This window comes from Delphinapterus leucas, chromosome 7 (genome assembly GCF_059928025.1).
Source record: "Delphinapterus leucas isolate spDelLeu-1000000601 "Yukka" chromosome 7, BTC_Dleu_Yukka2, whole genome shotgun sequence".
Lineage (NCBI taxonomy): Eukaryota > Metazoa > Chordata > Mammalia > Artiodactyla > Monodontidae > Delphinapterus > Delphinapterus leucas.
In genome coordinates, this window is record NC_143135.1 from 32,641,237 (window position 1) to 32,929,594 (window position 288,358).

Below are 288,358 nucleotides of genomic sequence, written 5' to 3' on the forward strand. Positions count from 1 at the left end.
AAAACCATAATTCAAAAAGAGTCATGTACCACAATGTTCATTGCAGCACTATTCACAATAGCCAGGGCATGGAAGCAACCTAAGTGTCCATCAAGAGATGCATGGATAAAGAAGATGTGACACATATATACAATGGAATATTACTCAGCCATAAAAAGAAACGAAACTGAGTCATTTGCAGTGAGGTGGATGGATCTAGAATCTGTCATACAGAGTGAAGTAAGTCAGAAACAGAAAAACAAATACCGTATGCTAACACATATATGTGGAATGTAAAAAAAAAAAAAAGGGTTCTGAAGAACCTAGGGGCAGGACAGGAATAAAGATGCAGACATAGAGAATGGACTTGAGGACATGGGGGCGGGGAAGGGTAAGTTGGGACGAAGTGAGAGAGTGGTATAGTCACAAATATACTACCCAGTGTAAAATAGCTAGCTAGTGGGAAACAGCCGTATAGCACACAGAGATCAGCTCAGTGCTTTTCATCCACCTAGAGGGGTGGGATAGGGAGGGTAGGAGGGAGACGCAAGAGGGAGGAGACATGGGGATATATGTTTATGTATAGCTGATTCACTTTGTTATAAAGCAGAAACTAACACAGCATTGTAAGGCAATTATACTCCAATAAAGATGTTAAAAATAAATTAATTAATTAAAATAATTAAAAAAAAGAAAATAAATGAGGCAACAGGTCAAAGTCAGATTAAGGAAAAAGAATTTCTCTCTCATATATATAATTTCAAGCAGTGGTCTTTTCTAAGGATATCCTACAATGATGTGTGTACTTCACATGATTTGAAGAATTTTGAAGATCTTTTTATAGAAATCATAATGTAAGCACCAGTTGAGAATAATTTACTGTAAGGAGTCTTCTGAATTCTTTACAGTGTATTCAATTGTCCTTTCAGTATATACAGAGTCTATTAGAGCCTGCCTAAATAAACTAAGATATTTGGAGTCTAATGTCAGAATACCTTGCACTTGAGTAGCAAGTTAATAAATCACAGAGAATGGAATCAGTGAGCCTCAGAAGCCTTAGAGCATATCTAGTTCAAACCTCTTCATTTCAGCGAGGAGGAAATTAGGGAATTTTAAAGCACTTTCACATACATCATCTCTCTATTCTTACAGTAGCTTTGTGAAGTAGGGACAAGGTAACTAGGGAAACAACACAGATGGAGTGTCTGGCAGGACACTGGAGGCAACAGTAGACCTGGGAAACACCAGGATCTTAGAGTCAGAGAAAATTCAGAGGTGTCCTTAATGGTGATGAATTAGATATCTAGGAATAACTAGAAACCTACAGTACATTTACAGAAGACAATCAGATGGCATGTCCAATTGCTACAACATTATAAGTTCTGGGATTTATGGGGGACAGAAGTTTATCTGAAGTGGGAGAGAAGAATGAGATGGGCAAATGGCCAAGTTATTATCTGAAGTCCGAGTTGGTCCAGAAATACAACCCATCAGCAGTAAAGTAAGCAGGGATATTTACTACTTCAACTGCAGCTGAAGCCCGAGGTGACTAGGAAACACAAGTTGGTTTTTTTGTGTTTTTTTTTGTGTGTGTATGTGTGGTACGCGGGCCTCTCACTGTTGTGGCCTCTCCCGTTGCGGAGCACAGGCTCCGGACGCGCAGGCCCAGCGGCCATGGCTCACGGGCCTAGCCGCTCCGCGGCATGTGGGATCTTCCGGGACCGGGGCACGAACCCATGACCCCTGCATTGGCAGGCGGAGTCTCAACCACTGCGCCACCAGGGAAGCTCTGTTATTTTAAATATAATCTTTTGTTTTGAAAAATATCATTTATTTGTTGTTTGTTTTTAAGTGAGCCTGAAACTGGGATTTGGAGAGGGATAACAGGCTGGGATATTTCCTAGATGACTAAGTGTCTATCCAAGGTCAATAGGGACAGAGTAGGAAGCGAGGTTTCTTCCTCCAAAGCTGTATTTTTTTCCTTTTGCTATTCACATTTCCTTCAACCATTTTTTTTAATTAAAAGAAAAAAAAATCCAATTCTCTTGGCATCCTCAAAGGAACAGTTAAATGAAATTATAGGTTACCACAGATCATGCATTACTGTCAATCTCCGTTTCAGGGAAACCCTGCCTTTGCTCACAGTGAGGTTTCTAATTCACTGGCCCTTAGTCCTTTAAAACCTCACCTTCTGGTGTCTGTAAACTGCATGATCTGTGACTCAACAATGGCTCAGCAAATTAAGGAATAGATGTTGATTCACCTAATAAGGGGATTGTTTCCTCTTCAGTATAAATATTTGACACAAAACACACATTATGATCGAAGAAAAGGAAGAAAGATCAAAGTTGTAAATAGATCTATGAAAATCAAGCAAAAAAAAAGGTTAAAAGATTATCCTAGCACACTAAAGTTTTCTGTATTTCTCTACATATTGGATGTTGGACTCATTTGGCTGGACATCTATACTAAATGACCTCTCCTCCATTCCTAAAAGGAAAATCCAGGTGAACATATAATGTCTAGCATCCATGGGACAACTTGGAAATCCTTCTCTGATACTTCTATACAATATGCACTGCTTACTCCCCTCTGCTCCCATAGCTTTTTTGCATTGGTCGCATACATTCCATTTTCTTAGACAACAACAGTAACCACAAAGAAAAGCTGTCTAGGTTGAGAATGTCTTGAAGGCAGAGGCGGTGTCATTTATTTCTGTCTCCATTATTACGTTCAGAACCTACTAGGTACTCAAGAAAATAGTTATGTATATTTATTTATCACAAGATGCTTTTAGTTTTGAAAAACATTCTAAATATTTTCTTATAACCTTTATACTGTTGTATTTCACAACTGGTTTCACGAAATTGAGAGAGACTCTAACTACCAGTGGCGGTAATTATAAATGGGAATACCCTAGGAATAGGATGACCACAAAGTTTTTTAAAGTCTAGGAAGAAAGCCTCCACCCAGATCTCTCTTTCTTTGTCTCTCTCTCTCTCTCTCCCTTTCTTTTACCCTGAAAGGTTGGTAAAACTAATTCAAAGCAGGAAAGTCTGAAATGAGATATGTGGCTAAAAGCATCACCTGATTCTCTCCTATAAATCCCAAACCAACGCCCTCCCCCACCCACATCCCACTCCAAGGCTCTCTGGTTCCTTCCCAGGGGAAACATTTTAAGTACACTATCAAGGATAGGCTTATGAAGAAATACATTTGAACATAAGCAGAGAACACAGGTTCACATTTACAATAATTGAATTATAACATGAAAATTTAAAAATTAAAAACTCCATTTAGCCAACCCTCTTCAAGGGAAAGTCATAATACAAATTGCTTTGATGTATGACATAGGGAAATTCCCCTGACTTATTTTTTAACAGATAATTTGGGATAGTCAATAAAGCTATGTGCTTATTTTTAACTTGCACTACCTAAGAGTAGAAGCTTTGATAGCTCAAACTCAGCAAATGTAATTGGGCTTTAAATTAATACAGTGAGCTAAAACTAGTTAGAAAGAATCTTCTATAGTGTTAGTAACATTCAAGAAGAGAAATACAATAATCATGTCCTCAAAGGATATTTGTAATTTAATCCTCCTACATAAGCAATACAGAATGTGTTCCCAAGTGAGGATTAATTATTAATTATTTCCCATGACTTTCACACATTTGAATTCTAACACTAATGTCATCACCCTTAGTCCATTCATAGTTTTCTAATTTAAAATGGAGTACTGAGTCATAATAATTACAAACAAGGTCACTTATCTTTTATTAAGCATGAAAACAGATCAAGATTTATTCATAAAAATGTATGACTTTTAATGGTTATTGCCACTTTGAAATTCAGGTCACTAAAACTAAGATAATAAGCTCATGGTGGGAGGGTGGTCTGAATCCATCTTAAGAAGATTTTGCTGCTATGCCTGAGAAGAAGATATATTTTTCATAGTTTGTTTATAAAATGAAGCTCCTCACATGTCTTAGGAGTAAAGTAAATATCTATGTGAATTTCATAAATAAGACCACTCTAAAAAACAAAATAAAACCAAAAAGAAGCATAATGGCTTCCAGAGCAGAGAGCTGAAGCGAGAGAGTAATATGACATGAAATTATTGAGTTTGTGGTTGGAAAGATGAGGCTAAGGTTCATTGCTTTTACAGACTATGATTGAACACATAGATTCTGCTGACTTACCTTTCTATTTCTAAAGAAAGTATGGAGACCCACCATTGAAAACATTGCCTCCTTTGTGATAGTAATTCTGTGGGTTTCTGTCACTTTGATTCTCCACAAAAAGGTATTTGACAAAGAAAGAGGGATGATAACAGTTAATTTTGTTGGACTAATAGGTATATTCAAAGATTTGGAAAAGAAAGTTTAGAATGAATGGTAAATGTTATGAGTCAATGAAAAGAAAATGTACTTTAAAGTTTCCTGTGATTCATTTCTTTCCCACTGAACATGATTAATCATAAATTGACCAATTTTTGTCTTCATTAACCATTTAATATTTAATGTTAGAAACAGCATTCTGAAATCATATTACAATGATTCAGTCTTTTGTGAGAGTAAAACAAAACCAAGAACAAAATAGGTCTGTGTGAGAGCAGCTCTTTAAGAAAAATCCAATTCAAAAAGGAGGTAAGGGAGTCACATTTATCATTTTGTTCACCCCTTATCTGCATGTCACTTCTATGTTTAAGTGCCTAGAAAAGATTCCCAAGGACCCACAAAGAAAGAATTATTTTCAGCAGATTAAGGAACACACAAAAAAGAAGTATGTGAATATTCTCAATTTTAAAAGATTATATGCCACTTATTTAAAAAGGAGTGCGATAAATAAAACAGCTTATGAAGTGCAGAGCTGAGTGAAAAAAAAAACCAAGAAAAGCTAAGTTGGAAAAATCCTTTCTGTTGGTTTAAGCAATGTAGTGAGACATAAATGATGACTCAAGAAACTAACAGCAATAAAATTCAATTTGGACCTGACACTGACTTGATTCACAAGCAATCCTCAGTCCTGAATTCTGGCTGATGGCAGTTGGACAAGTCTAATCAAATACAGTTTTACTGAATGTATGGAGCAGGACTTTTTCTTTAGAAACAGCAAAATTGAGGTCTTCTTACTGTGTTTTAAGGTTTGCAAGTCAACTAAACACTGAATACAATCTGAAGGAGTGAAAGAGTCTGTTTACTTGTTTTCTCTATTTTTCACTATATTTACTCATGTTTATACTGTCCTTGTAATTTTTCAGCATTCACGCCACTCAAAGAGAACATCTAAGTGTTCCATGTAGGTGCTGACCAAAGAAGGCAGGCTCTGCCACTTATTAGATATGATCGTTAGAAAATAAGCCCTTAATGATAAAATAGGTATAGTAGCATCTAATTTAAAGAGTTGTCATGAGAATGAAATTAGATCTTATAGGTAACATGCATACAAGTACTTAGCTCCTTTTAGTTTTCTTTGAACAGCAGCTGTTTTTTAGCTACAAACTCTAAATGTGGTTGTGAGGTTACTGGCCAGTTAGGATCAATTGTGTCTTTTCTTTGTCTTCTCAATTGTAGTTTCAAGTCCCTTAAGCTTTCTTCAGAGGTTTTATTTATTTATTTTTAAGCCATCTCCACTTTTCAGGTTTCCGTCTTAGAATAAGCTATAACCATGTATGATTATGAAATACAGAAGGAGAAATGTCCCTGACTAACAGCTTAATTGGTATCAAATTCAAGGGCAAGATCCAGACTACTCAAAAACCTAAATGCCTACTCTAAAAATTGTATGGTGCATATAAACATAAAAAGAAGGTGTAAAATCTATTGTATTTATCAAACTGATAACCTAACCGTGATTATGTATAACTTAAATGGTAAATTGTCATTTTTTTCTGAAATATAAACATTGGAAGTTAAGAAGCCAGAATCCTCTGTAATATTCACCACTATACTCTTGAGGAAAATAATAAATGGCAAATTAAAGAGCTGATATAGGACATTTGGCTAAAATAACAATTTAATAACATAAATTGCCAAAACTATGCTACTATCGATACAGGTTCAGCTTAAGATAATTTAAGATGATCTTCAGAACCTGTGTTGTTCAAGCTATAAACAGAAGAGAGGAAATAAAGAAAGTGCATAATAAAGAAGGTTTAAGAAATATTTGGTTAATTGAAGTTAAGTTTGATTCTGTTACTTTGTTCAGTATGCTCCCATTCACTGATTTTTCAAGATGGGAACATAAAGTATAGAATTTCCAAAAGTTAATTGACCATAGAATCTGTTTTCAAAGGATACCTAATAGAAATAGGATTCTGAATAATATACTTCAGAAGTAAGTCTGGCCTAATTTCAATTCTGCTAATGACCACAAAGGTGATACCGAACTACCGCAGAACACAGAGGTTCCTCTTTTCCAAGAGGAAAGCAGCATCTTTCCAAAAGAAAATGCTTTGATGAATTCTTATTCCATGAAGATTTGGCTAGGAGGAAAAAAAAAAAAAAAACACAAAAAACTTTTGTTTAACTAGAAGTAACCAGAAAAACTCAATAATTAAGGAGAGAAGTGTATTTAGTAGAGTATTCATAAGAATCTGGCCTTGACTCTTAGCTAAGCATCAGAGGTAGTAAGTTACTCAGTAGAGGCATTTTATTCATATGTTCCTTAAATAAACATCGTGCAAAATCACAAGTAGCATGCTACATACTCATGCCATGCAATTTTACCTCATATGGCTGTCGTGTTTGATTTCGTTGTTGGGGTGGAATGTGTGTGTGTGTTTTCATATCCCCTCTCCAAAATAAATTAGGAATTTCACAAGAGAAAGGACTACCTGTCATCACCTATGCATTTCCAGACTTACAGCTGTACCTTTAACAAAAGCAGAGGCTTAAATAAGCGATTACTAAATGGATTCTTCTAGCCCCTTTTCAAATCAGCACCTAATTTTCACTTTTGCAGTTTGCCTATGACATATCATATAAATTGGCAAAAATATATGAAGCAACAACATTTGCAGGCAGTAGGGTCAGTGCTGCAGATACTACTATCACTACAGACCCTGTGGCAAAGAAGGTCACACATAACACACACACACACACACACACACACCAGAGCACATGTAAATTACTAATACATACAAAGATAATTTGAATTTAGTGACTTCTCTTAGGAGATCAAAACAACTGTGAAAAAGCCATAACTGCAACAAAACATTATTGAGGACTCTGTTTGATCGTGAGATAGTAAATCGTTTATCTATACTTAACCACTTAGTAAGCAGTAGATCAGATGTATATTACAGAATGGAAAGTGTCCAGCTATTTTCTACCCTGGTGCACAGAAATAAATGGTTGTCAATTTTCAGCACAGGAGTTGGTAGCTAAATATAAAGAACAACTTTCTAATATCTCAAATACTAAAAGTTTATTGGATATCATACCAGAATTTTGGACACAAAGTGATCACCCTTCAAAGAGGGGTTATGAGGTTTATAGGTGGCGTGGGACAGGTTTTTTAAAAGCCAGCAAGTTTCATTTGATCTCTTCAGACAAGCCCAGGGTTTGGTATCCAGATGGTGGACTTTATTTCACTCACTGACAGTCTTTAGAGAGTCTAGTTCATTATAGGTACTCAATATGTATGCATGTATTGTAATTAATGAAAGAACAATATAATACAATTAGCAGTAATTTAAAAGCTTGGCACATCTTGACTTTTCCTGGTCGCTGTACCTAAAGTTATTATCTGCTTTATTTTCTTTCTAAATAAGTCTGAACAAGAGAAAAATGAAGAATGTTTGTTTTTTCCCTATTAGGGAAATAAAATCTAGAATTTAGAGTCTGGGTGTGTTGGGCATAGGGTGCCAAATAAACTTTTTTTTTTGGTTATTTAGAATATTAAAGGCTGAAATAAGAGATTTCATAGCAGCAAGTGGTCGTGTATACCCAGATAGGTTCCTCACACAGCCCAGCCACATCTTAGCATTCTTGCTCTTAACTAATATGCTATACTGTCTCTCTTAGAACAGACCTTCTATTTGGAGTCCAGACCTTTTACAAAAAAACGGGACATATTGGCAGAGTAGAGAATGAGAAAGAATGTATTCCAGTTCCTGGTAAATGGCTAAGAGATCATGTTTGCTTGTTTGCTTGTTATTAACCCTGATATGGGTTAAAACAGCTCTAGGCTATTGTATGTATCTGGGAATTGCAGTAAGCCAAATTTTTTTCATGTGAAAAAATACACATATTCTAGAATGATTATTTATAACATGTATCATTACTATATGCAATATAATAATGATTATATATATATATACACATATATATAATTCTAGAATGATTATATATAAATTATTAGAAAAACTCTGAGGAAGACATGATACAAGGCCAGAGGATAACTAAAAGTTGGCTGCAGAAACATCCATGAGACAGTTTATTGATACTCTCTTTCATGCTTTTATTGCCCATCACCAACCTTAGTCAAATCTGAGAAATGGCTGCATGTGGTTGCTCTTATCATATGTCTACTCTTCTAGACCCCTGTTCCAAATGTAAATATGCTTGGAGTATCTGGCCTTCTTTTATATGCTCCTTTTTATTCTCTTAGGATTGACTAGAAAAGTAGCCTCATTTATGACTCTTCATACAAGGTAAAACAAATACATGAAAAGGTTAAAACAAAAAATCACAAACCTAGACAAAGACAAACAAACAAAAACTGTTGGAGTCAAACACACATTTTCCCAGACCTATGAAATGAATAATAGTTGCATATTTAATAGAAAACCACAGTTCTAATTACATTCACTGCCACTGGACATCGTTTATGAAGTTTCAAGCAAGGCAGGAAGAAACCAATGTTTATTGAGCTCTTGGTATGTACAAGGACTTGAACTATATTCTTAAGAATTAATTAATTTTTATTTTACATAAAAAGTCAAATAATAAAAGTGAAAGAAGAAATTTGGGTTAGTATAACTTATTTTAGAAAATCCTAAATCTAAATTTTACAGTGAAATGTGAGACACACATCTCTCTAAGTCCTGTGGTTTTAGTAACTTTCTATTTCCATCCATTTCTAAAATCAGCCCTTTGCCAGAAAAACATCTAGGAATTGTCATAAGCCAAAATATTTCTTTGAAAATTGTCTGCCTAAGTCACACTTGGAAAAAATTCATGAAAAAAATATTTATTACACACAAATGTGTTATAATTAGATGATCTATTAAATGACCAGCATTGTTCCTGTTAGAAGACTTCAGAATTTGCTTAATCCTTTTATGAACCATTTTATTAACATTATTTGGTAGAAGTGCACAAAGCTTATATTCCCCAAAATAAAATCATTTGAAATAGAATAATGGCTGTGGCTCAGTAGGAAGCATGTCTAGTATGGTTTAAGAGGGTGGTCGGTAGTGCTTAGGAGTTATTAGCCTGGGCTATGCAGTCCTCCTGGACAGGCTTTGAACGCCTGCTCCACCGGTGACCTGCTGACTTTCAGGGAAAGTGACTCAACTGTCTGAGCTTCAACACATCATAATGACAGTACAATAACATCCATCTCCCAACCTTGTGTGTTGTGAGAATCAAATGAGAAATGTGTGAAAGCACTTAAGATAGAGCCAGGTACACAGCAAATGCTCAACACAGGTTAGCAAATATTTGTAGACTCCTGTTATTTTTAGATTAGTGGTGCATCTGTGGCATTTAAAATGTAATACAGTGTTTTTAAAATGCACAACCAGGATATTTTTTTTTTAATGAGAACCCTTTCTTCATCATTAAACAGTTATTTTGCCAGTGAAACAGTGTACATCCAAGAATTGAGAAATGCTTTTTCCCTTTTGTAGAAATATTATGATACTAAGCTTTGTACATACAGGGTCCTAGATAGCTAGAACTTTGAACCATGCCACTCAAGACTGAGGTGAGCCAAAACAGCCTCAGGGCTTAGAGAAATAGATTTATAATTGGGTTCTATGTGATTGTTCAACATGTGACATCTAGGAAAAACCCAAAATTATAAAAAATGAGTAGATTTCCACTTATATTTTGCTCATAATATATATGGCACTAAAATAATAGCAAAAAAAATATTTTTATCAGTTGAAGTAATTCTGCTTGTAATACTAGAACAAAATTCCCAGCCAAATTTAAAAACATTATATATATCTTTCCTTATTAACAATATATAGTACATTGATGAATGTATTTTGCTAATGAACACTTTTCAATTCATAAGCATGGAATAAAATTTATAATTTGGTAAGGAAGTCAAATTAGAGAGGCTCATTAAGTCTGCAGAACCAATACCAAGTGTTGAATAATTCATCAGCCGTTTAACACATTTGCTAAAAAAAGCAAATTATTTTTATTACTGAGCTCATTCTAAATTTTTGTTTGTTTGTTTTGTGAAAGGATTATATTTTTTCAATGTAAGACTCAAAAAGTTTAGTTGTAAAGTGATTAACAGGAGCTTTTGCTAATTAAGTCAGCAAAAGGAGATTTAGGCTGACACCATGCTAGGTGCTCAAATTAAGGGACAGTCCCACTGTATTAAAGAGAGTGCTTTTATCACAGATAAACTCTCAGCCTCTTTATTTGATATGACAGGCAATAGAGAAAGAAAATGAATCTTTCTTGTATTGCAGGCAACAGATACACAGCTGTTTTACTCCTAATTGTCTGATCTACAACTTTTGAAACAATTAGAAAGAACTTAAACAGTGCTGTCCTTAAGTGGAAGCAGAATGTAATAAAATATAAAGTAAGTTTCTTCTTAGTAAGTTAACTGGTCTCCCAGAACTGAATAAATAAGGGTTTGCAGATGTGTGTGTAAAGACCTGTGGGTTATATTTGAACATCATTATACATCAGGAAACTAGGGAAATCTTAAGTCTTACCAAACAGAAGATAACAGCTAAGCTATCCAGTACTTCTTTTAAGAATCATAAAAAAAAAAAGGGTATTTAAATAGTCTTTAACCAATTAATTTTAATAAATTTCATTTACTAATTTATCTATATTGTGTACCTATTTCATATTGGCCACTAAACTGATGCTATAAACATAGGTATAATGAGCAGATTAACATTTTTGCCCTTGCAGCTCATTTTGTAGGCTATTTTGGGATAGACAGTCTTCATCAGGTAAAAAGACTACTGCCTAGTGTAAAATATGTACTTAAATAGTATTTGTGATATGGATGAATTAACAAAATATATGGCAATTTCTGTGATTTCTTACTTTTTAACATAAAGAAATTTGGGGATTTTTTTTTTCTAAAGGGATAAAACCACTTACATTGATATTTCTACACTGTAATGTTCCCAAGTGATTTTCTTTTTAATGAATTTATCTTTGTATTTTGTGGAATTTACTAACTCACTTCCAAGTGACCTCTAACTGCTGCTCACTACTAATAAATGTCATCTGAACTACTTGGCTTCTAAACAAGGTCTAAGAACAAAAATCTATATGATCACACAATTATTTCATTTCTATCGTTATTTGGTAGTTGAATAATTGGGTTTCTATGTATAAGTATGGAAAACAAAGAATTAAAAGTTAGAACTAGAAGCATTTTGAGCAGTTGCAATAACTTTGCACTATGCAATTCTGCAGAAATAGGCTTCCATGCTCCACAAAAATAGGAGAATAGAGATTATAACCAATCAAAATTGCTATGCTAGTCTTTAACATTATTCAACACCTGAAGGCAATTGTGTCCTTATTGACAGGGTGTATTTCTTCCATTCTTGAAGTTTCAAAATGGTCATTTGATATTTCAAGGGTAATTGACTCAAGAAAGTTTAATCTGTCAAACTGCAAAAAAAAATCAGAAGTTCTAGTTATAAAACAATATAAAAATAAAATAAAGTTAAAATATTCACATATGTAGTATGTGCCAATGCATTTTTACAGCTTTCCAGGATCCCTCTAATTCCTAATGATTTAATAAATATGTCATACTTTTCAAATTCACATAATGAAGCTTTCAATATAGCATTAATATAACACTCTACTATACTTTATATATGTTTTAAAATATCGATGTATGCCAGGGAAATGAAAGAATATTCTATAAAATAAAGATCAGGAGCCATGGGTTTGGAATTAGACAAATCTGGCTTCAAATCCTAGCTCCACTTCTTGATCACTAGGAATGAGGTTTTTAGTTACCAAAAATACATAGTCTCACTTTTTTCTTCATTATATCCTGATATCTTTGATGACAGCAAGGTGTGAATACAAAAAAGTATACTATGCTCCTTATCACATGTTTCTGAACAATGAGATGTAAGTTGAAGGTGCTGTTTCCTAAGGTTTCTGAGAAAGCCACTTAAAATGAAAGGGTAAAATAACAGCATTTACGTTTTGAATTTTTTTCCTTTTCTTTCTAAAATATAAAATTTGATAGATTTTATATGATAGATTTCACTATGAGGAAAAAAGCCCATGCTGAGGATGGCTGAGCTATTAGAAAAAAGAAGTCCAGAATCCTGATGGAATCATGGAGCCATCACACAAGGACTGGAATGACTTCCTTCAGCCTTATCATGATATGAGCAAACTAAGCTATCATTAAAGCCACCATTTTATAAGTTTCATTCTTGGAACTGAGTGTAATTTTTAACTTATATACTAACTGCATCACTACAGGCGTAATCATGAATCACAATACCTCTGAATTTCAGTTTCTTTCACTTATAAAGAAGGTGTAATAGCAATAATTATGTAACAAATTTTGGGGGGGTAAATTAAATTAAAAAAACACATATAAGTAAACTGCTTAGTATAATGCCTGCCACAAAATTTGCATTTATTATTTATTTTTATGTCATACTTAAAAGCAAGTCCTTTTTAAATTTCTTATTTTTAAATCTTTTTTATTTTACATTTGAGGGATCAAGGTAGACATTCAGATACTTGATTACTTAATTATAAGATAGGGTCAATCTTGTATTGTTACATCTCTATTTTTATTTTTAACTCTAACAATATATTTAATCATGAAACAGAATTTAGAAGACATGCTATGCCTCTGGTATATTGGAAGAAATGCATAATGCATTTTCTTTAAAGGGTTGTTTTTTTTCCTAAAAGATTTGCTCTAATTTTACAGCCTCGCAAATTCCTCTGAGTGAAAATTTCTATTCACCTCAAAGTATAGAAAAGAATGTCTGTGTCAAAAGCAGATGAACAAAAGTTTTCATAAAGACATAATTTAAAAATATTATGTAAGTTCAATATAAGAATTTATACATTGTAAGTGAATAACGTCATAATATTTTGATTTTAAAAGGTTATTTATTACTCAGCCATAAAAAGAAATGAAACTGAGTCATTTGCAGTGAGGTGGATGGACCTAGAGTCTGTCATACAGAGTGAAGTAAGTCAGAAAGAGAAAAACAATACCATATGCTAACACATATATATGGAATCAAAAAAAAAAACTAAGTGGTTCTGAAGAACCTAGGGGCAGGACAGGAATAAAGATACAGACGTAGAGAATGGACTTGAAGACACGGGGAGGAGGAAGGGTAAGCTGGGACGAAGTGAGAGAGTGGCATGGACTTATATATATTACCAAATGTAAAATAGATAGCTAGTGGGAAGCAGCCGCATAGCACAGGGAGATCAGCTCGGTGCTTTGTGTCCACCCAGAGGGGTGGGATAGGGAGGGTGGGAGGGAGACGCAAGAGGGAGGGGATATGGAGATATATGTATATGTATAACTGATTCACTTTGTTATAAAGCAGAAACTAACACACCATTGTAAAGCAATTATACTCCAATAAAGATGTTAAAAAAAAAAGATATTAAAAGGTGTTATTTTGGGCAGCAGCTGATTTTTTTCAATACAGAATTAAGATATTCACCATAGCAAAGTTGTTAATTATTTTGAGGCAATTTTAAGTAAAATCTATCAGATTGAACAAATAAATGTCAAAAGCATGAACTCTTAAATGTTCTGTGAAGAGATGTATGGTTTGTTATTGGTTTTTTAAAATTTATTTATTTTTATTTATTTTATTTTTGGCTGCGTTGGGTCTTCGTTGCTGCGTGCGGGCTTTTCTCTGGTTGCGGCGAGCGGGGGTTACTCTTCCTTGTGGTGCGTGGGCTTTTCATTGTGGTGGCTTCTCTTGTTGCAGAGCCCAGGCTCTAGGCGCGCAGGCTTCAGTAGTTGTGGCACGCGGGCTCAGTTGTTGTGGCACACGGGCTTATTTGCTCCGAGGCATGTGGGATCTTCCCGGACCAGGGGTCGGACCCGTGTCCCCTGCATTGGCAGGCAGATTCTTAACCACTGTGCCACCAGGGAAGCCCCCATTTATCATTGTTTGTAGGATGTTTTTCTTTAAACAGAGTCATCAATTTCTTCTGATTTAATAAGTGATTGTTTTTAAGATTAATTATATTCATTATAATTATATTTCTAATAATCATAGAGGTTAACAATAGGTTTATTATAATATGTATTTCTAATATGTCAAGCAATCTATCTTTATAAATAACTAAATTAACTTGCTGGTTAAGTATATTTATCAGTTTCCTCTTTTTTCAACTATTTCTATCTATCTACCTTTTTATAGGTATATTCTAAAAGTCAATTCTCTATGATTCATTGGAAAAGAATATATATATATATTTTTAAATTTATTTATTTATTTACTTTTAGCTGCGTTGGGTCTTCGTTGCTGTGCACAGGCTTTCCCTAGTTGTGGCGAGCAGGGATTACTCTTCGTTGCAGTGTGCGGGCTTTTCTTTGCAGTGGCTTCTCTTGTTGCGAAGCACAGGCTGTAGGCGCATGGGTTTCAGTAATTGTGGCACGTGGGCTCAGTAGTTGTGGCACACAGGCTCAGTTGCTCCGCGGCATGTGGGATCTTACCAGACCAGGGCTCCAACCCGTGTCCCCTGCGTTGGCAGGCGGATTCTTAACCACTGTGCCACCAGGGAAGTCCAAGAATATATTATTATTCTTAGTTTATTTGGATAACTATTTTCCATTTGCAATTTAGGTACTTTTTGATTTTCACTTTGTCAGTTACTTCTAAAGCAGCAATTTTTGACGTTGACAATTAGGCATAGTCTATCCATGTAAGTTTTCTCTTTAACAAGTCTTTATGAAAGCCTCAAATCTTGATGATTATTCATTCCCCATCTCACTGAATAGATAACTAAAACATTTGTAATATAAATATATCAGTTTACCAAAAAAAAACAAAAAAAAATACCCCTGAGTTAAAACTGAATTGAGAGGTTAGACATTATTTTCAGTACATGTTTAACCAGAAAAATGTTGTAGAGAAACTGAACTCTCTTTAGGTTAAGTAAAGTTTCATTTAATTCATTCATTGATTTATTTAGAATTATTGAGTGGTTATCAAAATCCATATATGGTATGTGATATGTGATAAAAATGGAGATTGTGAATGTCTTGAGTGTAGGGTCCCTGCTCAACTGAATTTTGAATCTCCTGTCCTTAGCATATTATAGGGAAAGAGAAAAGGATGAAAGAAAATGAGAGGGAATAAACGAAGAAAGGGAGTTATCCCCGCAAGGAAGAGAGAAAGATAAAAAGGATGAAAAAAATGAGGCGGTGTCCTGTGGTGATTAGAAGTTTGGTATGTGGTTGAAGATAAATCTGATCATGACTATAGGCTCTTATACTAACAAACCATGTAATCTTTTTCTCTCAGTATCTCATTTTTTCCTCTGTATGTCTTGACACTCATTCTATCCTAAATCTGTGTTATAATATAAATGAGGAAATCAAGACCAAGCCAATTAAATATGACAATAATGTCAAAAAAATGAGCTTATTATTTTAAATACTAAGCAATTTCACCCAAAATACATCACTCAAATAAGGAACTCCAAAATACATCAATCTGCTATGCAAATACAGAAAAAGTGAGAATTGACCAGAGAAATTTATTAGAAGAAAATAGGATGGACAATAATAAAAGTGTAGTTAGGGAGGGGGCCAGGATAAGCACACTGAAAGCTGACTCTCCTTCTTTCTTTCCTTCCCTTTTTTTTTTTTTTCTTTTTTTTTAATTGGCCCACCCTTCAGTAGAGCCCTGGTTCAGGTTTGGTTACCTGAATTTAAAAATATGAAGTTAAATCAAAAATAGTCAAAGTTTCAAAAGGTGAGAGATAATGATAGAACGAAGTGTTCATGAGGAAATGACAGAAATGCTTTAACTTAGCAAAGAATAATCTATAAAGTAATGATTAAGACAAACTCAACTTTCTCCTCAACTTGACTAAACTTTAGACGGGTTTCTTCCTGCCTATGTGGTCCCAACTCTCCTTTTCTTAGGCATTTACAAACTTGCAACTGTAAATTCTTTCTCTGACCCTTTAAGTTGTAAATCTTCTCCCAGGAAGTTCTTTCTCAAAGACCTGGAAGCCATCTCTGTGAAATTTAATCATCAAGAATGATAGCATCCCTATTTCCCAGGCTCTGTGGGAGAGTAGGAGCCTAACTTTGATAACTGCCCATTGGCAAACATAAATGGCCTAATCACTGGCCAAACTCCTAACACTCTCCAGTACTTTTCCACAAGTTCACCCCAGTGCTTAAAAACTCTCTCACCTTTTACTTCAATGGAGTTCCTTTTAATCACTCTCTCCTAATTGCAATAGTCTAATGAAGTCTTCCTGGCCTGTTTAAGTTTTCCAGTGCAGTTTTTCTTCGTCAGTAATTTCATTAGTTCCCCAAAATATTAACTCATTTGCTTTCCTGAATAGCAAAAACTGCATGCTTATTTTTTAAGTCAAACACACACACACACACACACACACACACACACACACACACAGCCAAGAAAAATGGAAAGCAAGCAAGAAAGCTCAAGCACAAATTAAAATAGAAAAGAATGCATTTAGATTTAATAAAGATTCCCTTATGTAATAAAATGTTGAAACAAATGATCTGAGGGAGTTCTAGTTTCTACTCGTGGTGCATATATTCTTGGGAATATTCATAAAGAAACAAAGTATTTTGTCCTAGATGACTTATACCATAAAAGGTGAGGAGATGGGGCTTCCCTGGTGGCGCAGTGGTTGAGGGTCCGCCTGCCGATGCAGGGAACGCGGGTTCGTGCCCTGGTCCAGGAGGATCCCGCATGCTGCGGAGCGGCTGGGCCCGTGAGCCATGGCCGCTGAGCCTGCGCTCCGCAAGGGGAGAGGCCACAGCAGTGAGAGGCCCGCGTACCGCAAAAAAAAAAAAAAAAAAGATGAGGAGATGAACCATTCTTTGCTGAATAATTTAACGAAAACTTCCAACACTTTTAAATACCTAATCTTAACTAACTATGGTGTATTGTATAAAGTAATGAAATAGAACTAAGTGTAAAGTCAAAATTGAATTCCTAATTAGTGTGATAATATACAATTGCAAGATATTACACATCCATCTTAAGAATAATTACTCCTCACAAAAACTTTGAGAAGCCCTGATTATAACTGCCATTTTACAAGTTTTAAACAGAAGTTTAGAGAAGACATAGAATTAGTAATTTGCAAAGTTGGAATGTAAATCCAAATGAGTATGATGTCCCAGTTCTGAGTTAGGACACCAGCTTTTCAATCTCTATGATAACCGTGAAGAAGACTCTCATGCACTAGAGGAGTATGTAAAAATGAGCATTTGCAATATATAAGGTATTTCTTTTCAAGAATATTTTTATCCTTAAGTGCCAATGCTTATTACTTGGGCAACGTTCTGCTTTACAATAGTACATTTGAAAAAATAACTATTTTTTATTTTTAATTATTTATATACCTATTTATTTATTACCCACTTATTATTGTTTAATGATGCTTTTTGTTTACATATTAGCTGAAAGCCAACTAAAGACCATTATATTCTTTGTCATGGGATTAAGTACTTATAAAATTGTGTCTGCAGAAAGACAAATATGGTATGATCTTACGTGTATGTGGAGTCTAAAAACTCAGAGACAGAAAGTAGAATAGTGGTTGCCAGTGGTTGAGGGGAGGAGGGAATGGGGAGGTGGTGGTCAAAGGGTAGAAGTTTCAGTTATACATGACAAATAAATTCTGGAGATCTACTATATATCATAGTGCCTCTAGGTAACAATACTGAATTGAAGATGTAAAATTTGATAAGGGGTAGATCTTTTTTTTTCCCGTTGCGGAGCACAGGCTCCAGACGCACAGCCTCAGCGGCCATGGCTCACGGGCCCAGCCGCTCCGCGGCATGTGAGATCTTCCCAGACCGGGGCACGAACCCGTGCCCCCTGCATCGGCAGGATTCTCAACCACTGCGCCACCAGGGAAGCCCAGGGGTCGACCTTATATTAAGTGTTCTTATCACACACACACACACACACACACACACACACACACACACACACACACACACTAGTAAAAGAGGTGGGAAGAAACTTTGCGAGGTGATGGATATGGTTATGTCCGTGATGGTGATTTGGGATTCATGGGTATATACTTATCCCCAAACATCTGTTTACATAAAATATGTACAGCTTTTTACGTGTCTATCATACTTCAATAAAGAGGTTAAAAAACTGTGTCTGATATCTAAGGATAAATCTTCTCAAGTTCAGTTGTACCCCTGTGCTTAAAAAGAGAGAAAGAAACTTTTTCCTGCACAAGTTTTTGGAAAGCACAAAATATCTTATGCTTTTAGATAATGGAAAAATATTTTACAACTGAGCAATTAGACCTCTTAGAGAAGCTTCCAGTCTAAATTGTGAATGATTAGGCACTGAGGATATTTTTTATCTGCCATCCCTGATGCAGAACAGATATCAGTTGCCTCACAGATAAAAGCTTCACCCTTCAATTTTGTTTTCAGCTTTTGTCTGCCACCACCCTTGCACACAGAGAAGTCACATATGAGATGATGAACTGTGAACAGAAAATTGTCTGTCCACGGTTTGCGAACTGTCAGATTTAGAAATAAAGTTCTTCCTTTCCTTTCTGCATTGAGCACTTTTGTGTTTACATAAAGAAGAATAAACCCCATATTTATACATGGCAAAGCAGGACTGTAATCAAGCTTCGGAGTAAAATCTCTACTGTTTTCCAGAAAAAAAGTATGTAAACAAAACTGTTTGTAATCGTAATTAGTATTATAGTTTATTTATTATGATAAAAAATGACAAGAAAACTATTAGGTCTGAATCAGCAAATCTAATCAATAGAGATTATACTTTTAGAGTAATTTGCACGAATAAAATAAGATTTTTACCATGTTCTGAAAATTGAAATAATTCAGCTCATTTAGGATTGTTAAGTTTGACGGTGAAACTTGCCATATGCTTGTTCTAAGGGGAGTAGCATGATGGCCTGACATCATCACAATATTACTTATTGTGTTCCCATCCCATACATCCACCATCAGCTATTGTTCTTATGGGTTACATCTAATGGCTATTTCATGTGCATATGTACATCAATCTCCAGGATTTAAAGACTGAAAATTCACATAACTGTCTTCACTTACTAACATGGAATTAAAAGACAACTTTGCACAGTTTAACACAAAGAGCAGTATAGAGAGAGTAGCACAAATGGACACACAGTTCACTCCTCTAAAAGAGATAATGAAATTTATACATAAGAGTTTCTATACTGATATCATATTCCTGGAAATGCCTTCTTAGAGATGGTTTAAAGGAATAAGAAGCATATCATTCTGATGGAAAAGTTTGGGGCTAAGTAATAGTCTAACAATCATACCCTATGGTTTCCTTATCTCAGTAGATGGATAAAGCTTTCAAAAGCCTAGTAAAATCAGCAGAAGAGTCAAAGAGACTTAATAGTTTCCTTCTAAAGAAATTAAAAAGGTAGTTTTTAAACTTCAAAAATTATGACTAAAGAGTAAAAACAAATACATGCCTAAGGCAACTATATTTATTTTTTCTAACCTATTAAATCATTCTAACCTATTAAATCATATCATATCATTTTTTTCTAACCTATTAAATCATACATGCCTAAGGCAACTATATTTATTTTTTCTAACCTATTAAATCATGTTGCTTTTTTCACACACCAAATTAACTACTAATTTGCTCACTGATTTACAGCAGGGATACCTAATACCTGGTTTAAGGAATTCGACTACCAACTTTGAACCCAAACTACACTTAGAATTATTTATAAAACAAACCAAGAGACAGCTACTAACTCTGATTTGGAGCTAGCACTTGAGTTAAATGTATTTGCTAAGATAAACACAAAATGTGAGCAGGGAAACATATTTTTATGATATGTAAATGCCTTTCCTAGGGTATGGTGAGAGGTATAAGAGGTATTCACTGGGGGAAAACCCTGAAAGGCTGTCTGGACAAGCAGCACAGGACAATTTCAAATTTGTTTTTTAGCAAACCTTCCATTGCTTGCGAAGCACTAAAGGAGATCACTTTCTTTTACATAATAAATCACAAACTCTTAGAGTTGAAATGTGTCTTAAGAGACACTTCATGCAACCTTTGATCAGAAGCATCCATTTTTCATACAATTCCACCAAGAGTGGAATTCCATGTTCTTTCTCAATATCTTTGTAGTTGGGGAAATCAATGCTCCTTGTGGCAGCCCATCTGATCTTTAAGAAGCATAAGTGTTGGATTTTTTTCTTCTTTGAATAGAGGTCTTTTTGTCTAAAACTTTCATCTTTCATCCATTGACACTATTGCTAACCCATGGGAACCCAGAGAATGGCTTTTATTCCTTTCACATGTTAGCTTTTTCAATATTTGAAGATAGGTTTTTACCTTCCATATTACCCTTCATGTCTCCTCTAACTGTATAATTTCAGATAAAGCCTTTCTTATCTGACCTTAAGTTTCCTAATCTATAAAATAAAAGGTTTAAAAAACAATTTAATCGTAAAACATTTTATGTATGAAAAGTTAGTGGAAAGTTTGGTGCCCCATTGGCTTCCCCGCTGGCTGTTTTAGAAATCTGTCAGGGGAATACATCCGTAGTAGTCGAAAGCTATATAGAAGAGAGACTGAGAAAAATCAAGACATGTGTATAGATGCAAATTTCTGTACTATTTCTAAAAGTGAATTATCTGTTTATTTCAGCCATTGATGAAGATACCTTTAATTCATCTCACTCTCTTCTGGACATGCCCCAGTTTGTCAAAATGGAGGATGAGCGTTCAATAAATTTCCCATTTTAAGAATTAGTCAACTTCAAAATTGGATTAAAGATGTGCAAACTATTTTACTATAAAGGGTTTTTTCCTGCCTTTGTAACAGAAAAAAAAGAATCTATCCTAAATGATTAACCCTTTAATAATACAGTTAAATGCTACATGACATGTTTGAGGGCCTGAACCGCGACTGATAAAAAAGTCAGGTGTTGAATTCATCCAGTAATCTATTCAATCTATTCAATCATTTTAAGAAAGGCAATAATTCTTAATAAAATACTGGCAAACCAAATTCAGCATCACATTCAAATGACCATTCACCATGATCAAGTGGGATTTATCCCTGGGATGCAAGGACAATTCAACATATGCAAATCAATCAATGTGATATATCACATTAATAGAATGAAAGGAAATAATGATCTGATAATATCACCAGTAGCAGAAAAAAACATTTGACAAAAGGCGACACTGATTCATATAAAAACTCAACAAATTATATATAGAAGGAACATATTTCAACATAATAAAGGTCATATACGACAAGTTCACAGCTAACATTATATTCAATGATGAAAAGCTGAAAGCTCTTCCACAAAGATCAGGAACAGGACAAGGGTGCCCACTCTTACCACTACTATGCAATATAGTACTGGAAGTCCTAGCTAAGGAAATCAGGCAAGAAAAAGAAATAAAAGGTATCAGAACTGGAAATGAAGTTATCTCTATTTGCAGATGACATGATTTTATATATAGGAAGCCATAAAGACTCAAAAAAATTTTAGCTCTAATCAATGAATTCAGTAAAATTAACATGCAAAAATCAGTATCATTTCTATAAACAAAACATTCTCTGAAAAAGAAAGAAATAAATCTTATTTACAATAGCAACAAAATCCATAGAATACTTAGGAATAAATTTAACTAAGGAGGAGTTTTTCTTCTCTAATAACTACAGATGAAAGAAATTGAAAGTGACACAAATAAATGGATAAGTATCCCATGTCCATAGATTGGAAGAATATTGTTGAAGTAGTACCAAAAACTATCTATACATTCAATGCAGTTCCTATCAAGATTCCAAAGGCATTTTTTAAAGAAGGAGAAAAAACAATCTCATAATTTGTATGGAACCACAAAAGACCCCAAACAGGCAAAGAAATCCTGAGAAAGAAGAACAAAGCTGGGGGCATCATGCTTTTTTATTTCAAGTTATACTATAAAGCTACAGTCACAGAAAGAGTATGGTACTGGCATAAAAACAGACAAATACACTGATGGAACAGAATCAGGAGTCCAGAAATAAACCCAAGCATATACAGTCAACTAATATTTGACAAGGGAGACAAGAATACTCAATGGAGAAAAGAGGGTCTCTTCAAATAAATGGTGGTGACATAATTAGATATTCACATGTAAAAGATTGAAACTGGATCCCTATCTTACACCACTCACAAAAATTAACTCAAAATGGACTGAAGACGTAAATGTAAGATCTGAACCTGTAAAACTCCTAGAAGAAAAAATAGAAATATAGCTCCTTGACATAGATCTTGTTCATAGTTTTTTGGATAGGACACCTAAAGCACAAGCAACAAAATACAAAAATAAAAAAGTTGGACTACATCAAACTAAAAAGCTTCTGTACAGAAGAAGACACTATCAACAAAGTGAAAAGGCAACTTACTTATAGAATGGGAAAACATATTTGTAAACCATATATCTGATGTATCTGACAAACGGTTAATATCCAAACTATATAAAGAACTCATACAACTCAACAGCAAAAAATGCAAGTAGCCCAATTAAAAAAAAAAAAAAATGGGCAAAGGACTCAAGTACATATTTCTCCAAAGAAGATATACAAAAGGCCAACAGATACATGAAAAGATGCTCAACATCACTAGTCATTAGGGAAATGCAAATTAAAATCGCAATATCACCTCACACCTATTAGAATGATCATTACCAAAAAGACAACAGATAAGAAATGTTGGCATTGGATATGGGAAACTTTGTGCACTATTGCTGGGATTGCAAATTGATACAGGCACTATGGAACAGTACGGAGGATCCTCAAAAAATTATAATAGAACTACCATATCATCCAGCAATTTCACAACTGGAAATATACCCAAAGGAAACAAAAGCATTAACTCAAAAATATATCTGGAGGAGCTCCAAGATGTCAGAAGAGTAAGACGTGGAGATCACTTTCCTCCCCCAAAATACATCAGAAATACATCTACATGTGGAACAACTCCTACAGAACACCTACTGAATGCTGGCAGAAGACCTCAGACCTCCCAAAAGGCAAGAAACTCCCCACGTACCTGGGTAGGGCAAAAGAAAAAAGAAAAAAGAGACAAAAGAATAGGGATGGGACCTGCACCAGTGGGAGGGAGCTGTGAAAGAGGAAAGGTTTCCACACACTAGAAGCTCCTTCGCGGGCGGAGACTGCGGGTGGCAGAGGGGGGAGCTTTGGCGCCACAGAGGAGAGCGCAGCAACAGGGGTACGGAGGGCAAAGCGGAGAGATTCCCGCACAGAGGATCGGTGCCAACTGGCATTCACCAGCCCGAGAGGCTTGTCTGCTCACCCGCCGGGGCGGGCGGGGGCTGGGAGATGAGGCTCGGGCTTCGGAGCTCGGATGCCAGGGAGAGGACTGGGGTTGGCGGCGTGAACACAACCTGAAGGGGTTAGTGCACCACGGCTAGCCGGGAGGGAGTCAAGGAAAAAGTCTGGAGCTGCCAAAGAGGCAAGAGACTTTTTCTTCCCTCTTTGTTTTCCTGGTCCACGAGGAGAGGGGATTAAGAGCGCTGCTTAAAGGAGCTCCAGAGACAGGCGTGAGCCGCGGCTATCAGCGCAGACCCCAGAGACGGGTATGAGATGCTAAGGCCGCTGCTGCCGCCACCAAGAAGCCTGTGTGTGAGCACAGGTCACTATCCACACTGGCCCTCCTGGGAGCCTGTGCAGCCCGCCACTGCCAGGGTCCCGTGACCCAGGGACAACTTACCCAGAAGAACGCACGGCACGCCTTAGACTGGTGCAACGTCATGCCGGCCTCTGCCGCCGCAGGCTCGCCCCACACTCCGTGCCCCTCCCTCCCCCTGGCCTGAGTAAGCCAGAGCCCCCGAATCAGCAGCTCCTTTAATCCCGTCCTGTCTGAGCGAAGAACAGACACTCTCAGGTGACCTGCACGCAGAGGCAGGGCCAAATCCAAAGCTGAACCCTGGGGGCTGTGTGAACAAAGAAGAGAAAGGGAAATCTTTCCCAGCAGCCTCGGGAGCAGTGGATTAAATCTCCACAATCAACTTGATGTACCTGCACCTGTGGAATACCTGAAGAGACAATGAATCATCCCAAATTGAGGAGGTGGACTTTGGGAGCAACAATATATATATATTTTTTCCCTTTTTCTCTTTATGTGAGTGTGTATATGTATGCTTCTGTGTGTGAGTTTGTTTGCATAGCTTTGCTTTTACCATTTGTCCTACAGTTCTGTCTATCCGGTTTTTTTTGTTTTGTTTTGTTTTTTAGGATAGTTTTCAGCGCTTGTTATCATTGCTGGATTTGTTTTTTGGTTTGCTTGCTCCCTTCTTCCTTTCTTTCCTTTATTTTTAAATTACTTTAAAAAATTTTTAGTGATTATTTTTTATTTTAATAACTTTTTTATTTTATTTTATCTTCTTCTTTCTTTTTCTCCCTTTGATTCTGAGCCGTGTGGATGAAAGGCTCTTGGTGCTCCAGCCAGGCATCAGGGCTGTGCCTCTGAGGTGGGAGAACCAAGTTCAGGATACTGGTCCACAAGACACCTCCAACCTCCATGTAATATCAAAGCAAAAATCTCCCGGAGATCTCCATCTCAACAGCAAGACCCAGCTCCACCAAACGACCAGCAAGCTACAGTGCTGGACACCCTATGCCAAACAACTAGCAACACAGGAACACAACACAACCCATTAGCAGAGAGGCTGCCTAAAATCATAATAAGGCCACAGACACCCCAAAACATACCACCAGACATGGACCTGCCTACCAGAAAGACAAGATCCAGCCTCATCCACCACAACACAGGCACTAGTCCCTACACCAGGAAGCCTACACAAACCCAATGAACCAACCTTAGCCACTGGGGGCAGACACCAAAAAAAATGGGAACTACGAACCTGAAACCTGCGAAAAGGAGACCCCCAACACAGTAAGTTAAGCAAAATGAGAAGACAGAGAAATACACATCAGATAAAGGAGCAAGATAAAAACCCACCAGACCTAACAAATGAAGAGGAAATAGGCAGTCTGCCTGAAAGAGAATTCAGAATAATGATAGTAAACATGATCCAAAATCGTGGAAATAGAATTGAGAAAACACAAGAAACGTTTAACAAGGACCTAGAAGAACTAAAGAGCAAACAAACGTGATAAACAACACAATAAATGAAATTAAAAATTCTCTAGAAGGGATCAATAGCAGAATAACTAAGGCAGAAGAACGGATAAATGACCTGGAAGAAAAAGTAGTGGAAATAACTACTGCAGAACAGAATAAAGAAAAAAGATTGAAAAGAAATTAGGACAGTCTCAGAGACCTCTGAGACAACACTAAAGGCACCAACATTCGAATTATAGGGGTGCCAGAAAAAGAAGAGAAAAAGAAAGGGACTGAGAAAATATTTGAAGAGATTAGAGTTGAACACTTCCCTAATATTGGAAAGGAAATAGTTAATCAAGTCAAGGAAGCACAGAGAGTCCTATACAGGAAAAATCTGAGGCCAAGACACATATTAATCTAACTATCAAAATTAAATAAAAAGAAAAAATATTAAAAGCAGCAAGGGAAAAACAACAAATAACATAGAAGGGAATCCCCATAACGTTAACAGCTGAACTTTCAGCAGAAACTCTGAAAGCCAGAAGGAAGTGGCGGGACATATTTAAAGTGATGAAGGGGAAAAACCTACAACCAAGATCACTCTACGCAGCAAGGATCTCATTCAGATTTGATGGAGAAATTAAAACCTTTACAGACAAGCAAAAGCTAAGAGAATTCAGCACCACCAAACCAGCTTTACAAAAAATGCTAAAGGAACTTCTCTAGGCATGAAACACAAGAGAAGGAAAAGACCTACAATAACAAACCCAAAACAATTAAGAAAATGGTACAGGAGCATACATGTCGATAATTACCTTAAATGTAAATGGATTAAATGCTCCCACCAAAAGACATAGAATGGCTGAATGGATACAAAAACAAGACCCATATATATGCTGTCTACAAGAGACCCACTTCAGACCTAGGGACACATACAGACTGAAAGTGAGGGGATGGAAAAAGATATTCCATGCAAATGGAAATCAAAAGAAAGCTGGAGTAGCAATTCTCATATCAGACAAAATAGACTTTAAAACAGAGACTATTACAAGAGACAAAGAAGGACACTACATAATGATCAAGGGATCGATCCAAGAAGAAGATATAACAATTGTAAATATTTATGCACCCAACATAGGAGCACCTCAATACATAGGGCAAATACTAACAGCTATAAAAGGGGCAATCAACAGTAACACAATCATAGTAGGGGACTTTAACACCCCACATTCACCAATGGACAGATCATCCAAAATGAAAATAAATAAGGAAACACAACTTTTAAATGATACATTAAACAAGATGGACTTAATTGATATTTACAAGACATTCAATCCAAAAACAACAGAATACACTTTCTTCTCAAGTGCTGATGGAATACTCCCCAGGATAGATCAAATCCTAGGTCACAAATCAGCCTTAGTAAATTTAAGAAAATTGAAATTGTATCAAGTACCTTTTCCAACCACAACGCTATGAGACTAGATATCAATTACAGGAAAAAAATCTGTAAAAAATACAAACACATGGAGGCTAAACAATACACTACTTAATAACTAAGAGATAACTGAAGAAATTAAAGAGGAACTCAAAATATTTCTAGAAACAAATGACAACGGACACACGACGACCCAAAACCTATGGGATGCAGCAAAAGCAGTTCTAAGAGGGAAGTTTATAGCAATATGATCCTACCTTACGAAACGAGAAACATGTCAAATAAACAACCTACCATTACACCTAATGCCATCAGAGAAAGAAGATTAAAAAAACGCCACAGTTAGCAGAAGGAAAGATATCATAAAGGTCACATCAGAAGTAAATGATAAAGAAATGAAGGAAACAATAGCAAAGATCAATAAAATGAAATGCTGTTTCTTTGAGAATATAAACAAAATTGATAAACCATTAGCCAGACTCATCAAGAAAAAAAGGGAGTTGGGGCTTCCCTGGTGGTGCAGTGGTTGAGAATATGCCTGCCAATGCAGGGGACACGGGTTCAAGCCCTGGTCTGGGAAGATCCCACATGCTGTGGAGCAACTAAGCCCGTGAGCCACAACTACTGAGCCTGCGCATCTGGAGCCTGTGCTCTGCAACAAGAGCAACCATGACAGTGAGAGGCCCGCACACCATGATGAAGAGTGACCCCCGCTTGCCACAACTAGAGAAAGCCCTCTCACAGAAACAAAGACCCAACACAACCAAAAATAAATAAATAAGTTTATAAAAAGATCTGAAACAGATCTTCATGAAGTGAAGGTCCGTATAAGGACAACACGACTTTCTCAAAAAAAAAAAAAAAAAAAGGAAAAAAAGAAAAAAGGGAGAAGACTCAAATCAACAGAATTAGAAATTAAAAAGGAGAAGTAACAACTGACACTGCAGAAATACAAAGAATCATGAGCAATTACTACAAGTAACTCTATGCCAATAAAATGGACAACCTTGAAGAAATGGACAAATTCTTAGAAATGTACTACCTTCCAAGACTGAACCAGGAAGAAATAGAAAATATGAACAGACCAATCACAAGCACTGAAAGTGAAACTGTGATTAAAAATCTTCCAACAAACCAAAACCCAGGACCAGATGGATTCACAGGCGAATTCTACCAAACATTTAGAGAAGAGCTAACACCTATCCTTATCAGACTCTTCCAAAATACAGCAGAGGGAGGAACACTCCCAATCTCATTCTACGAGGCCACCATCACCCTGGTACCAAAACCAGACAAAGATGTCACAAAGAAAGAAAACTACAGGCCAATATCACTGATGAACAGAGGCAAAACTCCTTAACCAAATACTAGCAAAGAGAATCCAACAGCACATTAAAAGGATCAAACACCATGATCAAGTGGGGTTTATCCCAGGAATGCAAGGATTATTCAATATATGCACATCAATCAATGTGATACACCACATTAACAAACTGAAGGAGAAAAAACATATGATCATCTCAATACATGCAGAGAAAGCTTTTGACAATTTTCAACACCATTTATGATAAAAACCCTCCAGAAAGTAGGCATAGAGGGAACTTTCCTCAACATAATAAAGGCCATATATGACAAACCCACAGCCAACATCATTCTCAATGGTGAAAAACTGAAAGCATTTCCACTAAGATCAGGAACAAGACAAGGTTGCCCACTCTCACCACTCTTATTCAACATAGTTTTGGAAATTTTAGCCACAGCAATCAGAGAAGAAAAAGAAATAAAAGGAATCCAATTCAGAAAAGAAGAAGTAATGCTGTCACTGTTTGGAGATGACATGATACTATACATAGAGAATCCTAAAGATGCTACCAGAAAACTTCTAGAGCTAGTCAATGAATTTGGTAAAGTAGCAGCATACAAAATTAATGCACAGAAATCTCTTGCATTCCTATACACTAATAATGAAAAATCTGAAAGTGAAATTAAGAAAACACTCCCATTTACCATTGCAACAAAAGAATAAAATATCTAGGAATAAACCTACCAAAGGAGACAAAAGACCTGTATGCAGAAAATTATAAGACACGGATGAAAGAAATTAAAGATGATACAATTAGATGGAGAGATATACCATATTCTTGGATTGGAAGAATCAACATTGTGAAAATGACTCTACTACCCAAAGCAATCTACAGATTTAATGCAATCCCTATCAAACTACCACTGGCATTTTTCACAGAATTAGAACAAAATATTTCACAATTTGAATGGAAACGCAAAAGACCCTGAAGAGCCAAAGCAATCTTGAGAAAGAAAAAAAGAGCTGGAGGAATCAGGCTCTCTGACTTCAGAGTTTACTACAAAGCTACAGTAATCAAGACAGTATGGTACTGGCACAAAAACAGAAATATAGATCAATGGAACAGGATAGAAAGCCCAGAGATAAATCCACGCACATATGTTCACCTTATCTTTGATAAAGGAGGCAAGAATATACAGTGGAGAAAAGACGGCCTCTTCAATAACTGATGCTGGGAAAAATGGACAGCTGCATGTAAAAGAATGAAATTAGAACACTCTCTAACACCATACACAAAAATAAACTCAAAATGGATTAAAGACCTAAATTTATGGCCATATACTGTCAAACTCTTAGAGGAAAACATAGGCAGAACACTCTGTGACATAAATCACAACAAGATCCTTTTTGACCCACCTCCTAGAGAAACGGAAATAAAAACAAAAATAAACAAATGGGACCTAATGAAACTTAAAAGCTTTTGCACAGCAAAGGAAACCATAAACAAGACAAAAAGACAACCCTCAGAATGTGAGAAAATATTTCCAAGTGAAGCAACTGACAAAGGATTAATCTCCAAAATTTACAAGCAGCTCATGCAGCTCAATATCAAAAAGACAAACAACGCAATCCAAAAATGGGCAGAAGACCTAAATATACATTTCTCCAAAGAAGATATACAGATTGCCAACAAACACATGAAAGAATGCTCAACATCCTTAATCATTAGAGAAATGCAAATCAAATCTACAATGAGATATCATCTCACACCGGTCAGGATGGCCATCATCAAAAAATCTACAAACAATAAATGCTGGAAAGGGTGTGGAGAAAAGGGGACCCTCTTGCACTGTTGGTGGGAATGTAAATTGATAAAGCCACTATGGAGAACAGTATGGAGGTTCCTTAAAAAACTAGAAATAGAACTACCATATGACCCAGCAATCCCACTACTGGGCATATACCCTGAGAAAATCATAATTTAAAAACAGTCATGTACCACATTGTTCATTGCAGCATTATTTACAATAGCCAGGACATGGAAGCAACGTAAGTGTCCATCAAGAGATGAATGGATAAAGAAGAAGTGGCACATATATACAATGGAATATTACTCAGCCATAAAAAGAAATGAAATTGAGTGAGGTGGATGGATCTAGAGTCTGTCATACAGAGTGAAGTAAGTCAGAAAGAGAAAAACAAATACCGTATTCTAACACATATATACGGAATCTTAAAAAAAAAAAAACGGTCATGAAGAACCTAGGGACAAGACGGGAATAAAGACGCAGACCTACTAGAGAATGGACTTGAGGATATGGGGGGGGAACGGTACGCTGTGATAAAGTGAGAGACTGGCATGGACACATATACACTACCAAGTGTAAAACACATAGCTAGTGGGAAGCAGCCGCATAGCACAGGGAGATCAGCTCAGTGCTTTGTGACCACCTAGAGAGGTGGGATAGGGAGGTTGGGAGGGAGGGAGATGCAAGAGGGAAGAGATATGGTGATATATGTATACGTATAACTGATTCACTTTGTTATAAAGCAGAAACTAACACACCAATGTACAGCAATTAGACTCCAATAAAGATGTTAAAAAAAAAAAGATATCTGTACTCCCATGTTCATAGCAGCATTATTTACAATAGCTGAGACATGGAAACAATCCAAGTGTCCACTCATGGATAAATGGATAAATGGATAAAAGAAGTTGTGGTATATATTTACAAAAGGATATTATTCAGCCATAATAAACAAGGACATCCTGCCATTTGCAACAACATGGTTGAAACTTGAAGGAAAATAATTCAGAGAAAGACAAATACTGTATGATCTTACTTATACGTGGAATCTAAAACAAAACAAAACAAAAAACAAATAAAAACCAACCAACTAAACAAAAACACATTAAAAAATAGAGCTCAGACTTGTGGTTACCAGAGGTGGAGGGCTGGGGGAGAGAAGAAATTGGCAGAAGGTGGTCCAAAGATACAAATTCCACATTTTTTCCATATTCATGTATTAAATCTTTCTTTTTCATAGTTAAAAAAACATTTTGAGTAACTGAGAACAAACCCTAACTAGAAATGTTTGATTACCATTTATAGTCTTCTTAAGCTTGTTTTAATATACATTATAACATTATATAAAATGTTATGATTATATATTATATCTATAATAAAACGTTATAAAATTTTATAACATTATAAAATTCCATTCCTGAGAATTTTATGTTTATTTTATCTGTTGGAGTATATTGTTAAACTGTATACTTCTCCCTTCAGTTCTGTCAGGTTTTGCTTCATAGATTTTAGGATTCTGCTCTTAGGTGCATACATGTTTTTAATTGATATATCTTCCTAATGGATTGATCCTTTTATCATTATTAAATGTCCCTCTTCACCTCATGTGACAGTTATTACCTTAAAGTCTATTTTGTCTCATACTATTTCTTTTTTAACAATTTTTACTATTGATAACACTATAGAAGGTTCCTATTTATGATATTATAGTTCAACTTTTGTATACACTACACCATGCTTATCACCAAAGTTTAGTTTCCATCCATCACCATACTGTTGACCCCCTTTACCCATTTTGCCCTCTTCCCACTCCTTCTTTCCCTTTGGTAACCAATACTTTGTTCTCTGTATCAATGTGTTTGTTTTTTATGTTTTGTTTATTTTTTTATATCCCAAACATGAATGGAATTATATGGTATTTGTTTTTCTCCATTTGACTTCAGTTAGCTTAATACCCTCAAGGTCCATCCATGCTGTCACAAATGGCAAGATTTCATCTTTTTTTATGGCTGAATAGTATTCCATTGAATACATATACAACTTCTTCTTTATCCATTCATTCATCAATGGACACTTAGGTTGTTTCTATATCTTGAGTACTGTAAATAATGCTCTGATGATCACAGGGGTACATATATCAAATTAGTATTTTTGTATTCTTCAGATAAATAAGAAGTGGAAGAGATGGATCATGTGATAGCTCTATTTTTAATTTTTTGAGGAATCTCCATACTGTTTTCCATAGTTACTGAACCAATTTTCATTCCCACCAACAGGGTATAAGGGTTCTATTTTCTCCACATCCTCTCCAACACTTATTTCTTGCTTTTTTGCATTCCAATGGGCATGAGGTGATACTTCACTGCGGTTTTGATTTGTATTCCCCTAATAATTTGTGATGTTGAACATCTTTTCATGTGCTTTTTGGCCATCTGTATGCCTTCTTTGGAAAAATGTCTATTCAACTCCTTTGTCAATTTTTCTTCTATGATCAACATCTAGGTCCACTCAAAGTTATTTTCTATTCTCTGCTTTATTTCCTGTGTATGGGTTATATTTTGTCTATATGTCCATGCTTCATAATTTTTTATTGCTGTGGAAACTGGACATTTTGCATAATTTATGTAGCAATTATTTTGCATTATATTGATAGATTCTATATCTCTTGATAAATTGAATTATCCTTACTTTTCTTCAAAATGATTGACTAATTTCACTAGCTAAAGATCTATTACGAACCCGTGTTCCCTGCATTGGCAGGTGGACTCTCAACCACTGTGCCACCAGGGAAGCCCTAAAGAACTATTTTTTAAATAAACTTTTAACCTTGAAAACCATAATTTATGAATCTTCTAGGTTTTAATACTGTGGAGAGGAAGTTTAAAATTTGATATTTCTTCACTTATAGTTAAAGTGTTTTACTTTGTTTTTGTTTAGTGATGAAGTATTTATTGCGCTGTTGGTATTTTTTTCTGCCTTATTTGTAATAATGTTTATTCTTGTAATTAAAACTTTTTTCCACTTAGATTATTAGTTTTGTCCTTTAAAAATATTGGTTTGGTAACCAGTGAGAACCTTAGAAGTACAGCGTCAGTAAAGTTATCTGCTACTGTATATGTGATAATATTTTCCCTTCCATTTATTTTAGTATGCTATTCAAGAATATGTGATCCTAACAAATGCTTTATTGTTCTTTACCATTATAAATTTTCTTAGACTAGAATTTGTTATCTATCCTCCAAATATTTACTTTTGTGCTTATGTACGTTCACAAGGATAGTGAGTAGAATTTCCTCAGTCCCCTTCACTATCCAAATGGTTTATTTTGAATCTCTTTTGGATCTTAAGCATCAAGGACAGTTTTAAAATAGTTCATGTCTTCAGGCCTTTTCTTCTTTTGATGAATCTGCTACTCTGGGGCTAGCATATTCATTAAGCTTTCTTGTTAGCCAGGCCTGTACACAAAGTCAGAAGGTGATTATATTTAGTCTCCTCAATGATCATCTGCCTTGCATATCAGTGACAATCCATTTGTGTGACAGGGGATGCCTTTAGCTGTTACCTAAAATATCTTCACAGCCTACTTTTTAAGTGTAGTGCATACTGCAATAAAAATAATATTCTGTGGATTCAATGGTTTCACCATTTTCTTCGTGCCTATCCTTATATTCAGATCTTGGATCACTAAATTAGGTGGTCTGAGTAGAATTTTTCCCAGGGTTCTTTGAGAAATCCATTTGTTTACGGAGCACTAGACCTAATTTATCTTAAATATATACATTTACAAAGTCATAAGAATCAACTAACAAAGTTTATCTTTGGTAACCAAAATGAGAAAATGCCCCTTGATTACTCATCGTAAGATATTATTAGCCGAAAAGATCAAATATCACTTAAAAAAAAAACTGTGAGAAACTTTCTTTCTACTGGTTACAGATATAATTATTGATTTACACGTTACCTAAAAGCAAAGCCCTGATTGCCCCTCAGGTGCTATACCAGCTGCAGCTTCGAGATAAATGAGACTGACCAGCTATGAATAACTGTCCCATTTTGCTCTGATTTCTGGCTTGGGGCATGCAAATATGCTGCTCTTTCTGAAGGCTTACATAAGACCAGAATGAAATATTCAACATAAAAAAGTGCCTGAGAACGTCACCTTTAAAAGGAATTATTATCATGGCCTGTCCAAATTATTTTGTATTCTTTTAACAGTCCAAACAGAATGTTATACTTTTATGATAGTAAAATGATGTCTTTGATGTCTTCGTATTATAAGCCTAAATCCTAATTTCACTGCTATTAAATCCAAACTTTCCTTTTTAGTGATGCACTGTGTGCTAACATTCTAAAATCAGGTGGCTAGATGTCACATAATACTGGTTTTACTCTTCGAATGAGGAAGGAGAAAAACTTTCAGAATTTCACAACTTGTATATTTGCATATTAAAGTCTGCAAAGTGCTTTGAAAGAGTTCACACCTAGAGTGCAAAGCTTGTTTTTTATTTGAATATATGCCTTTGAGAGGAAGAATTATATATTCAAACCTCAAGCTCTCCACACTTTCAAATCTTGAAGTAGCACCTTAGGAGAGGCAATCAAGTGAACAGGATAGTTCAGTGGATTAAAAGCCAAGTTAACTGAACTGTTCTTGGGTTTAATTTGAACTCTGAACGTCAACAACTAATTTAATTTCCCTAGGTTTTCATTTCCTCTTTTAAGGAAAAAATGGAGGAGTTCATTTTAGAGACTAAGATATATTCTATTTAATCGTCATTCTGCTTCACAAATAACTCGAATTATAGTTATAAATGCATAATTCTAAAATTATGTGAAATAAACAAAATAGAGTAAAATCATAGAGCAGGAGCTGTCCGCCTTTATAATTATACTAGATTTTAAAAATTCTTCTATGTTCACACAGCATTTTTTCCCTAATCTTCTTCCATTTTCCTGTGCTAATAAAGAAGAGTTGGCTTCCTTGAAATTGAGGTTAATGTTAAATAATTACCAGAATAATGCATATCACCGTATGACTGTGCTGACAATCAGAGGGAACTATGAAATAAGGGAGGCATGAAGTGGCTGAAATTATGTGAAATTTGACACAGTTCTACATAGTCTTTTCAACAACGTAGAAAATTATCCCTAACTTAAAACAGAAGAATTTGAGGCATACTAACATGTGAGATCCATGTGATCCGGGTCTCTTTAAGTTCACTTTTGTGTCTGTAAAATTAAAAGAGCACCTTTGTAGAGTAGATACTCCACAAATATGCGTTTAATAAAGTAATTTTTCATAAATTTTTTCAATGTCACAGAAGTGTTCATTTTTTCCTATTCCATAAGAGTAAATTGGTTGTACCTTAATGTGAAACATATTTTATGAATTGTGCTTTGATATTTCTTTTGCATTCTTCACTTGCTACACTGATTTCCCTATGATTCTTTCCAATTTCAAATAGGATGAGAAAACTGTCAGACCCATCCTTGTTCTTAGCTTCCACATGCTTGTCCTCTGCATGGGTGAACCTTTTCAGTTTTCATAAGTTGTTTCATCCTATTTCACTTTTCCAAAGACAAGTCGTTTTATCAAAAGATGATTAATCAGCTCCAATCCATATACAGGGCATATGTTCAAGCCATCTTTTCAACTAGTGTGCATGAATGCAGTGCCTTAGTTTTAATTACTTGATTCTTATCTTCTTCCTAAGCCCTATAAATCACACCTTTTCATCATTCCTTATCTCATGACCCAGTTTTCAATTGTAGCCTTTCTGTAGTGGTTACTGATGATAGATTCTTGCCCTAGTAGGCTTACTGCTGTCTCAAAGCCCTCCTGTAGTTGTGTCTCTTATTATCTTTTGCCAGGACTCATTTTTGAGATCAAAGTTCTGTCCTTGAAATAAAAATTAGACTGTAATGTATCCTCTGGCCCCATGTCTTATTATATAGAGGATACTCCTTTCAGAAACTATCACTGAGTTACAAGCAAGACTCTTTACCCCTCAAAGAGGTGTCGTTTCATTTCTGATTTCTTTATCACCTTCCATTTTATGCTATAAAGCATGCCCTACCAATTTAAGTGTAGAACCACAATGTCTCTCAGTGTTTCAAAGTTTTCCTACAAAACACTTACTTTCCATATTTTTAATTATTTATCTAACTTGCTCTGTTAATCTTTGTGTTTTAAAATCTGCTCTATCCCATTTTTCAATGCAATAAACAAATCTACACACCCCACATAAAGCCCTCATTCTGTAACCCTCAACCACATCTTCACTCTTATTTTTAACTTTTCTCCCTCTCATATTACTTTCCAGCCACACTCTTCCCTATTTCTGGACTACTCTTCCTATCTTTCTTCATTTGGCAAACTTTACACTGTCTTCATATTTTTTAGGAATCTCATCTGTGTCAAGTGGTTCCCTTAGCATAATTCTTTTTTTTTAATTTTTATTTTATATTGGAGTATAGTTAACAATATCGTGTTAGTTTCAGGTGTACAGCAAAGGGATTCAGTTATGCATATACATGTATCTATTCTTTTCCAAATTCTTTTCCCATTTAGGTTATTACACAATATTGAGCAGAGTTCCTTGTGTTATACAGTAGGTCCTTATTAGTTATCTATTTTATATATAGTAGTGTGTATATGTCAATCCCATTTTCCCAATTTATCCCTCCCCCCCTCCCTTCCCCTGTGGTAACTATAAGTTTGTTTTCTACATCTGTGACTCTATTTCTGTTTTGTAACACGTCAGACTCAACTCTAGGTGCACTTAAGAATCACCTTATTTACAAAACATAGATAATTCTTAAGTGCACCTAGAGTTGAATCTGACCTGTTGCCCTGCCTGTCTTTCTTGTCTCTGATGTTTTCTTTACACATTCATAGTGAGGTTTCTACAATGGAAATCTGACTTTGTCATTGTCTCCTTTTCTCAATCAGGTCCCTTTGCTCTCAGAATGAATCATGGCATGTAACATATTTAGTTATTTGGCCTCTGCTTAACTCTCCATATCAAGTACATTTTTATTTGCTTTATAAAATTATTTATATTATATTCATATATATTTTTATATACTTAAATATATTTATATTTAAATTATATTTTTTCAAAGAAGGTCTGATTATCACAAGTTGTTTTAATACAGTATAGTTCCATACATTCTGACTTGAATTGTGGTCAATTATAACCTACAAAATTTGCCTGATACTGTAACATTTATTCTCAGCCAGTTGTTTAGAATGTTATGGTTGCATTGCTTTCTCTGAAGCCTACGTCCATGTTCCTTCAAAATAATATTATCCAGATATGTGACTAATTTTCTCATTTGCCAGGTTGTTATTTTGCTTGTATTCCAGGATATTAGGAAACATGTCTAATTTCGTACCATCTACAAATGTAATAAGCAGAGTTGCTTTCACAAATGTTTTAAAACTATTTAAATATTCAATAGAAAACACCTTAGTAAGAACAACACATTTATTTAAAATTTCACTTATCAATACTGAACATTATTCATTACTCAATATGATATATGCCTTAATGAAGTAAAATAGTTACAATCTTCATTTTTTTCCTGCAGGTTTTGATTTTGATATTTCTTTTTTGGCCAAGATGTGGATTTTTTATGCCTTTGTTTGATATTTAATGCAAAATAACTCTTTTCCTTCCATTTATATCACTTCTTAATAATTTTTCACATACTTATGCTATTTGATTATAAAACATTAATTACACATTTTGTGTAAATTTAGCAGGTTCTGTTAAGATGCTACATCTACATTTAGAAGAAAAATGGGCCTTCAGTTTTTCTTTCTTTAGTTCTCTTTATTAAGTTTTGTCCACCACATTAAACTAGCTTCATAAGGTAAACTGATTAACTTCTGGCCTTTTTCTATTTTCTAGAGGGGCTTATATAAAAATTAATCACTCTTGGAAAGTATGGTAGAATTCATGTGTAGTGTGTAAAGACTGAGTTATTTGTGTGTAAAGACATCTGAGCTGTACTTCATGTTTGTGTTGTTGTTTGATGTTTGTGTTTGTTTATGATTTCTCTTAATATATGTTAAAAAATCATTTAACATATTTTGTAGTACCCAAATAGAGGATTAAAAAATATCTATCCTCTTGTCAATAAATTTAATTTTACCGTTTCACAATATACATATGAATATTATGAATTGTTATTCTCCTAAATTATGCAAATTAGGATTCTAAGGCAATTTTCTAATCTTAGATAACAACAAAGTTGATTTTGAAATAATCTCATGAAAAACTGCAGTCAACTTCTCAAAAATAAAGTGATAGCCATCCTCAATTTATTTACTGTTTCATTTAAATGTACATAAAACAGTTTCTATTTAGGTTTAAAGCACTAAAAATAGTGGTATTTATATTGTTCCTCAACGTAGAAGTAGAACTACTGAGGAAAGACATTTAGAGGGAGGAATCTGTTTTAGTACACTAAAAATACTCAATTTACTAGCATTTAAAAATTTTCAATAGTGGAATATATTCCTTGCCTCTAGAAGTGGTTAGGCTGCGTTGGCATCTGATATACACTGAGACACCTCAAGTCTAGGTAGATGCCTCAGGTCTGGACTGCAAGAAAACCAAATACTCTTTCAATGTTAGAATGTAATACCCCATTAAGCATCTCTAACAACCTATTCAGCCAATAAAATCAGTCCCTCTCTTATAATTGTGTTAGTCAAACTTGAAATAATGTGAGCATTGATTTCTTACCTAAACCAGGGTACCGTTTGGAGTTTTTGTTTGTTTGTTTTTTGCTATTCCTAGATCTTTTTTTTTCTTTTTCTTCCAGTTTTATTCAGATATAATTGGCACACTGTGCTGTATAAGTTTAAGGTGCAGAGCATAATAATTTGACTTACATGCCTGATGAAACGATTACCAAAATAAGTTTAGTGAACATCCATCATCTCATATAGATACAAAAAAAAAGAAAAAAATATTTTTCCTTGTGATGAGAACTCTCTTAATAACTTTCCTATATAACATACAGCAGTGTTATGTTATTCATGTTGTACATTACATCTCAGTGTACAGATTTAAAAATAAGACAAAATGAAACTAAAAAATTACTCTTTAAATTATGCTTTAGACTTGTGTTTTAAATACATAAAAATAAGCAGATTCTATTTTTTAAAATTTCTAGTACACTGTCATATCTAGCAATTAGTATCAGAAGAGTTAGCACATCTGAGTCATTGTAATGAGATTGACATGTTACTCTACACAACAGGGAATTAGATTCATAAATGTTCTCAAAACCCCAGCCATTTAGATTTTATATAATTTTGTGAATATTTTAAAAAAAAACGTCTCACAGGATATACATTTAGAAGTCAGACATTACATGAGATGGTGAGTTTTCTCCTTTCTATATTTACCCATAGTTTTTTTCTAGCCCATAGCATGGGGACCACTTCTTATTTGTACATTCTAAACAGCAGTAATTTTGTTTATATGTATTATATGGAATCTTCCCCAAAATGTACCAAAAACTACCATAAACAGCAACATGAACATTCAGGTGTCTTTAGCTAAAATTGTGAGCATTTAGAGTCATATCATTTGTCTCATTCAAAGTTATCTACTTCAGCAATATTTGAATTTGGCTACCCAGAAATATTGCAGTTCACGTTGGCTGCATCTGGGCTCATGGCCATTTTCAAATGAAATGTTAAGAAGCCCTCCATTTTCTTTGGAAGATTCCAAATAGCACTGGGATAGTGCACAACGTCTGGGACATCTCCTACCAAAGCATGGTCACATAGATGTAGTCATGCTAATTTGAGAATAAAACAAAGGTGCATTTAGATTTTTAGGACCCATGATCTATCTACAGTGGTTCTCCTATATAAATACCAGTTGGCTTGTTAAAGTAGCTAGAATAAGTCAATGTATCCCTTTCATTAATTCATTCCTCATATTTCAAATAAATCAAATTTTCTGATTCTTCCTAAAGTATCAATTTTCTTGTATACAAATTTAAATGATCTACATGATCATCTTGCTTTGTCATTAAAAATATGTACATTCAAAAATAAACAAATAAGCCAACTCTCCCCTTAATACTTTTTGACATAATTTTTCCAAAAGTCATGATTGTCCACTTTTATAATATTTACTGTAATGTCCTATCTTCCTGGAACAGGGACAGACAGGTGATAAAGATTCCCTCTTTCAGTCCAAACAAAGAAATACCAACATATTGGGCAACCCTAACTGAGGATATATCTCCTTCAGTTTCACTGCTAAGTAGTCTTTTGCATTGATCTTCACCACAAATCTGTGAGTAACAGCTAAATTGTTAAATGACACAGCCATTCAAAAGAATGATGGACCATCTACTTTTATGACTGAAAGTGATAATCATTCAAACTAGCAAACTAGCATATTGCCAATAACTGTTTTGTATAATCATAGGTAACAGCCAAATGAGGGCTTTGTCCCAGCGTTTATCCATATTATTTTGTTTCATTGACTATGGAAAGTGAGGGACCATCTCCACCACCTCTCCTCATATACACTTTTAATAATAGCTTTTGCACAAAGAAATATTCTTCAAATTGATATTTAACATTAGTAAAAACATAGCTACCAGTTTGGTAAATATCATATGAAAACCAAATGTTAATCCCCCTGGGCATACTTCTCCCCTTTCTTACATCTAAAGGGGTGATCTTGTCTAAAGCACTAGTTGTGGTTATCACTTCATGACCTTTAAAATAAAACAGATTGTCTTATATGGTCTGTTATCTGCTATATGCTAGAATCCCCCACAATTCTGGCACTCAACTCGGATCCTTTCTCTTCTAGTAAGGAACAATACTCATTGTTCATACAATGAGTATTGTGGTAAGGAGGGGTGAGGAGGCAGAAATGGTAATATTGTAGTTATTTTGTTATGTATCATCCTTAATTTTCTCTGTCCTCACTCTTTTTCTATTACTTTTAAACCTGATCATGTTATCATGTTATCCCTGGCTTCCTGGGAGCCTCTCTCTCTTTCCAGTATGCATTACTGGGAAGGGCACACCGTTGACATATTTATTTGGCATGTTTACATGATTAAACTCAATTAATTAACCATTGATGCACCATCTATTCTCTGAAATATAGACCTACTCTATTTCTCAAAAATGTGTATGATTACAAATAACAGAAACTCCTATTATGGTGATTTAAATAAGCATTTTTTAACATAAATAGAAGCCTAAATATAGTTATGCCATAGATGGTGAAGTTGCTTAATGATGACTTTAGAATTTCAGGCTATATTTATCTTTATGTTCATCTTTGATTAAACTACAGGTTTTCATTGTTACGCCTGTCACTTGATAATCAGAGGTCACAAGATATGTGTAAGATCATATGACATAGGCAGGATATGAACACAGATTTGCTTTGCTCTTAATCTTATGGTCTTATAAGTGTGATTATGTATATGTTCATAGGTTTAATTTCAGTTTTATATTTTCATCTATGTATTGCCTATTCATGTTTTTGGGGTGTGTGTGTGTGTGTGTGTGTGTGTGTGTGTGTAGTTTTTGAGTGCATGAAGGAAATATACCAGTCCATTTTCTTTTAAAGAAGTGACCTTAAAGCAAACTAAGTGAGAAATACAACCACACAAGTAGAGAAATATTATATTTCTTCTAACTAACACAGGTTGCTTATTTAAAATTTTTAAGTTAAAGCAAGGTAGTAAATATGGTATTCATAATTAAAAGGTAGATTTTATTTATTTAAGGATAAAGCTCCATTTCTGGTAGTTCTTGTCACATGAAATGTTGACTCTTTTGCATTAAACTATCGTGGTAAGTGGTATTTGCAAAAAGTATTTGTAATCATTTGTAATAAAAGTTTTTTTTTCATTTTAATGTCACAGACTAGAGTGAAACTAACTTCTAGAATATACCTTAATGAAATCTAACAAATTTTCCTTCAGAAGTGATGCCAAGATATTTTTTAAAAAGGTCTCTTTATTAGTAGTACCCACTCTGTACTACTAAATATGGAAAGAATCTGTGATTTGAATACATACGTATTTTACTTAAATAGAGCACATGCATTTTAATACAAAATCTTGGGTTCAGTTCATTATATAATTTCAGTATTTAGAAACATACTTCGAGAAATGAACTTAGAATATCAGAACTAAATAACTATTACATAAAATTTTACACATGTAGGACAAGTGTCTTTTATTGACCACTGGTTGAATTTTAGAATGTAGATCTGTGCTTAATTACTCAACTGTATGCATTTATTCAGTACATTATTATGCCATTCAAGTGTTTGATTGGACTTAGATTTGTAGTATTATGTAAGTCAATATATTGTTTTAAGAATCTTTGTACAAACAGATTTTAAAGAGGAAAGTTTCATCCTCACATATTTTTGTAGTGTGAAATCTCTAAAGGGGGTTTTAGAAATTCAATTTGTAAGACTTTCAATAATTTGCATTGCCAAGGGCCATCAAAAGAAATAGTAACATCTTTATTGTAAATATTTTCTAGATGACATTGTCCATCATTGTCCAGACTATTAAAGAAGGTCCTATATGAGAACTGTTTTTATAATTCAATGCCATTAAAAAACTATCTTCTTCTTGAAAGACCTCCTTGCGATCATTATACTAAGAGATTTATAGGTGCTTTCCTTATCTTTCCTAGATGTAGGAAGTTCAAAAACATTTAGTATTCAATTACCTCCTGTCAAGACTATTTATCTCTTCCTTTTTAAGTCCTCATGTGGTATTGCTAGATCAAAATATGTGTGTATATATATATATAATATTACTATAGTATTTGTAAAACATACATATGTTAAATTTGTATTTCACCTCAAAAGTGTTTAAGAAAAAGGTGGAATATAAAAGAAAACTATTTATTCTAAAAATCAACTTGATGGGGCTTCCCTGGTGGCGCAGTGGTTGAGAGTCTGCCTGCCGATGCAGGGGACACGGGTTCGTGCCCTGGTCCGGGATGATCCCACATGCCGCGGAGCGGCTAGGCCCGTGAGCCATGGCAGCTGAGCCTGCGCGTCCGGAGCCTGTGCATCAACTTGATGAAAACACCTTAAAAATACTAGCCTGTCATTAAGATATTATAAAGATTTAGAGACGTGTTCAACAAACAGAAAATGATAAGGTGAGGCAATTTTCTTTTCAGTCCCACAGAGTTGATTTGGATTTGGAGAAGTTTTAGTCCCTGTACTTTAACTAAATAGGTGCACATTTTTAAAAGGAGCCTAAGGAGTCATACACGTCCTTATGGACTTTTTTTTTTATGCTTGTGTTTTTTAAATAATGTTTTAAAATATTTTTAATATTTATAAATACTATTTAAGATAAAACAGCGGAAAGATAAAGAGTAAAAACTGGGGAGGTAGGGAGGAGAGATGCAAATATATTGAATGCCTATGTGCTATGCATCGATTATTTCATGTAATCCTAATACTCAGCAAGATGGATATTATTATGCTGTATGTTATATATGTGCATACTAAGAATGAAACAGATAATTTGAAGAAACTGCTACAAAGAGCTATTAAGTGGAAGCTCCAAAACTCTTACAAAAGCAAATGATCATTGTTTTAAAAAACGTTAAAAGATGCTCCTGACAAAGGCCCTGGGAGAATAACGGAGGGAACAGTTAAATGGAATAGGTAACAGAAGTCAGCAAAAACAAATTTTAGGTTCATATTTTTTATATCAGGAGACTAAAATATTTTAAATTCCAGGTATATCCTTTTGAAAGTATATCAGAGAAACAGAGAAGACAGTTCGAAAGGCAAGTAAAATGATTTAGGACCTTGGAGGTTTTAAGTGAAACTAAGAATAAAACAACTAAGCATTGTTTTGGCAAAAATGTAAACAAACAGATATGAAAATATCAATTCCAAAGCAATATAAAGAGATCTGAATGATGGGGAGATAACTATTTTTCACAAAAATATGAAAGATCAAACACTTTGGAATGCCTGACCAATGCTGGAGAAGATAAGTAAAAAATAGATGGAATCTTCCATGTGCAGAATTTCATGAAACTTATTAAAACACAATAAGCAACCTGGTGAAGACACAGAGGAAGATCCTGCTTTTGGTGAGTGTGGGGGAGGAAGCAGCCGATGGATTGCCATATGCAAGAGAAGAATAACTGGGCACACATTTTCTCTAAACACACACATATAATATGAACTCTGGGACTTTAAACTGAAAAGTCTTGCATGTACACTAACTTTTCAGGATGTTATGATTTATGTTTTTCAGGTTAAATATATAGAACAAATTGACTGTAAAAGATCTTGCCTTTAGGGCACCTAATTTTATTAAACAAGTCGAAGTTTAACATAACTAAGACTATCATTATTTATATTTATACAATTTTAGTTTGATATTATTTCTAAATAGAAATTTATTATATAATCTTATCTGAAAATGTAATATAATCAGTGAAAAATGCAAAGCATTTTAAAATTTTAAATTATATCCCAAAATGTGTCCCAAAGTTATGCTGGTAAAAACATGAATTGATGTACCCACAAGGATGTTCAGTGAAGTGAAAGAGAATAAACAGCTCAGATGTTCATCAATTGGAGCACTAGTTGACTAGGCTATGGTACCTGGTACAGAATTAAAAAAAAAATCAAATACAGATTTTTTCTAGAAGTATTTTCTTAAGAGTTATATAATGGGAGCAATAGGTAGATAAGAATATGAAACTAAAAAAGAGTATTTATTTTTACTATAGAAGATACTACATATTTATATTTCATGTATGTATATATGTTGTTGTATATATATGCATATGATGAGTGCTCTGATGCTTAGCACATGAGTGATAGTTTAATCTAAAATCAAATTTCAGACCTAACAACTGTTACAGATGTCAAGCAGAAAAACTGGCATGTCAAATATGCTAATGCTGAAGTTATTCATTTAACTTGCCCTGAATCCCCAAAGTGATGATAATAATGTAAATCTTCTCAGTGAATTCATAATTGTGTGTATTACATTTGAATTTTTAGATTCTTTAGTATTAGAATTAGAATACTTTTGATAAATTAAACAAAGAGAGGTACTAGTATTAAAATTTGCAGCAAGGATATGGAGGGAAGAAAAAGAACAAGAATTAAAGTATGTTAATGGCCAAGATTTGTAGGCATTTCAATCAAAACTTCCACAAGAATAAAAGGCTAAAGTAAAACCAGAATTTTAATGCATTTTTATTTTCAGGAATAAAAAGAAGAAAACTCAGATGGCTTCTCTTCACAAAACAGTTTAGAGATCCATGAATATTTTGAAGATAAAATGGAGATGTTTCTAGTAGTCTATAATAACCTATTAGAAGTATGCAAAAATAACATTACTTTTCAAAAAGATAATAAAACTGAAAATTTAAAAATATTTCATAGATGGATTTCTATAACTTGACAGATCATCTGTAGTTAACTTTTGACACCGAATTTTGTATTACAGCTTAAGTTTATCAAACAATCATACTCATTTGCCCTATTAAATGAGGTAAATGTCACCACTTGTGGAGAACTGCTAGAGTACTACCAGTGATCTCGAGCGAAACAATATTTTTATTTATCTATTTATCTATAATTTAGAATTTGGCAGTTAAAAGCCTTCAACTCATTGATTCCTGACCTTGGACAAGCATACATTAACCTTGTTTGAAAAGGGCAATTTATTGGCAGAAATAGTGTCTCTTCCTAATGATGAATATTAATTATACGTGTTTATACTATAATGTGCTTCTCAAAAAGCACTACTTAAGATTCTTTTTCTGGTGTCAGAACGTATAGCGGACACTTTCAGGACGACTATGATTAGCATTCATGTATTAGTATTTATGTGTTTCCCCCTTGGAAAACTAATGTATAAAGAGTTTTTTGCTACATGATTGAATCAGTAATTTGATCTCATAAACTGAACACACAGATAAAGACAAAGCATGACTACATTTATACATTCATTCATATTTTCATTCATTCATTGTAATTATTGAATAGTCATTCATTCTAATTATTGAATGGTTACAATATACCTGTTTCTTGGCTAGATCTTATGTATAAAGACATAATGACCAAAACAGATATAGTCTGTTTTGTAGAACTTACTGTCCTGTAGAGGGGGAAAAAACCCCACAAAATTATAGCAACAATTAGATGATTAGAAACTGAAATGAGTTCTATGACGTGGAGGATGAATATAGGATGATGGAAGAAAATAACAGTTTTGACTGATTAGAATTGGAAGGTGGGAACAGATATCACTGAATATGTTAAGCCGTCAGACAGAAGCCAAGTTATGTACAAAATTGAAGAAGAATATTTAGAACGTTTTGAAGTTTAATTTAGATTTAACCCCTCATGCTACTGACCGATGACCTACTATGTATAAAACACTGAAATCGTATAGGAAATACAATGTGACATCGGATAGAACCTCTGTCTTTCAGGACCTTATATTGACGGCAATTAGGAATTAATGGTTTTTAGCAGCAAAGAAATATGACTAGAAAAGCCATGTAAGGTAATTTATTTGGCGGGATTCCGGAGTTTGAATGGGTGGATATTGTTTTCAATACATTTTAGCTCATCTTTACAGAAAGCAGACTCTCCAAGCTGCTTTGTTATGGTCACTCCATAGAAAAGGATCAGGAGGTAGGAGCAAATGAAATGATGATTTTCTTGAGTATTAATAAGGAACTTGGCTTGACCTCAGATAGGTCACTACCTCACTCCAGGAAAAAAAAAAAAAGCTCCTCCAGGTTATAATCATCCTTAAGATATTATTTATGCTATCAGCATTTATAACAGCATTTCCTAAAATATGCTTCAAAGAACCTGTGCTTCCATGAGATGTTCTTTTGTGGCTAAATTAATTTAGTAATTTCTGTATATTTATCCACTGCTTAGAGGTTCATTTGCATTACTATATCAAAGATTATAAAAACTCCTGCAATAAAGAAATTTGTTTAACTTTCCTAAACCCAGCATTTCCTCCAAGAGGATTATCTTGCTCATTTAATGCCTGTTAATGTCTACTGCAACTAGTGGTGTACCTTGAAATATGCTGAGAAAGATGATTTTGACTCTAAAGAATCATTTACTTCCTTTTGCATTTTCAATTAGCCCTCAGATTTTCATGAAAGAAAACTTTTATACCTCCTCCACCAAAGCAAAATGCCCCCACCTACTGCGAACAGAGGATTGAGCCATATTTTCAATAACAGTCACTTTGAGAGACCTCTGCAAAGACATCTAACAGGGAACGGAAGTCCAGACCTGGGAATTTGCAATTTCCTGCTTCTTAGAATGCTGCTGTCTATGGTCACAAACCCAAATCCTCCAGCACTACCAATTATAAACTGTGCCCCATTCAGCTCTATTTGTATTCTGACCTTTGCATTTGAAAGATTTTTAAGGCTCTTCTCTGAGAAATTTTTAAAGCTCTAAGGAAGAGTGAGGCATTTGCAAAGAAAATGAGGCACTGACCCAGAAGCAGACTGTTGAGCGACCCACTTTGTAAGAAAAAAAGAGCGTGCTCCCTGTGAAGACTGATTTTCTCAAGGCTGGATTAAGCGGGGTTTGCGTGGGAGGCAAGGGTGGGAAATAAAGAATAAAGGCACTTAAGGAACAGAAAGAAATTTGCAGAAGATGTCAACAAATTACAAATTGTGTGTGTATGTGAGACAGAGGGAGACAGAACACTCAGACAAATATATATATAGCGAGAAAGAGAGAGAGAGATTCTTATTTAACCAAAGTAAAGGGAGACTGTCATATCCTAGTCAGCATTAAACTAGTATAGCCTGAAATATTCAAAAACATAAACAGACACACAGCTACTTGTCAGGGAGAGAATGTGGTTATAACTCTTTACCTTTAAAGTCTGGAAAAACTATAATACTTTAATAAATAAAAGTGCTTTTGAACTAATATATAATTAATTAAAATCACTTTTAAAAAAACTTCCATTTAGCAATTATCACCATCTATATTCTTATGGAGACATTCAGAGAAGCCCTAACTATTGTCTTCTCTTTTCTGCAATGTATACCAAGACACGTTTATCTCTTTTCCAAAAGATAAACCATACTGAGGAAAAACAAAAGTAGTATCTTCAGGATATATTGCTCAGATCCTCTATGACTGGTAATAATGCTAGTTTTTTTTTTTTAATGTTTTCATTAAAGAAAAGAAACTTGGCTTCCAGAATCCCGTATGTGATAAGACAGTTATGATTGGAGGTCACCACTGACTCATTGCTTGTATTCCAATAAAGATAATGAAAAGCATCAGAATCACATTCCCCACAGAGTTTAGCTATGGGCAAAATCTTTGGGATTTCGATCCCCACGTTTAAGTGAACTAGTCCAGTCCATGTCTAAGACCATCTACAGAAGTGTAGAATCCCACCTCCAAGACACACAGTGGGGTCTCTTAAAGTACCATCTGAATGCTGCTGCATTGTAACGGGGAGCAAGGGGACAAAGGAACACTTTAATGGATTGGTCCATTTCCACTGAAGAACTGAAACTTCTGCCCCAGTGTGACTAAAAACATCAAAGTAAGGCCTGGTACAGAAAGATAAGTCCTTAAATAGAAATAAAACCCTGGTTAATCATTAGCTTCTAATACATCATAGGAACTGTCAAGCACTAGCAAGTATTAAAATAATCTGACTGAATGGTCTTTAAACATGAGAACACCAATTTAACAAAATCACGTGAAACATAGTCAAATGAAAAAATATATATATAGTTTTGTAATCAAAGATCATGATGACCAAAATAAGCAGTGAAAGGTTATAACTGATAACTCTTAAATTGCCTTTTGGCATTATATTTTATGAAAAAAACGGTGAAGAAGGGGGTAAAAACTGCATCCTCAAAGTAAAGTTAGACCTCTTTAATCATTAACTATACTAAAACCATAGCTTTTGAGTCAATAAGTCACACCTGAATGAAACCTGGATGAATCAAGTTTCAGTTAGAAATGCTTTGTCAGTAACAGAGTGGTAATATGCTATTTTCCCCTGGATGTCATACAACTGATTAATTGTTGCTAATTGATTTATTAGTTTCAGAGCCCTGTAGGAAGTTAAGCACTTCATAGTAGAATGATTGCTTTAGGAACCACTAAGAGATACAGATCAACCCATGAATAGCGATGGATATCTCCCTGAAAACAATGTTCATCCTCTATAGAAAAAAACGTGACAGAAAGATAGAAAGAGGAAGGAAGGGAGGAATGGAGGAAGGAAGGGAGGGAGGAAGGGAGGGAGGAAGGAAGGATGGGAGGAAAGGAGGGAGGGAGGGAGGAAATACACTTTTAAGGGAAACATTAAATTGGCCCCTTTGGCATTTGGAAATATGTATGCTATTTTGGTTTAGATGTTTCATTAAAATGATGGATAAAAAGAAAAAAGAGCCTCTGTAGATGCATCGTAATATAAAATCTAATGAATAAATAAGGTCAGCACTGTTAGTTTCTAAGCATCTCCACATACATGCCTGGATCCCACCCACTTACTTCATATTTAAATCCAAGTTTTTACTTTATATTCAAGTAATATATGATGTAAAAACATATACAGATTTCCTAGAGGCCCTTTCTTAAATACACATTTGTTGCCTAGGAAGGTTATTTGTATATGAGTATGTGTGACTACTCATATCAGAGAATATATCGATAACATATCAGGGAATTTTCAGAGCAGAAAGTCTTTTAATAGAGTGAAAATTAGAAAAAAATAACATAGTATTACCTTAAAATATCTATTATTATTATCTTTCCCTGGTTTCATTAGCATCAACCTAAGTCCCAATTTCTCAGCATCTCATTAAAGGAACACCAATCTGATCCCACCTGTGACAGCATGTTCCTAATGCTATAGTCATATGAACTTAATTTTGCTACCAGAAATGAGAAGCGATATTTTGCACAAGTTATTTTCTCTGCCTGAAATCCAGCTCTGGGTTAGAGTCATGTCTGCATAAAGACATAATAATATCAAAACTAACATAAAATTAGAAATTTCAGGTAATCCCACTCTATTGTCTCTAGGATTGTGTGAGGGGGATAATTTCTTTATTTTTGGGAAAAGAAATGCAACATAATTTCCAGAAATGTCTCTTTTCCCCATGAGCACTATTTAAATAAATAAATAACAAGGAAAAATACATATGTGGAGAATGAGTGTTTGGGGCAGAGCAGGAAAGAAAAAAGAAGAATGCTAAGTATTCGTTGAGACAGGCATTACTCAACAGGCAGAACTGTCTTGGACAGAGAAACAGGCCTCAACAATAGATGGAGAATCATAGTCCTGGATATTGACTGTACCCATTAGTGAACAACAACAACAAAAAATTTGCCCACTTTCCTTAATTTTTCCCTAGACCTTTTCCCAATCCTCACCCTGAGCTTTCCCCTTCTAGCCTCTATTAGGTAATGAGTGTGAAGAAGGGCTGACCAAATCCCATTCTGTGTTATTTCATCTTTTAGTTCTGTGTCATTTCCCTTAGGCCTCAGTCATGACTTAGGGGGAGGAAGTGGAAGTAGTAGTGACTGGGAAGACTAATTAAAAGACTACCAATCTCGGTCATCAAATAACTTCTGTATCTACTTCACAGCCTAGAAGCTAAAATATTGGGGTTTGTAGTTGGATCTGTTCTTGCTGTGACTTTGTGACATTTGCTTAAATTCCCTCTCACTTTCAGGTTCTTCATTTGTCAAGTTGTAGTACCTATATTTGATTTTTTGTAAGGATTAAATGTGCTAATTAGTGGAAAGTAGTGCAATATTTGGTAAGTCAAATGATCAAATGTATTATTAATGTTACTATGACAATTATTATCATTATTTTTATTGTTGTTATTATTAGTTAGGTCTTCCTATAAGGAAGCAGAGTGCTCACCAGGATTGGAAATCTGGAGGTATATAGTAGGAGAACTTTTAATCATAATCCTCCTTTTCTGAAGACTTAGCATACAACTTAGCTCTGGTCAAGTGTTAACACCTTAACCCTGTCAAGTGTGTGACAGTGTTCGTAATGTCCATTACGTTTGGAGAAGCTCACAACTACATGAAGATGGCTTGGCACATCATCATTATTAGCGTCCTCAGAGCGTCAGCTACACCCACTTCTGGTCAGACTATTAAAACCCATGATTCCATGGTGATGAACAACATTAATACTCATACAGGGGTCTAATATTAAAATGAAATTAGAAAGAAACTCCAATCTGTCCCTTTGGAATACTCTCTGCCGGAATTTGTAAGACAGAATGGTTCTGAATGGCCTCATCCTTGCTTGGATTTCCTTTGTTCTTTTCATACTTAGCTAATTAAGTTAGATTGCTTAAAAAAAAAAATTAAATGCCTCTAAAATCTGCACCTATACAAAGCTTATATGTTGAAAGGCAAATCATGTTTTTCTTTACTTTGATACATAAAAATTTAAATTTTGTGATATTTGAGACTTGGTGTGACCTACTGGGAATATTAAAGAACTCACATAGTATTTATTAAGGCGATGGCCAGTGGTGACAGCCCTAAATCATCATCTTTCCTGGTAAATTTTTTTTCTACTTCTTTTGTCCCTTGCCCTAGTCTCAAGTGTTAGATAAAATGTAGAAATTAGGGTAGAAAAGTTGGGATAGTATAGATATTTTTATGCTTACAAAAATGCTTATAAAATACTCTCTCTCTTTTTTTTTTTTTTGCAGTACGCGGGCCTCTCACTGTCGTGGCCTCTCCCGTTGCGGAGCACAGGCTCCGGATGCGCAGGCTCAGCGACCATGGCTTACGGGCCTAGCCACTCTGAGGCATGTGGGATCTTCCCGGACTGGGGCACAAACCCGTGTCCCCTGCATCGGCAGGAGGACTGTCAACCACTGCACCACCAGGGAAGCCCAAATACTCTCTCTCTGAGTTAGGTTTGAAGTGTAAAATTATTTGACTTCAAAGCATGTACCTCATTTAGTCAATGGTATCTTTTCTTTGAGTTTGACACCCTTTCTAGTTCTCAAACTTTTGCACTCCATGAATTGAAGAAACATGGCTATAGAATATGATAGAATGCTCCAGTTAACCATAACTCGCAGTATTTAATCACTATCAATGAAAAAAGTGAATGCCATAAAAGAAAGTGATTCCTTTTTTCTTAAGAATGCTGATTCCTCCCTACCTAAAAGAGAGCCTGACACATAGTAAGCACTATTAAATATTTGGTGAACAAATGAATTGACACTTCTGGTACCTATGAGTATAACTGTAACCATTGCTAACAGTATTCTCAAAATTAGTAGGGATAGGGAAATTTATATCTAAATGCTGTACTTTCCATACTTTCTTATGTATCAGTGTTTATAATCATTTCTGAGTCATGAAATACTTTCCATACCCCCAAAAATGAACATGTAGAAAATATATGTAATATAACTCTAGAAATTAAGGATTTTTCAAAGAATTTAATATTCTCATGCAGTGTTTCTTAAAATACAGTATACACACTTAACACTTGTGAAGATTTTAAGTACTATGAGGATAAATTTTAAAAACATGGAATAGTTATATATTCATTTTTATAGCTTCTTTTGTAATGATAAGTTAAATTTGTTTTGCTTTATAAGCAAAAATATTAAAGTTTCTTTCAAAATAAGTGTGCTTAAGTTAAAAAATAAGTTGGGTTAAAGAAAACTATTCAGGGAAGAATATTTCTTTATTTGCTGTTACAAGTTGATAAACTACAAGGAAGGAGGGATAACATCGAGAAAATCTTACAGGAAAACAATACTGAAATATATTCTTCAGTTAGGCTAGATAGACCAAGAGAACCTAATTTATAACCTCCACCATGCAACATTCTCCCACTAAGGTTTGGTTTTTTTTTAGTTAAAATTTTTATTTTGAGAAAAAAAAATAGATTCACAAGCAGTTGTTAGAAAAAAATGAGATCTCATGTTCTTTTTCTCTGGTTTCCTCCAACAGTACTATTATGCAACACTATAGTACAATATCAAAATCAGATTATTGACACTGATGTAACCCAGATACAAAATATTTCCATCACCACAAAAATCCCTTGTTACCATTAATCTACCTACCTAGCCACTTCCATCCCATACCTGAGTATAGAGTATACTGCTTGGTATACTCTATCTCAGGGAAGTCATGAAACCTCAGCAAAAGGCACAAGTGTGCCTTCCTAAAAAAATGAATAAGCTTTAGTTATGTATTAACTGTAAATTATATAATTTCAGCAATTTCTCTGTGTGTATGTGTTTTCCTCCTACCAAGCTTTTAGCACTAGTTTTATAGTCAACTTCTAGCAAGCTTTCTAGTTTAATTTTTTCCATATTTTTATATCTTTTTGTCCATATTTTTTCTGTTGTCCTCAATAGGTCATCAATTTAATTTTAAAATGTTTACAATTTATTTTTTGTTGTTTGTCTTACTAACTTTTAGCCCTACATACATATCGTTTTCTGCACGCACACACATACACACACACAATCTATATCTATCTAATTTGAGCCACCTTAAACCATAAATAAAAGTAAAACAAAACTAAAAGTAGCTGTTGAGTTACTGGAAAGAGAATGAGAATGTGACTAAGGACTAAAGAGGTTCACTTATCATTACAGTTCCTTCAAATTCTGAAAATGATATCACCACCACAGCATGTCAAATTGAAGGGAATTTGAAATGGTAAGACTTGTGTCAATTTCTCTACAGCAGAAGTTATTATTCAGTGAAGGCCCCATATCAAAATGTTGAACACTAACAGAAGGGACGTTTAGCATAGACAGAGAGAAGCCTGGGGTCTTTTCAAGGACACTTCATTGTACCTGCTTCATGACCCTGGGCTTATTCAATAAGCCTTGTAAACTGTAGACTATTCAGAGTCGAATGCTCATGATTCAATGATTTTGAGATCATGATATGAAAACATCAGAAAAGGATGAAATATAACTTTGCTTGATCCTCTAAACTGATATAAAATTGATTTAAATGACATGATTCTGAAGGCCAGGACTTTCATATTCTCCTCACTGACCCAGCAATAGTGTCCCCATTCATTTTAATTTTTTAAAAACTACTGCACAATGTCTCATAATTAAATGAATCAATTTACTTTGTGGTAAGTGTATTATTAATTTCTTTCTACACAAATGTGCCAAACAATCTGAAAGAGTTTACTGTCTACAGTATGAAAACACTGCTCTTGCTCAGTAAAAATAGCTTTGCTATGGTGTACAGTGGATTTCAGGGAAGGGTGGATTATCATTACCTAAACTCTATCTAAAGAATTTAAACTCTGAATTAGAAAGAAAAAAAAATAACTTTTCCAACTAGATGCCTCAGAAGTCAATATAATGGAATCTTTCTAAAGAAGAGCTCTTGGCTATAAAGTCCTTGTTGCCTGCATGTTTCGTCAAAGCTTAAATTCTCATGAGGATACATCATCCTTATAATCGGGCCATGCATGTTTAACATTAGTCATGTTATATTACCTTGGGTGACCAGCACAAGAAACCAGGGGTTGTGACTTGAATGGCAATGTACAGATTATAAAACAATATTTTAATTTTAAAATATTTAATATATTAGTTTTTGTAATGAAATGTAGCATTCAGCACCTTCATCACTTGGCATTAGATGGTGGAACTGGCCAGCTCAATTTCTGAAACACTTCCAGTAACCAAGAAAATTAATTTGAAAACTAGACTCTTATCCCATTTCAGCATCTGTCCAACATTTTTATTTAGGGTAAATTAAATTCTGACTCATTCATGAGTTAAATGAGTGGAGCTATCAATTCAACTTTTCACTGCCTTTATGCCTCACCTGACCTCTGTTTTTTAAGAAGGCTTACCACAAAAAGAATGCATTAAGAAATCTTCATTTTGCATTGTATAAAAAATATGAGTAACATTTTCACTCTTATCTAATGCTTTATGCAGCATTGCCTCTAAAACCCTTGATAAAAGATTTCATCGGGGTCAGAGTTAATATCTTACAAAGCAATGATGCAGGTTTCTAATAAAAGCCAAGTCCATTGAATCTTTACCTACTCAGAGAGATTAGGTAGGACCTCAATTAAAGTAATATTGTTATCTCTTATGGTTCGTTTGCCTGTGAATACTGGTTACCAGGATCTTGATTTAGAGCTAAGTAGGCAATCTAAATACTCTAACCTGACGAAATGAAAACCATTACCAATGTCTGCAGTGTAATATTCTTATTTGCAAATTAACATTACAAATTAACTGTTTGTTTTTTAAATACACCAGTGCTTGAAATTTTAAGTTAATTAATATGTATTAATTTATTCGCTAACCACCATTAAACTCACTGTACATGATCCCTGGTATACGAAGAACTTATACAAAATGTTAAAGATATTATTGAATAGAGTTTTTTCACCTGTGCTCTTCCATATTTTCTACATCGTCTACAATGCTATAAAAATATTTTTCTTTTGAAAATTAAATGTTACTTCAAATAAAAAAGAGTTATTTCCTTAAGCCCCAAATCCGATGAGAGATTGTCATCTTAAGTATAATCTATAGAGACCTCGATCTGGAGAACACTTAGATTTCTTATACTAAAAAGCAACTATAAGGAAAAACATAATAAAAATCCACACCAGAGGGATTCTCACTGTATAGCCAGATGCTGACTGAAAGCAAATCAGGGAAGGTTTATTACAGAATAACTTTTAAGTACAATTTTTCAGAAACAATAAGATGAGATAATTGCTAAAACATTAAGTATGGATTGGTGGAGAGAAATTTGTGGGGAAACTTTCAGTTTGAAATTATTATGTATGTGTAGGAAAAAAGGTACAACATAACCATGTGTTGTTTGTGTGTGCGTGTGTGTGTGTGTGTGTGTGTGTGTGAGAGAGAGAGAGAGAGAGAGAGAGAGAGAGAAAAGTGAGCGTAGAAATTGGGAACAGAAAGATTATATGTTGAGTCTTTACTGACTCCTCCAAATCATACATATAGAATATTTTTACTAAGTAAATCTTGTTTTATACGATCATAGTCATTCTGAGTTGTATCAAAGCCAAAAAATCCAGCGAAGAAGCCCAAACAACTTCTTGTCAAAAGGATGACTGCACAGCCCTATTTGCTCTCACATCATTCCGTACTTGATTACAGAAAAGCCAACATAAAATTCTTTAGGATTGTGAAAAATATTTAAATGTCACCTTGAATGAAAACAACCTGACAATTTATCAAACTATATATTTATTCAGCACATGGGTCAAGCTTTGACAATGAGTTATGCTGGACACAAAGAAGGCTAAGACTGAGATCTTGCCCTCAAAGGACTTTCAGACTACCTGAGGAGCCTCCACCCTGCTCACACATCCAGGACTCGCTTACTGATGCACTTAACAGGTTCCATGGCTGTGTTCATATCTTTGTATTGTATAATTAGATGAATGGAACAGACTTTGCTTCTTTCAGGAAAATACAAAAAAAAAAAAAAAGAGAGACATAGCAATATGAAAGAAAGACTTGATAAAATTCAATTTTTAGAATTAGGTTAATAAAATCATGTGAATATTTATGCCAATTACTATTCACTGTCTACTGATGTAAAGTGTCTTAAGTACTGTTATGAATTTAAAGGCATGTTTATTAAGGGTATGTGCTCTATTGTGAAAGCCTCATGAGCAAGTAGGTTCTATAGCTTTCTTTCAAACCACTCTCTTTAATGCTCTCCTCATAGGTAAATACCTTCCTAATGAAATCAGCTATTTGTACTTATTAGAAAAACTTTGGGCCAGTTATTGCCAAATATTAAACTATTCAAAAAAGATTCTTCTGCACTTTCTGATTTCTTCCACTTTTGAAAAAGAAAATCATTTCCAGTATTTGGTGATGTTTACAAATCAGTGGTCAAGGGAAACATGCATGCAAACTATAAGACATTGCTAACATCATTCCTCCAGAAAGCGTTTCATGACAAAGAAGTCTTGAAATCATAGCTTTACTGATATTCGATGGGCATATCATTTCCCAGAGGGAAGTCTGAATAGAAAAAGAAAGGCACCATCTGTTTTTGAATTGCAAAGCAGCTGCTCCCTCATTGTGATCTGCTTCACTGGAACTAGAGCTATTAAACTTGTAATTCCAAATATATTTCCTTTTAATTAAACTAAATGTGGAGATTTCTATGAAAGTTTTCTCATTACTTTTTGAAAAGCATGGTGGGCAATGACAAATTGATTCATAAAGAAGGTATACTATACATCTACAAAGTACATCACCAAGTTTTCCTTCTTTAACATTGAAATGCTATGCTTCTTTTTCCCCCCTGAAAAAATTGCCATAGAGACAGTCTAGCTGCTTTTTGTTCTCCCTCTGTCTTCAAGTATAAGCATATTGCTGTATAACAGTCTCTTAACAGGTTACAGCAGCTTCTTAACCGTTTCTTAAAAGGCTACAGCGAATAGCAGTGCCCATTCACAGAGATATTTCATTGTAGAAACACATATCTAGGGAATTAAAAACATACTGTCTACTTTCAACACGGTCCTTCTTCATTCTAGAACTGACTATTGTGGCTGGCTGTGGTGTATATAGAGCCAGAATCTTCACCTTCTTGACTTGACTGCAATCCTGGAAAACCCTTGGTACAGTGTTTGCCGTAAAATCCAACTTACATGTCAGTTTAAGAACCAAAAACTTCACCAGTCTTTGAGGATAATATACTCAATGATCTAATGCAACTTTAGAAACAAAAGTTCACATGTGCAGCTCAAAAGATGATTTTTGATTAAAACATTCTTGATTCATCTCTTCTCCTTACCACAGTAGGACACAAGCTCTACATTCTTGCGGCTTCTATAACATCCTAAATGCATATTTGTATAGGATTTTATAACTTTTACTATTTAATAAGGATCTTTACAAGAGAAAAAAAAATCTCTCCTTTGGACTGTATGTTCTTAAAATGCAGGATATCTACCTAATTCACCTATGAACCTACAGTACTAACCAGCAAATTGATTCTCTTTCCTTTAACCAAAAATTATTTTTTTAGTTACTTCTGTGTGCCAGGTTTTTCTAGTAGTTGAAAACTAGTGTGTCCCCTAAGCTCTTAAAAGAAAACCAGGGGTTAAAAAAAGGCAACTTATAAAATTCTACTTATTAAATCACTGCTTTTGTCATGAAGCTTTAAAATCCACAAAAGGAATAAAGAAGCTTCTTTCCTATTGTTAACTCAAGGGTTTCCAAATTTGTTTCACAACAGATTCCATTTCTTCATACTTTGTAGGCACATAAGGTTTACTTCAATGTAAACTTTCTATAAATTCTTATCTTAATATGTTTCACTTTTTCTCATATGTCATTAAGACTCAAAAATGTCTTGATGTGGTCTTAGGGAGAGAGTTGTGTTCTGGAGGTGGGCTTGCACACGTGATCTGCTACCATGTCTAAGATTTACAATACCACCACTATGACAAATGCTTATCTCTTCAGAGGACTGCTAGTAAAATGTAACTCTATTACTCAGTAAAGGTTAGCATATTAATCCATTATTCCTACTGGTACTCAAGCACAAGTAGATTTTTAATTTTTTTTAAGAAACAAGACCAGTTCAGTTTATTAGGAGTTGGGTGGGGGGGTCAGACTGGCAGGAAGGCTTTGGCCAGCAGAGGCCTAAGAGGGTCCCCTATTCCTGGTCCTTGGCATCACCATGTGTCAGATGTATTGACTGTCGACATTTGAAAGAAGAGGTCACTGTCTTGGGCTATAGCCCAAACTATTGTTTTGGTGAGGTCCAGGTTGACAAAAAAATATTCTGAGAGATCTAAAAACAAATTTTCAATTTCTCAAATTAGACTAGGTCAAACTCCCTAAGCACAACTGCTTAAACATATGCAGTCTAGATTATCCATTTTAAACAAGACCTCCAAGGTTACCTGGGCAAATCCCTCTTATCAAGGTTTTGAGTCCAATAGATGATATTATGGTTCTGATGATGAGAGCCACCCTGAATCAACTATGGAGTAGATGACAAAGCTTTGCCCTGAGGATGACATAAATAGGATTACCTCAGAGATAGCTGGGTGAAACCCAGTCATGATGAAATAGGTATTTTAGATGATTATGTGAATGTATGAATAAGAGGGTGAGATATGCATGTCTCCTTCAAAGTGATCTAAATATAATATCACAAAGGCTAGATATACCTAGGACTATAAGTTAAAAAATTGGAATTATTCAGTCCATAGGCTAGGAAAAAGAATAAAAAAGGAAAAATTTTCACTAGCTAAAGGAAACATGTAATGTGACTAATAAGCCACCATTTAGATGTCCTTCACATAAATGGAAGATGAGTTATTAAGTTATAGTGTGTCTTGGATGACTCATTTCTCAGGACTGCTCATCTTCTACTTCCAATTAAAACTCACATGGATTGTGGTAAAAAGGCCCGTTCTTAACCTGCCCACTAAAAGACATGTCTCTAATTCCTACCTGTGGCACTGACCATCTGTGAGGTTTGTGCAAATTCTTAACTTCCCCAAGTTTTAGTTTCCTCAACTGTAAAACGACAGTGATAAAAGAACCTATGCTGTGAAGTTGTAAGAGAATAAAATATATGAAGAGTTATAGCACTTAGCACAATGCTAAGGCCCAAGACAATTTTTTTCAAAAGGAAAAGATAATAGCTGCTACTATTGTCATTATCTTTATGACTTGATCATAACTTGGCTAACTATGAATATTTGTCTGCAGAGGGGTAAGGTGATGATTGGAAAACATTTGTATCTATCAATCACCCTTGAATTTTTATTTTTCCTCAGTGACAGTAACAGAACTATATATTTCGACCTCTTGTAGGTTTAACTAATGATTTATCTTCTCTGCTGACTTGATTTATTTTGGGGTATGCTCACAAAAAATAAGTATCTGACATTTCAGTGGTATTACTATTGACTATCTAACTGAAACTTTCAGGTTTCCTAAATCTAGTTTGGCCTAGGTTTCAGTTCTTGTATAAGTGGGATTTATGTTGGTCCATGCTTCATTGTACCCCATCTCCCCCACCTCCAAAAGGATAACTGAACACAGGAAAATGTGTGTGAGAGATAAGACCGCCTTTTCCAATCTCCTTTCCATTGTTAAAAGTTCCATTAACTATTATTCAGCAACTTACTGAATTTTAAATTTATACACAAAGATTCTCTTGTGCAATCTCAATGCTGTTACATTCTTTCTTTTATTATATATATGGTTCCCCTGGACGGCAAAACATAAAAATCACACCTGATTTCTATGGCCAAGTGTGCGTCAAAGTGATATTCGAATGTGATCACACACACAAATATTCATTTCAATCATTTTTCAATTCTGCCTTCTCTTCGTGTTGATAACAATTCCATTTTCAAACATTCCTTTAGGTCATACACTAGTGAGTTTTGGAGTAGATAGTAACTTTTTGTAAAGTGTGATTAATTTAGTTCTGTTGGTAGTAATTTTATTGCATCTTGACAGCTGTCTTTCCACCAGATTTCCCCTTCTGAGAGTAAAATCCTTAAAATCCTACCATTCAAATTCTGCAAAATTAAAGATCTTAGATATTAGGTATTTTATACATTGTAGGGCTACTTTACAGTAGCACAACCATGAAACTTCTTAAATCAGATAATAAACTAAGAAAACTAGTGAAACTAAAGAAATCAGATATTAAAAGTAAAGCATTTATAGCTGCCTGACACCAACAGGTGCCGTTGCTATTGTTGTTTTTGCTGCTATTGCTGTTGTTATACTGAGCTAGCAGAGAGGAGCAAAGGTATATTCCAGGACTGTGCTGGCAATGTCTTCATGTCTAAAGCTTGGCTAAAATGAAAATCTCCCTGTTATTATGCTCACTCACAAATTTAAAAAGACCAAAATATTTTCTTGAAAAAATGCAGTTGTTTATATTCTTTTTTAGAAAGCACCTATTGTTACTATCAATTAACTATAATGAGGCAGTAATACTTTATTAAAGTATGAAGTATAACTTCTCATATAACAAACAATAAATAAATGAAATCCAAAGAAAACCAAGACATGGGAAAACAACACATTCCAGTACACATGCAGACCTGCTTCACTGAAACTATATCCTGGAAAGATGCAAAACCTCTTTGCCAACAACTTTTTGCAGAGATAGTTTTAGAGGGAGAAGTATTAGGTCTGTTCTTCCAATATGTTCACAATCCATTCCTGATTCTGGAAATCTCATGCTTCCTTTCTTCAAGTTTGTTCTTAAGCTCAAAGTGTTGTAAATATATAAAAACAATAAAACCTTGAATGAAAGAATCTTTAATTCAAACCTTTGTCTTTTCCCCTAAACCTACATCCAATTTGCTAGATTCTCTCAGATGACAGACTGCATTATTCAACGACATGCAAGACTCTCCAAAATTCAAGACTCATTCAGAATAAAGTATTAGAGTATTTGAGTGGTGGTGTTAATAGTCCTTAAATACAATTGTCTGAAGAACAGCTGTAGTCAAAGTATGAAGCAAGACCTCAGAAAAGAAGATGATGATGACTGTGAGAGCAAACCAGTTTATGAACTAGTCTCCATTTGCTGACTAGCTTTGACCTGCGAACAAATAAAAAGTGGAAAGACCAAAAAAAGAACAACTCAATAGTTTGCATGATGATACACTATCATCTTCTGATGCTTCAATTATCAACTTAATATTCTCACAACTATATTAGGGACAATCAATAAACATATCCGTTAATAATTTTTAGCAGTTTCTTTTAGATTTGTTTAAGGAGGAGGAAGGGTCTGCACACTTCTCCTTCTCAGGCTATGGTACTTCCTTATGCTTTCCTGAGGTAAATTATTTCTTGCTTCTGAAACCATAATCTTCTGTCCCTAGAATATACCCTGATTTATCCCAAACTCCTAAATTTAAGAATCTATGGACCCACTCAAATTCTCACTCAATTGAAAACAATTAAGTTAGTGGGGAAGAGGTGGCTCCCTTTGCCAGAGCTGGAAGCCAGGAGAGAAAAAGGGAGGGAGAGGAACAATTGGAAAGAGAAATAGAGACAGAGATAGAGAGACAAAGACAGAGACAGGCATTTGAAGCCCACACTAAAATCAAGTGAATTAAGATTTCTCCCTGATGATTTATAGAAAGGATAATATACCTTCAGGTAGCTATTTATTTTGTGCTAGGCCAACCTGTAAGTATAGAATGTTACAAAGGAAAAATAGCTACATCAGATTTTTCCTCAAAATATTCAAAGGACTTTAACAGCCATGACTAAAGTGTCAAAGAACCTAGACTTTAGCTTCAGACATCCCTGGGCTCCACCATTCTGGCTCCATCATTGACCAGCTGGCCAGCTGAAGCCTCTTGCCTTAGCTAAGCTGTAATATACTCATTTATACATTGTATATAATAATTTAATTAAGCAACATAGATTAAATGAGGTAATATCTAACTCGTAAGTGCTGTCTAATTATTCTCTATTAGTATTTGTTATTATTTTATTCACTAATAAAGTATGATGAATTAAAGCCTTTTTAATCCCTTCTTCTCAAAGAATCATTTCCCCTTCATCATTTCCATTTTATTTTCCAAGTTAGTAGAACCTTAATCACTACAAAGTGTTAAGTACCCCACATTTCAAAAACAATTCCTGGAATATGTCATCTTAGAAACCAAAGATAAAGTAAATTGTTTTTTGTTTTTTTTTTTAATGGGAGGGAAATTACTTGCTCAGTGATAAAAAGGCAGGACTCTGATGTAATTAAAAACAGCCTCTCATATACCATAAGTGTTAAACACAACATAAAAATAACTTTGAGCAGCAACATAACTACTTTATACCATCTGATAAATTCAACCTCCTTAAGTGGATTTTTAAGAAAAAAATTATAGAAATTGGCTCAAATAATTAAACTTATGCAAGTGATGTGATCGATGCCCTCACTGAGGTGGTTGATATTTTTGGAGTCAATAGATATGTAAGAAAAAATAAAAATGAGATTGAATAAATAGGATAAACTTTTTACATAAAAGATGTATAGAATTCTTAAACTGTAGCAGTAATTCTTTGGACAGGCAGTTGTCTTTTTCAAATAAGATTTCATTTATATGGTTCAACTTAGAACACAGATGATTTTTTTAAAATTATGTATTTTGTATTAGGGAGGATTACAAGAGAAATCTAACATATATGGTAACAAGAAATTATCAAACCCTAAAAAAGAAGCCATACAAAGAGTTTTGAGGCACAGATTGAATCATAGAGATTATTCCACCTCGAGTGGTCACAGAATTTCACATTCACATAAAACCTGTTCACATTTCACAAAAATAGGTTTTGCATTAATTTCCATAATTAAATGGTAAAGAAAAGTATCATATATTAAATATGTATAAGTGACAGGTGTTTTAAATCTGTTATCTGTTAATCTTCACAAGACTTCCAGATTGGTTATTTTTCCAATTCAAATGAAACAAATTATCATAAAGAATTTTCAACAGCTCATTCAAGGTCACATAGCTAGTAATGCGGAAGACTAGGATTCAACCGAGGTAGATCAGCCTCTATCTTACGTCTGTTTTCCCAAAAGTAAAGCCTAAGAGGGGCCTCCTTTGGAAACTGATTTTATCTCAATGAGTGAGTGCTTTCAAAAGAAGTTGAGACGGAACATGATAGAACAAAAACGTTCAGCAAAGAAGTGGTCCCAGCAGAAGACTAGCTTCCCTTGGTCCCTAGGGAAGCTTGGAGCATGCACTGCACCACAGAGGTAGACCCACATGGTTGTTGACTGGAGAGACTGGGGATAGGGCACGAGGAGGTTGGGGGACAATGGAGGGAGAGGGTGTATCACACCCAGGGTGGGAGAGGAAGCCTAATTAGGCACCGGGTTGGGGGTGAGATGGGGGAGAAAATACACAGTATGCAGGGGTAGAGAAAGGGACCCCATTAAGGGAGGTTAGGGATAGGAGAAGGTGTTGCTGAAATAGAGGATGAATAAAACCCAGGATTAGGCAAAAAATCTCATTAAGGTCATTTTTCTGTAATTTTTTAGGTGATTCATTAGAATTTGGTGCCACCAAAAGCAACTGGTACCAGAAAAAGCAACAGGCAAATGGGGCACTCCTAGTGAAGATGGACCAGGCACCAAAAAGATCTACTACAGTCTCTGAAATCTGTTACAATATGTTATCTTTTCATATGAATATTCCATATGCTGGGATGTTGGATACTGGACCAAACTGATATCCTGTCAACTCCCTGGAACATGAGACTATGTTATTTTCCTTGCATTCTAATTTTCTCCTTCTCTTATGGGGGTTGGAACTTAACCTTGAAAAATTTCTGGCCAACCTGATTCCCTACCTCAACACAGGCAAGGCTGTACAGTTATTACACAATTTTATACAAGGCTGAAGATGTAGCACACGGGTGTGTATGAGTGTATGTCTGTGTGTGCATGCGTGTGTATATTGCCTGCTCAAAGGCAGATCTGCCTCACTTATTTGTGAACCCCATAAAGTATTCTACTCTATTTGAAAATTATATAAATGTATTTGTAGATAGTGATAATACCTTAGTTACAATACATTATGTATATATAAATTCTTGTTTTAAACAAATTTTTATAAAGATTTGACTGGTGTACTTTTTCTTTAAATGACACATTCTTATAAAAAAAAAGATCAATTTTACTCTTACAGGCTTCTTTTCACATTGGATAAACATCCACAGAAACTTAAGCTATTTTTTTATAATTAATTTTTATTGGAGTATAGTTGCTTTACAATGTTGTGTTAGTTTCTACCGTACAGCAAAATGAATCAGCTATACGTATACATATATCCCCTTTTTTGGATTTCCTTCCCGTTTACGTCACTACAGAGCACTAAGTAGAGTTCCCTGTGCAATACAGTAGGTTCTCATTAGTTATCTATTTTATACATAGTAGTGTATGTATGTCAATCCCAAACTCCCAATTCATCCCACTCCTCCCTTCCCCCCTTGGTGTCCATACGTTAGGTCTCTGCGTCTGTGTCTCTATTTCTGCTTTGCAAATAAGATCATCTATACCATTTTTCTAGATTCCACATGTATGTGTTAATACACGATATTTGTTTTTCTCTTTTTGACTTACATCACTCTGTATGACAGTCTCTAGATCCATCCATGTGTCTAAAAATGACCCAATTTCGTTCTTTTTATGGCTGAGTAATATTCCATTGTATACATGTACCACATCTTCCTTATCCATTCGTCTGTCAACAGACATTTAGGTTGTTTCCATGACCTTGCTATTGTAAATAGTGTTGTAATGAACATTGGGGTGCATGTGTCTTTCTGAATTATTGTTTTCTCAGGGTATATGCCCAGTAGTGGGATTGCTGGGTCATACGGTAGTTCTGTTTTTAGTTTTGTAAGGAAACTCCATACTGTTTTCCACCATGGTTGTATCAATTTACATTCCCCCCAACTGTGCAAGAGGGTTCCATTTTCTCCACACCCTCTCAGGCATTTATTGTTTGTAGATTTTTTGATGATGGCCATTCTGACAGGTGTGAGGTGATACCTCACTGTAGTTTTGAATCGCATTTCTCTTTTAATTAGAGATGTTGAGCATGTTTTCATGTGTTTGTTGGCCATCTGTATGTCTTCTGTGGAGAAATGTTTATTTAGGTTTTCTGCCCATTTTTGGATTGGGTTGTTTGTTTTTTTGATATATAAATTCTTAATATAAAATTTGCTTGACGTCCTCAAGTCACATAAAATTCATTTATGTGACAATTTTCATTCACATTTATATAAACATAAGAAGGGTTTTTTCTTTCTTTTTCTTTTTAGTATGGAAATGGCAAATGGACCACCTATTTTCCACTAACTTTTTACAATTCTGCTTAGAAGCTATAACTTTGAATTTTTTATCATTATGATTATTACTATTCATCTTAGTGCCTTTATACATAGCTGTCTTCTTCCTGAGATTTACTTTCCTAAACAATTTTTTCCTGAATACTTTTAAGTGTTGAAAATCATGTAGTTCTGTGACACCTTCTACAACTCTCTCCTCTCTATTCCCAGAGGTGGGAAACTTTACTGTCTGCCATTTGGTCTCCCTCACATTCCTCATTTCGCTACCCCCTCCTCAGTTCTCCTGAGATGTAGAGACTGTTTTATTTGCTTAGGGTTGCTCAGCTATAAGGCAAACTCACTTATTCTGAATCCATTCTTCTCATGTTACTACACTCTCAGTTTCACTATGAATGAGGAATAAGGGACTCATCCCCACGAAATATTTATCTCCCTCTTTCTGACAGTTTGTCCTTTATGTCCTTTTTATAGCCAGAACAAAACTAACCCCCTAAACAACAGAAAACAGTCACTGCCTGCATTCAGTGGAGCCTTTTTCTCCCAACAATCCAGTCTCCTCCTCCACAAACTCTAATTCAATGCCAGTGACGCACTGTGAGCATCTGTTTATGGTCACGGCGCTCACCACTCATCTTTAAAACATTCTAATTTCCAAATGTCTGGGTTTTTTGTTTTTTGTTTTTCTTTCCCCAGATGCACTTCTTATTACAAAAAGTCACCAGGGAATCCTGACTGTATGTGCAGAATGTACTATACTTGCATCAAAACACTAAAGCGGTTCCATTGTCACTTTGCCCTCCACTTAGCATTCTGTCTGGCAATTCTTATATTCCCAGCCTATCATCCTTTCAGCACTTCTTTGGGATAAACACTCTCTACATTCAGTGTTTGAAAGGTTGCAGTAGACAAAAGCTGGTGATTTCCTGAAAGAACAATTCACACATTTCTACCAGAATTTAGCCTTTGCTTAGGACTGATGGGATTCATCTACTGATCTTTCATCGTACAGTCTAGGCTGTGGAATCAGAGTCTAGGGTCCAAATCTTGGCCCTGAAACTTACTATAGCTGTAAGGAATGATGGATAGAAAGGAGTCACAGACAAAACGTTATTTGTTTTGTGTTACACAGGTCTTGAGCATATTAAAAAAATAATCTTTACACTTTCAATTCTTTAAACAGATAGTCAAAATAGCAGCATAATTTTAAAATGGCCATTGATAAATTTATGTTTTCCAAATATCTGAAAGTGCTTTAAAACGTAGTTGTTGGCCTGGGACAAATCTCATCCATTTCTTTCTCTTGCTACATTGACTATAAAAATAAAATAAAACATTACCAATGATTACTACAGGATCATGACTAATCATCTTATGACTCTGTGTAGACTTTCTTTCATGTATAGATGTTTCCAGTTCAGACATGATCAAACCTTTTGTGAATTCAAAAGCAGGACCAAACGTAGGACCAAAATCATGCATGACAAAACATCAAATATTGCATACGTACCACCTCCTTTAAACCCTTCCAGGATGATAGCCTTTGCTTCATCTTTTAACAGGCATGTTAGGGATGCATGTTTGTGTCCGTTTGAAATTCATATGTTGAAACCCTAACCCTCACTGGGATGGAATTAGGAGGTGGGGCCTTTGAGAGGTAATTAGGTCATGAGGGTAGAACCCTCATGATGACACTAGTGCTCTTAGAAGAAGATACACAAGACTGTGCTTTCTGTCTCTCTGATCCATCAGGTAAGGATACAACAAGAAGACCACTGTCTGCAGACCAGGAGGAGTGCTCTCATTAGACAGTGGATCTGCCAGCACCTTAAGCTTGGACTTCCCAGCCTCCAGAACTGTGAGAAGTAAGTGACTGTGGCCTAAGCCACCCAGTCTATGCTATTTTGTTATAGGAGCCAAAGCAGACTAAGACAAGGCAACTCTGCCTCCTCTACAGTCTAACTTTCCAGGTCCCAAGGTAACTAGGGTGTTGTGAAAGCCAAACTCAGCCCTGGCTCTGGGCCATCTACCTGTCATTACTAACAGTCTCCTCATCTATAAAAAGGAGTTATTATTAATTGCTACACAGGATGAAGAGAAAAGATATGAGCATGTATAAAAATTAAAATTTAAATTCTATATGTCAAATATCCTTGTCTCCCTCACATAATGCCTACTTCCCTTAAAGTCTGTCCTGGAAAATTCTTTTAATTAAGAGTACATTGGGGAAATGGGTCCATTATTAAACTTTCAGGTCCAATTCCACTTAGGAGGAAACTAGACTTGTAGGAATCACTGTAGTGATGAATGGGACCAAGCTAACAGCACTGTGTTTCCAAATAAAGCCTATTTTCAAGGATAAATTCTCAAAAAACTGTAAAATAACTATGTGTAATATATAGATAATTTATTATAATTGCATATATTATAAAATACATGTATACTATATAGTATATATCATATATACATGCATATATACATGTACATGAATATACATACATTTATCTTTGGTAATTATTTTGATGTGAAGTGAAGCCAGATTATTTTAGACATCAATTTTGAGATGAATGTGTCAGTCAATGAACAGGTTAAATCTAGAACGGAGATGACTGTACTATACTTCATACTTCACAGTGCCATCTTCTGACTACAAATGGAAGTGCAGTTCCAGTGAAACAACGACACAAACTTTCTAAGGAAAATCTGGGGGCCATAATACTAATAATGATAATAATAATAATTATTATTATTAGGTTAGGTTTCAGGATAGGCTGAGTTCAAATAATGAGTCTGTTAACTTTCACATCTGTAAAACAAAAGGTGACACTATTCATGACAAGGGGATATTTTGAGGAGTTGCGTACACCAGACCCCTTAGCTCACTCATCCACGTGCGTGTATGGCACAAGTCTGGTTTTTACACTAGTCTGCATGTGGCTCTCAACAGCTCCTTTGTTTCTGAGTTACCTCCCAAATGCCTGACAGCATGAATTTCAGTGTTAACTTTACTGTATGAGGATCCTGACCTTGAGGCTATGTCTATTAAATTGTGGGTTCAAATTTCACCTCTAGGACTTCCGTGGTGGCGCAGTGGTTGGGAGTCTGCCTGCCAATGCAGGGGGCACGGGTTTGTGCCCCGGTCCGGGAAGATCCCACATGCCGCGGAGCGGCTGGGCCCGTGAGCCATGGCTGCTGAGCCTGCGCATCCGGAGCCTGTGCTCCGCAACGGGAGAGGCCACAACAGTGAGAGGCCCGCGTACAGAAAACAACAACAAAAAAAAATTTCACCTCTACCTTTAGTAATGTTGTGACTTTAGGTATATTAACTTCTCTAATCTTCAGTGTTCTAATCTATAAAGCACATTCATGAAGTACAAAAAAGCATTAAAGTAATCCTAAAGAAATGTGTAGTACAATTCTTGCACACAAAAAAACAAAAAATAACCTTTACCTACTATTAGGTAGGATCACACAGGTAGCAAGTGCTGAGCTGCAGTTGGAACGCAGGTCAGTCTGATTCCCACCACATGTTTCTAAGCTCCACAGTTGAAACATGGAAGCTATCTGGAGCCAGATGGTAGGACACTACAGGTCCCTGGTGTGACTTGGAAAAACAATATCCACAAATAAAGACCATATTACACAAATTCATGATTATTTTTCTTTCACAATGAAAACAAAATAAAATGAACATTATTTTAGTTGGAACTTTAAAGAAAGGACCGTCTGTTATATTTAGTTGTGAACTTAGAGGAAACCTGAGAGGAAGTTACATTTTTCTGTCCTCTTACCGTGTAAATCGGAACCCACATATGAGGCTGACGCAGATTTAGGGTCATGCCAGTGTTTTACGTTACACACTAGGAGGCGCTGTAGCACAGTGATTAAGAACATGGGCTAGAAAACTATTTGGAGTTTGACTTTAGACTACACTACCTACCACTTTATAACTGAGGGTTAGTAATCTAACCCTTGTGTGCCTTAGTCTCCACAGATATAAAATGGAGGCAACAACCACTACCTCACAAGAAGTCTACTGTGAGGATTAACCTGGTTTAAGATATTACATAAGTGTTAGCTCTTATTTATTATCATATCATCTTTTGATTCTTTATTATTTCAGGAGAACTAACTGATACTGCAGAGAGGAAGAGAAGCAGGCAATATGGCTGACATAGTTGCACATTCTGTTTAACACATAAAGTTAATTGAAACAAAATCTGTTTTTCCACATCAGTCAAAACCAACTGCTACTAATGAAGGAGGTGGGGATCAAAATTTTCATTTTTACCAGGCTAAAATGTGAAGGAGAAAGTGGAGTTTTCATTCTTTTCAGTGCTATCAGTAAGATTTCACCTTGCTATCAAGTACTTTCTAAATAAAGTATGCCCCCTGATAAATCCATGTCATATAGTTTTATACCATTTAGTTTATTTGAGTTTAGTTTTAGTTTCTTAGCCCTCTGTAGAAAAGCGCAGGAGGCAGAGAATTATTTTCACGCAACTTGATTGATAAATGCAGCCTTGGTATGTGACAAGATTCTCACCTATTAAATTCATTTATATACATGTGAAAATAGGTGTTATTTTTTGCCAAAACATCACCATCTTTCCATCCTCTTGACTTCAGCTGCAATGTCCATGTTAAGCAAATGCTCAAGAGATCAAAGTGTTCCAGACTCTACAGTTTCAAATAGTTTCCAAATTTTCAGATAGAAAGCATCTGATTTCCACATTAAAATGAAAATTCTTTGGCCCCTTCCTCAGAGAATCTAATCTAATCTGTCTACAGTAGGGACAAGGAAGTAGCCTTTTTAATAAGCATCCCAGGGGATTCTGATTTAGGTACACTGAGGAGTGTACTTTGAGAAATACTGATCTGAGGAAACATATATTTTCTACATAGGAATATTGAAATTAGCTTGCAAAATTTTGTACTTAAAATAAAGGCTTCAATTTATCTGGTTTAAAAATAATGAATTTCTTTGGCTGCTTTATTTAAGAACGTTTTTAATGTAGCCTGTCCCACCTCATGCAAACATGCAGCTATTTGCCAACACAGTCTAGTTTCAGCATTCTTGTTTATAAGTTTTTTTCTTCAGTGTGTATTTATGCAGAGATTACATTTTATAGACATAGCTATAGTTTCATTCACAAAATGATTCTCAGAAAAAGGAGCTAGGATCTGACCACTTTCCAGCTGGGAAAATATGGGTTAATTATTTAATATGTCCAAAATTCCTTCTCCCTAGTGATAAAACATGTATAAGTATAATGTGTTGCAAGGAAGTAAGGGTTGAGTGACAGAGAGTAAGCATCTAGCACACTGCCAGGGCAATAATTAGTCCTCAACATTACTGGCTGAATCTATAACTTACATGTCATATAAAATACCAATTGAAATAAAGACATACAAACAAAAAATCCATACATAAAAAAATCCCTTTTACACAAAAGGGATTCAGTATCTTTCAATATTTTTCTAAATTGTAGTGTCAGAAAAAAAAGTTTTCCCCCATTTTTATGTGAACTTTTTTTGTAGAATGAGCTCACATTTCATTTTGTGGTATCTGAAGGAAAAAGCTACATGTTCTCAACAATATAAAGCTTACTCAACCATATCTGCTTCTTGCCAACATGTCACTTAAATTCTTCATGCATTTTCTTGTTTCTTTTATAATTTAAAGCAGCCCCCTCCCCCGCCTTTTCTGCTCAATGCTAAGAACTTAGCTTACTGCAAAGACCAGAAATGAATGACTGCCAGCATTAGAAAAGATAAAATTAAAATAACAAAAAAAACAAAAAGAGGAAGGCTAGTGATTGAGGACTTTCCTTTCTACTCCTACCATCTCTGTTCATGCACATAGCATTCAAAGTGCCCTAGGGTGCTAGGCTTTTTATTTCCCTCGGCCACTCCAGCCCCTTCTCCACCATTCTATGGAGATCATGACCAACCTTACCCATTGTGAGACTACTTAATTTTAAAATCCAGAATCCTCTACTTGTCCAAAGGATTGTTGGTGTTTATGCTGTCCTACTTCAAGATACATCTTTTTGGTCCTGCCATCTTTAGGTCAACTCAAAAAATGAACCTTCTTTAAAGGAATTAGTGTGATATGGTAATATAATTTCAATAACTATATTTAATGTTTAACTGGATTAGCAAAATTATTAGCAACATAATTTGGAGCTTTCAGACTCAGAATAGAAGCTAGGTCATGTCATACTAGTTTTCCATACTATTTTTCTTGAGGTATTGCATGTATTTAAATCAGTGTTCCTAACTGGAATTGGTTACGGTGATTTGGAATTGACTTTCACATTGGTCTCAAATCATCCACATGAGCTTGGAGGAAAATACATTCTCCATTCAGGGTTTTTTTTTTGTTGTTGTTTTTCATCTGTAATAAGGGAGGATAAGGCTGAGTTCCAAAATCTGTTCACCAACACTTTTGTCTTGCCTATACCAAGTAAAAGTTTTTATTAAGGACTGCTCTTTCTGAAATGCAATACACTCTGGTAGGGTAAAATCTCTCTAATCCTTTCAGCCAGGTAATGTAAAATTGGCAATATACTGAGTTGTATTTCTCTGTGCTAGACACTATTCTTTTTGTACATTAGCTTATTTGATCCTCTTGACAAATCTATATGAGAGAGGCAATGTTATTGCCTTTTCATCGATGAGAAAAATGTGGCTAAGAGATGTTAATTGACATTTCTAAAATCATTTAGCTAGTAAAGCTGACTCAAAGTCTGTTTGATTCCATGTTCTTTGGATTTAACACATATGACAGCACAAACATTTCCTGTAACCCCTACCCCATTCATCTCAAGCTACTCACTGACTAAGTGCTTCTAGATGCTCAGAGTTGTGTGTTGAACAGAGTTAAAAGATGGGGAATTAATTAGAAACCCTTTTGAGGATAAACAGGAGGAAGTCACAGAAAGTCACATCCTCCATAGGGACATGAGATAAAGGCTAGCCCAGAATCTACATTAGCCTTTGCCAATACCTTAGCTCAGCTGAAAGGACTGCTTTGGAAGGCAGCAGGTCATCGCATGCTTTTTGTTCCATTTTTCCTAAGGAGCATTCACTGAGCTCAATTCCCTCCTGACCCTACCCCTAGAAGAATCATATCAAGAATAAACTACGATTTTATTATTTTGGCTGTGTCAGTCAAGAACTTTGAAATTCATTTAAGGAATTAATTTACTTTGATTTTTAATAATTAAATGTTGATTGCTTGAGGTATCCAATATAAAATCAACACACTGAATCGTAATAATTTCTACATATAGTAATAGCTAACATGTCTTAGGATTTCCTGAAGGACGAAGAGTACAGCTATATGCCGGTACTGAGAGAGAACTTAATATACTTTCTTCAATCTTAATGGCCCTAAATGTTGGACATTATTATTTTCCATTTTATAGATGAGAAATTTAAGTCTCAGAATGGTTAAGAAACCTATCCAAAGGCAGGGAGTTTATGATATGTATGTGTAGAATGAAATCTATTACCACTTTGCCCTAAAAAATATAACTAAAAATTGTTGACAGGCTATGATGAAAGTATAGAGACATGTAAACCAAATGAAATGTAATATCACCATAAATTAAAGCTAGATATGGACATATTTAGGAACTCATCTTTGTAAGATAGTTCAGTATGCTACCCATTGAACAATACTACACAGTTGCAGTATAGATTTAATAGGTGAGGAATATATATAAGCAAATGTCTCCTAGGAACTACACTTATAGGAAAGAGTTTCAATGAAAAGATCCCAAAGGTACCAAAAATATCACCTTACAATAGAACTGAAAAGCCAACAGTAACCACTATAGGTGTATCTCTTGCAAGGTGAATTGTGCAAAGTTGAGAACTCTTTAGTGACTCTGCTTTGGGTTTTGAAAATGACCTGGAAATCTTTTTTAGGCCAACTCACTCTTCAAAAAACAACTGAATACAGGTGAACAAATGGTGTTCAGCTCGTTATTGTAATTCCCTTTGACTATAGCATGTTGTTCTATCATGATTCTACGTGGCTGGAGAATTTTTTAAATTACCTTATACTCTACAATAACTGGAATAGTTCTGGATATAAGGTAGGTACCAACTATACCAATGCGTCTTAATTACAGAAGAGGTGACATGGAGAGTAATCATATGATAGGAGAGAGAGCACTAGGGAAAGTTCTGGGTTCTTGTTTTGCTTTTCCTCTGTGGTCTTAGGGAAGTCTCAGTCACTCTGGACCTCAGTTTTCTCACCTCTAATATGAAGGGCTTTGGATGAGAACACAACCTTGTATTCACAGCACGTTTCCCAATAACAGACTCTTTAAAGTACACTCAAAGAGATTAAGAAACTCGAAAGCGGCACCAAGCAAGTCAGACATAATTTGCAATGCAATCACTACCTATGGTATAACGATGTCTCCTAGTATTCATGAAAGCATTTTCAGAGCACAGTGTTTATTTGGTTGAATTTTAGATTGTGTCTGAATGGAATGGTTTACTTTCGATATATATATTTCTTGCATCTTATGATCATGAAGCAACATTTCTAAATGTCCCAGTAAACATGTGCCCCTTTCTGATGCAGACTTAACATGATCTATGTCTTTTCTTTTCCCTTAGCAGCAAATTATACCCCGTTCTATGATCCACTCAACTGACATATAATGACACATATGCATACACACACAGTAATCTATGGCAAAAATATACACACTTGTTCATTTAATAGTCAGAATTTCATAGCACAACTATGAAGAGTTTATGATAAACTATGTGCAAACTAGCTGAGAGTACATGATCTCCAAAGCTCTTTTCAAAATTGGTTTACTATAAAGTCCCTTTTATGTGATGATTCTTAAGACATATAGCAGTTGAACTTTTTCTATATCAGCAGTTCTCAAATTGTTTTCAATAGAAAAAAAAATCTACATTTTCTTCCCTTAATTTTTCTAAATGTTTCTACATTTTATAGCTTGCTGATGGATGATAAAATTAACAAGTAGAAAATAAAGTTGTAGAAACTTTTATATCAATCTTGTCTATGTAGCTTGAAAGCATCCTTTTTTATTCATTGATGCTTATGCTCACGGCTTTGATTTGATGGTACAATTTATGCAATTTAATTAAATTCACTTGTAGCTATATAAATTAAATATTGCTAATCATACACTTTTGTGCTAAATCATATTCTATATGGTAAAATTAAATATCACAATTTTTCATGGTGTTCACCAAAGTGCACAGTACCATCCAGGAACGAAAACACTTTTCAAAGACCCACCCAATTTACCAGGTAATCCTCATTATTTCTCCTGCTTCCCCTCTTCTTTGGCGATCTTTTCTTTCTTTTGCATGAGGACTGTCACTCTTGTTAATTTTGTGCCGTCCAATTTATTTGCATCCAAGTTTTCATTTATTCTGCTATGGCCAGATCAATCACAGATACAAAAATTTCATGAAAATAATAACTATATAGTAATAGCTGCACAGGCTAGCCTCTGTTAAGTACTTGCTATGTTCCACGTGATACGGTAAACTCTGTTTTTAGATGAACTCATCCAGTCTTTAGCACAGGCCCCTCAGGTAGTTCCTATGAGTAGTCCTATTTTCTACTTGAGAAAACTGGATAAAAAGGCTAAGCAGGGCTTCCCTGGTGGCGCAGTGGTTGAGAGTCCGCCTGCCGATGCAGGGGACACGGGTTCGTGCCCCTGTCCGGGAGGATCCCACATGCCGCAGAGCGGCTGGGCCCGTGAGCCATGGCCGCTGGGCCTGTGCGTCCGGAGCCTGGGCTCCGCAACGGGGGAGGCCGCAACAGTGAGAGGCCCGCGTACCGCAAAAAAAAAAAAAAGGCTAAGCAATTCACCTAACATCATACAACTAGCAAATGTTGCATGATACTAATGTCAATTACAAAATATCATTTCTCTCATTGTCCTCGGTAAAAGTTATTTTTGATATTGCTTAATTGACTTTATTTGCTCTTTCCTCTATTCACACTTCAAACTTTGTTTAAAACCTTGTTGTTAATATTTATCCAACTTTACCTTATATATAAATATTTCTGAATGTGACTAGATTATAGGTACATGTATTTGTAACTAATATATTATTTTATTGCCTTGATGTCTTATGTAACAACGGATTTATTGCAAGTACACTTTTGATGTGTAATAATGAAAACATCAAAAACATTTCTGAATGTTATGAAGATAAGTTCAAATGGAATTTTTTGGATTTTCTAGAGAAGAAAATTTAATATTAAACATTATCTGTTTAATCAGGTTACTTAAATGATTTTGTCCTATTTATTAAAAAAGATTTTCCTCTAGAAGTCAGTTAAAAATAGCACACATGCACCCACAACACACAAGCGCTCTCATAACACACATGTGAAAGCATAATTTCATTACACCCATATACCGCCAGTGGTTTCAGTGATTTTTCCTTCCTGGTTGGTAGGTCAAGTTCTCCCTTTCAATTACATAGAGTTTGGTCTGGGACAATTGTACAGTCAATTCATAAATGTTTGAGGTGTCTCTTTCATTAATTATAAAGAAAATTTAGTGCACAAAGATATTCCACAAATAAGTCATTAAAAAAACTGCTATTGTAATTAGGCAACTAAGGCCCTGAAAAGGGATTTAAAAAGTCAACACATTGGGTTTCCCTGGTGGTGCAGTGGTTGGGAGTCTGCCTGCCAATGCATGGGACACGGGTTCATGTCCCGGTCCGGAAGATCCCACGTGCCGCAGAGCGGCTGGGCCCATGAGCCATGGCCGCTGGGCCTGCGCGTCTGGAGCCTGTGCTCCGCAACGGGAGAGGCCACAGCAGTGGGAGGCCCGTGTACCGTAGAAAAGTCAAAACATTTTTGCCAATATCTTGGCCTGGATGAGACATTTCTCTAACTCAATTACACAGAATGGAGAAATTCTTACAAAGAAATGTATGCAGGGTCATGTAAAGGTGTGTGTGGGGTAAGACTCCTTGTGTACTGGGCTTGGGACAAAAAAAATATAGTACCTCAGATCAATTTGGGGGAATTAAAGTAAGACTCCTTTGGATATCAAATTTGCTTAAAAATGAAAATTTTTTGGTGCTTATTGTGTTTTCATTGTGACTTTTGTCTTTCCTTTATCCTATCCATCAACTTGATTCTGAGGAGAGATTGAGGCACAGAGCAAATAGGAGCCTGGGGCATCTCCAATATATAGTACCATCTAAAAATACGTTCCAAAGTAAACATGTGGTGTGACTGCTTATCAGAGGGCCCAGGACAGACCTGTAAGGTGACTCCTGTTGGGAGGACTATAACCGACCATCTGCTTAAAGTTCTTGCTTGATGGAAAACCACCAGAAGTCAGTAGGCCTTCACTCCTCCCCTACCATGTTCTCTCCCCATTAAGTCATTTAAAGCCAAAAGTATCAAGAGTAGAATCACAGCATAAAGGAACAGAGGTTCAGCAGACTAAAGTACAAGCCTTCTCCAGCACTCCATGGGTCCCTTTTCACCAAGAACTTCTGAAGATTTTTTCACCCTACTATTCCTTTCAATACCTGTACTACTTCTTTCTGAAGTGAATTGCTGGCTGCCTTGGAACAGCAATTTAATGCTTCTACAGAATAAGGCTATTTAAAAAGTACAGTTATTCTATTCTGAAGATATGTTTGCTTTCTTTGACCACATTTATTTGTGTACAGGTTAAATGGATTTCTGCACTAGCTACATCATTCATTAAATTAACTCTATTTTTTTTGAATTTATATATACTTTACAAACAGGAGAGACAATATGCCAGGAAATTACAGCTCTTTTTAACTCTAGGGGTTCAGCAGTAAAACAGAGAACAGTTCTTGGCTATTGTTGAAGGTGAACATTTAGCTTTCTTTCAGGACAAATGAAGTAACTCTGACCGGGGGGGCATAGATGTTGTTCACTTTGGTGAAAATTATGGAATTTTTGTGCTTCGGCATATAAAGTTGCTACAGAAAACGCAGGTATAAGGAAAAAATAAAAACAGAAAGCTATTCAAAAATTCGTATTTAAAAGACAGAATTGTTTTAGAGTTTTCATCCCTGTGGGTAGAATACTATTTTACGGTAACTATCTTTCTCTAATTGCAGCATTTACTTTAGTGAACACATTCATTAACCTTAAAACAGAACTGAACTTAGACCTATTGGAAAGATAATAGCAAGGTATTAAAGAGCTATGACCAGAAAGAGATGTTGAAGCAAATAATTTTTTTTTTTTTTGCACCAAGAGTCTCAGATCTGTGTTCTCCACACTTTGAAAAGAACTTAATAATAAAAGACAAGTGATAACACCCGAAGGCAATAGGAAAATTTAGCAACTGCCACCCTCTGCTAGTGCATTCAACCCAATTGAAGCATGTGAAATGCCTTTTGCTTCACAAACAGGACCACTGACTACGAAATTAAGTTAGCATAAGTCTTTGGCTAGAAAGCCTACTGTCACAGGTGGTCATGGTTCAGCTACACAGTTTTTCTCAGCTGGGCAATAAGCGCACCTCTACTAATGCAACTGTTCTTGCAAATCTGTTCAGTTTAGGTTCTAATGTGCACATTAACCAAATGCGTACAAGAACTCTTAAATACTACAAAGAGAATGGCCTTCTGTTAGAGTCCACTGAAACATGAGCTCTTCTTTGCAAAATGACATATTGATAGTACCCAATTCATTGTCAAGTTCTCTTACTGTCACAAGGTAATCTGGGTATCCAGTACAGTAAATTGTTACCGAGTAATCACAATAATAAGACATGCCACCGATTAGGAAAAGTTTCGCTTTTTTAAGCCCAGCATGCTCTTTTGGTTGAGTTGGCAAGAGGGAAAATTTAAAGAAGACTTGTCACAGTTTTCACATACAACCAACACTGCAGAAGTTTCACATCTAAAGTAAACTAGGAACGCCTAATTCGATTTTTGTTGTGAAAAGTGCATTGACTATTTTTTTTTAATTTATCCTTATAAAAATTAACATTTCTATAAGGTGATGGCTCTTTGTTTTTGTAGTATATAACCAACATTAAAACTTCGATTTCTGAGCCACTTAAATTACAGTATCCTTAAAAAGCAAGTGTACTTTTGGAGTACAGAGATTCACTGTACTTAAAAATCATTGTGGGCAGGGCTTCCATTGTTTAAATATTTATTATTCTCTGCATATATTGACAGGCATATACTTAAATGCCCCAAACTTTGAGAATTTCCTTTCTCTAGAAGAATTATTAACCATAACACAGGAGTTCAGAGTAAATAGCAAGACTCTTCAAAAAATAACAATTATGCATGATTAGCACTGAGTGTAGAGCTAGAAACAAATACTAAAATGGGCTGTTATTGGAGCAAGTTATTATAGTACCGGGAAGCAAAGTGATTTTAAAACCATCTGCCGTTTGTGAACTCAAGTGACAAGCAACCTTAAAAGAAAATAAAGAATACAGAATAATAAATAATAATAATAATAAATAAGGAATAAATAAAGAATAAAGAATACTAAAATATTCCATTTTAGTCTGGGAAAGTCACCTGGGCTTTGTTTGCAAGCAGAGACTAAGTTCATCAACTACTGGGGCTAAACCAAACAGTCCTCACACTAGAAGGAAAGTTTGGTTACAAGAGCCTGAAAGAGGGTGTGTCAGTTAGGAATGGAATCAAGAATTTTGCTGCCCTGACTTTTCATACAAAATGAGTTTCCTTCATACTTCTCAATTTCAGAATTAGATATAATCCTATTTCCCCTCTTCATTTTCCAGCAGAAACATAATCAGATAATGTTTCCATTCACATAGATTTGAAAAGATCCTTATCCTGTGTGGGTCATTTTATAGTAGCCAAGGCAGAGAGGTTGCTGCCAGTATGTTCAGGCCATGCAGAATAAAGGTTCAGTCCTGGGCAATGAAACAGTCCACCTTTGTGCTGCTCTTGTGGAAGAAGAATGAAAACCCATCACCAACTTTGGGACTTGATCAACAGTGGGGAATCACAAAACTCTTTTCAATCAACGCATTTTAAACCTCCACTAAAAATAGCTCCTCTGTGCTTGGGCTTAAAGTCCCATCTATGGCCAGGGATGGAATACAGTACTTAATTGTTTCTGACTATGGTCCTTGCATCAGCACTCTGAGAGTGTCTTCTAACTTTTAATCGTCTTGTGTGCTCTTTAATTAGACCTGTTCACAAGACAGCCAAAGGAAAGTGCCTACCACTAAGCCTACTCAAGACATGAAAACAGTCTGATTCACAAGTCCAGGAACTTTGTGCAAGGCTAACCATCTCCCAAGATTTGTCATTTTTCTCTGGTTCCCTGTGCCTTAAAATGAGACACACTTGCGGGAGAAGGTAAGCGCTGTGGCTATTAAGACAGCTCCGCTATATACAGAGACTGTCTGGTGACATTACTCTCCTTGTCTAATTTCCTTTCTTTCTTTCGTCTCTTACCGCGTGTTATCTGTTTGCTACTACTAGCGCTGGAGGGAAACATAGCTTTGGAAGGAACACTTGATCCCCTCACTGGGAGGAATACTGAGGATTTCTTTAAGGGCTAGGATAACTAGGAAAGGGCTCTACTCCCTCAGAAGGATTTCACAGCCCGAATTATAGAGAGACCCCCCTAACTTAGGCGGGAGATGCAAACAGCTGAAGTGTCTGTCCTTGGCCTCCACAGGTGACCTGCGGTTGGACCAACCTACCGGCAACTCCCCTCAGCTCAGGTCACTCACGCTCCTGGACTCACCTGGTGCTGAGGACCAGCGCCGGCAGGAGAGGCAGCAGGTAGTGCGCTGGGCTGAATTTCATGCTTGTCACCTGCCGGGATCCTCCTTTCCTCGCTGCCTGCGCTCTCCCTCCTCGTCCTCCGGGTCCTGTCGCTCCTCAGTGCCCGCCTCTGTCCCCGGCCAGCAATTAGCCCTCTCCAGCAGCGGACGGAAGGAAACCGACAAGCAAACGGACGGACTCCTTGCGAAGGCAGGCGCTGAGAGTGGGGAGTATCTTCGGGAGTGATGTCACCGGCGAGGCGAGCCCTGCCCGGGATTGTTCGCCGCCGCAGCTCCCGAGACCCGAGGGCGCGTTGTCACTCGCGCTGGAGGCGGCGCGGGGAGAGGGAGGGGGTGCCCAGCGATGGACCCGCGCGCTCCGGTCAACGGGCTGCACTCACCCAGCTGCACGCCCGCCTGGGGCTGATCTTTTTATTCCCGCTTCTCCATGGGATGGGGAAGGGCGAGGCGGGGGCCAGGAGAGAAATCTAATCTGCCAGTAACTGAACTGGCGTTCGCGGCAGGAGGTGAAACAGAATTCACTGGGAAAGACTATCGGAGGCTAGAGTCATAGGCAGGCGCCCCTCACTTGATTAAACAGTGTTTGTAAAAACGTTGCTCTGGAGAGAATGTTTAAAATATTATTCTAATTAAAAATGCATAATGACTCGTTTGATGTGAATGGAAGGGCAGTAGGAGCGAGCAGCGTCCAGAAATGCACCCTGAGACCGTATTGCCATTGCAAGCTTCTTAGTCTGCAAGCGTGGACTCTAAAGAGGTTTTCAGACAGTTAAGACGTCTGCTGTTTCTGTGATTTGAAAATTTCTGACCTTCCTATAATTTCAATGTGACTCTGTTTGTACCACCAACGGGTAGTGGGGTTGGAGTTGGTGTCCCAGGTTCACTCACCTAAAGGGTGGCTTTTCTTCAGGTGAGGAAACATAACTGAGAAAATCATCAAAATGTTAGTAATTAACTCGGAGTGGTGGTATTGGAAGGCAGAAGATTTTATCTGTCATTTTTTTCTACAGTTTCCAAATTTTCGTTAATGAACATCTGATATTTAGTAAGCTTTATTTTGAAAAATTAATTAGAAAAATGAAATAACAGAACTCTATTTTGCAAAAGTAACCCTAGAAAATAGTGCCAACTTCATCTACTAAGATGTTCGATTCTAGGATCTTTACAACAAGGGTATTCTGGCAGGATAACCTTGTTAAATAAATGTTTGTAAAGCACTACTTCATACATTGTTTCATTTGATTGTTTCAAGAGCCAACCTAGAGAAATATAAATAGTCCCTATCATAGAGATGAGGAAAGATCTCATCAAGATCTGAGCTGTATTTTTTTTTTTTTTCAACAAAGAACTGTGTTCTTCTAAATCTTAAGCAAACCCTACTGTTGCCTGGAACATCATACTTAGCATAACAAACTCGGTGATTAACACAAAGCTGATGTTCAATAGAGGTTGACAAGCATCAGAGACCCTAGAGGGCAAAGGTAAGATGTTCTCCAGGGATTCCTATCCAGATGGCTCAGCTCATATCCCAGTGTTTTCAGGGGCTAGCCATTTACAGTAAAATTTAGATGAAACTTCCCCTTTAGTCTATTTTTTGAAGACATTACCTGTAGGAAAAATACATTTGTTATAAAGCTCTATTTTGTCTAATTTACCGATCTGTTTTTGCTTTTGCTTCTAATGGGATTGGAGTTAAAACACTCATACAGAACAGATATTACTTTAAAAAGCCCAAGCCAACAAAATAGATGAGTAATAACTTTTGTAAACTGGATACCACCCTCTTGGGCCATAGTAAAATCCACAACAGATATAACTAGGAATACACAAATCAACTCACTTGTGAATTGCATGTCATTTACAAAGAAAAATTGCACTACACTTTCCTAAAACAGAATTCTGACTCTGAAGAAAAATATGCATTTCAGTTTGCTTCTGCTAGAATTATCTAACAATAGATTCTCTGCTCAGTTTAGAAGGTGATCATTTGAGTTGTATACTCAACAAAGCCATATGACTACTTACTCTCTGGGGAATAACACTCATATTTGTACAACACATTTTTTGTTTAGCTAACAACTTTGAATTTATTGTGTGCTAATCATAGGAATCAAGTGTGGTAGTCATTCCTATTGTTCTCCTCTTTTGTGGTTGAGGTGACTGAGCGGTTACGTAATTTGCTCAAGGTCCCTCAGTAACTCCTACAGTGGACATGGCATTCAAATTCAGTCTGCATTACTTCAAAACATTTGTTTTCTTGAGAAAGAGTTTTTTAAAATATGCTTACATAAGAAAAGCTTTTCCCCACCCTAAATTGTATTACTTTAAATTAGATGTGCAACATGAACAACAGACTGCTGTAGACTGTCAACCAAGAAAGGGAATCACCAAAATGAACTCTGTTTTGACGGTGTCTCACAGTTATGTTGTGCCACTGCACTGGATATCAATAACAAGCCATAAGGTTTGTTGACCTTTATGCATTTTCTGTAAGCAGAAAAAAAGACATCCGGGCTTCCCTGGTGGCGCAGTGGTTGAGAATCTGCCTGCCAATGCAGGGGACACGGGTTTGAGCCCTGGTCTGGGAAGATCCCACATGCCGCGGAGCAACTAGGCCCGTGAGCCACAATTACTGAGCCTGCACGTCCGGAGCCTGTGCTCTGCAACAAGAGAGGCCGCGATAGTGAGAGGCCCGCGCACCGCGATTAAGAGTGGCCCCCACTAGCCGCAACTAGAGAAAGCCCTCGCACAGAAACGAAGACCCAACACACCCAAAATTAAATAAATAAATAAATTTATTTAAAAAAAAAAAAAGACATCCAACTTAGGAGGGCATAGGAGCATCAGGCAAGCACATCTTGGACAGTGAAGCTAAGTGGGATTGTGGAAATTCCTGCAGATTTAGAGGACTGAAGTATTATATTATGAATTCCAGTATAGATCTGCCTCCCAGCAGAAGACATTTCTTAGGGAACTACAAGAACATGTCTCCATCACCCATGACATTCTTTCCAGACTGTCACAGGAAAACTCAAATCCAGACTTGATTTTATGGCTTCAGAGAGTTTGTATATGAATGTTAAAAATGTAGCAGTGCAGACAGGAGACTCAGCTGAAACTACTTGTCCTATACTGAGTCGCAACACTGAGCTCAGCAAAAGTTTTTTGTAGTAACTATACCCAAGTCTGGATAAAGAACATGAAGAAAGCCCATGCAGTTTCACTGAGAGGGTAGTCTCCATAAAATGCTGGAAATGGGAGACACAGAGGTTATTTTTTTTAAACAGCTTTATTGTGTACCTTAATTCAGGTACCCAAAACACCATTTCAAAGTATATAATTAAGTGATTTTTAATATATTGCCAAGGTTTTGAAAGCATCACTATTATCTAATTCCAGAACATTTTCATCACCCCCAAAATAAACCCTATACCCACTAGCAGTCACCCACCACTCCCTTCTTTCTCTCTTCTCCCATCCTTGGCAACCACTAATCTAATTACTGTCACTAATGGATGTGCCTAATTCTTGACATTTTATATAAATTGAATCATACTACATATGGCCTTATGTAACTAATTTCCTTAGTATCGTTTCAAGGTTCATCTATGTTGTAGCATGTATCAGTACTTCATTCTTTTTTATTGTGGAATAATGCTCCACTGTAGAGATATACCACGTTGTATTTATCCATTCAACAATTGATAGACATTAGGGTCATTTCCATGTTTTGCCTATATGCTATGAACAACCATATAAAGTTTCCTTTGTGAACATCTGTTTCCAATTCTCTTGGAATATAACTAGGAGAGGAATTCCTGAGTCATATAATCGCACTACGTTTAATTTTTTGAGAAACTGCCAAACTGCTTTCCAAAATAACTGTATCATTGTACATTCCCACCATTAGTACAGGAAGATGTCAATTTTTCTATATCCTTGCCAACACTTGGTATTTTTAATTTATTATTATTATTACCATTATTATAGACATTCTAGTGGGTATGAGTAGTATCTCATTGTGGTTTTGTGTTTACCTGATGGTTAATCTTACTGAGCATCTTTTCATGTGCTTGTTGCCCATTCATATACAGTTTTTGGAGATATGTTTCTTCAAATTCCTTGCCCATTTTGTCATTTATGATTTATTTCTGAATTATAAGAGTTCTTTATACATCCTGGATACAATTTATTTGCTAGATATACAACTTGAAAATGTTTTCTCCCAATCCATGGGTTACCTTTTCATTTTCTTGATGGTGCCATTTTCAGCAAAAACGTTTTTAATTTTCATGAAGTCCAATTAACATGTCTTTTTCTTTTGTTACTGTGCTCTTGGTATCTGAGAAAGTTTTGCTTCACCCAAGATCATGAAGATTTATGTCTATATTTTCTTCTAAGAGTTTTATTGTTTTATCTTTGATCCACTTGGAGTTTGTTTTTGTGTACGATAAGAGATAGGGGTCCAACTTAATTCTTTGCATGTGGGTATCTAGTCGTCCTATCATCATTTGTTGAAAAGGTTATTATTTCCCCCATTTAATTGTTCTGCTATTTCTTCTCTCTCAGAGTAATATGATTTCTGCATTTCCTTTTCTACTTTTATGTTCTAAACTCCAACATCTCCTAGAGTTTCATCCTTGATCCTCCTCTTTTAAAATTCTGTATTTTTCTTTCCATGGTGAACTTACAGTTTTTTGGGTTTTACTATCTATAATATGGTTAATCTCCAGCCTAGATTTCTTCACTGAGCTCTTACATAGATTTCTCTTGGGTACCTCAAAGTCAAACTCAATCACAATGAAATTTTGTTCTTCTCACCATCTGATGATCTTTCTTTTTGTTCCTTTATATGTCCATCAAGTCAGTCACCCAAACCTGAGAATCATCATGACTTTTAGCTCTCACTTCTCCCACATTTGGTCAATCAACAAGTCCTACGGATTTTACTAAGTATTGCTTTGTAATAATCACCTACCCGTATGTTAAACCTGTCACCAGGGCTTTATTTAGGGTTCACTGTCTTTTGTTTCTGAAGTGTGTTCCTTACTCAGAGGTGTATTTTCCTCAAATCCATTCCCCCAGTATAATAGACTTAAGCTGTAAATATTTTTATTGCCTCAAAGATCCTAGGGAATTACTCTCAATAATATTTTCAATACACATCTCTTCCCTGTTCTTTCTTTAACTTCCATGTTCTACTCCTAAGAGAGCAACAGAAGTTTTCCTTGATGTCATTTTAAATTTTTCACATTATTCCTTCTTCCAGAAGTGTTCTATTACTCACCTTACCTGTATAGTCAGCCCTCCATATCTGTGAGTTCTGAATCTGAAGATTCAACCAACCGTGGATGAGAAATAATTGAAAAAGAAAATTCCAGAAAGTTCCAAAAGCAAAACTTGAATTTTCTGTGCACTGGCAACTATTTACATAGCATTTATATTGTATTTACAACTATTTAGATACCATTTACACTGTATTAGGTATTATAGCTAATCTAGAGATGATGATTTAAAGTATACTGGGGAACTTGCATAGGTTATATGCAAATACTATGCTTTTTTATATAAGAGATTTGAGCATGCCAGAATTTTGGTATCCATGGGTGTCCGGAAACCAATTCCCCTCAGGGTTACGGAAGGATGACTATAACTTACTTTAATTATTTAAGCCTTACCAAGGCCATCACCTCTTTCTAGAATATTGTCCTTAACCCATCTGCCACCACAAACTTAAGTCCTCCCTTTCAAATGTGTTATGGCATGTGACAGATTGCCTTGATATTGAACTTATAATACTACTTAGTAATAATATATTTCTGTTCCTCACTATGCTATAAATCTATCAAGAATAGGAGAGGGGCATTTCTCATTTTTCTCAGTGCTAAATAAGGTGAAGATGTTGTAAAATTATATTTTAATTTATGTATTTTCTCAGTCAATCACTAATTTTATTCAGATATTTGTCAACCCAAGGGTTAAAGGCTTAAAAAAAAAAAAAAGATGTTTTAAATGGTTCATTGGAAATACAATATGTTTACAGCTTTCATACTCATTGTTTTATTGTTGCTCATGAAAACTATCCAAAGGAAATTTACTCTATGAAGGCCAATTATACCTTTTTTTAACCAAATACATTATAAGAAACAAAAGAGAAATATAAGGCTAATCCAAGTGTTTATATTCCATTCAAAAATAAAACAAAACGAAAACAACAAACAAAAGCAAAAGCAAAAAAGACCAAGCCCTATACCCTCTCGTTCTTTTGAGCCCGTTGTGTACATTGAATGGCCTTAACCCACCGAATTCCTCACCTTCTTGATAAATTATCCTGCCTGTTCTCACAAATGGTGAGAAGTCTATGCAAGAGCCTTGGAGCAGGACTTCACCAGGAAGGAAAAGGGACTCTGGGATCTTACCTCTCTTATTTGTTGCCCTGGAAACAATATTGTGTCTGCTTCTTTGCCAGTACACCATGTGTGCGAGTTACTCTGGGACTAGGTCTATTCACTTGGAGAAAGAGATAAACACAATAATAAAGACAACAGTTGCTCTTTTATCCAAATGCAGGAGATAAATTATAATTCTGCTTTTGGCAATTATATTGGGAATTCACCAGAGTACTGAAACCTCAATGAATCCTTTTGTAAACCAAGTATTTCATAATGAGCACAGCAATGCTTTAATGTATAAATTTAAGCTCTTTTTTTAAAAAATAGTATTTTCATATTTTGCAGTATATTTACAAAGGAATCTGGCCTGCTGAACTGATTCATTCACTGGATCAGTTAAATTCCACCTAACCTTTAACAATCAATGGCAATCTCTTACTTCCTGGTTTCCTTTTGCTGCCCACATTTGGCTGTCTCAGTGGATTTCTCAACACAGATAAATTTAAGACCCAATTCAGTCCCTCTTCTATGACTATCTCTCATTATAGAACCACTGTAAAACCAAGATTTCTAAGGTATGGTTTTTCCATGCTCACTCTATGTAACTTTGGACATATGGTTTTCAAAGCATCCTCTCATCCAACATTATATTTAACTCAAAATATAATTAATGATGAGAATTCTGCTTCCAGACATGAAGGAATAATTGGTATAAGACTTATCCTCCTACTATAAACAAATATAACATTTGAGAAAAATGAAATGACTATTTCAAGCATCGGGAAATAGGAAGAGCAGGATCATAGAAAGCAAGCCCACGCTCACACCAGCTTTCTCAAGATGAGGATTTTAACTACTATGCCACAGGAAGGTGAAGAACAAGGTCCTACTGAGCCTAGTAAGCATAGTAAGCAGAGTTTTGATCTGCTAAAGTGTTTAGGATTTGTGGGAAATCAAACCAGAGAAGAAGCAGCTTTGCAAAAACCTCCAACATACTGCATGGGGATTTACTATGGATCCTTGGCCAAGGACTGGGCTTCATGAATGCAGTCCAGACTCTGAAAGGTCAAGTTCTGCTATCCTGCATTTGCAGTGGGTCTGGAATAGAGATATCCAAGTTCTTGAACTACTGTGATATTAGAATTCTTATCCAGCCAGACTGGAAAGCCCTAACAGCACTTTACAAACACACCAAACATTTAACTGAAATTCCAGACTTTTGGAGTAAGAGCCATGCCTTGGTATAAAAGATGTATTTAGAACTAATGTCAAAACTGATAGAGATTCACTGTAAAAAGATTTTTAAAAACCTGACAGTAGTGTAAAGAGCCACCAGTAATTTAACTGTTTAGAGAGGAAAATTCAGCTTCCATTAAAGGAAGATGACACAATCTAGAATCTCTACAGTGTGTTCAGCACAATGCCAAGCGTAGGCCTGAATTACTGGATACATGAAGAAACATGAAAAGGTACTCATATTCAAAAATAACAGTAATCAGTGAAAACAGAACCCAAAGAAACACAGATTTTGAAATTAGTAGATAAGGACTATACAGATTTTAAGTATAAAAAATAAACAACTGAAAATTCTAGAACTGAAAACATGATATATGATATAAAAATGCACAGTTTGAATACTGAAAAATGAAAGGTTAGTAAACTTGAAAACACATAAATAGAAATAATACTATCTGAAGGAGAAAATAATTAAAGAAATGTAAGAACATGGATTTAGGGAACTGTGATATCATATCAAGGTGTCTAACAAACAGATGTTTGGAATTCCAGAGAGATAAGAGAAAAAAAATTAGAGCACATAAATTATATTTTTAAAATGACCAAAATATCAAGTATGTTTAAAAAACATACCTTTACATCTTCAAGAAGTTCCACCAAATTTAAGCAGGATAAATCCAAAGAGAACCACACTTAGATATATCATACTCAAATTGCTGAAAAGAAAAAGAGAAAATCTTAAACAGGAGCATAATATACAAAGTAGTCTCAATACTCATGAGAGATTCTCAACAGAAACAATAGGGTGGAGAAGACAGTGGAACAGTATCTATAAAATGCTGTAAAACTGTCAATCTAGAATTTTATATCCAGCAAAAATACCCTTAAAAATTGAGGGCAAAATAAAGACATTTTCGACTAAATAAACCTTGAAGAATTCTTAAAAGAAAATCTGCTCTATCACAGATCACAAAAGACATTGTTCAGGCTGAAGAAAAACGATACAATATGAAAATGCAAATTTATAGAAAAGAATGAAGAGTTCCAAAAATAGTACATATTTAGATGAATACAAAAGGCTGTGGTTTCTCTTAATTTTTTAATGAAAAAATAAAAACCAGTAACATTACATTCTGTGCCTTGAATATATAAAAATAATATATGGCAAAAATAACATAAAGGATAGATATGGTAAAGGAATTATACTAATGGAAGGATCTTTGTCCTGTTATAGGAAGTTGTAAAACATTAACTTTAGATAGAATATGAAAAATATGAATGCATAATATTTACTAAAGTAACCACAAAACAAAGTGCAAATTCATACAGCAAATATTCCACAGTATAGAAAAAGAACAATGATAAAAAGAAAGATTAATACAAAAGGAGCAAGCAAGAAACAGAGGAACAATAGCTTAGATATGAGAAATAGAAAGCAAATAGTAAAATATGAGACAAAAAACTGTATTAATAATTAATTAAATTAAATTAAATTAAAAATAAGAGATTGTTATATTGGATAAATATACAATTAAAAGTTATCTACAAAAATTTTATTTTAAATATAAAGATAAAAAATAAATAAGAACTGTATAAGAAAGCATGAGTGGTAATAGTAGAAAAAAATGTTTATGATGTAGAATTTTACTAGAGATAAAGAGGTATATTTCATGTTGATAAAAAAAGTTAAATCATCAGAAAGATATACTTTTAACTGTGTATGTACTTAAAAACAAATTTTTTAAATAAAATATAAGAAGAAAAGGGATTCAAGGGAGAAAAAAAAGCTTCAATTACAGATATTTCAAGAAACCATTCCAATAATCTATAAACTATACTAAATATCAGTTAGGATATACAATATTTGATAAATATTATTAACTAAACTTACCTAGTTAACATTTATAGAATGCCTCACCCAAAAAGCAGAAAACACATTTTTCTAAGTGTACATGGCACATTAACCATGGCAGACAATATGCCAGGCTACAATATAATTCTTTATGCATTTCAAAAAATTTGAAACTTCCAGAACATATACTCAGATCAAACAGAATTAAATTAAAAAATTAATGTCAAAATTTCCAGATATTTTAGGTAACCAATGAATAAAAGAAATAACAGAAAAACTGGAAAAGATTTTGATTCAGATGAAAATGAAAAATACAATATATCAACAGCTGTGTAAAACAATGAGAGCAATGTTTAAAAGATAAATGCTTGTATTAGAAAGATGAAATATTAAAAAGGAGTGATCCAGTTTTCACCGTAAGAAGCTATAAAAAGAAGAGCAAATTAAACTCAAATAAATTGCATGGAAGAAAATAATAAAAATTAGAGCAGAAATTAATGATAGAGAAAATAGTTACAATGCATAGTACCAACATCATGAATAAAAGAGATAAGTATTACAGATATTACAGATATTAAATGAATGATAACAGTATATACTTCAATATATTTCACAATTTAGATGAAATGAACAAATTTATGAAAAAACTTACAAAAATGACCCAAGAAGAACTAGAAAATGTAAAAAGCCCTACTAAAGTAACTTAATTAATTTATTTAAAGCTTTCCCAAAAGGGATATTCCAGATGGTTTATTATTTCTATCAAATGTTGAAATGTGAAATAATACTAATCTTAAACAAATTATTTCAGAAGTTAGAGGAGGATAGGTCTGCTCTGCCTATACTCTATGATAATTTTATGATTATTATTTCTCTGGTAACAAAGCCAAAAAAACGTGTAAGATGTAAATAGAGTTATAGGCAATTTCTCTTATGAACATGTAATGCAAAATTTTGTAGAAAATATTATAAAACCTAATCCAGCAATATATAAAAAGGACAAAACGTTATCATCAGGTGGAGGATTGTGTAGAAATTCAATGTTAGTTTACATTCAAATTAAAATATTTTTATCACTTTAATGGAAGATAGGAGAAAAATTACATGATCATCTCAATCAATGTAGGAAAATTATTACAATTTAACACCCATTCATGAAAATAAATTTCATCAAGCTGGAAATAGATGGGAAACCCTCAACATGATAAAGGATAGTTATAAAAGACTTTATTATATTCAGGGCTGGAAAGATTGAGTGCTTTCCTGTAAAAGTGAGAATTAAGTGAGGATATCCTTACACTACCTTAAAGGAGGAAAACATAACTGAATTATTTTATGACTTAGGTTAGTCAAATATTCCTTAGATAGGGTACAAAAGTCAAAACCAGAAGAGAAAATACATTGATAAATTCTACTTCAAAAAATGAAATACATTTGATCTTTAAAGAAACCATTAAGAAAATAAATAGGCAAGGCAGAGATTGGGAGAAGAAATGTGCAATATAGTTTTGACAGAGAAATTGTACAAAACTATGTAATGACACTTAAAATGAACAATCAAAAGGCAAACAACACAATAAAGAGCTTGGAAAAAAACCTGAACATGTACTTCACAAAAGAAGACATTAGGGTATGAAGGCCAAGCACACACACATCAGAAAGTGTCCTCGACACTTTTACTCATCAAAGGAATGAAAAATAAAGCAACAATGAGAAACCACCCCTAGAAATGAGAAATTCACTGCTGGAATGTCTAAAGCAAAATCTAGCAAAATGAAATATTGGCAAGGATATGCTACAACTTGAACTCATATATTTAGACTATATAAAGTGACTTAATCACTTCGGATTGGCCACTTCTTAAAACATATGCATACACTATGATCCAGCAATTTCAATCCTAGTCATTTATCCAATACATATGACAGCATGCATCCGCAAAATGGCTTGTATAACATGTATAGCATCTCTATTAATAACTAGACAAAATTTGTAAACAATTAAAAAAATTATCAGTACAAGAATGGGTGCAAATTTGAGGTCTATTCATACAGTTTTAAAAATAAATAAATCACTGTTATAACCAAAGAAGCCATAATAAGTTCATAGTACTTTATTTCATATGAACTTCAACAACAGGGAAAACTAATCTATGGTAATAAAAATCAGAACAGTGGTTGCCAATGAAGGATGTTTATTGAATGGAATTAAGTACAAGGACATTTTCTTGGTCAATCAAAATGTTTTATATCATGATTAGGGTGTTGGTTACAAAGGTGTTAAATTTTCCAAAGCTCATCAAATTTTTAAAATTTAACAGTTTTATCAGCTTTTTGTGGCATAATCATAAAATTTAACACTTAATACCTATGTATTTCACTTTACCTAAAATTTACTTATAAAATAGGATTATGATAGTCATTTTTGCTTGTAATAAAACACTCGTGAAGACATCATCCACCCATCTATCCATCAATCCAGCCACCCATATATCCATCCATTCAACCAATATTTATTAAGAGCATCCTAGTCAATTACAGATGATATGAATATTTCACTGGAGCTGCAATTAATGTAAATATGGAATTACTAAGCAATTGTGTACTTTCTCTGAAACAGCAAGCAAAATTTACTATTCAAGGGTTCTAATTCAGCTTTTGAAGTCAAGGAACCTTCTTAAAGAAGGTAGTTAGTTCTCTCCCACATAATACTGGTGTAGATCTCAGGCCACTGAAACGTGGAATAGTAATGGTAAGTCATTTGTGTTTATCCTGTAGCTCCATTAAGCCTTGAGATGATGCACCCTGGCTGAAAACTTGAATGCAAACTCATGAGAAACCATAAGCAGAATTTAGCGGAATCAGTCAGTTAAGGTGCTCTCAGATTCCTTACCAACAGAAACTGAGATTGTTTTATGGTGCTACACTTTGTAGTAATTTCTTATGATCCAAGAGATTATCCAATAGATAATATCAATCTGTGATATGACCAGAGGTGCATTTAAAACTTTTATATTATAATTTATTTGGGGTACAGAATTTAACCTATTACTTGCTAGATTCTACTGAATTTTTAGCATTTTAGAACTGCAAAACACTTTGAAGATCTATTTGTTAATTTTTTTCAAGGATACAATATATGCTTTAACACAAAGTGCTAACTTCCATGGCCTGTGTTAATATTTATGAAGTGCTTTTGAAGAATAGGAATTCATGTAATCCTCACTACATTTCTGTGGAGTAGAAATTCTTATCTCCAGTGTATAGACATAAAAGCTGAGCTCAGGAAGTTATACAGCTTGTCCACAATCATACAGTTAATAAGAATCAGCACTTGGATCTGAACTCCATTTATCTATTTTAGAGATAGGAAAACTGTGAACTTGTAAATAGGCCAAAGTCACTAATGGCCAATGGAGAATATGAACTCAAGTTTTCTCATTTCCAATCTGGTTTTCTGTTTTTACTTAAAAATAACTTTTCTCTATATCACACTTCCTTCAAAAGCAATTAGTTTTTTTGTTTTTTTAACCTCTTCTGCACTATTGATTAAAAATATAGCATTGTGTAAACCAAGTATACATTTTGGGATCTACGCTCATATTTTGATGCTTATTAATTAGATTAATGTTATTCAAACACATTAAGTGCCAAATAATATAGCTATAGTACCTGTTATAAACAACCAATATACAAGTTCTCTAAGTTACTTAAGCTCTCCCATATTTAAAATTTTGCAGTTAAAGATGTTCATACGGTATTCCCCCCACTCTCTCTTTGGTAAAAACTTCCTGTTTCTCAGTTTTATAAAAATGCACTATTTTGGTTTTATTTAAATGCAGCCTCTTTAGGGGAAAATATGATAATTAAAAATCTACATTATAATACTACTGAAGAAACTATTGATACATGTTACTTTATTTTCCCATTTCTAAAAATGTTAAACATTTGCCTTAGTCATTCCTGTTTCTTTTCTAACTCCCCAAATTAAACCATACACTTTGCTAGTGATTATAGCATTTATTCCAAAGAGGCACACCAAGAAATATAATCATTCTCAGTCATATTGGCAAAGTCTTGCATTTTACTAAATCAGATATCAAACATGTCTCTGTACATCTGCTGAAATCAAAGCTGAAAATTTCATGTTAAAACACAACTGGGGAGAGGGGGAAGATGGCAGAAGAGTAAGACACGGAGATCACCTTCCTCCCCACAGATACATCAGAAATACATCTACACGTGGAACAGCTCCTACAGAACACCCACTGAATGCTGGCAGAAGACCTCAGACCTCCCAAAAGGCAAGAAACTCCCCACGTACCTGGGTAGGGCAAAAGAAAAAAGGAAAAACAGAGACAAAAGGATAGGGACGGGACCTGCACCAGTGGAAGGGAGCTGTGAAGAAGGAAAGGTTTCCACACACTAGGAAGCCCCTTCGAGGGCGGAGACTGTGGGTGGCGGAGTGGGGGAGCTTCAGGGCCATGGAGGAGAGCGCAGCAACAGGGGTGCGGCGGGCAAAGTGGAGTGATTCCTGCACAGAGGATTGGTGCTGACCAGCACTCAGCAGCCCAAGAGTTTGGTCTGCTCACCCACTGGGGCAGGCGGGGCCTGGGAGCTGAGGCTCGGGCTTCCGACGGATCCCAGGGAGAGGACTGGAGTTGGCGGCGTCAACACAGCCTGAAGGGGTTAGTGCACCACGGCTAGCCAGAAGGGAGTCCGGGAAAAAGTCTGGACCTCCCGAAGAGGCAAGAGACTTTTTCTTCCCTCTTTGTTTCACGCTGCGCTAGCAGAGGGGATTAAGAGCACTGCTTAAAGGAACTCCAGAGATGGACACGCACCGCGGCTATCAGTGTGGACTCCAGAGACAGGCACGAGATGCTAAGGCTGAAGCTGCCGCCACCAAGAAGCCTGTGTGCGAGCACAGGTCACTATCCACACCTGCCCTCCCAGGAGCCTGTGCAGTCCGCCACAGCCAGGGTCCCGTGATCCAGGGACAACTTCCCCGGGAGATCCCATGGACACCTCAGGCTGGCGCAACGTCCCGCCGGCCTCTGCCACCACAGGCTCGCCCCACACTCCATGCCCCTCCCTCCCCCCAGCCTGAGTGAGCCAGAGCCCCCGAATCAGCGGCTCCTTTAACTCCGTCCTGTCTGAGTGAAGAACAGATGCCCTCTGGTGACCTACACGCAAAGGTGAGGCCAAATCCAAAGCTGCACCCCGGTAGCTGTGCGAACAAAGAAGAGAAAGGGAAATCTCTCCCAGGATCATCAGAATCAGCAGATTAAATCTCCACAATTAACTTGATGTACCCCACATCGGTGGTATACATGAATAGACAATGAATCATCCCAAATTGAGGAGGTGGACTTTGGGAGCAAGATATATTATTTTTTCCCCTTTTCCTCTTTTTGTTAGTGTGTATGTGCATGCTTCTGTGTTGAGATTTTGTCTGTATAGCTTTGCTTTCACCATTTGTCCTAGGGTTCTGTCCTTCTGTTTTTTTGTTTGTTTGTTTTTGTTTTTTTTTACTTAAATTTTTTTCTTAATAATTATTTTTCATTTTAAAAACTTTATTTTATCTTACTTTATTTTATTTTATCCCTTTCCTCCGTTCCTTCCCTCCCTCCCTCCCTCCCTGCTTTTCTCTTCTTTCTTTCTCTCTTTCTCTTTTTCTCTTTCTCTCTTTCTTTTCTTTCATCTTTTTCTCCCTTTTATTCTGACCCATGTGGATGAAAGGCTCTTGGTGCTGCAGCCAGGAGTCACTGCTGTGCCTCTGAGGTGGGAGAGCCAACTTCAGGACACTGGTCCACAAGAGACCTCCCAGCTCCACATAATATCAAACGGCGAATATCTCCCAGAGATCTCCATCTCAACACCAACACCTAGCTTCACTCAACGACCGGCAAGCTACAGTGCTGGACACCCTATGCCAAACAACTAGCAAGACAGGAACACAACCCCACCCATTAGCAGAGAGGCTGCCCCAAATCATAATAAATCCACAGACACCCCAAAACACACCACCAGACGTGGACCTGCTCACCAGAAAGACAAGATCCAGCCTCATCCACCAGAACACATGCACTAGTCCCCTCCACCAGGAAGCCTACACAACCCACTGAACCAACTTTAACCACTAGGGACAGACACAGAAAACAACAGGAACTACGAACCTGCAGCCTGCAAAAAGGAAACCCCAAACACAGTAAGATAAGCAAAATGAGAAGACAGAAAAACACACAGCAGATGAAGGAGGAAGATAAAAACCCATCAGACCTAACAAATGAAGAGGAAATAGGCAGTCTACCTGAAAAAGAATTCAGAATAATGATAGTAAAGATGATCCAAAAATTTGGAAACAGAATAGAGAAAATGCAAGAAACATTTAACAAGGACCTAGAAGAACTAAAGAGGAAATGAACAACACAATAAATGAAATTAAAAATAGTCTAGAAGGGATCAACAGCAGAATAACTGAGGCAGAAGAACGGATAAGTGACCTGCAAGATAAAATAGTGGAAATAACTACTGAAGAGGAGAATAAAGAAAAAAGAAGGAAAAGAACTGAGGACATTCTCAGAGAACTCTGAGACAACATTAAACACACCAACATTCAAATTCTAGGGGTCCCAGAAGAAGAGAAAAAGAAGGGGACTGAGAAAATATTTGAAGAGGTTATAGTTGAAAACTTCCCTAATATGGGAAAGGAAATAGTTAATCAAGTCCAGGAAGCACAGAGAGTCCCAAACAGGATAAATCCAAGGAGAAACATGCCAAGACACATATTAATCAAACTTTCAAAGATTAAATACAAAGAAGACATATTAAAAGCAGCAAGGGAAAAACAACAAATAGCACACAAGGGAATCCCCGTAAGGTTAACAGCTGATCTTTCAGCAGAAACTCTGAAAACCAGAAGGGAGTGGCAGGACATATGTAAAGTGATGAAGGAGAAAAACCTACAACCAAGATTATTCTACCCAGCAAGGATCTCATTCAGATTTGATGGAGAAATTAAAACCTTTACAGACAAGCAAAAGCTAAGAGAATTCATCACCACCAAACCAGCTTTAAAAGAAATGCTAAAGGAACTTCTCTAGGCAAGAAACACAAGAGAAGGAAAAGACCTACAATAACGAACCCAAAACAATTAAGAAAATTGGAATAGGAACATACATATCGATAATTACCTTAAATGTAAATGGATTAAATGCTCGCAACAAAAGACACAGACTGGCTGAATGGATACAAAAACAAGACCCATATATATGCTGCCTACAAGAGACCCACTTCAAACCTAGGGACACATACAGACTGAAAGTGAGGGGATGGAAAAAGATATTCCATGCAAATGGAAATCAAAAGACAGCTGGAGTAGCAATTCTCATATCAGACAAAATAGACTTTAAAATAAAGACTATTACAAGAGACAAAGAAGGACACAACATAATGATCAAGGGATCGATCCAAGAAGAAGATATAACAATTGTAAATATTTATGCACCCAACATAGGAGCACCTCAATATATAAGGCAAATACTAACAACCATAAAATGGGATATCGACAGTAACACATTCATAGTAGGGGACTTTAAGTCCCCACTTTCACCAATGGACAGATCATCCAAAATGAAAATAAATAAGGAGACACAAGCTTTAAATGATACATTAAACAAGATGGACTTAATTGATATTTATAGGACACTCCATCCAAAAACAACAGAATACACTTTCTTCTCAAGTGCTCATGGAACATTCTCCAGGATAGACCATATTTTGGGTCACAAATCTAGCCTTGGTAAATTTAAGAAAATTGAAATTGTATCAAGTATCTTTTCCGACCACAACGCTATGAGGCTAGATATCAATTACAGGAAAAGATCTGTAAAAAGTACAAACACATGGAGGCTAAACAATACACTACTTAATAACGAAGTGAACACTGAAGAAATCAAAGAGGAAATTAAAAAATACCTAGAAACAAATGACAATGGAGACACGACGACGCAAAACCTATGGGACGCAGCAAAAGCAGTTCTAAGAGGGAAGTTTATAACAATACAATCCTACCTTAAGAAACAGGAAACACCTCAAATAAACAACCTAAACTTGCACCTAAAGCAATTAAAGAAAGAAGAACAAAAATCCCCAAAGTTAGCAGAAGGAAAGAAATCATAAAGATCAGATCAGAAATAAATGAAAAAGAAATGAAGGAAACAATAGCAAAGATCAATAAAACTAAAAGCTGGTTCTTTGAGAAGATAAACAAAATAGATAAACCACTAGCCAGACTCATCAAGAAAAAAAGGGAGAAGACTCAAATCAATAGAATTAGAAATGAAAAAGGAGAAGTAACAACTGACACTGCAGAAATACAAAAGATCATGAGAGATTACTAAAAGCAGCTGTATGCCAATAAAATGGACAACCTGGAAGAAATGGACAAATTCTCAGAAATGCACAACCTGCAAAGACTGAACCAGGAAGAAATAGAAAATATGAAGAGACCAATCACAAACACTGCAATTGAGACTGTGATTAAAAATCTTCCAACAAACAAAAGCCCAGGACCAGATGGCTTCACAGTCGAATTCTATCAAACATTTAGAGAAGAGCTAACACCTATCCTTCTCAAACTCTTCCAAAATACAGCAGAGGGAGGAACACTCCCAATCTCATTCTACGAGGCCACCATCACTCTGATACCAAAACCAGAGAAAGATGTCACGAAGAAAGAAAACTATAGGCCAATATCACTGGTGAACATAGATGCAAAAATCCTCAACAAAATACTAGCAAACAGAATCCAACAGCACATTAAAAGGATCAAACACCATGATCAAGTGGGGTTTATTCCAGGAATGCAAGGATTCTTCAATATACGCAAATCAATCAACGTGATACACCATATTAACAAATTGAAGGAGAGAAACCAAATGATCATCTCAATAGACGCAGAGAAAGCTTTTGACAAAATTCAACACCCATTTATGATAAAAACCCTGCAGAAAGTACGCATAGAGGGAACTTTCCTCAACATAATAAAGGCCGTATATGACAAACCCACAGCCAACATCATCCTCAGTGGTGAAAAACTGAAGCCATTTCCACTAAGATCAGGAACAAGAGAAGGTTGCCAACTCTCACCACTATTATTCAACATAGTTTTGGAAGTTTTAGCCACAGCAATCAGAGAAGAAAAAGAAATAAAAGGAATCCATATCGGAAAAGAAGAAATAAAGCTGTCACTGTTTGCAGATGACATGATAGTATACATAGACAATCCCAAAGATGCTACCAGAAAACTACTAGAGCTAATAAATGAATTTGGTAAAGTAGCAGGATACAAAATTAATGCACAGAAATCTCTGGCATTCCTATACACTAATGAAGAAAAATCTGAAAATGAAATTAAGAAAACACTCCCATTTGCCACTGCAACAAAAAGAATAAAATATCTAGGAATAAACCTACCCAAGGAGACAAAAGATCTGTATGCAGAAAATTATAAGACACTGATGAAAGAAATTAAAGATGACACAAATAGATGGAGAGATATACCATGCTCTTGGATTGGAAGAATCAACATTGTGAAAATGACTCTACTACCCAAAGCAATCTACAGATTCAATGCAATCCCTATCAAACTACCACTGGCATTTTTCACAGAACTAGAACAAAAAATTTCACAATTTGTATGGAAACACAAAAGACCCCGAAAAGCCAAAGCAATCTTGAGAACGAAAAATGGATCTGGAGGAATCAGGCTCCCTGACTTCAGACTATACTACAAAGCTACAGTAATCAAGACAGTATGGTACTGGCACAAAAACAGAAATATAGATCAATGGAACAGGATAGAAAGCCCAGAGATAAACTTATGCCCATATGGTCACCTTATCTTTGATAAAGGAGGAAAGAATATACAGTGGTGAAAAGACAGCCTCTTCAATAAGTGGTGCTGGGAAAACTGAACAGGTACATGTAAAAGTATGAGATTAGAACACTCCCTAACACCATACACAAAAATAAGCTCAAAATGGATTAAAGATCTAAATGTAAGTCCAGAAACTATCAAACTCTTAGAGGAAAACATAGGCAGAACACTCTATGACATAAATCACAGCAAGATCCTTTTTGACCCACCTCCTAGAGAAATGGAGATAAAAACAAAAATAAATAAATGTGACCTAATGAAACTTCCAAGCTTTTGCACAGCAAAGGAAACCATAAACAAGACCAAAAGACAACCCTCAGAATGGGAGAAGATATTTGCAAATTAAGCAACTGAGAAAGGATTAATCTCCAAAATTTATAAGCAGCTCATGCAGCTCAATAACAAAAAAACAAACAACCCAATCCAAAAATGGGCAGAAGACCTAAATAGACATTTCTCCAAGGAAGATATACAGATTTCCAACAAACACATGAAAGAATGCTCAACATCATTAACCATTAGAGAAATGCAGATCAAAACTACAATGAGATATCATCTCACACCAGTCAGAATGGCCATCATCAAAAAATCTAGAAACAATAAATGCTGGAGAGGGTGTGGAGAAAAGGGAACACTCTTGCTCTGCTGGTGGGAACGTAAATTGATACAGCCACTATGGAGAACAGTATGGAGGTTCCTTAAAAAACTACAAATAGAACTACCATATGACCCAGCAATCCCACTGCTGGGCATATACCCTGAGAAAACCATAATTCAAAAAGAGTCATGTACCAAAATGTTCACTGCAGCTCTATTTACAATAGCCAGGGCATGGAAGCAACCTAAGTGTCCATCAAGAGATGAATTGGATAAAGAAGAAGTGGCACATATATACAATGGAATATTACTCAGCCATAAAAAGAAACGAAATTGAGTTATTTGTAGTGAGGCGGATGGATCCAGAGTCTGTCATACAGAGTGAAGTAAGTCAGAAACAGAAAAACAAATACCATATGCTCACACATATATATGGAATGTAAAAAAAAAAAAAATAAGGTTCTGAAGAACCTAGGGGCAGGAGAGGAATAAACATGCAGACATAGAGAATGGACTTGAGGACATTGGGAGGGGGAAGGGTAAGCTGTGACAAAGTGAGACAGTTGCATGGACATTTATACACTACCAAATGTAAAATAGATAGCTAGTGGGAAGCAGCTGCATGGCACAGGGAGATCAGCTTGGTGCTTTGTGACCACCTAGAGAGGTGGGATAGGGAGGTTGGGAGGGAGGGAGACGCAAGAAGGAAGAGATATGGGAACATATGTATATGTATAACTGATTCACTTTGTTATAAAGCAGAAACTAACACACCATTGTAAAGCAATTATATTCCAATAAAGATGTTAAAAAAAAGAAAGGAAGAGAACCAGAAATCGTAAATAGATTAACCCAACAAACCCAAAAAAAAAAAAAACCACAACTGAAGGTGACCTGAACTTGTATAGATTATGACCATCAAGTATTTGTTGCTTCACTACTTTCTCTGAGTAGGAAATAAGTAAAATTGTATATGATACTTATATTATACACATAATATATATGGTATACATACATATATACTGTATATTTTCTATACACATACATATATAATTATTTCTATACACATACATATAAATAATTGGGATCATGTTCAGTCTTAGTGGATATTTGCTGTTTTTCCTCTTTGCTCTGCTGCCCTTTATCGTGCTTTATAAGTAAATATTAATTTTCCTTTGGCAAAACACCTCTGTCTTCTCTCAGTTGTGATTTAAATGGGGCTGACACAATGTCTTGGTTTCAGAAGTAGATGTTCACCTCCAGCTATACCTAATCAGCATATTCTACACTCTGGTCACAATATTAGCTTAGGATGGGCTATTGTGCGTACAAAGCCACCATGTATAAAAATCCGTAACACATCAGTTTGCCTCAAACATCACATCAGCCTGTTATGCCTTTCCAGACCACTTTTGAACTTGCATTTTACTTGAGTTTTGTGGCTTCTATGATATCCAAAAGGGATATCTATTGCAAACCGCCTTCTGTTTTCCCTACTCTGTTAGTAGCTTGCTATGACAACTTTTTTTATGGCAGATATTCATTACATTCACTTTAAACTGCTCTCCAGATTTATTTCCCATACTGTTCCCCTAACCTTCCAGTTGTGTTTTCTTCCTGTTTTCTGGCTAGAAATATTGAGATTTCTATTATTTTCACGCAATGCTTCATTGGAATTATCTCAGGTACATTTCCTTCAATATATTTTAGCACTTCAGCATCTGAATGTGAAAGTAACTGTAAAGCCCACATAATACTTAAGTCTGCATTTTCATGATGTCTATGGAAATCCAGCTGTCCACTAAACAACTACATGGATTTATGCTGAGACCTCAGCCATTCACTGCAAAATCAATCAGATTCAAATAGAAAATGTACCTGTTTGAAAGAAACTGCACAAATTTTTGGTTGTGATGGCATAAAAATGTAATTGGATAATAAAACTTGGCCTTTACAATACTCTGAAACTCTCAAAGTATGTAGGAAATAAAAACAAGTAGGACTATTATAGTAAATAGAAAAATGAAACACAAAGAAGTAAGTGACATCTAAGGTCACACTGGATGCTGATAAGGTATCTGGGATTTTGATATAGAAAAAAAGAATATCAGTTTACTGTCCTAATTACCACTATTGCTCTATAATTATTTTTAGTTAAGTACCAGATGTGTTAGACATTTTGTTAAGGAATATGAAGAATGTGGCATCTCATATCAGAGATGGAACTTAAACCTTCTTGTTAGTTTTCTTCCTTTCCTGATTTTAATGTGTACTGAGTACCATATAAAAACTTAGAAACAAAGTTGCCTAATTAGTCTAGAGGTCTCTCCTCATCTTCTATTTCTATTTAGGAAATTCTATATTTCTTTCAGCTATGGATTTCAGGTTCTGCTAATCATGACATAGGAATTTCTTTTCTCAAGGTGACAATGAAAGCTCTTGGTGCACAACAGAGAGCACCTAAAGAATCAAGTTAAGGTTCACTGCACAGACAGGCTGCAATAATTTCAGTGTTGTACTGCATGGAGAGGGTTGTGGTGGAGAGATGACTTTCTGCTCTTAGATCCTCTTCCTGAATTATATCTCAGGTGTGAAAGGTGATCTGGTCGCTTCAGGCAACAAGAAATACAGATTAAGTCATTTATTTGTTAGAGTATAATTGCTTTTATCTAAGTTGATTTGGAGATCTTCATATTATATAGCTCAGAGGGGAAGTGCTGTGTCCTAAGTAGGCATAATTAAAACCAATCTCTCTGAGACAGATGAATACATAAATGAACTACCATTTGTTGAATACATTCTATGTGCCAGACAGTATGTAACATTCTCTATATTTGTTGTCTCACTTAATTTCATTTAACCTGCCCTCAAATCAACTTTGAATTGCTGCTATATCAGTGAAATTTCCAAGAAATTAAGACACTTGTAAAACTTGGGAATAGGAATTTGAACATAGGTAAGCAGTAAACAATGGTGGTTAAGTGCAAAAAGTGACACTTGTATAGTCTTGGGCAAATATTTTTAACTTCATCAACTGTAAAATGAGATCAATAATACCAATCACCTCTTAAAGTTGTAAAGATTGGATGAGATCATGCATTTAAGATCTTAGTACAGTACCTGACATAGGTACATGCCTAATGAATATTACTGATTGCAATGAACACTGGAGCTTTGCTCAGAACCCTTCTTTAAGGCCCACATATCCAATCTCTCGGCTGGAAACGTCTGTTATAATGGCTCACAACTGTTCCTTTCAGAGGAAACTGCTCTCTACCACCAAAAACTGCCTTGTCCAAAGTTTTCTTATTCCATGAGCTGCTTTTGGCCAACTACAGGTTCATGTCTGGATATCAAGGCTCAACTTCCTTGCTCAACTTGGGAAAATTCTGAAGGGCCATCTGTCAACAACAAAGCTCCTCAAAGTATCCACTGAAGCTTTAGTGGTATTTCAGGCCACCTTCTTCACTTGTCCAATCTGCTTTCTTCACTTCCTTTCAGGTAAATCTCCTGAGAGTTCTTTCCAGTAGACCTGCACGCAACAGTTTGTCTCAGTCTGTTTCCAGGGAACCAAATCTAAGACACTGATAATGATGATGATAGGGAAGGGTGTATGTGTGATGCAGTGATGATATTTACCTCTAAAGTTAACTCTACTGATGACTACCTGGGACCTCATGTCCTGCAGCATGGGGGTTAAATAAACAGTATTGGGAAATGCAGCCTGTTACAATCACAGCAAATTATTTAACTTACTTGAGTCACAGTTTCTAGTTTCTTCACCTGATTTTTTTTTTAGACTTAAAAGAGATACAACTTATAAAACATTCTGCATATAGTAAAAACTCAATAAAACTTGTAAGCATTATTCTAAGTCTCAATGCTTTCACTTGAAAGGTGAGGATCATTACACTTACCCTATCTACCTCCTAGGATATCTGGAATATCAAATGATGCAATAAAAGTGACTAAATTGTTACCAGCTATCACACAAACATAAAACATTTTCCCTATTATTACTGTACCAAAGAGAGAGATGCCAACATAAGATCTAACTTTTTATCTTAGGATGTATCAAATAAGGGTGCAACTCTGCTTCAAGATTATAATTGAGGAAAGGCCTTGGCTGATTATGCAGCAAAAGGCACTGAATATAAATTAACCTACACATTTTTTCTTTGTTGTTTATGATGGGTTGGGTCTGTGACCTTGGATAAGTCAAGTAATACATCTGAGTTTCAATTTCAATTTCAGGGACAGATTGTACGATAAAGAGATGATGAGATGGTTAATGAGATAGCATTTGTTGAGCCCTTTGAGATTCTTAGATGAAAGATGCCACATGAAGAAAATATACAACCTCCTGTTACGAAGTTGGGGAAAAATACCATAAAGTGGCTTCTCAGCCAAAACACATGTTGATGACAAATAAAATCAAGGTGTTGTGTTAATCCCCCAGACCTTTCTTCATAGTCAGGGAACACAATTCCTGAACTTTTCTAGAAGTTTCAAGGGCAATCTTGACTAAGTCTCTATATAAGCTACAAGTACTTAAAGACAAATTGTAATGATAATAGAGTTTGTAGACTATTTTACAGTTTAAATATAAATATAAAGTTGGAGTTAAAATCCCGGAATCTGATGCCAACTATGAAACCCTAGCCCTAAAAGATATTAGTTGTGTAACCTTGAGTAAATTACTCACCCTCTTCTCTTTGCCTTATTTTGTAAGTAACATGGGAATAATAATAGTACATAATTTATAGAGTTGTGAGGATTAAATGAGTAAAGTATTTAAAACAGTATCTCACATAATAAGCTTGTTAGCTTGTTATATGTAGTCTAATGGGATCTCAAATTTAACAAAGGTCAAGGAGCACCTTCGGATAAATAGCGCAATATTTTCAAGAGACATGAGGTGTGAATAATATTGCAACAGTGTCACATTACAGTATTGTGAAACCCAGTATTGGCTTCTCTCAGAAACAGCCTGCCTAAGTGAGTTCTGAAAGTTATAGTGAAAAGAGGGACCCATAATTTGAACCCAAATAATGCAATCAGGTGGTTGGAACAGGGTCAAGGCTTAGAACAGAGACCGTCCTATCACCTGGAGCTATCATTTTTCCTGACATCTGTACCTGTATTTAAGGCCTTCATGTGTTTATGGGGATTTCTGCCTGAAGGTAACTTAAAAATGCCACTTAGTTTCTCACAAAACTAGATCTTCTCATTCTAGGCAACATCAGTACTCTTTCTGATATATGTTAGCTATCTCTTTCAAAGGAAATACCTAAATTCCACACAGGAAATTGTCTTAGAAATTGTGATGATGCCAGAAGTAAATGGGAACTATTCCCTAACTCCTTCAGCAAATTAAGTTTTGTTTCTAGAAAAAGCAATACCAGGGAGCCATTATCTTAAGCCTTAGCATTACCCTAATTTATCTTAAATCACTCAGTCACATATATCAAAATGATATTAACACTGGAATACACTAACAAAAGGAAAGAAATTAAGAAAACAGTAGGAGTTTATAAACATTTCTTCTAAGAGCGAAGTATAAAGACACTAAATTAGTTCAGTTCTCCTTAGTATAAGAGAGAACATCAGACCACATTGTATAGACATCCAATAGATGCCTCTGATGATGGGAATATTTAAAATAATTAATGGGTTTTCATTGGGGTATGAGGGCTGGGGAGTTAGGATAGACCCTGATCTCATTTTAGATCCTTGGTGACGGTTTTCAATAAACTCTTTATTTCTGACCTTTCTTTAGCAGTCACTTGAATAATGATTCATTATTCTCTAGGATTTAAACTTATGAAGCTCAAAGATTGCTACTTACATGAGATACGCTAAGCTACCATAATAAAATGACCACCAAATACAGTGCATTAATATAATAACGTTTTATTTTTCTCTCACAATTTACAGAGTGAATAATTCAGGGCTGGTGGGCATCTATTCTCAACACATGGATTTCAAAGTTGCTCCAGTAATTATGACTTCCAAAACAGCAGGAAAGATGAAGAAACGAATCTCTAAGAACCTGACCTTGAAATAGAAACACATCACTTACATTAAATCCCATGGGCTGTACATAGTAACAAAGCAAGAGAAGTTGGAAAATGCAGTCTCTAGCTGAGTAATCATGCAGCCATTTAAAATATGACTTTGTGATCATTTGCAAGGAAAAGATTGCATCTAACTTGTTGTTAACTTGGATATAGGGAAAGCACAAATTATAGTTAAAGAAAATAATAATGTGCATAGGAAACGGATACAACGGTCAATTTTTAATCCTTCTCTTACTTCCCTATCTGCCATGTTTGACCAAAATGACCATTTTTCCTTAATAACTTTTTACATGGTTTCTGTAGTACCAGTGTTTCTTTGGTTCTCATCTGACCTCATTGACCAACCTGTCTCAAATTCTTTGTTGGTTTCTCCTCATATACCCAACCTGTAAATATTATCATGTCCCTGAGCTTACTCTCCAAACTTTCCTTTTGTAAATTTACACTTGATCCCTAGGCGACATTAATGTCATAGGTTACATAATGTCTCTAAGTCCATAAGCCAATGACTTTAAATAGATTCTAGGTTGGACCACTCTTCTGCACACAATATATCCTAGAGCCTATTTGACATCCCATTTGGATGTCCAACAGGCATAACACAACTAAAATATCTAAAACTGAACTCCTGATGTTTCCATACTCCAAAACTGGAACTCTTACTGGCTTCCTCGTCACAGTTCTATGGCATCCCTTCAGCAGGTCAAGAAAAAAATGTTGTCCTCATTCTTTATTTCTCTCTTCCTCTCACATATTTCCCCTACATATTCATCATTGTACTCTGCCAACTTTTCCTCCCATCCTCTATTCAACAGCTTCCTATGACCTCCTCTATTACCACTTCAAACCAAGCCATCTTCATTTCTCACACTTGGTTATTTTATTTTCTAGTTCTCTTCATAACCACCCATAATCATTTCTCGACACAGCAGCTAAAGTGATCCTTTTAAAATAAATTAAGATTACATCATTCTGGTGATCAGAACCCTCTGGTGCTCAATTCTCACCTCACTCAACGCAAGAGTCTGTCCTGTCTATGATCTGTTCCCTTGCTGTCTTTATGAACTCATCTGTGTCCCTTCCAGCAATGCTGACTTCCTTGCTCTTCATCAAACCTATCAAATGTGATCTAACTTCTGGTTCTTTGAAATTGTTCTTTCCTCTGCCTGCAATCTTTTTTCTCCAGTGAAACCTATAGCTGGATTCCTTACTTCATGCAGACCTTTGATGAAATCCCACATTAACAGAGAGTCATGCTACTTATTAATTTATTGCCTCTTAACCCCACACCCATCCTTTTATGACCTACTTTTTTGCTACGGAAGTTGGTTGCTAAAAACTATATTTTTCTTTTGCCAGCTGGCTCTCTGTCAAGTTCTGACAATAGGAGGCCCTGGAATAGAAGGCAAGAATAGAGGAAGAAAGGACTACTGTTTCTTTCTTCATGTTTCTGTTTTTTTCTACAATGACAATTTCAGAATAGACTTTTTAGCATTTCCCGTGGTGGTGGGCTCTTCTTCCCGTTCCTGGATGACCTCAGAAAGTTTCCTCTTTACTGTGGCAGTAGGCAATGTATTTGAGCAGCAGGTAGACCACCTCTTTAGTGGTCTTAATATCAGTCTTGTGGGGTCCTTCCTCAAAGTTTCAATTTTTCCTCAGCCCCAGTGGTAGTAGGTGCTTTTTACAGCAACTCTTGCTACACTTTAGAATCTTCTTTTATCTCTTTCAGTAATTAAGAATATTTATCTAGTTATTCTTTATATTATTTCCTTTTTTACATAAAGGATGTCATTTGTTTCACTTGACTAGGTCTTGTCTGATACATTTACTCTGATCTATTTTCTGCCATTATTTATCCACATCTCAGCTACTATGTTTTAGTTTTTGAGTTTCTTGATTATATCCCTAAATTAATATATTAACTTTGTAATAGCAGGATCATTGCTTTTTTTGATCAGGATTTTATCTCCACTATCTAGAATAATATCTGGTATGGCAATATTTGTTGCTCAATGAAAATTTGTTGAAATAATGAATTTGCAGAAGGAGAAGCAAAGTATCTTCTATGGTATACAGATGGTTTGGATGATAGAAGTTCTGTGAAGACAGTTTAAATGTATAGTACTCGTATTATTCACAAGAGTATTTGTGTTTTCCTAATATATACAAATTGCTTAATTGTCAGTATAGTTTAGATCTCAATATCTGAAAATTAGTTCAAGCAGTTGATGCTTCTTTGTAACATTTACTGTAGATGAATGTTAAGAGGTCAATTTTGCTCACTAAATACCATCTCTACTTTTATGTTTATTAGTTCCTTGGAATTAAAATATATTTCAATACATTTATAAAAAATAATGTAAATCCCTCTCTAGGAAGACATAACTTATTCCACAAGTATTTATTAACTAAAAAAGTAAAAGTTATATACCAGGTACTGCACTAATTTTGGGAAACAGGAGTAAGAAAGGAGGGGGGAGAAAAAGAGACAGAGGAGGTGAGACAGTAATAGAGACCATGGAACTTAAAATCTCTCAGAAAAGACAGACATCACATAGGCAATAACAAGTTTATCTGGAAACTGTGGCTGGATGGAGATGGAAGTGGGGCTTGTTCCAGGAAGAAGGACATCCACATGCAGCAGAAGTAAGAGAGAGCATGTTTTGTTGAAGAAATCAAGTAAGTTCAGCTTGGCTAAATCAGAGAGAATCAGAAAAGATAATGGAGAATGATGAGATATGTGACTTAAGAATAAAACAAAAGCCAGATTGCAGAGAACTGCAAAAGTCACTGTGCAAGAGACTGATTAAAGGAAATGTTACATTTGTTAAAGGAAGGGGAGTAAGCCATGTTCAGCAGAGGGAGAATTGGAGCTTGATGTGGTTCACTGGGACCTTACGAGGAGTTCTTTTTTTTTTTTTAACTTTTTGTTTTACATTGGAGTATAGCCGATTAACAATGTTGTGATAGTTTCAGGCACACAGCAAAGGGACTCAGCCATACATATGCAAGTATCCATTCTCCCCCAAACTCCCCTCCCATCCAGGCTGCCACATAACATTGAGCAGAGTTCCCTGTGCTATACAGTAGGTCCTTGTTGGTTATGAATTTTAAATACAGCAGTGTGTACATGTCAATCCCAAACTCCCTATGGGGAGTTCTGAAGCTGGTGTGACCCTTCAAAGCTTTTCAGAGCTCTTTCAGTATTGGGTTAAGAGGGTTTGACTTTTATACTCCAAATTCATTCAGTCTGTGGATGTAGACCTATGGTAACAAGCTCAATGGGCAACGAAACTCACTTCAACCCTAAAGGCAATCCCCAAAGAAGTTGACAACTGAGATCTGTCAGCCAGCAGCTGGGATATTACACCTTCAATCTGGAAGGTGGATTTTGGCAATGTATCCTATCACCCACCACGTTTCATATTCTACTTCCAAGATATAGTCTTTAACATTTGTATACTTAATTCCAAATGTTATTTTGTCTGTGGTTTTAGTTTCTGAATCACCTGCTTTTTCTTTTAGAAGTCTAGGTCAGTAACATACTTCCGTTTTCTCCATTCCATCCTCCATATTGCTTTATCACATTACCATGCTACCTGGCTTCAGAGCCTGAAATATAATATAAAGCAGGAATTCTGCCTGACACGCTAGATGATTCAGCTAGTTAACCCTGCCTACTTCTCCAGCCTTATGACCTATGACTTATCAGAATTCCCTACCTCTTATGCTTATAGAACCCCTTGTGGATCACCAAACACATGCCAAGTCTCACCTTTCTATCTATACCATTGAGGTTTTTCTGACTGATCACCCTTTCCCCTTTGTGTATCTAATTAAATCTTACATGCATTTCAAGATTATGTTCATGTATTACATAATCCACTATGCTGTTGCTAGTCACCACACCTTGTTCTCCTGCCTCCCTATTATTATTTATTTGTTATTGCTTACATTAGACTATGTAATGATTTTTGGTTTATGTGTTTGACCCCTTCTCCAGACAATAAACTTTTGTATAAAGGGACAGTTTATTTTATCTCTGTCTCAAACATATAGCAAGATGTCTGGCTCCAAACAGACTTGTAGACACACAATAAATGCATGTGTGTGTGATAACAGTGCAAACCTTACCCGTGTCTTTTATAGTGCAAACCTTAAAAGGACAAAGAGAAAGAGACAGGCTTTCTGACTAGCTTTTTTCCACTAGACATAAGTGCTCAATCAATATGTGAATGGTTAAGAGTACTGATGAAAACGATAATGGCTTGAGGATTTCATGGTCCCTGCCAGCTCTAAAATTCAGTAATTGAATACTTTTATATAACAGTAGGGTTATAGAGAAAAAACAGTGGAAAACTAGAAAATATTGCCTCCCCCTTTTTATTTAGTTTGATTCTTCTCCACATAGCAACTCTGAAACTGGCTTAAAATTATGCCAGTTAGTATGAAACACTGAGAACACAAGAGCTGACAGTACCTTTTTGTTCCTCATTAATTTTTGTTTTACATGTAAGACAGCATAGATTCTAACTTTTTAATACTTTTTATGGTAATCTTGATAACAGCCATAACCACAATACAAATATAGATCACCTTTTATTTAACAAATGAACATTTAAAATCTACTTTGTTCTATACACTGTCAGAGAGGCTGGAACTATATCAATGAACAAGACATATCCATGTTCCTGGAAACTTAGTGGAAGAAACAGACAATACGCAAATCAATAAATATGTGTTTGACACATAATTAGCTTTCTGTTTCACAGGTGATAATAATAAAAAGTGAAAAACATGGCAAGGGGATTGAGAATGCTGAGGGACAGGGAGCAACTTTATATTTACTGATCATCTACAACATATGAAATGATCTGTTAAGTACTTACTACTTTTTCCTAACATCCCAAAAAACAAAAAAGTTAGGATTTTAATTTTTTTAGTAAGATATTTGAGACTCAGAAGTGTTAAAAAACTGTCTAAGCACATGAGAATCTAGTGGTGGAGGTTGCAGCAAAAAACAGATGTTCTTAGCACAAGACCTAAAAACACTTCAACAGAACTTTCAATAGTTGCAATTCAATGTTCAATGAATTTTCAGCCCATATCATTATTCCCCGCAAAGTCAGTTCAGAACCTCCAATAGCACTAATCAATTGACACCAAGAGTATAGGCGTAAAGGGAGAAAGATGCAAATTTTTCAGAGACAAAAGATAAAGTCAGCTACTCGACAGTAAAAAAAAGTCACTTGCAACAAAGTGAAAAGGATGTCTTATTTCACCACAAGACTTCAGTAACCCAGCAAGAAAAGGAAGAGAAAAAATATAAGAAATGAATTAAAAAAAAAAAAAAAAGCAGGGGGCTTCCCTGGTGGCGCAGTGGTTGAGAGTCTGCCTGCCAATGCAGGGGACACGAGTTTGTGCCCTGGTCCGGGAAGATCCCACATGCTGTGGAGCGGCTAGGCCCGTGAGCCATGGCCACTGAGCCTGCGCGTCCGGAGCCTGTGCGCCGCAATGGGAGAGGCCACAACAGAGAGAGGCTAGCGTACCACAAAAAAAAAAAAAAAAAAAAGCAAAAAAAACTTAGCAGTAGGCTTTAACTTCCATTTTTCAATCTTTTTTTTCCAGGAAAAACGAACAAATGCTCTGGACCAGTTCTAGGAAGTACATGTTTATTAACCAGGTTATTTTTTCTATTTTTTCCTAGTATATAAATATACAGCAAGAAATATAACAGATGCTCAAATGTTGTAGTGGTTTTATGAAAGCTAACAGCAAAGCATTAAACATATCTAAACCCGCCCACAACTGCTTTGCATTTATATAGCACTCAATATATATGAAAAACATATTTTTTACCATCACTGAAGTAAGCCACCCTTGCAACTCTTCTCATTTTGCAAATGAATAATAAAATGTCTCACAAAGGAACTAGTATCACTGTATTTTAGATGAGAAGACTCGGGTTTTATCCAGCTCAACATCTTATTTTATGGATGAGACAAGTGGGTCCCTGAGTCGACAGTTGATTTGTTCAAGGTCAATGGCAGAATTTAACTTAAAAGCAGTGCCTTTTTATTGCTAGTCCAGAGCTTTTGTAGCCATCACTACTCTTATACACATGTAGTACTGATGTTATGCATCTATTGAATTACAGATGCTCAAAAGCCTGGCAAATAGGATGCACTTTAAAAAAATTGTTGAATGAATACATTTCACTTTTTTCTTTCATGTCTCTACACATCCTTCCTAAGTCTGCCTATGGCTTGAGAAGGGTTGATGGGCTTCTCCATCTTTAAATCCTTTCCTTCATAGTTGATTGCAATGAGTCTTCATACTGGTTGTTCAGAGTTTTAACACACAGAGAAGACATGTTTTTGTTGTTGTTGTTAGTCACGGCTAACTGAGAACGAATGACAATTCAGGCCAGGTCAGATCCATTTGGCTCTTAGCAGGTGGAATAAAGGAGGTAACTTTAAGGAAGGTTAAAAATGAAATAGAGATAATATTTAACTAGGGGCTTCTATTTCTGGCTAAATTAGCATTGGCAGCTGGATCTTTCCCTTAAATTCAATTCTCATGCCACACAACAGAGAAGGAAACAGTTGATGAATCTAATAAGTCTCTGGAGACAAAGAGGACAGATGAGTTTTTATGAATGGTAAGTGGAAGAGGGCCAGGTACCTCAGATAAGGGAAAGGTTAGAGGACACCTTTTAAGTTATGTCTTTTTCTTTACTCATGTTGCCCTAGGGAGATAATTGTCCAAGTTTCCAGGAAATGGAGTCTAAGATAAAAGCTTATGTGCTATTTATTATTGTTGTTGGGGAGTGTGGGAGAGATGAGGGAGAGACAGTTGAGGCAGGGACCACTGCTTCTTCAGCTCATGGGGCTATATTAAGAGTAGCCACACAAACTACAGACTTTCCTCACTCTACAGCATTTTTCCATAAGTGCTTTTGAAAATTTATACTACCTTTCAGGTGATTCTTTATTTTAAATGTAATAAAATCTTCACCACAAAACACAGTAAATAGATACACTATAAGAACTATTTGACATAATTGCAAGTAGTAACACACTCATCTGTCTACCTGACCCAGCAGTTCCTAGTCACAGAACATCATATGGAACAAATCTGAATTACAACATGGTTGGATGAACCCAAACTTATTTTCCCTGTGCATAAACAAAAGCTAAGAGGATGAAGAGTCTAAAAAATAAACACAAATAAAAATGTAAAAAACTAAAAACAATATCCACCATAACAAAAAGTGAACTTGTACAAAACACTATTTCCAATGTATAGTCAAAAATGCTTGCTACAGAGTGAGTAGGAGCAAAATAAGTTATACTAAGATTACAGTGAGAGACGTGACAATACCAAGAAGAAACAAATGTGGCACCAGGTCAAACTGAACAAGATGGGGAAGCCGAGCTTTGAACATAAGAGGTAGGGTGGTATTTGGTTTAACTCACAATTAGGATAAGGATGTGTGTGTGTATGTGGTATGTGTGTGCAAGTATGTGTGTAAAACATAAAAATAGTTTAAAATTTGGAGCCTAAAAGATAGGCTCTAAACAAAAATCCTCAAAGGTAAATCTTCCAAGATATCTTGAAGTTTCTTCCAATGGCTTCTGTGTGTTTCTGGGTGCAGCCTCCTATGTGACTCACTGGTTGGGGATAATGTTTCCAAATTTTAATGTGGGAGGGGCAGGTACCTCCTCACTTCAGGCTGTCTTTACTATTTGGCCTATCTGACAAGAGCCCTTGCTAAGGAAAAAATAAAAGAAATTGCCTCTGGACTCAGGAAACTCACTGTCCGTTTTAGCTCATTTGAGGGCACAGATGAGCCATGGTCCTGACCCCTGTCATATTATTTGTGAAGCAGAAGTGTGCATTGGGAAGTAATAAGACTGAAACCTTCATACAAAATACCATTTACCATTTGCAAGTAAATGTAGAGTTCTTCTTAAATGTGGTTTCAGAGGTGAAAGTGCAGGAAAAGCCCATGGCTAGAATGAAAGGGAAAGCAATTCTGTGCCTACACATATTATAAGAGGTCATCTGTCCCCTTTGTGTACTAGACTATGATTGCAAAGACTCCAAGTTTCTGTTATAATAGTTATTACAGCTTAGTTTGCAATAATTTTATTTGGCCTGCAGAAACAGAGTAATGGACAGTTGTGCCCCGCCATCAGTAAAAACTTAATGAGGACAAAATTGATCTCATCAATTTCCCTGTTGTACCCTGTAAGCTTGCTATACCACAGACCTGCTCCTTACCTGACTTCCTTGTCCTGAGCAGGCCAATCATAATGCTGGGGTTTTCTTTGCTCACGGTCTTTGTCTAAGGAAACCTGAAAGTCCCTTAGAGAGAGAGCAGCATAGGCAGGTCTGTAGCTGGTTTTACTCTGGTTTGACTCAACTACAACAGCTTGAACCAGTGGTGGGCATTTAACCCATCAGCCAATCTATTATGAAACTAAGTCAGAGACTACTATTTGCCTCCCAATATCAATTATCTTTCTCCCTTCTTAGATGAATGAACAAGAGCTAAACGAAATTCCTTCTAGTTATGAAGGTTCCCCTTTCCTTCTTCCTCTTGATGCATAGAATGTAAACATAATGGCCAAAGCATCACAGCTTTGAAGTTATCCCAGATATAGAAGCCACATTAAAAAGGATACTGCTTCCTTGACACATCTTCCAGGAGGTTTTACCACCAAACTTCCTTAACATGAAGGAAATAAACTTTTGCTTTGTTTAAATCATTAGTTTTTGAGACTTCACTATTCCTAGTCAAAAATGATTCTGACAGTTCTCACTGGTTGGTGGCCTGTGAGACAGAAGTGACAGTAGGCATGAAGAAGTACAAAATAGACCCATTATATTCCATTCCTTTAGAATTCAAAATGTAGATTTGGAGAGAGAATCATTATTTTGTAGTGGAAACTGGAAAAAAAGCTAAACCAAGACATGTAGTATCAAAGTGCCTGTGTGATGATAATGCAGAGTCCTAAATTAAATATCAACAAACTCCTGACCTCTAGCACAGCCTTGGATCATGAATTATCCTGTCTTTATGAAGTTTGGCATTATAACAATTCCTGGAGTCCTATTAGATTCCAACTCCATTACTTCCATGTATTTCATTGTAATAAATCCTAATTTTAGGAGCGATTCTAAGAATAGAGAGAGCTTCACACATGTGTTTTCTTTTTAGTGTTTTGTTAGAGTGCTTATAAATGCATGTGTTTTCCCTGTCCCTTCTGTATAATCATTTGCCAAGACCCAAGGCTCTAACTTTATCCTGTCTCCAGAACAGATCTTTCACTTTCCATTTCTGTTAAATCTTTAGGTAGACACATATTTTCTGCTTCCTAGACAACTGGCATCGGCTCTTCCCCCTGATTTACTATTCCCCATAAATCAATGTCAAGTAATATGTTTTATGGCCAGGCTAGAGAATGCTTCATCACCTCAGCTTGGGTTAACTATCCTATGCAAGTGACCATTCACTCCTGTAAGGTTGGACTACCCCATCTCCAAACAAAACAAAAATAACTAATGCCCAAAATTTCCTCAACACTTCCCATAAAATGATATGCAAAAGCTTCAGTCTGACATTCAACATGACTTGATTTTACATTAGTCACCTTGGTAATCTGCTCTAGATTTACTGTACCTGATGCCTTATTCCATGGCCTTTCCTATATCTATACCTTTCCTCATGATTATCGCTCTTCCAAGAGCATCTTATTTTCTCTTATGAACCTTCTCACTATGGCTGAAATCACACTCATCCTTCAAGTCCCATCTCAAATATCTCCTCTGTGGAGACTTCCTGCTTGTTCTCTCTCAATCTTTCTGTCAGATGTGATCTTATTCACATTGGAAACACAATAGTTTTTGTATTTGTAACACTTGAAATAATAGTTTGTCATCCCAATAGACTACTGGGACATTTTTTCTTTGGGGGTACAGGGCCTGTATCTTGCTGTTTGCTGGGCTACATGGATATTGTTTGCAAATTTAGTATGTATTCAACTGAATTGAGTGTGTTCTTGCTGTCTTTATTAAATTTTTCCTCTAAAACAAAGTGGTGAAATCTAAACCGTTAAGACTCCAAGCATGCAAAATACAAGGATCGTAAAGAATGCGTCTTTTATTTTATTTTATTTTATTTTGCAATACGCGGGCCTCTCACTGTTGTGGCCTCTCCCGTTGCGGAGCACAGGCTCCAGACACGCAGGCTCAGCGGCCATGGCTCACGGGCCTAGCCACTCGGCGGCATGTAGGATCTTCCTGTACTGGGGCACGAACCCGTGTCCCCTGCACTGGCAGGCGGACTCCCAACCACTGCGCCACCAGGGAAGGGAAGCCCCAAGAATGTGTCTTTTAAAGCTTAGCGTGTATGAATGAAAATTATAGATTGGATGAAGGAGTCGATTTTTTAAATTGCATGGTGGCTTAAACGTTTGAGGAAATTCAGTTCCTTATCCTTGATGAAAGCCTGAGATAAACTAGTCATATTCTTATCATTTGTAAATCCTTTAATTTTTTTTTCTAAAATGAAAACGGAAGGATACTGTGAATTAAAGAGAAACACTAGGACTTCCCTGGTGGCACAGTGGTTAGGAATCTGCCTGTCAATGCAGGGGGCACAGGTTCGAGCCCTGGTCCGGGAAGATCACACATGTCGCGGAGCAACTAAGCCCGTGCGCCACAACTACCGAGCCTGTGCTCTAGAGCCCGCGAGACACAACCACTGAGCCCATGTGCCACAACTACTGAAGCCCGTGCGCCTAGAGCCTGTGCTCTGCAACAAGAGAAGCCACCGCAGTGAGAAACCCATGCACCGCAACGAAGAGTAGACCCCGCTCGCCGCAACTAGAGAAAGCCCGCGTGCAGCAACAAAGACCCAATGCAGCCAAAAATAAATAAATTAATTAATTAATTAATTTAAAAAAGAGAAACACTAGAAATTTGAACCACCAATTAACTCCTGGGAAAGCTCTCTTTGTTGAGAATGGAAACAGTCTAAGGGTTGGGGGAAGAAAAAAATTTTGTGGCACTCACAAAGAGACAATATAGCAATTTGATTAACACAACAAATTTTGTAGTGGGATCTGAGTTCAGAGCCTGGCTCTGCTGTTTCCTGTCCCTGACTGTGGACAAGGTGGCTTAACCTCTTTAAAACAGTTGGATTCTTCATATATAAAATGGACAGTACTCCTTTCTTCACTGGTGTTTGTGAGAATTAGGGGAGGCAGTGAATACAGAGAATTAATTTTACCATGCTGGGCACATATTTCCTGCTCCATAAATTATTGTTGCTTGGTTAGTTGTACCTGTGTATCCTTTATCTTGTGAACTAAATTAGATTAAAGTAAAGGAGATGCATGCCATGTTATCATGATTAGAATTAAAATTGCAAGTGACCCTCATCTTCATTTCTAGATAATGACATTTTCCTAGCCCTTTTCGAAACCTAAAATATAAGTATAATATAATACCTTAAAATATAAATAATTTCCAGAAGGAAACAATATCACAGTAACTAATATATTGAAGATCCAATGAGGTTATGTTGCTGATATGTGATTCTCTTAAACAATAAAAAGAGACAGAGAGAATTTTCTAAATAGGTTTTAAAAGTACCTTTGTGCAATGTATTTTCCTATTTAAGAAAATATCTTAGGTTTACATTAATAAAGATCCTAGATCTTACCTATGACTTTTATCAGCTTATTATTGATAATTCCACCAAATCTTGTGTCAGAAGAAAAGCAATTCCCCCACCAATTCACGAACCACCACATTTACAGGAAGAGGAACCCTTTCTCGTAACTTTTGATAAATATCTTTAACATCCCTCCTCCAAATGAAGTAAATAATGATAAATTCCAAATGTCACAAGGTGCTCAAAACATACTTGGTGCATCTATTTAAAATTACGAGTCGGCTTTTCTATATAAGTATTTCATAGCTCTGAAGTGTCTATAATGTTACTGCACTCATAATAAATGGGCAATTTGATATGTATTGTCAAACTGAATGAATATCAGTCTGCCACTGCTTCCAAGTAATGGATGGATTTTAATGTACTGTTACCTGCTAGTCACTCCAGATATGGACAGGATTTTATAAGTATTATGTACTTTGTGAGTCTTCAGGGTGGAAGACTCACAAAGGTGGGAAAAAGAAACTAAAATATTCTCCTACTAGTTCTCTACCTGTAATGCTGCTACCCTTCTATTGTCAACATAAACTAAGAAAGAGCCAGGATAAAAGGAAAAGATATCAAAGTGAAAGTAGGAGAAGCTATGGAATACATGTCCACAGAGTTTAAAAATGTGCATCCAATGTGTATAAGATATTGAATTAGTTATTATTATCCCTATTCTTTTTTTTTTTTTTGTGGTACGCAGGCCTTTCACTGTTGTGGCCTCTCCCGTTGCGGAGCACAGGCTCCGGACGCGCAGGCTCAGCGGCCACGGCTCACAGGCCTAGCCGCTCCGCAGCATGTGGGATCTTCCCAGACCGGGGCACGAACCTGTGATCCCTGCATCTGCAGGCGGACTCTCAACCACTGCGCCACCAGGGAAGCCCGAATTATTTATTATTATTTGAGCACAAATAGAAGAAACCAAATGTAGTTATAGTGGGAAAAGGATGGAACAAGGAACATGAAAAATGAGGTAGAAAAGTTGCCTGCTGTGGGAAGGATTTGGAACAAGTATCTAATCACATCATGCAACCTAAGCAGTGAGCTTTCTGTGTCTCTCTTGCCCTGGTTTTCCTGTGCATTGGTTTCATTTTCTTTCTTTCTAGAGACCGCCCTCTTCACCCACATGGAAGAATACTGCTACCCTCAGTTCTAAAGTTCTTTTTACATGAAGATATGGAAACAATCTTGTTATCTTTCTTAATCTCTCTATGTAGATCTCTGCACTCATCCTCCTCCCATATACCTCTGCATTTTATTTAAATCTCTTAGGACTTCAAATGGCCCAAAATGAGTCAAATGTCTATTCATGGCCTTAAGAACAGTGTCTGGTAGCAAAGATGTGACTACAGAGGACCACCTTTCTGACAGTTGCCAAGTAGTAAGGCTAAATGCTCGAACCAATAGCATCCATCACAACCATAAACTCAGGTGCTATGCTACAACTGCCAAGCCGTAAAACAATACATCAGGTCTCAAAGACCTAAGTAATACCTGGGAGATAGAACACACACACACACAATACACACACACACACACACACACACACACACATACACACACACATATATAAAGTTTAAAATACCATTGGAAGATCCTGGAAAAATAGAAAAGATATACATTTTTCTTTTCCTCCCACCAAGTACATTATATGTAAAACAATACAAGAAGACTACAAAAAGTGGAGAGAAGACAGGATGGGATGTTGTGAGCCAAGGAACGAAAGATTGGAGAGTGCACTGAGTATTCTTTTTGCCTCAGATATCCTAACTTGGAGCTGAAGAAGCTGGCAACACAGAAATGCCAACAGTCACACACACAAAAAGCCCAACAAAAGTATGTTCTCTCTAGCCAAGACCAGGAAAGAGGCAGCCTAGCAAAAGAGAAAGTGTTTGGACAATAACTGTTCTAGTCTAGTCAAATACCACAGAAAAAATGGTGGCTTCCCTCCAGCCCCTGCTAGGCAAGACTGAGTAGACAGCCTAGACTTTCGTTCTAACCAGCTTAGAGGAGGTGTCCAAAACATCTGCCAGTGTGGTGTCAGAGAAGATAAAATAGGAAGTCAGGAGATTTATTCCCACTAGGAGGTATAGAATGCCCCCCACTTATATATAAACCATAATATATAAAACTTTGGGGGAAAAATAGGATAAAATCTTCAGGATTTAGGGATAGGCAAAGAGTTCTCAGCCTTGACATCAATAGTATGATACTTATAAAAGAAAGAAATTGATAAGTAGAACTTTACTCAAAATCTTAAAAATAACTATTTCTCTGTAAAACTCCCTGCAAAGATCATGAAAAGACAAGCTACAGACTGCAGGAAAATATTTGCAAACCATGCATACCACAAAGGACAAGTATCTAGAATACTGAAAGAACTCTCAAAACTCAAAAGTAAAAGAAATCCAATCAGAAAATGGACAAAATAACAGGAAGAGACATTTCACCCACAAAGATAAACAGTAAATAAACACATGAAAAAATGTTCCATATCACTAGCCACTAGGGAAAGTCAAATGAAAACATAATTAGGTATCACTACATACCTACCAGAATGGTTACATTTTTTTAAATTAATTGACAAAAATCAAATGCTAGCAGGATGCAGAGAAACTGAATCACTTACACATTGCTGGCAGGAATGTACAATGGTACTGTCATTTTGGAAAACGGTTTGGCAGTTGTTAAAAGAAAACAAAAACTAAACCTGCAACTAACATATGACCCAGAAATTGTACATCTGGGCATTTATTCCAGATAAATAAAGACTTGTGCTTACATGAAAACCTGTGCACAAATGTTTAAAGAAACTTTATTCTAATAGCCCCAAACTGGCAACAATCCAGATGTTCTTCAATAGATAGATGAAGGATTAAACAAACTATGGTAGACCTACATCATGAAATGTTATTACTCAGTAATAAAAGGAAACAAATTATCCATACACAACAACAACTTGGATGAATCCAAAAAATTATTCTGAGTGAAAAAGATCAAATCCCAAAAGATTACGTATGGTATGATTCCATTTATGTAACATTCCTGAAATGAACAAATTATAGAAATGGAGAACAGACTAGTGGTTCCTGGTGGCTAAGCAGGGGATTGCTGTGGGAGGAAGGTGGGCATGACTAACAAGGGACAATATGAGGGATTTTTGTGGTGATAGAATTCTCAGGCTTGACTGTATCAATGTCAATATTTTGGTTTTGATATTATGCTACAGTTTTTCAGAATGTTACCTTTGGAAAACACTAGGTAAATGGTCACAGGATCTCTCTATTATTTTAACCGAATGTGAATCTACAATCATCTCAAAATAAAAACCTTAATTAAAAAAATAAACATTAAAAGTATCATGAAGCACATAAGGACTAAAAATTTGTCAAATAAATGGAATAGAAATGCAAAGAATGAATCTGTGACTTTTGTAGACATTTTCTGTCCTTTGATTACTCATAGAAAGTGGAAAACCTGCATAAAGTCTTGAAGGATAAGTCACTTAAAAAAAAAGAGAAGCAGAGATGGAATGGATTCTAGGTAGTAATACAACTAACAAAACATGGAAAGAGGGAGGCACGTGGCATGTGGGGTGGGGCAGTGGATCAGTGAGCATGGATGACTGACTGGCAGAATACTTCCCAAAATCAAATCATTCAGAATATTCAGAGTAGACAGCTTATTTTTTGGCCTAGATTCACCAATTTAGGCCATAAAATTCTAGTATCACATACCACTTCCTTTCCAAAGCCTCATTGCTCATCAAATGAGTCCGTCAACAGTTCATTCACCTTCCAGAAAATTCTTATAATCCCAGATCTTCTCTGACAGTCCCATTTAATAACACTTCATCATGACATACGGTCTTGATTATTTTACCTTAAGAATTTTATAGACCTTGGAAGTATTAGTTCCTGTGGGTATAACTGGAAACTTCCTTCTGAAAAAATAATCTTATTTTGTCATCTACCCCCGCTACTGTTTAATTAATTCATCTCTAGAGACTCCCCATTGTGGCAGCTAGGTTCTTTTCATGCTACAGGAGATTATTTTTTAGCATAATGTGTAAAGACTAAAGTTTTTCAAAGACGCATATGTAAGATTTTAAAAAGAAAGATGTTAAGAACCTATCATGTAAATAGACTTCAAAATAGATGAAGAGCTTGGTTGGACTTGAAAGTCTGCTAACACTCCTCATTTTCAGAAGAGATTTCCTTGAGGCCAGCAGAAGTAGCATTTCTAGGCTTTCTCTAATGTATACTTATTTCTAGTCATTTTTATTTTTCACCAAATAGCTTTAATCATGATAACCATTCACTTATGCAATATCAATAATTTATATAATAATATTGAAATCTGTTGTTTATCTCAGTTATAACTAGATAGTATCAAGTTATATATTACAATGTGTTTTTTAGCTTATTTTTTCTAGTCAGTGTCTGAGTTATTGTTAGCTTTTTAAAAGTGAGATGGTGAAACATTTTTTTAAATCTATTATAATCATCCTTTTGTCCAAATATTAAATGTAACTTCTCAAAGTGTTATCATTTATGCTGTTTCATTTCACATTCAAACAATAATTTTATTTGGAAGGAATCAGTCATCAAGTTTGATAGTGAGTTTCTGAGGGCTCACAGATGTCAGACTTGGCATGAAAACCAGAATCTTATAGAGAGAACAGAGGAGTGAACTGGCATTTATGGACAATTTACCATGGGCCAGCAGGCACTGTGGTAGAGACCAGAACAAAATTTTATCTTATTTTATCAAGGCAAAAGCCCAGTGAACTAGTGTTGTCATCTATACTATACTTGAAGAATGTGATGGTCAGAGGGACACATCAATTTACCAGAAGTTACCTTTCTAACATGAGAGCTGGGATTAAAATTGACATTTTCTGACTGCCAGTTTCAAATTGTAAACAATAGTAATATTATCCAACATGTATTAAACATTTAATATGTGTAAAGCACTGTTTTAAGTGATTTTTAATGGCTATTGTTTGGTTTTCTGCAAAAAAATGTTTGCCCTCCTTAAGATAATAGGAATGCACCTCCCCATCCCAATTAGAACAATTCCCCAGCAATTTAAAAAAATTGGAGCTGGGAGAAAAATACTTTTTCCTCTCTGATCATGCAGCTTTAAGGATATGAGCCTGGAATTAGGCAGCCGACTATCTTACTTCATGGAGAATTTTGTCTGATAGAACAAAGACAACATTCAGGGAAAACAAATTTAGAAGAAGCATATTTGTTTTAAAAGCCCTGTTTCTAAAGATCCCTACACTTCTATAACCAGATTTACTGCTATCTAGGCTATAGGTTTTTTGTTTTTGTTTTTTTCTGGTACGCGGGCCTCTCACTGTTGTGGCCTCTCCCGTTGCGGAGCACAGGCTCTGGACGCGCAGGCTCAGCGGCCATGGCTCACGGGCCCAGCCGCTCCGCGGCACGTGGGATCCTCCCAGACCGGGGCACGAACCCGTGTCCCCTGCATCCGCAGGCGGACTCTCAATCACTACGCCACCAGGGAAGCCCTAGGCTATAGTTTTGATATGTTATCCAATTATAATGGTTCTCATTTTTTGTTTTGCTTTGCATTTGCAATTCGTAGGGTTTTTTTTCTTTTACTTGAACAAACTTTACCGATAGAAGATACCTTTAAACACATTGTTTCATTTGAACCTAAAACCAAACCTAATACAGTTCATTTATTCATTCAATATTATTGAAGTCTTATGCATCAGATAAGTATTCCAGGTGCTGAAGATACAACAGTGAAAAAAATCAGGCCAAGTGTTTTGCCCTTGTTTTTATTATAAGGTGAAGAATTTATAAGGCACAGCGAATTTATATGTCTTGCTGAAAGTTTCAGTATTAGCAAGTGGCAAAGAAGCTGAAACAAGGTGGATATGAGGTTCAGAGTTCAAGTTCTCCTTGTTTGAGAAGGATCCTAATGAGAACCTGTTTCTCCTTTCTATTTGGTTTCTAGAGCAACCAAAAGTTTAATTTAGGTATTATATTCAACTCATGGTTGATTAAAAGATGAGTATTACATGGCTTGGGGAAAAGTATGGAGTCATAAAACTACCTCTTATAAGCTGAATGTTTTCTTCTTTGCTTAGTCAATTTAGACTTTGCTGAGTCTAAGATGGATAGAGTTACAAGGGAAACTGATGCTCAGAGGAAATTTTCCATACTCAATTTTACATCTTATAGGGATTCATTATCTCACAGAGTGACAAATGTTTAAGGCGTCATATTTGATACTTTACCTTGAGTTTGGAAAACTCCTGAAACCTAGTAAGTGGTTCATAACCTTGCTGAGAGAGATCTAAGTGTGCTCAGGTTTGCAGTCAAACTTCCAGATTTTCCAAGAATTAATTTAATAGAAAATAACATTTTTATGAATTGAATTTCAAGAAATGCAAGTAAATACTTAGCAACTAGAACTCAGGGTGATGGGAAACAAAACAGCTTTGGACACCTTTTTTTGTTTTTTTTTTTTGTACATCTTTCTAGAGAGATTTATTTGTGAGTGTCTCAACTCACAATTCTCTTTCTCAATGTCTTTTAGTTTATATCCTCTAAAGAGAAAAATCTTACTGACAAAGCTAAAGTCAGAGTCCTTGCTTGATCTAATAAACAAAGGCCAGGGAAACAAGCTCACAAAATGATAAACATGACTGCAATACAAACCCATAAATTGTATTTGGCTTAAGTTCCTACAGGTGTTTACTAAAATCACCTTGATTTATATGACTCAGTGTCAATTTTATTTGATAGAACCATTTCTTCTCTGAAATATGTGGATCCAGCCTAAAGTAACTTCTATAATGAGCCACATTCTTATAAACTATCTTAAGCATGGCAGGGGTGGTAGCAATCACAGAGGCCCACGGTGTTAAGAAGAAAAAAAAAGAAAAAAGATTTATTTTTGGGCCAAATTTGTGAGAGTTTAAGTAAACCACTCATCAAATGTTTACTTTGTAATAAGGGCTGGTTTAAAATTATGCAGTGCCAACTTTGTTCTTTCACATTATGTCATCTTAGATTTACAACAGCCATATCAGGTAGGTATAATTGCTATCCCTCCTCTTCTGTTTTTTACTTTTGTTTTTTGTTTTTTTTAAACGACACATTAGGAAACAGAATCAAAGACGTTAAATATCAACACTCTGTGCACCCAAAAAGCAGTCAGGTGTATCAAGAACAATAGTCGACAACAAGTCACAAAAATAAAAGAAGGAACATTTGTTCTGAAGCAAATCTAACTGGTCAAAATGTGACGAGTCTGGGAAGGCCAATCCCTAATATGCATTAATTTAACAAAGGTCCTGAATATTTGATCATTTTAAGGCTCCACCATGTGAATTCTGAGACCTCTTACTACCTTTTTATACTCCACTCCCTATGGGATAAAGTGTTAAATTCACACCATGTTATTCAAAGCCCTATAAAATTTCAACCTTCTCTACCATTCTGTGTTATTCCCCAATTCCACCACTGTGCACCCTATGTTTCAGACATTTAAACACATGCTGTCGCCTGAATGTTCCTTGAACTCTCATGTCTCCATAGCCTTGCTCTTATTTATCTTCCAGAGACTCTCCCTCTCTGTTTTTCTCATTGTCTTTTCCTTTGCACCCCTTCTCACACTACCCTCTTCCCATCACCAGCTCACAGTTTCAACTAAAGAATATCTTCACATCATCCAAGGCTTAATTCAAATTCTGTTTCTATAAAGCATTCTCTTTTAATTCTCCCTCTGCTACTACAACATATATAAAAATGATCCTTCTCATTCTTATTCCCTAAAGCACTCAATTTGCATATGTATTACAGTGCATTGTGTCACCAATAGTGGTTTTCTTGTAATGCTTATGATTTTAGCTCTGTGAAAACAGAACTAGATTTCTTTCCATCTTTTTTCTTCTCCAGTGCCTAACTTAGTGTTTTGTGAATATTAAGAATCTAATAAATATTGACAAGTTAAAATTACTTTGCTAAATGGTGACAAAAATAGTTAATATTTTATCACCAGAAAGATAGATTGATAGATAACTAAAAGTCAAACTTATATAAAGATAAATATTACGTTAATAGCTTTAGCCAGAATTTCTCTTAGGAGGGAATAAGATTTGGTAGAAACAATAACGTGAAATACTTTGGGAATACAAAGTGGGATAACAAGGACTTGATTCTCAGCCACCTTCAGAAAGTGTGAAGCCACCAAAGAGTTAGATGCATCATCAAAGGTAGAAGGATTAATAGAAGAAAAAGATAATTTTGAAAAGATGTACAGATAGAATTGGTCAGTGAAAATTACAACCAAAGGGTAGCCAGAAGTTTATTGTGGATTTGTGGTACCTAGTACTTCAACTGAGGTTTACTGAATGCACTATAAATCTCTTTTCAGAGACTTCCATTTCTAGAAGTGAAGTAGAATGGTTATCCTGTAACACCTCTTGCAACCAAAACCCTAAGCATTCAGGATAATATATAGTAAACATATTTCTAAGTTTATGGTTGTGTTTTCAAGAAAGCAAGGGAAATCAGAGGCTGTATCACAGAGCAAGAGTGCATTGGGTGGCATAAAGCCATGTGGCAATTTTAGTGACCAAATGGCTTCATTGTAAGGGTTATGAGGAGATAAGGAGTCATTGCCTTGGGCTTTGAAACTAACATCCCCTTATATAGCCTCACCCTTGAAGTCTCAATGAAAAGAGTAAACTAACAAAATACAACTCTAAAGAGGGGGAAAAAGATAAATTGTCTGAGCCTTGAAGCTGAGTAAGAAAAAAGTCTTTTCCCAAAGACATATTAAACAATACTTGCCCTAATTAGTCATCAGTGTTGAATTTACATTTCATGCAAATTCTATAAAAACTGCTGTGGTGGTTTTAAAATACATACACAAATTATTGGTACTTCTTCCTTTAGAAGGTGGAATTAATTTTCTTCTCTTGCATGTGGGCTGGACTTAATGATTCATTCATAACAGAATATGGCAGAAGTACAATGCGTGACTTTTGAAACTGTCATAAAAAAGCATTGCAGCTGTCTCCTTGTTCTCTCTTTTGAGTCACTCACTATGGGGGAATCTCCTGCCATGTTGTGTGGACACTTAAAACAGTCTTAAGGAAAGGTTCATGTGGAAACAAAGTAAAACATCGAATAACAAGCAAGGATTTAAGGCCTTCTGCCAATAGCCATATGAGTGAGCAACCTTGAAAGTGGATCCTTCAGCCCCACTAAGGTCTTCAGATGACTAAACTTTGACCAATGCTTTGACTGTAACCTCATAAGAGATCCTGAGCCAGAACCATAGCTAAGCCACTCTTGAATTCCTGACCCACAACAAAGACCAGGTATCTCAAAATTTATAAATGTTATGATGATACATTATAATAAATATTTGTTATTTAAAGCTTCTAAGATTGAAGGTAATTTGTTATAGAGAAAAAGAGGAAATGAAATATCACACAACGAATTTAACTGAAAATCTGAGGCCAGGTCACCCCTTTGAGTTTTGGCAAAAGCCAGTCCAAAGCCTGTGTGAAGAGACAAATCTTACATTTACAAAATTCCCTCAGTTAAAGAACATAAACTCAAACCAAATTTTAAAAAGAAGATATCTGAGAGAGGAAAATCAATCAATAGTCAGGAGTAACAAAGAGTAGAAGATTTAAATAGTAATTATTTGCAAAGTTAATCTGGATATATACAGAAATTTGAATTCCAAATTTAGACTATTTATTCTTTCAAGTACACAAGGGATATTTTCAACAATGGACAAATATTAGATCATAACCAATTTCAATAAATTTCAAAGTTTGTATTATTTATGTCATTTTTTTAACCATGATTTAATTACATTTGAATTCAAGATTAATATTATACCTAAAATACTCATGTTTTTAAAATTATAAACACTCTTCTAAGTAGTTTATGAGTCAAAAGGAAAGCATTGTTTACAATAGATATTGAAATAAGTACTAAAAATATTTAACACTGCAGATAGTTAAAATTCTCTGTTTTAATATTTTGAGGTATGCCTAAAATGGTGATTATAGTTAAATTTATAAGTATGAATATTTACGTTTTAAACAAAGAAAGGCTAAAAACTGGCAAACTAAACTTTTGAGTTAAAAAGTAAGTGAAAGAGGGCTTCCCTGGTGGCGCAGTGGTTGAGAGTCCGCCTGCCGATGCAGGGGACGTGGGTTTGTGCCCCGGTCCGGGAAGATCCCACATGCCGCGGAGCGGCTGGGCCCGTGAGCCATGGCCGCTGAGCCTGCGCGTCCAGAGCCTGTGCTCCGCAACGGGAGAGGCCACAACAACGAGAGGCCCGCGTACCGCAAAAAAAACAAAACAAAACAAAAAAAAAACCAAAACAAAAACAGTAAGTAAAAGAATTAACCATTAAATATAAAATAATAAAGATAAATGCTATTAAAAATAATCAAAATGGGTTTATAAAGGTAATAAAATATATTTTAATACTAGAAACTCTAAGGAAGAAAAATTATGTAATCTTTTTAATACATTTACATAATAATTTGATAAAATCCAACAGGCAATATCCCTCTCAGATCAGATGGAGATCAGCCCAGGAAAAAAAAAAAAAAAAAGGAGAAGTCAGATAAAATACAAGGTTCTTCTGTTTCAAAGCGTCAGAGAGCTGCTAAAATACTAAGTTAAAATACTAAGGGCTCAGATTCCAGCGAGGGACATACAACAGAGAGGTCAGCTGACCTTCTGCTGGCCAATTTTCCCCTGGGAGTATTTGTTGATTCTGGTCTTGGACAGGAGGCTGAGAATACAAGCTTTACTTGGGTAGAGGGAAGCTGGTGAGATACAGACTAGTTAGCAGAGCTTTTGGTGAAAATATTAGAGAATCGATTATCCTCTCAGGTGTCCAGTTATAACACTTGCTTAATTCTCATGCTTCCTGGTCTAAAACGCCTACAAAGTTAAGCTAAAAACTTCTTAAGATCAGAGTAGGGTGTTTGGCTGTCCATAGAGAAGTTATTCAAAATAATAAATGAATATATATATTCAGATCACTGAATAAAAGGTCAATATAGATACATTTACTGCAATTCATATATCAACAACAAACAGAAAATGAAATTTGAAAAACAAAGATACAATTTAAAAATAACATCCTAAAGCATCAAACAGCAATGAATAAATCTCACTTAGAAGACTAACTTAGAAGACTGCACTGAAAAATACAAAATTTTATTGAAGAAATGTAAGGAAGATCTAAATACATCAATATTACAAAGATGTCAGTTTTCCCCAAAATTTAATTCAATACATATAAAAATCCTAGAAATTTTTGGAAACTGACAATGTTAATCTAAAATATTTTTAATCATTTAAAAGACCAAGATAAACCAAGACAATCTTGAAGTAAAATAACTTAGCTGCAGAGCTACCAGATACAAAGCATTATTTTAAAAAACAGAAATAATTAAGATGACATGTCAACACAAGAATAGACAGGTGGAACAGAAAAGAAGGTTAAGAAAAAGAACCAAACACCTAATTTTCCATATAGCCATGCAGTGCATCTTTAATAAAGTGATATTGGGTCAATTCAATACTAATATGGGAAAAACATGGAACTTAAACTCTAATTTGTACCTATGAGAGGCAGAAAATGGTCAGCCAAAGATGTGCATGTCCTAACCCTGGAAAATGTGAATATGTTGCCTGACTTAGCCAAAGGGAATTAAGGCTGTGGATGAAGTTAAGGTGGCTAGTCAGTTGATTAAAAATTACCCTATAGTATCTGAATGGAGCTACTGTAATCACAAAGATCTTTAAAAGTGGAAGGAGAGAGACAAGAGGTCAAAGTGATGTAATATGCGGAGGACTCAACTTGCCTTTGCTGGCTTTGAAGACGGAAGGGGGTCATGAGCAAATAAATGAGATTAGACTTTAGAAGCTGGAAAGGAAAAGAAAACAGACTCTCCCCTGCAGTCTCCAGAAAGGAATGCAGCTCTGCTGGTACACTGTTTGTAGTCCAGTGAGACCAGAGCTAGATTTCTGACCTATGGAACTATAAGATAATAAATTTGTATACCTTAAGGCATTAAATTTGTGGTAGTATGTTACATCAGTCACAGAAAACTAGTGCAATACCATAGGCAAAAATCAATAGTAGAGGAATTGTAAATCTAAACCTGAATGTCAAAGGTAGATTAATAAAAAACAAACAAACCAAAACTTTTAGAATACAGTATAGAATATCTTCAAAATTTGGATGTAGACAAAAGTTTCTTAAACAATATTAGAAAAGTATTAACTAATATAGAGAAAAACATAAAATATTGGATTATGTAAACATTAAGTTCATTTTTTTTAAATGTCATTAAAAAATAAAAAACAAGCCATAGATTGCATGAAGATACTTTGTAGTATATATAGTCACCAAAGAGCTTGACAGAGGATATATAATGATCTTCTATATCAACTAAAAAGATGCAGACAACTCAATAGAAAAAATATTTAAAATATATATGAGCTATGATTGACATACAAAAAAGCTGTACATATTTAATATATACATTTTGATGAGTTAAATGCCCAAAACTTATCATCACCTCTAGAAGTTTCTTCCCTTCTTTTTTTAATAAGAATATTTAACATAAGATTTATCCTTTTAACAAATTTTTAAGTATATAATACAGTATTATTAATTATATGCACTATGTTGTATAGTAGATCTCTAGGACCAATTCATCATGCATAAGTGAAACTATGTACCCTTTGATTAATACCTCCTCCCCGGTTTTCACAATAAAGGAGTCTTAGCTCTTAATAGCTTTCTTTAGTGTCTTCTCTTAACATTGTTGGTTGTTTACCCAATAATCATTTCTATGTTCTTTCTTATAAAAAACAAAAATTTTCTTTAATCCACTCTTCCTCAAGGAATTCAGGAGTAAATCTTTATAATGCTAAAACAATCAAGAGATTATGATTCATCCTTCTAGGTTCAGATTAGGAAGGAAAATGTGATCAAATTCTAGCCAATGAGACCTAAGAGGATCTTTCCTAGAAGCTGATTAAGAGACTTTTTTTATCTGGAATATATTGTTGCCATTGTAAGCAGTGCCTGAAAATTCAGTTCTAATTTTGTGACCATGAGAAGGAGTTAGTCAGCATGGGGTCATACCAGAGTAGGATATTAGGAATAAACAGTCTTTACTGACATCCTTAGGCTACTCTGTTAACCAATCCTGGACCCACACTGCCTTGGAACTTCTGCTTATATGAAGGGATAAAATGGCTTTATTAACTAAGCCATTTTGACATGATTTTTCTATTACTTGCATCAAAAATGATTACAGTATCACAGTTAATATAACACACTTGAGGTTGACCACTGGCCTTAACTTCTCTTCAGCTTAACTAACCTTTAGACACGTTTCTCACTGACTGGAGGCCACAGACCTTCCTTTTTTTAGAACATTTACTTTAGAAAGCTTGCAACTCTAAATTCTTTCTCTTCTCCTTGGCAGTGTAAAACTTCTCCCAGCCTCTTGACAGTTTTAAAACACAGCAAAGTCTTTCTCAAGGAGCTGGGAGCCATCCTTTGAAATATAAATACCAAAAAACAAAAACAAAAAAAAAAAAAGCACTCCTCTCTCCCAGTTTCTGTAGAAGTGTGGAAACCCAAGTTAGATAAGAGCTACTTAGCAAATAGATAACCTAAACACATTCACCAAAATCCTCACTAATACCTTACTTTTCCACTAGGTCTTCCTAGTGCTTAAAAACTATCCTGCCTTTTGTTTCAAGGGAGGAATTGAGTTAGTCTCTCTCCTCTACTGCAATAGTCATAAACCCTGTTTGACTTGTCTGGTGGTGTTTCCTACTATATGGTCGGAATAGTAGGAAAAAAAGCTACATTGCTTCGAGAGTCAGAAGTCAGGGTCCTGACTTAAAATATAGCAGCAAAAACCAAACAACCAAACAAACAATAACAACAACAATAAAAAACCCCAAACCCCAGATGTATTTATTTATTGTTTTAAATATCGGGTGTTATATTAGATGTAATCGAGAACATCAAAGGTAAATAAAGTAATAGACTTCAAAGAACTTATAGACTAAGGAGGGTGAAAAAAAGAATTAAGGTAAGTAAACAAATAACAATACTAAAAGTGAGTGGATCTTAGATCCTGAAAGTTAAATAACAAAGAGTTATGGGGAATAAAGGAAAGAGAAATCACATCCTACTAGAATTAGAAGTGGGGTAAGAAAAGCTTTTATTAAAAAGGACATTTAAAATGGCCTACATTATAGTGTTGGGGGAAGAGGTAGAGTGGACTCTAGGTATGTATATGCAACTGGGTAGCAGAGCTACAGAGGGAATTAAAGCACATATATAGTCAGGGAATAGAAAGCAGTACATAATTAGCAGGATTGTAGGTTCCAGCTATTTGAACTTGGGAAGTCACTTTTTATTGCTAAGCCTCAGTTTCTGTTTCTGTAAAGCATGGGATTTTGGCTGGATGATTTTGAAGATATCTTTCTGTCTGAAAAAAACTCACAATTTTATGAACATATATAGTTCAATTAGGCAAGAAATTATGCATCATTGTTAATACTTGCTTTAACTTATTTAAACTATTAAATAATTTGCAAACATGTATTCATCAAATAGAAAAGAACAACTTTTGAAAGAAACTAAAAAGAAGGGAGAGAGATTTTGTCATCTAATAGCAAAGTGGCACCCCATTTGGGTTCATGGCTCATTGGATCTGAATAGCCTAAGATGTTTTCACTCATTCTAGTCTAGCCAGTCCTTCTTTGTTAAAAGTCACTGGAGTGGTATCCCTTGGTACTGGAGCCAAGCAGTTCCTCTTTGTCATGAATTTTGCAAAAGAAGAAAACTTATGCTGCTGGAAATGGGGAAGAAGAAAAGATTATTTAATTTCTACTTATTAAAATAACAATAATGTCATTTCCAGTGTAGGAAGTCCTAGGAGAAAGTGATGAGGACACATTTTCAGCTTTCTCGTTTGTATAATATAATTTAATTATATTTGCAGATTATTAATGGGTGCAATTAACCAATTTGGGCATTAAGTACTTGTCCCCTAAATGGAGCCTGCAAACAGCCCTTGAAATTTGGCATCTTAAAACAATGGTAGGCAGAAAAATGTCCTTATAAAGGCAGTATTTGGCTACCAAACTGTTCTGAATTTCAGCCCTAAAAATTAAACCAAGTCAGTGGATTTGACTGTCACTGGTGTAACTCTTTTTCTTTTTAAATTCCTGTACTACAAATGCATTGATTAATATGATCTCTGGCATCCTTACATAATTAACTCACTGTTTAACCACACATTAATCCATTGAAATTCCAAAGGAAGGACAGCTTTTGCTTTTTATATCTTACTAAATTCTCACTGTCTAAGGAAAATAATTTCAGCATCAAAAAATAAATAAACTGTGACACGTCACATTAAATATGAATTTGTATCTATTAATTTTCCACAAATATAGTGTCATACTCTAGAATGAGACTTGAGAAGTGAAGGTATTCAAATATACAGCTTAATCATATCTGATGTATCCTCATTATTCTTTCAGCTTCTCTTGTTGTACAGAGGTAATATTCATGATAGAACTGTCAGAAAGGGGAAGATTTTTCTCAGCTGATGTTTGATTATAAATGTAGCTAAGCACTCTGCTTTCTTACATTTGGGAAAACAAAAACCAAAAAACAATAATAACAATGCAAGTGTGATGAACTCAGAGGAATGTCCAGCTAGAGGGTCAAAAAAATGCAGTCTTGGACTTCCCTGGTGGCTCAGTGGTTAAAAATCTGCCTGCCAATGCAAGGGACACAGGTTCGAGCCCTGGTCTGGGAAGATCCCACATGCCACAGAGCAACTAAGCCCATGTGCCACAACTACTGAGCCTGCACTCTAGAGCCTGCAAGCCACAACTACTGAAGCCCGCATGCCATAATTACTGAAGCCTGCGTGCCTAGAGCTCGTGCTCCTCAACAAGAGAAGCCACTGCAATGAGAAGCCCATGCACCGCAACAAAGAGTAGCCCCGCTTGTGGCAACTAGAGAAAGCCCGTGTGCAGCAACGAAGACCCAACACAGCCAAAAATAAATTAATTAATTAATAAAAAATAAAAGGTAATTCACAGGTCAGGGCTTCCTAAGTGTGCTGATATCACTGTCCTGGCTGAACTTGGATTGCCTTCTCTTAAAAAAAAAAAAAAAAAAAGCAGTCTTTCACTAAATGGCACCTCTGTAAACCTGTAAACCTCTAGGAGTCTCACTTCTTTCTCTGTAAAAAAGAGAAAAAAAAAATCAAAAAAATCAAAATAATAATAATTTACATCCTTTTAGAACTGTACTATTTCTAACGGATATCAAGAGTACAAATGCGCGTAATTTATTATTATTCTTCTTTAAAAGTTGTTTTATTTGTGAAACTTTGTGACTGGGAAAACTTTATTTTATATTTTGCAAAATATTTTGTAAGCTCGGTGCCAGTTTTGTTGGGTTAAGCTATTATAATGTCAATGGACCTGTAATGAAGTGAAGGCCCACTTACTTAGGAAGGGGAGTGTTAAAGGATAACATCCCTCATTCCTGCTGTCAGTCATCTGTAGCAGAGGCTTTATTTCCTCACTTAAAAACAAAATGAAGAACTCAGTATTGAGAACAAAATGGGGTGATGGTGACTAATACATCCCATGGGGAAGGGTGTTCCTCCTCTTGAGTCCCTGGGGAATGGGATAAGGTCAGAGAGCAAAGCTAGCTAGGGTAGGGTCATAAACTTAATTTTAATGTGTTAATAAGAATATGCTTACTTGTGACATGTTGCATTCTGTGGTATCTTGTAAAATATTTCTGATAGAACCAAACCATTCCAGTTGCATAATCTATCTCCCAGAAACCAACAAATTAACAAAAAGAAAAATACATGAAAGAGGACTCCAAAGAAAATATGCTTAGTGGTTTAAACAGTGCCACTAAGAGATTTTTAGTAACATTGTTTGTGTGTATATGTGTGTGTGTGTGTGTGTGTGTGAACAACTGAGGGATTGTGAGTTTCCTTATTAAGAAAATTATAATCTATTTATTCTTGGGCAAGGCATTTCTCTAATTTGGGCACCATTTTTTAAAATTTGTGAATAAAATAAATGGACAACTCATGGAATTCCAAACTTTGACTTACAGCATTATTAAAATGTCTTGAACTTAAACCACGTGCAAAATTCCGAAATAGAAAACAGATAAAAGTCATGGGTGAGAGTCATAAATCCTGACTCACATGGATTCATATAAGCCACATGTTGTAACTTAAGAAACAAGCCACAAAAATTTTAAGGCAATTTCTAATATATATTCAAGAAAGAGATAATCCCTATTATATATTCAAAAAATTTAAAAAGAGGGAAGATTCCTAAAAGTATTTTATGAAACCAGTAGGGCATTGAAATCAAAACCATAAAGGGAGAATATGAGAAAGGGAATATAGTAGGCAAATATATTTACCAAAACTATAAAAACCCTAAATAAAATGTTATTAAATATATAACTATATTAATAATTATATATGTGTGTTATATATATGCTTATATAGGTACACAGATATAGGAAATATGGTTTATCTCAAGATAAAAACTTTGATAAGTACTTTGCTAGTGTGACACTGAGAGTGAGGGAAACAGGCTTTTTCAAATGTTGGTGAGTGTGCAAACTGGTATGATCTCTATGGGGAAAATGTGTCTATATATCATAATTCTAAATGCATGCCCCTTTAATTTAGCACTTGTTATCTTTTCCAATAAATAGTCATACATTGTTAATTACAAATGAATAAACGTATTTCTTATAGTGTTATTTGTGATAATACAAGATTAAAGCAGACTAAGTGTCCTTCTTTAAAAGAATGATCAAATAAATCATAATGTATCAATCTAATGATATTCTGCAAAACTAACTTGTAAAACAAATGAAAGAAGCACAGTCTAGCAGACTCTTAGACTCTGAGCCACTATTCTCCTGTTCTAATAACCTCAGGGCAAGGTACCAGGCAACTAGGGATAACCCCTTTGTCCCAGAGACCCCAGACATTATTCAAACTAGCCAATCCTAAATCTATTTATCCTACCTCTCCTATTTCTTCCTACTGAAACCACACTAAAGGCTCTTGCCCATCTTTAACTCTCACTCCCTTTGCCTCCTGGCCACCCCTGGTGCCTCCTCACATGGCCATGTGTGCAGTGGCATGGCATCCCCTCTGAGACATGTGAGTAACAATCATTTTAATGTCAGTATTCTCCTGATCTGTTGGCCTCACCAGACTTGAATAACAATAAAATCTACATTGTAAAGCAACAGAGAAGGGAATCATTTTATTACCTGTCTTTCATAATTTTTACCATTATTTTACAATTTGTAGATATTACCTATTTAAAATACTTTATAAAAGAAGCTAAATGTCATGATTTAATCTCAACAATTTCTTACACATCTTAATATTAGGCAAAATCTCAAAACAAATATATTATTGTTGCTGAAAATTGAAAAATATAATGTGAAAAGTGAAAAATATAATTTCTGGCAAAATCCAGAATAAAGTGTTGAACTATGTGCTGTTACTTATTGTCCAAGAAACAAATGTATCCTTGTCAATAAAAATTTTAAAAGGACCTTACTGGGGGAAAGTACAAAATAGGAATAAAGGACATAAAAGAAAATATGAAAAACATATATATAATGTTCAGATGTGTGCTGATTCAATGTGGCTAATAGCCAATTTTCCCCAAATTAATTCAGAATTCAATGCAATTCCAATTAGAATTCCTACCCAGTTGCTCATAGCATTCATAGGAGTGTAGAAGCCCAAGAATAAACAAGTTAATTTTAAAAAGATAACAAAAGGACTTATCTAATGGTATTAGGGATTATAATAAAGCTAGAATAGTTTAAATGGCATGGTTAGGCACAATAATAGACAAATTAAGTGATAAAACTGAAGAAGGAGTCCAGTAAAAGACCTATCAGTGTAAGGAAACTTATATATGAAAGCCGTATTACAAATAGGCAGGAAAGTATGCATTCTATTGAACAGCACTATTAAAATTACTTATCGATATGGAAGAAAAGTAAAATTAGATCTCTAACTCAAATCATGCATAGATACACTCCAAGATTTATATGAGCCAAATACAATTTAAAAAGCTTTTTAAACTTTTGGAAGAAATTATTGGTGAAACTCTTGATTACATTGGGAGGAGACATCATAAACAAAAAGGAAAAAAAAAACCTGGCTTAATGGGCCACTCTCCACCTAATCCTCAGGATAATCTTTTGTAGATCTATTAGGGTTCAAAAGAGCACTGGACTAGAAAACCTTAGTCTGACATTGGGTCAATGCAAAGACTCATCTGATTTTTATAAAATTTTGATGAGGAAAACAGGTAAGTATTTTCCCCATTTTACAGATGAGTAACTGAGGCACAGAATGAAGACTGATATTTGGGGGAAGTAAATGATTCAATAATCACAAATTTTATAAATATACCTCATGTTAAAATGTAGAAAAAATGTCAACCCTTATACATTCTGGTACTGTATGGCACTACAATTATTATCTAGTTTTTCAAGAGTTGTTTCATTTCATTTTAAAATATGGACTCTTTTTTTTTTTTTTTGCGTTACGCGGGCCTCTCACTGTTGTGGCCTCTCCCGTTGCGGAGCACATGCTCCGGACGCGCAGGCTCAGTGGCCATGGCTCACAGGCCCAGCCGCTCCGTGGCATATAGGATCTTCCCGGACCGGGGCACGAACCCGTGTCCCCTGCATCGGCAGGCGGACTCTCAACCACTGAGCCACCAGGGAAGCCCTGGACTCATTTTTAAATTCAAAATATTTTGCTTCTGAAAATCTAACATCATATAGATTTGGAAGGAGCATTGTAACTTCAGTGAACAACATACAACAATTTCAAATGTGTGTTAGCACCAGAATAAGATGCCTCATAACAACATAATTAAGAGCTACATCTCCACATGAGAAATCTTCAGAGCAAAATTAGCTCTAAGGATTTATTATAATATAAATGAGACTTGGATTGTGCCAAGATTCACCAGAGTTACAAACCATCTTCTGTGTGTTAGCATTCTTTCCCCCTTTGAATAGAAAAATGCAGTCAAAGATACCACAAATAACCCTCATTAAGAATAAGATGAATAAAGCTTTTATAGCTGTGTAGAAGAACACACTGGATCTCCTATATTGATTACTCTGTCAATAAAACAAACAATCTTCAGTACAGGAGTGGTTCAATCGCAAATATCCATCAACTGGCTGGGTAAGGGCTGTGAAAGTGTTTTATACCAATTAGTCCAGTCAAAAATTCTGGTGTATAGATTAGCCTGTGAGCTCCCTGAGGAAAGAGGTTTGTTTTCTTAACTCTTTTCAAATATCCCATAACCACATAGAGCCCTGATGCATAAAAAAGTTCAAAAAATATAAAATTGGTTTTCTGCACACTAAAGAACAGTACTTTGTGATGTATCTATCCCAAGGTCTTTTTCTTTTGTCTTTTTCTTTAAAACAAAATTTTGACTTTTAGCAAAATGTTACTCTGTTACTTATAGTTTTTAAATCTAACATAATAAAACTTTACTATTTATGTAAGCACCTATGATATTCCAAGGCCCAAATTGGGAGATTATTCATACATGTTATATCATGTAATTTTCATGACAACCTAGGAGGTAGGTCTTATTATTTTTTCATTTTCAGGTGAGAAAACAGAAATGCAAATAGGTTAAGTAGTAAGTTGCCCAAATTCACATGGCTAGTGTGAGTTAGCGGGGAATTCAGTCCTTTTCTTAATGATGTAATCATTATGCCTAATAGATGAATTCTCAGTAATACAGTCAGGTTTCCTTTATTTTATATTTGATATTTAAATCACTTTTAATTTTTAAAAGGCAAAAGTACTGACTTCCCATACTATGAGCTTCTGTACATTTGCCATGCATTGCTGTTTCCTGGCCTCTTAAAGCATGTTTTTCTTGTTATGCTCAGTGTCTTCAAGTATCTCAGATATCATCATAGGCCAAAGGAATAAAACCTTCCACCATTCTGTTTAATCAAGCTCTCTAATTGTTCCAAGAACTGCCTGTTCTCATCAAGTTTATTCTTAAAGTTATTGGTAATCAGTGTTGCTGTGAAATTAGAGATAGAAATCAAATTATGAGAAACTGAAGTGAGCATAATTTTAATTATTTATATTTAATATATTTGACTGTTTGTATTTGTCTATGAAAATCTCCCTGAATAAGCAAGCTAATAAATTGCCTTTATTCTAAAATATCATGATTCATATCCAGTGAAAATTTATTCCTATTTTTGAAATTAATTCTATAAGGGAAGATGAATTAAAATGCATAATTCTTAAAACATAAGAATAAAGGACTATTTACTTGTTAAGGGTTAGACTGATTATTTGACTCTATATACGTGTATGTAGATGTATACACACACTCACATGCAGTGTATGTAGAGATAAATCTCATGTATTTTTGCTGATATGACTCTTCAGTTAAGGATTATTTAAACTGGTTAAAAAAAAGGACAATTATGATGATGATTTGCCTATTCTTTGAGATAAATTTTTCATTTTAGGAGTTGGGCTTTGTCTGTTTTGGTTTTGGTTTCTTTGCATTTTCCAATTTTTAGTTTAGATCTGGAATTTAGAAACTAAAGAAAAATTGCTCCCCCCACAAAAGAAAGCAAGGAAATATGCAATGAGATGCTTAAAGAAATAAGTATACTCATTTCACACAAGTTTCTATTAATATGTTTTTCTAAAGCAATTCTCTATTTGATCATCCTTCACAATTATTTATTTCTAACAAAAATAAAAGTGCAGTTCTTGCCACAAAGATACAAATTTCTTGAATTTTTATTTCACTCTGTACTTAAGGAGAAAATTTCTTCTCCAAACTAATTTGGATATTTTTTTCTATTTTATTGTACTGGCTTTAAAGTGCTTCAGTTTGAAAGTTCTGTCATTAAAAAATAAGCTTTTTGTATTTGGGAATGTTTCAATTTTAACAAAATTTGAAGCTGTGCTATATTGCAAATGATTTTACAAAATAGTGTCTGGATACTTTTAAAAAATTATTTCAAAAATTGCATATTTCGATTGGTGAAGGACTTTTACATGCATTATCTTTTTCAATTTTCATAACAACTCTGTAAGGTAGTTACTAAGTTCATTTCTAAAATGAGAACATAAAAGTTGAGTAATGAAGGGTTTTGCCCATATTGTTACTAACTGGCAAAACTACAATGATCATTAATTTAATTAATTTATTAAACCAATAAAAAGTTTTGTCTACAACCTACTGAAAGTCCTTTTGGATGTGGTAAACAATCTGTCTACTCAGCTACCCTTCATCATTTTAGTATAGCAAACATAATGATTGGTGGACTAAACCTACTGTTAGCTACAAGGATTGGAACACTATGGGCCTTTCCAGTCAATGAAGTCCCATCTCCCTTGCTATTGCTAGTGCTAGTTTCCGTTAGGGGTTTATAACCCTGGTTCATGTCAGTCAATAGCCACAATGACTGTCTCAGAAGTAGGCACCTAGGATTTTTGGTTGTGGTTGAAACCTTGGATTTTCATTTGATATTTGATGACGAGATTCTTGCAATCTTTCTGAACCTAAGCAGAGAAGCATGTTGTTTCTGGAGTGGACGTTAGCCATCAACAGAAACAAGAGAGCAAGGTGACACTTGAACAAGGTAGAGCAGAGCAAAACAACAAACTTTGGTCCTTGGATATCACCAGTTGAAGGTACTGGATCAAACAGATGTTGATTGTTACCTCACTTCTAAATTTGCAAGTCACTTGGGTTAACTACCTCCATTGTTTAAGCCATTTTCTGTTAGCTTTTCATTTACATATAACTTAAAGACAAAGACAAATTCTAATATTATGTTATCTCCTCGGCTTTAAAAAAAAGTTGCTTTTTCTTATATACAAAAGCAAGTAAAAACATTATCTAATTTATAGTCATAAGATTTTTAATTTATTAAGATAAAATGTTTTATGTTGTTTTATTGATATTAACCATGTATCTTGCTATCAATTCTTTTCTTCTGACTCCTTGCAGTCCAAGACATGTTAAGCAGCAGTTTTTGCTCAAATAAGATTGCTGTAGATGGTAATGAAATTCCCAAATGGCCTTTCTGCTGTGATTAAGAAGCAGAGATAGGCAGGACTTCAGTTTCTGCCAATCACTCTCATTGATCACAGCTGAAAGTATCTTTGTCTTAAGACAGTTACCAGCCTGAAAATTACCACCCAAAGCTAAGGACACTTATTTGGATTAATGACAAAATGACTAATGAAGACTGATCAAATATATACATGTTCACATTTAGAAGGAAATCCATAAAGGAGCTTTGCTGAGCTGGATAAAATGAATGAATGAAGTATTCAGCTGAGGCCATCACCCACCTAAGCAACAGGTTAAAAACAGCCAAATAAAGGCAGAAGTGACTTGTGCCTATAATGGAGCCCCTACACCCTATCAACATAAGCTTGGAACCTAGAAATCCCAGAATGTCAGATTACAGGGTAGAAATTTGAATCTTTAAATTAAAATGTAATAGGTTTTCAAGAATCAAGTAAACAGGTGCCAAATCTAAGCAGTGATGCATATAAAACTCAGCATGCAATCTGAATAAAAGGGAGAAATCATAAGCTGAAAAGGTAAGGATTGAGATACCTTAAAAGATATATATGTAAGCTCAGACAACAATGTCATTTAAGAATTTCAGCTCCATCCTTCCCTCTAAATTTCTTATGGCCAATTTTAATATGTAGAACTATATTTTGTATATCTGATACTCAGCTCCTTTCATTCTACTCCTCCATCATTCTTTAACTAGCATCTGTTATCTGAAGCATGCCATTCATCTGATGCATTAAGTTTTAGGTTGTGGTTGCTTTGGATCAGATAAGGGTAGAAGTTATGGAGTGAATGTGGGTTGAGGGTACTGTGTTATCAATATCTCCAGAGGTGCTTATATAGTACTTTTTTTCACTTAATTTTTTTCATACACCACAATTCACTCTTTTAAATGTACAAGTTTATTGAATTTAGATAATTGTATGCAATTGTGTAACCACGACAAACAAGGTACAGAATATTCCATCACCCCCCAAAACTCCCTAATCCTTCCCCTTCTTAGTCAGCTCCTCATCCCCATACCAAAGCAGGAAGCCTGGCATATATATACCAGGGAATATTACTCATCCATAAAAGGAAATGAAATTGAGTTATTTGTAGCGAGGTGGATGAACCTAGAGTCTGTCATACAGAGTGAAGTGAGTCAGAAAACGAAAAAGAAATACTGTATGCTAACACATATATTTGGAATCTAAAAAAAAAAAAGGTTCTGACGAACCTAGGGGCAGGAGAGGAATAAAGACACAGACGTAGAGAATGGACTTGAGGACATGGGGAGGGGGAAGGGTAAGCTGGGACGAAGTGAGAGAGTGGCATGGACATATATAAACTACAAATGTAAAATAGATAGCTAGTGAGAAGCAGCTGCATAGCACAGGGAGATCAGCTGGGTGCTTTGTGACCACCTAAAGGGGTGGGATAGGGAGGGTGGGAGGGAGACACAAGAGGGAGGGGATATGGGGATACATGTATACGTATAGCTGATTCACTGTGTTATACAGCAGAAACTAACACAACATTGTAAAGCAATTAAACTCCAATAAAGGTGTTAAAAAAGAAAAACCAAAATCCACAAAGCAAGTACATTAATATACAGTTGTTCCTCAGTATCCACAGGGGATTGGTTTCAGGCCCACAGCAGATACCAAAATCCTCTGATGCTTAAGTTGCTTATGTAAAATTACATAGTACAGTTCTCCCTCCATATCTCAGGTTCTGCATCCACGTATTCAACAAACTGCATATAGAATGCAGAACCCGTGGATATGGAACACCAGCTGTAGACTGATGACAATTTTATTTCCAGATTAGACAGAAAATTAAATAATATTTGTTTGGACAGTTTGATTAATCTATTATATGAATTAATTAACATTACCTCTGACATTTGGCATTTGCAACTACACACTGTTCCCAGTGTTGTAAAAAGTACATAGTAGGTGCTCAATAAATATTTATGAAAGGAATAAACATATGACTGAACGTATTTGCCCCGATGGTTTCTGCAAACTGTAATAAATTTAAAACGTTGGTTTAGAAAGAGTATTTTTTAATGCAACCTGCACTTATCTGTTTTTATAATTATTTGACCATTTCAGTTGATATTAATGGTATAGTTAACTAAAGCCCCATGTTATACTTTCCGGTAGCTGAACTCAGCTCCAACCCTGGAGCTCTCAAGAATTATTGTGACTGAAGTGCTGATGGGGAGACTAACATATCCTCTGTGAGTCTAGCATTGTCTAATCTTGGTTACAATCTAATGGATCTCAAAGAGGGCATACATTTTCAAGAATCAAACCCACCCAGATGATGTGACTGTGTGATAGACATGAAAATTTGTGGCATTTCTCTCATATCTGAAGGGCTGGGTTTGTTTGAAACAGACAAAATTACTCAATTATTGGGGAATTTGATGTCACAATATATATAACCTGATAACCCTAAGAGGCTGTAAAATGTGAAATGTAGTATTAATAGAAAGAAAATAAAAGGAAATATAAGATTTGGCCACTCAAGAAAACCTGAGTTTGCTCGTATCCTGGCTTGCCACTTACCAGATTATTATTCAAGATATTCTTTTGTTCATTCATTCAACAAATATTTCCTGAGTGCCAACTATGTGCCCAGCGCAGCTCTAGTCTCTGAGCATGCAGCAACCAAACATATTCTCTCCCCTCAAGGACATTACATTCTTGTGGGAGAAATAGCCAACAGTTTAAAAATAATTTCATAAAATACCTATTGCCATGAATAAAAAATAATATGATAGACATCGATGCATGTGGTAGAGAAAAACGGTATATAGGAAATTAGACATGGAGTATTTGAGGCAATACCATTGTGACTGCATAAGCCTGTGTTTTCTTCAAGCCTATGCAGTTACCATGTGAGATAAAATCAGAATGATGTGAAGTCAATTAAATGAAGTAAACAATTAATGAACTAATCAAGTTTATTTCCCTATAAAGTTGGGATTATAATGTATACTTTGTGAACTAGTTCTGCAGATTATAAAAAAATATGGGATGTGAGTCTTGTGGTGATTGGCATATACTAGGACCTTAAAAAGTAACATCATCTTAAGATGATGTTTACAATAGTGGTTGATGATGGCAGTACAATTAGTAGTCAGTATTTAAAAACAGTAGATCTTAAAAAGGGGTATTATTACTTGGACAGGTAGTTCAGAGCAGAAGTTTTTATTTGGAATCTGTTTCCAGAACTGTGCTCCTATTTTTCAGTTTCTCTACTTGTCTGGAAACTTACAAAACTTGCAGGTCTCAGAGTGGAACCCACCTTCCTTATCATGTTCTCATACCCTGAGCTGACCTGATTGGCTATAGATGTGTTAATTTTGTCCTGCCAAACCCTGGATTGGCCTGGCTCTGTTGAATGGGATTTATGTTATAGAATTATCCTTATTATTGAAGCCTAGATCATTAGTGTCCTCACCCACTTACTGGCTGCTTAGTGGTAAACCTTGAATACAGAGTGTCTTCTTTTTATCTGCAGTTCATTCATTTTGCTGCCTGTAATACGTTTTTAAGTGCTAAGGGCAGCCTTCAGTGGTGAGAGAGCACATGTTTGAGATTACTTGAGTGTCCAGTAAGATGGAAAGAGCTAAGAAAATTATGAGAGCTCTGGATGGGACAGTGTAAGGTAAAGCACAGTCCACTAATTCAAAGCTGCATGACTTTGCCCTACGCAGTACACAATCATAATGAAATTATATTTAAACCAGATGTATAAAGAGCTTTAATATAGTTAGGAAAGTCAAAGGAGGATCATCTTGGTTAATTGTAACATTTTTCTTTTTTAATAAATTGTTGGTATTCAATTTCAGAGTCTGCCCTTAATTATTCAGGACAAAAGTGTCTAATTTCTGCCAGGAGCCGGCTTCCATTGTAGAACGTGTCCCTCTGTCCCCAACAGAGTGCACTCTTTTCTTATAAACCCGGCACATATTTTCAAGAATATAACTCTAAGGATTGGCAGATTAGTAGTTTACCTGCCATGTTGATGTTTCAGGGCTGAGGCTCTAACTCTAGAGTATTCTCTTGATTTTTAGGTAAACTAAGTATAAAAATGTCTTGTCCCGGTGAAACCCACACAAGGCAGTGTCTGCTTAGTTTTTTGCAAAGGCAATTAATGACTACTTCTATCTTCATTATTTCTTATTTCTTGCTGCAAGAACACCCCCCAGTGCCTGGCATCTAAAAGGAAATCAGAATATGAATGCATTCTTGTGGAGTAGTTAGAATGTTAGAACAGAAAGTAAATAGTAATGGAATTCAGTCAATGTGGTGTCATCCAAACAAAAAGAGAGGATTTTAGTGACTAATAATGCACAACATTTTTTCTATTATCTATTCTTTCAGAAAAAAACTCCTTTCAATCAATTCATTTAGAAATTGTCCCAATTATTGTCTTCACATTCTATGTATGTGCAATATGTATGTGATAAAATTATTCTAAAATTTGGAAGAAATAAAATTACTGACCTAAGTTACACAAAGCTAAGTATAATATTTTCAAATTTGGATAGCATCTTTAAAATTGTCTACCTGGAGCCCAGCCCTCCCTACCTGCCACAGATATTTATGCCCCTTCATTTTAATTTCAAATTCCCTAGTACTGTTATTCTTGCTGATAAATCTTGGTCAGAATTATTCTTCAAAATACCTGGGAGGTAAATAATGATGTTATTTTACAATTGGGCCTGAGAAGGAGGAGATGCTATCTTTAGAATCAAAATTAACATTTACTGTTGTGAATTTCAGGCTACAAAATTGATCATGAACAAAGTGACAATAAAGAAGTAAATATTTTGATATGCCTTATTTGGCTTAGGTAGAAAAATATTGTTCATAAAATACTTTTTCTGGATGGCAAATATAGTATGAGAGTGGCTGTGGCCAACTTACATTTGCGTGTTACATAACACATACACGCGGAGGAATCTTTCAAACAGAGTGTTGGGTAATGTTAAATAAAGCAAGACAGATAAATATATACACTATAGAACCATTTCTATGGAGATTTTAAGACATGCCAAATTCAACGATATTGTTTTTATGGACATATATGTGTGATAAATCTATTTCAAATAGGCAAAGGAAGGATAAAACATAAAAAACCAAATTCAAGATAACGGCTACTTCTTGAATGGGGGAGAGAAGACGATGAGGTTGAACTGGGGAGCATACTGGAAGACTATTTCTTAAGGTAGACAAGTTCAGGTTCAAGATGGTGATGGAAGAGGTCCTGAACTCACCTCCTCCCAAGAACACTCCAAATCTACAGTTAGATAAGGAACAAAACTTTCTCTGAAAAAAAAAAAAGCCAAAAACTGGCTCAGCAAGACCTATGCAAGAGCAGGCCCACATGGAAGCAGGTGAGAGAGGTTGGGAAACAATCCTGCCAGAAACCCCACTCCTGGCACAGCTACCCACTGGCCCCATAATCAGGAGGGGACTCAAAACCGGAGCTTCTCCCTGAGGAGCGAAGGGTTTGAACTCCACTTCCGGCACAGCCAACTTCTAAGACCTACACCAGAGAAACAGGCCCCCAAAACATTTAGCTTTTAAAACCACGCAAACTTGTGCGCACGAGACCCACATACCTGTAGCATTCTGAGAAGATTCTGACAGGGCTCCCTCGCAGGGACTCACCCGGCCCGGCCAGGTGTGGAAGCGGCAGATCAAGGTGCACAGAGACTTCGTGTGGCAGAAGCTCCTTCACTTGCCGAGGCGTGTGGGCCTGAAGGCAGGCGTCTGATTTGACATCCACTTGGGGGCCTGCTGGGATGCTCTCAGCGGACAGAGAATGGAGGGCGCTGTCTTTGTGTGCTCCAGGGCGCCAGGATCTCCCCAGGGAAGATTTTACGCAAGTATGCTGCCCAGTTTTACATCTGGTGCCCCGTTTTTCTGTGACTGCCACCAGGAGACAACTCTACATCGCCTGGCACAGGTGGCAGTCCTGCAGGACTGTATATATTGGCATACTCTAAGGGCTGGTGCCTGGGACTTCCCTGTGGTCCAGTGGTTAAGACTCCCGGCTTCCAACGCAGGCGGCGGCGCAGGTTCGTTCCGTGGGGGGAACTAAGATCTCACGCGCCGCGCTGCGTGGCCGGAAAAAAAAAAAAAAAAACTGCTTCCTGAGGGTCTGGCTTCCAATTGGCCTGAATCAAGTTGCTGACTGAAATCTTCCCCTTTGCCACGCTGGGAGGTCTTCGCACGCCCTCGGCTACTGGGAGGCACTAAAAATTAAATAGGCTGGGCTTCCCTGGTGGCGCAGTGGTTTAGAGTCCGCCTGCCTGCCGATGTAGGGGACACGGGTTCGTGCCCGATCCGGGGAGGATCCCACATGCCGCGGAGTGGCTGGGCCCGTGAGCCATGGGCGCTGAGCCTGCGCGTCCGGAGCCTGTGCTCCGCAACGGGAGAGGCCACGGCAGTGAGAGGCCTGCGTACCGCAAAAAAAAAAAAAAAAAAATTAGATAGGCTGCTTGGACAATCACAAAGTTATGACGGACAACCATGAGGCAAGGTTGAAGGATAAGATTTATCTCCTATACGAGGCCACTCCAAGACTGGGAGAGGTGGCTGTCTTACCAAATGCATCGAAACCAACACAGAGAGTCAAGCAAAATGAAGAAACAAAGGAATGTGTTCAAACGAGAAAACAAGGTAAGGCCTCAGAAAAAATCCTTAAAGTTAGTGTACTCACAAGTGTTTATATTACTATTATATACACCAATTATGTGTAACTTATTTTATATATTTAAGTTACTTTACATATCTAAGTGATATATGTGTAATTAACTTTATATATTTACCATATTACTTTATATAATTCAAATATTGCTTAATTAAATGTAACAAGCTAATACATAAAATTAAAACAGGTTAGAAGATAATTTAATGATATACACTTTTGTTTAGGAAGTTTCCAACCTTGGGACTTAAAAATATAAATCTGATTTAATGCTTTTCTTTAACAATATTACCAACACTTTTTTGTCGTAAGATTAAAGAGAAGTTTAATTCCTAAATGTAGGAGACTTTTTTCTGTGTAATGACCTAAGACTATATGAGAACGCACAATAATGTACCTTATTTAAGAAAACATATGCTTTATTTTTACACTCCTCAAAACAATTATTTTCACAATTTTTCTAAATCGGATCTATGATTTTATGGTTAAAATTAATGAAGAGAAAGTAAGTCCCCTCTCTGAAAATAGTTTAACCTAAAGTTCTCTGAATAGTTCAGTCACTACATCTCTAAACAGAGAAGCTTGGTCTAATAGATGTCAGCCATCTCTAAAGTTCTGTGGGCTAAGCTGAAAGCTCTTAAGTTTGATATTTAGCCTCTCACTGTCTCTCCTTTCTTATATGGTGTTCTAAGAAACATTTATCAAAATTTGTTTTGCTTTCCAGAATGAAGCCAAAGGTATGGAAAGCACATTCGTCACTGGATAGCTTCAGAGGACACAGTGTTCTCCAACTACATCTCATATGGAGGCAGATGTCTTCTTTAAGCTGGAGAAATGAGATAGTCAGAGAACGACAAGAACAAAGGTCAGACTCACAATTCATGTCTGTGTTTGCTTTCTTCACCTTTCTAGTCTGGTATTTTCAACAGTCTCTAAGCCTATTATTCCTGTACAAACCAGTGTATTTCAAGTGTACTTTGCTTTTGGATAACATGAGACACCTTTAAGTGAGAGCAAGAATCTGTAGGAATCTCTAACAATGATAATTTCATAATGTAGAATTGTATGCTCTATTGCACATGGAGGGTATGTGTGTCTGTGTCTATCTGTGTATGTATATGTCACCAGCAATGATGGCGGTGGGGAATAGAAACAATTTTATTTCACATCACATTAGCAATTTATATACCAAAGAAAGGATATAAATGATGCAAAATATAATGGGCAGTCTCATTAGCTAATCTCCTGTGAGCTGTTCTCCTGTGTTATCCTAAGTTTCAAATCTAATACAAGTAAGGAAACAGTCCTTACTAAGAGCATTCTATTCTCAGGTGCTGCTTGGCACTTTCACATGTGTGATCACATTTAATCTTTACAACAACTCCAACAACCAGTTGATTATATTACCAGGAAAAATAGATTAGGACTCTGCAGCTTAAGTAACTTTCTCAAGGTCACAACTGATGGTGACAAAGCAGACTCCTGAACTCAGGTCTAAGTCAAAAGTACCTGCTTTCCCACTGACTCTGGGAACATCCAATAACTTTAATTTAATCCTCTAAGTAAGATTCTTTCCACATTTTTATTTAGTACCTATGTGGCATTTGAATGTTTAAAACTTTAATGTAAATCCATAATTAGTAGAATAACTTCCATTGAAGCTATAAAATCATCGCAGTTTATATTTGTTTTATCCTTAATGTGCATGCATTGTGTTCCCAACGAGTTGTTATTACTGATTTGAAAACGTTTGTTTGTATTTCTATTTATGCTGGAAAATTATCTGTGACAAGAAGACATATTCTTTGAGGTACAGAGCTCACTTTCATCAACCTATCAGACAGGGATTAATTCATCCAGCTTTAATAAATGTAATAACCCTGACCTTGACAATGAAATTAGTAGTGTAAAGAAGATCTAATTGTTTTTTATACAGGCATTCTGTTTCCTTGCTTCCTTCTTCAGACTGTTAGCCCCTTGAGAACAGAGACTATGTCTTTTTTCCTTTTGTCTCCTTTTGTGTTGGCATATCTCATGGCATGTATTAGATATTTAAAATTTAAATTATTCAATTAATACTGCTTGAGATGTTTCTGTGCATTAATTTGATTGAAGGAAAGTGCTATTACTGTATATAATGATAAAAATTGATGTTATAAACTTTAATATTATATATAGTATATATCAATATATAATTAATATATTAAGATTTACTGGCAAAAGAAAGTATTAGGTGATAATTTAATTTGTCTCAGTTTATCTTTTCTCAGTGTTTTGTGTAGCATTTTTCAACTGTCACTTCCCTGATTTGATGAGTAATTTGGATAGACCATAGTACCCCAGGTACCCAGTTTTTGGTAGAGCGCCAATCTAGATGTCATGGTAGAGACATTTGTTTAGATATGGTTAACACTTAAATCAATAGACTCTGAGTACTTTTGAGGAAAGTAGATTACTCTCCATAATGTGGGCCTCATCCAGTCAGTTAAAATTTTTTAGAATAAAAGATGAAGATCTCTGAGGAAGAAGAAATTCTGCGTTTAGACTCAAGTTAAAACATCAACCCTTCCTGGGTCTCTAGCCTGCCAGCCTGCCCTGCAGATTTCAGATTTGCCAGCCACTACAATCCTGTGAGCCAACGCCTTAAATAAATACATCTATATCTGTATCTGTGTCTATATCTATCCTATATCTATATATTTAGACACACAGACACACACATCCTATTTATTCTGTTTTTTTCTCTAGATAATCCTGACTTCTATACCTGCTATGGAGACAGTATTTTATCACCCTTAATCCTAGTCCTTTCTTTGACCTTCATTTAGGACAGAAGCAGTAACTCTTTCTTTGTAGTCCTCTCCCTTTCTCCTTTCTTATGCCTAGCATCCTGAGAAGAAAACATCTATCTGTTATTGTTCCAAAGTCTAACAGGTATTATGGGACATGCTGGTTTCTCTAAAGCAACCTACTAGAAATAAGGTAGACTTAGAATTTAAAAACCAGCTCGATCCCTCACTAGCTGCATAGCCCTGAGTAAATTAAGCCGGTTCAGTTATTTTTGAGACAGGGTTTCTATAACCATTAAAAACAATACACGAGAGGTAAGGTCCTTAGCATGAGGTTAAAAAGAAATGATTGATATTGGCTATTTCCTCCAGTCAGTAAAATAAAATGTTAGTGAAAGATTTCCAGATATTTTATTACTACTGCTATAGTTATACTGCCTACAATTGATTGTGACTGACATTGCTGGGTCATTTTACATTGACGGTTTTTAAATCCCCTTATTAAAGATGAAATAAGGTTGATGAGTGGAGTTCAAGATATTTTTCTGGAGCAGATTATATGATGAAAGAGTAAAAAGATCATGAAGAAGATTCTAGTGTGTAGGAATTGTTTTGTAATGGAAACCTACTCCTTTAACACAGATACTTAGTTACAAACTATGTTATACAGCCAAGGATATTGATTGAGGACTTTTTGTGCTGTAACAAATTCTGTTTTAAATGTCTCTTCTAAAGCCTTCTATCTTAGAACATATCCCAGCAAGTAGGCAGGACTTTCTGTGGTGCAGTCAGAATAGTTTTCAGCTGAACCTCTCTTTTTTCTTTAACATTTATCGCCGCGCGCCATGTCTCCACAGTCTCTTCAGAGCAGAGTGACTCAGACAAAGCAATGTTTACATCTACCTTTGGCTCATCTGTCTTTACATGCAGTTTTAACTCCTTCACCTGTCGTAATCCAAAATCCTGCAGACAGATTCATCAGTGTGATTCATCTCCTTCATGTGGATGTCTCAGCTCCACTGCTACTGCAGTCATCCCTGCCTTACATCATGCTCAAATATGAAAGGAAACAGAAGCAAAGACATTTATCACAGATACTAAAGGGTTCCACCTTCATGACTGAATGGTACAGTTTATGCATTAGTCACAATAAATATAACCTGTTTACTGAAATCTGAATTATGGTCCTAAACTTCTGATTTTAAAGCTGAGACTTTTGCGAGAAGTTGCTTTTCTATACCTTACTAAAATGCATGGTATCACACCCACCATTGACTACATATCCAAAAGATATTTAACACTTTCTTTCTTGCTAAATAAATACAGATTTTGTTTGGCTGCTAATGTTTCTGTCACAGGGTGTTTACCATTCATTTTATGGAGGCGATGGTTTCCACAGTGAGATGAAGGGGGATCTTTTTAGAATATTCTGAGAAAAATATCCCTTCTTGGTAAAAATGGAAAGCCACACAGAGAGAAACCCATTTAATCCCTGCTCCCTTCTTCCCTGTTTGGGATGCTGTCCTGTGAGAATGTAATACCTGGAGATACAGCTGAAATATTGGGACCATGAAGAAATATATTGACAATCTTCTTTACACATTGTGGAAAAATGTGATGCCTCTGAGTTATTCACATTATTGCTAAGTGATTGTACCAAGACTAAATCTTTCTAATGTAGACTTCTCATTGAGTGACACAGAATCTATTTTGTTAGATCTGTTTTAGTTGGAGATGGTGTTTCTTGCAGATGAAAACTTTCCATTGATAAGTATGGGATTTTGTTCCGTCCTTGCACCTTGGAGAGGTGTGAGACCTTGGCTGATGGATTGATGCCAGGTAGTAGCTTAGGGAGGCAGAGCCGGGTCAGGAGGAGGAAGAAATCTGAGGTCCAAAGAAAACAAAAATGCCTGTGGCTAAGTGTTATTCTATTTTTTTAATTTCTTTTTGAACTAATTAATTTATTATTTTTGGCTGTGTTGGGTCTTCGTTGCTGTGCGCAGGCTTTCTCTAGTTGCAGCGAGCAGGGACTACTCTTTTCATTGCGATGGCTTCTCTTGTTGCAGAGCATGGGCTCTAGGCACGCAAGCTTCAGTAGTTGTAGCGCACAGGCTCAGTAGTTGTGGCTCACGGGCTCTAGAGCGCAGGCTCAATAGTTGTGGCGCACAGGCTTAGTTGCTCCACGGCATGTGGGATCTTCCTGGACCAGGACTTGAACCTGTGTCCCCTGCATTGGCAGGCGGATTCCTAACCACTGCGCCGCCAGGGAAGCCCTAAGTGTTATTTCAAATCACAGAAATCTCATAGTTTTAAGCAAAGGGAAAACAGTGTTTTACATATAGTCCAGTAGGTACATTTGAATCTTGGTATAAGAGGCAAACCAAACCATCCAGAAAGAGGAACAGGTACCAGAGCAAGATCAAGTAAGGAAGTTAAATAAATCCAATGAAAAAGCTAGGATGACCAAGACTGGTAGTAATTGGATTTCTTTCTACCAACAAAGGAGTTAGTGACTCTACCTTGATTAAGAGAGATGTGTGTATTCTTGTTTCTAAAATCCCAATACCCTTTCAATTCCTCTTTGACTCATTACACACATGCTGTTGAGTAAAGGAGAGGGCTCATAGGCATCAGAGAGTTTCAAATATATAATTCCCTGGTGTCTTTTTAAAGATCATCAGAAATGTCAGCCTTCTTGTTCAGCAAATGAGATGCCAAGAATATGCGTAGGACATTTCCTTATACTGTGCTTTATAGAGCCAACTCAAAAAGCTTTTCCTGAGAGTCTTCTATGAACTTGGCCCTGGGACTATTACATCTTTCAGAAGAGTAACAATACCATATTGTATAAGGATTTTTATATAATCCACACAAACTTAAAGTAAAGGACACTCTTTCCCTTAAGCTAGCTTATTCCTTTAAAAGTGATCTTGCACATTCAGAGTCTGTAGTTATTTCTCTAGCATAAGAGTAAATAAACATCCATTGCTTTTCCTCCAGAGTGTAGTCATCAATAAGATTTGACTGGGCTTTCTAAAGTATAGAAATCTTCACTTAGAAATGAAGTATTATTTATCTCTGTGTCATTTGTCAAGGCCTCTTGGAATATATGCTGCTACATCAATTTGGGTTATTAGTTCAAGCAACAGAAAACAACTGTAGCTAATATAAACAGAAAATTTATTCACAGGTTATCAGACAGCTCTTAGACTCTCTAGGAGATACATAGAACCAAAGTAGGGAGATATATATATATATATATATATATATATATATATATATATATACAGCAGAGGAACAATGCTATAAATTATGGTGCAGTGCTGCCCTGGCACAGGCATTACTATTGTTGCCCCTGGGAAAGGACACCAGAGCTTGCTCCATAGATATTGGACAATGGCACTGCCTTTGGAATGATCACCCCTGATGGTTCTGCAACCTGGTTTACCTGAGGCTGCTAATGCCAGCCTCAGCAGAAGAGATCCTGGACAATCCTCAATCCTTTGTGTCAATAGCATATTACTCAAATTTTGGGGTGAATGCCTGTGATTGGTAGACACAGTGTTGTGACAGTTAGCCTTACTGCTGGAGTGGTCAGGAGAGTAAATATCTAATATTTTGTATTTTGATAGAGGGCTTTGTTTCATAATGAGGAGAGTTCCTAAATGTTGCAAAGGAATTCAAATTCTCAATTGCCAAAAGAATGGCAACTATCCACATAGCAGCTAATTATCTTTTCCCTTTTACTACTGATTGTTTGCTTCAGTTATAATTTTCTGTCTTTTGTGAGAAAAATAACATATGGATACAATACAACTGACACACTATTAATGAGGAAGTATATTCAGAGGGTGCTTAACTTGTCAGGTGAGTGGTTCAATCTTGATTCCAAACTATGGAAGACTTCAAAACTCATGCTATTTCCCTGATTGCGTTCTGTGGCCAAGGACACACATTTAAGAGTCTTGGTTGTGATTATTAGTAAAGCTTAAATAGAGTATACAGTAAACAGGCAATGAATCTATGTCCTGATTTTGTTGACCTCACCCTGGACCTGGATGAGACAAGTGGGTATTGGTCTTATGTCTATTTTCTGGGTGATTTCACAGCACCTTCCAGCAGAACTCAAGTCAGAACTTCACATGAAACTGACAGTAATGGTTTGAGTCAAATGAATAGACTATTATTATAGGATAACTTGTGTCTTTCCAGACCTGGGACTAAAGCAGCAATGACATTCATAAAGAGTACCCTGGTAGTAAGATATGGAAATCTGTGAGGCTAATGAATGTCAGTGAGAGGTAGAGAAGGTTATGTGGCACGTAGGAGGACCATATTTGGCAGCCTGTGTGTAAGAACATCCAGAGATTTACTAAACCAGCCAAGTTATAAGAGAGGCTTCCTTACAAGTGTTTCTGGTTACAGCATAGCACTCCTCTCTTTCTGCTGATATAAGAAAAATACGCTCTCCTCTTCCCTTCAGATTTTATATTAACTCTATACGGACTTGGCTACATAAATTGCAGGGCTTAGTGCAAAATAAAAATGTAAGGCTCATTGTTCACAAAGCAGCAAAAAGATGCTGTTATTGATACTAAAATATGAAATGTCTTCCTTTCTTCAATGCACGCTCTCTTTCTCTACTTGTCATAGTGGTTTTTAATTATTATTTAATAATATTCTAAGTAAAGAAAAACCAAAACTTTAAATTATTAGCATGAATTTTACCATTAACCTTTATTTTGTATAATGTTAGTTTTAAATGTTTTATATTTGTTCAAATTTTTAAATGCTTTAGATATAATTTTACATGTTTTAATGTTAAACTATTAAGGGTTTTAAATAAGAACCCTTTTTTTAATATTTTAAAAGTTATTTTTAAAAGTTCTAAATAATACTTCACTCTTGTGCAGAATCACTGAAATTACACAACTTGTGTTTCAGAGCTCCCGCATGCATATGTGTTTTATTCTTACTATAGCAGTGGAAATGCACAAACTTTACTCGGTTCTTATTTCACCTCTTGATGCATGTCCTGCTGATAGTCTCTACCTTCAGCTTACTGATGAGTAAAGGACTGAAAAGAAAATGAACTACAGGTTGCCCTATTTTCCCCTTTTGTTTCTTTCTGTTGTCTTTTCCAGATCACTGATTGACTAGTACAGGAAAACTAGATGAATAAGAAAGAATGTGACCAGGTTACTTGGTTATTCATGTTTCTTAGAACACCATTGCCTTCTTTCTGGATCTGAAGCAAGTCTCCCCACCCCTGACTTAGGTAGTAGACATAACATGCTGACCTTGTGCTAACTTTGATTATCTCCAAACTCATGGATCTCCCATAATCCTGTGCTCATAGAGCATCATGAGTGATATACACAAAAGGTGGAAGCAAGGAAGCAAGACCAGGGTCACACATATTGTGCGTATCTTCTCTGTCCTCATGCATGTTCCATTGTTCCATCAGACTATAGACAGAAAAAGACAAGTTCAAAGATAAATGTATCAAGAATTTAAAGGTGGCCTGTAAAGCTACCCTGATTCCTCTGTAAGAGACTCCCAAGACAGCTTATTTTGTGTTTATGTTGTTGTACTGAAATATTAGTCATTGTTCTCCCACTCTCTCTCCCCCTTACCCCTCCCTCCCTCGTTCTCTCCTTCCTAACCCTTTCATTCTTTTCCTGGTACATCACCATACCGGCCTAACTTCTTAGGTGGAGAAAATGGGGAAAGTGAAAGTAGGAAGAACCAGAAGATAATTAGAAGTCTTGAGTACTCTGAAATCACACTCTTCCCTCACATCAACTCCAGTTTTGGCCAAATCTTGTACGCATACACAACTAAAATCATTTTTTATTTGTGAATATCTCTGTAATGTCCCTTAATAAGAAACCCTCAGAGAACTCCACCAGCTGGAATTCCATATATGCTCTGACATGCTGCAAATCTGTAAAAGACAAGGAATTCTGTTTACTCTGGTCTGCCTCCTCCGTTCCCCTCCCCCAGACCCCCAGCCACAGTATCAATTGTATGTGTGCCGCATGTGTACAGTTTACATAGCTGGATGTTGTCAAATTTCATCCATCTGACAGATACTTACTGTAAAATTTCCATTCCTGTAAATGAAAAGTTCTTCTGAAAACATAGGCGCATTCAGAGGAGAAGATAACTTTGAATTTACAGATCTATAAAGCATATGAACTTTGGCATTTTGAAAAGACAGAAATACCATGCTTCATATGATGTGTGTTCCTGCAAAGTTCTATACAAATCAAAGTGTTATAAATCAGATTTTAAGTGAGTTCAAGGAATGTACTATTTAAATAAATCTAGTGAATTCATTTGTAAAAGGGTAATCATTCTCTAATATGTTTTCTTTGGGCATTTATAATTTTTATTTATGGAGATTTTCCTGTACATATTTTTAGATAAGCAAATCATTTAATTCATACCATGTATATATTTTACTCTATTTTGAGTATCTATAATAAAGCTATGAAGGTGCAATTTGTTGAGCTCTTAACAGGTGCCAGACAAAACATTTTGCATAGATTATTTATTAAATACTTGTAACAACCTATGTGGTGGATATTGTTATCCCATTTTAGATATGAAAAAACCAAGACTTAGATGGTTTAAATGATCTACCCAAAGGCAGGAAAATTTTAATGCCAAGCCTAAAGTCTCATGCTGTATTATATAGATTTATTATTGTAGTTCTGTAAATAGGTCTAATGCATTTTGCCTCTGCTTATGTATAGTGAATGAGTTATCCCAGTAGAGAACTGAGCACCATTCATAAGCATTTTCAACAACGCACAGTGGGATTGTGATATTACTAAATGAGACAGAAATAAAATGTACATTGTAAAGGAAAATGCTTTTACAGTACTTACAAACTTTTCTCCTGGTTGATATCACAGATTTTAAAAATGTGCAGATAAACTCTGGGCATCTATTTCAGAGAATCATTGTGCATTTCTAAAACTGTGTATGTGTTTGGAAGTGGATATTTAAAACCACACAGAAGGCTTCAGTTTGACTGCAGAGCTTAGAGCTGCCTGATTATAAGCAGGTCCAGATGCCACCCTTTGCTCATGAATGACATTGTTTCTCAGACAACATCGTTCATTTTTTGCTATCATTTCCTAGGCAAATGTAAGCTTCTAAGTTAATCTGTGTTTTTTGTTTTTTTTAATTTCCAATCTAACCAAATGTACAGATATTTTTTCATCCTCAGTCCTGCAAATTAAAATTTCAAGATTCAATTTTGAAACTTTACACATCACATTTATTTATTTGTATCAAGAAAGAGACATTCCTTTTTAAAAAATAATGCAGATTTTGTATTTTATTAACATGCTATAATATTTTAAGTTGGAATTTATGGATATTTTGCTGACATTCATTTTTATATTAACATTTATAAATACTTGAGTACTATTCTATGCTTATTAATATTGCTTTGAGGTTTGTTGGTTCCTAGAGATGAGGAATAGACACCTTTCACATCAAAACACTGTAAGATTTATAATTATGAATTGTGATGGTGATGGTAGCAATAATATTGGTGGTGGTATTAGGGCACATTGTGTGTGTGTGTGTGTGTGTGTGTGTGTAGAAGTCAGTGTCAACATTTTCCATTCTCAAGATTTCTGTTACTCAAAATTGACTCCCATTAGCTGTATAATAACATAAAAATATCTGGCCAGACATTTACACACGTCTTTTATCGTATTATAGTTTCTAACTTTCCTGGTTTTGATTTTGAAATGCCACAGATTATAAGTATGGCACTGATTTATTAATGTTTTACTTTCAGAGAAAAATGAACATTACTACATTTAAAATGTCACTAGATCTTAGAAAAATTTGAATGTGGGAAAAATTCTTTAGATCAAAGAAATTCAATATGTGTTTATCTCCTCAATTATACAGTGAGCTTCTTTAGGGCAGGAATTGATTGTTTTAATTTCCTTTCATTATTTTCAGATAATGAAAAAATAGGCAAATATTACTAATCAAAGAGATGTGCCATAGTATTTTTTTAAAAAAGAAAAAAGTTTTGTTTTGGTGTTTGATGACTTTTAGTTTTGTTTTTAAAGGATGAATATTTTTAGTTTATGTGATTGTGGTGCATGAAAATTATTGGGTGCATCTAAAGAGCTAACAATTATGTATAAACTAAGGTCCAAGGATATATTGTGTAACAGAGAATATAGCCAATATTTGTAGCCAATATTTTTTAATAACTATAAATGGAGCATAACCTTTAGAAATTATGAATCACTATATTGTGTACCCGTAACTTAGATAATATTGTATATCAACTCTACCTCAATAAAAGAAAAAACCAAGATCTATGCACAGGAGGCTCAGGCCCAACTCACTGTTGTACATCTGTGACTAAGCACAGCACTGAGAGGAAGGTTGTCCTAATTGTACACCTCAAATAACCACTGGAGCCTGGGGTGGACACCTGCATTGGTGGCACTGGCAGGTTCCAGGGCATGGGACTCAGTTCTAACCACATAAATGAGACATGTTTGCAGCAATATAAGATGATCCCTTGGGATGACTTGGCATCAGCTGTGTCAATCAGCCTTTGGCTTTGACATCAGCCAGGATTTGTGTAGCACAATGGCTTGTTCTGAAGCAACAAACTTCAGGCGGCAGGAGTTTTAGAATCCTGCAGAGTCAAGGGGTATATTGGAGTTCTGAATTCACACTGGTTCTTTGGCATGAATAGCACTTCTTTCTGGATGTATCTAGGGAAAGATGCATTAGGTGGAAGGCTTGACAATGGAGATGTGAGTTTGAGTGGGCTCAAATGTTGCACTTCAGAATGTTAAATAGAGGACAGTTATTCACACCTTAAACTATAAATCAGGATACTCCAGTCTTTATATATTAATGCACTGAATTCTCACAATAATATTAATATATGTAAAGTGCTATCATTATGCTACTTTATATACGAGAAGTCTTTGAATTGGAAAAGTTAAGTAGCTTGCCCAACATTATATACTAAAGTGTTAGCTTTGAACCCAGGTTCACCTGACTAAATTCTGGACTTTTGAGCGCTATGTTTTACTGTTTACAATAGTCATTGTTCTCCTTCCTGAGGGAGATGGAGGGGATGTTTTAAGCAGTTATTTCTACTGCTTTCATCACTGCTATTTTGGATGCATTGTCTTCCAAATTTTTACCTTGGCTTGCCACAAGGGGGCATGCTTAGAATTCTGAGGACAGATGGAATAAGATCAACACTCAGCGGGAGGAAATCCTTGATTTCCCCCTAGACCAGTGACTCTCAAAGTGTATCCCCCAAACCAGCAGCATTAGCATTACCTGAGAACTTATTTAGAATGCAAATTATTGCATTGCTTAGCAATCTACTGTATCAAATTTCCAGGGATGGAGCCCAGTAATCTGTGAATGTGTAAACAAGTCTTCCAGGTGATTCTGATGCATGGCAAAATTTTAGAAACAGTGCACTGTTGGTTTACTTATAGTAAATATGTATTTTTATTCATGAATGTTAGTTTTTCTTTAATTTTTCTACACTTTGAGAGCCACTACTTTAGAATAGATTATCATTTTCAAACTGAGGATCATGACATATTAGTGTACACATAATCAATTTAATGAACTTGTAGAAAGAATATGTAAGAGAATATCAAAGTATAATACACTTTGTAAGGGAAAAGTTCCTTTGTGAAATTCTGTTTTTACGTGGATCATTATGTAAAATGTGTGTCTTCCTGTGGGTCGTGGTTAAAAAGCTACTGAATGCTTTGAAAACAAAATGAGATACACTCTCTCTTTTTAAAATTTATTTTATTGAAGTATAGTTGATTTACAATGTTGTGTTAATTTCTACTGTACAGCGGTGATTCAGTTATACATACATATATATATATGTATATATACATCCTTTTCCATATTCATTTCCATTATGGTTTATCACAGGATATTGAATATAGTTCCTTGTGCTATACAGTAGGACTTTGTTGTTTATCCCTTCTATATATAATAGTTTGCATCTGCTAATCACAAACTCCTAATCCATCCCCTCCCCCCCCGGCAATCACAAGTCTGTTCTCTATGTTTGTGAGTCTGTTTCTGTTGCGTAGATAAGTTTGTTTGTGTCATATTTTAGATTCCACATATAAGTGATATCATATGGTATTTGTCTTTCTCTTTCTGACTTAGTTCACTTAGTATGATCATCTCTGGGTCCATCCATGTTGCTGCAGATGGCACTATCTCATTCTTTTTTATGGCTGAGTAATATTCCTTTATATATATGAACCACGTCTTTATTCATTCACCTGTTTATGGACATTTAGGTTGCTTCCATGTCTTGGCTATTGTAAATAGTGCTACTATGAACATAGGGGTGTATGTATCCTTTCAAATTAGAGTTTTCTCTGGATATATGCCCAAGAGTGGTACTGCTGGATCGTATGGCAACTCTATTTTTAGTTTTTTGAAGAACCTCCATACTATTTTCCATAGTGGCTGCATCAATTTACATTCCCACCAACAGTGTAGGAGGGTTCCTTTTTTTCCACACTCTCTCCAACATTTGTTATTTGTAGACTTTTTTAATGATGGCCATTCTGACCAGTGTGAGGTGGTAAAAATGAGATACCCTCTTGATCATGTATCGCCATGGCAGTGCCTGAGCTGAGAAGGGTGAGGTGAACATAGGAGGAGTGCTCATTTTAGAAGGGTAGAATACAGAGAAGGAACTTCGTTATGGAACTCAGTACTGTAGTGAGGAGGTATGCTGCTTGAAAAACAAAACAAAACAAATAAACAGGGCTTCCCTGGTGGTGCAGTGGTTGCGAGTCTGCCTGCCGATGCAGGGGACATGGGTTTGTGCCCCGGTCCGGGAGGATCCCACGTGCTGCGGAGCAGCTGGGCCCGTGGGCCACGGCCACTGAGCCTGCACGTCCGGAGCCTGTGCTCCGCAGCAGGGGAGGCCACAACAGTGAGAGGCCCGCGTACCGCAAAAAACAAAAACAAAAATAAACATACAAACATATAAACATTCCTGAGAATTTTGTAGCCTAGAGAGAAATTCACTGTGTAATCTAGTGGGAGATGACTAATTCACTTTGACCTTAAGGGCAATATTATTCCCAAACTATTATAATCCAGGATTACTACATACACCCCTGATGAAAAATCTGCCTACCTAAATATCTTCCTGCTAGAAAACTGCTTCCTGCATCAGGAATTCGTATATCCCCATCATTAAGAAGGAATATTTTCGATTACATGTAGCAACATGTGGAATCCTGGCTTATTTGTCTCTCTAAGCTGAGTTTAGTTTGGGGAAGTCTGCTACCAGAGATAACTGCATCTAGATAATAAGAACATTATAGTCTCTGGAGAGGAGAAGCCCATTCAAATCCTATTTCACAGTAATCAGGAGTGATTCTGCTTCTAAAACTGTTTTTTCTTTCTCAGGCTTAGCCACTGATCATTTAGCTGTAAGGTCCCTGAGCTAAATGCAATAAGACAGGCTATATGACAAAAGTTTAGGCTTGTTTTGCACAAAGAGGCTAATAGGATCAGGAGAAAAGTGTTTTCATACAGACATATATTTCAATAAAAATCACAAAAAAACAAGTCAGAGCCATAAAGACATAATGTAAACCAAATTTCAGTCATCTAATAGTTAGCAATTCCCTACCTGGGTGGAAAAAAAAATTATCTGATCCTGACATATGTTCTCAGATCAATATACACAGATGGTGTTGTCATGACACAAACAAATAAGGTCCACAATAAAGCCCCCAGAAACAAGCTTTGTTTCTTATGTGTGAAGTCTCTGACATTCAGATAAGTATCATATTATTGAATACTAACTCCAATATGTGCTAGTGGGGAGAGTTCAGGGAAAAAATTCACTTGTCCTTTTAGCCCTCAATGTCTGTTTCAACAAAATACAGATAGGGAGGGGCTGAGAATAATAACTGATGAATGTAAAAAAAATTGTATAGGGATTAAAAGAGATATATAGAAAATACTTAAGTCCATGCTGGTAATATATAATAGTAAGCCCTCCATAAAAGATGCCTACCATTATTATTTCAATCAGTAGTTATTGCAATAAAAATTTAACCACAGCTCGAAACTCCACTGTCCCTAAACTGTTTCATTCATTTTTTTTTTAACATCTACTATGTACCAACCCTTAGGTACTGGGGTGCTGAGATGAATAAAACATGCTTCCTACTTTTCAGAAGTTCACTTTCTACCAAAGGACAAAAACATGCAAATTAATAGCTATAAGCAATATGATGGAAACTCTCATATGCCACATAAAAATACTATGGAAACACAGATGGAAAGCTTGAAGTAAAGCTCCAGAGAGGAGCAGCATCTTGGCCCAGGTCCAGGGTCACACATGGGAGAGAAGACACATGATTGAAGCCCTGAGCAAACAACATGGAACACCAGAACATAAGGTCCCTGGTTCCACCTTTCTTCTCTTCAGCTAGTGATTTCTTGTCTTTTGTCAGCAACAACCTGGGGTTTCTGAGAAAGATATTAATAGAAGCAGCTTGAAGACCTTAATTCAGTGTTTACAGCAACAGTTATAAAAATGTGGTCCATGGAGTCCTAGGGGTCCCTGGAAATCTTTTAACGGGTCTGTCGGCAAAAACTATTTTCTTAGTAATACTAAGATTTTATTTGTCTTTTATTTCTGTGCTGATATCTGCACTATGATGCAAAAACAATAAAAGATAAACTGTTGGGTGCTACAGCCTGAATCTAGATAGTGGCACCAGATTCTATTAATAGCCATAATATTCTTCACTTAAACTGCTCTGAAGAAGAAGTGAAATTATTAATTGCATTAAATCTTAGCTCCTTTTTGTATTTTGGGCAATTAAACAGGAAGTATGCATAAAACACTTCTGCAAACAAGAGTACAATGGTTGCCTCAAGGAAAAACACATACTTGCTTGTTTGATTTACGAGCCAAATCAACCACTTTTTAAAAAAAATAAAATACCATTTTCACTTGAAAAGAACTAAAAACAGTTAATTGTGGTTATTTAGACTTTGATGCTCGGACATTTTTTCAAATTGGTATGAAGAGAATGTATCACTTCTAACTTGGATAGAGCAGATTCCTAAAGGAATGTATGATAGCGTTGTAAAGGAAGTTTATGGTCAGATTGCAAAAAGCCCTGCTTGTCATATTAAGGATATTAGGCAGTATTCAGTAGGCAAATGTGAAAAAAAACTAAACTAAACTAAAACTAAAACTAAAACTTATAAGCAGGGAAGATCAAACTGACATTTTAGACTAGCAATAGTTTGCTGAATGGATTGGTGTAGAAATACTGGAGATTGGGTCATGAGCTAGGAAGCTACTGCTGCCGTCCAGGTGCAGGATGGCGAGGGTCCGGAGGAGACATATGGCAAGCATATGTAGGGTGAAGGCACAATCTGACATGACGGTACTAGGTTTGCCGCAAGGAGATGTTCATAATTTGTGTTTGATTTTAGTTTCTACCTTGAGAACGATTGTCAATTCATACATATTAATAGAGCAAAGATAATTGAGACTTATGTTTTACAAGTCATAGAACTAATTTCATCCACTATTATCTTTCATGTTCTATTGTGTTTGAACTGCTTGTATGTTTATTTTTTCTCCTTGGTGCTACTTTTTGTGCGATGTTAGGTAGGCATGACATAAAGGAGCAGCTATGTACTAGATAAACACAGAGACACAAAAGACTGAAAACCAGAATGAGGTCTGTGGCAGAAAACAGTCGATATGCTCAAATTAATATAATTCAAGACTTTTTATTTACACAAGAATTATGCCAGAAGTTTGGAGGCAGGGTAAGAAAAATATATGGAATAGGTCTGTGACCCTGAGCTTATGACAGTAGAGATGTTAACACGCCTATCTCTAAAATGGGAGAAGAGGGAAGGTTTATGGGCCCCAGGAAGGAGAAAATGATGTGGAGAAGGTTAGTGACTTTTGAAAGAAAGAAACATATTACTTGACACAGAAGGGGTTAAGGGGGGAAATATATAACCTTTCTCTCTACTTTCAGTCTTCACTTGAGGATCCCAATGACCAAACACAGAGAACGTGAACCCCCCTGATATAAATCAGCACCCCAGGGCAGAGAGCAAGGTAGAAAAGGATGGACACAGATCTAATTGTATAAACAGAAGACCAAGCTAATTTACTTTTAGAATGTTTGGCTTTGCAAAAGATAGCATCAGATGAGATGGCAGAATAAAACCTTTACATATACATATGTGTGTGTATATATACAATGTATATTTCACTTTCTGTAATAACTTGCTTAAAGCCAGAAGTCACAGGGACTAAGATTCTGAATCTAATTACCAGAAACACAATATCCTTCTAGAGCAGGGTTTTTCGACCTTCACACTGTCCACATTTTGGGCAGGATAATTCTTGGTTGTGGAGGCTATTCTGTACATTATAAGATGTTTTAGCAACAGCCCTGGCCTCTACCCACCAGATGCCTCTGGCTCCTGACCCCTGCCCAGTTGTGACAACCAAAAATGTCTCCAGATATGGTCAGATATCTCCTGTGGGGTTCTGGGGGGAGAGACACACCTGGATCATCCTTCCCTCACTGAGAACCACTGAACTAAACCTTCAGTCTAGGCTTCCAAAGGACACCGGGATTTTTTTTATTATTAAAAAAAAGAAAAGAAAAAAAAGTGCAGTCCATTTCAACATACTAACCTGGGTAATCTATTAGTAGTGATTATACTAAACCTTATTCAAGAAGATTAGTCTGGTTAATTTAAATATGCTTCCAGGTATATTCAACTACATAATCCCTGTGTCTAGAAAAAGCAAATATATTTAATTTTGAAAATCACAGAGGTATGTATAAATGTATATACAGTATGTATGAGAGAGAGTGAGAGAGAGAGAGAGAGAGATTCAAGGTTTTAGTAAAAGGAACCACTGTGTCAAAAGTCATATCATTAACAATCAATTCCATTTCATTATCACGGAAGTTTTTGACATTGTCAAGTGGATTATGAAAAAGTGAAATATCTGGTACTGCACCTGTATTTGAAACTGTCAGTGACAACTTGGCAGCTTCTTTGAGGTGGCTGTAACATAGGGTAGCAGCATCCTTGAAACCATGTCTTGGAAGGAGTTTGCACTGAGGAGAAAAAGGACTTTCATCTCTGCCTCCCAGCCCAGACTCCCAGCTCTTAGGTAATATGGACATCTCTCCTGACTTCAGTCCCAGAATAACATGACACTGCTTGTTAAAACCAAAAGCACCATGTCTGATTAAAGACAGGGAAGGAATCATTTGACCACAGGGGGCCTGATCTATCAAGGAAAGTAAACAGGAAGAAGCAGAGAATTTTAGGAACAAATACTACTTAATCTCTCCCCTTACTCCCATGAGCAGTTTAGCAGCTTTATATCCTCTTTGCTGAATGTATTCTATGGCTTTTCAGGACACTTCCTTCAATTCCACATCTCTCTGATAACCTTCTGTAGACCCTGTTATGGACCTGAATGATCTGGTCTTTCTAAGTTAGTGATGGCTTTGGTGCTTCGATGTTTTCACCTGGGTAACTCAGAGAGAAAAATCTAGAATGGCCTGATCTGATGTTTCCCAGATTTTAACCATTCTGTGTTATCATTATAGTTGTCACTTTATCAAACTACCACCAGAATTATTATTTACTTAATATTTCTCTTTAAATTGATGGTATTATATAGCTTAGGCTTAAGCATTCATATCCATACAAATCATTCTTTTGATATGTCAGCTTTTTTTTTTTTTCCTAAAGGGTGCTACCACCTTAATGACTTAGAGAACTGGAAATTAGTTATCAAAATCACCTGGCCTCCTGTTTTGTAAAAGATCATTATTATGTACTTTTCACTAATTAATATTTTGTACCGGCATCATAAATCAATTTTTTTTTTTCTGGAAGTAGTGTGAAAGTAACTGCTTTCTTGGTTTCAATTGTGATCATTTGCTTTGGAGTTTAGGGCAAACAGAAGAAAGAACTTCCGCATGTAGAAATAAATATATTTATAATAATCGATTTGAAAATAGTGTGTATTTCTGCAACATAAAATTTCCATCTCATCAGCTCATCCACAAAGTGTTTACCCACTTTGGGTGTTGTGTGTCTGTGCTTATGTGTGAGGAGTATATGTGTCAATGTGTATCTGGGTTGACATCTCCATCAGAGAGACATAAACTTGGCTTTGATATACCTCATCCTCCACAACTCTCTTTTTCTTCTATTACAGAGGCTGAAAAGAACAGTACTCATCCTTCAAGCCCATCTAGAGATGATATTGTACTTAGGTCTAAACAAAGAGATATAATTGAAAGTTGCTAGGTGGGGCTTACAAGAATGCTGTATTAAAAGGATTAAATTAGCTGACATATCTCTTTTATCTTTTGCTCTCTTCTTTCTCTTCTCTGGGTAATCTGTGGCTCTGGAAGTAGAGCAGCCATTTTGTAACCATAAAGTAAAAATCTTGAGAACAAATTACCTGCATGAAAAAATAGAAGCAGGGTTTGCTTTCCTTGGTTTCCCTGTGGTATCACTGTGCTTCTTTACCAGCCGGGACTCACTACCCTTGATTTTATAAGGTGATTAAATTAAACCTTTTTTTCTTATGTTAAGACATTATTTGTTGGGTTTTATGTTATTTGCAGGTGAACAAATTATATAGAGAATAAGACTATCCTTAAATTAATTGAGAAGCAGTTAAATGTTCAGACCAGTGGTAATTCAGAGAATATGAATTCATAGAAATTTACAGAATTCTTCAGAAGTCACTGGACTTTCCATGAATCAAGAAATAGAAGATAATGTAATCATATCAGTGCCTTAAGGTATAGAGTAACTTCACATCTTATTCATACTGCGTGCATATTTTGTCTGTCTCAAATTCATTGTATATAATATATAAATACAAATATATTTATTTCACTGGAATATAGGAGAGGAACAGAAAAAGAAAGAAAATAGCTAACATTTTTCTATGTGCCAGAAATTGTAAGAGACACTTTAAAAGCGCAACATCATTTAATCTTTACAAGAACTTTATAACATATGAGTAATTATCTCATATTTTGGAGGAAGAAACTGACATTTCCAGAGGTTAAGAAATGTGTCCATGGTTTCCAAATTAGCAAGTAAAACCACTCAAATTCCTCTAGTCAGATTCCTTCCCCTAACACTTTACTGAAAGTGCTGTTGTCAAGGCCCCAAATAACCTACACATTTTTGCTAAAATCAAGTCCTTTTCTCGGTTCTCATGTTGACTTCTCATCAACATTTGCTACATGAATTTCTCACTTGTCCCTGAGTTCTGTCCTTCACCAGGTTTCTCATCATATTCACCTGTTTCATTTCTCCCACTTTATTTATTGTTACTTCTTAGTCTTCGTAGTTTCCTATGGTATTTCCTTGTTAGTTTTACCATTGAAAAGTTGAAATGACCCAGAGCTCAAGTTTTGGACCCCTTTTCTATCTTGCTCACTCTATTTGAAGATCTGCCTCACTGGCCTGTCTTTAAATGTTATTTAAATGTGGTTACTCACAAATTTATCTTTCAGACTCAGTCTTCACCCTGGAAATTAGACTTGAGTAGCCAGAGGCTGTTTGACAAACTCACTTGGATGTCTTATAGGCCTTCTTCCTCTTACTCTTCCCACATTTTCTCCATCTCAGTAAACGGCAACAACTTCTTTTGAGTATCTCAGGCCAAAAGGCAGGGCTTCATTCTTGACCTCAATCTTTCTCTTACATCTAACACTTAATCTATTTGTAAATCATTACAATTCTCCTTCAAAATACTATGTAGCATCTATAGTGCAGTCATTTGGTACCATCTCTTCTATTATCATTAGTCTAAGTCACCATTCTTTCTTGGGTCAGTTGCTGCAGTGACGTCCCAAATTATCTCCATGGTTATATCTTTACTCCATATGTTATTTTCCTTTGGCTGCTTTAGCAAATCACCACAAATGAGGTGGCTTAAACCAATACAACTTTTGTTATCTTATATGTCTGGAGGTTATATGTCAAAATGGGTCTCACTGCGTAAAATCATGATGTCAGCAGGAACACAATCCCTCCTGAAACTCTAGATGAGAATCTTTTCTCTTGCCTTTTCCAACTTCTAGGGAAAGTTGGAAAACTTTCTCCTGCATTTCTTAGCTGTGGCTTTCTCCTCCATCTTCAAAGCCATCAGCATAGCATCTTCAGATATCTCTCTGACTCTGACCCCACCACCTTCATCTCTCACTTTTAAGGACCCTTGTGATTACATTGAACCACCAGGATAATCCAGGCTAATCTCCTCATTTCAAGATCCTTAACGTAATCACACCTTCAAAGTCCCTTTTAAGGTGATGCAATTTAAGGTGATGTGTTGGCGGTGTGGGGGAGGGCATTATTCTGCCTACCACAGTCCCTCACAGTTTATTCTTCACACAGCAGTCAGCATGATCCTCTGCCTCTGCACTGCCTCTTTATTCTTTGCATGTGGCAGACTTTGAACTTGGCATTAGTTGTTTTCTTTTCCTGGAACTTGTCCATCCAAGATATTTCCATGATGTTTTTCCTCCTCACCTTCTTCAAACTTTTACTATAATGCCATCTCAGTAAGACCTTTCCTTCCCTCACCTCACCCCCAACTCCCTGTTGCATTTCCCTGCCTTATTTTTCTGCAGGGCATTCATCACACTAATATTCCATGTATTTTACTTCTTATTTTAAATCTGCTTATACTAACGTACATGTATGTGCCCTGAGGATACAATTTTTTTTTTCTGTTTTGTTCACTACCGAATCCCCCAACACTTAATAGGTGTTCAACGGGCTCAAAGTATTTGTGGGTTTAATCAGTTAACCAGTCTTGAATTTCAAATCTTACTGACTTTTAAATTTATATTCTTTCCACTCTGCATGTATTTCTCAAAGTGTAGTGTATAATCCACCTGCATCAGAATTACCTGAAGATGCTTGACATGCAGAGTCCTGTGCCCTACCCAGTATATAATGAATTTGAAATTTCTTGGGATGGAATTTAGGAATCCACATTCTAATAAGAATTCCAGGTGATTCCTATGCATTCAGAAGTATTGCAAAGCATAGCATGGGAAACATGTTCTTTGTAGTATTTTATTGAGTATTTAGGGCCATATCGAAAGTGTTTTTCTTGAGGGGAGTGATATTGAAAACTATTTATTTCTTCAGTACTCATAGTAAATATCATTAGGAGTTGGGGATGCAGATAATATTCTCCTATTAGCTCCTGTTAGAGTATACATATAAACATATATCTTCCTTCTTGTGGTAGAAGAGATTTTCGCAGAGACCTGAGTCATAGAAACAGGCATTGGCAAACTTTTTTTGTAAAAGACCTGATAGTAAATATTTTAGGCTTTGAAGCCTACATATAGTGGTTTCATATATTCTACTTTGATTTTCTTCTTTTATAACCTTTTAGAATGTAAAAATTATTCTTATCACATGGACCAGATAAAAAGCAAGCCAGGCCATGGGCTGAGTTTGCTGAACTCTGACGTAAAGCATTAAACGCCACTTTTGGTGACCACGGACATGTGATCTATGTAAATATTTCTCTTTGATCTCTCTTTTTACACCCAGTGTCTGATTCTCCATTGTTACAATACGAAACATGTTTCATGGGAGAATGCCTCACAAAATGCTGGGGAATCATCTATGTGGGTTTGCTCTTTGTTTACTTTTTGGAGACTTGGCATAGAATCCTCAGGAAGAGCTAATGAAGTGTAAGACAGTCTGATGAGATGTTCGATCCCCTGTTTTGACAGTCAGTCACTGTCAGGGGAGGGTGGTGTCAAATTTATGCTTGCTCCAGTTCTCATCCTTGTGTTTGGTTTCTTCATGCCACGTTTAGCACTCATCTTCTACATACTCCCAAATTTAATATCACTAAGTTGGTGTCTCAATGATTATGTTGGTGTTTTACTTATTGTCCCACTTTATTTGCCACAGTTTCATGTCCAACAAGGCTATATTAAAAGCAAAAAGCAAGGCTGTGTGTGTGTGTGTGTGTGTGTGTAATATGAACAAGGTTGGGGGAGAGAGGGGAAGAGAGAGAAATAGAGAAACAGAGATACCAAAAGACTTTTATTCTTGTAGGAGAAATTGTATTGTCACACCCATATAGCCTGTGCTGAAATTTCCAATATATTTCTTACTGGCTGGCATACACATTCCCCAGTTGCTGTCAGCTTCTAATGACCCACATTTGCTTAGCTTCTCCAGAAAAGTGCCCTCCACTGACTAGAGCTCTTTCTAACGCTGAAATTTATACTGATTCCCCTTCCCTGGATAACCCAGATCCGATGATTGATGCTACATGGAAATAAAAGGGAATCCCATGCTTCTAAAGAAGCTACACTGCTACATCAAGTGACTGTGTAGCCTGTACAGGTTATTATGTGCTATGATGTCAGACCACCAAGTCATAAAGTCTAGTGAGACCAGCTGCAATAGATGCTAAGATAAAAGAGACACATGAGGAATTGGGCTTGAACAGATCCAGAAGACACAAGGCAGTTACATGAGGAACTTGCTCTGTCCCTTATGCTCTATCACTCCTGTCAGTACTTCTCTGGCAGCTCACACCTAGTCTCTAATGGGGTATTTCTTGTAACAACCTTTTAGAAAAAGTAAACCTGAAGATTGGTTCAGAGATGGATTATCTACCATGTGTGGGTGCCACAGATAAACTGCTGCACCACTAAAGCCCTGCTCTGGATGGTGCTAAAGGAAACATGATAAAGGAAAATTCCCCAATGGATAACTTTGTTATTGTACTTAGTTATATACTTCATGTAGAGAAAAAGTTAGCCAAAGTTGATAACATATACGGACCCATGGATGATGAAGAATGGTTTTGATGGTTGCTCATGAGGCCGTGAGGAGCACAATGAGAAAATTAGAAACAAAGAAATTTGAGAAAGAGGCATATAGATGGATCTTATGAGACTGGGCACAAAGAGTATGTATCTTTTGGTCTTAGCTATGTGCCTAACAGAGAACATTTACTGTGGAATATGTACTCTATAAAAAATGAATATGATCACTCATCCAGTTGACATCAGCAAATCTCTGTCCTTGGATACCATTTGTGCAATGGGCTAATGAATGAATTAGTCATGGTAGCAAAGATGGAGGCTATGCATGGACCCAATAGCATGGAATCTCTCTCATTAAGACTGACCTCCATATTGCCACTGTTGAATGTCCAACTTGTCAGCAACAGAAGGTAACTATGTCTTCCCTAACTGCCCATCCCCATCCCACAATGAAGCTTTTATTCCATAGTGAACATAGAAAAAATGTGTCCTGGTAGATTTTTGTCCCTCCCATATAGTGGTTGCTTTTCCCTCTCTCAGGAAGGAGTCTTTCTCAGGATTATTACCACTCTTTTTGTGGACACATGGTGGGGAAGAGAAGGTGCAATCCTCCCTATATCTGCAGCCCCCAGGGGCTCCACACTCAGCAATCCACATCTCATCTTCTACTAATTTATTAATCATTATTGCTGAATTCTTCCACTGGTGTCTGGCTACATCTGCCCCAGTTAAACAATTGCTCGCACCCTGTCTCTCCCTGTACGTACCTGTCTCTTCTTACATTTTGGGTTAGATGGTTGCTCTATGACAGATTCAGCTCTCTAATTGATTGGAGAAAAGTCATGAGCTTGCAGTTTGTCTGGCATGTTTTATTGCTGTAAAAATGAGTGTAATCTTTCTACCTCTCTACATCCTAAGCAGAAACCAAAACTCTACATGTTTTTATTTTGCTTTAAACCTTAAATATGAATATGTCTCACAGTTGGAATGTGCTTTTTCAACAAAAAGCATATTACAGCATATTTCCTATGGCTCCCACTGTTTCAATCCTATAGTTGTCTATTTGGCTTTACCCAAAATAATCTTAGATACAGCATATAACTCGCTTATTGCCTTTCTGCTCATATTTGTCTTACAACAACTGAATGTTTAATTGGTAATTGTACTCTATTAATTTGAATGGTTTTATGCATTTACATCCTCCATTGTTTGTTTGTTTTTAATGAAAAGGAAGAAGAGAGAAAGAAACAGAGAGAGAAAGGGGGTGGGGAGAGAGAGAGAGAGAAAGATCCAGTTTATTTTCTCAGTGATAACCAACTAACCAGCCTTGGGTAAATTAAGCAACTGAGCACCAACTGCTGCATCTGTGAAATAGTAAGGGTAAACCCATCATATCTTATAAGGTAGTTTGTGGAATAAGTGTGATCTTCTATATTAAATTCAGGGTCCACAGTGAGTGCTCATTTTCTCGCCTTTCTTTTGTGAGGGGCCTAAATTTAACAGAAATGGAACAGCTAGAGAACAGTACTTAACTGCCTTTGATTTTAGCATCCTCATCTAAAGGGGACTTCATCTAAAGGTGATCTAAACTGATGTGGATCAAGGATATCTCACCTGGTAGTATAATTAACTATGAAACTGTGACTTGCTTTTATCTGTGGTCTAATTTCTTTTAAAACCCTAGAAATTTTTGGTTGTACAATATGACTGGTATAAAACCTAGGAATACAAATTATTAAAACGTAATGATAGAGCCATAATGTGAACTGTTTTTGCTTTTTGTTTTTTCTGTACTGCAGTAATATAGAAGGAGAAAACATTCACTATGATAAGACATCCAGATAGGATTTTGAATTTTCACTGAGTTCTTAGAGTATTACTTCATGAGTTCGTACCAGTATTTAAATACTTTTTGCCTTCTAGGAATTTCTTTCTTTGTTTTCTTTTTTTCGCACAGATCTTGGCTAATTTCTGAGCATATTTTCTACTTTTGCATACCTAATTGTTGCTTCAAAATCTTGTGTAACAGGATTATTGTTAATCTCTTGCTTGGTTTGTAGAATGCTGGAACAGAATTTAGATAAAAGTAGCTAAAACAATGCATTGCTTTTTATTTCTTGGCTACATAAAATTTCATGTATTATTTTCTTTTGTTGTGAAATATACCATTTACTGCGTATTGTTACGAGCTTCTCACAAGTATTATAATTCTGGTTATTTTTATTTTATTAAAAAGGATTAGATTTTGCAATTTGGGCCTCCTATTAAATCTTTATAATGAAGATTTATTGTATAATAAAGTAATACCATGATAATAGTTCCTCCAATGCAGAAATAGTCTTGTGTGTGTAAGTTCATAAATCATACATATGCTTTGAACTGAAGAGTCAAAACTTATTATGAGTTGAATGATGAATTTCCTCTCATTATTGATAATATAGTAGAGCAAATTAAAGAATATTTTAAGGAGAAGTGAAAAGTTCTTTTGCTATCCTAATATTATTATTCTCATTTTATATTTGAACTTTTGTCCACTATCCATGTTTTTAAAGGTAGAATAATGTTTCCCTAAACATGCCCACACTCTATACTCATGTGTGCATATAGTATTATTTTGTATGGCAAAAGGGACTTTGCACATATAATTAAGGTTACTGACTTTAAAATACGTAGATTAGGGCTTCCCTGGTGGCGCAGTGGTTGAGAGTCCGCCTGCCGATGCAGGGGACACTGGTTCGTGCCCTGGTCCGGGAAGATCCCACATGCTGCGGAGTGGCTAGGCCCATGAGCCATGGCCGCTGAGCCTGTGCTCTGCAACGGGAGAGGCCACAACACTGAGAGGCCCACGTACCACAAAAAAAAAAAAAAAAAAAAAAAAAAGGTAGATTATTCTGGATTATGTGAGTAGGTACAGTCTAATCTAATATAAACTCTTAAAGGCAAAGAATCTTTTCCAACTAGAATTAGAGAGAAGTAGGTGAAAGCAGAGGAGATAAAGCTGTAAGGGAAATTTATGGTTGCTGACTTTGAAGATAAAGGAAGAGGGTCAGGAACCAAGGGATGTGGACAGCTTCTAGATACTGAGAATAGCCCCAGATGACAGCCAGTGAGGAAATGAACTGAATTCTGCTAATAACCTATAAAGCTGATTCTCTTCAGATATTCCATAAGAAATGTAGTCTTGCAGTTACCTTGCTTTTAGAATAATGATATTTGTATGGAAATTCTGGTCTTCAAAACTGTGAAGTTAAAAATCTGTGTATTTTTTTAAAGTGATATCATTATATTTCATTCTATTTTTATTAAAATGTAATTGACTTACAATGTTATATTAGTTTCAGGTGTACAACATAGTGATTCAGTATTTTTCTAGAGTATACTCCATTTAAAGTTATTATAAAATATTGGCTATATTCCCTCTACTGTCCAATGTATTCTTATGGCTTATTTCTTTTATACGTAGTTGTTTCTACCTCTTAATCCCCTACCTACTCTTGCCCCTCCTCCATCCCTCTCCCCACTGTGAACCACTAGTTTGTTCTCTATATCCGTGAGTCTGTTTCTGTTTTGTTATATTCATTTATTTGTTTTATTTTTTAGATTCCACATATAAGTGGTAATGTACAGTATTCATCTCTCTCTGTCTGACTTATTTCACTGAGCATAATTCCATCCAGGTCCACCTATATTGTTGAAAATGGCAAAATTTCATTCTTTTGAATGGCTGAGTAATATCATATATATCTATATCATCTGTATTTATAGATAGGTAGATAGGTAGATATCACATTTTATTGATCCATTCATCTGTTGATGGACACTTAGGTTACTTCCATATCCTGGCTATTGTCAATAATGCTGCTGTGAACATTGGGATACATGTATCTTTTCCAATTAGTGTTTTTATTTTCTTCAGATATATACCGAGGAGTAGAAATGCTGGATCAAATGATAGTTCTACTTTTAGCTTTTTGAGGAACCTTCATACTATTTTCCACAGAGACTGCACCAATTTACATTCCCACCAACAATGTACTAGGGTTCCATTTTCTCCACATCCTTGCCAACATTTATTTGTGGTCTTTTTGATGATAGCCATTCTGACAGGTGTGAGGTGATATCCCATTGTGGTTTTGATTTGCATTTCCCCAACAACTAGCAATGTTGAGCATTGTTTCACATGCCTCTTGACCATTGTTTCACGTGCCTGTTGACGATCTATATGTCTTCTTTGGAAGATTTCTGTCTTCTTCTTTTATCCAGGTCTTCTGCCCATTTGTAAATCTGGTGTTTGTTTTTTGATATTGAGTTGTCTGAGCAGTTTATATATTTTGGATATTAACCCCTTATTGGTCATATAATTTGCAAATATTTTCTCCCATTCAGTAGGTTGACTTTTCATTTTGTCAGTGGTTTCCTTTGCTGTTCAAAAGCTTTTAAGTTTAACTAGTTTCCAGTTGTTTATTTTTGCATTCATTTTGTTTGCCTTAGAGACAGAACCAAAAAAATATCGCTATGATTTATGTCAATGAGTGCTCTGTCTGTGTTTTTTTCTAGGAGTTTTATGGTTTCCAGGATTTCATTTAGGTCTTTAATTCATTTTAAATTTATTTTTGTGTATTGTGTGAGAAAATTCTCTAATTTTATTCTTTTATATGTGGCTGTTCAGTTTTTCCAGCACCACTTATTGAAGAGACTATCTTTTCCCATTCTATATTCTTGCCACCTTTGTTGTGGTTTAGTTAACTATAAGTATATGGATTTATTTCTCAGCTCTCTATTCTGTTCCACTGATCTGTATGTCTGTTTTTGTTTCAGTACCATACTGTGTTGATTACTGTAGCTTTGTAATATAGTCTGAAGTCAGGGAGTGTGATACCTCCAGCTTTGTTCTTTTTTCTCAAGATTGCTTGGGCTATTTGGGGTGATTTTTTTTGTTTCCATATGAATTTTAAGATTATTTTAGTTCTGTGGAAAATGTCATGGGTATTTTGATAGGGATTGCATTAAATCTATAGATTGACGTGGGTAGTATGGACATTTTAACAATATTCTTCCAATCCATGGACATGGATATCTTTCCATTTATTTGTATCATCTTCAATTTCCTTCAACAAATTTTTATAGTTTTCAGAGTATAGGCCCTTCACCTCCTTGTTTATGTTTATTCCTAGATATATTATTCTTTGTGATGTGATTTTAATCAGGATTGTTTTCTTGCTTTCTCTTTCTGATAGCTCATTCTTGGTCTATAGAAAAGCAATAGATTTTTGTATACTAATCTTGTGTCCTGCAGCTTTACTGAATTCATTTATTCTAGTAGATTTTTGGTGGCAACTTTAGGGTTTTCTATATATAGTATCATGTCATCCACAAATAGTGACAGTTTTACTCCTTCCCTCTAATTTGGATGCCTTTTATTTTTTTTTTCCTTGTCTGACTGCTGTGACTAGGACTTCCAATACTATGTTAAATAGAAGTGGCAAGAGTGGACATTCTTGTCTTGTTCTTGGTTTTAGAGGAAAACCTTTCAACTTTTTACGATTGAATATGATGTTAGCTGTGGGTTTGTCATAAAAGACATTTATTATGTTGAGATATGTTCCCTGTATACCAGCTTTGATGAGAGATTTTATCATGAGTCAATGTTGAATTTTGTCAGATGCCTTTTCTGCATCTATTGAGATGATCATGTGATTTTTATCCTTTCTTTTATTAATGTGGTTTATCTCACTGATTGATTTGTGGATTGTTAACCATCCTTGCATTCCTGGAAAAAACCCCACTTGATCATGGTGCGTGATCCTTTTATATATTGTTCAACTCAATTTGTTAATATTTTGTTGAGAATTTTTGCATCTAAATTCATCAGAGATTGTGGCCTGTAATTTTCTTTTTTTGTTGTGTCTTTGTCTGGTTTTGGTATCAGGGTAAATGTGGTTTCATATAATGAATTTGGGAGTGTTCCATCCTCTTCAATTTTTGGAATAATTTGAGAAGGATAGGTATAAGCTCTTGATTATATGTTTGGTAGATTTCCTCTGTGAAGCCATCTGGTCCTGGACTTTTGTTTGCTGGGAGTTTTTTGATTACTGATTCAATATCACTACTAGTAGTCTGTTCAGATGATCTGTTTCTTCCTGATTCAGTTTTTGAAGATTATATAGTTCTAAGAATTTATCTATTTCTTCTACATTGTCCAATTTGTTGGCATATAACAGTTTGTAATATATTCTCTTATGATTGTTCGTATCTCTGTGATATCAGTTCTACTTTCTCCTCTTTCATTTCTTATTTAGTTTATTTCGGTCCTCTCTTTCTGCTTCATGAACCTGGCTAAAAGCTTATCAATTTTGTTTATCTTTTCAAAAAATCAGCTTTTTGTTTCAATGATCTTTTCTATTAATTTTTTAGGTCTCTGTTCTCTGATCTTTATTATTTCCTTTCTTCTGCTGACTTTGGGATTTGATTTTTCCTCTTTTTCTAATCCTTTTTAGATGGTAAATTAGGTTGTGTATTTGCAATATTTCTTATTTCTTGAGGAAGGCCTGCATCACTATAAAATTCCTTATTAGAATTGTTTTTGCTGAGTCCCATAGATTTTGGAAAATTGTGTTTTTATTTTCATTTGTCTTGAGGTGTTTTCTGATTTTCTCTTGTATTTCTCAATTGACCCAACGGTTTTTTAAAGCATGTTGTCTGTTCTTCATGTTTGTGTTTTTTTCATTTTTCTTCCTGTAATTGATTTCTAGCATCAATATTATATCCTTGTGGTTGGAAAAGGTGCTTGATGTAATTTCTGCCCTCTTAAATTTGTTCACATTTGTTTTGTGCCTTACCGTGTGATCTATCCTGGATAATGTTCCATATGCACTTGAGGAGAATGTGTATTCAGCTGTTTTCTGATGGAATGTCCTGTAAATATCTTTTAAGTTCAACAGGTCTAATGTATCACTTAATGCCACTGTCTTCTTATAGATTTTCTGTCTGCATGATCTTTCCATTGATGTAAGTTGGGTGTTAAAGTCTCCTATTATTGCTGTATTATTGTCAGTTTCTCCCTTAATGTCTGTTAATATTTGCTTCATATATTTAGTTGGTCCTATATTAGGTATGTATATGTTAGTGAATATTATATCTTCTCTTATTGATCCCTTTATCATTGTATAATGCTCTTCTATGCCTTTTGTTATAGACTTTGTTATAAAATCTACTTTGTCTAATATGAGTATTGCTACCCCAGCTTTCTTTTCCTTCCCATTTGCATGAAATATCTTTTTGCATCCCCTAACTTTCAGTGTGTATGTGTGTCTTTAGCTCTGGGGTGAGTCTCGTGTCAGCAGCATATAGATGGGTCTTTTTTTAATCCAATCAGCCACCCTTATCTTTTGATTGGAGCATCTAATCCATTAATATTTAAAGTGATTATTGATAGGTGTATGCTTATTGCCATTTTAGTATTTGTTTTCTGGTTATTTTTGTAATTATTCTCTGTTCTTTACTTCTTCTTTTAGTCTCTTCCTTTGTAGTTTGTTGATTTTCTTTAGTGTTAAGCTTGTGTTTATTTCTCTCTAGCTTTTGTGTATCTATTGCAGTATTTCGCTTTGTGGTTACCATGGGGTTCATATATGTTTACTTATAACTATATATACTTGTTTTAAACTGATAGTCATTTAAGGTCAAAACACTCTAAAAGATCTACATTTTTTTACTCTCCTCCCCCATGCATTGTGTTTTTGATGTCATATTTTACATTGCCATATCTACCCCTTTACTGTTTATTGTAGTTATAGTTGATTTTACAATTTTTGTCTGTTAATCTTCATACTAGTTTATAAAAATTGGTTGATTCACAGCCTTTACTATATATTTGCCTTTAGTAGTGGGATTTTTCCTTTCCTATAGATTCTTACTTCTTGTTGTAGCCTTTTCTTTTCCCCTTAGACAAGACCCTTTAACATTTATTTTAAGGTAAGTTTAGTAGATGGAGTGTTTTAATTTTTACTTGTTTGAGAAATTCTTTAGCTCCTTCAATTCAGGAGATAAAGATAAAATTCTTTATCTCCTCAATTGCTGAGTAGAGTATCCCAGGTTGCAGGTTTTTCCCTTCCAGCACTATAAATATACCATGCTACTCCCTTCTGGCCTGCAAACTTCCTGCAGAAAAATCAGCTGATAACCTTATGGGGGTTCCCTTGTATATGACTCTTTGTTTTTCTCTTGTTGCCTTTAGAATTCTGTCTTTAATTTTGGCCATTTTAATTATGTCATGTCTTAGTGTGGGTGTCTTTGTATTCATCTTGTTTGGTACTTTTTATGCTTCCTATAACTGGGTATCTGTTTCCTTCTTCAGGTTCAGGATGTTTTCAGCCATAATCTCATCAAATGCAATTTTCAACAATTTCACCCTGTCTTCTGGGACTCCTATAATGTGAATGTTAGGACACTTAATGTTGTTCTACAGGTCTATTAAACTGTCCTCATTTTTTAAAATTTGTTTTCTTTTTGTTGTTCTGATTTGGTGATTTCCATTATTTTATCTTCCAGATTATTTGTGTGTTGTTCTGTATCACCTAGTCTTATTTTCATTTTTAATTTTTCTTATTTTAATTTCTTTCTGTTATTTTTCATTTAAGTTGTATTCTTCAGCTATACCAGGTTCTTATTTTTCTTTTATTTATATTTATTTATTTTTTATTTAATTTAATTTATTTTATTTTATCTTATATTGGAGCATAGTTGATTTACAATGTTGTGTTAGTTTCAGGTATACAGCAAAATGATTCAGTTATACATATATCTATTCTTTGGTTCTTTTTTTTATATATATATTTTAGTTTCTTATTAAAATTCTCACTGTGTTCATCTGTTCTTTTCCCAAGTTCTCTTACCATTCGTATAACTAATGCTTTGAATTCTTTATCTGGTAAATTATTTATCTCTTGTTTCATTAGCAATGTTTTCAGGATTTTTTCCTTGTTTTTCACTTGATACATATTCCTCTGTCTTCTCATTTTGTTTAACTTTCTTTGTCTTTCTTTATGAAGTTAGGTGAAATAGTTACCCGTCCCAGTCTTGAAGGGGCATACTTGTGTGAGAGTGTCCCTATGCAGTCTGCATGTGTCCAGTGGCTTTAGTGGGACAGCTGGACCTGAAGTGAGCATGGGTCACTTGTTCCCCTTTGGTGTGCTGGCATCTACCACCTTGGTCAAAGGTAGACCTGGGGATGGAGGGACCAGAGCCAGAGCCAAGTATGAGCCAGGGCTTCTCCTGTGCTCAGTGGCATTAACTGCCCTATCAGGGCTAGGGTCCAAGGTACTGGAGCAAAAATCCTGTGGATATGGTCCAAGCTGGTTCTATTTCTCCTAAGTATGCACACTCTCTTTGGCAATGGCACCTCAGCCCTAGTGGAGAGAGTGCCAGAGCAAGAAGTTCTGGAGTGGGCGCCAGTTGCAGGGTGGCATGCGTGCTGAGAGGGTCCCCAATAAACTGTTCAGAGCCCACAGGTACTTTTCAATCAACTTCCTCCTCGCTGTTCCAGGGGTTGTAAGCAGGCATATGCCTGCATTCTTCAAAAGCAGAGTCTCAGTTTCTTACAGCCCTCTGGTAATTCCCACTGTTTTCAAACCAGCTAAGGGGACTCATCTTCCCTGTGTCAGAGCCCAGGGCTGTGGTGCCTAATATGTGACTTGAACTCCTCACTCCCCAGGGAGGATCACCTCACCCATGATATCTCCCTCCTCTTCTGTCCCCTGGTAAGGGCATGGGTCCTGGTCTAATCGCTTCTCCTCCCTTTCTACCCTGTTCCCTGTGGATCTTTCTTTACAGCCTTCATTGTAGAAGAGCCTTTCTGCCAGTCTCCAGGTTGTTTTCAGCAAGAGTTGCTCCACATGTAGATGTATTTTGATGTGTTACTGGGGCAAGGTGAGCAGATACATACATGTATATGCAGTTTACATAGTTGCAAACATCATGTGCATGGAACTTCTGCTTTTAAAATCAATAAAACTTTCCTGTGTTCGTGGGACTTTGTAAGTGACTATGACGAATTACTCTCTGTTGATAGTCTATAATTCACTTTGCCATTACTTTGTATTATGTCTTTGTGTTGTTTCCTAATTATATGGAAAATTGCTTATCTATTCATCTCTTTATAGTTTGTTTTATTGGATATAGATAAGCTTATAATAAATTTTGAACACACACATTACAGGAACAATAATAATACATATTTTTATGGCTTTTGCTTGGTGTCTTAATATCTTTTTTTGCTGAACTTACTGTATCAATTTAAACAGTACCTTAAAAAACTGATATGATGCAGAAGTATCAAGAGTTTACAAAGATTGTCTTGTTTACTGAGTAACCTGGCATTTGGCTCACTCTCAGTGTACGAAGTAGCCACAAAAGCATTTATTCGAATTTCACTCTTAATTCATTTCCCTCTTTAGGATTTGCTAAATGTGAGTCTACCGTGGGTTCAAAGCTTTGATTTCTTTAGTTTGTAAATTATATGTAAAACCTATATTATAAGAGAACTGCTGAAGGAAATTTTAAAGTTCAACTCAGAGTTGGATTTGATTTCAAACTCTTATATAATATGCTAGAATGGCACTCTTCTTGCCACCATTTAAAATGTTTTAATAACATAAAAATGAAAGTAAAACAAAATGCATTCCCTGACCCCGTACATATTTTATAAAGAGAATGAAGAAGAACCTGCTTCATAACACTTGAACTCTCATCCATTTCTAGAATATGAATGAATCAAGAGAGTAGAAAAGCATGCTGGTAGAAAGATGTATTTGGAGAGCTCTTTTCGTGCTCTAAGTCCCTGTGTATAGAGAGAAATAAGGTGGCTGCCTTCTGTCCCCTTGTTTAGCTTCCAGTTTAAACATGATTAAGTTTGAAATGTGTTTCCTGTAGTGATAATCACAAAGAACTGATGACTGACACAAACCTAAAAAATTAAAAATGGTCCTTAACTCATTCAGCCTCCAGTTCTGAGGAATCTAAATGGCAAGACATTGGTGATAGTTCCTACCAGGTAAGGCTGTGTTGGGATTACCTGCACTGCCAGCCTTAGGGAAGGCTAAGTCTGCCTGATTAAAGAGTTATGCTCTAAACGCTATGCTGTCTTGCTTACTTGAAATACTTATTGTGGGACAATTTTGGATCACAGAGTGATTAAAATATAGAAACAAGTAAATATAAATTGCTATTCAAAATAATATGTTCTGTCTTTTAAACTGCAGCAGCATATTTGTAACAATTTTAGTAGCAAGAAGCATTTAGGGGGAAATCACATACAGTTACACAGAGCTAGATTGAACTACAGAGTCAACAGTTTGAAGAACATCCAAGATGGGTGTTTTGCAAGACCTTTATGCTTGTGAAAAAAAAATTTGTTTCCAGTTTCCAGTTTTCTTTAGGCTCTCACCCACCCCTCTATCAAATATCCTAATCATATGCTCACATCAAAGTTTAATCATAATCTTAACTTTTACATATTTTTAATAAGCAGACATAGATTTCATCACATCATGAGGTTTGATGTGAATTAAGCAGGGCACAAAATCCTTTGAATTTGGCTGTTGGGCATTTAGCTAGGGTTTCTCACGGGTTAAAGACCCACTTCTCCAATCATTCTTGCAGAGCATATGATTAACAAAAGTACAAATGGCTACATACAAAGAGGGCTGTTTACAAATAATCAGCGTTATGTTGATGGATATTGTTCCTCTTGCCTGGAATAATCTTTACTCCCCTCACAAACCTTTCCCTATACAATTGCTACTTTATTAAGGGTCTGTATATGAGGAAATGTTTCAAGACCTTTACTGATGTTTTTAGATGGCCTTCTTTTGTGACTTAAGGCACTTTCTTACTTACATTTATTAGAAATTATTATATTACAGCTGTTGATTAATTTGACTGCCCTACCTTTAGATTATAAACTCTGTGAAGGAAGAGAATGGGTTTTTCAGAAGTTGTACCTTCATGCCTATTTTAATGCCTGGGACAGGGTAGGTATCAAATAAATAATTGTTGAATTAATTAATTAATTAATTGGTTGATTGATGGAGTATTGATTATTCCAAAAACAAATACCTCATTTGTAAAAAGAGAATAATTATATTACCTACCTTATATGGTTACTTTAAGGATTTAAGGATTAATATATGTAAAATGCTGAGAGTAGTGTATGATACAGTACAAACATTGTGTAAATGTTATTTTTGGCAGTTATTGTTAAAATTAATAATATGAGACATTAAGAACCTTTTAGATTCAGGAACCATGGAACTAGAGGTGAAGATGCCAGAGGATGTTAGATGATGAATTAGAAACATAAGAGAAATGAACAAAACTTGGCTTTCCACTTCTGCAATCTTTACAAAAATATATTTTTTTATTGAAGTATAGTTGTTTTACAATATTGTGTTACTTTCAGGTATACAACTTAGTGATTCAGTATTTTTGCAGATTATATTCCAATATAGGTTATTACAAGATAATGGATATAATTCCCTGTGCTGTACAGTATATCCTTGTTGCTCATCTATTTTATACATAGTGGTTTATATCTGTTAATCCAACACCCCTAATTTGTCCTTCCTCCCTTCCCTAGCCCCTTTGGTAACCAAAGATTTGTTTTATATGTCTGTGAGTCTGTTTCTGTTTTGTATATACATTCATTTGTATATTTTGTAGATTCCACATATAAGTAATATCATATAGTTTTTGTCTTTCTCTGTCTAACTTATTCACTAAACATAGTATTTTCGAGGTCCATCCATATTGCTACAAATGGCAGTATTTCATTCTTTTTAATGGCTAATTTTCCATTGTATATGTATACTAATTCTTCTTAATCCAATTGTCTGTTGATGGACACTTAACTTGGGTTGCTTCCATGTCTTGGCTATTGTAAATAGTGCTGCTATGAACATTGGGGTGCACCTTTTTGAATTAGTGTTTTCATTTTTTCTGGATCTATACCCAGGAGTGGAACTACTGGATGTATGGTAGTTTGATTTTTAGTTTTTTAAGGCAACTTCATACTGTTTTCCACAGTGGTTGCACCAATTTACATTCCCAACAGTATACTTTTCTCCATATCCTATCTAACATTTGTTATTTCTAGACTTTTTGATGATACGTTACTTCTGCAGCCTTGATGTTGGTATCAAACTAACCCCAGGGCAGCTATTGATCCCCTCAGTTGGAACACTAATATGAGAACCTATGGTAAAGTTGTTAACTTTATTCAACATTATTATATAAAATTCTTGAAATCAGTGGGCCAGTCCAGGGATAGACTCTCTAACCTATAACCTGAACATTTTTTATATAACACAACCCTTATGATTTAGTGGAAATATTCTATGTCCCATATTTGTTTATTTATCAAAATAAGGCCATTGCAAAAGAATAAATTGTCAGCTCCTCAAAGGGAAGGAGTTATGTTCTACTTATTGTTTTATCTCCAGTATCCAGCACCATAGATTCTCAGGCCCATTTGCACTCCACATCTGTACTCAAATATGCCCCAATAGAATCTGTACTCACATATGCACCAATAGAATATTTACTCTCATATCATTTGTTAAATGTCTCATATATGTATAAGACCTTAATATTCATCAATATACTATCTTCAGCATGAGTTAGCCAAATGCCAAGGACATCTTAAGTAGCCACAACAAAGACAAAAGATTTGCAAACTCTTGAAATGCATTGCTTTGCATGTCTATTTCTTTTTTAAAATTTTTCATTTCTGTTTTTAATAAATAGCTCTTTCAAGCATGATTGAATTTCATTCTTATTTCATTTACCTCTTTAGAATTAGATTTAGCAAATCCCAACATGGACTCAAAGCTTTTTTAGAATCTAAAAACCTTAAATGATCTTTGACAAAAGTGATGGAAAAAATATCATGACACTGTTAACTCTTCTTTCTCCCCAAAGATATTCATAGGCCTTTTAAATGTTGCCATCAATGTGTGTTTATGCTACTACAAAGTGTAAGATCTCACAGTGCAAAAAAAACCTATTTTAACCACAGAACATAAACTTTTCTAAAATAGTCCTTTGATTAGCGTTTAGCCACATCCAACAGATTGCTGTGATGAGACTCTCAAGTTCCAAAATTCCTTGATTCAGTGTGTGTGAGGGGTGGAGGGAGAAAGTTAGTCAAACCATTTTATCCAATGAATAGAACATTTGTTGAACTATTTCACTTTTCAAATATTTCTGGCATTGTATAATCACAGCTTACAACACAATACAATATAAATAAGAATGCTTTCCGAAATCTAAGCTAAAATTCTAAAGCCATCTGTTTTCCTAAATGTTTCATTGAGTAACAGTGCTGTTCTCTAGTGGACCACATGTGTGGTTCTGTTTTGTCTTTTGCCAATATTTACATGATATGCCACTGAAAAATCCGTATAATTCATCTAATCATCCTAATTCTGGGGATTGCATGGGCAAGCCATGAAATGATAGACTACTTTTCTCCTTTCCCCTACAGATTGTTGTGGTGTAGGCAGTTTGCTGATTATCTTCTTTTTCGTTGTTGCTTTCTGTTTTTTATTTTCAGTGCCAAATGGTAATGCATATTCATCACCTGTTATTGTTAAAAAATCAGAGTTGTTTTGAGACACTATACCATGAATTAAATATCTCCTGACTCACCACAAAGGATGAGTTGTAAAGGCTGAGATTTAGGAAGACAGGTGCCCTAACATAGTAGTGCAGTGGTCTCTACCTAAACAGTTTAACTGAATTACATAATAGTGGCATGGTGAATAAGCAGAATTTGGCTCAGAAAAAGTTGAAATCTGAAAAAGAGGCCAGTTTGGTCTCTTCCTATAGAATTGGGGATGTTTTAAAGAGAGCTAGATAGATATGGCAAATACTTCCATTTCACCTTCATAAAATAATGATCTTCTAATAAAAAAGCTATTCAAAATGATCACACAGAAAACCTTTTTAATGGAATACAAAATGTTTCTGTGTTTTTTCTGTATTAGTTCTTTTTGTTTTGCTGAAGCATGTAGCATCCATCTACTGGTTGGCTCTGTACAGTACAGCACATTGTTTATACTCATGCATGACTAAGAGTTTCAGAGCTGAATTTTCAAAATGAAAGTATTTTAACTTTTAATTAAAAATAATGATTTGGGGAATTGGAAGTTCTACTTTTGATAAGAAATTTTGACCTCTTATGATTGTCTTTTCATTCTTTTTGGCTAGTCTTAGTATACTAGTTTTCAATTCTTCTTATATTCCAACTAATGTCCAAATATTGAGTTTTTAACAGTTGTGTTGGAAGCATTTTTTGAAGTGCAGTTGATTTACAATATTATATTACTTTTAGATGTGTAAAACATAGTGATTCAATATTTTATATATTATACCCCATTTAAAGGTATTACAAAATAATACCTATCTTTCTCTGTGCTGTACAATATAGCCTTGTTGCTTATTTATTTTTTACATTGTAGTTTGTACCTCTTAATCCCATACCCTGTCTCGTCTCTTCCCCCTTAAGCGGTTTTGGAACAAATAAAACACTATTTCTTCACTGTGAGACACTGTATGAAATCAATAGCTAATCTGATAGAATAACAAAGAAAAAAAACTTTAGCTTCCTTTTAAAAATTATAATGAAACAAAAAAATATATATGGGGAGTATTTCAACAGCAAAAAATGTACAATCAATACTTAAAAACCTACAAAGAAACCTGAAATCAATGTGTTTCCTTTCATTTGACGAAGGGTTTGAGAAAATGGTGGTAGCTGATGGAAGGATGGGAAACCTGAAGTTGACTACATTTTAGTGTACCGTTTTTTAGATGCACTACCAGGTCAATGACTTATGGATTACTTCGTTATTTTTTATATTATGATTTTACATCTCCATTCTCAGCTTTCGGACTTGCCAGTATATCAGTAATTTATAAGAAACCTGTCAAACAAAATATTAATGAAATACAGTTGAGGGGAGAAGGAGAAACACTTTTTTCCTTTACCATGTTAATAATAAGGTTGTGTGCTCTACCATTTTCATCCATACATTTTATATCAGATTTAAAGAAGTAGAACTTCCCTGGTGGTGTGGTGGTTAAGAATCTGCCTACCAATGCAGGGGACACAGGTTCGAGCCCTGGTCTGGGAAGATCCCACATGCCGCGGAGCAACTAAGCCCGTGCACCACAACTACTGAGCCTGTGCTCTAGAGCTCACAAGCCACAACCACTGAGCCCACATAACACAACTACTGAAGCCCGTGTGCCTAGAGCCCATGCTCTGCAACAAGAGAAGCCACTGCAATGAGAAGCCCGCACACTGCAATGAAGAGTAGCCCCCACTTGACACAACTAGAGAAAGCCCGTGTGCAGCAACAAAAACCCAATGCAGCCACAAATAAATGAATAAATAAAATTTTAAAAATAAATAAATAAAGCAGTAAACTATCATAAAGAATAGGAATGTGTTTTTCTGGAAAGACCAATCCCCAATATTTTTATGGTATAGGACAAGAGTTGAAAATAAATAAAATACTTTCTTTCCCTTCTTAAGGTCTATACCTTCTTAATGACCTGATGTCCAGGTTTTGTTTTAAAATTCTTGGAAACCAGGGACATCGTGGTACAGAGAGAGCTGCCTGCAAGTCCCTAGACAATGGCCCACCCATTTCTTCTTAATTCCCTACTTCACCCTGTACCAAGGATGGCCTCAGGAGCATACTGCATACTCTTCAGCCTGCACTTCTAATATCAATTCGAATTTCCTCAAAAGCCACCTTGGCAATTCCTTTGGCTAACTGCACACACTGGAAGTGTGATCAACTTCAGGCGGATGGATTTGGAGAAGAGCCTTGAACAGGCTATGGAAGCAGCCATGAATCTTATCTGCAGGACATTGCAGGCTCAAGTACCGGTATGGGGGCTTGGAGAGAGTTGGAAAGGGCTCCTGTCTATCCTGTGTCTCCTTTCTCCATGAAAAGGGCACAGCAGAAGCGGGGACAGAAGAGGGCCCCCTAAAGTTTAGGAGTCAGGGAAGAGGACTCTCTTGCCTGGGTCTAAGGGCAGTTTTACAGATAGACCTCAGGTTAATAAATCCTTCCTATTAAATATTAGCTATTAAATCGTAGATAAATGTCTTAACCACTCTAATCTATAGTTTAAAGCCAGAGTGACTAGATTTGCCTATCTGCTCCACTATGTAATTGCTGCACAAGTTTGGGCAAATTACTTAATCTCTCTTTGCTTCAGTTTGCATCTGCAAGATGTGAGTAACAACGGTATCTACTTGGAAGGTTGTAATGAAGATTGAGTTCATATTTATAAAGTGCTTAAATATAGCCCAGCATATAATAAGCATTTTAAGTATTTATTTTAAAAAATAAAAAGTTTTACTCGGAGTATATTATTATTATCTTTTTAACATCTTTATTGCAGTGTAATTGCTTTAAAATGGTGTGTTAGTTTCTGCTGTATAACAGAGTGAATCAGCTATACCTATACATATATCCCCATATCTCCCCACTCTGGCTTCTCCCTCACACCCTCCCTATCACAGCCCTCTAGGTGGACAGAAAGCACCAAGCTGATCTCCCTGTGCTCTGAGGCTGCTTCCCACTAGCTAGCTATTTTACATTTGGTAGTGTATCTATGTCCATACCACTCTCTCACTTCGGCACAGCTTACCCTACTCCATCCCTGGATCCTCAACTCCATTCTCTACGTCTGAGTGTTTATTCCTGTCCTGCCCCTAGGTTCTTCAGAACCACATTTTTTTTAAAGATTCCATATATATGTGTTAGCATATGGTATTTGGTTTTCGCTTTCTGACTTAATTCACCCTGTATGACGGTCTCTAGGTCCATCCACCTCACTACAAATAACTCAATTTTGTTTCTTTTTATGGCTGAGTAATACTCCATTGTGTATATGTGCCACATGTTCTTTATCCATTCATCTGTCAATGGACACTTAGGTAGCTTCCATGTCCTGGCTATTGTAAATAGACTTGCAATGAATATTTTGGTGCATGACTCATTTTGAATTATGGTTTTCTCATGGTATATGCCCAGTAGTGGGATTGCTGGGTCACATGGTAGTTCTATTTTTAGTTCTTTAAGGAGCCTCCGTACTGTTCTCCATAGTGGCTATATCAATTTACATTCCCACCAGCACTGCACAAGGGTTCCCTTTTCTCCACAACCTCTCCAGCATTTATTGTTTGTAGATTTTTTTGATGATGGCCCTTCTGACCAGTGTGAGGTGATACCTCATTGTAGTTTTGATTTGCATTTCTCTAATGATTAGTGATGTTGAGCATCCTTTCATGTGTTTGTTGGCAATATGAATATCATCTTTGGAGAAATGTCTATTTAGGTCTTCTGCCCATATTTGGATTGGGTTGTTTGTTTTTTTTGATATTGAGCTGCATGAGCTGCTTGTATATTTTGGAGATTAATCCTTTGTCAGTTGCTTCATTTGCAAATATTTTCTCCCATTCTGAAGGTTGTCTTTTCATCTTTTCTATGGTTTCCTTTGCTGTGCAAAAGCTTTTAACTTTCATTAGGTCACGTTTGTTTATTTCTGTTCTTATTTCTGTAACTCTAGGAGGTGGGTCAAAAAGGATCTTGCTGTGATTTAGGTCATAGAGTGTTCTGCCTGTTTTTTACTAAGAGTTTTATAGTATCTGGCCTTACATTTTAGTTCTTTAATCCATTTTGAGTTTATTTTTGTGTATGGTGTTAGGGACTGCTCTAATTTCATTCTTTTATATGTAGCTGTCCAGTTTTTCCAGCACTACTTATCAAAGAGGCTGGCTTTTCTCCATTGTATATTCTTGCCTCTTTTATCAAATATAAGGTGACCATATGTGCTTAGGTTTATCTCTGGGTTTTCTATCCTGTTCCATTGATCTATATTTCTGTTTTTGTGCCAGTACCATACTGTCTTGATTACTGTAGCTTTGTAGTATAGTCTGAAGTCCAGGACCCTGATTCCTTCAGCTCCATTTTTCTTTCTTAAGATTGCTTTGGCTATTTGGGGTCTTTTGTGTTTCCATACAAATTGTGAAATTTTTTGTTCTAGTCCTGTGAAAAATGCCATTGGTAGTTTGATAGGGATTGCATTGAATCTGTAGATTGCTTTGGGTAGTAGAGTCATTTTCACAATGTTGATTCTTCCAATCCAAGAACATGGTATATCTCTCCACCTGTTTGTATCATCTTTAATTTCTGTCCTCAGTGTCTTATAGTTTTCTGCATTCATGTCTTTTGTCTCCTTAGGTAGGTTTATTCTTAGGCATTTTATTCTTTTTGTTATAATGGTAAATGGGAGTGTTTCTTTAATTTCTCTTTCAGTATTTTCATCGTTAGTGTATAGGAATGCAAGAGATTTCTGTGCATTAATTTTGTATCCTGCTACTTTACCAAATTCATTGGTTAGCTCTAGTAGTTTTCTGGTAGCATCTTTAGGATTCTCTAAGTATCGTATCATGTCATCTGCAGAGTGACAGTTTTACTTTTTCTTTTCTGATTTGGATTCCTTTTATTTCTTTTTCTTCTCTGATTGCTGTGGCTAAAACTTCCAAAACTATGTTGAATAATAGTGGTGAGAGTGGGCAACCTTGTCTTGTTCCTGATCTTAGTGGAAATGGTTTCAGTTTTTCACCACTGAAAATGATCTTGGCTGTGGGTTTGTCATATATGACCTTTATTATGTTAAGTTCCCTCTATGCCTACTTTCTGGAGGGTTTTTATCATAAAGGTGGTGTTGAATATTGTCAAAAGCTTTTTCTGCATCTATTGAGATGATCATATGGTTTTTATCCTTCAGTTTCTTAATATGGTGTATCACATTGATAGATTTGCCTATATTGAAGCATCCTTGCATTCCTGGGATAAACCCTACTTGATCATAGTGTATGATCCTTTTAATGTGCTGCTGGATTCTGTTTGCTAGTATTTTGTTGAGGATTTTTGCATCTATGTTCATCAGTGATATTGGCCTGTAGTTTTCTTTTTTTGTGACATCTTTGCTGGTTTTGGTATCAGGTGATGGTGGCCTTGTAGAATGAGTTTGGGAGTGTTCCTCCCTCTGCTATATTTTGGAAGAGTTTGAGAAGGATAGGTGTTAGCTCTTCTCTAAATGTGATAGAATTAACGTGTGAAGCCTTCTGGTCCTGGGCTTTTGTTTATTGGAAGATTTTTAATAACAGTTTCAATTTCAGTGCTTGTGATTGGTCTGTTTATATTTTCTATTTCTTCCTGGTTCAGTCTCAAAAGGTTGTGCTTTTCTAAGAATTGGTCTATTTCTCCCAGTTGTCCATTTTATTGGCATATAGTTGCTTGTAGTAATGTCTCATGATCCTTTGTATTTCTGTGGTGTCTAATAGTGTCAAATCTATTGATTTGAGTCTTCTACCTTTTTTTCTTGATGAGTTGGCTAACGGTTTATCAATTTTGTTTATCTTCTCAATGAACCAGCTTTTAGTTTTATTTATTTTTGCCATTGTTTCCTTCATTTCTTTTTCATTTACTTCTGATCTGATCTTTATGATTTCTTTCCTTCTGCTAACTTTGGGGTTTTTTTGTTCTTCTTTCTCTAATTGCTTTAGGTGTAAGTTTAGGTTGTTTATTTGAGCTGTTTCTTGTTCCTTGAAGTAGGAATGTATTGCTATAAACTTAGAACTGCTTTTGCTGCATCCCATAGGTTTTGGGTCATTGTGTTTTCACTGTCTTTTGTTTCTATATTTTAGATTTCCTCTATAATTTCATCAGTGATCTCTTGGTTATTTAGTAGCATATTGGTTAGCCTCCATGTGTTTGTAGTTTTTACAGTTTTTTCCCTGTAATTGATATCTAGTCTCATAGCTTGTGGTCGGAAAAGATACTTGATATGATTTCAATTTTCTTAAATTTACCAAGCCTTGATTTGTGACCCAAGATATGATCTATCCTGGAGAAAGTTCTATGAGCACTTGAGAAGAAAGTGTATTCTGTTGTTTTTGGATGGAATGACATCCTATTAATTAATTAATCCTATCAATTAAGTCCATCTTGTTTAATGTATCATTTAAAGCTTGTGTTTCCTTATTTATTTTCATTTTGGATGATCTGTCCATTGGTGAAAGTGGGGTGTTAAAGTCGCCTACTATGATTGTGTTAGTGTCAATTTCCCCTTTATGGCTGTTAGCATTTGCATGTATTGAGGTGCTTCTGTGTTGGGTGCATAAATATTTAAAATTGTTATATCATCTTCTTGGATTGATCCATTGATCATTATGTAGTGTCCTTCCTTTCTTCTCTTGTAATAGTTTTTATTTTACAGTGTATCTTGTCTAAATTGAGTATTGTACTCCAGCTTTGTTTTTATTCCCATATGCATGGAATAACTTTTTCCATCCCCTGACTTTCAGTCTGTATGTGTCCCTAGGTCTGAAGTGGGTTTCTTGTTGATAGCATATATATGGGTCTTGCTTTTGCATCCATTCAGCCAGTCTGTGTCTTTTGGTTGGAGTATTTAATCCATTTACATTTAAGGTAGTTATTGATATGTTTGTTCCTCTTACCATTTTGTTCATTGTTCTGGGTTTGTTATTGTAGATCTTTTTCTTCTCTTGTGTTTCCTGCCTAGAGAAGTTCCTTTAGCAGTTGTTGTAAAGCTGGTTTGGTGGTGATGAATTCTCTTAGCTTTTGCTTGTCTGTAAAGGTTTTAATTTCTCCATTAAATCTGAATGAGATCCTTGCTGGGTAGAGTAATGTTGGTTGTAGTTTTTTCCCTTTTATCACCTTACATATTTCCTGCCAGTCCCTTCTGGCTTGCAGAGTTTCTGCTTAAAGATCAGCTGTTTAACCTTATGGGGATTCCCGTGTACATTATTTGTTGCTTTTCCCTGGCTGATTTTAATATTTTTCTTTGTGTTTAATTTTTGATAGTTTGATTAATATGTGTCTTGGCATGTTTCTCCTTGGATTTATCCTGTATGGGACTCTCTGTGCTTCTTGGACTTGATTGACTATTTCCTTTCCCCTATTAGGGAAGTTTTCAACTATAATCTCTTCAAATATTTTCTCAGTCCCTTTCTTTTTCTCTTCTTCTTCTGGGACCCCTATAATTCGAACATTGGTGCATTTAATTTTGTCCCAGAGGTCTCTGAGACTGTCCTCAATTCTTTTTCTTTTTTCTGCTCTGTAGTAGTTATTTCCACTCTTTTATCTTCCAGGTCACTTATCCATTCTTCTGCCTCAGTTATTCTGCTATTGATTCCTTCTGGCGAATTTTTAATTTCATTTATTGTGGTGTTCATCATTATTTGTTTGCTCTTTAGTTTTTCTAGGTCCTTGTTAAACATTTCTTGTATTTTTTCCATTCTATTTCCAAGATTTTGGATCACCTTTACTATCATTATTGTGAATTTTTTTCAGGTAGACTGCCTATTTCCTCTTCACTTGTTTGGTCTGGTGGGTTTTTACCTTGCTTCTTCATCTGTTGTGTATTTCTGTCTTCTCATTTTGCTTAACTTACTGTGTCTGCGGTCTCCTTTTTGCAGGCTGCAAGCTCGTAGTTCCCGTTGTTTTTGGTGTCTGCCCCAGTGGGTAAGGTTGGTTCAGTAGGTTTTGTAGGCTTCCTCGCTGAGGGGACTGGTGCCTGTGTTCTGGTGGATGAGGCTGGATCTTGTCTTTCTGGTGGGCAGGACCATGTCTGGAAGTGTGATTTGGGGTGTCTGTGAACTTATTATGATTTTAGGTAGCCTCTCTGCTAATGGGTGGGGTTGTGTTCCTGTGTTGCTAGTTGTTTGGCATAGGGTGTCCAACATTATAGCTTCCTGGTCATTGAGTGGAGCTGAGTCTTAGCATTGAGAAGGAGATCTCTGGGAGATCTTTTGCCATGTGATATTATTTGGGGCCAGGAGGTGTCTGGTGGGCCAGTGTCTTGAACTTGGCTCTCCCACCTCAGAGGCTCATGCCTGACACCCAGCCAGACACCAAGACCCTGTTAGCCACACGGCCTTAGCTTCTTCCTGAAGCAGACGCATTTTCGTAAATATTTCAAGGTATCCAGAAGAAAGTGCTAGTCTTGTACGGACTAAGCCCGTGGATCTCAGCAACCTCAGCAGACACCTTTTTTTCTTTTCTGATTAAGTCCAGAACTTTCACCTTTTAACTCAAAGGAAGTACTTTATGTGGCGTGTCCGAATTGCCAGCTTCACTCCTCTTGCTTTGGGGTCATTATTAAGTAAAATAAGGGTCACTTGAGCACAAGCCCTGTGACACCCCAGTTGGTCTGATAACCCAGACGGCCACCAGGTGACTCACAGGTGGGCAGGATGCCTTACAACTGAGTATATTCTTAAATCCCTCATGTAATGGTTGCAAAGATTATAGAAGATAATGCATGCAATTCTTAGCCAAGTGGTTGGCTCATAGTAAGTGTGCCAAATTGTAACTTATAATGTATGTAACATAAAAATAAAGAAAACATTGTGCCCAAAATATACATTGTAAAATTAAAAATCATAGGTTTTTCATATATTTACCATTGTCTAGCATAAGTATACATTGAGTTTTCACTGTGAAAGCCAGTGGGTGCTGTTTTACCCTGGTTTTGCTTGTATTTTCTAAGATATATTTACCTTATATTTCATTTCCATTGTTTTTTTATGAACATTAATATGAGTAAATGGAAAGTCTATGTTATTCTTGTTTTTGGGAACCAACCCATTGACTTAGAGCGTGAACACTTGGTATGACTAAATTGATGCAAAGCTCTAAAGAGTGTAAGAAAACATCTGTCCCTGTTTTTCCTCTGAAGCAGTATCCTACCCAGAATGACAAATAATGAACCAATTTTATCTTCACAAAATAGGTGTAAGTGTTGTTAAAATGATATGTTAAAGTACATGTCCACTGTATTCTTCTGAAAGTTACTTTAGATTTTAACTTGAGAACTAATAAGTTTCTTGTCTTTAGTATTCATTTCTCATATTCAAAATAAAGAGAAATGATTCCTGATTTAATACAACAGAAGATGGCCATTTGTCACCTTAAAATTTCAGTATTTTCCATTTGCTTTAAATGAATGTCCATAAGATAATTTACAAAGATGCATGTAATTTTGGAAATATACTCATATTACTGAAAATATTAGATTAAAATATCGTTCATAATTCATATGATAGAGATAGAGATGTTATACCCTCATTTAAAAGTTATTTTTTGAGAAAGATATAACCATGGAAATGAATTACTCATATGTGCTGTGTTTGGTGATTGTGTTTAAATGATTCAACACTGTAAATTGAATTAAATTGTAAGATTGTCTTAAATTATTTATTGGACATTTATTTAGATATGAATAAGCTTTTAACTTAAAATGTTTTCTAAATACTCACAGTGTAATAGTCTTGCTGCCAACTGCTTTCTTAAGGACATTACTTCTCTGTCTCTAATTTAGAAAATGTATATAGATATCCTAGTAAATTCCAACTTTCTTTGAAAGTCATTAATCAAAGGGCACATGGACAGCACTTGTTAATATAATAGTCTCTAAAGTGGCAAAGATGAATTGAGACAAAAGATCTATTTCTGACAACTACGGACTAGCTTGAATCTCAATCTAGTACTTTAAGAAAAGTTCATCTTTCAGAGTTTCATAAGAATATTAAACATTTTTTTAGTTTAATCTTTTAGCCACCTTGAGACAGAAACAGCTGTCCAATTTCAGACTTTATAGACTTCCTGAATATAATTTAATTAATAAGATGTGACATCACCGTAGTAAGAAAATATGTTAAACACCACATTTCTTACTTGCAAAATTTATGTACATTATTTCCACAAAAGTTTTGTTAGAATTAAATGTAATAGTTTAAAACATCCAAACCTAATATAAAGTCTGATAAAAAAAATTCCATCACTCCTGTCCTATACCCTTTCATGTCTAATATAACCATCTTTTCTCCATGTTTGAACGCTTGTCAGCTGTTTTCTCTCTCTCTCTTTGTTCATTTTACTGAAACATTTTATTAAATTACATATATATGATGAAGAAAAAATATATATGATACAAAATATATATGATAGATATGATATTGACTGTGTTCACACATAAACACATATGTATTTATATTTATATATAAAACAAATATTCATGCAGATAAAACCTTTATAAATACATAATTTGGAACCTATCATCATTTAAGAAGTTTCTGCTTGTTTTCAAGTAAAGATACTTGCTTTATTTTCTAATTTAAAGTAATTGTCAAGTATTAATTAAGACAATGCCTGCAAAAAATGATCCCCAAATATATACTGGCTCAAATATAGTTGACAACTTTTTTTTTTTCCTCACACAATAGAGAGGTTGTTCTTCAGTTAGTTGGCAATTTCCAATTCTAATGTTACCACTTTAAGTGGCCTGTACTTTTGCAGTGCTAATCTGTATTACATAAGTGAATGGGGAAAGAATATTACAATTTGGGAAGTTTTGGCCAGCCAGGGCTGGAAGTGAGTAGATCAGTTTCCTCATATCTGTTGGCTAGGACTCAATCACATGGCCACACTCTACTGCAAAGGGGCTGGGAGATGGAGTATAGCTATGTGCTCTGGAATAAGAAAAACTAAGTTGAGTCTTATTTGCAGTGAAAAGGATATAAGAAATTTCATGATATTTTAAAGTAGCAAACTACTATTAAACAAAATAGATAGCTAGTGGGAAGCAGCTGCATAGCACAGGGAGATCAGCTCAGTGCTTACTCACCATGTAGAGGAGTGAGATAGGGAGGGTGGGAGGGAGACACAAGAGGGAGGAGACATAGGGATATATGTTTATGTACAGCTGATTCACTTTGTTATAAAGCAGAAACTAACACACCATTGTAAAGCAATTATACTCCAATAAAAATGTTAAAAAAAAAACCAATAACAAAAGAAAACAAAAATGCTTCTTTACTTAGTAAGGTATTTATATATGGCGTAGTAGTTTCCCTAAGTTTAAGTAGGTATCTTTATAAAGATAAAGCATAAAAAAACAAAATTATATAAATGATTTAGAGGCAGCCACTTGAAAATTAATTAAATGTTGTTAAATGAGAAAGAGAATAGCGTAAGAAGATTACCACAGTAAATAAAAAAGGTAAATTAGAAGATAATAATGTAAGGGACAAGAATTGCTCTAAGGGAAAAACTACCATTGCTAGAAATACAAGCAGATAACTGGGTTGGTTATACGAAAGGGTTCTGAAAACAAACTTAAAGTTTACATGAAGCGTGGTTCCAAAAAGGGGCAGAGCAACCCCAGATAGTTGTGCTTCTTGCACACCATACAAAGACATCTGGTTGAGGTGCAAATGGGGTCCGAAATCCTAACTAGTCTATGCTGACTAACGCCGTATTCAGGGAAAAACTAAGTCAGCTGGGAGGAAAGGGAGGGAGCATTTTCTTCACAAAATTGTCCCTTCTCTCCTGAACTACTGGAAGGGTACATGTGGTGGAAACTTTTCTGCTTTATCTGCCTATAGCAGGCATCTCTTTTAAATTTGCTGAAAGGTCCATATAGCCTAGTGGAGACCTTAAGTAGGGTAGGGAAGAAGGATGAAGAAAGGGTCTGTAAAGTTTCCGGGTGGATGTGGTATCCCAGGGGAAGTTCAGGATTTGCATATTTTGTTCTCTGAGCTTGCATTTCTTCTCATGTAAAATGAGAGTTGGACTAGAGTTTTAGTTTCCTTTTTTAGTGCTAAGCAATTATGATTTTTAAAAATATATGTGTAAAATATAGAGAAATATATAATATGTATATATATATGTACCCCATTATGTCTTTCTACAACTTAGAGTCAAGTATTTTGCTGTATGTTAATGGTCGAAGATAAAATATTCATTTAATTGTAGAATCTTTTATTTTCAAACTTTTGAATCTTACATTTTAACATTGATGGTCCAAGTCTGAGGGAAATTTTATTGTTCTGACATAGAGATATATTTTTATCTTATAACTTTTTTGCAAGGTCACAGGATAAAAGTTAGTTATTTAAGATCACTTGGCTCAAAATTTACTTGGAGGAGTCAAAACTTTATTTTCTCATTTGATAAATGAAAACAGTGTGTTAGTGTATGAGTTAACCCTGCAACAACCAGAGACATCCTTAAGTTTTGATCAAGCAACCATTAGTGAAGTCTCCTCAGACTTGTTAAAAATCTAATTTATTTATACCCAATGACTCAGGGAAGAAGAAACCAGTGCTAGGACCAATGTCCCAGGTTGTTGAAGAGCTGGTTTTACAACCCTTCAAAGTTTATTTAACACTGTTGTTTGTTGTATAGAAGGAAATTTTATTTTAATGTCACTTTAGCTGCAGAATAATACGGATGAAAGCTTGGTCCTGAAATAAAGGATAATCATTTATGATAAACTCATAGATTTGAAAACTATGCAAACAAATTAAATAAATGATTCAGTGTTTTATTATACTTATGTTTTCTTTACTTTCCATTTCCCAATAAAGAGTTAAAGGAAAAAAACAAAGCAAAACCTATATTCAAGATGAGCATTCTTTGTAAGATTATTTGTTTGGTATAAGACAAATGGGGGCTCCCTGGTGGCGCAGTGGTTAAGACTCCTCCTGCCAATGCAGGGGACACACATTTGAGCCCTGGTCCGGGAAGATCCCACATGCCGTGGAGCAACGAAGCCCGTGCGCCACAACTACGGAGCCTGCGCTCTAGAGCCCACGTGCCACAACTACTGAAGCCTGTGGGCCTGGAGCCCGTGCTCCGCAGCCAGAGAAGCCACCGTGGTGAGAAGCCCGCACACCTGAAGGAAGCGTGGCCCCGGCTCGCCACAACTAGAGAAAGCCTGCGCACAGCAACAAAGACCCAACACAGCCAAAATTAATTTAAAAAGAAAAAGACAAATGGTGTGAGTCTGTACAACATATGCAGTATAAAAACTGAACATTAGCTATATTTCCAAGAATAGCAAAACATAGAACATATTTCTGAAAAGTTACAAATACTGTCTTTTCCCCCACAACTTTAGTTTAAATGCACATATTCTCCCCACTCCCATGACCAAAACACAAAAAATTTAAATAGCATATCAACTTTTCAAGCTAGTTCCAAGGTCTCTAATTCCATTAAACTCCCTCCTAGGAGAGGAGTTGTGAGTTTTATGCTTGTGTGTGGGTTAATGCATTTTTGACATTTTCATATAACTTCCCTGTGATGGTTAATTTTATGTGTCAGTTTGATTGAGCTTAATGATGCTCAGATAGCTTGTAAAACATTATATCCAAGTGTGTCTGAGAGGGTACTTCCAGAAGCGATTAACCTTTGAATGTATAGAATGAGTGAAAAATGTCACCCTTACCAATGTGGGTAGGCATCATCCAATCCATTGAGGGCCCAGATAGAACAAGAAGACAGAGGAAGGGTGAATTTGCTCTTTCTGCCTAAGCTGGGACATACACATTCTGCTGTCCTCAGGCATTCATGCTCTTGGTTTGGGGACCTTTGGACTCAAGCTGGGATTTATACCATCAATTCCCCTGGTTCTCAGGCCTTTAGACTAAGACAGAATTATACTCCCAGATTTCCAGGTTCTCCAGCTGGCAGACAGCAGACTATGGGACTTCTCAGCCTCTATAATAGTGTGAAACGATTACTATTATACATGTTATATATATTTAACATTATATATATTTTATTTAATATCTTACATAAATGCATATATTTTATTATATATATTTGTCTAATATATCCTATCTATTTCCAATATATAAAATTTGTGTATATGTTTGTATATATTTATCCAATATTCTACTGAGTCTCTTTTCTCTGGAGAACCCTAACTAATACACACTGTTTCTCTGACTCTTGAAAAAAAACTAAAATCAAAATGTGAATGTGTCCTGTGTTTATTAGATAACTCTATGCATCAATGTATTGTAAGGGTGTGGTTGTCTTTCTCCAATAAGGATATTTTTATATAGATTCCAGGAATATGATTTTCATTTATAATCATACAAGCATTTATTTTAGTTGCTTCATTTATTGAGTAAACAATAACTGTGAATGCCTATTAAATGAAAAGATGATATAACCATCGGTTAGGTATGCTGACTTTGGAGTCAGATTCTTTGGCTGCCACATTCACAATTTACTATTTCTGTGATTATGGACAAATATATTTTCTTCTTTAAGTTACAATTTTCACATCTGCAACATGGAGATAATATAATATCTACCTCATTGGATTGTAAGGATTAAACAAAATAATGATTTGCAGTTTTTAGGCCAATGGCATGCTATTAATACTAGATGGTCTTGTTCTTCTCATTTTAAGTTCTTATTATATGTTGGGTATCATACTAAGTCCTGAATATATACAGGGATAAGGCACAGTTCTTACCCTTAGAGGTACCCACCTAGTGGATAAGACTGAACATAAATCCATAGTTGCATCGTGGTATTGTAAATGAGAGAGGTAAACACAAAGTGTTATGGAAATACAGTGGGGGGTCAAGTGAAACTGAGCTGATGGTGGTATGAGAAAAAATAATTTATTTATTCCTTGACTACAAATAAATTATCTCTGACTTAGGAATGACACATCCCTTTAAAATTAAATGCCTGAAATATATTTATCAAAAACTTTTACATTTCTTATTACAGTATTGGGGCTCAAGGTGGGCTGCCCCCAAATATGTCACAATGGTGTATTGACTATTTTGTATTAAAGTTACTTAAGAAACAACCAGAGCAAGACCCTCCTTTCTGTCTTCCTGAAAGCAGGAAATGTATCTCCCATGTTAAAAGTTCACTCCTTGCATCTGTAGGTAGAGGACATCCTTACTGACAGAGATAGGGAATTTGGATGAGAAGCCTATATAAAACTTTGTTACTTTAATTTACTATCTCAAGCTCAAACTCTGTTTAAATTCTTCATGAATTGTGGACCCAAAACCTAAATTTCTTTGTACTTTCCATTCCTTTCAAATGTATTGTTTCTTTGTCTAAAAAGTGTAAAAGCTGCTTGCTTTGGCCACTTCTTACTTCTTAGGTCCCATTTTTCTGAGACATAGTCCACATAAATTAAAATTTGTTTACTTTACTTCTGTTAATTTGTGTAAATTTTATTATTAGTCTAACTACAAGAACTCAGTAATTACAATGTGAATCATTAATTCCAGCCAACCATTTTTTCACTTTTAATATGTATATTTTATATGTATATACATTCTAGTTCCCACTTATTTAACATGAGTTTATGTATTAATAACTTTAAATATTCAAGTTTTTCTTTCCTGTTATTACCTTGACAGTATGTTTTTTCAGGACCTATTATTTCCCCTAATGTCTTTACATTAATCTTAGCTAATGAAAGGTACTTTGTAGCAAGTTATTAGAGAAAAATATGGGCTTTAGAATTAGATAGACATAGACTTGAATCCTGGCTCTCTAATTTTTTTTTTTTCTTATTAGACAATGACCTAATTGTCCAAACTCTCTGAGCCTGTTTTATTATCTGTAACAGAGAAATGGTGTTACCACATAGGCCTGCTGTGGATATTAAATGAAGTAATAAATTCAGAAAAATAAATTTTAGTACCTTGTAGATGATAAACTTGTAAGACATTAGCTCTCCCAATTTTCCTTCTCTTCAGTGGAAATTTACTGTATTTTGATTTAGGACCAAAATAATGGAGTTATCTTTAAACTTTTTCTTTCTCTTATATATTCAGTCACATATCAAAATTATTGATATTTTCTTAAATCTGACTATTTTCACAATGCCCTTTCTTTTTCCATTGCTTCCACTATGAGTAAATTCTTTATGGAGACAATAGCAAAACTCTCTACCTTTATGTCTTATTTCTCTAAAGTCCTATTTCCTACATTATCTTTCTACTGGGTACCACCATCAATTAAACTTCGTTAAACATTGCTTTTTATCATTCGCTTTTTTCTTTTTTTTTTTTTGCTGTACGCAGGCCTCTCACTGTTGTGGCCTCTCCCATTGTGGAGCACAGGCTCCGGACGCGCAGGCTCAGCGGCCATGTCTCACGGGCCCAGCCGCTCCGCGGCATGTGGGATATTCCCGGACCAGGGCACGAACCCGTGTCCCCTGCATCGGCAGGCAGACTCTCAACCACTGCGCCACCAGGGAAGCCCTATCATTCGCTTTTTGATCAATGACCCTCAATGGCTTCCTGGGTCCTAATGCTTCAATGCCTAATTATACTATCTGCTGAAGATTCTGACTTTGTGGTACCTGGTCAGTGTTATTTCCAATAGATACAACATCTATCATTGTCTTTTCTTGTCAAATGGTTTTTCCAACCCACATTCAGTTCCCATACCTTTGTCTGGGATTTAGCCCAAAACTTCCTTGCAGACTTTCCAACAACCTAGGAGTAACATAAGGGAATAGGAGGCAAACAGTAAGAACAGATTCCTCTTTTGCTATGGTTACTCTGTCTCCTACAAATCATCAAGCATATCCTGGCTTTTGTCTTCATTCAAGCTGCTGTTCAGTTCTGAAATTACCACCCTACCTTCTGTCTTTTACTTCATTCAAAACAAACTAACCAAAATGCTAGGCTTTTTCTGGATTTTGACAGTTTGCAGTTTATACTATAGAAATTAGAATATAGCAATGACATATAATCATTTCAGTCATCTAAGTATTTTCAATCCTTTATTGTTTTTAGTTTATCCAATAACCTATGTTGGATGAGGCTGCATAGAGAATACCTCGGACCTGTTCTCAGGCCTTGACCAGTAAACAAGCTCAGAGCTCTTATAATTCTTTCCTAAGAACTTGCTCTGGGAGTCTAGTCTTCTTACTCAACCTCTTAAGGTTTATCTCTCCTTAGCAGTAGCTCCTATTCTTTTTCTTGCTGGACCCCTGAGTAGACATACTGGTCTTGGATTTATAAGTAGCATATAATCACTATGTAAAACAAACAAAAGCTACAAACATATTGTAGTTTCAAAATACATCTCTATATTGTTGTCTTTACTTCTAAAATCTGTCCACTATGGTGACTAGGAATCCCCTTGAGCATCTGCTGACATTTTCATCCATTCCTATAAGAAATAATTTTGGTCACATACTATGTATCAAATTCTTGGTTCTCATCAATTAATAAAACAAAGATTTCTGATTTCATGTAATTGTCACAATAGTAGGGAGTTGGGGAAGGTGAGGAAGCCAGACAGCAATATGGCTGAGCTCACCACTCACCTTGGCAAAGATCTGAGTTTTCACCTCTGCAGTGGCTCCTCTTCCCAGCCAGAGATGGAGTAAAAGTCCGTATTGCTATACAAGGGTTATCTGTGTCTCTCAAGCATCCTAGAGATATTCACTCACATACTGTCCTGCACAGGAATGCCCAGTAGACATTCAAAAACAAACAGGACTTTAATAACATGTACACCTCCTGTATACATGGGGGAGACCCAGTAAAATTGAGTAACTTGAACAAAAAGGCCCAAGCCATCACATTAAATACCACTTCCAGCTAAAGACAAAAGAAGATGTGGAGGTGGGGATGAAGGCAGTTATGGGAGGTTGTCAGGCAAAGCACAGTAAACAAGGGTGTCATTGTTCTGCATATTTAAGTCCTTGCCTTCTTCAGTGATAAGAGTTTCTACTGATTTAGACATCCCCTTCTTCTTGGTACAGAGAGGAAGACATACTTACAGATGGAGATTTCCCCCATAAATGTAAAGGTCTCTTACAAAAGGTTAACTAACTTCTATACCTTTTCAGAGCTTCTCCTGTGCCTGCAGTTTATTAAAAATAACCAGCCCAGACTTCCCTGGTGGCACAGTGGTTGAGAGTCCGCCTGTTGATGCAGGGGACATGGGTTCGTGCCGCGGTCCGGGAGAATCCCACATGCCGCAGAGCAGCTGGGCCTGTGAGCCATGGCCGCTGGGGCTGCGTGTCCGGAGCCTGTGCTCCTGTGCTCCGCAACGGGAGAGGCCACGACAGTGAGAAGCCTGCGTACCGCAAAAAAAAAAAAAAAAAAAACAGCCCAAGATAATCCTTATGCCAAAGAGGCATATTTTAGGGCAGGAGTCCCCAACCCCCAGGCTGCAGACCACTACTGGCCTGCAGCCTGTTAGGAACTGGGCCACACAGCCGGAGATGAGTGGCGGGAGAGCGAGTGAAGCTTCATCTGCCGCTCCCCACTGCTCCCCACTGCTCCCCATCGCCTGCATTACTGTCTGAACCACCCACCCTCCCGCCCCCCGTCCGTGGAAAAATTGTCTTCCACGAAACCAGTCCCGGGTGACAGAAAGGTTGGGGACCACTGCTTTAGGGTGACAAATTCTGCTTCCCTTCTGGGTGGATTTGTTCAAAATGTGTTTTTGTACCAGGATGTTTTACACTTTTCAGGAAGGAAAATAAGCAATTTCTTCCATGTTTTGTTATTGGGCTAATTAATTTTGCAGCAGTAATAACTGCAAATTCTTTAGCTCTCAATGTCCAGTTACTGTAGTCTTTATGTTCTTCACCAGTATTGAGCTCTGTTTAACACAAAACAATACCCTGTTCAATTTGCAAATAAATATTTCTAGAACACAATTTGGTAGAGTATTTTGAGTAAGAAATTTGCATGAAGCAGCTATGGCTGCTTTAAATAAAGCCAGTGGGAAAGTTTTGCCTTTATTCTTCAAAAACATTAACTTTAAGAAAATATATTCAATTGTAAATCAACTATACTCCAATAAAAATTTTAAAAGTGTATATATTCAAATACAAGACTGTTGCCTCTGAAGGTGTTCAATCTATGAGACTTTAAATCTATCATAGTGAAGTATTTTTATTTTTTAGTTTCCTCCAACATGGGGGATATACAAACTGATGAATGATCATTCTACCATTTTTAATTTTTAAAGAAAAATATATTCTGCAGAGAAAATATGGATAAGGAAGATCAACCAAATCACAAGTATAAAGTGCTTTTGTTTCTTTTTTATAGCTATTTCTTTAGTTGAAATTTAAAAATATATATATATTGTAAAGCTATCCTAATACATAAAATTAAGATAAACATAAGATGATTTTTTGGAAATGATTTCCATATTTAATTTTGAAGGGAAACAGAATTGTTACCCTAAAATTGTCTCTTTGGAAAATGGATTATTTTAGGCTGCTATTTTAAGAAATAGCAAACATAGGAAAAGTTTTAAAAACTGAGTAGAAGTTATATGAAAGGAAAATCAACATGGAGTCAGAATTGCTAAGAGAGATCTCGAAAATGGAGCAGGGAGGCCATGGAAGAAGTATTGAATATGACTTATGCACATCTCTGCCCAGATGGAATCTAAACTTTGACCACTTATTGTCTTAATATGGGCATCCAGAACATCTGCACAATGTTCCAGAAACTTAAGATACTCATTGAACCCTTACCCTACATAACTCACAACAGACTGTCCCTTAAGAATAGATATTTCCTTTTTGCTTCAGAGCCAATCATAATTCTTGCAAGACAACTTTAACAACATTGAAGCTTTGACCTTTATAAGCCCCTAACTCTTTCTTTTTCCTGGAACACACTTTCAGTTTTACCTAAATCTGTGTTTCTTGAATTGCAGTTCCTAAGACCTCAAATAAATCTCTTTGTCCTTTCCAGCCTCCATACTGATTATTGTCCAACATTACATGGCATTAGCAGTGGGATCTGAAGTGACTCACCTCTACCTCTACTGCAAGTAAGACACCTGCAGGAGTCCCTTATACTCTCTTGTCTCCTCATTGGCCTTGGATTATGGGGGTAAGTCCTCTCGGTTCAGAACCTCCCATTTTGGTTGAGGTTCTGAGCCTTTATTTAGATGTCCTCTGTTGCCGGCTTTATCTGGGAAGGGAATCCTTCATCTTGATGAGTACTCAATTGTGTTGTGTTCACTTTTTAAAGGCTCTGCCACTTTTTAAAGACTCTGGAGTACTGTCCAGAACTCCAGTTCATTTTATGTTTAAAATGTACATACCTTCCTCTTGTAAATTTCTGTTGCATTGGGCTAAAATCACCCGAGATGATTTGAAACTCTGTTGATCCACTTGGGGCTCATTTGACATTCCTGTGTCAATTCATACATCTGCTTATAGGAGAGCTTATGGCTAGAGAATGAATGGAAGCTGTTGATTGAAAAGGTCCTTCTGATGATTTTTCTAGAATAGGCATAATGAGGCAAGCAGATCTCAAATGCTGGCTGAAGAGCTCCACAAATTCCCCTTCTATTTCCTAAATATACTGACTGGTGTGTTATTCAACAGTGCATCCAATGGCCTGATGAAAATATCTATGACTATAATGGCCATTTTGAAAAAAACATTGAGGACCTGACAGATAAAACTGCCAGTTTATTTAACTCTGTCTTTACGGCAGGATTACAAGATGACTTAAGTGCCTTAGTTAAACAATATTCCTTAACATGGATTACTCTGAGACCCTGTGAATTGGCTACTCTAGCTGAACACTCTTTCGGACTCTTGCCCAGAAATCTAAACAGAAAACTACCAGAGCCATGGATTCTCAGATCCAAATGGCTCAGTTTACAAATCTTCAAATGAAACAATTGTCCAGTCCCCTCCATCAGTAGAGCTCACGAATGGAATAATTAAAATTCAGCTAGCAAAATTAGTTGAGTCATTTTAGCTGCCTTGGCGAAAGCACTGTCTTTAATTTTGCTTGTCTATAATCTCCCTCAGGAAGAAATAGACTGTCTCCATTCCCTACTGTGTGCAGGCTTTTGTGCAGGCTTGTTGACTTCCTGTGGTTTTTCTTTAGATGTACCTTGTTCACACGGTTTGTTTGTGAGATTACTGAAGGGGAGGCTAGGGAAGAGATCTGGTCACCTGTTAATTACTTATTCTTCATTTCTACTTCTTTGGCAAGGTATTGTGTGATCAAAAGATTTGAAAGGTGTGCTAGAGCCGGAGATGAGTAGAGTATGGGGGTGCCTGGTTTAAGTTTAGTGACAAGAGAAAGGGGCCTAAGGCAGGGAGCTCTTTCTTGCCAAAATACTGGTGGAAAGTCTTACGTGTTGTGGAAATTACTGTTAGTAATTACTGATCTACAAAACTATACTTGTTCCTTTCTGAGATAAAAAATGTACACTTAACTGACAGAAAGCATAACTAAAATATTATATTATACCCGTGTGCTTAGTGATAAGATTGAAATATCTCATAATTTAAAAAACGAAAAAGAAAGTAGAGAGACAACAAGACCAGTGAAAAATTGACAATGAAAATTTTTATTCAGAGGAGCTAACGCTATTATTGGAATTGGGCTTTTAATCTGATTGAGCTTTTTGACAGCCTGTATAAAAAAGAACACATGAATTACAGCATTCTCATTATTGAGAAGGCAGAAGCATGGCAGTGTATAAAATTAGATAGAATTTATCCAACACTAAATTCTATAGGTATGCCAAATATACATTGTGGCAGGAGGACAAATGGCTGAGGATTAAAATTCATATTTTACCTAGGCCAAAACTGAAGCCAAAGAGCATCATCATAGAATGAACTTCTGGGAACAGAGAAAAAAATTGAAAATTTTCTCAACTAAAGAAAATCGATCATAGATGTTGTACATCCTTTTGCGATTTTTTTCTTCTTGTCATATTTTGAGGTAGCAAAATATATAGTGGACTCAGAAATAAAGTTGGCTCAGCTGCATTTCCAGCAGCCAGGATTAAAGTTGTTCATTCCTGAAGAGGAATATGGGAATTATATACAAGTGTCTACACCTGTAAACCTTTTGAGCCATTGAAATCTACTTCTTTAAGTAAGTTGTGAAAACAACTCCTCCAAGATTCCAGTGGGCCGCCTTTCCTGGGAGAAACTTAGAATATAAAGGTTAGAGAAACTGCAGGCCCTTTCACTGTAGTTGGGTTGGACATAAAAATGACAATGAAGTAATGTCATTCTACTGTATACTCAGCTAGTCTGGCACCTCTGGTGGTTCTGTGGCTTATGTGTCACAGAGTCATCTATTAGAGACCCAAGCTCCTTATCACCATGGCTTTTTTCAAGTCATGCTTACTTCTCTTGTAATTTACCATAACAAGTGAGCTAGGGCATACCAGAATGCATCCAAGTGAATCCACTGGGTGCCAATACACATTCTTCCCAGCCTATAGTGTTTAACAGTGTCCCTACCTTCCTGCCAAGAGAACAATTCTTGTCTTGCCTCCTGGTTTGCTGGCATAAGAACCCCGAAGTGTTGAAGCTGCACTGTAGCTTATAGTGCATTAGGTCTCTTGTTTTCCTCCTGGAAAAAGTATTTCCTTTTTGGAAAATAGGACTTTGAAACCTACAGGACCCAGAGGTGCAGTTTGAAACCTACAGGACCCAGAGGTGCAGGAACAGAAAGAACAAATTCCCCAAATAATTCAATGAGATTGAGGGTAAGTGGGGCTACTACTGCTTCCACCCTTGGTTTCTATACTGCATATTCTATTTATTGGAGATACGGCACTACATAAAATTTAAGTTGATTTAAGTTGTTAACTGAATCCTTAAGAATAGCAAAGCACCCTAACCAAGTATTGACTCCAACCTGATGCTTTAGCTTTGCCCCCAAAAGGCATTTTGATAAATTTTTAACATTGGCAGACTCTAGGTTTTCAAATATGTGATATGAGCAGTAAATCCCATGATCATATGCCTACTCCTGCATATTCCTTGTTATTTTTTGTGGGTCCTGTGGTTTGATATGATGCTATATGAGATCTCATACTGATGGATCAAACATCATCTAAGCCCTCAGATGGTGGTTCTGGTTGATATTGAAGTCAAACACATACTTGGATTGTGTGTCTCTCTCTGTCAGAATGAACTTTAGCCTCTTCCAGGGTAGACAGGGTCAAGTGAAGTCAATTTACCATCAAGTGTACAGTTGATTTATTTGAGGGATCACACTGTATTAGAAACTTAGTTTTGGTTCTGTGGCTGGCAATAGTAACAACAATAGCTAAAGCCACCTTCATAACTAGGGATCCATGCAGTTGGGCCTATCCATAGCCTCCATACCAGCAACCACAGTTATTCCATAAATGTGCTAATTGTATCAGTTTTGGGTGGTTGATGAAAGAAAGCGATTGGATTTCAACAGGCCAAATAATTGTGTCCACCTGTTTTTTAGTGTTGCTTCTGTGAGGAACTCCCTACTGAACATCACCCTGTGACACAAAGATCCTCATATTTAATATTTTAATTATGTTACCAGAAATGTGTAAAAACAACAAACACATAAAGCCACATCATATGATCTTTTCTCCCATATTGCTATTATTCAAAAGAACAGGCAGTTAAAGGAGTAATGAGAATAACTTCTACTAGATGATTTTCTTCCTATAGTCTAGTTGCTAAATTTTTTTTTTTTTTGGCGTTATGCGGGCCTCTCACTGTTGTAGGCCTCTCACTGTTGTGGGCTCTCCCGATGCGGAGCACATCTTCAGATCCTGTTCATAAGGTATGAAACCTCATTAATTTAAGGCTGGTTAAAAAACAAAAAAACCCTCAAAATCTACGTAGTGAATGTCAAATCAATATCAAATTTATGATCTTTGTGTGCTCTTAGCTTGTACATTTGTGAAAAGAAAAATGAATAAATCTGCTTATAAAAAAAATTTAGCGGGCTTCCCTGGTGGCGCAGTGGTTGAGAGTCCGCCTGCCGATGCAGGGGACACGGGTTCGTGCCCTGGTCCGGGAAGATCCCACCTGGCCCGTGAGCCATGGCCGCTGAGCCTGCACGTCCGGAACCTGTGCTCCGCAACAGGAGAGGCCACAGCAGTGAGAGGCCCGCGTACCGCAAAAAAAAAAAAAAAAAAAAAAAAAAATAATCTTTTGCTGCAGAGTAAAGGAAAAAATGTGTTATGAAGGTTAAAAAAAAGTCAACAAATTAAACAATTTTTGAAGTATACATTATTTTCATTTTAAAAAGTCAATTGAAAGTATGATGAAGACAACAAAACTTTTTGTGAGTGTTGTTAATATAAACTGTCTTTTTCAGATAGATGTGTTTTTAACAGTTAAGTCTTGCTCTTTTTGGCATTCAAGTTAAACCTGGAAAGGCATGTACTGTTTACAAAAGTATAGACTGTATTTGAAGTTGAAGTTGTTGACATGTCTAATATTTACTGCACAATGCCAAGGTAATTAAATTGAGAAAAGAAAGTCTTAAAAAAAATAACTCTAGAATTATAGATATCCATGTGGAAGAAATGAACCTTGAACTCTCACACCATACACAAAAGATAATCCCAAATCTATCAAAAACATAACATGAAGTTAAAATTATAAAATTCCTAGAAGAAAATCTATGGGAAAATTTTTTGACTTGAGTTAGGCAAATGCTTATTAGCAAACAAAATTAATAATTGTATAAGAAACATGACTGAGAACTTATTTCATTAAAAATTATCTTCATGGGACTTCCCTGGTGGCACAGTGGTTAAGAATCCACCTGCCAATGCAGGGGACATGGGTTCAATCCCTGGTCTGGGAAGATTCCACATGCCATGGAGCAACTAAGCCCATGTGCCACAACTACTGAGCCTGTGCTCTAGAGCCTGGGAGCCACAACTACTGAAGCCCACACGCCTAAAGCCTGTGCTCCACAACAAGAGAAGCCACTGCAATGAGAAGCCTGCACATCACAACGAAGAATAGCCCCTGCTTGCCACAATTAGAGAAAGCCTGTGCACAGCAATGAAGACCCAACACAGCCAAAAATAAATAAATTAATTAATTTAAAAAAATTATCTTCAAATGTAATTGTAAAAAATGAAAAGAAAATAACTGATAGAAAATACTTACATTATGTGTATTTTACAAATTCTTTGTATCCAGAATAGAGCAAATTTGCAACTCAATGAACTTAAAAAGATAAACCCAATCAAAAAATCAAGATTGAACATGTATTTTATGAAAGATGATTACATAAGTGAATAATAAGACAATTAGTCATTGGGAAAATGCAAATTCAAACCACAGTTAAAAAGACCAACAATACCAAAGGTTAGCAAGAATACAGAGTGACTAGATTTTCTAATATGTTATTTATGAGAATGCAAAATCATACAACTTCTTGGGAAAAATGTTTGTTTCTTTGGGAGCTAAACATACATTGACCATAAGACCCAGCAATTCTTACATAAAAGAAACGAAAACATATATTCACAAAAATATTTTTTATAAAATATACACAAGCATTGTATTTGTAACAACCTAACATTGGAAACAAGCTACATTTCCGTCATTAGATGAATGGATACAAAAATTGAGGCATGTTCACACAGTGGAATACTACACCTCAATAGAAATAAGGCATCACAACTTGCAATGACATGATTGCATCTCAAAAACATTTTATTGTGTGAATAAAAATAGTGTGCTGAGGAAAAGAAGATGGGGCCAAAAGAGTACATACTGTGTGACATTTTTCTATGAAGTTCTAGAACAGAGAAAGCTAGTGATAGAAAACAGATCAGTGATTATCTGATTTAGTGGAGGATGGGCAGCAAAGAAGAATGAGAGAACATTATGAGGTGATGGAAATGCTCTATACCTTGATTAGGATGGTGAATACTTAGGTATACACATTTTTTCAACTCATTGAATGGCACACCTGAAATGTGTACATTCTACTGTATCTAACTTTTTGTCAATAAAATTTATTAAAAATAATGAACAGATGATGACAAAGATGGGATCAATATAAATGAATGTACTAATTTTAGTCTCTTAGGAAATTGTTAAATTCTTACTCCCTGATATCAGAATCTTTCTGCTTAGTCCCCACTTTTATTGGAGTGTTCTGGGTCCAGTGTATGAAGAATCAGGTATCAGAGTGAGGAATTTCTCACTCAAAAAAAAAAAAAAAATCCAGAGCCCAATTTAACAAATACCAACCCCACTTTCCCTTATAAAATGTAGGATAAAAAGAAAAGAAAGAAAAATGAATGAAAGAAAGGAAGGAAAGGAGGTTAACACTTCATAAAGGGATTTAGAGAGCAAATAATTTGAGGGATACCTGGAGCAGAAAGGGAATTCAGTATTTGTAGTTAGGAATCTGGCATTGAGAAAATAAGTTGAGTTTCACAGCAGTGATCAAAATGAAGTAGGAAGAGGATTTACAAATTGCTGGAATTTATCCATGGCTTACTTTTATGAACTGGTGAGGAAGCTAACCATCAATGACCTGAACACATAAATGATGCTTAATGAGTTTTTATTGCTTTTTCAAGGTTCTTAAATTATACACAATGTTCTTAGATACAGCAGTCTTTTGAAGTAAGTAAAGCAAATATTCTTCAATCATTATTAATAACTCAAAACAAAAATATGTAAAGACTAAATCCATTTCAGGATTTACATAAAGTATAAGCAAATGCAAACTGATAAAAAATGCAAACATAGAATTTGGAGAAATGCTGGTTTCATTAATTTTACATTGCCACACTGTCTTTTTAACATTCTCTCTAAAACTGCTACAGCAATCTGAAGAATAGAATGGCCAGCATTACACTATTGGCACCAGAAATAATGTTTTTGAAAATATCAGTATTGTTTTATATTGAGGTAATATTTTCCTTCAAGATGTCAACTTAATTATGGAGACAATTATTTGTATTATTTTCCCTCTAGCCAGGTATATCATTTTGAAACTGTCTATGGAGCATATACCAAATGGCTTAATTCTAGGAAAGTCATTGTGTGGAATTCTGCCTCAGTTCAAAAAAATGATTTGAAATTGCTTATTCAGATATATTAATACAATAGGAGTAAAAGTGAAATAAATAAAAAATACTTTTTAATGTAGAAAGGGAAGATTAATTGAGGGTAGAATATATACTTCAAATACATGTTATAAGATCTTGTACAGTCCTTTGGGTAGGCAAGAAATGCAGGCTTTTGTTGTTGTTGTTTGTTTATTTATCAGGGCAAAAAATCCGTAAAGTTTTTCTCCCGTGTCATTTTGCTAGAAGTTTTATTATTTCATATTTTACAGTTAAGACCATGATCCACCTTAATATGGTTGATTTTATATGCGGTGCCAGATTTAGATCAAGATTTTCCTCCTCCTCCTCTCCTTCCTCCTCCTCCTCTCTCTTTCTTCTTTTTTAACCTACGGATGCCCAATTTCTCCAGCACAGTTTGCTGAAAAGACTATCTCTACTACATTGAGCTACTTTGTCCCTTTGTCAAAAATTAATTGATTACTTGGGCATATTTGTGTGGTAGGCATATTTATGTGGGTCTATTTCTCACATTCTGTTCATTTTTCTATTTGTCTATCTCTTTGTCAGTACCACATTCTCCTGATTACTGCAACAGTGTAATCATCTTTATTATCAGGAATCACTATTCCTCTCAATTATTCCTTCTTTTTTCAAAATTGTTCTGTCTCTTCCAGGGCTTTTCCCTTTCCATATAGATTTTAGAACAAGTTTTTAATGTTTACAAAGAAACTTGCTAATATTAGATAATAATTTTGTTAAACCTATAGTTCAATTTAGGAAGAATTAACATTTTAAGTGAGAGTCTTCTGATCCATGGATATGGTATATATTTCTCCATGTATTTAGCACTTCATTGATTTCATTCATGAGTATTTTACAATTTTTATCTTATAAGTCCTGTTCCTGTCTTGTTACACTATAGATTTACACCTAGGCATTTCATTTACAATGGAACATTTGTACTTGATACTGTATTTTTAAATATTGATTTTTATTTGTTTGCTTTTGATATATAGAAATGCAATTAGATTTTTGTGTGTTAACCTTGAATCCTTTGACCTTACTGACCTCACTTTTCTGTTCAAGGAGGGTTTTTTTTCTTATTGCAGATTTTGTGGGTTTTCTATGTAGACAGTTATGCTGTCTGCAAATAAAAGCAGTTTTATTTGTTTCTTTTCAATCTGTATAGCTTTTGCCTTGCCTTATTAGAGTGGTCAAAACATTTGGTAATATATCAAATAAGAATGGTAAACATTCTTGCCTTTCATCTGATATTAGAGGGAAAGACTTTCAGCCTTTCACTATTGAATATGATGATAGATGTAGAATTTTGTACATATTCTTTATGAGGTTAAGGAAGTTTCTCACTATTCCTACTCTACTGGGAGTTTTTATCCTGAATGAGTGTTGAATTTTGTTGAATGCTTTTTTCTGTGTTCATTGATCGTATGATTTTTTTTTTAAAGAATTTTAAAATGGTTGATTACCTTGATTGAGTTTTGAATTTTGAACCAGCCTTGCATACCTGGAAGAAAACCCATTTGGACATGGTGTATCTTAAAAAACACATTGCTGGATTATATTTGCTCTTTTGTTAGAGGTTTTTGCATATAAATTTATTAGGTATATTGGCCTGTAATTTTGATTTTCTGATTTTTCTACTGTCCCTGTTGGGCTTTGGTATCAGTTTAAACTGGATTCATTGGAAGTGTCCTCCCTTCTAATTCCTATTATAGATTGTATAAAATTGTCATTAACCTTTTTTTAAAAATGTTTGATAAAATACACCAGTTACTATCTGGATCTCCAGATTTATTTTTCAGGAGCTATTTAATTATAAATTCAACTTCTTTAGTAGATATAGGATTATTGAGGTTATGTCTTTCATCTTGGCTGAGTTTTGGTAGCTTGTGGGTTTTGAAGAATTGGTCCATGTCTTCTGTTTGGATTTATGAGTGCAAAGTTGTTTGTGGTATGCCCTCATTATGCTTGTAATGGTTGCAAGATCTGTTGCGCTATCCCCTGTTTTATTACTGATACTGATGTCTTATACATTTTATGTTTGTCAAACTTGCTAGAGGTTTATCAAGGTTTAACTTGCTAGAGGTTTAATTTTATTGATTTTTAAAATTAAAGTACTAAAATTTTGTACCATCAATTTTCTTTATTGTATTTCCTTAGTTTTATTCACTACTGCCCTTATCTTTGTTATTTCCCTCCATATGTTTGCTTTGAGTTTATCTTGCTCTTCTTATTTTCTAGCTTAAGATAGGAACTTAGATTATTGATCTGAGATATTACCTCTTTTCTATTATAAGCATTTCATTCCATCAATTTCGCTCTAAGCACTGCTTTGTCTACTTTCCACAAATTTTGATAGGTTGGTGTCCCTTTTCATTCAGTTCTACATATTTTTTTCAAATTTTCATTTGGGATTTCCTCTTTGATTCGTGGATTATTTAGCAGTGAGTTGCTTAATTTCTTAGAATTTGGTGATTGTATTGTTGTTCTTCTGTTATTGATTCCAAGCTTAACACTATATTGAGGTTCACCATGACCATCCCCAAATTTTATAGGTGAAGGTATAGTATAAGTGGGATCATAGAGAAAGAATTCCTTAAGGATCATCTGGGATAGTGAGAGCAGAACAGGGACATTGGTAAAGGACTCGCCAAAGAGAAGATGTTTTGTCTGTCTCTTAAGAGATGAATTTGCTTATTAGACAAGGTAGAGTGGAGGTTGGGGCACAGAACAGATGAAGAAAACTATGCACACAAGCGAAGACCCAAGTAGAAAGATAAGAAACAATAAGCTATGTATAATAAATGATGTTTCCAATTCATACTGCAATGAAGGTGGCAGCACTGAAAAAAGATGGGGCTAGAGAGATAGTCAAAGATTACATCTATAAGTAGACCTATCTTTAAATCATACCCAGGCAAATAGACACATGGATGCCCATATACCATATGTCTAAATTTCATAAGTTACGAATTAAGCTAACTGTTAAATACATAACATACATACTTTCACAGTGGTCTGACAAGCCAGGCTCTAATTTAGAAATCTCAAACTTCTTGAATTTCTTCACCAAAATGATACAGTAAGAGGAGAGCTTTTCCTCGTGGTTTGCCTTTCTTCTTTTGCCAAACCTAGCTCCACCCTAAACCATAAAATGCCTGTCGCCCATGCTTGCAGATCCCCTGACCCTCGGCACATCTCCCACAAAGAAGCTCTCCACAGACATTCATACAGCATATTCCCTTGACCATATAGATTACCTGTTGGGTAATGATGTGTCCAGAGGAAAGCTGGAAAGATACCCTGCAAAACATGGGTTCTAGGGCCTTATATGCTAATTATAATAACTTGGATATTTTCTTGCTGACTAAAGTGAGATACTGAAGACTTTTAATGTAATTAGTTTGTATACATTTTTAATTTTCACATAGCTATAAATTAGTGTTTAACATAAGTAGGAATAATTTTCCTTACAAGGAAAAGCAATGCATGACATTATCAATCCTCTTCAAAAGACTTCATTTATTAAGGTACTGCATGCTAGGTAGAATTAGAATTGACAACCTACTAAATGAAGTGCTCACAAACATTTGTCATGTGAAATGTTCTATATATTTCAAATACCCGAAATAACTGTTAAACTGGGAATTTAATTCTGCTAATGAGACATCCCAATCAATGGGAGTAATGGACTTGCCTCAAAATATATTATATTTGCATACCTTTAAGATAAGGCTGACACCACCGCTGCTCCTGGAATCCTCTGTAAAAAAAAAAAAAAAAAAAAGCAAAGAGGAAAGCTTAACGGATGGACATAGACCTGGAAGTGGAATCTAGGCAGCCTGGTTTTCACATAGCATTGTCCAGTTGTTCCCCATTCATTCCTTAATCATGCAGACTGAAACTCCAGCAATTTTTTCTAACACTTGTTCACCCACACTGTGACTCCTAAACTAAATAAACATGACAATGATGGTGAATGATGGAATAATTTATATCTTAAAAAAGAAAATGTCAAAGACAGTAATTTTGTCATGTCTTAAAACTGTTGTATCTACTGTACTTAGGGATGAAGGGAGGCACTCATTTAATGAGTTAAAATATGAAACAGCAAAACTCCCATTTTTTATCAACATTAAGAACTTTTTTTTTAACCATGAAACAATCTTTATCACAAAGCTAGGTGGGTCACTATCATCAGTGCTCACTTTGTTAATTCTACTTGTTTTCCTGTCACTCCATCATTCCTGATAATGTAGTTGCTGAATTAGCTGTATCTCCAAGGTAGAAAGCATTAGACAGGTGACTGTACTCAAGTTCTAGAATCCTCATGTATACAGCAGGAGCTCTGGTATCACAGTTTGAATCTTCCACCCTATGTGAATGATGGATTAGAATAAGTTCTTTGGGGTATGTGTGGGATCTTCTCACTTAGGTTGGGAGTCCTAAGTGGCTTAGTCCAAAAGTTGACTGCCTTGGTCCATTTCTTCCAGGATAGTGGTAATTAAATTTGGGTTGTCAATGATCCTTTGTCAATGTGATGAAAGCCACATTATACCCCCAACTTAGAAAAGCATATGAATCTACTCAAAAATTTGTATGCAATTTCAGGGAGATCCTGCCCCTCTAGAGCTTAGTCATAGGATCTCTTAAGTGTCCCAGGTCTCTTTCCTTCAGAATAATGTTATTCAAAGCTCCCTAATACAGGGTGATCTAAATATAGATGGTAATTAGAAAGTATTGATTGGATAAATAGTAGTTTTCTTTGGAGATGCAGATGGAGTCTTTTGCTAAACTTTAAAAAATTTTTAAATTATTTTCTTATAAGGAACTGAGTCTCCATTATAAATTTTAAATTTGTTTAAATATTGAATTCAATTAACATTTGCTGTGCTTCTGGCAAACATTTATAGACAGTTAAAGAAGCAATAACTTAGTGTTTAAGACCATAGATTCTTGGGCTTCCCTGGTGGCGCAGTGGTTGAAAGAACGTAGACTCTTGAGTCAGAATGGTTTGGATTTAAATTGGTGAAACTGTGCTTCAGTTTAATAAAGTTCAGAATATAATAATAGCTGGTTCATGAGGTTTTTATGTCAATCAAAAAAGTTAATACATATAAAACAACAACAAAATATCTGACATAGTAAGTGCAACTAGTATTTAGTTGTAATTTTTATAAGAAGAAAGTTTAATATACAAAAAGTACTCTTTCCACATATATATTTAATAAAAAGTAACCATCAAGAAAGGTTACATTTAATATTAGGGTACTGAAATTTACATTTGTAGTTGAAAAGTAAACATTTTAAATGGGCTATTTTGTAGAAATGTAGAGTGCTTTTTTTTTCTCGTCCTTTTTTCTCTAAGACTAAGCAGTCAGAGTAAGAAGAGTGGGAGAGATCAACTGTAGTTTGATTCACGTGGATTAATTTGGGCTAAGGAGCAATTCCATATTTAACAGTTTAGCCTTTAGAGAGAAGTCCAATATCAAACTCCTAATAAGACCACACAGGTTCTTTACCTTTGAGATTGATACTCTACTTATGCATTCATAGAGTTAAAATGAATGGGGAAAGAAAATAAGACTTGCTAGTGAAAACTTGTAGATAATGTAATAGAATATGAGTGTTTGTAGAACAAAGATCATTTTGGCACTCACTTTGCTATTTCTTGTCCAAAAAAAAGCTGTTCTTAATATTTTTGTTTTGTTTTCTAGTGGGAAATTATGTTTTGAGAGAATGTATTTACTACTTATTTGAATAGCTATTATTCCTTTTTCAGTACTATTGCACTGAATTTACAAATCTGTATCATTCAGCCTACTCTTTGTGAACAGCTTGCAAATGCAGATAATGGAGCTAATGCAGCTCCAGATTTTTATTTGTAATCTAGCTAGGCATACAGGAGGCAAAACACTTCATTATCATTGCAGTTCCTCAAGGGATGTGCTGAATTGTCTCTATTTTATAGGATGTCCTAGGGGATCGAGGCTACAAATCTCATGCACTACAGAAAAGTGATAACTTTCATAGCCAACGTAGTCCAGGTGGATTTATTACATGGAAGCTTGACTTTGTACTTATTTCTTCTGCATCTGTAAATTACAGTGTCTGTGGAATAGATCATCAAGGAGGGGGAATCATTCTCTTTGTATTTCTACTTCACCTGAAGATAAAAGTTTAACAGACTCTATTACATGTGTAACTATAGTTAGAAGACTACTTCCTCATAAACACTGGCTACATATAATGGCCAGTTTTATATGACTCCTTGGAGTAATGGTATTTGATACCCTAGATTCTAACCTTAGCATCTTGTTCCCATTCTTTTTTAGACTTGAAATACTTTTCCACTTTCTACATTTACATAAATTCTATTTGTGATTTAAGAGATTATTAAAGGTTCATCTGCTCCATGAAGTTTTCTCTGACCACCCAATATGAAATAATCTTTTTTCCCTCTCTAGCATTTGTTGTCTGTGACATTCATTTAAAATGTATGACTTTTGCCTCTGTAAATTTGCATTTGGCTATTGTACAAGCAATTGAATCTGTTGGATTCTCCCAATGAGCTTGTAAACTCTTTTAACACAGAATCATATTTTACACATAAGGAGTTGTCCTCCCTATTCTAGCTCCAAAGACAGCTAGAGGGCTTTTTTTTTTTTTCCTTGCTGAGACCCCTGCTAAGTCTTCAAACTCCAATGATAGGCTAAAGCAGAGGTTAGCAAATTATGGCCATTGGTCAAACTCATTGGCTGCTTATTTTTGTAAATGAAGTTTTATTGGAACACGACCATATCTACTCATTTATATATTGTCTATGGCTGCTTTCTTGCAGGCTGAGTTGAGTAGTTGCAACAAAGACCATATGGCCCACAGAGCCAAATATATTTACTATTTGACCCTTTACAGAAAGAAAAAAAAAGTTAGCCAATCCATAGAACACTACCCCAACTTGGAATTACCCTCTCTTTCTTCATGCTGATCCTGTATCTTTGGTGAGGCTAATGGGCTTATATCGTTTCCTCCATTATAACCCTCCCTACCCAATCTCTTCCCTTCTCAAGTAAAGACCTGCCTTACTGGAATTCATCAATTCTCTTGACCCTATATTTGAACCCAAGAAAAACGCTTATCCTAGACGTTGCTCTACTCCCTGTTTGAAAGCCATTAAGGCCCAGGCCTCATATCCACTTTTCCATACCCCTATCTTCTATGTCCCTACCCCTACCTCCTGATGCTCTAGAGGCTCAGGAAGGAGAGGAAAGCTGGAGAGTCCTGGCTCAGCTGAATATGGACCATGCCAAGTGAGATGAGCAGATCAGATTTTCCATAAGGTTTTTCCTTTAGCAAGAAACATAACCTGAGTAAAAAACTACGGAGAAAATTATAGACAAGTTTTCAATAAGGGGTTGTGAATCTGAAAGAAATTTTTGTAAACCATTATGAAACAAATTACATTTCAATCAACTACCAGCAGGAAGGCTGAATTATCTTTCTGTTCTCTCTATAGAAAATCTTATTTCAGAATTGTTGTCATGAAAGAGGTGGGCTAATAGTATACAACTAAAAATGTAACAAAACAGTAGCATAGAGGTGAGACAGTCAACTAAGTAAATGCTTCAATTACATTATTTTGGGGGGATTTTGTATTTATTTGATATTTGCCAGATCTTTACACTTAATAATATGTTGTTATTTCTCTTATACTTTTTATTTTAAACTATGCTTGCCTTTCTTTCTTTTTTTAAAAAAATTATTTGTTTATTTATTTTTGGTTGCATTGGATCTTCGTTGCTGTGTGCAGGTTTTCTCTAGTTGCACTGAGTGGGGGCTACTCTTTGTTGTGGTGTGCTGGCTTCTCATTACGGTGTCTTCTCTTGTTGCAGAGCACAGGCTCTAGGCACGCAGGCTTCAGTAGTTGTGGCACACATGCTTAGTTGCTCTGCAGCATGTGGAATCTTCCCGGTCCAGGGATTAAACCCGTGTCCCCTGCATTGGCAGGTGGATTCTTAACCACTGAGCCAGCAGGGAAGTCCCTCTTATACTTCTTAATAAGTATTCACTTTTATATCTAATTTTGTAATCATATTACTGTATTTTTTCTTCTTTAAAAGCACTTCTCAAAATGTAGATCTACTTGTGTTCATTAATTGCCTGGAGACGCTATCTGTATGTTCCAGAGGCACCCACATTCATCATGAGCATAGAGGCTCCCCATGGCCTTAGACCTTTTTTACTTCCTGTGTTTGCAATATTTGAATCATAAGACTGTCCATCCATTGACTCCAAACACCAAAGCAGAATCTCCTTCTCTGGGAAACCTTCCCTCTTCTAGGCTGAGTTAGTTTCTCTCTTTTGATCTCTCACAACTGCTTATACCTTCCTCTAACAAAAACTCATTGCCATGTACTTTCATTCTCTGTTTATTTGTCCTGTTTCTCATCAGACTTTTAAGTCCTCTAGGATAGGGACTCATTATAGATTCATTGTTTAGCATAAAGCCTGACTTACAGTTGGGACTATAAATAATATTAAATTCATTTATAAAACCTTTTTAACAAAACCACAAAAATGTAATCTTTATTTTATAGATTAATTGATTAAATGAGTAAATAAATATTGGATCGTGGATTAGGTGTCAATCACTGTGCCAGATACGGAGTGCACAACGAAGAATAAGATACAAAACCTGCTTCAATTGCAGGAGAAAGAGTAGCATATCAACTTCTGCTCTCTTCCTAATAGTAATTAACTTTTCCTAAGCCCTCATTCTGCTTTGGACACTCAGGTAAATATTTCACATGTTTTAACATACTTGATCCTCATATTTACAGTGCAAGTAAATATTGTTACTGTTATTAACACATTTTACTGATGAAAAAAACAAGTCATTCAATACAAAAGAAACCTGTTCAAGGTTACCTAGACAGTAAGTGGCAATTCTGACCTTAAGCCAGGCAGTTTGGCTCCAAAATCCACACTTTTTAACTATCAAACTATTGATTAGACCATTTGTGAGCAACTTCTGTGTGCCAGTATTTTGGCTAGCAGGGATACATAAATTCATTAGACAGTAGAACAAGACAAAATGGCATTTAAACAATTAAAAATATAAGTAGACTTCTATCCAAAATAAAAGTATAATTTTATATATAATTTGTAATTTTTTTAAATGTAACCAAGTACTTAAATCATAACTTATAAGAGCAGCATGTGTTACACAAATTAAAGTAATAGGAAAAAATAGGTGAACAGTCCCATTATATACAAATAATGTTTCCATGTTCCCATTTATTCCCTTCAAGACCAGTATTGTCCAACATAGCATTTTTTCAATAAATTTAAATTTAAACAATCACACATCACTCACTGGTGGTTACCATTTGGATAACATCTCAAATGCATATATATCATCTTTTTTTCTGATTTTTTTATTGCCTAAAATTTTTTATTGCCTTAAAATTTCTCCCAGGGAATGTGATATTCTTATCTAGACTCTCAGTTTTGGACATTCAGGCTATTCCTAAATTTCTCCTCTCAGAGCAAATCCTACAATGAATTTTCAGTGTGTATCTTTTTCTGCTTTTGTATACAAATATGTGTATCTTGCCTGTCCCATGAAACTAGTGTTCATATAAACAATTATCTGTTATTAGCATTACTCTTTCTAAAAAGTTGAAGATTTTGTATGAATGAGTTCTATTAGTGTAAAACTGAGTTACAATTTCTATCTATCAGATGCCGTGATATAATAAAGTGTAACTTACAGTTTACCCTGACAAAGATATCATACAATGTCTTTTTTTTTTTAGTATTTTTCTGTCCTTTTAGCTTTGCTTGCATCTATTGATCATTGTGCCTCCTCTTTGCTATCACTTTTGTAAAATTTATAATTATAATTGTCAGATTGCATCATCTCTTTCTTAGCTTTGCATATTTTATTTTTATGAAAACCATCTATGCTATACCATCAGCCTATTAATAAACACTTTCCCATTTAAAAGATGATGGAACTCAAAAGAGGATGGCTGTCTTAATAAACTGATCTTCAGATGTTTCCAACATTCAGATCAGGGTTTGTGAATCTTTTACTGAAAAGAGGATCTATTTTTTATCCTCTAATACCTGCCTCTTAGCAGTGTACTTGGAGGTTACATTTTGACAAAGTAATCATACTTTTTACTTTTTAGTCTTGCATTTCCTTTTAATTTGCTGGAAGATTGTTCTCAACTAACGAAGTTAGAAACATCACATTTTATTTCCTTTTACTACGGTTACCTAAATGGGTTTTATTTCCTTTTACTACAGTTACCTAAATGGGTTATCGCAGCATGGTCAGAAATTGGATTCATTTTGCAGCACTTTTCCTAACCTAGGCTAACAAGCACATCACATTTATTTTTTTAATACCTTGAAGTTTGCCTCTGAATTCTTCCCCCAGGTATATTTATATATATAAATGTATATATACCCTGAAATATAATGCGTGGCAGAAGTTATCTCTTCCTTTTCTTTTTCCTTATTCTGTCCCAGCATGCATCCCTCTTGATCACGGCATAAGTTTTTATTACTTCCATGACATTCAATCTGTTCTCTCTTTAATTAACTCATGTACACTGTTGCCAAACTAAAATTTATAATATGTCTATCATGTTATTCCATTTCCATGCTTAAAAAGTCTTACAAATCTCTTATTTCCTTTAGGATAAAGTTAAAATATCCTACATTGCATAGGCTGTTAGAACACGTCATAGAGATCTGGAATTGAATTCTGGCTTTGCCACTTAATGACATTTGATTTTGGATAAATACTTTAACTTTGATAGACAATTTCTTTGTATACATAATTGCCTCTCCCTGTGAAAGTATTAGAAAAAGTAAATGAGACAATGACTGTGATACAGTAAGGGCAAAGTAAATGTTTTCTCTACTACATTCCCATGATATCATTTTTAAGTCTTTCCAATATTTTTTTCTCAATATTGTTAAATTTTACTATGCCTTTCCAAAATCCATACCATACAGTGTTCAACTTCTTTGATAAATATAAAGAAGATTACTATATTTCTGAACTTACAGAACTTATGTCTCTAATTACAACAAAGACAAGGTGGTTGAAGTTCAGAAAACAAAGGCGAGAGTTGCAAGACAGGTCAGGAGGCTGAGACCAGATGGCAAAAGTTATTTCTGAGAGAAATTGTTATTAAGCAAAACAAATGGCTATTAAGGATTTTTTATCAAGATAAAAACCGAATAAACTGGGCTGTTTAAGCAACATCACTCTCACTGAGAATGTGAATTAGAAGGACTAGAGGCTGAGAATATGGGTATTCTTAAAGAAGTTACTGGAGATAGTGGCAAAGTGGGTAACAGTGTTGATAGTAGAAATAAAGAGAAATCTGGCAGGTAATGTTGACTTGGTTATGACTGGATGGGAGTGTGTGGTAGTGAAGGGACACAGTGGTGTCAATGATGGCTGCCAGGTTTATGGGTCGAACTGCTAAATGGTGACTCTTGTTTTACTTTTCCATAGCATTTCTTTATCTCGTTACAGATGCTTTATTCCCCCTCAATGGACTGCAAGTTTCTTAGTCACAGAAAACATGAAAAACTTATTTACATCTTTCCAAATTCTCTTTTTATAGCAGGATTGCCAGTAAATGTTTGATAAATAAATGCTTATAAAAAAGAAAGTTGTTTGGAGGCAAGTGAGATCTTCTGGATATCAGGTGATCTCTGAGATATTAGATAATCACCTCAGTCTCACTGAATAATACCAAAGCTTAAGTATTAACACCTATCATGAATAGTTATTTAATACACTTCCAAGTATTTGCACATCTCCACTTTAGTCTATTTTAATTTCTTTACTCAGAACGTTAGCTTCATCTGGACACTGGAGTGATCGGGAGGGGTATTTCAGTTAACACACGCAGTCAGAGATTTGACCTTACCTGGCAAAAGAACAGAAATGCGATCATCGCCTGGGTCTTCACTTCCATGAATTACTGTCTGTGAAGTAGTAACGAACTACTTACAACTTACCAATAATTACCATTCAGCAATTATTGGTATCTTTTGTGGGCCAGGAACTATGTGAGTAAGTCGTGATATAAAGATGAATACAATATAATTGCTGATCAACAAAAGCTTATACTGGCAGAGCCATAGATAATTGTAATATAATGCAGTAATGCAGACATGGTTGGCATGAACACATTCCAAGTGTCACCATCCCCATTCACTGGCACAAGGAAGACATACACAATCTTCCAGGGCTCTATTTTTTGTTGATTCTGAACTTGGTTTCTTTCTCAATAGGTTGTTTCATGTAGCTGCTACAAATTATTTTACATTGGCATGTGACTTGAAGCTTATTTGCCATCAATGTGGGATTCTTATTGAAGGTGTGAAAAAAAAAATGTTGATGAAACAAAGAACCTCTCTCCAATATTATTAACTAAGCCAGTTTCAGACTGAGTAATTTTGATGTTTGATTCTTCTGTTTTTGTCTTGTTAGTTGAGTGAATACAACTGGAATATTAATACAGCTATGTTAGCAAAAATGCAAACCTCATGAGGCCAGTCCTTAGATATCTTTATTGTGACTTTAAATTTATTTTTATTAAGGTATAATTTATATAACACTAATTAATTTCAGGTGTAAAATGAAGTTCATAGGTACAGGGAACAGATTGGTGGTTGCAAGGGGTTGGGGTGGGGGGGTGGATGGATGAATGAAGGGGGTCAAAAGGTACACACTTCCAGTTATAAAAAAAATAAGTCATGAGGATGTAATGCACAGCGTGGAGGCTGCAGTTCATAATACCATATTGTATATTTGAAAGGTGCTAAGAGAGTAGATCTTAAAAGTTCTCATCACAAGAAAAAATATTTCTTTTCTTTCACCTAACTATGTAAGGTGACAGATGTTAACTAGATATCCTTTTTTAAATGCAGATTTTATAGGAAGTTGAGGCAGAGGTGGTTCAATGAGAAGTGCTCACTATATTTACAGTGGGGCATCTTTTATGTTACGTTACCCACATCCTCAGATTTTTTTCTCTAGAAACTGAACCAAGCAATTGGCGATACTCTCCACTCCACTTAGCATCTCTGTGTGTTTAACATGCTTCTGAATTCTTTTCTTATAAATATCCTTAACTGCGAAGAATCTGGAATTGATTTTCACAGATTCATTAAAGTGAAGTAGATTCAATACTGAATCAAGGCTGAAAGCAGCTACTGTCTTTGTGTTACGGTCAACTGTGAAATGATTAGATCTCAGGCCACATGTCCTCAGAAAGGCAGGACATCTGCCTGTGTGTAGGTTGTCCTCCTCCCCACATGTGGTATAACACTGAAAATAGAATTTGGGGGTCAGATAGGTTATTTGAAGTAATCAATCCTTCATAGCCTTATGCCAAGAAAAAGAGATACATATGGAGGAGTTTAAGAGTGGGGACCAGAATTGTAAAAGTGATGACTCTAGGATATCAAGGAGTTCAAGAGAATAATGCCTGGTCCCTAGGAGGTGCTTAGTAATTTTTTACTGAATGTAGGAATGAAAATCTAATTGCAAGAATAAAAATGTAGTGCTTGTTTTCCCTGAGATCTGTTATTCAAATCACTTTGCCAACTCATAATAGAGAACCAGATCACCATGGAGAAACTAAATTTTATATTAATCTTAACAATTTAGGATTCTATAATTAAGTGATGGATGCACTTCAAGTGTGATTCATTCTCTGTAGTTTGTTTACCTGACTAAAGGTTTTTGTTTTGTGTATATGTCTTTAAAAAAATTGAATCCTGTGGTTCTCAAATATTGTTTATAGACCAGATAGATCACAATCACTCAGGGAGCTTATTAACAATATGTATGCCTGGAACCTATTCCTTACACGTTAAGATTCATTAGATCTGAGTTCAGACACTTATATTTATTTTTAAATGCTCACCAGATAACTCTGATGTGATTCCAGGATTGGAATCTATCTCAGTAACTCAAATTACCATACCATTCATAGCTACAGTGCCTCTGAGAGGTTATTTGCTACCATTTTCTTGAAGTCTTGTAATACGGACTCACTATTTTCAAAACACATTTTCAAAAAACACTTTATTAGTTCTGGAGAATTGTTTTGAATGCAGACTTGCAGAGAATTAGAATATCTGTATGCTAAGCAATATCTTATATGCTATAAAATATAAAACACGTTGAAACAAATTTTGTGGGAGGAGATCCTAAACAAGTTATTTCTGGGAGGTCCTTAAATGCAAATGTACATAATCATTCAGAAAAGACCCAGAGGTCTGTCAGCTAATCTGTACTTGCTCAAATACAAAAAAAAATACTAACTTAGGAGTTGAAAATTTTGACTATTTAAGTTTTAAATTAAAATGTCATAACTGTGTTTTATTTTTCAAGAAAAAAATTGATTTATGCTTTTTATTTTCTTGAGATATGTTACATTGGGGGGGGAACAGTTCTAATTAACCTAACATAAGCCTGTCTTATTGTGGATGGACAGGTTTTCCTTTGGGAAGTTATCAGATACATAGAGAAAAGTATCCTATTAGCAAAATACCAAGGAGTCTAAAAAGTAAATTACCTTATTTTCTAAATTACTCCATATTCTTAGCATGTTCTCAGAAAAATATGTATATTTTTTCTTTTCCTGGGAATAGAATATGAGTTCTTATATTTCTTTAAACAAAATTCAATTTCTCAATATTCTTTAAATTATAGTTCCAAAACTAATCTCACTACATCTGTCTTTTAAGATTATCAATATCTCTGTTCTGATAATCAGAAACCTCAGTCTCAAGGGCATGGGGAAATGAAAGGAAAAGAGATGTTTTGGTTCAATTCATACCTTCTTGATGGCTTGCCATATTAAAAATGTGGTTCTGTCCTTAGTATAAATTTTTGGTTATTTTATACTGTTTACCATTGTACAACCTTATTAGCAAAGGTATTTCAAGAAGGTGACAGATGGGGTCAGTGAGTAAAGTCTCAAATCAGACATATTTTCTGATTTTCTTATACCTAGATTAGTATTTTTATTTTGGGCTTATGTGACTAAATGAGCCCTAGTTGTCTGGGTGCTTGAATATATAAAGGGGATTCTAGTAGATTATCCTCTTGCCCCATCCCTTTATGACCTGTACTGGGAGTTGAGCATGATTTTTTTAAGCTTTAAAGAAATGATATTTTTAAAATTTAAATTGCTATTTTCTAATATGAAGATAGAGTAATTTTAGATGTTCACCTCCATGACACCAATATTTCCAACTTCCTATATGCATGAAATAAATCATTTCCCTCATCATTTCACTCGTAAATTATTTCCATTAACTGTCAGAGCTTATTTGGTTCCAGAGAACAACTTCCATCACCTCTTTTAGTAAGTGCCTTATTCCTTTGAAGTATATACAAGTTGTTAGATGTCTACATTTTTTTTTCTAGTTCCAGACCTCTTTCCAACTGCCCTCCCACTCAATAAAGGGAGGAGAAAAGAGTACAAAGCTCTATAATATTAAATCAGAATATCAAACATTACCTTAAAGAAAGAAAATGACATATTGAATTGTATTTTCATAAGTAAAGCATTTTATTTTATAAAAGATCTTTCAGGCTTAAAAAGGAGCCACAGCAACCCCTGTTGGTAATAGATTAATAATACCAATCCCTTGAATTAATTATTTTAATGGTAACTAATAATAATAGTAATAATAATAGGAGGTGATGAATCCTTTAAATAAGTCTTGAAATCTGGGAATTATCAGTTAGGACAATCAAAGGTCTGGTAGTTGAAAGCATAGTCCATTGCCCACCTCTTGAAAGAAAGAGCTGTTGAGGAATCGATGGAGACTGTAGAAAGCACTGTTAGGCTTTGTGGCACTGATAGGAAGTCACTGTGGGTGGTGTTAAAATTATATAATTCTGCCTAGTAAGGAGAAACATTGAGACCTACCTCAGAATGCAAGAAGGGAACATTTCTCAGTTGATGATGGCCACTAAATATGTTAAAATATTGTTAGGTGTTTTTATCTCTAGACTTGAAGTTTCTTCCTGTATGTGGATGCACAGTGGTGTCTCTAAGTGGAAACTAACCAGGAAAAATCATTGCATTTGTCATTTTTCTTGTCTCCTCTCTTAGAGTTCAGTCTGGAAAATAGAAGCATCTTTAGAATGTTTAGGCATTGAGAGATTTCACTCAGGAAATGAGCTGCTTAAAAAAGAACTGGAAGGGAGCTTCCCTGGTGGCACAGTGGTTGAGAGTCCGCCTGCCGATGCAGGGGACACGGGTTCGTGCCCCGGTCCGGGAAGATCCCACATGCCGCGGAGCGGCTGGGCCCGTGAGTCATGGCCATTGAGCCTGCGCGTCCGGAGTCTGTGCTCCGCAACGGGAGAGGCCACAACAGTGAGAGGCCCACATACTGGTAAAAAAAAAAAAGAAGAACTGGAAGGGAGAAGTGGTCAAGAAATCTCACTACTAGCTCACAGACCTGGTAATACAATCTGAAAGTTGTTCCTGCCATAGATCAGGAAACTGTTCACAAGGTTCACAGCTGAAACGAAAAAGAAAGTGAGATTTACAAGTGAAACCCAGAAGCTGATGTCAGATCTTATGTCTGAGAAAGTAGATGGCTGCCTGCCATTGCTACAGGTTCGTAAGGCTTCTGCTTTTCAAGCTTTCTTGTAAGTCTGCTTATAATTGGTGCACTGTAACTTGGAACATTGCCCAAAAGAGATTCTAGAAAATGTAGAATCTTCCAGAATGTAGAGGCTTCCAGACTCGATGATAGAGGGGAGAAAATAAAAAGGGATAGAATTGACTTGGAGTGCAGAAAATCTAACACAATGCCTTTCTCTTTCTTGGCATTAGGTACAAGAATTTCTTATGCACCTTTGCAGCAATTATCTCTTCTCTAGAATTCATTTAAAAATAGGGATTTGGGGGCTTCCCTGGTGGCGCAGTGGTTGGGGGTCCGCCTGCCGATGCAGGGGATACAGGTACGCGGAGCGGCTGGGCCCGTGGGCCATGGACGCTGGGCCTGTGCGTCCGGAGCCTGTTGCTCCGCAACGGGAGAGGCCGCAGCAGTGGGAGGCCCGCGTACCGCAAAAAAAAAAAAAAAAGGGAATTTGTTGTGGACAAGCATACTGTGCAATATGAATATGTGGTAGAATTAAATATGATTAATTTGTAGTCACTGTCCTCTGTTGAGTATGCAAATTATTGGTTGCGGTATGAAGAAATGTTTAATAAGGCAGTGTTTGAATAGCAAATGGTTACAAATAAACGTTTTCAACTGTGGCACAGTCCCATGGCAGTATCCATGAACTTTAGAAATATAAATATGAATTACAGCTCCGTTACTTACTAATTTGCATAAAATACACTTAGTTTTCTCCTGTATGTAAAAATGTCAGTTGACCATCACTCTGAAGGTTGCAATGAATATTAAATAAAAATACAAATAAGGATGTATTTTCACAGCACCTGTCACACAGTAGATATTAGCTAAGTAATAATGATTATTCTCTTCCTTTCTTCATGGAAAGTGGCACTATTACTGTGTAAAATAGAATTTAAAAATCTAGAAGTTCAGAATTTGTACTTTAAATTTTGAGCAAAATGATAATTCTTTAGTTATGCATAATCCATACTATTTGACACATATAGTTTAAAACCATGGTCTTCTCAACTCTAAGAATTCCACCCACCAGCAATCAACAGCAAATATACAGGCATACCTCAAATATATTTGGGGTTTGGTTCCAGAGCACTGCAGTAAAGCAAATATTGAAATAAAGTGAGTCATAACAGAGTTTTTGATTCTCCAGTGCATATAAAAGTTATGTTTGTACTGTACTGTAGTCTATGAATGTTTTTAGGCATTATGCCTAAAAACACAATGTACATACCGTAATTTAAAACTACTTTATTGTTAAAAAATGCCAAGATCATCTGAGCCTTCAGTGAGTCAATCTTTTTGCTAGTGGTGGGTCTTGCCTCGAGTTGTTGAAGTTGGAGTGGCTATGGCAATTTCTTAAAATAAGACAACAATGAAGTTTACCATATTAATTGACTCTTTCTTTCAAAAACTACTGATATTTCTCTGTAGCATGCAATTATAGCATTTTATCCACAGCAGAATTTTTTTTGAAATTGGAGTCAATCCTCTCAAACTCTACTGCTGCTTTATTCACTAAGTCTGTGTAATATTCAAGATCCTTTGTTGTCATTTCAACAATCTTCACAACATCTTCACCATGAGTAGATTCCATCTCAAGAAACCACTCTCTTAGTTCATCCATAAGAACAACTTGTCCGTTCAAACTGTATCATGAGATTGCAGCTATTCAGTCACATCCTTAGTCTCCACATCTAATTCTAGTTCCCTTGTTATTTCTATCACATCTACAATTACTTCTAACACTACAGTCTTAAATTCCTCAAAGTCATCCATGAAAGTTGGAATCAACTTCATTCAAACTCCTGTTAATGTTGATATTTTGACCTTTTCCCTTAAATCATGAATGTTCTTAATGTCATCTAGAAAGGTGAATCCTTTCCAGGATGTTTTCAATTAGCTTTGTGCAGATCCATTAGAGGAATCACTGTCTATGGTAGCTATAGCCTTTTGAAATGTATTTCTTAAATAATAAGACTTGAAAGTTGAAATTACTCCTTAATCCATGGGCTGAAGAATGGATGTTGTGTTAGCAAGCATGAAAACAGCATTAATCTCATTGTACATCTTCATCAGAGCTCTGGGTGACCAGGTACATTGTCAGTAAACAGTAATATTTTGAAAGGAATCTTTTTTTATTTTTCCTCCTGAGGAATAAGTCTCAAGAGGGGGCTTAAAATACTCAGTAAATCATGTTGTAAACTAATGTTCTGTCATCCAGGCTTTGTTGTTCCATTTAGAGAGTACAGGCAGAGTAGATTTAGCAAAATTCTTAAGGGCCTTAGGATTTTCAGAGTGGTAAATGAGCACTGGTTTCAACTTCAAGTCACCAGCTGCATTAGCCCCGAGAGTCAGCCTGTCCTTTGAAGCTTTGAAGTCAGGCGTTGAATTCTCCTCTCTAGCTATGAAAGTCCTAGATGACATCTTTTTCCAATATAAGGATGTTTTGTCTACACTGAAAATCTGTTGTTTAGTGTAGCCACCTTCATTAATTATCTTAGCTAGATCTTCTGGGTAACTTGCTGCAGCTTCTACAACAGCATTTGGGCCTCACCTCGCACTTTTATGTTATGAAGGCGGCTTCTTTCCTTAAACCTTGTGAAGCAACCTCTGCCAGCTTCAAACTTTTCTTCTACAGCTTCCTCACTTCTCTCAGCCTTCATAGAATTGAAGAGAGTTAGGGCTTTGGTCTGGATTAGGCTTTGGCTTAAGGGAATGTTGTGACTGGTTAGAACTTCTCTGTAGACCACTCAAATTTTCTCCATATTAGCAATAAGGCTGTTGCACTTCCCTATCATCCTGTGTTCAGTGGAGTAGCACTTGTAATTTCCTTCAATAAGTTTTCCTTTACATTCACAACTTGGCTAACTGTTTGGTGCAGGAGGCCTAGGTTTTGGCCTTTGTTGGCTTTGACATGCCATCCTCACTGAGCTTAATCATTTCTAGTTGTTGATTTAACGTGAGAGACATGCTACTCTTCCTTTCGTTTGAACACTTTGAGGCCATTGAAGGGTTATTAATTGGCTTACTTTCAATATTGTTGTGTCTCAAAGAATAAGGAGACCTGAGGAGAGGGAGAGAGACACAGAATAGCACACTGGTGGGACAGTCAGAACACATACAGCATTTATCAATTAAGTTGTCCATCTTCCATGGGCATGGTTCATGGTGCCCCAAAACAATTACAATAGTAACATCAAAGGTCACAGATCACCATAACAAATATAATAATAGTGGAAAAATTTAAAATATTGGGAGAATTACCAAAATGTGACATAGAGACATTAGGTGAACAAATGCTGTTGGAAAAATGGCACCAGTAGACTAACTTGCTCAACACAGGGTTGCCACAAACCTTCAATTTGTAAAAAATGCAATGTCTGTTAAGTGCAATATAGAGAAACACAGTAAAACAAGGTACGCCTGAAGTTTAAAGATTTCTTTTTCCCCTGCTAATCTCAACTTCCTGTCTCTCTCTTGTTCTCTCTTTCTTTTTGCATGTGTGTGTGTGTGTTCTGAAGAGAGAGAACTTTGATGTATAATTTTAGTATTTAATATACAATATAGTTATTACATAAACAGATATTATTATATATTATATACACAGTTAGTAATTATTATTACATATATAGAAAATGATTCTCTTTACCTGCTGTATTCTCTAGGCTGAAATGTATTAAGATTTTATGTATTAGAATAATACATTACTAGTCATTGTGTTTTGTCAAGCACACATTTTCTAGTAAATAACTAACCCACGTAACTTCTCAGAATATCAGTCTTTTCCAGGTTGTCATGATAAAACCTATATCTTCCTCTTCATGTGTGCCATCTTTTTTGAACTATTAAATTTCTAGACTGCTATGCACACAGTGTAGTCTCTTTTTTTAGAGTGCACATGTGGACAGTCTCTGAGTATAACTTTTTATACTGATGATCTACAGATACTGTGGTCCTTAAGACAAATGTTAATGCAAAAACTTAAGTTTCCAGTATAAAAGATTCATATGTATCACTGCCTGCCCTTCTAAACCAATAATTACAAGTCCACAGGCATATTGTTTAATGATGAGTAGGCATTAAATCAATATTCACAGTTCATTGTGATTTCCGGTTTAGCCCTTGGAGTGAACAGGCCACGTTTCTTTGGATCATTTCCTCCTCCCGATGTTGATGGCTTTTCTGAGGCATGCAATAATTGGATGTGTGTTTCCAGGTGAAGAGCCACAATATGTGGTTATGAAGAGGCCATAAGCATTCACATCATGCAACTTCTTTTGCCCTCCCTCCCCTTGAATGTGTGGACTTTTAAGTGTATACTTTAAAAGTGTATGATTAGATTTTCATGCAGATCTTTGCTCCATGTATTATTACTGGCAGGTTTATTTTCATTTCTATGTGTACAGAATTTTTCAAAATTTGTAGCCACTTTAATTTAGTGGATCGTGTTTCTCTATTGTTTCCTCCTATGATAAAAACAGACACAGACCCCCACACACAAGGTTGTATTATAAACTTGGGCATTTAATCACTACTTATTATGCATACACTTTTATCTTCTGATTTTACTGTTTTTTTTTTGATTTTTGTTTTTTTGCGGTACGCAGGCCTCTCACTGTTGTGGCCTCTCCTGTTGCGGAGCACAGGCTCCGGACGCGCAGTCAGCGGCCATGGCTCACGGGCCTAGCCGCTCCGCGGCATGTGGGATCCTCCCGGACCGGGGCACGAACCCGTGTCCCCTGCATTGGCAGGCAGACTCTCAACCACTGCGCCACCAGGGAAGCCCTGATTTTACTTTTTATATCAGAATCTTCAGGAGTTTTGAAGAGTCTATTGTGGAACTGAGGCGTTTGTGCAGACAGTCCCAGGCATTATTGGAAGACTGGTTATATCAGACCTAGGGATTAACATAACATCTTCGTAAATTAATTAATCCCTACTTACAACCAAATGAATGAAATTGTTTGCTTTAAATAGCAGTATCAATATGGATGGACTAAAGGTTACATTTGAAATGTTGGAATAAATAATACAAAAGCAACATAATAAAGAAAAATAATGTATGTTTATTTTTTAAATATTTAATGGGTTGAACTCCACACACGTGCACACACTGAAGGGACTTTTCAACTTCATCAGCAACTGAGCTTTCAGTACCTACTCTTGATAATATAAAATGTTGAAGACTCTGGGATTGCATTTAAAGAGCATATCTGTTTGGGGAGACACAGGATATAAATATATTAAAATGTAAATAGTAATGTACAAAGCAAAGCAACAACAAAGTAGCATATTTAACATTTAACTAAATTGCATAAGCAATAGGAAACATAGCTTTAAAAAAGGAGAAAACTCTTTGGGGACAGATAAATCGCTTTCCATGGTAGTAGCCCTCGCAGCCAGCCAGGACAGCTTGACCAGTGAAAGCTCACTGTAGACCCTCACTTGTTTCAGGATATGGCCATCCAGAGAACCTTCAGTCCTTAATAAACATGCCTTCTTCTATTAAAATGTTCCCAAACTGCTCCCTTGAAATGCACCTGAAGACCAAGTAAAAAATCTCCCCACTTTCAACAGTCTCACTTAATAGAGCTGCTTGTCAACCAGATATTGTCTCAGCCTTCTCTTTTCTACTCTTTATAACTTGCTCTCCTCTATAACACCAATGAAATCCTGTTAAAGTAAAAGCAATGAGATATGAATTCCTTTGCAACACTTTAAGAATAAACATTCATCGTTGATTTTGTCTTGAACTTAGTTTTTTCTTCTGCAGAAGTAGTAGGCAACTCAATCACTTATGTTAAATTCTTATTGCTGTCAATGACCAGCAAGGTTGCATTACGTTAATTTAAGAATAAACTTTCTTCTGAATGTTTATCTGCCCTTGGAATACAATCTGATCATTTTTTAAAAGTGTCATTTACCAATATATTTTTAAAATAATCATGTCCAATTTAAAACCATAAATTTTTTTTCTTGAAGTGTTTAGACAAAAAAATGAAAAAAAAAACTCAAAAAATTCCTTAGTTATGTTAACTTTAAAAAAATCATATTGTGGGCTTCCCTGGTGGCACAATGGTTGGGGGTCCGCCTGCCAATGCGGGGGACACGGGTTCATGCCCCGGTCCAGGAGGATCCCACATGCTGTGGAGCGGCTGGGCCCGTGAGCCATGGCTGCTGAGCCTGTGCGTACTGAGCCTGTGCTCCGCAGTGGGAGAGGCCACAGCGGTGAGAGGCCCGCGTACTGCAAGAAAAAAAAAAAAAAAAATCATATTGTGAAATATATATTTGAATAATCAAATTAACAATGTTGATAAAAAAATAATATTATGAAAGCATAATAAAAAAATCCAGGGCTTCCCTGGTGGTGCAGTAGTTGAGAGTCCGCCTGCCGATGCAGGGGACACGGGTTCGTGCCCCGGTCCAGGAAGATCCCACATGCCGCAGAGCATGTGGGCCCATGAGCCATGGCCGCTGAGCCAGCACATCGGAGCCTGTGCTCCGCAATGGGAGAGGCCACAACAGTGAGCGGCCTGTGTACCACAAAAAAAAAAAAAAAAAATCCAACTCAGACAGATATAAAATAAACCTGTGTTAAGGATTTTGTTTAACTCATTAATTCAATAATTATTATTTTGCATTAATGCAAAAAGTAAGAAATGATTCTAAGTAAAGTATAAATACCAGACATATTTATAGATCAGGAATACTGAAATGAATTTGCAAATGACCCAAAACTGACTTTCTCTTGGTTGAGGGGTATCAATTAAACCTCCATAAGAATTTATATGTCTGTCTCTAGAAAGTAATCAGTTTTCATTGCATTGCTTTTAGTGTTACACATGTAATAATTTCAACAGAATTATAAATAGCTTAATAAGAGATAAAATGGATATGCATGTTCCTATATGTTTAGATAATCTCCAGAAGCTCCAGTATTACAAAAAAAGGATATTCAATAATATCTTTTGCTTATGTCAAAGTCTTAACATTTTTTCTTAACCATCTTCAGAAAAAGTGGAAATAGCCAAGAAAAATGCCATTAATTAGAACCTACTTAATCAATTCTGTGTATAAATTGCTTGTGTTTATTTGTTAATGTTGATGGAATAAATATGGAGTGGGCAAGATTATAAGTAGAGATGGAAGAAATTATGGGAGAAGCACTTGAATCAGAAATTTAGTAAAAAAAAAAAAAAGTGTCCTCTAGGTATGTCATAGTGTTAACACAATTTGGGTTCTATTTCCTGACACTTCAAACACCTTAATGGAGACAAAAACAATAGTAATGCACCAGTTAAACATCAAAAGTTAAACAGATGGTATCATGAAAAGGCTTACAGTAGGTTAACACTTACACGGCATTTACATAAACATGAGGCATTTCTAAATGGCTCACATATATTCATTTACTTAATCTCAACAGCCCTATGAGATACTTCCACTACAGTTGAGAAAAGATGTGTGACAGAAAATTTGTAAAGTCTGTGATATTATTGTACAAAAGTAATTTGCTGTTTGGGCTCCTGAAATTCTTAGATAGTCAGAATCAGTTCTGTCCTTCCTCCTTTACATTGGAAAGAACATTTATAGTTCATGTAAATATATGTCAAAGGATACCCTTTGGAGAGGAGTTTAATTTTCACATTGCTCTGCCCTGGAGAGACTCGTCTTATCCTTGATAGTCGAGTGTATCATATTCCTATAAAACTACAAAATGGCTTTCCTTTTCTGTTTCTACCCATGACTCTTATTAGACTGGTTTCAGTATAATAGCAATAATTATCGTCATTGTATAACTACGTAGGATAAATTTTATTTCATATGCACTTTTTGAGAACATGATATGCTGGCTACTGTGATATGTGTTACAAATGAAAAGGTGGAGAAGTACTATAAGTTAATGGAAATCGTAAGTTATTTGCAGTGAACTTCAGACTTTCTGCTTTACATACCCTAAATTGGAAATACTTGTAAAATAAGAAATAGTATATTATTTCCTTCTTCATTGGTTTACTGTAAAATTTATATATATATACACATATATCTATATATTCTGTCTCTCATTATATGTATGTATATATGTGTATCATACATAATACCTCTTTATTTCTCACTATATGTGTTATCTTTCCATCTCTCACTATGTGTGTGTGTGTATATGTATATATATAGGGAGGGAGAGAGAGAGAGAACAAGAGAGAGAGGTGCCAACCCACTAAGCAATCAAAAATCCACGTATAACTTCTGAGTCCTCATAAACTTAATTACTAATAGACTCGTTGATGGGAAGACTTAACAATAATATAAACAGTTTATTAAAACATATGGTATACATTATGTTATTATATACTGTATTCTTATAATAAAGTAAGCTAGAGAAAAGAAAGTATTAATAAAATCATAAGGAGGAGAAGATACATTTAAAATACTGTACTATATTTGTAGATACAATAAGTTTACTTTGTGTACAAGATGAATTGTCTGTCAGTACGTACATCAATTTTGTCTTATATGATACAAAACTGGAAATGTTACACATATTACTAACACTAGACATCAAAAATAAAAAGATAGGGCTTCCCTGGTGGCAGAGTGGTTGAGAGTCCGCCTGCCGGTGCAGGGGACACGGGTTCGTGCCCTGGTCCGGGGGATTCCCACATGCCGCGGAGCGGCTGGGCCCGTGAGCCATGGCCGCTGGGCCTGCGCGTCCGGAGCCTGTGCTCCGCAGCGGGAGAGGCCACAGGAGTGAGAGGCCCGTGTACCACAAAAAAAAATAAAAAAATTAAAAAAATAGAAAGATGATATGAAAAAATTCATATTTATTCTCAGGTATTCATGCATTCATGAATTGATAAGGAAGAAATATCAATATTATTGCTTTACAGTAGCCTAGTGTAATCAGTAATGACTGCCTCATGGTAGCCTAGCCTATACACTAATGAATGAATCATTATACATGTTTTATGGCATACAATATTATAGTCATAGCCATAATACAGTATTGGAAACATTCTTACCTTAAAAAAAAAAAACCTGTGATGATAGATTGATACGCAGTTTTCTCCAATTATTGGAGAAAAAGGCATACTATATGGCAATATAATTCTTTGAAAGCAAAGCTATAGAAAAGCACAAAAACTAATACATTATTAATTTTATACTAAATATCACTCACCTTATGCCTATGTAAGGATAAACTCGTATCTACACAGATTTTATGCTTAATGACATACCTAATTTTTTCTTAATTTTTTTTTGATATTTCTAGTCTATGCTGATCCTCTGTGAATTTTTCAAATTGTCAAAAATCTGAAAAAAAGTAGTTACTGCCTTTGAGGACTATCAGTGTTGGACTCCTTATATATCACCAACAGTACCTCCTGATAAGACAAAGCTGAATGTATCCATTATCCACAGCAATAACTGAGAATATCAATTCACAAAGCTTTGGCAAAATTTCTCATGGGGAGAAGGAAGGGAACTCCAAGGTCAGCAGCTACTGAGAATTGGAATTTTGATTTAAAAGAGCTCTTTCAAAGTGAAGGCTTGATTGAGATTGAATTGGGATCATGATACAATAATCCAGTATTGATGGAAGAAACTAACACACCATTGTAAAGCAATTATACTCCAATAAAGAAAAATAAATAAATAAAATAAAATAGCTCTTTCAAAGTGAAGGCTTGATTGAGATTGAATCGGGATCATGATACAATAATCCAGTATTGATGGAAACAGCCAAGTGAGGATTTTTCAGGAAATTCAAAGAATTGTAGGAACCAAGCTGTCTGTTGATGCCTTCCATTGAGATGGTAGCCCTTTTGGGAAGTTCCCACAATAAATATTAAAACTATTGCTTTAGAATGGAAGTCTGGGAAAAGTGAATACTAATGAAGACAGTAGAATACCAAAGTCATGTTAATGTAGACAATAAAGTGTGATTTTGATTCTTGGTATCCAGGCAGCACATGGGGGTAGAAAGTTTCAGATTTCACAGTTTTGAACCGTGTAGGAGAGACAGACACAGGAATAAACAATTTTGATAAACCTATGAATATAGTGCTGTGTAGCTCATGAGAAACCTTTCTAGAAAACTAGGAAGCTATATCATACATCAGCCTGGTAAAATACCTTAAAGAGTGCAAAATTTGAAGATCCAACTGTTTGTATAGTCGTCTCAGTGAATTATTTTAGAATGTTTTTACAGCTGAGGGCCTGAGCAGTATAAATAATTATCAGAGCTGTCTGCTCCTTAAACACTTTTGATGATTTGTTGTACTGACTTCATATCTAACTTTTAAAATTTACTAATATGGGATTCTGTGAGTCATGTCACCTTTACCTACGATGGGGAAATAAAACAGTCCTGTCAGCAAAAAGATTTCTCGGTATCAATACGGAAGAGAGAGAGAACACAGACTATTATTGAATAAGCATTAACAGATTTATGTGCATGTAATGGAGCATGAAAGTGATTATGAAGTTAGAATAAAATCTCACATATTTTATACAGCAAAACAGAAGAACGAACAATAATGTCTTCTACTTTCCTAATAGACAAAGGATCGCACCTTGTGACAGTCTTCTGTACATCTGAAAGATCCTTGAGCTAATTCTGGAGATATGTTCTTACATATCTAGAGGTTATTTGGCCTAAACCTTGGAGGTATCTCTACATTTTCAAAACTGGTGATGGGCTTAATCCCTAGAGAGATTTATCTCTATATTCTCTATATTCCAAAGATTGAAGTATGGGCTCAGATTGACTGTGCCTCCAAGGAAACTCTTAAGAAAAGAAGGGGAAATGGTCTCCTTGTCTCCTAAAAATGGAGAATGCCATTTTCATTTATCCTTATATCTAAGATTTATTTACACGTTACTCTCAGATGTCAGCACAGAACTTGTAAAACTTGTTAATAAAACATAGTTATGAAAATGTTACTATATACATGGGCTTTATACCCAAAAGGAAATGCACAATAGAACAATCAAAATAAATTGAACTTGCTTTGTGCCACTTCCCCTGTGCCCTTACCTGTTTGGTTATGGGTTTCCCATAAATCTGTTCTAAGATATTATTAATAGGGGAGTGGAGAAAGAAGCAATGATAGAATCAAGCATGTAACTACTCAGTGAAAACCCATGCTAGAAAGAAATTTGCTGATTTGATGACTTAACACTTTTGAGCAATTCTTTGCAAGGCAAATTTAATTTTCAGTTTTTCACCAAGGTATGGCTATGCAGTATTTTGATTATACTGGGCTCCTTTAAGACCTAGCTATAATTTCTTAGCAGTTGATAAATCTTTTCAGGTATTTTTAAAAGGCTTTTGACACTCCCAATGCTTAGATGAAGCTATGTATCACTGAAATAATAGATTTATGTTATTTTGTTAGCCAATGGCCAATAGGATTCCTTCTTCTTTTTTGCTTAATTTTAGCTCAGCAAAGTAGTTGACAAATTGCTAGGCATTCCAGAATTGCATCTATTTATCAGCATCTGCACTGAACACCTGTGAAATCTAAAGATGTTCCTTATTGAGTTATGACTTTTGAACCCCCAAAATAATATTAAATCTTTAGTATAGTGTCCTTATAGATGATCAGAATTCAAGGCCTGTTCTCTGTTAATAGTAATGCTTAATAAACTGGCTACCGTTACATTTTAAGAAATAATAAGTAGGAATGCAAGTTGTACATTTCAAATAACTCAAAATTTAACATATCAAAAGCAAGTGAGCTACACATAAAATATAATTTCTTCAAAATCAAACAGGTCAAATATAATCAACCCTTCAACTTGGGAATCCAAAGTGGTATATATACGACCTCTGGGCTGTGGAGACCTGGGAAAACATAAACAGCCATTTCAATATGTAATTACACAAAAGCATTATTTGTAAAAAAAAAAAAAAGATCCCTTGAGGATTAAAGGAAGCTTAATATATTTACTGAAAACAATCTGTGATAAATATGCAGGACTTCAGAAATGAGAATGTTGTAAAGTATTTGAGCCAAATACTATCAGCTATTTATAATGAGTATATAAACATGGATTTCAAATATTGATGATAGCTTTCTATCTTCTAGGAAAGTTTAAAGTACTATATATATATATGTGTATTGTTTAATCAGTGGATTGGATTATACAAAGTGGCAGTGGTAAAAAAGAGATGTTACTGTATAAGATTTTAGTCCTAATACATGTATTGATTGCTCAACGTGGGTTTCTTAGATACTGCATAATTGTCTATGCTTTGTGGCCGACTGTTGTCCTAAGAATATGAGAATGAGTGTTGTAGATCACCCCAATGACCTATTCAATCCTGCATTCCTTCCATTTTTGGTGGGAAAATTTTTACCTGAAAGTGTAAGTAAATAGCATTTCAGTTAAAAATATTTGAACAATAGTTATATAAATATATAATACATTTTAAACGAAATACAAAACCATAAATTAAATACTATTTTTTTTCTACCTTCTCACACAAACTTCATTACCAGGCCCTGAAACCAGACATTTTAAATAATTTTTGATTTTTAACTTTCTCCTTGTGGTTAACTCTATAACTCTAATATGATTAAACTCTTATTTCTTGATTTGTCAAAATTAATCAGTATCTATAAATGTGCTCTGTTAAACGATGAATACTGAGCCCACTTATCATGGCCACGAGCCCTCTCACTCTTCTGTCCATTTTTAATTGACATGTTATTTTTTTTCTTATTGGTTATAACTTTAAGAGAAACTTTTTTTCTTCAATCAAAATTAAATATCTCTTCACTTCACACACACACTATTATATATATATATAGTGTATGTACTATATATAGTAGACATAAATATTTGTATACATATATATAATACACATATGTATACATTTCATTTTATATAAATTGAGGATATTAGTGTCCCTACAATTTCCTCTACCTCCTCCCTCCCTTCTATTTCCTAATTGCTGTGAGTTATAATATTGTTTTTGCATTCTTAAACTTTATAGCATACACATTATCTTACAACCATAATTAAATCACTTCTGATTTGTCTACAAGTTAAATCTACAGATTGAAATAAGGCAATAAATAGCACTTACTCTATTTTAAGTTCTGGTTCATTGCAGAACTGTGTACTTCTATTGGGATCTTTTTTTTTTTTTTTTTTTGCGGTACGGGGTCCTCTCACCGCTGTGGCCTCTCCTGTTGCGGAGAACAGGCTCCGGACGCGCAGGCTCAGCGGCCATGGCTCACGGGCCCAGCCGCTCCGCGGAATGTGGAATCTTCCCAGACTAGGGCACGAACCCGTGTCCCCTGCATCGGCAGGCGGACTCTCAACTACTGTGCCATGCTATTGGGATCTTTTGAAAGAAATATTAATCTACATTACTAACATGAACCACTCAAAGAGAAGATTTCAAGTGTGAAGAATTAATCCTCTTTCCTTAAACTTCATCAGTTGTTAAGAATCATAGTAAATTTTAGTTTAAGTAAAGTAATAATTGAATCCAGATATTCTTAAATAGATCATTATTTTGTTTGAATTTATTTTTCCTGAAGTTTCTTTTTATTTTCTTCCTCTACTTTTTTTAATAACAACAAATATCTGTGTCATATACTAAAATTATTTATTCTCTTAATCATGCTATATATATATATATATATATCATGGTACCTACCTTTTTAAACCACTCTTCCAGGAGCACTCTAACCTCCAGCTCAGATATGGCTCCCTTGATCTCTAAACAAGTTCCACAGCTGATATTGTGACTTTTATGAACTCATTCCTTTGCTAAGAATATTTTTTTCTAACATTTTTCTCATTCTTGGATTCTTTTTGATCTGCACATGCTAAAATAGCAAGAAGAGTTGAATGCAGTGTCTTTAACTTTTAAAATTTTGATGACTGTCACTCTCATCACTAAGCAAGTAAAATGACATACAGTAACTCTTTCTTCTGGTAATATTTTTTCCCTGCTTTTAAAACTATCCTAAAAAATTTTTTTTTAATAATAAAATATTGACTCCCTTACTGTATTCTACAGGCCCCACCAAAGTCTGCTGCCTGCCTGTGCCTACAACCCTCTCTTCCTTTAATTCTGTCCCTCACTCCTTACACTTTAACTACACTTACCTGCTTTCTATTCCTTGAACAAACCAAGCTCATTTCCACTTTGGGACCTGTACACATGTTGTTTCCTGTTTCTTTAACCTTTTGCCCTGACTCTTCATATGCTGGATCCTTTTCATTATTTTAGAATTAATTCAAGCATTACCTCCTTAAAGGTTTTTTCCTAGCCAACTAATAATGAAAATGTTCTACTCCAGTTATTACTCATCAGATAAATCTGGTTTTTTTTCCTTTATGGTACTTATTTATGCCATTGTGAAAGTTCTTCTTTATTTATCATCTTATTTATTTCTTGTCTCATCTAATAAAAAATTTAGTTCAAAGAAGGCAGGGAGATGGATTTTTGTTTGAATTTATATCCATACTGCTAAGAATCTTGGTGAATATGTGAATGATACCATATTTGGTACCTTCTGGAAAATAAACAGACGAAATCTTGAAGAATGCATATAGCCATGGCAAAGAACTTGTCTGCCTGGCTCTCTGCCATTAATTACGTATGTGAGTTTCCACGAGATTATAACCTTTATGTATCTCATTTGTAAAATGAGGATATAATAGTATCCACTGCAAAAGGTTGTTATGAGGGTTAGATGAGTTAATATTTATAAAGTGTTTAGAAGAGTGGATGGGCCAGCGCATATTATGTGCTAAATATTTCCAAAAAAATAGACAACTCAAATTATATTTCAAAATCTTCAAGTTCCTTCTCTCTTTTCTGTTCTTACTCACTGGTCATAAATTCAATCAAGAAGGAGTGTAAAATTGGGTCATAATTTAATCAATTCCTCTCCTTTAATTTTCTCTGCTTTTGATGATATGTGTATTGCTGCCATTTTTCAGGCATGGATGGGCTGTGTATGTTTGTATATGGAGGATGGGAACATATTGATGCATCCTAAGTTCATGTAGTAGAAGTTAAGCTATAAATACTTTATCTTAAATAATAGTACTGCATCATTTATTAGAAGGAGTTTTTAAAAATTATTAATTGGAAAATGTATTTTTTCATAATTCCCTTTAACTTTGTAATTCTAAGGAGGATCATTTAAATCTTTTCTCTAAGAATGAGAATGACACTTTTTAAAACATTTTACACTGAAATAATTTGTTTGGCACTATCAAGAACATGCTTATTCAAAGCATTTGCCATCATATTTCAAGACCAGGAAAATATGTGTTCAAAAACAGATCAAACACTTGACAGGATTTGGACATCTCTCAGTGAGTCAAAATAACTTCTTCTTAATTCTCCCTTAGTTATGTTGTCTCTACTGATTTTAAAAGAGGGAGCCCAAGGCTGACTCTGGGCAAGAATTTATATCCTCAGCCTCTCATTCAAAGTGCTCCACATTTTGTCCTTCCCTTTCCTTTCTAATCTTACACTTAATGCACTCATCAAGTGCCATTTGTGTGTGTGTGTGTGTTTTGAGTCTTATTGACTTATAAGCAGTCCTCCAAAACCACATTCCTCTTTCTTGCCCCTGGCCCTTGGCTCAAGCTGCTTGGTCTTCCTTGCCCTTGTATAATCCTAAAGAAAAATCAGGAAGTTTCAGAGCTAGTTTAAATTCCAAACTAAGATATTAATATTTGGGATATATAGCCTTCCTTATACTCCTATTATTTCCTTTTTTTTTTTTTTCCAATTCTATTTCCAGTGCTGCCAAAACAGACTAGAAAAATAAATATTTGAAAAAAGAATAATAAAACACTGATATGAGTCTGGGTTAGCATCCCTAAATTTAGTCACCAACAATTCTTCCCTTCCCTACAAGTAGTTACTGACCCTCTCATCAAGTGGTAGAGTCTGTTCTCCCTTCCTTTGAATCTGGACTGGTCTTGGGACATGTTTTATCTAACAGAATTTGTAAAAGTGACCTTCTGGTCCAAGCTGAGCCTTTACTAGTACTGGCATCTTTCACTTTCTTTCTTCTGAAACCAGCTGCCAAATAAAAAGTTCAACTACCCTGAGATCAACATACCGTGAGGAAGCTGAGCTCACCATGAGGAGGTGCCCAGTGCAAGAGCATTATAATTGAAGCCTTATTAGATCTTTCAGTCTAGCCCAGGCATCAGCTGAATGCATCTGAATTAATAACCCCGTCTGATGTCATGTGGAACTGAAGAACCACTCAGTTAACCACAATCATTCCACAGAATTGTGAGAAATAAATAATGCTGCTTACACCATTAAGTTTTTGTAGGTCTGTTACTCATAAATAGACAATAGAAAGTGTCTTGAGCTGCTTAGAAGAAAAATAAATGTGCAGAGAGGAGATTAGAAATAAAACTCAAAGTGAAGATCCTATTAGAATGTTTTCTGTGTTATCGATTTATTATTATCGATTGTTCTTATTTCATTAAATGGAAGGTTAAACATCTTGCCTTCTTCACTTTGCTAGCTCTAGGCTACTTAATCTCTATGTGCCTTAACATCACCCTCATTAAAATGGAAATAATAGACTTGTTGTGAGTTAAGATACATAAAGAGCTTATGATATGTATAAAATGCTTAGAAAATTACCAAGCATTCCGTAAGCCTACATAAGTGTTTGAAATTATAATTATTTTCATTATTCTTAAGAGATATTAAATTCAAAAGAGGGATGAGGAAAATAAATTTTTTGGAAAATTATTACTTTATGTTAAGCCCTAGATAAAAACATTCTTATTAGATCTAAGTTCTGTGGAAGAAATTTCATTTTAATTAGTCTAAAGAACTAACATGTTTTATCCCATAGTTCTCCTTTTGCTTACTACTATGATACTTTAAAATATAGTTTATACTTAGCAATTGCAAATGTTTAGAATATTGGAAACGACTAACATTTGTTCTATTTCCTTCAACTTTTCTTCAAATATTAATTTATAAGTTCAATTATCATAAAATTTTATTTTATTTTTCTCATAAGAGAACAATTGTATTTTATTTTATTTATTTCATTTTAATTTTTTTAACACCTTTATTGGAGTATAATTGCTTTACAATGTTGTGTTAGTATCTGCTGTACAACAAAGTGAATCAGCTATATGTATACATGTATCCCCATATCCCCATCCTCTTACGTCTCCCTTCCACCCTCCCTATCCCACCCCTTTAGGTGGTCACAAAGCACCGAGCTGATCTCCCTGTGCTATGCAGCTGCTTCTCACTAGCTATCTGTTTTACATTAGGTAGTGTATATATGTCAGTGCTACTCTCTCACTTCGTCGCAGCTTACCCTTCCCCCTCCCCGTGTCCTCAAGTCCATTCTCTACATCTGTTTGTTTATTCCTGTCCTACCACTAGGTTCTTCAGAACCTTTTTTTTTTTTTTGATACCATATATATGTGCTAGCATACGGTATTTGTTTTTCTCTTTCTGACTTACCTCACTCTGTATGACAGATTCTAGGTCCATCCACCTCGCTACAAATAACTCAGTTTCATTTCTTTTTATGGCTGAGTAATATTCCATTGTATATATGTGCCACATCTTCTTTATCCATTCATCGGCCAATGGACAATTAGGTTGCTTCCATGTCCTGGCTATTGTAGATAGTGTTGCAATGAACATTGTGGTACATGACTCTTTTTGAATTATGGTTTTCTCAGGGTATATGCCCAGTAGTGGGATTGCTAGGTCATATGATAGTTTTATTTTTGGTTTTTTAAGGAACCTCCATACTATTCTCCATAGTGGCTGCATCAATATACATTCCCACCAACAGTGCAAGAGGGTTCCCTTTTCTCTACACCCTCTCCAAAAATTATCGTTTGTAGATTTTTTGATGATGGCCATTCTGACCAGTGTGAGGTGATACCTCATTGTAGTTTTGACTTGCATTATTCTAATGATTAGTGATGTTGAGCATCCTTCATGTGTTTGTTGGCAATCTGTATATCTTCTTTGGAGAAATGTTGATTTAGGTCTTCTGCCCATTTTTGGATTGGGTGGTCTGTTTTTTTGATATTGAGCTGCATGAGCTGTTTGTATATTTTGGAGATTAATCATTTGTCAGTTGCTTCGTTTGCAAGTATTCTGTCCCATTCTGAGGGTTGTCTTTTCGTCTTGTTTATTGTTTCCTTTTCTGTGCAAAAGCTTTTAAGTTTCATTAGGTCCCATTTGTTTGTTTTTGTTTTTATTTCCATTTCTTTAGAAGCTGGGTCAAAAAGGATCTTGCTCTGATGTATGCCACAGACTGTTCTGCCCATGTTTACCTCTAAGAGTTTCATAGTGTCTGGCCTTACATTTAAGTCTTTAATCCATTTTGAGTTTATTTTTGTGTATGGTGTTAGGGAGTGTTCTAATTTCATTTTTTCACATGTAGCTATCCAGTTTTCCCAGCACCACTTATTGCAGAGGCTGTCTTTTCTCCATTGTATATTCTTGCCTCCTTTATTAAAGATGAGGTGACCATATGTGTGTGGGTTTATCTCTGGGCTTTCTATCCTGCTCCATTGATCTGTAGTTCAGTTTTTCTTCTGCCAGTGCCATTCTGTCTTGATTACTGTAGCTTTGTAGTATAATCTGAAGTCAGAGAGCTTGATTCCTCCAGCTCCATTTTTCTTTTTCAAGATTCCTTTGGGTATTCGGGGCCTTTTGTGTTTCCACACAAATTGTGGAATTTTTGTTCTAGTTCTGTGAAAAATGCCATTGGTAATTTGATAAGGATTGCATTGAATCTGTAGATTGCTTTGGGTAGTATAGTCATTTTCACAATGTTGATTCTTCCAATCCAAGAACATGGTGTATCTCTCCATCTGTTTGTACCATCTTTAATTTCTTTCATCAGTGTCTTATAGTTTTCTCCATATAGGTCTTTTGTCTCCTTAGGTAGGTTTATTCCTAGATATATTATTCTTTTTGTTGCAATGGTAAATGGGAGTGTTTCCTTAATTTCTCGTTCAGATTTTTCATCATTAGTGTATAAGAATGTAAGAGATTTCTGTGTGTTAATTTTGTATCCTGCTACTTTACCAAATTCATTGATTAGCTCTACTAGTTTTCTGGTAGCATCTTTAGGATTCTCTATGTATAGTATCATGTCATCTGCAAACAGTGACAGTTTTACTTCTTCTTTTCTGATTTGGATTCCTTTTATTTCTTTTTTCTTCTCTGATTGCTGTGGCTAAAATTCCAAAACTAAGTTGAATAACAGTGGTGAGAGTGGCAACCTTATCTTGTTCCTGATCTTAGTGGAAATGGTTTCATTTTTTAACCATTGGGAACACTGTTGGCTGTGGGTTTGACATATATGGGCTTTATCACGTTGAGGTAAGTTTCCTCTATGCCTACTTTTGGAGAGTTTTTATCAGAAATGGGTGTTGAATTTTGTCAGAAACCTTTTCTGCATCTATTGAGATGATCATATGGTTTTTCTCCTCTGATTTGTTTACATGGTGTATCATAGTGATTGTTTTGCATATATTGAAGAATCCTTGCATTCCCGGGTTAAACCCCACCTGATCATGGTGTTTGATCTTTTTAATGTGCTGTTGGATTCTGTTTGCTAGTATTTTGTTGAGGATTTTTGCATCTATGTTCATCAGTGATATTGGTCTATAGTTTTCTTTTTTTGTGATATCTTTGGTTTTGGTATCAGGGGATGGTGGCCTCGTTGAATGAGTCTGGGAGCATTCCTCCCTCTGCTATATTTTGGAAGAGTTTGAGAAGGATAGGTGTTAGCTCTTCTCTAAATGTTTGATAGAATTTGCCTGTGAAGCCATCTGGTCTTAGGCTTTTGTTTGTTGGAAGATTTTTATTCACAATTTCAATTTCAGTGCTTGTGATTGGTCTGTTTATATTTTCTATTTCTTCCTGGTTCAGTCTCAGAAGGTTGTGCTTTTCTAAGAATTTGTACATTTCTTCCAGGTTGTCCATTTTATTGGCATAGAGTTGCTTGTTGTAATCTCTCATGATCCATTGTATTTCTGCACTGTCAGTTGTTATTTCTCCTTTTTCATTTCTAATTCTGTTGATTTCAGTCTTCCCCCTTTTTTTCTTGATGTGTCTGGCAAATGGTTTATCAATTTTGTCTCTCTTCTCAAAGAACCAGCTTTTAGTCTTATTGATCATTGCAATTGTTTCCTTCATTTCTTTTTCATTTATTTCTCATCTGATCTTTATGATTTCTTTCCTTCTGCTAACTTTGGGGGTTTTTTGTTCTTCTTTCTCTAATTGCTTTAAGTGTAAGTTTAGGTTGTTTATTTGAATTTTTTCTTGTTTCTTGAGGTAGCATTGTATTGCTATAAACTTCCCTCTTAGAACCACTTTTGCTGCATCCGATAGGTTTTGGATCATCGTGTTTTCACTGTCATTTGTTTCTAGGTATTTTTTTATTTCCTCTTTGATTTCTTCAGTGATCTCTTTGTTATTTAGAAGCATATTGTTTAGCCTCCATGTGTTTTTATTTTTTACAGTTTTTTTCCTGTAATTGATATCTAGTCTCATAGAGTTGTGGTCAGAAAAGATACTTGATATGATTTCAATTTTCGTAAATTCACCAAGTCTTGATTTGTGACCCAGATACGATCTATCCTGGAGAATGTTCCATAAGGACTTGAGAAGAATGTGTATTCTGTTATTTTTGGATGGAATGTCCTATAAATATCAATTAAGTCCATCTTGTTTAATGTGTCATTAAATGCTTGTTATTCCTTATTTTAATTTTGGATGATCTGTCCATTGTTGAAAGTGGGGTGTTAAAGTCCCCTACCATTATTGTGTTACTGTCGATTTCCCCTTTTATGGCTGTTAGCATTGGCTTATGTATTGAGGGGCTCCTGTGTTGGGTGAATAAATATTTACAATTATTATATCTTCTTCTTGGATTGATGCCTTGATCATTATGTAGTGTCGTTCTTGTAATAGTTTTGTAATAGTAATAGTCTTTATTTAAAGTAATAGTAATACACTTTATTTTAAAGTCTGTTTTGGCTGATATGAGAATTGCTACTCCAGCTTTCTTTTGATTTCCATTTGCATGGAATATCTTTTTCCATCCTCTCACTGTCAGTCTGTATGTGTCCCTAGGTCTGAAGTGGGTCTCTTGTAGACAGCATATATACGGGTCTTGTTTTTGGGTCTCTTGTAGACAGCATATATACGGGTCTTGTTTTTGTATGCATTCAGCAAGTCTATCTCTTTTCGTTGCGCATTTAACCATTCACATTTAAGGTCATTATCTATATGTATGTTCCTATTACCATTTTCTTAATTGTTTTGGGTTTGGTTTTGTAGGTCTTTTCCTTCTCCTGTGTTTCCTGCCTAGAGATGCTAAATGTTCCTTTAGCATTTGTTTTAAAGCTTGTTTAATGGTGCTGAATTCTCTTAGCTTTTGCTTGTCTGTAAAGGTTTTAATTTCTCGATAGAATCTGAATGAGATCCTTGCTGGGTAGAGTAATCTTGGTTGTAGGTTTTTCCCTTTCATCACTTTAAATATGCCCTGCCACTCCCTTCTGACTTGAAGAGTTTCTGCTGAAAGATCAGTTGTTAACCTTATGGGGATTCCCTTGTATGTTATTTGTTATTTTTCCCTTACTGCTTTTAATATTTTTTCTTTGTATTTAATTTCTGATAGTTTGATTAATATGTGTCTTGGCATGTTTCTCCTTGGATTTATCCTGTATGGGACTCTCTGCGCTTCCTGGACTTGATTGACTGTTTCCTTTCCCATGTTAGGGAAGTTTTCAAGTATAATCTCTGCAAATATTTTCTCAGGCCCGTTGTTTTTCTCTTCTTCTTCTGGGACCCCTACAATTCGAATGTTGGTGTGTTTAATGTTGTTCCAGAGGTCTCTCAGACTGCCCTCAATTCTTTTCATTCTTTTTTCTTTATTCTGCTCTGCAGTAGTTATTTCCACTATTTTATCTTCCAGGTCACTTATCCATTCTTTTTTCTCAGTTATTCTGCTACCTATTCCTTTTAGAGAATTTTTAACTTCATTTATTGTGTTGTTCATCACTGTTTGTTTGCTCTTTAGTTCTTCTAGGTCCTTGTTAAACGTTTCTTGTATTTTCTCCATTCTATTTCCAAGATTTTGGATCATCTTTACTATCATTACTCTGAATTCTTTTTCAGGTAGACTGCCTATTTCCTCTTCATTTCTTTGTCTGCTTGATTTTTACCTTGCTTCTTCATCTGCTGCATATTTCTCTGTCTTCTCATTTTGTTTAACTTACTGTGTTTGGGGGTCTCCTTTACATAGGCTGCAGGTTTGTAGTTCTGTTGTTTTTGGTGTCTGTTCCCAGTGGGTGACGTTGGTTCAGTGGCTTGTGTAGGCTTCCTGGTGGAGGGGACTGGTGCCTGTGTTCTGGTTGGTAGGGCTGGATCTTGTCTTTCTGGTGGGTGGGGCCATTTCTGGTGGTGAGTTTTGGGGTGTCTCTGAACTTTGTATGATTTTAGGCAGCCTCTCTTCTAATGGGTGGTTTTGTGTTCCTGTCTTGCTAGTTGTTTAGTATGGGTCATCCAGCGCTGTAGTCTGCTGCCGGTGGGTAGAGCTGGGTCTTAGTGTTGAGAGAGAGATCTCTGGGAGAGCTCTCAGCGATTGATATTACGTGGGGCCTGAAGGTCTCTGGTGGTCAAATGTCCTGAGCTTTCCTCTCCCACCTCAGAGGCTCAGGCCTGAAACCAGGCTGGAGCACCAAGACCCTCTCAGCCATATGGATCAGAAGAAAAGGGAGAAAAAAAGAAATAAAAAGAAATAAAATAATTAATTATTAAAATTTTAAAAAATGATAATTAAAAAAAATAGAACAACCAAACCAATAAACAAATCCACCAATAATAACAGGCGATAAAAACTATAATAAGCTAAACATGAAAATCAGAAATAAATCTGTCACAGACAGCCAACCCCAAGTCTTCAGCTGCTCCCGAAGTCCACTGCTTCAATTTTGGGATGATTTATTGTCTGTTCAGGTATTCTACAGATGTAGGATACATCAAGTTGATTTTGGGAATTTAATCCGCTGCTCCTGAGGCTGCTGGGAGAAATTTCCCTTTCTCTTCTTTGTTTGCACAGCTCCTGGGGTTCAGCTTTGGTTTTGGCCCCACCTCTGTGTGTAGGTCGCCCTCAGGCATCTGTTCCTGCCCACACAGGATGGCATTAAAACAGCGGCTGATTAGGGGGCTCTGGCTCATTCAGGTGGGGGGGAGGGAGGGGTACATAGGTAGTTATATTTCGAATGTGGGGCAAGCCTGCAGTGGCAGAGGCCAGCGTGACGTTGCAACAGCCTGAGGCACCTCATGTGTTCTCCCTGGGGAATTTGTCCCTGGATCATTGGACCCTGGCAGTGGTGGACTGCACAGGCTCCCGGGGGTGGAGCCTGTGTGGATAGTGACCTGTGCTTGCACACAGGATTTTTGGCAGCTGCAGCAGCAGCGTTAGCATTTCATGTCCCTCTCTGGGGTCTGAGCTGTTGGCCACCACTTGTGCCCATCTCTGAAACTTGTTTAGGTGGTGCTCTGCCTTCTGTGGGCAGACAGGGAAGGAATCCCCTCACCTCGTGCACCCCAAAACAATGGTCTGTTGCCTCTTAGTCAGGTCCAGACATTTTCCTGGAGTCTCTCCTAGCTGGCTGTGGCATACTAGCCCCCTTCAGGCTGTGTTCACGCAGCCAACCCCAGTCCTCTCCCTGGGATCTGACCTCTGAAGCCTGAGCCTCAGCTCCCAGCCCCCACCCACCCCAGCAGGTGAGCAGACAAACCTCTCAGGCTGATGAGTGCTGGTCAGCACTGATCCTCTGTGTGGGAATCTCTCCGCTTTGCTCTCTACACCCCTGTTACTGTGCTCTCCTCCGTGGCTCCGAAGCTTCCTCCTCACCCACCCCCCGGTCTCCATCAGTGAAGGATCTTCATAGAGTGTGGAAACTTTTCCTCCTTCACAGCTTCCTCCCAGAAGTGCATGTCCTGTCTCTATTCTTTTGTCTCTGTTTTTCCTTTTGCCCTACCCACTTATGTGGGGATTTTCCTGCCTTTTGGGAAGTCTGAGGTCTTCTGCCAGCATTCAGTCAGTGTTCTGTAGGAGTTGTTCCTAATGTAGATGTATTTTTGATGTAGTTTTGGGGAGGAAGTTGATCTCCACATCTTACTCCTCCGCCATCTTGAATGCCTCCCCATCATAATATTTTAATTGTGCGTAATTTTGTTTTTATTTTATGTGTTTACTATACATATTTTTATTTATTTATTAAATATATTAAGTGCTATTATAATAAGTGCTTTGTTAGAGATTCAAAGAGATGACAAGGAATATAAAACTAAAAATCAGAAAAAATATCTCTACATTCATGGATATTATTTTTTAACCCAGAATGTTGACAGTTATGAAAATCACAAATCAATGCAATCTAACAATAAGTGCAGTACTAATGCATTGTACCCTGGAGCACTTCATTGTGTAAAAGAACCTACTTAGAAAAATATCAAATGAAAGATTCCTAAAAAAGTGACAAGTGAGCTAAATACTGATAAGAAATGAAGGGTGTGTATGTCTGTGTGTGTGTCTGTTTGTATATGTGTAACTCGGGGTGTGCAAGGGTATATGAGGGTCAATGAGGCAAAGAGGTGGTGGGTAAAGGTAAAACAGATAGGGCTCTGTGTCCTGTAAAAGTTTTTTAGATCTGGGATGAAGTGCAGGCAAATTCATATTTGAAAGACCACAATGTGGGAAAAAAGTAGAAAGAAAGTGTAGATGCATCAATAGAAAAATAACTGAATAAATTACTATTCATCCAACTCATGAAATATTGTGTAGCCAAGGAAAATAATGAATTAGAAACATATGGATTAATTTCTAGTAATATCTACAAATTGTTAAGGGAAATACAAAATGCAACAAATAATTACAAGTAAATTTTGTACATAGTGTATATATAAATTTTTCATATGACCACACATATATATACTGATTTTACAGTGTGATCATATGAACAATGATTCCACATTACATGATTCAAATGCAGTTCATTTATTTCACTCACTGAATGAGATACTCATAATACAATTGATATGAATTTCAGTTTTTATGTGTGTGGGCAATAAAAGGGTACATTTTGGGTACAAGTTCAAATAATTAAAGGGTTGTTTTAAAATTGACTGATTATGCCCACACATATATGGCCAATTAACTTTCAAGAATACACAATGAGAATAGGATAGTCTTTTCAGTGAATGCATAAATTCTGAGGATCTAAGGTATAACATGGTGACTACAGTTGATAATACTTTATTGTATAATTAAAATTTGCAAACAGAGTAGATCTTAAAAGTTCTCAGCCAAAAAAAAAAGTAATTACATGAGGTGATGGATGTGTTAATTAACTTGAATGTGAGAATCCTTTCACAATGTATGCATATATCGAATCATCACATTGTACACTTTAAATATATTACAATTTTATTTGTCAACAATACCTCAATAAAACTGGAAAAATAATTAAATTGACTGATTATGAATTTGTCCAATTTATGTCTTGTGCAAATCACATGCAAATCTGAGGTAAGATTTAAGTATTTTTGCATATCATATGCAAATGAAGGCTTTTAATTTACTTGATATTGTAAATTCATGTAGATGTTGTATACCGGTTTTTGATTAAAACACTTGTCAACTATGTCCCTATCAAATGTGTTTTACTATGTAAAATCTAACTCTCTTTATATATGTTATACATCTTTGAAATAAAGTGGTATGAAAAGGCAATGGTATTATTGTTCACCAAATATTATTCATATTAATTTCTTAAACAGTCACATTCAACTTAATTCATTCCAACATTTCATTATATATTGTCTCGTATAATGTTCATTTTATTTTATGAATGTGAGATGGTATTCCCAAAATGGCAATTGGTGTCCAATTTATGGTTATTCTTTCATTGACTACATTATATTCCTTTAGTTGATCCTTATGATAATTATTTGCTCATAGTATTCTAATGACTTCAAAAGGCATAAAATTCTAAGATCTAGATCCTCAATTTTTTAAAAAAATGTAATTGTAAATATTTTAATGTGACAGGAAGAGTTCAGTAGTTTCATTTGTATCCATTAGTTAATGCTCACTATAAGTTCTCATGAAGTCTGTGCTGAAAGCACACACAGTCTGGCTTCCTCCAAATGCTGTCATTCTTTCAAATGTAATTATTTCTGAGCTATTTTTGTATTTTGACCTAAAACAAACAGACTGCCAGATATTTGTCCAGCAAAGATGGGTTTATTCAGGATCAGCAAACAATTGAAATTCAGGGTCTGGAACCATGGCAAGCCGTGTACAAATCCCCTGCACAGCAAGGGAAGGAGAGGGCTTTTATAGAGAGGAAAAGAAAGTTGGGAGTAAACAAAGAGTCTGGCTTTTCATTGGCTGAGTACTTGCCAGGAAAGAAGGGGAGTCTTGGTTCTTTCTGTTGGACTCTGCTACTGTCACAGGGAGTGAGAACTACCTTTTCTGGTGTCCAGACTCTATTTAATTCAGTTTTCTGTTTATTAATTTTTTACAGTATAAACCTAAAATGCTATAAAATAAAATCTTAAAAAGGAAACATTATAGTAGTATAATGTTGAAAGAGCTCCCTACCCTCTGCCCTTTATTGTAGTCTCAGTGTACCTGTCTTAGCCTGTTTGAGCTGCTATAACAAAAAGACCATAGACTGGGTGGCTTATAAACAACAGAAATGTATCTTTCACACTTCTTGAGACTGGGAAGCCCAAGATCAGGGCACCAGCAGATTTGGTGAAGACCACTTCCTGATTCATCCATGGCTGTCTTCTCACTGTAACCTCATATGGCACAGGGTCTCTTTTATAAGGGCACTAAGCCCATTCATGAGAGCTCCATCCTCATTGTCTTATCAACTCTCAAAGGTCTCACCTCCAAACAGGGTGATTAGCTTTCAAGTATGGGGTGGAGGGAGACAAACATTCAGTCTATAGCAGTACTTAAAGGAAAATGAGCTTCAAATGAAATGATAAAACTGAAGTAGCCCAAAAGGTATATAATAATGTTTCATAGTGCCTATGACTGCCTCAGTGGAAATAATTTCCAGTTCACACCCAATTGGGTTGTCCTTCTTGCTGCAAAATTAGTCAGATATAAACTATACCATGTTCCCCTACCCTGCACTTTCAATTCTGGCCACAGAGCAGAAGAAGAAGCATGTGGACATGAACAAGGGCACAGAACATGAAGTTACTTTTCAAGGAAGGATGAAAACATATTAAGAAAAATGTAATGGCTCATCTTAATATCACAGTGTAAACACCATTCTCAAATAGCTGTCTGCAGGCAATTTTCCTATAATGTTGAATTAAAACAAAATCTCTTCAGAAACTGAGTTCACACACTTTCTATATTTGAGGACTAAGTATAGAGCACATGCAGTATAAAATATAATTTTTCAGCAATTAGCAGTAAACATCCAGATATGGAGGGTTAGCATTCACATTATTAATTGCAGAGCCAGAATTGTGTCAGGTCCAAAGAAAAGGCTTATCAGAAAGTGATGGGGAACTCATTCCTCTGGTGCTGTAACTAATATTTTTAACAATTCCTATAGAGAAATAACTAAAAAATAATTTAGACATTGTATAGAACTGTATTGTTTAATTAAGCTTAGGGAAACTATGTAAACTATACATATATACCGCACCATAGTCATTAAAATTAACTTTTACAGGCAATACTCAATTATTTTTAATTTATTTTCTTATAACTTAAGCTTTAGAAACTTTATGGTAGGAGTTTAGTTGAATTTATCTTGTGTATATCTCTTTGTATAAAGTATCATTTTTTTTTAAATGAATGAACTTTTAGATACAAACTTGGACAAGTAAAGCCATGAGGCAGAAGCTCCTTCTTTGTTCACTTTGACTTTGTAAAAAAAAAAACACAGACTAGTTGTGCTTACATTCCATAGGAAAACTTTGTACCATTTACTATCCATACTTATATGTTATGACTTGCAGGATGTATGCAATTTGTTTTGAAGACACTTTTGAAATCTTATTCACTTAAAAAATAACTGATGAGGTTTCTTAAACTATGTGACTAAAGGAATAATTTTTGGTGGATGCTTCATCTCTTCTTTGAATATAATTTGTATTTGTCTTGTTCTTTTCTTTCTATATTCTCTTCTAGTTTTATGACCATCAATTGTAGGATGTTCTCAGTGTTTGCTTGTGTACTTGCTTCCAGTGAGATCAAATTTTAAGAGTCCCGTCTATGTCTATAAGGTGAGATTCTGTCTCTGCTATTAGTTACACTATTTACTGTCTCATTTGTTTAATTATAAGGTTGATTGCATGCTGTTAGGACGGTGGTCCCTTTTCCCCCATTCTAGTTTTCAGTTCAGGGATCTTGTTATTCATCTCTCTCCTGGGCCTAGTATTTGGTTGTCCCACTGCTGTAGGGAATGGATTTCATTCTTCCTCTAATATTCTCTTTTTTTTTTTTGACAACAAGAGCGATCTGATCATCTGTTGAGACCACTGAGTACCAGTGTTGCTTCATAGGTCATAAATTTTATTGATTTTCAGCTGCACTCACTTCTCATTCTTGTCCAAGTTCTTAGGTCTCATTTATCCTGCCTCCCCAATTTGCTGAGAAAAATAATTTTGCCTATTGCCAAAGTCCTAGATATAATGTCTGATTATCCAGATTACTCCCTATAATTCTTGTCCAAGCATTGATTTTCCATAAGAAAATACTCAGGAGGAATTTGCGTGTTCCTAATGCAAGAGAATCATTGAGTAAGTTTTTTTTACCACTGTCTCTGTATACAACACATTGAAATTTGTGTCTGCATGAAATTTGGGTCATTAAATAAATGCCCTTTTCCCAACCATAGTCTCACCCCATATCCTTGGTCCCTGTATGCATTATTCTCAATGTATTGTTTTAATATACAGGCTATCAACTATTAAAATATAACAAAGAAAAGTTAGGTTTTCTTAGCTGAGGTAATAAGACAAAGCAATAAATGAATCCCAGGGGTTTTCTTTTGTACTAGCAAAGTGCCTTTAAAGCAGTTCCATATAGCAGCATTTATGCAGTTTTCTAAACTCTCACTCACTGAACTATTCAGTATATTATTAAATAAAGCTTTGCAAAAACGTTTTGTATCAAAAGAGTTAATTTTAGCACCACATATATTATCTCCCACTCTAACACCCAAAGAGGAAAGTGAACCAACAAATGCTGTTATATATGGACTAGCATTTCTCATGATGTGGTTGCTGGATCAGTAGCATATGCAAATTGTTAGTAATGTGAGTTCTCAGACCCACCCCCAAACTTACTAAATCAGAAACTCTTCAGGGTAGAGCCCAGAAATTTCTGTTTTGACAAGCTATGTTGGCCATGAAAATGTCACACTCAGCTCTCCCGCTGCAGGGAACAAGATTAACTAATGGTCCCAACTGCAGCCCTTTTGGATCTGCCCCCATTTTCACATAAAGGCTGCTCCTAGCCAGTGACTGAGTAGATTAGGTATACTAAAGGAGCTGTATTTCCTGCATGATGCAGAGCTCCTTTAACAGGTAACTTTGGCCCGTAGCATCAGTCTTGCCAAAGCATTCTTAGTACTGTGCTATAGTCTGAGACTCTTTATATCAAATATTTTTCTTTCCCCTCTTTTTCACTGGGCTCAAACTTACTTCTTGGTCTGAATGATTTCCCCACTTTTCTGACTCCCTCCCTTTCATCTTTACCAGGCATCTCCTCCAATTCTTCTTTTGTACCTCTAATTTCATTTTAGTATTGACTTATCAGAGGACCCTCACTACTCCAAGTGGTACCAGGAATGCTTAAAAAAACAGGGGATATAAGTGGGGTTTTGTAAAAACCTAAATTAACAGTCAAGCTTTTCAGATACTCTGATGCACATTGAAGCTTGAGAACCAGTTTTATAGACCTTTTCCATTTTTGTTATAGTTAGCAATACTAAGTGGATCACAGCCCTCACATTAAGGAGATTACCAAGTGTTTCTTACTTGAGGGTATTGATTCTTAGAGGATGACTGAATTCAAGCAGGAATTGACAAAGGCGATATTTAACTACATCTATTAAAGTTTGAATCAAACTGAAGAACAAAGAGAACTGAAACTATCATCTAGCAACATGACACATGCTGCTACAGGATCTTATAAAAGGTAAAGAGAATAAACCAAGTTAGAAAAGAACCCCTTGAGAATGAATACGCTCTATGAAATGAAAACAAAAGTGTATTCTTGCTTCAGACTTTTAATTGGATAAGATTAAGTCTTCTTTCTATATGATCCCCTAAAACCTTATTATCCTGGATCCTTGATTGTTACTCAGGTTATTGCATTTACAATAAGCAAACTGCTAGCCATGGTTATGTGATACTCTACAAGGGAACACATCCTTTTGAACAGCCCTAAAGCACTTATTGACATCATGTGAGGACTTGGATTTTTACCATTTTCACCTTATAAATCTTGTAATAAATGATGTTTAGAAATCCAACAGAATATTCAGAGGGAAAACATCCCTGATATTTTAAAATAAGTATGCTGTGAGAGGGTGTAGGAAAAATCATACAATGTTTGCTCATTTTCACAAATGCTGCCTGCTGATATTACTCCTTAAAGAAAGAAATATTTTTAACACAAAGTTCATACTGAATTTTTCCAATTACTTAAAATTTTGCTTTCATCCTTTGTGGTCAAGGATGGCATGATTCACTGTTTGTGGGAAATTGTTTCAGACTCTAGTCAGAGAAACTGAAAAATGTCTACTCTGGTACCCAGGCATTTTCTAAATTAGAATTGATTTCATCATCTTGGTAAACGCCTACATTTTTCTGTTTGTTTGTTTTGCAGATTTGTGTTTGCATATTTTTTAGTTAAAATGAATTTTTATGCAAAGATATTGCTGAATAACTCATTTAAAAAACAGTTCTTTTTTAAAGCTAATTTTACCATATTAAACACATAGTAGCCCCCTCTTATACACAGGGGATACGTTACAAGACCCCTAGTGAATGCCTGAAGCCTCAGATAGTACTGAATCCTATGAGTACTGTTTTTTCCTAAACTCTACACACTTATGATAAAGTTTAATTTATAAATTAAGTGCAGTAAGAGATTACCAACAATAACTAATAATAAAACAATTATAACAACATATTGCAAAAAAAAAGTTATGTGACTATGGCCTCTCTCTTTCCCTTTTCTCTCAAAATATTGTATTGTACAAATGTAATGCCTCTTCCATCTTGAGTAAGCGCTTGTCATTCACTATGGCTGTAATTTTTGCAGTTTGAGATGCAACGGCAAAAAACTGGTATGGATTTCTTTTCCCTTTTTCACAATTTAACAAGTAGAAGACTTGTTCTTAAAATAGATCATAGCACAACTTCAGCATACAGTTTTTCTCTTTCCTTATTAAATGAGAAACTTTCACTTCTTCACTTAAAGGAAGCACTTTAGGGCTTCTCTTTGGCATGAATGCCAGCATCGCTACTCTTGGGCTTTGGGGCCATTATGAAGTAAAATAAGGATTACCTGAAAACAAGCACTGCAGTACCTCGACAGTTGATCTGATGGATCTGATAACCAAGAAGGCTACTAAGTTACTATGGGAGGGATATGCTGGACAAAGAGATGATTCACGTCCTGGGCAGGACAGAGTGGGATGACTTGAGATTTCATAACACTACTCAGGATGGTGCGTAATTTAAAACATATGAGTTTATTTCTGGAAGTTTCTATTTAATATTTTCAAACTGTAATTGACTGTAGTAACTAAAACTGAAGAAAGCAAAACCACTGTAGATAAGGGAGTCTATTGTATTTTATGAAATGTTTTGTTTTCCTTTTTTTTTTTTTTTTTGATATTTAAGTAGAATTTGACCTACAATTTGATGCTATATATTAATCCTGATTTCCTAGATCAGGCTGTGACATCCTTTCTCTGAACTATTTAGTTAGCAGTTAAGTTTCAAAAAATGATAAAAAATAAAATTAACAGGCTCTATTGATGATGGTGAAAATATCCTGAGTGTCTGTGTATGCCCAAACTCATCACTGTACACATTAAATATGTGCAGTTCTTTGTATATCAATTATAATCAATGATGCTGTTAAAAAACAAAAAGAGTTTAGGCTCTGATGTTAGGTTTACACCCTGTCATTTAACTGTAAATTCTAAGAGACTTTGAGATTTTTTTTCTCATCTATATAATGGATGAGAAATATAGTGTTTGTATATATACTGAAAATCCTTTCATTTTAATGCTATTACTGTAGAAAGTCTGTGGGTTTATAAAAATTCAGGTAAGTAGGAAATCTTTTTTTAAAGGCACATATATGCCTAAATTAAAATATATTAACTTAAAACATTAAGTTTCAAAACATTCAGCTTCAAAACATTCCATTTATCACAGGTTTTAAGGCCAAGTTCATTACAGTATTCTGGTACCAAGTCTTTTAAAATCAGGATGATCATACCATATTATCCCCATTCCCAGGGGCCTTCTTCCTTCTCTTCCCACAAAACACTTTCCTTTTCCTTACACTTGACTGCCTTTCTCTCCTCTCTGCTTGTGCACATGCTATTTATCTGCCTGGATGCCTGTTCCACTTTTTTATACCAAGGCCCAAACTCAAAGCATCTACACCTTGAAAAGTTTCTCTCTCTCTCACAAGCAATTACTTTTAATAACTTTCGTGGTTTGTTTGTGTGTGTGTGTGTGTGTGTGTGTGATATAAAAATGTTATTTCAGCAGTTATCATATTGCATTTTAATTATTTATGTAGCAAAGCAGGTTTCTTTATCTCCCTCCCTGCTAGACCCTGGTACCTGAGGTTAAGGCAACCTAGCAGGCTTTGTGGTATAACTCAAGACACTCTCTTTAAAAACCATATCAGGGGCTTCCCTGGTGGCCCAGTGGTTGAGAGTCCACCTGCCGATGCAGGGGACGTGGGTTCGTGCCCTGGTCTGGGAAGATCCGACATGCCGCGGAGCGGCTGGGCCCGTGAGCCATGGCCGCTGAGCCTGCACGTCCGGAGCCTGTGCTCCGCAATGGAAGAGACCACAACAGTGAGAGGCCCGCGTACCGCAAACAAACAAACAAACAAACAAAAAACATATCAATGTTAACTTACTAGTTATGCTGCTAAGAGAGAAAATTCTGGGTGCATTTTATATTGCTTCCCTTAGGCAGGCTCACTGTGAAGGCCTCCCCTTAGGCAGGCTCACTGTGAAGGCCTCCCCTTAGGCAGGCTCACTGTGAAACCCTCCTCCACTACTTCTTTTGACCTGTGCATCTGCAAAGTCATCCTGCTCCCCCCTCTCCCTCATTTCTACCCAAAAGCAGGATATGATTGTCATTCTCACCTCCCATTCTCTTAGCTTTCTTTACGTGTATCATTCAGCCTCCCAAGCTCTCCCTCAGCAGAGTAAATATCGTAGAAATACTTTCACAGCATCAGTTACTTATTCTATTAATCTCAATCTCAAGACTTCTTACCCAAAGTCTTCTGGCATAGCCTACACCTGAATGGGTGGTTCATGATATCAGCCACAGAGCTTGCAAACTTTGATTTTCCTTCCTGCATTTTGCTGGAACTTTCCTTTTAGTTCTTCCTATTCTGTTTTTTCTGTTTCCTCAGCCTCTATATTTAGATTCTTTGGTGATACTCCTTCCAGGATATTACTAACAGTTAGACAGTGGATTAAGAACCTTACATGCATTTTCTCATTTAATCTACACAGTGCAATCCTATACACTAATTGTTCTATAATCAATATTTTTCAGATGAAAAGAATAAGGCTTAGAGAAACTTATGACTTTGCCCAAAGCCACAGAGCTAAAAAAGTTGACCTTAAACCAGATCAATTTAAGTGTACTTTTATGCTCTTAATCAGTGTATCAACAGCAAAAGAAACTCTTTAGAGGGGCATTCTTTTATAATTTTTTTTTTTTTTTGAGTCATACAGTAATGGCAACTTAGTGATGTATGCCAAAAGGTACTCCAGGTACAAAGAAGTCTTAGCCTGGATTTAAATACACCAAGGAATGCAGCTCTGGGTCTTCTCTAACAGAACTATTATAAGATGCCTATAAGAATATGAGCAAATGAGTAGAATGCAATATTTTATAGCAGTTTTGATAGCAATAATGAATAGAAGGAATTTCATAGGGTTTGCTAAGAAGGCTTTGAATTCTATTTTCATGTGAAAGAAAGATTATTAACGTTTAAATCATTACATTGAAAATCCCATTTCTAAAGCATTAAATTATTTGAAAGTTTGAATAATGAGTAAAATGTATTCAAGAGTGAATTCATTGTTAATGTTAAATCTGAAACATTGTTTTTACACGAAATAGTATTAAATATTTTCGCTAACACAAAATATGGTTTTGCTTTAAGTTGGAGGACTAAAATTCATTCCCATTGTGAGGTAGATATAAAAAATAATGCACATGAAATATGTGCTTTTCTAAATAATGTTAGGTCTAGTATAGTAAACCAAATAAGTGACCTATTCACTGGATAATTCAGGAAAAAGAAAATGTTAACCTATAGAAAATTACCACATCCAGCAGCAACATGCTTTTCTTTATTCTTTACCTTTCTGTTTTTTGTGTAGAATGGGAACATTGAGAGGACCGTATGTACTATTATCTCAGGAATTAGAGACAGTTGCATTTCGGTCTAAGGGGCATATCTATCAGCTAAATAATCTCAGTCAACTCAACTCTCTGAGCCCAGGCTTTCTCTTTTGCCAAATGAGTAATAATGTAGCTACCTGTATCAGGTAAAATTAATTTAGACTGCAAAACAATGAGTCCTGTTAATACAGATATTTATTTATGTCTTTTATAAATACCTAGGATATGTAGCCCAAGGCTGTATGTAGGCTCTGCTATATCTTTCCTGGAGTGTGGCTTCCATTCTCACAATCGAGGATGGTGACTTCCACATTCTAGGCAGCAAAGCAGAAAGACAAAATTAAGACTTCCACATACATCATATTGACCAGAACTCAGTCTTGTGGTCATAAGAAAGATATAAGGGGTGGTTGGGAATATAATCCTTATTCTGGGTGACTCTGTGCTCAGCTTTTTAGTGGTTATGCAATGAGGCAGTATAGTATGTTGAGTAAGAGTGCTAACTCTGGATTTGTATTACCTGAGTTTGTAGCCTGGGTTTGTCACTTACTTGCTGTTTGATCTTGAGAAAAATTCTCAGTGTCTTCATTTCCTCATGTGTAAAATTGGGATGATATCAGCACCTACCTTGTAAGTAGTTCTAAAAATTTCATGAGTTATAATATGTAAAGTGCATGCCTTATTTAAATGTGTCAATAACTGTTAAATCTTAAGATTTCATCTTAACATTCTATCTTTATATTTGCCAACTTGCAACAAACTACTCATTAATGTAACTAGACATAAGGCATATTTTTTTTCCTTCCAAAGAACAACCAAACGTGTACATCAATATATCCTTATACTGTATTTTGCTAAAGATTGCTGAAATCATCTTGCATCCCCAATTAAACCATGGGCTGAACATTGGGAGCCACAAAAGTAGACCAGTGGATCCCTAACAAGGCCCACAGATAAAGTTTGTTAATTTTTAAATTTAACTATAAAAACGTATTTTTAATTCTGAAATTTCATTTTCTATTTATTTATTTATTATTTATTTATTGGCTGTGCTGCATGGCATGTGGGGTCTTAGTGCCCCAACCAGGGATTGAACCCACACCCCTTGCAGTGGAAGCATGGAGACTTAACCACTGGACTGCCGGGGAAGTCCCTGAAATTTCATTTTCATAATAACCTGTAAAATAGTATATGGATAATCTAGATATTTTTAGTATACTCAATAATAGGAAACATGGGCTTTATGATCACATTCATACCAAGATGTATTATAATTGGTAATGGTTTTACAGCAGTTGAAATAGATAGCCAATAGTATATACACACCCAATTTAAAGATAAAAATAAAAAATCTTCTATAGCATTCAAATCAATTATAGGCTTTGAGATCTTGAGCCAATTTCTATATACCACAGTCTCCTCCAAAATGAGGATAATAATAATGAATTTATAAAGATAATGAAATGAGTTATGTATATAAAAAATTCAGATTTGTCTTGCCTCACTTGCCTCACTCCATCAACTGTAGAAGTAGTGACAACAATACAGATATTTTTTATTATTGATTTCCAGTGGAGAGTTTCATATTCCTCAAGACGAACCTTATTGCCATAGGAAAAAAGCAGCTTTAGGTTGTTACCAAAATTCACCTTATAGGAACAAATATTCAAGAGACTGCTCTGTTAGAGATTTTTAAGTATGAGGTATTGCTTCCTAAGACATAATTATTAGAAACAGCATTCTCTGTATTATTATGTTGAAGTCATAGTAGAAAAATATATTATCTGTATAACAGGACATGAGACTTTAATATGTTAAAGCAAGGCAAGATTATTTAAGACACCAGGTTATCAATACAAAGTTTATTGCCTGATAGTTTTGTTTGTCTTTCTAAAAGATTAAGAAAATTATGTTGTAGTAGGTTGAATTGTCTAATACCAAATAAATATGTCCAAGTCTTAATTCCTTATATCTCTGAACATGACCTTATTTGGAAATAGGGTCTTTGCAGGTGCAATTAAGTTAAGGATCTTGAGATAAGATCATCCTCGATTTATGGCTGTAAATCCAATGACTGGAATCCTAGTAAGAGAAAGAAAAGAGTTATTTGAAACACACAGACACAAAGTGGAAAGCCATGTGAAGACAGCAGTGAATGAAGATTGAAGTGATACATCTATAAGACAAGGAACTTCAAGGATAGCATAAACCACCAGCAGTTAGGAGCCAGGTATTTGCCAGTATTTTTTTTTTTTTTTTTTTTGCGGTACGAGGGCGTCTCCCGTCGCGGAGCACAGGCTCCGGACGCTCAGGCCCAGCGGCCATGGCCCACGGGCCCAGCCGCCCCGCGGGGGGCGCGGGATCCTCCGGGGCCGGGGCGCGAACCCGCATCCCCTGCATCAGCAGGCAGACTCTTAACCACTGCGCCACCAGGGAAGCCCTGCCAGTATTTTTTATTTTATTTTTTTACCTCTAAATGGAGACTATCTTTTACTTTGAGAATTACTAGTATAGGCAGCAAGTACTACTAAAGAATGTGAAATGAGACATTATAGTGGCTGGAAGAGTGAAAGATGGCTGGAAAGAACCTGGAGAACATCTCTTCTAAACTGCATTTTATAGATGAAGTCTGTCTGGATTTGGGCTGTGATTGGTTTTCACTTTACTTACTTTCTCTTAATCTGTCATGTTTCCTGGTTATTAGCTTCAGTGAGAAATTTAAAAGCTTTATGAAGCAGAGATCAAGTGACTGTGTAACGTACAAACTAAATAGTTTCTCCCTAGAGATATAAATATCAGTTAAAATCGTACCTTAATGATTCCAGAAATCATTTTCTCAAAGCACCTATAATAAACAAAAGCTTCATTTTAAAAGAAAAACCAAAGACAAAATTTTCTTTGCCTCTTCAGAGGTTGCCAAGATGCAGTATAAAAAGATCACAGTTTCTTGGTTTTAGTCCAGTGATACTTATGGTTTTGTAATGACAAAGTTTTCTCTTTCAGGGTCTTTGTGCACACAAGTTTCTGAAAGAAAAAAAATTTAAGGAGAGCTATTTTACAGGAGTTTTGCCTTTCAATATCTGAACAACTTTTACTCCATGGGGCACTTCTCTAACATCTTCATTTTTGTCTTCATTTTCTGTCTTAGTAATTGATCTGCAGGCTAATGGCTTTTGGAACTGATGCATTTAGACAGCTTCAGGTGGTGGATGGGAGTTGCTAGGTAACCTTGCCTGTAACAAGGTTGTTGAGTCTTTTACCTGAGAGCCTTGTCTGGGAAGAATCTGAGGCAAAGACTGCTTCTAACTCTTGTTTCTTTAGGCCTTTAAAAAGAGAGATTTCAAATAAATACATAGGTACTTAAAAAGAATTATCAGGAAATAGAAAATCTCAGCATATCAATGTTTTATTTTCAGGCTTTAGGGGACATCTTTAAAAAATTTATTCGACAAATTTTAAATATTATATCAATGTTTTATTAAGATCTTTAAAAAATATGGAATAACACATATATTTGTAGGTTCTTCTAGCTAAACTTTCTATTTCTTTAAACTGCTACCTAAAATTTATTTACATAATTGTTATTAAATTTAAACAACATTGTGGTTATGGTTATTTTCTTTGACTCAAGTCATCCTTGTAAGATCTTCAATCCTGAAGAAAAGGCACAAAATGAGTAGTGGAGAAATATTACAAGGCTGTTGTAGTATTAGATGATTCAACTTTATGGCTATGTCTATTAGATAAGTATTGATTATGATACAGTTACAAAGAAAAGAGGAAGACTGAAATATTGCCATTTGATTTCGTTCATGGAGGTTGTAAATTTTCATACCTGATTAGAAGCCAGATCTCTACTTGAAGACCTTTAAATAAGAGATAATTTCTCTGAGGAAGACAAGAGTTCAGTTTTCTGCCACTGTGCATTCCCTACTACTCTGATATCTCTCAACATAAGAGGGGAGAGTTGATTGGCTCAGAAATACAAAGCAGTTTGTTCAATGTGGTCTGCTCTGTTGGAACAACCCTGTTCACTAGTTTGTTTTTAACCTAGAACCCAAGGGACTGATGAATAAGCATTTGTGATAGTAGTAGTAAAAGACCAGAAATGATACAAATATTATTCTTCCAGGGCTTTCCGCAGAAGAATTTGGGTAGGTAACAAATACAGTTTTTTGTCCATTTATATAATGTGACATTTAAAAAATTTCCCTCCCACTCATTTTTATCTTTATTTAAACATACCTCTTTATCATTCTTACTGGGTACGTATTCGTTGAAAGCCCCCAAATCTAGCCCATTTATTTATAATGGAAAGGTAATATGATGACTTAAGAGGAAAATTTTCCATAGGGAAAACCCAAAATTAATTAGGTAACTAGGAAAAAAAAACCCTACATTACCTTTTTTTTTAAACCTAAATCTGTTGGCATTTGGTAGAAGAGATCTAGTTAGTGAATCTGTCTATATAACCAAGGCAGATGGGATGAGTATGGAGTGATCTACTCATGTGACAACAGCCCTTCTTTCCAACGTTATTGTCCATTGCCTTCCTAAGTAAACCCTCTGAAAAGGGTGAATAATAAATGTAGGAATCTTAATTTCTTAAAATGCAGTGTTAGACTATACCTGATACTAATATGGAAGTGTTTTGCCATATAGGAACTATTTTACTTTCATTCACTGTATGCAGGCAGCTCACTTGGTTCAATTTGTTATTTCAAAGAGCTCTTCGATAAGATTGACATGAATTCAGTAGAGCAGAAGTTACTGTGAAGCATGCATGCAAGTACATTTATATACACACAAATAAAACTATATTAGTAAAAAAATACACAACAACCCACTCAATATAAATTTTAGACTTCATACTGTAGAGAAATAAAGCTAGGCTATAGTGAAGATTTAGTTATACTTAGAGGTTTAGGGCTGCTATTGTTGACAATACCTGTTACCAGGGAAGAAATCATGCTTAGTTCAAAATCTTTTTTCTCCTAAGCATTAAGAGAGGTATAGAACACGGAGTGGGAAAAGGATGCATTATATAAAAAAGCAGTGAAGAAATTTTGTTAAAAATCTATGGTTCTACACTGTTGTTCTTACTGTTTGGTTATCTCTCCCATGTGTCTTAGTTGGAGTCCCCAGAAAAAGCCCCCATTTCTGTGCAACCTGAATGATCCAAACAAATGCCAACCGTTGACAGGACTTTCTTTGATCATAAGATTATTCTTTAAATTTGTTACAGTCTCTAGGTTTTAAACTATAAGCAAGATGATTCAACATTTTATAGTTCAGTGTTCAAATTTAGTTTCATATTAAGCATGTTATATAGTTTTAGTGATACAATTTGAAAAAGAATCTGCATGGGAAGCTGTGCCCATAAATTCCTAGTCACCTTTGATGGAAGCTAGTTAGGTAGGCTGTTTCAGCAATTCAGATCGTGGAGCTGGGTTGTAGGAATAGATATAGAGAGAAATACATTTGTTTAGGTTTGGTAAATATTCTGAGCTTGATGTTATGTTGGATGGGGGGATAAGGGAAAGGGAGTTATTAATGATGCCTCAGGTCTCTGGGTTATGTGTCTTTGACTTTTTAAACAAAGTATTTCTTGTGAACAAATATATATTTGATATTAGTCCTATCTTCTTAATTATGTTTCCTGCTTATCATCTTTTCTCCCTCTTTTTCTTTTATTCCCTACCATTTCTAGTTCAATTATAGTTGTTTCTTTGTTTTCAAATTTATAATTTTATTTCTATTTTGTTTTATGGGTGATTAATTTTTTATCTTAACAAACACATTTTTAAAAGTCTTTCTTTTATCACTTCTGTTCCTGAATAAGACAAAACTTTTAGCTTAATTTTATCTACTCATCTCCCTTACTGACATTCCAAAATCTTTTATAATAACCTAGAGTGGTTATTTTTCAGATTTAAATTTTTAAGAAGTTTTTTCTTTCCTTTCAAAATTTTTTTTGTCATATTTAACTCTACCATGAACATATCAAGCATTCTGCCCTAAAAGATCTTGCCATTTCTAGAAAAAAAAGACACTACTCAAGGAAGAAAACTAGCCAAATAAATCAGAGTAAAGAGCCCTCCCACCCCAGGAAAAAAGAGGGAAGTACAACTTGATATACATAAAAGGCTGGGTTAGGTGCGCTGATTCTCCCTGCAGTTGAAAATCCACATGTACCTGTACAGCCGGCCCCTCATTCTTGGTTCAGCATCTTAGGATTCAACAGAAAAAAAAAAACCATACAGCTCAAACCCATGTTGTTCAAGGGTCAACTGTTTTTATAAGTGGTGTATATACTTTCCAGAAATTTAGCTATGGAATTAACTAATTTACAGTGTTTTCTTATATTTATCTTTTAAATCAAAACTATACAAGTGAAATATTTTTTAAAAATTAGAGACTTACCTGGTGGTCCAGCAGTTAAGACTTTGCGCTTCCACTACAGGGAGTTCAGGTTCAATCCCTGGTCCGGGAACTAAGATCCCACATGCTGTGTGGTGTAGCCAAAAGAAATAAATAAATAAAAAGAAAATTAAACCAAAGTGTTTAGTTTGAAAATAGAGCTATTATTTGATTGCACTCCCCTATAACTAAATTTGAAAAATTTAATTTTGTAAAGCAGTTCAGATTTTCTCAAAGGGTTTTACTCAATTTTGATAAAAATCCTCCCAGGGAAAGTGGATCAGAAATTCTTTAGGATATGATGGATTTTTAAAATATGACATCCGCAATTTTTTTTTGGCTTTTTGTATTTGTTGATAATATCGTAAGATGAAGCACATTCTTTAGAGAATTCTCTTCTAAAATACAAGGCTTTATAGAGTTTTTGTTTTCAATATGTTTAATTTTTATAAATGTTTCTAGTGAGGAGACGAGTATCTTTAAAAATCTTTTCTTTTGTAATGTGAGATATATATATATGATGTCATTTCCCTAGCATAAATAAAGCGATATACTTTGAGTTTGTTTGCTACATGTGAAGAAATGTTTAGTATTAGAGTATATTTGTGTTGAAAGTGATCCTAATGATCATCTATCTTCTCTGCTTTATTTTATTAATTCAGTCATTGAAAAAATATATTTGAATTATTCACTAGATGACAGGAATTATAATACAAAGAATAGGCCACTAAAACCATACAGAGTTTACTAGGAAAACCATGAAAAACATAAGACCAAATGCTGTGAAGTGAATCATTGGAACCTAGACACAGCTTCAGTATATTATAGTTGTCACTGCCTCTTAACTGCCATGCACATTTAAATATTAAGAAATGCAACTATGGCTGCTAAAGATAAATCAAAGCCATCTGAAATCATGGAATTATCCTAACACTTATAATTATTGAATGAATTACAAATAAAAGGTATTCATTAATATTCTGTAATTGTCAATCTTGTCTATAATGACAAATTGGAATAAAATATATCTAGTCAATAGCCAGATATAAGAATCTGCTGATGCCTGAAGAGTAACTGTTTCCTTTATGTAATTTAGTGGTTTCCAGGCTGGAGGTGCACGTGATGATAACTAAGGAAGCAAAATGAAAATATTCTGTTTCTACTTATTTTTATCTCAAGTATAAGAAATCAAACATCTCTACTAATTAACATTTAGATTGACACCAGCACCCTCATTAACTCATGTTTTCTGCAGCTAGCTTTATTGTTGTAATCACCTCCCCCAAACCTATAGTACACCTGTTTTTGTCCCCTTTCTCTATGTTAAATATTTAATGAATCTCTTTGTGGGACCAGCTCTACCTTATCCAACCTATACAGTTATTGCAACCTGGTGTGCTTCTTACCTGTCAGGAAAACACTGATGAAAAATGTGTTTCTTCTCCTTTCCCTCCTCTCAAACATATTATAGCAGGCTTCAGTTGCAGTTTTGATTCTCTGTCACAATACAGGCCATGGAGTGTTTGAATAAAATGTTTAATCTGAAAGTGGGGCCTCATCCATTAACTTCTCTCATGTGAAGTTAACCTTCAAAGCTGAAAATTCATAGGGATGGATATATAACTATCTTGAGATTATACAATAGAGTGTTCAAAAATTGAATGCAGTAATTTATCTAAAAGAAGCAGTTGGGAATGCAGGAATATTTATGAAAGTTTGGTGTGTTTGTAGTAAATGTTGAGGAACTACAATAAAAACCTTAGAAATATGAGTGAAGTTACCTAACTTGAAATTGTAACTTGGAAAAAATTCACCTCATGTTATTTATCCTATGCTTTCAAAATGTTAATTATGATTAATTCAAATATAATTTACATTCATAAAACCCTAGTAAAAAATAGTATTACTGATAATAGCATTTATTTTTTAATCATAATTATCTGGAGAAAGCTGTGAGATTCCATACTTGTGTACGTCCTTGTGGGACCAGGACCATAACTTTTAATTTTTCTTTTCTTTTTTTTTTTTTAACATTTTGTTTCCATATCAGACTTATCGTTTTGTTTCTTAAAATAGAGTTTTCCTTTAATTTTATGCCAATGTGTGGTAAGGGGGTCTACCATATTTAAATATCTACCTATACACTTTTTTTTTCTTAAAATAGTAAGATCAGTAGGTTAATTGGCAGGTTTAGTACACACAACGGTGAAGGAATTACCCAATTACAATGTTCACTACTCAGCTTTACTTGTTATGGTTACAACTATATATATTTTTTTAATCCACAAAAATATGCAAAAAACTAAAGACTTAAACATTGATAACATGTAATTGGGTCCTATTACTCCATTTCTCTTGGAGAAAAAGAGCTAATATTGAATTTCTTGGGTATTTGAGTAGAATTTGCTTGCAGCATTTCTTATTTCTATTTTGTGTTTGAATTTTCCACATTTTTGTAATGGGAATTTCACTATTCAAAAATGGTAATGCATTTGAAGAAAGAAATACGACTACACTTAATAGCAGAGTGTGCTAGATTTCATATCCAGCATGTGCTTCCTCAAGTGTTTCCTAGTGCAGTAAGGTAAGTAGCACTGCCCTTCAAGGGAATGTTATGGGCAACCTGGGGATTCCTTTGGATTTTCTGGGGAGACACTAACCATCATTATTCCATTCACCTTGGTGGCCACTACACAGTGTTGCTAAATGAAAAGAAAATTGACTTCAAAACTGAGGCCTGCTAGTCCAAGCATTAATCCTTGTGATGATTATTTTGACATTCATATTTGGAACCACTTGTGGGTTTTTTGTTTGTTTGTTTTTGTTTTAAATTCATGACATATCAATGCTATGCCAGATCACCCCTAGTAAGCAACCTCATAAAACTTTCTTATTTATTTCTCCTTCAGGGCTGCTAAGATTGACAATGGTCTATTACTTTGACATGCTCCCAGGGCTCCAGAACTTCCCCACACTTATTAGTGGAACTGCTAATCCCTCTTAAGACCTTTGGAAGCTTCCCCAGGGACCCAAAGTGATTTTCTGTTAATTCCACCCAATCTATATTCTAAGCCAGATCACGCTAAATATACTGAGTTAGTGAAAATGCACCTCATCATTTTCACATGATGCCTTAATGGAAAAATAGAAACACTTATCCATTATTTGATTTGGTTATATGCAAAAGGATTTATATAAGGACATGTTTTATTTATATTTCAGTGTTTTCTGATTGCAGTCATAAGATAAATAAGCGCTAGGGATGTAATGTACAACATGAAAAATATAGCTAAAACTGATGTGTTTTATATCCTGGGAGTTTTCATCATAAGGAAAAAAATGTTTTTATTTTATTTTGTATCTATATGAGACAATAGATATTCACTAAACATATTGTAGTAATCATTTCGTGATATATGTAAGTTAAATCATTATGCTGTATAAACATATACGTTTCTGTATATCAATTATACATCAATTAAACTTGGAAGGAAGAAATAAGTGTTTTGATGAAATTTCTTGTGAAATTAGATTGAAAAATCAACTGGACTTCTTTATATCAATAATTTAAAAGTAATGATGAAAGCTTCCTTCAAAAATACACAGTGGTTGTTCTACTAATCTGAACTTTTTAAAAAAAATTTAAACTCAGTTCTCCAAAGTTAGATTTTTTCCCCCTCTAAATCTGCATCTTTCATCAGAATAACTTAATCTATGTTCATGGCCCTGTCAATTTACAATTAAGTTCATTCATGTATTAAAAAATGTCGTTTAAGTAACCTATTTTTAAGGACAATGGCTATCATTCAACAAACCTGAAAAGTGGCAGTTATTCTCAAATTGTTGAGCACTTGAGCTTATTTACATTAAAAAATTTAAAGCAGCTTTATTGAGATGTAAGTAATATATAAAAATCTGGACATATCTAATTATACAATTTGATGAGTTTGGACATATGCATGTCATCATGAAACTGATGAGGAAACTCAGCCTCTTTGTCCCAGCACTGAATTGAATCTTGGAGACAGAATTTTGGGTGAGTAGAAGAGAATAGCTTTATAGCTTTGCCAGGCAAAGGGGGACACAGTGGGCTAATGCCCTCAAAGCTGTGTGTCCCCAACCCGGGGAGTGAGGGAGGTGTGGTTCATGAGCAGTCTTATAGTCAAGGGGCAGGGTTGCTGATAAGGATCAGGGTGACTGCAGGGCCTGCATTCCTTCAATCCAGAGATCATCTGGCATCAGGTGGTCTCATGGTGGGCTTCTGTGGTCCTCGAGGTTATCAAACCATGACATTCTCTCTGGAATGAAGAATGCTTCATCAAGTAGTTAACATTTTCCATTTGGTGGGAGTTTTAGTTCTGCAGAAGAACTCAAAGATATCTTTATGTATATCACTTGAGGACGAACCAGGACCCTACCCCAAGGCTTCACTATTGTTTCTTGACTGCTCCTCCCTTGTCTCTGCGTCCCCACCCTTCCCTGATTAGCAACTACTTGAACCTGCCCTTTGGAGCTCAGGGAAGGTCATGCAGGCTGAATGAAGCCTATTTCCTACAAACAAGAAACAGGGGACACAGAAAGACTTTTGTGCCTAGGAAGTCCACAGGTCCTGCTTGGTTTCAGTCCCCTCTTTCAATCCCCTTGGTTTCAATCCCCTCTTTGATACTTCTCAGTCTTGAGGAGAACAGGTGTTGGACAAGAAAGGAAATTATCATTTTGGATAGAGACATGTCACCTGAAAAAATACACGCAACCTAAAAGTTGAGAGTTATGTTTTATTTGGTGGAAATTTTTATGACTTAAGCTGAGGAGGCAGCATCTCAAGTAACCCTGAGAGAACTGCTCCAAGGAGGTGAGGGGGGGAGCCAGGTAATATAGATAATATATTATACCAGGTAATATAATATACCTGCCCTTTGTAAAGGGCAGGTAGCCGGGAACATCGAAAGATTATTGTTAATTAAAGAAAACCAGGTATCTCAAGTTAAGGAATTTAGCACTTTTCTGTGTATGGGAAGATGCAAGACTCTGGGCTCACTGAAATCATTCCTTTGATATGCACCTCAGCTATCTGGGGCCAGTATCCTGTATTTTCACATCCTGTGTTTCCTCAGGGCTCACCACAGGGAGTGGCTGCAGCCTGATGGCTGCTAGATGGCAGGTAATCTTTCCTTGCTGACTTCCCTCAGGGCTCACCAGCTCACATTCCTGGTGGCTGCCTTTGCTGATGACTGTGAAACCCTCTGTTTACTGATATGGCAGGAAATATTCCGTTTCTTAAAGGATAATCATAAACTTGTAAGGCCAACTGACCCGAGGCAGGGGAACACAATCAGATTCACAGGTTGCATCAGACCGAAACTCTCCGGACCACCCAGTTCCAGAAACTGACCTGGAGACTTTCCGGACCACCCAGTTCCAGGAACTGACCTGGGGACTTTGCACCCGGCCCAGCCTTCCTGCCTTTCGAGGGGCAGGACTAACGGTCCCCCAGGATACCCGAAAAGACCACCAAATAAGGAATACCCTGCGCCCTCCCAGATTCACCACACCCCTTTCCCTTCTTCCCCTATAAAATCTTGCCCAACCCTCACCCGGGTGCGACTTCTCTGGCCCCTTTCTCTCGGACCAGTGAACCTCGCCCGGGAGCGCTCCCTAGTAAAGCTCACTTGAAGCTTTCCTCTGTTTTGCGGTGCCGTTTGTTAAGATCCGACCTTACAAAACTCAGCAGAGGAACTCCGTTTTAGGGGGACTCAGTTTTAAAACCATAACCACAGTCAAAGTAACAGATGTATCCATCACCTCCAAAAGTGTCCTCATGACTTTGTTGTTGTTGTTTTCTTATGGTAACAACACTTAACAGATCTACCTTCTTAACAGTTTCAAGTGCCCAGTACTGCATTGTAACTATAATCACTATGTTGTAAGACAGATGTTTAGAACTTATTCATTTTGTAACTGAAACTTTATACCTATGAGAAATGAAATATTGCCTGCCATATCAGTAAACAAAGGATGCCACAGTCATCAGCGATTGCAGCCACCAGCCAAGGGTGAGCTGGTGATCCCTGAGGGAAGTCAGGAAGGAAAAAACAATACCTGCCATCTAGCAGCCATCAGACTACAGGCACTCACCATGGTGAGCCCTGAGGAAACTCAGGATATGGAAACACAGGATACTGGCCCCAGATAGCTGAGGTGCACATCAAAGAAATGATTTCGGTGAGCCTAGACTCTTGCATCTTCCCATACATAGAAAAACACTGAATTCCTTAGCTTGAGATATCTGGTTTTCTTTAATTAACAATAATCTTTTGATGTTCAGACTACCTCCCCTTTGTTGCAAAGCTCCTATATATCCTGGCTCCCCCCTCACCTCCTCAGAGCAGTCCTCTCAGGGTTACTTGAGATGCTGCCTTCCAGGCTTGAACTCCTAAAAATTTCTGCTGAATAAAACATAACTCTCAACTTCTATTTTTAGTCTACACCTACTGCACAACAACTCCCCATTTCCTCCTACCCCCAGCCCCTGGAAACCACCATTCTACTATCTGCTTCTATGAGTTTGACTGTTTTACGTACCTCATATAAGTGAAATCATGCATTGCTTTTCCTTCTGTTAACAACTTCTTTCAATGAGCATGATATCCTACAGATTCATCCCTATTGTGGCATACGACAAGATTTCTGTCTTTCTCAAGGCTGAATAACATTCCTTTGTATGTATATACCACTTTGTATATGTTCAAAATAATTAAAATCAGGACCTTGAAGAGATATCTACACTTCCATATTCATTGCAACTTTATTCACAATAACTAAGATATGGAAACAACCTAAATGCCCATGATGGATGAATGGGTAGAACAATATTCTTCTTTCTGACAACCAACACTTCTGTATAAAGTAGAAAAGTGCTTATACTGAGCCTGTCTTCTTACATCAAAGCTGAAGAGAGGTGAACCTAGCAACTTTGATTTTATTGCAGATATTTAATATATCTATTTAATTATTCAGATCAATAAGATATGTTTATATATGAGAGCTTCTCAGTGACTAAAACCATGTTTTATTTGCATCTCAGTGTTTTATTGCAGATATAAATACGTCTCCCTTCTCTCATTGCAGTAGCACCATCATTGCAAACACTATGTAGGTTTCCAGAATATCTTATTTTTTAAGTATTCATTAATTGCTTTGAAGTTTCTTTTGCATATTTCTACTCTATAAATAAATTTATTTCAAATATTTCTCTTCAAATATTCCATGTAGTACTATTAACTGTGCATAGGGACTAACATCTGTAAAGTCACCTATATGTGATAGATATTTCTTAAATCTAATAATCATCTGGGTTTGTGTTGTCTTTATGTCATCTGGCATGTTGTCATTTCATGTTATAAGAGTTTGTTTCAATACTAAATGTCTTATTTCTTTGCTGAATTGGTGTGAAACATAGTGTTGAAAATTGCAAGTCAGCTGGGAAAATAAGCAATTTTGCAACTATGTGAGACATTTTGAATTTAGCAGTTGATTGAAATATTTTCCAAACAGCTTCTTAATCTTGATCTGAAAATGTAGTAACTGATCTCATAGAAGCATAGAGTTTCTTAATTTGTACTTACAAGAAATAGCTGAAATGAGTTCAACTTTTTTTTTTTCCATCAGGTGTTGGTGGTCTGGTTGGCACCATTGCATTATTTAACTTTATCAGGCAGTTAAAACCCTTAGGTTATGGAAGAGAAATATACTGAGGAATAAATATTAAATTTGAGATAGTCCTCATATATAATAGCTATTATTCTGGTGTGCAGTATAGAAAGTATTTTATATTAATTTTCATTTAATTCAATAACTATAATTATTTTAAATAATATAAATTTTAGGCTCATGTAAAATATAAACATTTTGAAGAAGTAATTTTCTGGAAATGTAAAGTCCCCTTTTATGAATTATTAAGCTGAACCATTTTCAATTAGTATTTTTACAAATGAGCACTTTTGGTATTTTGGAAAACAGGTGGTAATTCATAACACAATTCCATTATGAGCAAGAATTTGATTAATTGTTAACATCAAAAGCTAAAAATCAGTTAGTCAGTAATGCCATAATCAATTATATTCTGTATAGAAATGTCTAATACCCAATACTACTGCTGCTGCTATTGATAAAGATATGTCATATATTACTCTACAAATATATTGTGAAAAATTTAGAATTACTTAAATAAAAATAAGCACTAGATCTTTTACACCTGCAAGAAAAATGTAGAACTTTGCTCTCTAACATATCTAAAATAACAATCACACTTTCCTGGTGTTTCAAGGAAAAAGTCAAGTTCAGGTGCTGTGCGATCCTAGAAGAGAACATTCTGACTGCTGGGGCTATGTATTAAATCCCAGATAAGAAAAAGATTATTAAATGTTTGCATTTTACAGAGCAAGCCATACAAGTATTATTACAATTGTTATAACAATTTAAGTGGTTGTTAAAATGATTTTGAATTTTTATTACTATAAACATTTACAAACATTGATATTTCATGGCACACCATCCCAATTTGTGGCTTATCTGAAAGCTGTATCATACTCAGTTTAGAAACTTTGTATTATGTATAACTTTACATAGATACGAAGTAATTTAAAAGAAAAAAAGTGAACCTTTACAAATAAGTTATTTTAAATATTGTATGGAGATTTTAAGTACAGTACACAAATATTCTCAGTGGACTGTTTCCCACCACTCTTGACTAGAGTTTTTTGAATGGTAAAGTGTTTATCATATTAAACATGAAGGTGACACAAAAATGTAAAATATCTTTGAAATATGTTAATTATAACACTACGCAAAATTTTATGTTTATCCTGTTTTAATGTTTACAAGATGTTTTCATAAAAACTAACATAGTTGAGCCCAGGAAAACCTAGTGACGCAGGCGATTATTACAAAGAAGAGGAAACTAAGTCTCAGACTAATTCAAATAATTCCAGTAAAATCACATAGCTTATAAGATTAGAAAATACCCTGAAATTTTAAAGTTTTCTTGAATTGTACATAACCTCAAGTTTGTTAAGAGTAGCTTGATAGTTCAGATAAACTCCTAGTGAGTAGCTTAAATAGCACCAACTAATAACCACAGAGAATGCTAAATATGGTGCTTGGTAATAGTCAACTCACAGTGACAAATAGTGGCATTTGGATTTACTTTGGACAATGCATTTTCTAATACCAAATAATAATTATAAATAGATGTCACCTTCATCCAATAGGTTTCACAATTTGAGAATATTGCATTGTGTATTCTCAATGTGTGATAGTGTATTTCCCTATCTCCAAAATAAGTCTAGGTAATACCTAAACCATTTTTACTAATACTCTAATTGACAATACTGAGGGAATAATAAATTAGCATTGTGCATGTATATGTTTGGGTATGTATACATATATGACATACTTTAAATCTATATATTATAAAATATTATTAAAATGCTAATAAACCTTTCATTCTCATCAGATTAAGACAATCTACTAAACACTCTCAGGCACTGTACAGAAAAAAGTGAAGCTTAAGAGTCAGTCTTCTGTTGCAGTTCTTTCTGCTTTACCCTTGATTACATGGGTCTAACCTCATTTTGATGTTTTCTTTTATATTACTTGATTAACAAACTTTGTCTTCCTCTCTAAATCAATGAATCCTCCACCAGGAAATTCATTCTGTTTCTTTCTGAGCACTACCACATTCCTTGCTCCATCATTTCAAAATCATTTCCATACTTTGGCTTTCCCATATAGCCTTTTTCACCCAAAAGGGGAAAAAAATCATCCTCACCAAAACACAGTGAAATATTGTTCCTCATCAATTTACAGAATCTTAATTTTCTGGTAACTTCCTGAATCACTCTTCACCAGGGATAACAGTCACAAAATGCACTCTCTGCTTGTTTCATGTCTACTTGTATGTGTGTGTCGTGAACTTTGGAAGTCTGGCAGTTTAACTGCACACAGAAATATTAGGTTCACAGAAAAAGGTATTAGTACATGATGTTTAAATGTAAGAACTCATGAATCGTTTTTAATAAAAATAAACCATAATTCTAATATTAAAAATACTTTACATTATATAGCTCTTCATTCAAAATAACAATTACATTCACAATTAAAACTAGAATTATAATTTTATTATTCCTTTTTTAACTTATCAATAGTTCTATATCCTTTTATAGCTCCACTTCTTTTTGTATTGCTTTTAGATTACCCCACTGCCTGCTAACTGTAGTTTGAATACAGTTCAAACTACAGTTTGAACTGTACTCCAGGAGTAACTCCAGGAGTAACATTAGAACACAGACTTTTTATAAGGATTCTATTATCTCTTTAATTTGGAATCAAATGGAATAATGTTTCTGAGAACAGGCAACACTTTTTCATTTTTACCGAAGAGGGGCCATTATGTGATCCTGACATCATTATAGCAAATAGAATTGCTGCAGCATGCCAAAAGAAATACAACATTTAATGGAGATTTTTCTAAAAGCTTTTCAAAAACAAATGTGAAAATGTAGAACAAGGTTTTGGTTTTGTTGATCATTCTTTTTTCAGAAATATTATGGCAATTATTTTGTTCTGTGCACAGATGGCCAATTATTCAGAGGACCTGGTAAAGCAATAGATTGTGTGATGTGAAGATAAAGATGAAAAGTGGGTATCTAAGTGTCCAGGTCGGTATATTCTAGATACTACTGACAGACAGCAGGAATCAGAGGAAAAAGCAGAAAAAATATAGGAAAAAAGCCTCATTCTGGATAGGACAGGAAATAAAATATTATGAAGATGTTAATCAACATAAAAATCAACATGGTGAGCCTCATGAGGGTAAGGATTTCTGTTTCTCCACTGGTGCATCTCAAGTATCAACAGCATAGGAAACACACAACATTTATTGAATGAATGAATGAATAAGTGGATAAGAAGTAGCTGTCAGGGCCTGCTTGATATAAGCTAGGAGATGAATCTCAAAAGAACAAAGGAAATACAAAGATAGTAGCCAAATATCAACCCAGGTAATCAAATATTCTTAAAGTAACCTGTGTAAAACCAGCCTTGAAAGAGACTTACTGATGCTGAATATCATTATCACATGATTTTAGTTCTTTAACTATATTTAACTATATATATATAGTTATATATATATATATATTTTTTTCTTTTTCCATGCCACATTCACATTCAAGTTCAGTAGTGCCTAGTTCAAGATCAACATCAGGTTACAGATGTAGCTGCCAGACTTAAAGAGTTCTGAGGAATTAGCCTTAACGGAGGGAGAAGTGGGCATACTGTGGAAATATTTGCTTTAGTGGACTGAATATAATGACCCTGATCGACTGTTTCCATTTATGGGCCCAGGGAAAGCAAAGCCATTCACTGTTTTTACCTTATTAAATATTAGGTCTGAGACATTCCACATGCAGTGACGAACTTTGCGAGACTTATTTAAGGACTCAACTATTTGGTATGGAATTTCTGAAGGTGAGGGTTTAGTGAGAGCAGGACCAACAACTTTTCACCTCAGCCTTTCTGAAATAAAGTCCTTTTCTGTCACAGAAAGAGTACGAAAGCCTGCTAGTCATCGTCCTGTTCAGTGGGCAGAAAACCTGTTCCGTAGTTATTGTAGCTATTCTCAGGTCACAAGGAATATCCCCAAAGGGCAATCTTGAATCCCAAACTTCAGCCACTGTGACATCTGGGAGATGACACTTGAGATATTTCACTAAAGAGGAAGCAACTCAGTGACCTCTTCCTCTCCCCATTCTGCTCTCTGAATTCCTGTAAGTCAGTGTTGTACTACCTCATGATGTTTGGAGCTGCTGAGAAGGTAGCAGTATGCCAAGTCATGGTACTCAGTAGCTACTAGGAATCATCATTTCCTTCTTTTTCTTTAAATCTTTATTTATTTGCTTATTTTGATTTTTAATGACATTTATTGTTTTCTTTCTAATTTTTCAAACAATACATATTCATTGCAGACAACTAGAAATACATAAAAGCATAAAGTAAAAATTCACAATCCATAATTTCCACCCCCAGAGATAACCATCATCAGCATTTTGATTCACTTCCTCCCAGTGTCTACATATTTCTTTTATTGAAGTATAATTGATCTACAACACTGTGTTATTTCCAGGTACACAGCATAGTGATTAAATATTTCTATACATTACAAAATGATCACCATGATATGTCTAGTTACCATCTATCACCATGCAAATATACTACAATGTAATTGACTATACTCCCCATGCTGTACATTTCATCCCCATGACTCATTTATTTTCTAACTGGAAGTTTGTACCTCCTAATCTTTCTCATCTATTTCACTCATTGCCCATCCCCTTCCCCTTTGGCAACCACCTATTTGTTCTCTGTATCTATGAGTCTGTTCTGTTTTGTTATGTTTGTTCATTTGTTTCATTTTTTTTAGATTCCACATATGAAATGATACTCTAGGTCTAACCATATTGTCAAAAATGTCAAGGCTTCATTTATTTTTACGTCTGAGTAATATTCCATTGTTTGTGTGTGTATGTGTGTGTGTATATATATATATATATATATATATATATATATATATATATATCACATCTTTGTTACCCATTCATCTAGTACACTGTTGGTGGGAATGTAAACTGGTATAGCCACTATGGAAAACAATATGAAGGTTCCTCAAAAAATGAAAAGTAGAACTACCATACCATCCATCCAGCAATTCCACTGTATTTTTCTGAAGAAAACAAAAACACAAATTCAAAAAATTATATGCACCCCTGTGTTCATTGTAGCATTATTTACAATAGCTAAGATATGAAAGCAACCTGTCCATCCATAAATGAATGGATAAAGTGCTATATACCACCCCCTTTTTGGGGATTTATTCTTAGTCCTCTATAGTGGGTACTGGCCAGGCTCAGTGCAGGCTCAATGACACACAAAAAAAATAGAACATGGATGCTTATATCTTTGGCACATCTATGAATTTCTTCTGCTATAATGCAAGCTTTTTACGGTGGCATATATTACCTTGTTCATTCCCTAGTGTATCTCTTGTTCTTAGAACAATGACACATAATATGTGTCAAAAAGAATTTTTTAAAAAAGGGATTGTAGGGCTTCCCTGGTGGCGCAGTGGTTAAGAGTCTGCCTGCCGATGCAGGGGACACGGGTTCATACCCCGGTCCGGGAAGATCCCACATGCTGCGGAGCGGCTGGGCCCGTGAGCCATGGCCGCTGAGCCTGCGCGTCCAGAGCCTGTACTCCGCAACGGGAGAGGCCACAGCAGTGAGAGGCCCGCGTACCGCAAAAAAAAAAAAACAAAAAAGAGATTGTAGGTAGACCCTTATGTATTCATGAAAGACATTCACAATCACTTTCATTGATCACTTCCAGTAATGTTGTGACCATTTACTTGCTGAGAGCAGGAACTATCATTGCATTCCCCAGTGCTCAAAATAGTGCCTCCCAGACTGAGGAAACAAACTTATGGTTACCAAAAAGGAAAGGTGGGGGGAGGAATAAGTTAGGAGGTTGTGATTAACATAAACACCACTATATATAAAACAGATAATCAGTGACCTACTGTATAGTACAGGGAACTCTACTCAATACTCTGTAATAACCTGTATGGGAAAAGAATCTGAAAAATAATAGATATAAATATATGTATGACTGAATCATTTTGCTGTACACCTGAAACTAATATAACATTGTAAGTCAACCATACTCCAATATAAAATAAAAACTAAAAAAGAATTTCTTCTGAATATTTGAAAATAAAAATCAGTGGTAACATGTAAAAAAAGTAGTGCCCAACACAGAGATGGTGCTCAGAAATATTTGGTCAGAAAATAATCAAAGGCATATTGTGTATGCCTAAGACTTGTTATTAGTGACAATTCACAAATTTAGCCAGCATTAGTTAAAAACCTATTGTTTTGTGCCAGGTGTGTGTGCCAGATGCTGAATGCAATATATTAAAATGTAAGACGTAATGGAAACCCTCTGGGACAATATGAGTGGGAAACCAGATGTAGTTAGGACAATTAAGTAAGTGAAAATATGAGCCTCTCTATGTGAGCACTTAAAACAGAGGGACACAGAAAAAAATTAAATTAGAGATGGGCTGAGCACGCTGGGCTAGAGAAGACAGAGGCACCTAGTTTGGAATGAAAGAATTTGACCACTGCTCCAGAGAGTGTGAATTTGCATGCAAAGGAAGAGGAAAAGCATTGCCTTAGAAAATGGTTACATTAGGGTCACACTTTCTCTAGTTTACTATTCCCTAGGCACACTTTCCTTTTTTCGGGTTATTCAAATGAGCCAAGTTTTTTGGGTTCTTTTTCCTCACCTGAGGAAATTGGTGTGCAATTTTCTTTGCCTTGAATATACTTTGCTTCCCTCCTTTCTCCTTGATTCACACCAGTTTCCTTTCAGTTTTCAGCTGAAATTGTATTTCTTTATAAAAAACTTCCCTGTCTCTCCTCTCCCCAGTCACCCCAGGCACTCACTATACTCACTCAGATTAGGCCAGCTTGTCCTACAATATACTTTCATAGCATTTCATAAAATTTTTTAACATCTTTATTGGAGTATAATTGCTCTACAATGGTGTATTAGTTTCTGCTGTATAACAAAGTGAATCAGCCATACATATATATATATCCCCATATCTCCTTCCTCTTGTGTCTCCCTCACACCCTTCCTATCCCATCCCTCTAGGTGGTCACAAAACACCCAGTTGATCTCCCTGTGTTATGTGGCTGCTTCCCACTAGCTATCTATTTTACATTTGGTAGTGTATATATGTCCATGCCACTCTCTCACTTCGTCCCAGCTTACCCTTCCTCCTCCCCGTGTCCTCAAGTCCATTCTCTACGTCTGTGTGTTTATTCCTGTCCTGCCACTAGGTTCTTCAGAACCTTTTTTTTTTTTTTTTAGATTCCATATATACGTGTTAGCATACGGTATTTGTTTTTTCTCTTTCTGATGTACTTCACTCTGTATGACAGACTCTAGGTCCATCCACCTCACTACAGATAACTCAATTTCATTTCATAAATTTTTGTGGGGCACTTACAATGACTGATATTAAATAAAATAATGAATTTTAATTTGTTGTTAACTGTCTTAATTGTTTCATCGCTGGACTGTTAGCTCCTTGCTTGAAGAGGTTTTATCTTCTATATCAGGAACTAGCCCAATCATTTTGACAGAGGGCATTCATTAAATTCTTATTAAATTACCAAAGGCACATGAGCTTTCTAAAATGTAGGTCCAAAGACAACAGGGTCCCCCAAAACATTGACTGAGTCCCTAACCTCTAGGGTAAAATTTGGTAGTCCACTGTGGAAAATCTTGAGCCACCTAAACCCATAGACAGTTACGATTTTAAAAAGTTGAAAATTCCAGAAGATTTCATCCCACTAACAACTTATGAAAAGTGATTGTTGCTGCTGTTGTTGTTTCAGGGGATGCTCAAACAACTCAGTAACACTCATACTGAATGTTGAGCAAAGATTTCTTTTGCTGATTTCTCCACCTTCCACCTGGGCCCTGAATGTAATCAAGCTTTCAGAGATTCAATTTCCCCTGCTCCTTGTCTCATATCTGCCATTCTTGTCACCAAACAAATGCAGTTCCCTCTGGCCAAAGTCACGTTCCTTATGTCTATTGTGCTCTGGTTTCTGTCTTTGATTATTAGGTTCTGCCTAACAACTTTCAACTATCCCTCCATAGCCCTCAGCACATGTTAACATTTTCAATATTCCTGTCCACACTTCATCCACTTATCACAATGTAATCTCTACCTGCTGGCCTCAACTACAACTGGATCTTCTGGGAGGCACCACTTTCCCTATGTCCCTTTTAAATGAAAGCACTTTTCTCTCTCACACCCCAGAGGTGTAGGAGTCTAGAGACATTATCTGCAACTTTCAAGCTCCTTATCACTAATTTCAGGATAGTTCTTTTCCACTTGCTTAAAACAAACATACTGTAACAACCAAAACGCTTTTGAAGTTCTTAATCTCTCATTTTACTGTTGTAGACTCAGTCCTTCTTTGTCATAGTCATCAACAAATCTTCTGTCAGCCATTTCCACTCACTGACAATTTTGACAGTTCAATCCTAGACACCCTATATCCCAACATCTGTCATCATCAGGATGATATATTGTCCATGCAGATGAACCACCAAATAATAGAGCTTCAATGGTCTGTATTATATTCAGACCAACAAA